This window comes from Schistocerca serialis, chromosome 4 (genome assembly GCF_023864345.2).
Source record: "Schistocerca serialis cubense isolate TAMUIC-IGC-003099 chromosome 4, iqSchSeri2.2, whole genome shotgun sequence".
Taxonomy (NCBI): Eukaryota; Metazoa; Arthropoda; class Insecta; order Orthoptera; family Acrididae; genus Schistocerca; species Schistocerca serialis.
In genome coordinates, this window is record NC_064641.1 from 471,704,285 (window position 1) to 471,912,580 (window position 208,296).

The following is a 208,296-nucleotide window of genomic DNA, read 5'->3' on the forward strand; positions in this document are numbered from 1 at the left end:
TTTTCAATTGTGCTTCACTGTTCCACATCTATTTAAGATGCTGGCAATTGATGTCAGCACTAATATATAGAATAAGTATTCATGATCTCACTGGACAAAATACTAATCAGCACCTTAAATTCTTAAAAGAACATAGTGGTCACTTTGGAACAATGTAGATGGTATGCAACTGGTACCACTTAGTAATATGACCCATTACAGCTGACACAAGTCGTGGCAGTGCTGCGCTGTGCACGTGTCAGTCAATTGTATAGAACCAGTGCAGTAAGATGGGATGATGTGGAGACATGATAGATTGGCATACCACACCTAAAATGTAGTTGCCTGATTTTGTGGTGTGTAAGTCTGGCTTGTTGTACATGTTGGTCTACGAAGAATAGTGTACCACAATCGATTTGAAACCAGACAGGGATTGTTGCTGTCAGAGAGTGGAGGTCCATCTTAAAGCATTTCCGAGCAAACATTGCAAAAAGAACTGAATGCATTGTACATTTGCAGTTGCGCACCTTTCAAAAAGTCATTGCTCACAGCAACACATAACAGTGCATGTCTTCAGTGGATCAAGCAACACAGAAACGGGACTGTGTGTAGTGTGTGTCTGCCAAGTTATGATTTTCTCTCTTTTCAAATGATGCTAGGCATTGACCACAGTGATGGTCCAATGAGGCACTTAAACCACAGTGTTAGGAGGCTGTAGCTCAGGTCAGAGGGTGTTCTGTGCAGGTGTGGAAGTGTTTCTCTTACTATTACTTGGACCAACTCATTTGGGTTACTGTGAACAAGAACCAGGATGTTTATTTCAGCATTCTCGATAAGTTTTGCCCTTTCTTATTCATCTTCATCATGATTATGCTGTGGCCACTTTCTTTTTTTCAAGATGACTACAGCTTTGTTCACAGAACTGCACATACACATTTATAGTTTGATGAACACTGAGCCACTCTATCCAGGGTGTATACAACCAGGGAGATCCGGGAAAAACCCGGAAATTTTTTCATCCGGGAGAAAACCGGGAAAAACCCGGGAATTATTTAGAATTTCGGGAATTTTTCATTGTTTCAGTTTTCAGTTAAATTTTTGTGATTTTGACTGGTAAGAACCAATACTATAACAAAGGATATTACTGTATCCCGCTATTGCAGAATAATACTGCAGCAACAAAACATGAATGAGAGGGAAAAAAAAGACGAAAATAAAAGTTCCAAAGGAAATGCGCCGTATACAACAACAAAACACAGTGCTCATACAAGCGTCTGCCAACAGCAAAGTGTGTCAAAGGCTTTAGGAAGACTGTGAAATGCTTCATAACAACAAATTGCCTCCTATGATCATGACGTGACAACTGTTTAAATTAGATTCGTTTGAGCAGTTGTGGGCGGGCTCTTGCGCATGCGCGGTTGAGTCGCGTATGAGTAGTACCTTCTTTCGCTTCTGGTTACAGAAGTATGGCTGGACGCCACTACTTAATATTGCCCCGGTTAGGAAATATAGTAAACCTGGCGCTGATGCCCAGAGCAGTCTGAGTTGTGGCGGAAAGATGGGTCGTCTCCACGTGACCTGTGTTTACTTTCAGTGATTTGGTTGTTTCCTCTTCGTTTATTGCTCTCACGTTAAATGATAAACGGATTTTTGCAGCCGGGAGTTATCAAATGAATTAAAATACGTTCACATAATTACGGAAAGCTAAAATATGGTATAAGTTTTAGATTTTATTTGCACCTTCCTCGCAGTCAAGCATTAATCACCTTGCAGAACAATGAAGTTATTTTTGTCAGTTTGCTAAAGAGATTTGGCTTTCATTAATCATTTCTGCTTTATTTGAAACAAAGTGTTAAATTTCACACTATTGGCTAGTTTCAACTTTTCGCTGCATTTCAAGTGCACGTATGGCATTATGCTATAATAAAGAGCCAAACATGAGATAATACAGTACTGGTACTCCAAGAAAATTTACTTACGAATCTGGACATATAAATGTGCATTTTAAGTCGAATTATGCATTTTAGTATGGTTCACGAAATTCCGATGATCTTGAAGTATTCTCTGATGTCTTGTTTCTTTTATGACATAATGTAAGATCTTTTAATGTTTTACACGTACGAACATATGGGCTTCCTGCGTCATCGTAGCTGCGTAAGCGCGGTGATGCCTGTTATCTGGCACTCTTTTCCAACTGCTGAAATGAACCTATTTCTAACAGAGCACAGGAAAATATTGCAGATGGTGGTATGAAAAGCGTTACATTCAAACCAAATTTCCTTTTACGCAAAATGCACTATGTGCAAGAATGTACGATGAATTTCTTAAATCACAAATCGTTTGACTCTCATTTAAATATCAACTCTTTGAGGATGACCATTTAGAAGAATTTCGAGCCCAGAAGATCAGACATTTACGCCATTATTAAAAATTTTACTAGCACGTTTGTGTGATGTATCTTGAAGTGTAACACGCACAAAAAGATCAACATTATATGTGGAAGCTTAGCTTCTCATCCAGCTTATTAATCTTTGAGGCCAATATTATATGTGAATGCTATGTATATTAATTTAAACCATTAACTTTACTTATCTGTGTGTTCGCGCTGCTTGGTCTTGCTATTGGCTGACTACATCACGTGCCCTATGCTGTCATCAGCTGGCGAGATCACGTGACATGAGCTATGAATGGCTTACAAAAGCACATCGCAATCTTGATTTCAGTGCTTCGGAACGTGACATGTGGTGTTTGGTGGAATTCAAATTTATACCTGCGTACATGTTGCTGCATATCAAAGGTCTTTCAAAACATGTTTTTTCCCCCCTGAATTTCGTTTCCTAAAGTGCCGGCAAATTCTACGTTGGTATATAGAACCATAAACATTCAAGGAATTGGTGAGTTTTACAGTGCCAAGGAAGTGTATACTGTCACTTAACATGGAAAAAATGTATTTTCACCCGGGAGAAAGTGTATTTTTAACTTGGAAATCTGTCCTTGTCCACGTATACACCCTGCTATCGTAACTCAGCTGGCCTGCTAAGTCAGCCAAACATAATCCCATAGAAATTGCGTAGGACTGTTTATGACATTGGGAGAAATGTTGCAATCAACATCCTTGCAATATAGTCACTCTACAGCATCAAATTCTCTTTGAGTGGCTTGAACTAGATATGGCATACGTGAAGAAACCTCTGTACTCTCTTCTTCACTGAATTGAGGTCATTATTGAGGTTAGAGGTGGTGTTATACGGTATTAGTGTGAAGTCTAATGAGGGTGACTAATTTTTTGTTAGCTGTGCTTATTCATGCAATACTCACCAACTTTCCCACTTTATTTGTAGCATACTCTATTATGTATATATGCACTTGTCCTGTGCTGCAAAGAATAACTTCCAGTCTTCATTATTGAACATAAAGGATTCAACAGCAGCAGTTATTATTGTTCTCATTCATATGTTTGACAGTACAGTTGCGCTGCTAAGTTGACATGTCTTTTATTTGATTTTAAGATGCTGATCACACTGTGTATGTTTCCAGGTAAATAGTGACACTGAAACATTTGTTGCGCATTATGTGCTGTTACAGTGACAAATTTCTCTTAAGGGTAGCACTTTTTTCAGCTTACGTTGGGCATCACATTTCTGGTAGTTGTGCCTGTACCCAATATGGATATGTGGAATTCTTATTAAGGATGCCATCACACATTGCTGTTATCAAACTGCTGTGTTGATTTTAATGTGCTGCAAGCATAACAGTTTTGGTTGATATGTATCTTGATAATGCTCAAGGGAGGTGAAATTAGCTAATTGCCAATAATGAAATAAAGTGTTTCCTTCCAAATAAAGAACAGCCTTTACGGGAAAATCACTCTTAAGAAATCAACAGCAGCTGTGGACCCATATTCAAAAAAAGTTTGTTAATACTTAGTCTTGATTAATGAACAATGGCCTGCAGACACACACTACCAAGCACACCAGCACTTTCTTTTGGTACTATTAGGCATAAGTTGTGCATAATATGCTGTTGTGTTGCACCTTTGAAGAGCCTGGAAATTGTAAACTATCCATTATGAACTTCTAATACTAACAAAGGGATTACAGCTGACTTTTTTTAAAAATATAGACTTGATGTCAAGGATTTGCTCACTATATATGGTGCACCTATAAGTAAGTAGATCAAGCTTTTGCCCCTCTCCTTTGTCAACATCAGCAAGTATGTTCAACTTTATAAAGATATAGCTATGTGCACAAGCAACAAGGATTGAATAAGTCAGTTGTGTATGATCTCTTGTCTGGCTGAGGATGAAAAAAATTCTTTTTACATTTTATATTGGTTACCATGAGACAGGTAATTTCATTAATCTGCTAATGTGATCAACATTTGATAAGTCTGTGTAATCAGCTTCCTCTAAATTCAGTATTTACTGAAGCCATTATATAAGGAAAATTATTGACTGTTGTAAGTTATTTTCGTAGGAACCACCTATTACTGTCTGTTATGACTTTAATCATTCCTTCAGTGTTAATAAGTGTCAAATGAACAATAAAGTACTGTATGACTCTCATAGTAACTGTCACTTAGTTCACATTCAATCAGAACTGTCAGAGCTCCAGTATTCTAACTACTGATCAACTATCTGCACCACAGCCACCTTCACAGAACTTTCTGACCATAAAGCCACTTGTCCACAGGCACTGAAAAGATGGACACACATACTTCTACCAGCTGTAGTGCCAGACAGCTTGCTTGTGGAATCACCTGACTCTGCTCACTCACTACTTTTACATGCAACTCAGGGACATAACAAGGCTGATCAAGAAGCTCCCACCATCCAAAAGAAAGAAAGGGGCAAAAATTAAAATGAAAAGGATAATTGGAAAATAGAAAACATTGCATGCATCAATGTATCTTTGTAAATGTCTATAGCGTATTGATGATCAACAGCTGTCCTTCTGAATTAGTACTTTGAGTATGATCTACACTCATCATCATAAAAAGAACTGCACCCAGAAGTACATGGCAGACTGTGGTCACTGTTAACAGGTAGGTAAATGATACCACACATAGGAAATGATTACTCTTTCAACATGGTTCAAATGGCTCTGAGCACTATGCGACTTAACTTCTGAGGTCATCAGCCACCTAGAACTTAGAACTAATTAAATCTAACTAACCTAAGGACATCACACAGACACTGTCATTGCCTGGTGTTGATGGCAAAGGATACAGGAAGGCAAGCATGGACAACATCCATGCCCAAGGCAAGATTCGAACCTGCTACCGGAGCGGTCGCTCGGCTCCAGACTGTAGAACCTAGAACCGCACGGCCACTCCGGCCGGCCTTTCAACATGGAATGATAAGTATGTATTGTGCTACATAATCAGAAAATGTTTGTGCTAGTATGGAGTCAGGCCAACACAATTCTGAATACAAGTGTCAAGACATGTGGCATGGATCTACAGGTCTCAGATGTAGTCCTGTGGTATTCTATTCCATGCCGCATGCACCTAAGCATGCAGATCCTACAAACCAGTGGGTGGAGCAGGAATTCTGATGACACACTCCATGGCATCCCACACATTTTTGATCGGGGAGAGATTGGGTGATTTGGCTGGCTGTGGCACAGTATCCACAACTGCAAGGCTGCTCAGGAGATGGCAGTGGCATGAGGAAGAGAGTTGTTCTGTTGAAAAGGGCATGGCCATGGGCTTTAACAAATAGCAGAGCTATTGCCTGGAGGAACTCATCCATGTACTGTGCGGCAGTCACAGAGCCTGTTAGGAACACCAGCAGTAAATGGCCCCCATAGGATAATGCTCCCCACACCATTACACCAGGCTAGGGGCTATGTGATGGGAGACCAATAACCACTCTTTGTGGTTCTCTCCTCTGTGCATTCAGATATGGACACCGTGGTTGTCACCTCCAAGATAGAAACATGACTCATCACTAAAGATGACATGCTACCAGTCTGCAGGGCTCGATGTCTGCCATTGCCAACACCAGGGGAGTCAGGCACGACGCTATGGGGATGTGAGTGCCAGATGTCATAATCACTGGCATGCTGTGAGCCCTACATCACACAGCCACCTGTCAATGCTCGTGTGTGACAGACGGTCCTTCAGTGCTCCCTCCATGTGACGCATGTCGGACATCCATATCCTACATGTTGTCCATGCTTGCCTTCCTGTATCCTTTGCCATCAACACCAGGCAATGACAGTGTCTGTGTGACTGGTGTAATGTGCAATACGACCGTAGGACCATCCACTCTCCTGCAACACCACAACATGACACCTTTTGAACTTGTCCAGCTGGTCAACCCACCGTCAGATGTGTTTCATGGGCGTAGTGCGTATTCAGGTGATGCTCTAGTTATGCTGCCCATTGTCATACCAGCTGGCATGGCTGTTTGGAGCCCTCTTTATATTATCACCATGATCCCACCCGTGTTCCGTGAGTGCCCAGCCGACCATGCAAAAATAATCATTGGCATAGCTTATGGTTTGCAACATACCCATCCAGTTTTCCCTGAACCAGTTGTTTCCATCTAGATACAGCTCTTTTTATAACAATGAATGTAAATGGATATCAGTCTGTGAAAATAGATCACAGACAGCTGACAGGTACACAACTTCTACCAGCACACCAACCCAGAAGAAAACAGCTCTCTACTTCATGGAGATAAGACACAGTACATGCAGAATACTAAGGCACTGGTAATATTTAATATCTTAATATTGAATTTAATAAAATCGGCAAGGATTCAGCCATATGAACATTCTCAAAACTTAGGTTATTCCAAGTATTTTGTTTTTCTTGTTCTATTACAATCTTACTGAGAATTTTTTTTAATGTGCTCTGTACTTTGACAAACATAGAATGCAAACCTTTGTTTGTTCTGCTTTATACTATTGTTAATTTGGAGTAATTCATGCTAAGTTAATGATTACACTAGTGTTTCCTGGGTAATGTCTTTTGCTAAAGTAAATTAATAAGGTTCTAGTTCTAAATATTAGCATTCTCTTTAGGCCAGAACCACTCTTTCCTCAAGGCCTGTTGGTTACTTCAAGTTTGTAACTGTTTACCTTCTCTCATTATAAATTTGACTGTGTATGCAGTCAAGGCTGCTTCCAACATTCTTGCATATTGGAAGAAAATACCCACTTGATTCTGATGCTTTGAATAAAGATGGTGGTATTTTCCATGCATTAATCGTTTTCTCTTCTTTGTTAGAAGATTTTTGATAACATTGTGGCTCAGTTCTGGAAAAAGGGAAACAAAAAAAATCACATCTGCTTGGTAAGCCATTCCACAAGTTTCCACTTACAATAACGATTGATCTGAACTATAGTAAAGTCAGCAAAAGACAATTTCCGACGGTTGCAGTGTGCTTGACTCAGTTGCTTCACATATACATCAATCAGGCACATAAAGTGATTTATACACGTCTCTATGGCAGTACCATAGTGTTCTCACAGCTCTATAGATGATTATTGTTTTCAACTGCAGCCATTTGTTCTAAATAGTTGAAAGCTGGTAGTAGTGGTGCAAGCTGCCGGGGATCTTCTTTCACCGGTAGTTGGGAAAATCTGCTATGTTGTTTCTTAGAGGAGTGGCAGCAAGATTGCTGGGGAAAGATTTTTATTTATTCTCTCAGTACATCAAAAAGTTCTAAAATAATAATATGTAAGCCATGTAATTATAGGTATGAAGAACATAAATAATGAGAATGAGCAGATTCTTTGTATACTTCTAATTTTAATCACTATCACTGGTAACTTGTCCACTTTCAGGGAAATTTATTGTACTGTTCATTTTTAATAAAAGAACAAAGCTTATGGTTATTCATTCTGTTCCCACCTGATGGAAGCATCAAATGAATGTACTGTTTTTCTCACATCCCCAGTCAGACCTTTGAGTACTAAGGCAATTTTCTAGCAAAAATATTTTTCTATGGCATTTCTGCTGTGGATCTCTTGGATCCCAGAATCACTTATATCTCTATTCTTCTATCATCATCATTAAATTATCTTCCAACTTCTCATAACTTGTACCACTCATGTTGATCACAATAGTAGATCACTCGCTGAACAGCTGACAAATACTCTCTGGGCTGCTAGCACTGAAGTGGAGAGAGCCCAAACTTTGATGGTTCACTGAAAGACCGCCAACCAACAGTGAGCGTGTGAGCACTAGCGCATCCAAAACAAACACAACTGAATATTATTTGCTCTTGCTCACCTGCTGCTTGTCCAGTTGTGCTCTCTCCATTGCCAGTCAGGCTTAATGCTTGTGCAACCCAGTTAAACAGGAAACATTTGAAAAGCAATTGTCAGTAAGAGTGCTATGGCGGGATGAAAAAACAAATGTTGGTTGGGCATGCGGCTTCAGTCTCCAATCAGAACATCTCCTTCACCTTGACTTTTGGTCACGCAAGAAGCAGCAGTCATCGATCGTTTGCTCGCTTGCTTGCTTGATGTTTGCCAATTAGGACGTAGCCGAAGCTTTCCAATGAGTTGAACAAACCAGCAAGCATCTGTGCTGCACTTCTTTGTGCACATTCAGTCTCTAGTCCTATCTGGTACAATTCTCAGACACTTGAGCTATAAACTCCTTTCTTAAGACTTTCATTGGCCTTAATAATTCTAAGGAGAAAATAATTTTTTGAGATTTTAAAGTAATGTATTCTTTCAAACCACCTTGTTGGCAATCCCTAACAGTGTCTTAAAGCATATAGATCGTATATAGCTACTAATCCAAACAGTTATTTTATTCATGTAACGGATTATTGCATTCTGACATGTTTCTTCAGAATCTAAACTCTGGGCACATTTTTTAACTACTAGAAGTTCTTTGTTGTGGTTATGTGCCTTTGAAGATACTTCTTAGTTTTGAAAATCCATGTCTGTTGCATTTTTAATTGAGGGTGAAATAATTGTTTTCCCATTTCTCATTTTCAGTATGTGACTGCAGGATCTCTTTAATTGCCTGAAACCATTTGTGCGATTCTTTACTTTGCAAAGCTTCTTCTGATGGTGATAAATCTCAATTCTGTGCATTTGTAGGGTAATAGGATGCACAGTCCTCCATCCTTGCTGATTTTGAAGTTGTTTGTGATTTAATTGTTTGAATTTACTATGAGGGTGCAGAACTTTTATTTCCCTCGGATGAATTTGTTCTTTCTGATATGATAAAATACCTCTTGAGTCATCACTTGTGTCATGACAGTTTCAGATTCAACTATTTCTGAGTTAGCTTGCTGAACTGAGCATCTTTCTCCATCTATGAAGGGGAAAAAAATATTTTTGGTTCCTGAGACTTTTCAGAAGTGCAGCTATCAGCAATTCATTACTCTTCTAAACTGCATTTTCTCTTAATATCATGTATCTTGCATTTATTAACTGTGTTAACGGATTGAAACAGCAGAGATGTCTTACTGTTTTCAAAATATTCTACCAGTATGCTTTCAGTGTGTTTCTTATCATGTTTATATATGCTTGCTTTAAGTGGATGATCAAAATCAGCTGCAAAAACTGTTTCCCCTCAATATCTTTTGCGTAATCCTCCATCAATTGATTAGCATCTTGCTTTTTGTAATAATATCCTGTAGTACCTCTATGCCATAACATTTTGTTCAGACGTGTGAGCAGGCACATACCCACGGCTTGTACTTGGGGGTGGGGGGCAGAGTTTTTCACTATCTCATCATTCACAGATCTGTGATAGTTCCAAACTGGGGCAAAAACTTGATACTACCACACCCACCCCTACCCCCACCCCCTGCCCACTAGAGCATTTGAGGTAGGACATTAGACATTTTGGGATAAAAAAGCAATTTTTCTAAAATATGTTCATTTTGTAGTGCCCATCTTTATGAAGAGTTTGTGAGGAAATGTAAGACATGTTATTTGGTCTTCAGTATGCCAAAGTACAGTGCCCCTCTTCCCACAGCATTCTTCTATTGCACGTCACTGTATTTTGCTCTGTGGAATTCAAATGTGTGTATTTTGTAATGGAAGCCATCAAACCAATATTCAGGACAGTGGAAATTTAAATGTCCTGTGGTGCCTTTGCTACACGCAGTTGGCCGATTTGATATCCTGCCCCCCTTAAGAAAGCAACTCACAATTAATACTGGGTGGGATTATTTGCGATCAGGAGAATAAGAACTCTTCAGGAAATTGTCTATTAGCTAATAACTTTCTCTTTTGTATTATATAAAATTAAATATAGGAAACATAAAACCAGTAAAGGCAAGAGACAAGCGAGACAGTGCACATTTCTTCAGTCCGTAGGTTCCAGCATTTTTTCTCTCTAATCTTGCTATAGCTTTACACAGCGTGCTTCCCTTTCTGCAAAGGAATCTATTACCTCATCCAAGTTTGTCAAACGTTTTGCTACATGAAAAATCAAAATGTCATTGTCAAATATTGAAAAAGCTGTTAATACGAATAACACTCAAGAGTGGTGTGGTGCCTCATTTTGATTACGTCTGTTTTGTTACTGTCTGCTAAATAAAATGAAATTGGTCTGTCCAATATTGCAGCAATTGTAACAGATGCCAAATAAGTGAGACTGTTTTGATACAAATGGTCATTTTTATCTACCTCATTTACATAAATAACACGACTGAATGTAATTCATAAAGTACCAGTATCAAATTTCTGTTGTACCTATTACAAGCAAAAAGTTTTATGTTAGGAAATATTTTCACCTTTCATTCATATGATACAGCTCCTCAAGCCTGAGATCGTTAAGCAGCATTAGTACGAAAATTTGGAATCATCATATTCTTCTGTATAATTTGTGTGAAGTCCCTTTTTCTTCTCCTTCCTCATTCTAACGAACAATTTTGTCATCACTAATTCTGCAGCTATTCCTATCATTGTCAAAACTTATTCTCCTGTCAATCTCACTAACCCTGCCAGAATCACCAGTTTAGTTATTATTCTCGGGTTAGGCATTATTACATGTGTGTGCAACATGTTTTCCACGCTATTCCGCTATTGATTTTCTGAAAACCCTACTCAGAAATCGACTGGAGAACTGCATATCAGCAGAAGGATATGCATCCAAAATAATTTCAACTTCAAATCATTAAATACTCTACATTTTGAAATGAAGATTGAGTCAATGGGGCATATTTTAATGGCAGCGCTACTTGATAAGAAAAATGAGTGATCATGATTTTAAAGAACTCTAATACATCAATGGATATCAGGCCCAACCCTCGAGGGGGGGGGGGGGGGGGGGAGGACATGGGACATGGTAAACCGGGGTACCTGCCCCAGGAGGCAATTTCAGGGGACATCAAATTCATACTTTTGAAGGAAAAAACCTTGTTTCATAATTCACGTAGCATCCCTATTGGTTTTTGAACACGTTCTAAGCTGATTTCTGAACGAATCGTAAGCTGATTTTTTAATGCATGCATAGCGTATGTGATGTATCTGCCAGGGGAATCCCCATCGCATCAAGAAACGAAAAACTTTCCCACAGGGCTATACGAGATGAGCCAAATAAATCCGAACGGGTGAATACCAATTTCTGTTTTTTTATGCGGTTGATTGGGTGTGCGAATGAAAAGCATTGTTATAATTATAAGCGAAATCCACAGATTCAGACTACCCGAGTGCTAGAACATCAGCAGCTGCTAATCAGGGACTGTACAACTAGCCCTTAGTGTAGCAATCTGGCAAAAATTTTCTGTCAAAATTTTATTTTCTTGAATTCACCAAGAAGGTAATACGTAATCTTTCTTACCTGCTATTCCTGTTAGTCGTTTGTTTCCACTCGGGGAGTCTGAATCTGTGGATTTTGCCAAAAATTGAAACTGAGATCCATCATCATTTCGTCCATCTTTGCAATATTTATCTGCAAAGGTGTCAGATATATGTAGCCTGCTTGCTTCATTTTAACAACTGAAAATGATTTATTTTTGCAGGACTCCTCAATGATCATAATCCAATCATCAGGAGTGTACACTGTGGGGTTTCTGCTCTTAATATGCTTGTCAATTCAACCAAACTCTTGGTTAAAGGGCAGTCATCTGTTCCCAACTTGTGGAAACCAGTTTTCAACGGCCTTAAATTTTCCTGATTGCACTAGTGATCTCTCTAGTGTCACAGATTGCCAGATTTTACAGTGGCTTCTGCAATTATCACTAATGATGTGAAGAATAGTTGCTTGAGGCTGTTCTATTTATAGGAATTTTATGAGACAGCATCCTATCTCATCAGATCTACACTTTGCATCATCTTCACTCCACACGAACATATCTCATATTTCAGGCCCAGTCATGAAAACCTAAATAATATGTCCAGAGTTTCCTCTTATAGAATGCAGGCCCAGATGTCAGTCACAGTGTTGAGAACGTTTGTTATAGATCAGACACTATTATAATGAATATAATAGAGGGAAACATTCCACATAGGAAAAATATATCTAAAAACAAAGATGATGTGACTTACCAAATGAAAGTGCTGGCAGGTCGACAGACACACAAACAAACAAACACAAACATACACACAAAATTCCAGCTTTCGCAACCGACAGTTGCTTCGTCAGGAAAGAGGGAAGGAGAAGGAAAGATGAAAGGATGTGGGTTTTTAGGGAAAGGGTAAGGAGTCATTCCAATCCCGGGAGCGGAAAGACTTACCTTGGGGGGAAAAAAGGACAGGTATACACTCACACACACACACATATCCATCCGCACATACACAGACACAAGCAGACAACACTATTGTAAGATGTTCTTCGGGATATTCTGTAGCTAATTTGGAAGGTTGTGTAATTATATTTTGTCCTGCAGATGCTTTAGCATGATGTACGATCCTCACAGTTTTTAATCTTCTAATCATGTCTTCAGAGTTGGTCAGTTGTGCATTTTCAATATGAATTTGAAATTCATCATTGCATAACATGCGTCTGAATGAGGCAGTTTAAAACCAGTATTACAATCATTGTTGAAAAATCTCGAAATTTGGAACTTTTACTTCACAATATTTCAAATAATCATCTTGACAGAATGAAGATATTGACATGACATGGTCACTTTATTGGGGTTCTGTGAGCAGCTGTAATGACTGGCATATTTAGGTTTATTATTTATGAAGTTTTGAACTGTCCGAACTGCTTCTAGTGAAATTTTTTGTGATGGGTTCCCTTTTTTCATGAAAACAAAAGTTCATTTTAAAGGTAAATTAGCAGGTCAGAGAAATATAGTGAATTTTTGACTACATACGAGACATAAAGAAAGAAAAACATAAATAAACAGAATGCAACATAATTATGAATTTTTCTGGAAGCAATATTAATTTAATCTTTAGGTACCTCTTCCGTCTTTTGGGGAAGTGCAGTGACCATCACACAAGCATATCTGTAAGTTTTTAAGACATACTTGATTGTTCTGGAGCCCATGCACACTTAAATATGCTTTTCTGCATACCAGAATATTACAGCCACTAACCTTAATCTAGTACAGAAAAGTTAACATTCGACATGAAACTGCACTTTTCCTTTTCTTTGGGTACCTGAAAAGCAAAAAAAAAAAAGAAAAAAATGTTAATCAGAATAATAATCTTATCTATAAAAATGTACTCAATATAAAAATCTAATTTCTGATTTTCATTAATCATAGTTACCTCCTTTGCACTTGTTTCATCTTAATATTGCTGAGAAGGGAATTACTTAGAAGTTGCCCATATTCCTGAAAGAATGAAATATCTGCTCTCTACATTCATGGCTTTTGCTCCAACATTTGTTTTCACATGTACATTGTGGACCAAGACTTTTAGCAGCAATAGTTTGTCCTGTATTATCAGACTTGTACACTCTACCAAATTTTCTACAATGTTTACTTTTTACCCTTTTCCAGTCGCTTGTACATCTTTTTATGTGCCTTTAGATGCTTTAGGAGATGATACCTCTGGAGACCTTTTACATTTGTCAGCATTCCAAGACAAACAAAATATTCCAAATGAGAAAGACGAAGCCACTTGAACATATATAACATACATTAATATATTATACAAATAGCCTTATAATATTAAAATTATTACGAATAAAGCAGTAATAAATAGGAGAAGTATAATTTGTTTATGGTTCACACATACAAATTTCAATTAGTGTGTAAATAATAGAATTATGCAATAACATCGTAATATAGTACAAGCCTAAGCCTCAATGTTTTTATTGTTTAAAAAATTAAGTGTTTTCAACTTACCATGTAATTTTTGGATAAATATTCATCAGACAATAACTGCTTCCAATGGGTGAATAATCTTCATCAGAATTAGCCATTTCTTTCTCAGAACTTCTTTTTCAGCTAAGCATAGAAATAACCTCTTCTTTGCAAGTGCCATTTTACTATGTGCTTGTGTTGTTTTACTCATGGCAGAGACTAGTTCCTCAGTGTATGAGAACAACTGCTATGCCATCTAGTGAGTGAAAGTTAAAATATTTTTGCAGTAGTGTCCCTATTGAATAGAAGTTGAATTAACACAAAAAAACGTGTTTTGAGAAAGGTGTGGCTTCGGGCTATATCGTTCCCACATTGATCCCAAAGGATGTAGTGATGTGTAGTTGATCCTTTCTAAGCCAGGTTGTAGCAAAAAACTTCTTTTTTCTGTAATTCAAGTAAGTAACTCCTCATTAGTTACTCATTCTACCCATCAAAGCTTCAGAATCTACTGTAGCACCATACTTCAAAAGCCTCTGTTTTCTTCTTGACTGAATTAGCAAATGTCCATGTTTCACAGCCACACATGGTTACACTCCAGATAAATATCTTTAGAAAATACTTCCCAACATTTAAATTTATATTTGATGTTAACAAACTCCTCTTCTTCAGAAATTATTTACTTGCTGGTATCATTTGACATTTTACATCCTCTCTTCTTCAGCAATCATCATTTATTTTTCTGCCCAAAAAGGCGAAAACATCTACAGCTTTTAGTGTCCTGTTTCCTGATGTAATTCCCATGTCATCACTTGATTTAATTTGACTTCTTTCCATCACCCATAATTTATTTTCGTTACTGTTCATCATATAACTTATTTTCAAGACCCCATCCATTCCATTCAACTGCTTTTCCAAAAGCTGTGCTGTCTTTTATCAACAAGGCTCAAACTTTTTATTTCTCCTTCCTGAACTTTAACTCCCTTTCCTAATTTCTCTTTGGTTTCTGTTACTGCTTGCTCGAGTGCAGATTGAATATCATCTGGGATAGGCTACAATCCCTCACTCCCTTCTCAACCACTGCATCCCTTTCAAGACCACTGACTCTTGTGATGCCATCTGGTTTCTGTTCAAGTTGTAAATAACCTGTCGTTTACTGTATTTTATCCAGGCTACCTTCAGAATATTCCGGAGGTAAAATAGTCCCCCATTCGGATCTCTGGGCGGGGACTGCTCAAGAGGATGTCGTTATCAGGAGAAAGAAAACTGGCGTTCTACGGATCGGAGCGTGGAATGTCAGATCCCTTAATCGGGCAGGTAGGTTAGAAAATTTAAAAAGGGAACTGGATAGGTTAAAGTTAGATATAGTGGGAATCAGTGAAGTTCGGTGGCAGGAGGAACAAGACTTCTGGTCAGGTGACTACAGGGTTATAAACACAAAATCAAATAGGGGTAATGCAGGAGTAGGTTTAATAATGAATAGGAAAAGAGAAATGCGGGTAAGCTACTACAAACAGCATAGTGAACGCATTATTGTGGCCAAGATAGATACAAAGCCCACACCTACTACAGTAGTACAAGTTTATATGCCAACTAGCTCTGCAGATGACGAAGAAATTGTAGAAATGTATGATGAAATAAAAGAAATTATTCAGATAGTGAAGGGAGACGAAAATTTAATAGTCATGGGTGACTGGAATTCGAGTGTAGGAAAAGGGAGAGAAGGAAACGTAGTAGGTGAATATGGATAGGGGCTAAGAAATGAAAGAGGAAGCCGCCTGGTAGAATTTTGCACAGAGCACAACATAATCGTAGCTAACACTTGGTTTAAGAACCATGAAAGAAGGTTGTATACATGGAAGAACCCTGGAGATACTAACAGGTATCAGATAGATTATATAATGGTAAGACAGAGATTTAGGAACTAGGTTTTAAATTGTAAGACATTTCCAGGGGCAGATGTGGACTCTGACCACAATCTATTGGTTATGACCTGTAGATTAGAACTGAAGAAACTGCAAAAAGGTGGGAATTTAAGGAGATGGGACCTGGATAAACTGAAAGAACCAGAGGTTGTACAGAGTTTCAGGGAGAGCCTAAGGGAACAATTGACAGGAATGGGGGAAAGAAATACAGTAGAAGAAGAATGGGTAGCTTTGAGGGATGAAGTAGTGAAGGCAGCAGAGGATCAAGTAGGTAAAAAGACGAGGACTAGTAGAAATTCTTGGGTAACAGAAGAAATCCTTGGGAAACAGAAGAAATATTGAATTTAATTGATGAAAGGAGAAAATATAAAAATGCAGTAAATGAAGCAGGCAAAAAGGAATACAAATGTCTCAAAAATGAGATCGACAGGAAGTGCAAAATGGCTAAGCAGGGATGGCTAGGGGAAATATGTAAGGATGTAGAGACTTATCTCACTAGGGGTAAGATAGATAATGCCTACAGGAAAATTAAAGAGACCTTTGGAGATAAGAGAACGACTTGTATGAATATCAAGAGCTCAGATGGAAACCCAGTTCTAAGCAAAGAAGGGAAAGCAGAAAGGTGGAAGGAGTATATAGAGGGTCTATACAAGGGCGATGTACTTGAGGACAATATTATGGAAATGGAAGAGGATGTAGATGAAGATGAAATGGGAGATACGATACTGCGTGAAGAGTTTGACAGAGCTCTGAAAGACATGAGTCGAAACAAGGCACCGGGAGTAGACAACACTCTATTGGAACTACTGACGGCCTTGGGAGAGCCACTCCTGACAAAACTCTACCATCTGGTGAGCAAGATGTATGAAACAGGCGAAATACCCTCAGACTTCAAGAAGAATATAATAATTCCAATCCCAAAGAAAGCAGGTGTTGACAGATGTGAAAATTACCGAACAATCAGTTTAATAAGCCACAGCTGCAAAATACTAACACGAATTCTTTACAGACGAATGGAAAAACAAGTAGAAGCCGACCTTGGGGAAGATCAGTTTGGATTCCGTAGAAACACTGGAACATGTGAGGCAATACTGACCTTACGACTTATCTTAGAAGAAAGATTAAGGAAAGGCAAACCTACGTTTCTAGCATTTGTAGACTTACAGAAAGCTTTTGACAATGTTGACTGGAATACTCTCTTTCAAACTCTAAAGGTGGCAGGGAGCGGCAGGCTATTTACAATTTGTACAGAAACCAGATGGCAGTTATAAGAGTCGAGGGACATGAAAGGGAAGCTGTGGTTGGGAAGGGAGTAAGACAGGGTTGTAGTCTCTCCCCGATGTTATTCAATCTGTATATTGAGCAAGCAGTAAAGGAAACAAAAGAAAAATTCGGAGTAGGTATTAAAATCCATGGAGAAGAAATAAAAACTTTGAGGTTCGTCGATGACATTGTAATTCTGTCAGAGACAGCAAAGGACTTGGAAGAGCAGTTGAATGGAATGGACAGTGTCTTGAAAGGAGGATATAAGATGAACATCAACAAAAGCAAAACGAGGATAATGGAATGTAGTCGAATTAAATCGGGTGATGCTGAGGGAATTAGATTAGGAAATGAGACACTTAAAGTAGTAAAGGAGTTTTGCTATTTGGAGAGCAAAATAACTGATGATGGTCGAAGTAGAGAGGATATAAAATGTAGACTGGCAATGGCAAGGAAAGCGTTTCTGAAGAAGAGACATTTGTTAACATCTAGTATAGATTTAAGTGTCAGGAAGTCATTTCTGAAAGTATTTGTATGGAGTGTAGCCATGTATGGAAGTGAAACATGGACGATAACCAGTTTGGACAAGAAGAGAATAGAAGCTTTCGAAATGTGGTGCTACAGAAGAATGCTGAAGATTAGATGGGTAGACCACATAACTAATGAGGAAGTATTCAATAAGATTGGGTAGAAGAGAAGTTTGTGGCACAACTTGACCAGAAGAAGGGATCGGTTGGTAGGACATGTTCTGAGGCATCAAGGGATCACCAATTTAGTATTGGAGGGCAGCGTGGAGGGTAAAAATCGTAGAGGGAGACCAAGAGATGAATACACTAAGCAGATTCAGAAGGATGTAGGTTGCAGTAGGTACTGGGAGATGAAGAGGCTTGCACAGGATAGAGTAGCATGGAGAGCTGCATCAAACCAGTCTCAGGACTGAAGACCACAACAACAACAACAACCTTCAGAATTTCAAGGAGCATATTCCAATCAACATTGTCAAACTCTCCCTGAATCTACAAATGCTATAAATGTAAGTTTGACTTTCGTCAGCCATCTTGGTATGGTATGGTTGCCTCGTGTTTCTGCGTAACCCAAATTAATCTCCCCTCCCCAGTTTTTTTCCATTCTTCTGTAAATAATTTGTGTCAGTATTTTGCAGCCATACTTAATTGAACTAATAGTTCACTATTATTCACACCTGGCAGCACCTACTTTTCTTTAATTGGAATTATTGCAGTCTTCTTGAAGACCGGGGATATTTCCCCTGTATCATATCTTGCATACCAGGTGGAATAATTTGTCATGGCTCTCTGAGGTATCTTAATAATTCTGAGGGAATGTAATCTGCTCCAGGGGTCTTATTTCCTCTTAGGTTTTTCAGTCTGTGTCGAATGCTTCTCAGAATACAGTATCATCTCATCTTCATCGATGTCCTCGTCCCTTTTTATAATATTTCCTTCAGGTTCATTTCCCTTGTATAGCACCTCTGTTACATTATCTGAGCAAACGTATATGTTGATCCCTAGAAGTCGCTAGAGGCAGATCTGCCAGTATTGAAGGAAGCAGGGAATGTTGTGGTGTTAGCAGAGAAGCAGTAACAGCAGAATGAATTCATCAGGAGAGTTTGATGACTTCAGACATTGTCTAGTCATTGTGTGTCACCTGAGTAACAAATCTATGAGGAACATTTCAATTCTTCTAAAGCTGCCCAAGTGATGATTTGATTCTGAAATGGAAGTGCAAAGGAACAATCATAACTACATCAAGACCAGCCAGACCTTATTTCCTAATGGAGAGGGAATGTCGTGTGTTGTGGAGAGTGGTTGCAAAAAATCTCATAAATCAGTGGGAGGGACCACTTGTGAGTTCCAAAGTGCTTCCAACAGTCCAGCTGCCATAATACCTGCAGGTAAGGTTTAAAAAAGAATGAGTTACAATGGTTTAATAGCTCATCATAAGCCTCCCATTTTTGTAGGCAGTGCTAAGTAACACTTGAGGTGGTGTAAAAAGGGTTGACACTGGACAGTGAATGATCGGAAATGATTGATTTGGAATGATGAATTGTGCTATACCTTGTACCAAACCGAACGAAGTGTTTGGATTCAGGCAATGCGTGGAGCAGGTTTCCTGCCATCATACACAGTGCCGGCAGTGAAGCAAGGAGGAATTAATTGTTACAGTACAGGATGTTGATAAACTCTTCTCCGGTGATCAGCCGAGTGGTGGTGTAGTCTTGTCGCAACATTTCGATGAGTTTCGTACCCATCCTCAAGCGAGGTGTTTTTTGTTGTTGGGATGTGATTCCCTTATTGCACTTACAAAAATGCTAAATTTAGAATGATGTGAACATGTTTACAGCATTGTATGCTGACTATAGTAGAGGAACAGCAGAGATAACAATTGTATCAGCATGACTATGTACCCTGTCATGGAGCAACATCTGCGAGGCATTGGCTTCTGGACAGTTCATACCTGAAATGGATTGTCTTGCTCACAGTCCAGGCCTGAACCGAATGGAACACCTTTGAGATGAGTTAGAACTTCGAATTTGTGCAGACTCCAGTGTTCAACATCATTACCTCCTTGGGTGTTGGCTGTTGAGGAAGAATGGGTTGCGATTCCTGCCCCAGCTGATTGCAAGCTGTTATAAAGGCAAAGAGTAGATGCCACAAATTTGTATCCACAAATTGGTGTCTGAATATTTTTAATCAGGTAGTGTATATTCCTTACACCATTTACTTCCCTTCTGTGCTTAGTATTAGCTTGTCATTTAAACGTCCTGAATCATCATATACCTGTTGTAATTCGTGTAAGGGCTCTGTTGTGGTTGTGATGTTCTGCAGGTACAGGTAATCAAAAGACAGTATTATTTTTACTCTAGCAGCACACACTTTTATCTCATTCATTGTTTCACCTGAGTCGTATTTCTATAAATTTTCACAGTGAAGAAAGTTTTTGATAGCAAAATGCCACATGGTGTAGTTGTCTCTTCCTTTCAATTTTTCTATAAGCAAAGAGTTCTTTACGTTGGGCAATCGTAACTTTACATGTCCATTTCCACAAAATGAAGAAAATAGCAACTGATAATATTTTATTACACACGATCAGTTTCGCAATAACATAATTCCATCTACAGCCACATGATTATGCTGCAGTTCACAGCTAACTAACTTAAACTAACTGAAACTTCCTGGCACATTAAAACTGTGTGCCAGACTGAGAATCAAACTCTGGACCCTTGCCTTTCGTGGGAAAGTGCTCTACCATCTGAGCTACCCAAGCCCGACTCATGCCCCGTCCTCACAGCTTCACTTTTGCCAGTACCTCGTCTCCTACTTTCCAAACTTTACAGAATCTCTCCTGAGGTACTGGCAGAAGTGAAGCTGTGAGGACAGGGCATGAGTCATGCTTGGGTAGCTCAGAGGGTAGAGCACTTGCCTGCGAAAGGCAAAGGTCCCGAGTTCGAGTCTCAGTCCAGCACACAGTTTTAATCTGCCAGGAAGTTTCGTATCGGCACAGACTCCGCTGCAGAGTGAAAATCTCATTCTGGAAACATCCCCCAGGCTGTGGCTAAGCCATCTCTCCTCAATATCCTTTCTTACAGGAGTGCAAGGTTCGCAGGAGAGCTTCATGTAAAGTTTGGAAAGTAGGAGACGAGGTAGTAGCAGAAGTGAAGGTGTGAGGACAGGGTGTGAGTCATGCTTGAGTAGCTCAGATAGTAGAGCACTTGCCTGCGAAAGGCAAAGTTCCCAAGTTCAAGTCTCGGTCCGGCACACAGTTTTAATCAGCCAGGGAGTTTCATATCAACGCACAATCCGCTGCAGAGTGAAAATCTAATTCTGGAATCATTTCCTTACTGTTCCACTCTCGAACAGCGCGCAGGAAAAATGAACACTTGAATCTTTCCGTGCAAGCCCTGATTTCTCTTATTTCATTATGATGATCATTTCTTCATAAGTAGGTTGACCCCCAACAAAATATACTTGCACGCTGAGGGGAAAGTTGGTGATTGGAATTTCATGAAAAGATTCTGACACAACAAAATTTGCCTTTTTTCTAACGATTGCCACCCTTATTTGCATATCATATTTTGGGGAGCAATATTCATTGATCCTCCAACACACACTTTCTGATGTGACATCACAATTGATCTTTGATTTACGTGTGCATCTGCCACATCAGCCCCCCCCCCCCCCCCCCACTTTTTCTGGGGAGAGCTGTAGTGCAGCCATATTTGGTAATTGTTCACAATGGTGGGCACAAAAAACAATATCATAATATTACAATGTTGTGGAGTAATAAGTACTACAAATGCCAAACAATGCAGAACACAGTAAAGATAAACATATTACGAGAGCAAGGTAATAACAGATAAAAGCATAATGATCAAAGGACTGTTCACACACTGAAACAAACAACATAGTAATATATATCCTGCAGCCCGCAGGAAAACACAGAAATTGTTTGTTCATAAATGGATTTGTCCATTAATTTTGGCATAAAAAACCAAGTGCACTGGGAATCTACGGAAACATACACTTCACTGGCCTGCCAGAGTGTGTCTGCACTACTTGTAGGGTAGCCTGTGAAGGGGAAGGAATGTGGAAATGCTCAGTCGAGGGATCCATATGGTTAGGGGCCGACAAAAACTCGTGCTCAAGGGCAGCTGTTCATCCTCAGTGTATGGTGGTTTCAGGTGGACAACCGATATCATATTGTGGTTTCCATTCCTATCAATACTGAAAGTTTCTTCTTTTCTATCAATTACCCAATAGGGACCCACATACTGGGGGAAAGTGGTGGCTGGACCATATCATCTTTGACCCAAACGAATTTACAACTAAAGAGGTCCTTGTGGTAGAAAATTGGCTTAGTACCGTTATGGATAGAGTGTATATGCTGAAGGCTAAGCATGCGAGTTTGGAAGTTTGCAAAAATTTGGAATATTGTCCAACTGATAAATGTGAAGTAGGGGTAGGGGAAAAAAATTAATTAGGTACCCCTCAAAGCCTCGTTGTACACCAGCTAGGCGGAGGAACATCCCGAGTCATCCTTGAAACAGTCCTTAAGCCCAGTAGCACTAATGGGAGTGCAGCAGTCCAGGACTCTGCCTGACAAGACAGAGCAGCCTTTAAAGTGTGATGCATATGCTCTACCATACTTTTACTGGCGGGGTGGTAGCTCATAGTTTTGAGATGCTTACATCTGCACAAATGCAAGAGTTCCTCAAACAGCTGAAAATCAAACTGGCTGCCTCTGTCTGATGTTATCAACTGGGGAATACCGAAACAGGAAAACTAAGAGGAAACAGCAGCACATGCGACTGAAACAGCTGAGATATTGGAAACAGGAGCCGCCTCAGGCCACCTAGAGAATAAGGCCACCATAGCAACCAGGAAACAGAAGCCCTCTCAAGGGGGTTGGGGGCCAACAAATCTACGTGGTGGTGAGCAAATCTCCTTGATGGTGTTGGAAAAGCTTTTACAGTGGAAGATATATGTCAGGAGATCTTCCACTTCTGATATTGAATGCAGCTTTGTGGCCAACAACTATCGTTCGGCATCCCTGGCCACAGAACTTTATCTGATATCAACTTTGCAGTTGCCCTGATCCCTGGAGGTAATAAATTATGGAATGCATAGAAAACAGCATGACACCAATCGGGTGGGATGAAAAGATGGGGCCGGCGCGGTTCTAGGCGCTTCAGTCTGGAACCGCGAGACGATTATGGTCACAGGTTCGAATCCTGCCTCGCGCATGGCTGTGTGTGATGCCTTTAGGTTAGTTAGGTTTAAGTAGTTCTAAGTTCTAGGGGACTGATGACCTCAGCTGTTAAGTCACATAGTACTCAAAGCCATTTGAACCATTTTTTTGAAAGGATGGGTCCTATTGCTCGACGAGTCACACCAGATGTGGAGTGCAGATCCCTGTAGTGGTACTTGCTCAAGATTCAGTCCAGTGGAAGCATTGTTTGTTCGGCAATTCAGGAGGGAAAGGTCAGCCTCTTGCTTGGCAACCACTGCTGCCCAATCAATAACAGATACGGCTGTGCAGTTACGAGATAGATAGTCTGCATCCACGTTCTGCTGTCCTAGAATGTGTTGGATATCTGTAGAGAGCTGTGTGATAAAATTAGATTGATGTACCTGGCAGAGTGAGTTGAGCTCCATAACATGCTTGAAAATAGCAACTAGGGGTTTGTAATCTGTGTAAATCTTGAACACATTGCCCTCCAACCATGGCCAAAAGTGTTTAACTGCCAAGTAAATGGCCAAGAGTTCCCTGTTGAAAGCACTCCAACACTTCTGTTTCTCTGACAGGTTCTTAGAAAAATATGCCAAAGGCTGCTATGTGGACGAAACCATTTACTGTAACACAGCACCCACAGCAATTTGACTCGCATCTACCATCAAGGCAATGGGAACCCCAGGGACAGGGTGAGCAAGCAGTGTGGAATCTGCTAAAGCTATTTTCAAAGCCTCTTAAGCTTTAGTGGTCTTTAGATTCCATGGGACTTTACTGCTACCTAATGTGTTCTCTTACCCTTAAACAATTCATTAATAGAGAAGTTGCTGTCCATGCATCAGCGCGGCTTTAGAAAGCATCGGTGTCCTCGGTGGTGAGTGTTCATCGGAGGTGAGGGTATCATCTGGAGTGCCCCAGGGAAGTGTGGTAGGTCTGCTGTTGTTTTCTATCTACATAAATGATCTTTTGGATAGGGTGGATAGCAATGTACGGCTGTTTGCTGATGATGCTGTGGTGTACGGGAAGGTGTCGTCGTTGAGTGACTGTAGGAGGATACAAGATGACTTCGACTAGATTAAATATTTGGGCGAAACATTGCAGAGCGATATGAAGTGGGACAAGCATGTAATGGCAGTTGTGGGGAAGGTGGATAGTCGTCTTCGGTTCATTGGTAGAATTTTGGGAAGATGTGGTTCATCTGTAAAGGAGACCGCTTATAAAACACTAATACGACCTATTCTTGAGTACTGCTCGAGCGTTTGAGATCCCTATCAGGTCGGATTGAGGGAGGACATAGAAGTAATTCAGAGGTGGGCTGCTAGATTTGTTACTGGTACATTTGATCATCACGCGAGTGTTACGGAAATGCTTCAGGAACTCGGGTGGGAGCCTCTAGAGGAAAGGAGGCGTTCTTTTCGTGAAGCGCTACTGAGGAAATTTAGAGAACCAGCATTTGAGGCTGACTGCAGTACAATTTTACTGCCGCCAACTTACATTTCGCGGGAAGATCACAAAGATAAGAGAGATAGGGCTCGCACAGAGGCATATAGGCAGTCATTTTTCCCTCGTTCTGTTTGGGAGTGGAACAGGGAGAGAAGATGCTAGTTGTGATACGAGGTACCCTCCGCCACGCACCGTATGGTGGATTTCGGAGTGTGTGTGTAGATGTAGTGCCTTGCGTTTCTGCTAAATGTGGTAAATGTCGGCGGAAGTAATTGAGCATTCCAAGAAATCGGCAGAGACCTTTAAAGGTTCTAGGAAGTGGCTTCCGCATGATATCTGCTACCTTAACTGGATTTGGAGAAATTCCAGACTGCGTGATAATATAACCTAGGAACTCAATCTCCTGTCTTCCAAAGACACATTTGTCTATATTTACCTTGATTCCATACTCTTGCCAATACTGCATGCAAATGTTTGATGTGCTCCTCCATTGTGTGAGAAGATACCAGTGTGTCGTCAACGTAACAGAAAATGAAAAGCAGCCCATGCAATGCTTCATCCATGAAACACTGACAAGTCTGGACTGCGTTTCAGAGGCCGAAAGACATAACATTATGTTGGAAAAGACCAAATGGCATTGTCACAGCTGTCTTATGTTTGTCCCAATCTGGCATTGGAATCTGCGAGAAAGATTTCGTGTTTCCTGTGGCAAAGCTGTGCCAAACAGGGAACACGTGGTTGACATTTATAAAAATAATATGACATGAAGCCTTGGCAGAATCAGTTACATTAAAGAAACTAGCACCACTCAAATTATTGTTAAAGTATATCAAAAAACAAAGATGATGTGACTTACCAAACGAAAGCTCCGGCAGGTCGAAAGACACACAAAATTCAAGCTTTCGCAACAAACTGTTGCCTCATCAGGAAAGAGGGAAGGAGAGGGAAAGACGAAAGGATGTGGGTTTTAAGGGAGAGGGTAAGGAGTCATTCCAATCCCGGGAGCGGAAAGAGTTACCTTAGGGGGAAAAAAGGACGGGTATACACTCGCGCGCGCGCGCACACACACACACACACACACACACACACACACACACACACACACATATCCATCCACGCATATACAGACAAAAGCAGACATATATGTCAGGGAAATATGCTATAACTTGTGTGGAAATCGGGGAATTTCACTCATGAAATCTTGTGGCAACCCTGGATCTACAGCGTCCCATCAGAAATCATTTCATCAAACGCATTTTTAGTGGCACGTAATTTTTCAGGTGGTATGCATCTAGGCCTACTAGCCACTGGTGGGCCAGGAATAGTGCTTATGAGGTGCATAGTAGAATACCTCACTTTACTCTGGGCCACAACAGGATCTGTCAGTGCCGGGAACACTCGCAGAAGCAGCTGACCGGGGTCGTTGTCTGCTGGCGGCGAGTCCAAGGAGGGGGCCGCAGTGGAAGGAGAAGTGGCTGCAACACGCGGGTGCCGTAGCTCCGCAAGCTTGTTCTCCAACTGCTGTTCACGTGTTGCCACCTTCATTTTCAAATCAATATTTTCTTCACGTAGTGCAGCAACATTCTGTACTTCCTTGGCATATAACGTTGATTTCGCGTATTTTTGCGTTAAGCGACGCATATTCCACCTGTAATGCAGCGAGCTCGGTTCCGTCACACGGCTGCGGCGTCTTCTCGAGTAGCGCACTCGCGTGTACTCCGTATGCAGGCGAAAATGGAGGAGGTAACAACTCATGCGTCGCGGTAGGCGCGGACGACCCGTAAATCTTCACGTGGCCGAAATCGACGACGACATCGCGCAGTACGTGGTCCGGCGCGGTCCCGAGCTTAGATGACACAGGTAGCGCTGTACCAAATCAGGCGCCAAAGAGAAGTGCTTCAGAATGTTTGCTCCTAATATCGGCCCTTGCATTAAACAGGATCTGAGAGTTAATTCTAACAAGACTGTTGTGGTGACATTTACGAAGAGACATATTCAGCATGCAAGTTGAAATCTAAAACTCTTCGATGAAACTATACCTGTGAAGGGGACAGTGAAATATCTAGGGGTAACCTTGGATGAGAAGCTAACTTAGACCCCTCATATTAAGAGTATCTGCTCCAAGGCAAAAAGCACTTATAGTGAGTACTAGGAGGGCTTGTGGCAAAAACTGGGGCCTAAGCCCCCAGGGGTATGCACTGGATATACACCACAGTGGTTAGACCTAGGATTTCCTATGGGGCCATAGTGTGGTGGAAGAAGGTAGAACAGCAGGTTGCTGCTAGAGCTTGCTAAGGTGCAGAGATTGGCCTGCTTAGCCATAACGGGCGTAATTAGCAGCACACCAACCGCTGGAATGGAAGCCATGCTGGACATGCCTCCACTTCACCTTTGGGTTAAGATGGAGGCAGCAGCTGAGGCATATAGACTTAAAACTGGGTCTCATTTGGATATCCAGAATCACACACTAATATAGTGAGTGAGGTAAATATAGGTATGGCTGGGGAAATGCCCGCTGACTATATAATAACTCCTAACTGCTTCGACAAGCCTTACAACATAATAATTGGAAGTAGGGAGCAGTGGGAGAAAACAGTTTGACACCGTACAGGGGACATCATTTGGTTCACTGATGGGTCAAAAACAGATCAAGGTGTTTGGGCAGGGTTGTATGGGGTTCAGCTGGGACTAGAGAGCAGCATCTCTCTAGGGAAACTGGCCTCTGTATCCCAAGCCGAAATTACTGCAATCAAGGCATGTGTGGAGGAGAATTAGTAGGTGCTACAATGATCGTAGTATCTACATCTTTTCAGACAGCCAGGCAGCCCTGAAATCATTGGCAGCTCCTGCAACAAGATCTAAGATTGCTGCAGGTTGCCACAAGGCTCTGGTGGAGCTGGGGGGAAGCAATAGGGTGTACCTAGTGTAGGTCCCTGGCCACTCAGGGATCTGTGGCAATGAACAAGCTGATAGATTGGCTAGGATGGGGGCAACAACTCCATTTATTGGACCGGAACCTGTCTTGACAATCACTAAGGCTATGATCAAATTACAATTACAGAACTGGCTTAGGAAACAGCACGTAGGATATTGGACCAAGGTCCATAAACAAAAACATGATAAGGTAATGATGCCCAAGCCATGTTTTAAAAGAAGCTCTGTAATCCTGGGATTGAACAGGAAAGAGATTAAACTCATGACTGGACTGATGACCGGCCATGGGAACTTCAAAAAACACCTACACATAATGGGTATAATGGAAGAGGACCCTAAATATAGGATCTGTGATGAGGGTGAAGAAACAGCATCACACCTAATCTTTGAATGCATGGCATTGGAGTGTAAAAGATACAGAATCTTCGGGACCATTAGACCTGAAGAAATTGTCTCTAACAAAAGACTGGCAGAGGGACTCCTTGCACTATTCAAGGGCACTGGTTGGCTTTACTAGATATACAGGGAGCGATACCGCACAATAAAACTAGTTTCGGTGCGGGCAGTGGCGGGTTAGACCTGAACTGTTTTAGCTCTACTGTTAAAATCAAATTAGTATCGGCCCTGAAACACCAGCAACCACAAACGTCCACGTTTGGGAAAACTCGTCGTCAAATGTCAACTTTAAGGTCTTATTGCCAAATGTGGGAATGTACGAATTATTTGCCGCCCTCAGAATCGGAGCTGCGAGTAGAACGGGGGACTGCTGGCAGTCATCTTCCTCTCGTGGAACAACACTAATCTCCGAGCCAGAATCCACAAGAAAATGAATCCTCGACGTTCTCTTAGTAATGAATAATTTTGAACACCTGCGTACTGCCGATACTGTAGCATTTGGTGTATGAGGTAGGCGCTGTAATCCGTATGCGCGGACGGGCCTACTGGCGCTCATCGAAAGTATTTGGGTAGTTGCAAGGACGGGCGCTTTGTCTTGCAGCTTTTCCAGTACACCTGTGGTACCAACACCAAGAATTGCGGCGTGCGGTGGAGTCACGAGCGTTGCTACTGTTGCTATCCTTCCTCACAAGCTGTGCATTTAACCTGGCCAATTCGTTGAGCAGTATGTTCATAGATGGCTTTGGGGCCGCGGCATTGGCTGTGCACTGTGAAATATAGGGATCGGGACAGATGCCGATGCTAGCAAGCGCGGTTCGGGGCCGCCTTACATAGCCTTACTAGTCACAGCACAGAAACTAATTGAACAAGCAATTTCCACAGAATCAACTTTGCACGCGAGTTCATCTAGTGACTAGTCAGAGAAAGCAGAAAGGACAGCCCGTACATTTTGAGGCACCTGTGGAGCCAGAATAGTTTTAATGATTGTTAAGACATTTGTTCCCGCCAACGCACGCAACGAACGGAGCACTTGGGAGGGGGAATCACTTCACCAACCTCACTATCTACAGTACGCTGCAACCGTGCCTCTGCCGGAATAGGAAACCCTGCAGCACAGTTTCTCTGAACAACGCATACAATTGATGGGTCAAAATATCGCCCAGTTGTTCAATAACACTCAAGTCTAGTTGAGAAATAATCAAAGTAAACCTGTCAGTATCCGACGCAATGCCATTCTGCCTGACAATGGCTTCCATCTGCGTAAGCCAAAGTTGTGCTCGTGTGGGCCAGAAGGGCGGAATTTTGTTGTTGTGGTCTTCAGTCCAGAGACTGATTTGATGCAGCTCTCCATGCTACTCTATCCTGTGTTAGGTTCTTCATCTCCCAGTACCTACTCCAACCTACACCCATCTGAATCTGTTCAGTGCATTCATCTCTTGGTCTCCCTCTACGATTTTTACCTTCCACGCTGCCCTCCAATACTAAATTGGTGATTCCTTGATGCCTCAGAATTGCCCCACCAACCGATGCCTTCTTCTAGTCAAGTTGTGCCACAAATTTCTCTTCTCTCCAGTTCTATTCAATACCTCCTCATTAGTTATGTGATCTACCCATCTAATCTTCAGCATTCTTCTGTAGCACCACATTTCGAAAGTTTCTATTCTCTTCTTGTCCAAACTATTTATCGTCCATATTTCACTTCCATAATGGCTACACTCCATTCAAATACTTTCAAAAACGACTTCCTGACACTTAAATCTATACTCGATGTTAATAAATCTCTCTTCTTCAGAAATGCTTTCCTTGCAATTGCCAGTCTACATTTTATATCCTCTCTACTTCAACCATCATCAGTTATTTTGCTCCCCAAATAGCAATACTCATTTACTACTTTAAGCATCTCATTTCCTAATCTAATTCCCGCAGCATCACCCGATTTAATTCGACTACATTCCATTATTCTCGTTTTGATTTTGTTGATGTTCATCTTTTATCGTCCTTTCAAGACACTGTCAATTCCGTTCAGCTGCTCTTCTAGGTCCTTTGCTGTCTCTGACAGAATTACAATGTCATTGGCGAACCTCAAATTTTTTATTTCTTCTCCATGGATTTTAATTCCTACTCCAAATTTTTCTTTTGTTTCCTTTACTGCTTGCTCAATATACAGATTTAATAACATCGTGGAGAGGTTACAACTCTGTCTCACTCCCTTCCCAACCACTGTTTCCCTTTCGTGTCCCTCAACTCGTATAATTGCCATCTGGTTTCTGTAAAAATTGTAAATAGCCTTTCGCTTCCTGTATTTTACCCCTGCCACCTTCAGAATTTGAAAGAGAGTATTCCAGTCAACATTGTCAAAAGCTTTCTGTAAGTCTACAAATGCTAGAAACGTAGGTTTGCCTTTCCTTAATCTATTTTCCAAGATAAGTCGTAGCGTATTGCCTCACATGTTCCATCATTTCAACAGAATCCAAACTGATCTTCCCCAAGGCCGGCTTCTACCAGTTTTTCCATTCGTCTGTAAAGAATTCGTGTTAATATTTTGCAGCAGTCGCTTATTAAACTGATAGTTCGGTAATTTTCACATCTGTCAACGCCTGCTTTCTTTGGGATTGGAATTATTATATCCTGCTTGAAGTCTGAGGATATTTCGCCTGTCTGATACATCTTGCTCACCAGATGGTAGAGTTTTGTCAGGACTGGCTCTCCCAAGGCTGTCAGTAGTTCTAATGGAATGTTGTCTACTTCCGGGGCCTTGTTTCGACTTAGGTCTTTCAGTGCTCTATCAAACGCTTCACGCAGTATGATATCTCCCATTTCATCTTCATCTACATCCTCTTCCATTTCTATAACATTGTCCTCAAGTACATCACCCTTGTATAGACCCTCTATATACTTCTCCACCTTTCTGATTTCCCTTCTTTGCTTAGAACTGGGTTTCCATCTGAGCTCTTGATATTCATACAAGTGGTTCTCTTTTCTCCAAAGGTCTCTTTAATTTTCCTGTAGGCAGTATCTATCTTACCCCTAGTGAGATAAGCCTCTACATCCTTACATTTGTCCTCTAGCCATCCCTGCTTAGCCATTTTGCACTTCCTGTCGATCTTATTTTTGAGACGTTTGTATTCCTTTTTGCCTGCTTCATTTACTGCATTTTGATATTTTCTCCTTTCATCAATTAAATTTACTATCTCTTCTGTTACCCAAGGATTTTTATCAGCCCTCGTCTTTTTACCTACTTGATCCTCTGCTACCTTCACTATTTCGTCTCTCAAAACTACCCATTCTTCTTCTACTGTATTTCTTTCCCCCATTCTTGTCAATTGTCCCCTATGTTCTCCCTGAAGCTCTCTACAATCTCTGGTTTTTTCAGTTCATCCATGTACCATCTCCTCAAATTCCCACCTTTTTGCAGTTTCTTCAATTTTAATCTACAGTTCATAACCAATAGATTCTGGTCAGAGTCCACATCTGTCCCTGGAAAAGTCTTACAGTTTAAAACCTGGTTCCTGAATCTCTGTCTTACCATTATATAATCTCTCTGAAACCTGTCAGTATCTCCAGGCTTCTTCTATGGGCGGAATTTTAATGTTTCAAAACCTGTTACTGTTGGTGCCATTGTCGATGTATGCAAGACCAGCAGACGCCTGTTCAACTCCAGAAGTGGACTGCAAAACTGGATCTTCTGTCGTCACGTTGGCAAGATTCATTTGTGAATGGAGTGTAGCACAGTGGAGAAAATGAGTAAAATCCGTTTAGTATGGGTTCACCAATTCCATCATCCTCATCAAATCGGCGGTCGAGGACCCTGTAGCTCATGCGCTGACCACTTTGGAGAGCAATATTCAATGATGATCTAACACACTTCCTGATGTGAGCAGCTTTATTATTCACAGTTTACCCACGTGTTCAGAGCACAACTTGGCAAGCTTTTTGGTGAACAAACACAAGACAAAAAACGAAAGGAGTACAATCGTCCATACTGGTGCATCCAGCATGCTACATAAGTTAACAATCGATCTTCGATTTATGTGTGCATCTGCCACATCATTACTGATCCACTCTTTCTATTTCATCTACATCTACAAGGATACTCTGCAAATCACATTTACGTGCCTAGCAGAGAGTTCATCGAATCACCTTCACAATTCTCTATTATTCCACTCTTGTATAGCACGCGGAAGAACAAACACCTATATCTTTCCGTACGAGTTATGATTTCCCATATTTTATCGTGGTGATCGTTTCTGCCTACGTAGGTCGGTGTCAACAAAATATTTTCACATTTGGAGGAGAAAGTTGGTTATTGGAATTTCGTGAGAAGATTCCGTAGCAACAAAAACCACCTTTATTTTAATGACGACCAGCTCAAACCCCGTATCATTTCTGTGACACTCTCTTCCATATTTCGCGATAATACAAAACGTGCTGCCGTTCTTTGAACTTTTTCGATGTACTCCGTCAGTCCTATCCGGTAAGGATCCCACACCACGCAGCAGTATTCTAGGAGAGGACGACAAGCGTAGTGTAGGCAGTCTCCTTAAATTTTCTAAGTGTCCTGCCAAAAAAACACAGTTTTTGGTTAGCCTTCCCCACAACATTTTCTATATGTTCCTTCCAATTTAAGTTGTTCAAAATTGTGATACCTAGGTATTTAGTTGAATTTACAGCTTTTAGATTAGACTGATTTATCGTATAACCGAAGTTTAACGAATTCCTGTTAGCACTCGTGGATTACACAGTCCAAGTGTTGCACACGAATTGGCATGAATATAGCGCATCTGTTCAAAGCTTCATCAGTTTCGTTATTTAGGGTCAACTGTCAATTTTCGCACCATTCAGATCTTTTCTAAATCGTTTCGCAATTTATTTTGATCTTCTGAGGACTTTATTAGTTGACAAAAGACAGTGTCATCTGCAAACAACCTGATATGGCTGCTCAGATTGTCTCCCAAATCGTTCATATAGATAAGGAATAGCAAAAGGCCTATAACACTACCTTGGGGAACGCCAGAAATCACTTCTGTTTTACTCGATGACTTTCCGTCAGTTACTACGAACAGTGACCTCTCTGACAGGAAATCACAAATCCAGTCACATAACTGAGACGATATTCAATAAGCACAGAATTTCACTACAAGCTGCTTGTGTGGTATAGTATCAGAAGCCTTCAGGAAATCCAAAAATGCTGTGTCCATCTGACATCCCTTGTCAATAGCACTCAACACTTCATGTGAATAAAGAGCTAGTCGTGTTTCACAGGAACGATGTTTTCTAAACCCATGTTGACTGTGTGTCAGTAGACAGTTTTCTTCGAGGTAATTCATAATGTATGAAAACATTATATATTCCAAAATCCTGCTGCATATCGATGTTAACGATATAGGCCTGTAATTTAGTGGATTACTCCTACTAACTTTCTTGAATATTGGTGTAACCTGTGCAACTTTCCAGTCTTTGGGTTCGCATCTTTCGTCAAGCGAATAATTGTATATGATTGTTAAGTATGGAGATAATGCATCAGCGTACTCCGAAAGGAACCTAATTGGTATACAGTCTGGGCCAGAAGACTTGCTTTTATTAAGTGATTGAAATTGCTTCACTACTCTGACGGTATTTACTTCTACGTTACTCATGTTGTCAATTGTTCTCGATTCGAATTCTGAAATATTTAGTTCATCATCTTTTGTGAAGGCATTTCGGAAAGCTGTGTTCAGTAACTCTGCTTTGGCGGCACTGTCTTCGATAGTATCTCCATTGCTATCGCGAGTGGAGATTGTCTCTCAGGAAGGCGTCAAGTGAATATTTTTCGCTTCTTTCTGGAGGATTTGGGGATTCAGTCTCGCTACGACAACCCTGCGTTCATTAATCCCTGTATCGGTTTTGTGCTCGTTATTAACTCAAGATTATTTGTTGCCAAGAGGTCAAGTGTGTTTTCACAACCGTTTACTATTCGCGTGGGCTCATGAAGCAGCTACTCGAAATAATTTTCGGAGAATGCGTTTAGCACAATTTCATATGGTATTTTATGCATAGCTGCGGAATTAAACATGTATTTTCGCCAACATATCGAGAGTAAATTGAAGTTACTATCAACTGTAACTGTATTTGAAATGAGACTCAAGTTACCCTTGAACTGTTCTGTTTTTATATCAGCTACTTTTGATAGCAATAAACACTCCACCACCCACTGTATTTAATCTATCCTTCCTGAACATGGTTAGGTCATTCGTAAATGTTTTTGGATGAACTTATCTTTGGCTTGAGCCAACTTTCCATCCCATAACCATTTGAGCTTAGGTGCTTTCTATTAGCGCTGGTTATTTCCCAACACAGCCTCTGACAATGTACAACTGCAGTACCGATTGTTGCTAGGTCTACCATTATACTGTGTTTGCTCTGAATCGTTTTAGACCGACGTTCTTTCTGTAGTTTTCCGAGACCCTCTAACCTACAAAAACGAGCAGTTCCCTCCACACTGCACCTGCTACATGTGCATCCCCTTCCTTTGTGTATTGGATGCATGACCTATTAAGTGGAACTCGAAAACTCACCACTCTATGGCACATCTCGAGGAATCTGCAGCCTACTCGGTTGCAGAACTGCCTGAGCCTCTGATTCAGACTCTCCACTCAGCTGTGTGCCAAAGGACCACAATTGGTTCTGTCAAAGACAAGGATAGTGAGCTCCACCTTCATCTCACATCTCATCTGGACTGGCCATCTCTACAACTTCAATCAGCTGCGTGAAATCAGAGATAATCTCTTCCAATTGAAGTGACACACATTGTTTGTACCAACATGAGCAACCAACTGCAGTTGGCTGCATCCTGTGCTCTTAGTGGTATCTGCAAGCATCTGTTCCACATCTGGAATGATTCCTTCCAGTATGTAAGCAGAGTGCACATTGGATTCCTTCCCCTCATTGGCAACCATATTCCTGAGGGTCCCCGTTATGTGCCTAATGTTGGAACTCCCAAATACCAGTAATACGACCCTCTGTGAATGCTCAGACTTGTGGACTGAGAAGTTTCTGTTAAACAGATGGAGCGACAGCATCTGTCTCAGGATTTTTATCAACTGTAAATATTGCCTGAAACCCCTTTGTCAGATGAACCACAGAGGACCTCTGATCGGCCTCTGTACAGGAACATAATGAAAGACCCGCCAGGATGCCACTAACTTAGTATTTTAAGAACAAATAAGGATAAAATACCGATTGAAGGTAAAACGTCGGCAGAGACATTAAGCACAAACCAACGAATTAATTTTTTCACATTCATCTTTTGATGTACTGTTTTTAGTAGGAGAACACAGTCGCGGTTTTTTTTCTTTTTTTCAACAGAAGGGTGTACATTTGTAGAACAAAAGTACTGCATCAAAGTGTATTTAAATGTGCGTGAATAATACAACATAGAAGACAAATATAAAGCATTTTTATTTGTGAAAGTGTGTGAATTTTTGTGTAATTACGACAAGCGCCAGTGCCCACGGAGTCCTTTCGCTGCCTGCATCTTCACCAAAATTGTAAGGAAGCCCGATGCACAAGCAGACATTTTTAAACGTATTCAATTCATATTCAATTACTAATATTCATTCAATTAATTATTAATTGATTTATTATTTTAATATATTACAATTGGCGATCTGTGTGCCGGGACTTCTGGGCACCGGTCGTTTGAATTGTGTTTGTTAACTATTGTTATAGTTAGAAATTTCTATGAGATTGTTATGAATCATAAAAATTAATTGCCTGTATTTTCTGTTTCCATAAACCATGACGGGGAGCAAGTATTAAAAAAGCAAAAACTGAGAAGAAAAATTTTGAAAGGAATAAGAATTGGACGCAAGTTACATAAAATTTTCCATAGTAAGCTGGTTTATTCGGCGCAGCAAAGGTAGGAGGGCTACGCAAGTTGCTTGCGTGGTTACACTAGGTAGCGACTCTGATGTAGATAGAAACGTTTTCTTCATTATTTCCTTCCTTGAATTTTATTGGCGAAAAATGTACAGAAATTGTACAGTGTGATTCGCATTGTCAGTAAAACAAAAAATGTGACACAATAGTTTGAGCGTCATAAATAGACGTAAAACAGACTTTGACATACTTTATATTTATCAAGTGTAATAATTAGTGTATGAAATTTTTAACGTTTTGTGAGCTTTCCATATTTTACAGAATTCATATAACATGGCCGAAAAATATATGCCAGTTGTTGATAACAATAGCGAAAATGCAATCAGCCAAGATGGCGTAGAATTGCGAGATCGAACAATTTAAGTTCAGGCGCCATAACTACTGCAGAAAGTTTAAGTAGATCAGAGATGAATGTCGCAGGAGCGACACGTGATAGCAACGCTCGACCACAGAATGACCTTGACGACACAATGTTTACGATTAACGAAACCACGTCACGCATCTCCCAGAGCGACATGACGCTCATGAATGAAACATCGGAGAGTGGTCAAAACATGAATCGTGACAACACGTTACAAACACCACTTGGTCACAGCACTAACATTAACTTGGGAAGTACAGCTGACAGCAACCACAGTAGTGCAACTGAAGCACTGCTATGGCAGCTACTATCTAACATAAATGCGAAATTACATGATATAAAACAGCAGCAAAACACTGATACAAGATATGAACTTGGTAAGACAGCAGCAAAACACCAAATTCAGTAATTTGACACAAGATATGAACATTGTCACACAAGATCTAAATGTAATGAAACAAGAACAAAAATAAGTATTCAAGGATTTGCAAGACACGGTCTCACAGAAATTCGATGACTTAGCCAAAAATATTCGCACTGAAACAGACGAAAAATTTAATAATATGAAAACACAAGTAAAGCATGAAGAACTTTCTAAAGTTAACGGTAACAGTTCGGAGTTAAAACATAAGGTAGATTCGTTTAATGACCACCGCGATCTCGTAGAACAACAGATAAAGAAAATTACAGACGCAAAAACATTGAGCCACACAATATCAGTTGGTTTCAACAGTAAAAAATGTAACCATTGTCGTTAACAAACTAAATAAGGAATATGAAAGTGTACCTCTAGCTGTAGAAGAGCTTACTTTAAGGGTATCAATCTTAGAAGTTGACTCAGCATGTGCTAATAGAGGGAGAAGGTACGTTGGATAAGGGTCACACCATTGCAGAGAAGCTAGTAAACGATGGCAAGCTTTGCACAGATGTAGATAAGTCTATTCAGAAAAAGGAAATCGTGAACCAGGTAAACATCAACCTACAAACCGCGGAAAATAGGACCCACAATCTTTTGAAGGAATATATTGCTGGCTCTCGAAATACAAATGTAAATAATACACAGGCTACAGTAAACAAACCACAACGTGTTGGCATACATTCACAAATTGTCACGAGTCTTACAGCAGGTACCAGTGACAGTTGTAGATTGCAAAATGTAAACATACAGCTCCAATACCTGCACAATAACCATGCGGAATTACAGATAACTACCATAAATTCGACCGAAAATGCCATGTGTTTATCAACTATTTTTGCAGACGAAGGTTTGCTGAGACATAGACAATTTCCTTCATTCACTGGCGAAGGTAAAAGAATGAATCCCGTAGTATTTATTAGTGCTTTTCGTCATGTATTTCAACGTAACTGGACCGAAGCACAGAAAATCAGATTGGTCATAGGCTATACGAGAGGTGATGTGCTCGTATGGCCAACTGCAGTGGCCGAACGTTGCAGCACTTATATTCAATTTGAAAGAGCTTTCCTCGACAAATACGGGTCTGAAGCAGTGCAAGAAAGACTCAGAACGCGAGGTTTTCAAACCCGCACCATTCGATGGCAAATTCGGTAGTCTACATGGTTACTTTGAAAAATGCCTGAACAAGACACGCTACTGGACGAACCCAATACCGCAGGTAGACATGTTAAAAATTTTGAAAAGTGGTTTACCATCGCACATTAGAGAAAAATTAGTCACAACGCCCTAACACGAACATTTTGTCAGTTCTCGATTCTATCGACTTAATCTATGAGGAAAGACCTGTACCCCATAAGGCAACAGAAAATCAGGCACAACAACAACAACAACAACAACAACATGATTACGTAAATCAGTCAGTAAAACGTGATTTAAACACACAGCGAGGTTGGTACACACGACAGCAAAATTTCTTACCCAGAGATAATGAGTACCGTAACGGGAATGGAAAAAACAAACGATTTAAAAGAAACTTCTAGAACAACAGGGGTAATTTCAGCACACGAGCGAGTTACAATTCACCATCACAAGGCCCTATGCCGAATATGAATAGATGCAGTCAGTCGCAGTAGTGGCCAACGCGCGACAGCAATGCCATGCCGTACGCTGTACCGCAGCCTACCGTTGGGCAACAAAATAACTGAAGAGCAGCTAACGACACAAATTTGCGAAGTACACACACAGTGCAGCTTACTGAAATTTCTCCAGGTAATGAACTAAGTCACACTATGCCGTCGGTCGTAGTAAAGCCAGAGGCTATTGACGTCTCAGGAAGTGGGGGCAAGGCCGAAATACAAGCATGTTTCATAAGTTTGACAAACAAGGTGACATCAAGGATGATTTGTGTCAACATGCATTAGATACAGTAGATAAGGTCAAGGAAGAACAAGTGCAAGCAATCATTAAGGTGAAAATATTTATCATTGACACAGTTGATTTTAGATACAGGTTCAACTACTAATTCTTTTTTTTTTTTTTAATTGAAGAAGGGAGATATGTTCCCAATATTTCCTGTACAAAATTGCAAGGTTCAAACTGGTACAGGCAGTAAGTCTAAATTGGTTAAGCATCAAGCACTTATTCCAGTACAAATTGAAGATTTCACTGTAAAGTGCAACTTTCCTATAATTGACAAACTTATTGTTAATTGTCTTGTTGGCATGGACACGTTTAGAACGTACAAAACACAGATTGACATAGGTAGTGATAAATTCCACTTTCATGTAAAAGATCAGATCTTTTCTATTGATTTTGTCAAAACACCAGATAAAAGTAAGAAAAAAAAAACAGAGTCAAATGTCGGAGTACCGTATTTCTTTCCAGCTGTGTATTTCACAAACCAATTTGATACTGAACAAGAAGCGAACACTGAGGTTAGTTGCGAAATGATAAAGCAGAAACTAAGTGAATCAGAGGTACTAAGTGAGATACAACGGCGAGAACGTTCTAACTTGTTATTTAAGTATGCCAATGTTTTCAGTACGGAGCCAGGGGTAATCAAATTCTATGAATGTAAATTTGAAGTCTATCCACATGAAACATTTTGTGTAATGTCATATTCTATTCCATGGGCAAAACGAGAAGCAGTAAAGGAAAAGATCAATCATATTATTAGATGGGGAATTATACAACCTTCATTTTCACTGGATTGTAGTCCAATATTACCAGTAAGCAAAACAGATGGTTCTGTAAAATTAGTTCTCGCTGCTAGAGGTATCAATAAGATTATATTACCAGTACACATAAGACCAGACAATTTGGACGAACACCTTCTAAAGTTGTACAATACAAAATATTTCAGTATACTCGATCTAAAATGTCCTACTGACAAATAAAACTCCATGAAGAAAGTAGAAAATATACTGCATTTGTTTGTGGGGGCAGAAGTTACGAATTCTGTGTTCTACCTGTTGGACTGAACATCTGTGCAGGCGTGTCTTAGAACCAGAATTGCTTAGCAAAGTCACTAAATATATAGACGATCAGTTGATAGCCACACCCACTTGGTTAGAACATATCAGGCTCATTGAACAGGTGCTTCAACGATTTGCAGATTATGGAGTAACAGCCAACTTAAAAAAGTCTAGTTCTGGTAGGGAGCAAGTCAAATATTTAGGACATGTTGTGTCAGAACAAGGCATATTACCTGATCCGAAAAAACCTGATGCCATACGCAAATGTCTAGCTCTAAGGAATAAAAAACAACTAAAAGACCTTTTAGAACTAGCTTCGTTTTTTCGTACATTTGTACCACAACTAATGAGCAGTGATGCATTGCTCAATCTGTTACAAAAAATAGGTTTTGGTTATGGTATGATAAGTGTCAAGAGGACTTTAATAATATTAAGCAGGCATTGGTAAATGCAAACATTCTTAGCCACCCTGACATATCCAAGGATTTTTGTCTATGCACAGATGCCTCAGCTCAAGGGCTTGAGACATGCTCATTTCAGATACGAGAGAAGACGGTAAGGAAGTACCCAGAGTCATTAATATTGCTAGTCACACACTATCAGAAGCAGAAAGGTCTTACTCTGTATCAGAACTGTTAAGTTTAGAGGTAATATGGACATTTAAAAAGTCTGAATATTTTTTGTGGGGCAAGAATACCAAAGTATACTGTGACCACCAGTCACTGTCATTTCTTTTAACATGTAAGCTATTGCACCTTAGATTAGCTAGGTGATGTGTATATTTACAAGAATTGAATTTTGAGATTATTTCTATTAAAGGAAGTCGGAACGTTATTGCAGATGCCTTGTCTAGGCTACCACTAGGTTTAGAGGAATTTGGTGAATTAACAGAGCAAGATGCAGAAATCAAAACGCTATTAATGCAAGGTAATACACAAAGTCTGATTACCATAAATTTTGTGATCAGATGAATATTATACAAAAGCAAGGTCGCAGATGGAGTACAGTCATGCAAAACCTTAAGCAAGATGAATGTGGAAAGGTACGTAAATGGTATCATGAGTACAAGGGCGTTTTGTTTCGTAGGAAACAAGACATCTGATCAGTGGTATGTATGTGTATTCCTGAAGATTATATCAACGAATTTATAAGACACACACACAAAGTATGGGGACACTATGGAGTGAGCAGATGTACTGAAAAAATTGCGACACTTTGTTATTTTACAAATTTGAGAAGGCGAGTCCTACAGGTAATAAGAAAGTATACAATATGTCAAAAATCAAAACAGTCCAATTTGTCAAAATATACTGAGCTACACCCAATACTCACAAAAAACTCTCTAGATATAGTATCTCTGGACATAGCTGGTCCGCATCCGAGAAGTAAACGAAGAATAAAATGCGTAGGAACACTATACGACATTTTCTCGAAATATGTCAAAATGTATGCCATTAAAAATGCAACAGCCTCAAATATCAGAAGACGAATTGAGATAGACTATTTGAATTTGAGAAGAGTAGGTAAGCCAAAGGTAGTACTAACTGATAATGCTTCATATTTCATTGGACAAAAATGGAATTTGTGACCTCACAGGGCATAAAGCGCATATTAGTAAGCTTTTTTCACCCAGAAGCAAGCCCAGTTGAACGAGTCTTTAAAGAATTTAACCGTTTTATTAGTACATACACACCACACAAACACACCAGTTGGGTAGAATACGTAACTCCTTTCATGCAAGTTGTCCATAACCTTTCACACCTAATGAATTGATGTTCCAGACAAAGCAAACGAATGAGTGGGAGTCGCCCTTACCCCAAAGGTACCCACTACAGAAATGACACTACAAGATAAAATCAAACAAGCCATAGGTACTCTAGAAAACAGAGCTGAGTATAGAAAGAAAATTTATAACAAGAAACTGAAATGTGTTACACAGTACTATAAAGGGCAACATGTCCTCTTACGGACGCACCCTAATTCTGGTAAACTCAATAAGAAGTGTCAATTACTCTATTCAGGACAATATGTAATTTCTAAAATACCATACCCAGGGATGTACTGATAAGCGTTTGAGAAAACAGGAAGAGACAAGGATATAAAAGCCTTTATAGTATAACGAAGCTAGGTAATATTTTTTCTATTACAACACAATTGTACATAGTTACATAATTCTAAGTATAATTTTATTGTGGAATGTACTTTAAGATAAAGTAATGTGTTTAGGCATAAGTCATTCTATTGATTTGCACACGTAGGTATAAGATTAACAGCAAATGAGGAGTAAAACACCGTTTCATGCGAAGCAAAAGTATAAACAAAATTAGCATATGGCTTAGCGACCAGCGCTCAACAATACGCGCTGACGTCAGAAGCGGGAAAGGAGACATTGACCTGTACGCATGTGTGGCAGACTGGCTCAAGGCACAAACAAAATAGGAATGCGATGTATACTTAATCTAAATACGGAGTAAACGGGAATACTACGCAAATACATATGTACACAAAGATCTAATTAAATATTAAGCTATATACAACAATATTTACAACCAAATAGAAACATGAAAAAACTATACGAACCCGTGAGAAAAGTCAAATAATTTTCTTTGCTGAGTCAATCATCACAATGGGAAAGAGAGTAAACAAGAGTCTATGAAATGAAACAAAGTATGGAAATATCTGCGGACGTATGTAATGACCAAATCAATCAGTGGCTATCGAGCTACGAAATGCAATTAGTTTTAAGTTATATTCTTTCAGCGAGCGGTGCATCGCCACGGCGCAGAAGAAGAGAATTACGTCGTGTGTAGCAGGTACCAAATGAAGAAACGGGCCGCACCTCGAGCAAACAATTTAGTTCTAAAGATACTTATAATAAAATGATCATAAGGCAAATGAAAAAAATGTAATATGCATCGTCGTAGTATATTTCCGTGACAATTGTCACTACCTATTCACTGCAAAGTACACACACACAATCACTATTGAAGCAGGAGACCTTACAGCCGGCCGTAATGGCCGACCGGTTCTAAGCGCTTCTGTCTGCGACCGCTACGGTCGCAGGTTCGAATCCTGCCTCGGGCATGGATGTGTGTGATGTCCTTAGGTTAGTTAGGTTTAAGTAGTTCTAAGTTCTAGGGGACTGATGACCTCCGATGTTAAGTCCGATAGTGCTCAGAGCCATTTGAGACCTTACAGAACCCAGTTAATTTTTAATGACATTTCCACGTCTTTAAGAAAGATAAGTCTACATTGGTGAACACATTAGATTTCACACTAAGCTATACACGAATTAGAGTATAAGTATTAAAACATGAAGAAACAACATGACACTTTGTCAATGATTAGTCGGTATACATTATTTCAATGATCCAAAGTTCATTAGCAACTAGTTCATGATTGTACAAGTAACATTTCCTCATGAATCGTTGATTCAGTAGATGGGTATTTCACTTCTTCCCTCTCAAACAAAGGGGGGCACCAAGCGTAGTTAGGCCAGCAATGCGTGATATTTTAGTCCTATTTCCAATGTTCTTTCCTGCCCCGCCTCAAACTTACGACAGAAATGACCTCCCATAAGTGATAAAAGCCTATCAATGAAATGAAGCAAAAATGCATAATACGCTTGTATTGCGCTATAAAAATGTGATATGTAACTAATTTGTATACATGATGTGATCAAAGGTGAGATGAAGCAAACAAACAAACTGTAGTTAATGAAAAATATCATGACGACGTAAAGCTTAAGAAATTTGTGTTCGTAATATAACTAATGGATGGAATGTCAGCCATGGGTATAAGCTATCATCTTATGTATATTGTAACTCAAGACTTGTATGAATTTTCATTGAAAACCAAACACTATATCACGAAATGAACTTCAAGGACGCAATGAAATGAACATCGTGGCTCACAGCGCTTGATACATGGACAAGTGAACTAAAGTTGTTCAAGCAAGTACTCACCTCATCAGCAGGTGCTGTTGGTCAGGGTTCTCTCCACTGAAAATGCGAGTACGACAGGTAGTATTGACGTCTGGACTGTGAAAATGGAGATCATTTGCCGCATTGTCGGATTCTGAACAATAAGCACACACACACACTGCACCCAGCATAAGGACAAACGCCAATGCAATCCTTCGATACGTGTCACTCATGCGAAAGTGTGACACTCAATGTGACAACATCAAGAAAACGAGTGCACGCACGTCAACGGTAGCACATAGCATGTTGACCGTTCACAACTTGGTCCAGCTGCCCAATCAACAAGTGCGCAAGCGCAAAACACGGCAGCAAGAATGACGCAAACTGGACATCATCGTTAACCCACAAAATTTAAATATGTAATTGACTCTCATGTTATATATGTATATAATATTATAATTTCTCGTACAATTTTTAGGATAAGCTGACATCCATTCCATAAAATAAGAGAAGCTGGCAATACAGATCATCGACCCCTGTTGGCAAATGTAAACAAACAACAACACTGTATATATCCATAACATGCCAACAGACAGTGTGGGGGCAATTGTACAGGAACATAATGTTAGGCCCCCCAGAATGCCACAAATTTACTATTTTAAGAACATGCAAGGATAAAATACCAATTGAAAGTAAAAAGTCGACAGAAACATTAAGCACAAACGAACGAATTAATTTTTTCATGCTCATCTTTTGATATACTGTTTTTTTATTTTATTTTTAGTAGTAGAACACAGTCGCGTTTTTCTTTTTTTCATAAGAGAAGTATGTGCATTTGCAGAGCAAAAGTAGTGCAGTCTCAGTTTATTTAAATGTGCATGAATAATACAATATAGAAGACCAATATAAAGTATTTTTATTTATGGAAATGTGTGAATTGTGTAATTACAAGAAGGACCAGTGCTCACAGAGTCCTTTAGCTGCCTGCATCTTCACAAAAATTGTAAGGAAGACCGATGCACAAGCAAACATTTTTAAACAAATTCAATTCATATTCAATTACTAATATTCAATCAGTTATTAATTCATTTATTTTTTAATATATTACACCTCCCAGAAAATCTTCTGTTGCCTGCCATACATTGGAAGTACCTCTCACTGAACCATTGATGAGAGGTGAATGTTAATCCTCAGTACAGGCAATAGACAGGGTGGCCACAGTAGTGGGCCAATTGGGAAACATCGGGACATGCTGGACATTCCTTGGAGCCCCACTGTGATGTCCATCAGCAATAGCCTCAAGTTGCAATGACCAAAGTCAGCACTACTTGGAACTGTGAGTGAAGGGTCACTATCTCAGCCTGCATCTCAACACATCAATCACGGTTCTTATCCATATTAGAGGTGGCAGAAATATACACTAGACCAGTAATAAAATGTGAGGCTATACCTAATAAATACCTAAACAAGTACAAAATATAGGAGTTTAAACTAAAGAGCACAGAGGAAATTTAAAATAAGTCACTTCATATGAGAAGCTGTGTCAACTCAGACAAATGCAGAAAACAATTCAATGTGGAATTTTGCCAGATAAATACTCAAACACACAGGAAATATAGGAGTTTAAATTAGTACATACAGGGAAACCTTAAGGTAACTTGCTTTTTATGAGTAGCAGGCAACATGGTGTAGTCTGATGGGCTGTTGCAATAAAGAAAGCTACCGCTCAACTCGTGGATCTAGTTACTGCAAGTGCCTCTTTGAATGCAAGACAAATGCCTGGTGTGATTCAAAAAGCGATACTGTGCCCTATACAATTAGTAAAATGCAGAGCTGTGCCTGATAAATACATAAAACGCACATGAAATGTGTGTGTGTGTGTGTGTGTGTGTGTGTGTGTGTGTGTCGTTCTTAGCGTAAGTTAGTTTAAGTTAGATTAAGTAGTGTGTAAGCTTAGGGACCTCAGTAGTTTGGTCCCACAAGACCTTTCCATAAATTTCAATAGGAGTTGAAACTATATGTCCATGGGACCACCAGATGAACAAGACAGTGGTTGCTGTCAGGGATCCTATTTCCCCATTTTAAAAAGTGGGAAATGGAAATTTTGTTCTGCAGTTAATATAAGTTGCAAGGCAATGTTAGTTCTTTTACACTTTGTTGTATGCTATGAGGTGTAATTATGTTATTCCAAAGCCAGCTTAAACATTAAGATAATAGTGGTTCAACAACTCATGGTTACCTTCATTTTGTTGAAATTTTCTAGAAGTTGTAATGAATTTTTGCCGAAAGAGCAATTTTCCGTCGTCATGTCTTATAATGGAAATAAAATTGTGTTCCATGCTTCAAATAAATCTCTCTTTTTCGTAATTTTCAGCAAATTGTGTTTCCAAAACCCTTTACCTATTGTCTTACTTTAATGTTTAATAAAATGACCACAATTCGAAGCAATATGATGATTCATAGGTAGATCTTAGGGCACCAATGAAAATGCAGGTAGTTTTCCTCATATACAATAGAGGAACATACCAGTAATATGCTAAACAAGGTACGCAGATATCATGCTTTCATTGGCACATGACACAATACAGTATACACACCTCGTAAGATATTCTCGAGTAAACATCTTACAGCCACAGAAATTCCACTCTTTCTTGCGACAACGTTGATCAGTGGTCATATTTTTGGTGATATCCTCTCAGAACCGCCATTCCCTTCCCTCAGCAGAGTGCAGAGCACTGGAGGACGTGTGATGAGGTTGAGTGGCAAGTGCTGCTGGTACTCATCCGTGGTGTTGCCTGAATGTGAAGTAAAAATGTTATGGCGTGAGCCATGGGAGGCAGTGATGGGACCGACCGTTGCTTGAAGTACGGGGGCTGGGGATCATACTGCACCTGCTGTCGATAGTGGTGGACCACTTGTGTGCAGTAGTGGTAGCAGGGTCATGGATGCAGATAGTAAGAGGCTCAGAGAGTCAGCTATGTGGGTGATAGGAAGCTTGCTTGCTGGAGAAAGCCAGGAGGATATAGCCACAAAATGCACAGCTGGTGGGAGGTAGAAGGTAGAGATGAGTTAGGTAGCAATAGGGATGGAGGGGTAGTTTGGAACCACATGACTAGCTTCAACCAAGAGTTCTGTGTCAGTCAGTTTGACCATGACTTCGTCCAGTCAAAAGTCACAAATCTCAACTGTAGCAGTTCATGATTCAGCTAGTTGCAAGTCTGGTGTGGAGGGCAGTCGTCACAAGGACTGTCATCCTGAAGAGCTGTTGGATCATTCAAGGTGGAAAGTATCCTGGCAGGTATGACTACCCCAGAAGGTGTGACTCCCCGTTTCAAAATCTGAAATGGACTGGTATGGGGCAGTTGTATGTTGTCTCAGTGTGTGATTTATGCACATTCTATGAGCTCCTTGTGGATGAATTGCGTTGGGGCGAGTGCACAGACTGGGGAGGCACTAGTGAATTATGGACGTGACTTTTGTTATGGTGCACTAACATGAGGAGTTCAGTCGAGTTGGCCGTAGGAGTCAAGACAACTAACTCCACTGGCAGACTAAGAGCCTCGCCATAGAGTATTCCTGCAAACAAGATGTGTAAGTCGTCTTTGAATGCCATACAGACGCATGGAAAGGCCTCAGCCCATGCACTCCATGACACGAGTGCCCTCTTCGTCATATAATAGCTTTGTTCCATGACATCATTACTATGGAGATGGTATGATGGCAAAATATGCCACAGAAATTACAGAAGGCCCTGAAGAGTGAATATTCAAACTGATGACCCTGATCAGTGTTGATGGTATCCGGGCAATCCAAATGGGATATCCAAGCCACCACAAAGTCTCTGGCCAAGTATTCTGTTGTGATGTTTTTGACTGGCACAGCTTTCACCCACCTTGAAACATAATCAGTCAGCGAGAGTAGAAATACACACCCCTTCGTCTCTGGAAGGGGTCTACGAAGTCCAAGGGTATGTGATGGAAGCATCCATGTGGTATGTCAAAACTGCAATGGGTTTATGCAAGTGGCGGCCCACCTTACTGCATTGGCACTTGAGACACGCACAAGTATACCCATGGTAGTCATGCCTGATGCCTAGCTGCACAAACCTCTTCGTAAAAAGGCAGAGTGCCAGTCAAACGAAGTTGTGAAGACTGGCTGTCACAATGATGTGGGGAGGAGCAGATGAAACCTTTGCCAGGACACTGCGCAGAGGATGCTTGCATTCAAACTGGGAATCGATCATCATTCAGTTTTGATATTGGAGGAACTGTAGCTGAGTAACGCAGAAGTTTTCAGGTCCACTTAGCTATTCTGTGTGTAGTAAAAATAAATAAATAAATAAATAAAATATACATATATGCACATGAGAAACATTTAAAAGGGATAATACAATTGTGTTACTAATAATGTTCTGTGCTTGTATGAATTTTTAGGCTATCAGACTTCCTCTCTTACATTTCAATTGTAGATGCAGGCAGCGGACTCCAAGTACACCAGTGTGTGTCATTTACGAAAATCCTCTTTACTTGGTTTCACTTCACTTGAATAAAAAATACTTAATACTGGTATCAAATTTTTCCTCATTTCGAAACATGTATATACAAAACACTCGTAGCCCGTCATCCTCCAAATGGCAATTCTTAACAGAACTTCTACATACAAGAGAGAGTGAGTAACACAATCATGTACAAAAAAAATGAATGATGGTTTTTCATTTGTCTGCACTTTACCACGCATTCATAATTAACGTCTTTGCCAATGCTTACAATCGATTGGTGTTTCTTTTTTTTTAATCAATTTTAATTTTACGATATCCCGGGGGTCTTTCAGCATGTACCTACACAGTTGTTCCCACACTGTACGTTGACATGGTGTGGAGACGTACAGTGTTTTTTGCTTGTATAACTTTACATTTGCCGATAGGGGTCGATGCCCTTGATTTGTTGTCTTCTCTATTATTTAATGGATTGGATATGTCAGCTTATCCTATGTATTTTAGAGTTCTACAAGAAATTAAAAGATTATATACCTGTCGATTAGGTAAGTACCAGCTCGAACAACTATAGTTCACTTGTTAATGTGTCAAGCGTTGTGAGCCACGATACTCATAAATTATTTCGTGGTACACCTATGTTCATGTCACCCCACTTGACCATCCACTTTTTGAAATATATATATATATATATATATATATATAGTTGTTTGCCGCCAAATCTGCCAGTGCGCAAGCGCGATACCCGGCAGCGAGAATGAAGCAAACTGAACATTATTGTTAGCACACTAAATTCAAATATGTAGTGGACTATCAATTATATATATATATATATATATATATATATATATATATATATATATATATATATATATATATCCACTGGCAGATTTGGCGGCAAAGAACTAGGCGCCAGCAGTCAACAAGTCAGCTACTACCGTCGCACGTGCGTGCACTCGTTTTCTTAGTGTTGATTTTACATTGAGTGTCACAAATTCACCTGAGTGTCATATATTGAATAATTGTCGTGGCGTTTGTCTTCATTCTGGACACAGTGGGTGTGTACTTATTGTTCAGAATCCGACGCAGTGTCAGAAGATCTCCATTTTTACGACCCAGGCGTCATTATTACCCGTCGTACTCGCATTTTGCAGGAGAGAGAACCCTGACCACCAGCATCTGTCGATGAGGTAAGTACCAGCTCGAACAACTATAGGTCACTTGTTAATGTGTCAAGCGTTGTGAGCCACGATACTCATAAATTATTTCGTTGTACACCCATGTTCATGTCACCCCACTTGACCATCCACTTTTTGAAATACACATATCGTCGTACAAAACATAGTATAAATTGTTTGTCTTTAAAGCTCATTTCTTCATATGGAGTTTGGTTTCCTATGAAAAGTCATACAAGTTTTCAGTTACAACAAGATACATAACATGAATGCTTATACCTATGGCTGACATTCCATCATCGCTTAGACTATGAACATAAATTTCTTAAGTTTCAAAACGCCAAAAAATTTTCATTAACTGGGTTCTGTTACTACAGTTTGTCAGTTTCAACTTATCTTAGTTTACATCACATATACAAATTAATTACATCGTCATTATCATGATACAATACAAGCATATGATACATTTATGCTTCATTTTATAGATAGGCTTTTATCACTTATGGGAACTCATTTCCTCATTAGGTAGGGGGGGAGAAAAACATTCGAAAGAGGACTAAAACATTACACATTATGAGAAAATGTTACTTGTACAGTCATGGACTAGTTGGCAAGGCATGTTTGTTTCATGCTAATAAACTGTACTGACTAATCACTCACTTGATATCATGTTGTTTCTTCGTCTGCTAGTGCTATTTATTCCAATTCATGTGTAGCTTAGTGCGAAATATGACATTTGAACCATCATAGACTTATCTTTCCAAATACCTGGAAATGACATTATTCAAGCTCTCGGTGACACAATAAAAATTAATTGGTTTTTGTAAAATCTCATGCTTGAATGTTTATGTGTACTCTGTGGAGATACACTGCAACAATGCATATTTCATTTTTCATTTGCCTTATGACGTTTGTATAAATATCCTTATAACTAAAATGTTCACTGGAGGTGTGGCCCATTTCTTCATTTGGTGCCTGCTACTCTTGACATAATTCTCTTCTTCTGCGCCGTGACTGTGCACTGGTAGCTGAAAGAAAAAAAACTTAAAACTAACTTAAAACTAATTGCATCATGTATCTCGGTGGCCATTGATACGTTTGGTCATTACATCCATCTGCAGATATTTCCATACTTTGTTTAAATTCATAGACATTCGTTTATTTGGTTAGCCTTTATGATCATTTACTCTGCAAAGAAAATTATTTGCATTTTGTACAGTATTTTGTTGCTTCTTTTCAGCTTACACATCTTGTATATTTTTTATAATAATGCTTCCCTTTGCTTGTAAATATGTTGTGTATAGCTTAGTATTTAATTAAATCTCTGTGTACATATATCAATAGGTTGCTTAGTTCTTAGGCAGTAGATGTATTTGCATAGTATTTCCGTTTACTTTGCATTTAGAACTTGTACATATTGCATTCCTATTTGGTTGTGCCTTCTGCCAATCTGTTGTGCACGTGCACAGGTCAGTGGCTCCTCTCCTACTACTGACATCAGCGCATATTGTTGAGTGCGGACAGCTGAGCCATAAGCAAATTTTGTTTGTACCTTCACTTCACATTAAGCAGTGTATTACTTCTCATTGCTGTTAATTTTATGCCCATGTGTACAAATCAAAAGAAATACTTTTGCCTACACATATTATCATAAAATACACTCCATAAGTAAAATTACACTTAGAGTTATGTACATTTCGTACAATTATCTTGTGAAAGGACGAAAAAATTCTACTTAGCTTCATCATTCTATAAAAGCTTTTATATCATTGTGAGTGTAGAGACCGTTCTCTCTCCCTGTTTTCTCATAGACTAATCTGTATGTCCCATACTTTAGTATTTTGGAAATTACATATGGTCCTGAATAGAGTAATGCCCACTTTTTATTCAGTTTGCCAAATTTTGTTGATTTAGGGTGCGTTTGAAAGGGACTCATTGCCCTTCAAAAAAATTGCATAACATATTTCAGTTTCTTATTATAAATTTTCTTTCCATGCTCAGTCCTATTTTCTAGTATAACCATGGCTTGTTTGATTTTGTCTTGTAGTGTCATTTCTGTAGTGGGTGCCTTTGGCATGGGTGACTCCCACTCATTAGTTTGTTATGTCTCCAACATCAATTCGTTAGGTGTGAAAAATGTTGAAGAATGTGGAAGGCTATTGACAACTTGTATGGAAGGAGTTACATATTCTAGCCATAGGGGTGTATGTCCTAATAGACCGGTTAAATTCTGTAAAGACTCGTTCTACTGAGCTTGGTTCAGGGTGAAAAAAGCTTACTATTGTGTCCTTTATGCCCTGTGATGTCATAAATCGTTTCCACTTTTGACCTGTGAAATATGAATCATTATTAGTTAGTACTACCTTTGGTTTACCTGACCTTCTCAAATAGTCTCCCACAGTTCCTTTTCTGATATTCGTGGCTGTTGCATTTTTAATGGCGTACATTTTGATATGTTTCAAGAAAATATTGTATAGTGTTACTATGTATCTTCCTCCTCCTTTATTTCTTGGATATGGACCAGCTATGTCGAGGGATACTATAGCTAGAGGGATTTTTGTGAGTGTTGGATGTGGCTCAATATATTTTGACACATTGGACTGTTTTGATTTTTGACATATTGCTCATTTTCTTAATACTTGTAGGACTCACCCTCTCAAATTTGGGAAATAACAAAGTGTTGCAATTTTTTCAGTACATTTGCCTACTCCATAATGTCCCTATGTTTCATGTGTGTGTCTTATAAATTCGACGACATAATCTTCAGGAATATACACATATCATTGATTAGATTTTTCATATTTCCTATGAAACAAAACCCCCTTGTACTCATGATACCATTTTCTTACCTTTCGACCTTTATCTTCCTTAAGGTTTTGCATGACTTTACTACATCTGCGATCTTGCTGTTGTATAGTTTTCATTTGCTTACAAAACGTATGGTACTCAGACTGTTGTGTTGTACCTTGCATTAATTACGTTCTGCGTTCTGCATCCTACTCTGCTAATTCACCAAATTCCTCTAAACCTTGTGGTAACCTGGACAAGGCGTGTGCAATAACATTCTGACTTCCTTTAATATAAATGATTTCGAAATTGCATTCTTGCAAATCTACAGTGCAATAGTTTATATGTTAAAAGAAATGACAGTGATTGATGTCATAGTAAACTTCGGTATTCTTGCCCCACAAAAATATATTCATACTTTTTAAATGCCCATATTACAGCTAAACTTTCCTATTCTGACACACAGTAAGACGTTTCTGCTACTGATAATGTGTGACTAGCAAAACTGATTACCTTAAGTGCTTCCTTACCTCCTTCTCGCATCTGGAACAAGCATGCCCCTAGCCTCTGAGATGAGGCATCTATGCATAGACAAAAATACTTGGACATGTAAGGATGACTAAGAATGTTTGCATTTACTAATACCTGCTTCATGTTATTAAAGTCCTCTTGACACTTATCATCCCATAACCAAAACCTATTTATTTCGTAACAGATTGAGCAATGCACCTCTGCTCATTAGTTGTTGTGGTACAAATTTACGAGAAAAAAATGCTAATCCTAAAAAGGCTTTTAGTTATCTGTATCTTGATGCTCTTCTCATTACACGATTCTACATTGCATGTGTTAAACTTGTATGCAACTAACTGCTCAACTGTAGAAATTCTTTAAACCATCTCTTAAAGTTCACAGCACCATTTCGTTACAAAAAATTATGTTAATACTGGCGTCGCCATCTTACCTTACCAAACGTCAGGCTTCAGTAAAAGCTACAGCTTCGCCAGTCTAGTAATGTAATTAAGTATTGAGCTCACTCTAAGCTGATGAGAAAGACAGACCGCGGTGCATATCCGCTGATCATCACATGACCAGGAAAGGTCGAGCTACAGAACTGTTCCAATCTGCCTAATCTGCAAGACCTTCGAACCTCCCACAAGGCCGACACCATTTCTGGCTGATTCAACTTTTGTAATCGTCTGTTAACAAAGGTTAACGAACTATCTATTCCACAAGACTGTATGAATCAGTACCAAGATATATTTCCAAATGAATAATATTTTAAGAGAGAGAGACTGTTAGTTTAGTTAACAGTCAAAATAAAGCGAGCTAACCAAAAGTGCAGAGACAATTTGTGTTGGGTCAACACATTGTTGCAGAAACAGACCACTGAATAATCTTAACGAGATTCTGAGCAACTGATAGAGGAGCAAACTGAGATTTGGAAGGAAGGATTCTGTAGTCAGAATTAAAGATTGAAAGGTTTGTGCTGTTAAGGCAACATTTGCTGGGACACACAGTCTCCATTTTGAAGCCAGTGAAGCATAGCATTTAAAAATTTCAACTGATTACCAGAGGTGTTTCCTATATTTTCTCTGTATGGATCGTTGAGTCTTTGGGCTTTAAATATACTTTTAATGTTAGAATTTTCCACCATTTTACAATGATTTGAAGGAAGATAGCAATCTGATTTATCCCTTCAGAAATGTCTGGAAGGTCTTTCGTTGCACGTTTCAGTGCTACTACTTACACTGTTATCATTGGAAAATCTTAGAGCTATTTTATCATTCTCCTTTTATGTAGATGAAGAATAATAAACCTTGGCTGAATGTGTGTGGCCATAGCTAACCAATGAGTGGTTTTTCTTTCTCATATGGAAGTTCCATACGCTTGAACTGCACTGACAGTATGACAGAATGGTTAATCATATCAGGAAAATATAATCTCTTGTTGACATTTGTCTTTGTTTCCCAGTTATTTCAGATGAATTTCACTATATGCATAGGGTCAAACATAAAAAAACAGCTTCCCAGAAGACTCCAGGGGATGTACAATACTAAGTTGCAAGATTTTATTTCGGCTGAAGAGCTCATATACTTTTCTGTTCACAATATTATCATCTGCTACAAGGCTGGCAACTGTGAATCGTGTACTTTATTCTATAGTCAGAACTTTTCCTGTTAAATACTTTAACTGTTCTGTGGTCATATTGGCAACTGGTATAATACCTACAACATCAACATATTTTCTACATCTACATATATACTCCGCTAGCCACCAAGCGGTGTGTGGTGGAGGGCACTATTCGCACCAAAGTCATTCCCCCCCTCTGTTGCACTTGTGGATCACGCGAGGAAAAAACGACTGTCTGAATGCCTCAGTATGAGGTCTAATTTCCCTTATCTTTGCATGGTGATCATTGGACGACATGAAAGTTGGTGGTAATAATATATGCTCTACATCCTCGGCGAAGATCGTATTTTGGAATTTAGTGAGAAACCCCTTCCGTTTAGCGCGTATTCTATCTGCAAGTGTATCCCACTTCAAACTTTCTATGACAATTGTAACGCTCTCGTGACGGCTAAATGTACCAGTCACGAATCTTGCTGCTCTTCTTGGACTTTCTCAATCTCTTGAATCAGAACCAACTAGTAAGGGTCCCATACAGACGAACAATACACTAAGACTGGACGAACTAAAGTACTGTAAGAAATTTCTTTTGTTGAAAGACTGCATTGCTTGAAGATTCTACCAATAAACTGCAATCTAGAGTTCGCCTTACCCATTACTTGTGTAATCCGATCATTCTGTTTAAGATCATTTCGAATAGTCACACCCAGTTTCTTGATGGATGTTACCACTTCCAAAGACTGGGCATTTATTTTGTACTCGTACATTAATGGGGATTTTCACTTTGTTATATGCAGTAGGTTACACTTACTAATATTGAGAGATAACTGCCAGTCATTACACCACACATTTATTTTCTGCAAATCCTCACTGATTTGTTCACAATTTTCGTGTGATACTACTTTCCTGTAGACAACAGCATCATCGGCAAACAGTCTAATGCCGCTGTCAATACCATCAACCAGATTGTTTTGACTAAAGAGAGTAGCCATAAATATTTGGGCTGTCTCAGCACATGCCCCATCATCAAAAGGGCTACTTCCATATTTTTCACCACACTTAAAATTTGTGGCTGAACATAAATCTCATCCATTAGCAGTTGATAATTGCAAATAAGTTACTGAAGGATACATGGTTGTGGAATAAAAATAATATCATATTTTCAGAGAGCATTATAAACAGAAAGTGAAAGAACATACAAACAGCAAGCATGCCTAAAGGTTTTGATACCATAATGCCTATTGTTTTTTTTTTTGGTATTTGTGACAGATTAAGTTGTTCTTTTATAACAAGTTTATTAGTGCCATTATTTATTTTTACGCTGCAACTGAAATCAGAAATTACTGTGATGTAGTAGATGACACAAGAAACTACACTGTCATGTGCCGAGAGACATGACTGACCAAATATTGCTGTTAATGTTTCTGTTTCTGACAGCGACGTTAACTCAGCCAGACTTTTCACTGAATCCTGCTGTAGATAGCACTTGTAAGCTTCGGTAATCTCCTGAATATCGTTTTCCTTATTGTCTTCTTTTGCCCACAAGACGTGTTACTTAAGACACAGATTTCGAACAGTATGATTGTGTGTTCAGAAGTATTATGGGCACAGCATCATTTGTTAGCTCAGAGATTACTCTTGGAAAGACTTTTAATTCTCCTTTGTCCATAATTCTTTCCACTCTAATTACATATGGCTCATTGAAGTGTTTTATGCAAACATCTGGTTTTTTCACTTTCGAAAAGTCAGTTGGAATATGTCTAAGCCAAACATTACAACGTTATTTATCTGAAGGCAATGAAAATATTATTGTTCTTTCAGTTTACATTTTTTGATAGGATCTGCACCCAAAGACACTACACTTTCATGGTGTTTCGAAATTTCTCGAAATCTAGAAATAAAGTGAAATGCATATTTACATATCTTGCAAGTAGCCACCACGATGTTTATTCAATGTTTATTTTACTGCTATCTCATGACTGTAAAGTCAGAATTGTAAATGCAAAGAATTTCAGCATTTACTTAACTCATATGTACAAATAGATCCCTTCTCACCCTTCAGCATGGAAATCTTCTTGGAATGCCACGCACCCTCAGAAGCATGACACCAGTGCCTTGTATTCCACATGGTAATAAGTTTAAAACTCAAACTGAAATAAAACACATGGGTATTGTTTGGCCACAATAACTTGACGATTTCGATAGCGCTGCCCAAAGCGGTGAAAATAGGCACTACTTGAAAGATACTCATTTGCCTCGGAGCGAAGCCAACATCAAGCTGCCGAAGGAGGTATATGTTGTTTATATAGGTCGTTGAAGCTGCCCCTAGAAATCGACAGAATGCTTTATAAATATTATTTCAGGATTACGAAGTTAGAGTGGTGCAAGATGGGTTAATAGACCACAGCGACTCTGTGAGGAAGGCTGAACTGTTATCTATTACACAGGAAAACGAACCAGCCGTGAAAATATACGTCGTGGATAAAATCGCTGAGAGTAGTGGCTGCAATGTGTTTACGCTCTACAAATGCGATCTAAATCCCACAGAATTGGCATAGGTCAAAATAAAACACAATTTCATGGAGAACACTGTCACTGGTGACATGTCGACGGGAAGATTACAGAATCTTGGTCATGCTGCTTTCGTTTCAGTTACTGCACAGGACTGGCAAGGTCGTGCATGAATGTACAGCAACTGGAGCAAGAGTACTTGATCCGAGATGGAATAATGGAAACGGCCATTGATGATGTTATCATTAATACCATGTCTTCAGGTGATGATCTTGAAACAAACACAAATGACAATCATCTTTAGTGAACATCATTTTGACAGTTCTTTCAGGCAGTTTCCAAAAATCAATTTTTTACTTTCGATTCACAGTGTCGTAAGTCGTACATTCATTTTTCATTGTTTTCGATACAAAAATAATAGGCTACTTATACCCCCGCCGGCGAAACATTGCACTTGAAAGTTCGCTTTTTGTCTATTTAGGTTGGCTACACTGTAATAGCGATGTTGCAACAGCAGCCTCTATACACACAGCAGACGATACAGTTTTCCGTCCCGTCTCGTAAATGCAAGCGATTGAGCAATTACAGTGTATATAAAAACTCGTTTTTAGTTGTACTACAATGACAGGAAGTAAACAACCGTATAACAATACATGTAAAAGCATAACAATGCGCACCCTTTCGATAACGGAGCAAAGAAATACAAAAAACAAGCATCTGACGACTGGTACTTTCAAATCAATAATGTACGCAGTTTACAAAATAAATAATAACCGAGAGTGCAATAAATAACCAATATTAGTAATTTTTCACTCACCAATTTACAGCGGTAATGGCGCAATTCCATCCAGCTCGCCATCGTCACTGTTGTCCGACTCATCGCCAAAACCGTCTTCATCGTCGTCATCAGCAAGACAAATCATTAATTGTTCATGGCCACTGATAATTCCTTCTATTGTCTGTGCTGCTCGTATAAGCTTCTCGACGTGCTCTACTTTTTTTCTCCATGAGGCTGCATCCACAGTCACAAGAGCTTCACGCAACAGCTTTTCCACCTCTGTTATTGTAAAGGACTTGTTGGTGTTCCTTACATACATTTTTACATCACTCCATATTAACTCAATAGGGTTGAAATGGCAGTGATATGGTGGCAGCCTTATTACAGTATGACCCTGCTCCTTGGCAATTTTGTCTACTACATATGTAGGTGTCGTAGGCTTATTTTCTTTAACAAGAGAATACAACAGAACCTTTGTCATACTCACATCCGCTGCAATATTTCGAGCCTGTAACCACTGCACCATAACTTCTTTCCGATCATTTGTGGTTGGGGCTTTGTTCTGTATCACCGAATGATATGGAGCATTGTCCATTACAATTGTTGTAGGGACAGAAAATTGTTTTAAAAGGTTTCTGAACCACTCAACAAATCGTGTGTGATCCATATCTTCATGGTAATCACCAGTCTTTTTCGATCTAAAAACTAAAAGTGCGTCAGGGACAAAACCACTGGAGGAGCCTGCATGAACCACAATTAATCTAGCTCCTCTTCCCGTCGGCTGATGGCCGCTACTGCTGCGTGTGTTATCCGTCCAACATTTACTGACAGCTTCCCCGGCATTAACCCACGTTTCGTCTAGCCAAATTATGGAATGAATGCCTCTGCCCACAAGTTTGTGCAAGAAAATACTACGAGCGGTAACAATATGTGCCCTCTCTAACAGTACTTTGCGTCCGTCTAGCGTTTTGTAACGGAAACCCATATTTTTTAGCACAATCTTTAGTGATGTTTTACCACCCCTGAAGAGTTCACTTTCTTTTAAAGAGATTAATAACTTAGCTACAGTCGGATACTCTTTTCTGCTGTAGTAAGCATAAACATGCCTACGAATTGCATCAGTCTGGAAAGAATCTGAATCTGTGATAGGACTAGGCCGCTTTTTCTTCTTTCCCGGGGTTGATAAAAATGTATTATTTGATCCAGACAGCTCGGAATCATTACGGCTCACTTCAGTATCTTCCAAGTTTTGTAGTAATACTCCCTTACTTACTACGGTTCTTGCACTAATACCAAGAGTTTTCGACGTACGTTCCACCACTTTGTCGGCAGGAACTGATGGCTGTCCATGAATGTGTACGTAGTTTTTCTCCTGCTCGTAAAACTCACGATTTCTGCGTAATAACTCCAGTGCCTGGCTGTTTAGCGGCACCCGTCGACGCAAAGGATTGTCACTAAGTGAACGAAGTCTTTTCGGTGGCATTTTCCAAGTATGTACACTCACAACGTAACAAAAGTCACAACGATATAGCACACAGTACAACGAAAACACGCGGTAAACAACATACAATTCACGTTGTATACACATTCACTAAACAAAGCCGGCAACGCGGGAACTTTGACGTCACAGCACGTGAGTAACAGCTGTGCTCACTGCGCTGTGATTGGCTGGCGCCCCACGCTGAACGCCTAGCACCTATCGTTCTTCACTTGTTACTCTGTTACGCTGCCAACTTCATGCGCAAACGTCAAGTGCAATGTTTCAGCGGCCCGGGTATAAGTTATGTGGATGTGTGAGAAAGTAAGGTGATTTCCGATCCGACGGAAATGCCACTTACACGTGCGGTGCCGACTGCGATTTCGTGTTAAGTGCAAAACACAGGCAGTGGTACCCGCACTGCTGCTAGCAGCTGACGCTGCCTTCCTCTTATAATACCGCTCTTCTCTCCTCGCCAGCTGTTAAGGGGCGGAGGGGGAGGGGGGGGGGGGGGGCACGGCTGTTCGCGCCAATCGTCAAGTTATCCTGGACAAACAGTGTGTGAAACCTGTGAGGTTAATATGCGTGCTTCAAATATTATATTAGCACGTATTTTGAAATAAAACGTCGTGTAAGCATTGAATGTCTTCGCTATGTAAACAATAAGAAATTTGGTAAAAGTAACACACACAATAAAGTGCAATTCATGAAAACTTGTACAGGAAAGCAGTTAACAGCCACCATGAATCACAGCTTCAATAACACATCTCGACGCAACAGATCTCATGAGCCACAAAGCCCACCCAAGCTGCTGTCGTCACGAAAATGGGCAACGGCCTGTCTTTCTCTTGTGCCTCGGAGGTTACTGGACAGCATACGGCCTCATCCAAACCGCTCAAATTGGCTCTCACAATGCTAAAATACAATTGGTCATTCACACTTTGGATCGAGCTGTGGTAAGTGAAACAAAACCAAGGAGGTTAGAAAATAACCTCCTTGAACGAAACAGTGTTCCTCACTTGGTGTCACTAAATGCCGCTATGCAGCGTTGGCGCTTGTGTTTTTGTTTTTTCCATGGATGTATCATATTATACCTCCATGTTTTTTGCACTACCCGTAGTATTGCATGCTGTCTTTGCAGCTGTTACTTCACAAAATATTCTATGAAGCAAAGAAGTGTATTTAAAGTGTTTGAAGTCATAGTTATAAAAATATTAAACAGAAGAATGACTCCCAACAAAGAATTGCTGTGTTTTTTGGCACCAGCAGCAGTCACACATAAAACAAATTAAGCCTCTCATTTCTCAATACTGCAGCAATAACAACAATGGCAACAAGATTCATTATTTGACTTTGAGCTGGTGCACTCTGAAAGGGCGGCGTAAAAAAATTACGGCACATTGTATGAGGCAGAAATGAAAGTACGTGTAGGAAGCTGCAACTAGTAGTAAACATGGATGTGGCAGGGGGATTATCAACTCAAGTCCCAAGTCACATTCATTGGAAGTGTGAGTGACAGTGAGGCTGAAGTTTCTCTGTTGAAAAATGATAACTTGAAATATTTTACATATGAAAATAAAATAAATATAGTATCAGTTAATATATATGTTTCAGTGGTATTAACGAGTGGTAACTAGATTATGTATACATAATCCATCAACCAGTGTTCCAGAAACTGAAGGATTTGACTGTCTTCGAAATGCGGAATATATATGCAAGGCTTTGACAGTAATCTCCTGTTTCCAAAAAACGACGAATAACAGCAAGTTTATGCTTCAAAGGAACCGCTTTTCTGAAATTTGTGTTCTGCTTTAAAACAACTGACCCTGTCATATTCTTTGAAATTTAAAAATCGGACGGCGACTTCCTATTTAAGTTATGAAAACTGATTCCAATGTCAGCTCTCACGGGAAGTCACACCTGCCTGTGGTTCGTTTTTGTCCACCAACGACGTTTTCTTCGTCTGCTTATTTTGTTAAGTATTTTTAAAGCAGCACCACACATTATTACTTTTTCCTCTTCACTTGTCATAGCGAGCTCTTGGCGCTAATACATAATGTGAGATGTTGCTGCCAGTTCAATGTAGCAGGTTATGTGAATATGTAGAAATGTTCGTCGCTGCTACAAAAGGGGACGCGAACAGTGTTGCCAAAATGTTGCGTAATTTGTTTCAAACAATGTTGCGAACAAAAACATGATTTTAAGTTCAGTGTAAATGCGGGTTCAAAGAAACGTGTTTTTAATCTTAAGTGTAAAAGAGGCTTAAATTTGTACCCAGATGTGATACGGAGGAAAGTCGCAACTTGTGTTGCAAAAAGCAGCAAACAAAATGCCAGAAACAGAAAGATTGGTCAAATGGTCTACATAGTGGCTGCTTAAACAAAGGCAGTTTTCGCACTTAAATTTATTTCTCGATTTGCAGAGAGAACTGAGCAAGTGGCATAATTATCCGAGGATAGATTAGAAAACTGTAAATGTCTTTTGACACTCACAACGCGCAGCACAAAAAAAACTTGTATAAGGAAAGAAATTTTTCCACATAGGTGGCTGAGGTGACGTTAAGATTCCTGGCAATGGGAGCTACAAATGTCTAGATATTTCCTCTGTAATTTCGGAACGAGCATTGATTGAAATTATACCCAGCACACCCCATTAGCTGTTTATGCTGTCCTGCCGGATGTTTTTATGAAGGCAAGTAAAGTACTGTACCTCAATTCTGAGAAGTTACATATCACATTTTTACAGTTTTGGACATACTCAAGACACTCTATATTTTTAAAACTTACATACATGGGCAGTGAGCTACATATCAGTTTGTTTCTAAGTTGAGATCAATTTCCTGGCTGAAGTCTATCAGCAACTTTTGCACCAGAATACAAAATTCCATTCTAAACTCTAAATAGGGATTCAAAGTATTGCTGTATCCTGAGAGGGAGCAAAGGACAAATAGCTACAGTAACAGTGGTCTTACCTCCAGCAAATAGTTGATGAGAGGAAGATGGTGTGGGATGCTTGTAGAACTGCGACAGCTGCTAGACACAAGCCAAAAATGGTGCAGATTATGGAACTTGGTGAAGAAAAATTAAAGAAGCAGGGTAGAAATTCTAAGTGCCCTACTTTCTAGATAAATTTTGAAGGCTCTTCTGACACCATCTCACAAAGTCTCATCGGTAGCCCATCTGGTGCTCTGAATACGTGTCTCTGTGGCAATGGCTGGTGCCGAGGCTAGGCAAATAATCTGTCAGATGTCAGGTGACATTTGACACAGAGACGGTGTTGACTGGAGATTATGGTGTCCTTCTCTTGCTTCTATGTCGATGTGCTCCAATTTACATGGCAACTAAGCCTGGTCCCAGGACACTCTGAGCCACTGCTCACGTACATATTGTCCTTCCGTTATCATATTTAGTCATATCTGAAGACTCGTTGCTGTTGCTGGTTGTGTCTTGGCACCCAGGCGGTCTTGTAGTGTTGTGTATAACTCTGTCACAAGGCACCTCAGGGTTGACGTGTGCGTTTCATATTTCAAACACTGAGGCAATGCTTCCTGGCTTTCCTGTAGCATATTTCTGGGCTTTCTCAGTGGATAATCTTCAAATTTTCCCATTTGTGTATGTCTGATAGGGCTGAGACGTGCAACAGCATATCTGGAAAGTTTTACTTGTAGCATTGTGGCAGGATATTCTACAGTTCACCTCTAAATAACTCTTGTTAGGAACCACATAATTATTATGTTAGGAAGTAAAAGATGTTTAATAATAACTATGTCCATGAAAGCACAGTTCCAAAATCGTCCATTATCAGCTTAACGCAATTATCTGACTGTACTCTTCAATAGAACAAATAAGGCCTACTTTTTTTTCCTACCCTGTCACAATACACATTAGATTATGGTGTAGGACAGTACTGAGTGAAAGTATGGCAGCAATAGTGGAGCACTAGATCGAATAGATTTCGTTACTTTGCTTGGCCTTACGCAATAAACAGTCCAGTGTTATGTAGCGTTTCCCAGTTTGCCATAGAGTCAACCACTTCTAACTTCTCTGTAGATGCCTTCTGGATGCCTGCGCACGCACAACGATCTGTCTGCACAGTTATCTGTGGAAATGTCTGTGCATACAATAGATTGCTGCAAATGTGGCATGTTCACCTTTCTGTGTAGAAAAGAAATTTCAATGGCAATCGAATACACTCTCGTTCAGTGACCTCAAAGCTTTTTTCATGTATTCGGGAATGGAGTAAATTCTATTACAGTTTGTGTTCGCAACTTTTGTTGCAAAAAACAAAAAGGAAACAAAATCTCAGAAACAGGAGGACATATCAAAATAGTTACCTAGAGGCTGCTTAAGCAAAGGCAGATTTTTTACACAAATTTACAGGTTCTGTGGCGAACTCGACAACTGGCTTAATTGTTTGAGGATGGATTTAGAAAAGTGTAAATATCCTTTGACGTTCATATAGCCCAGTATAATTGGGGAAGAAACTTGTATGAGGAGAGAAATTTCTCCACATGAACAGCTGACAGTAATATTAAAATTCCTGGCAATATGAGCTACAAGGATCTAGAATTTGCGACTGCAGTTTCGAAACAACCTCTGAGCGAAATCATACGCAGCACAAGTGATCTACTTACACTGTCCTGAAGGATAGTTTCATTCAGGCAAGTAAAGTACTGGTTCTCAATTATGCCAAGATACAGACCAGACCATATTTTTACAATTTTGGACGTGTTTGAGACCAATGTATTCTTAGATGTTATACAGGTAGCCAGTGAGTTATGTTTCAATTTCCCTGTCAGAGGTTCGAGTCCTCCCTCAGGGATGGGTTTGTGTGTGTGTGTGTGTGTGTTTTGTCCTTAGTGTAAGTTAGTTTAAGTTAGATTAAGCAGTGCGTAAGCTTAGGGACCGATGACCTCAGCAGTTTGGTCCCACAAGACCTTACCACAAAAAAAAAGTTTGTTTATAGGTCCAGATTTTCAATTTGTTGCCTTCAGTCTATCAGAAACTTTTGCTCCAGAATATAACATTCCATTCTCAATTGTAGACAGTGATCTGAAGTATCTCTGGAGAGTTTCACTTGTAATATTTTGGCAGTGAATTTTACAGCGCACCTCTTAATCATGCATCTTATGAAGTACAAATTATATTAGGAAGCGAAAGAAGTGCAATAATAACCATGTCTCTTAAGGCACTGTTCAAAGATCTTCCATTACCAGCTGAACACCATATTCTAACCACAACCTTCTTTAGAACAAATAGGGCTTACTTTTCTTGCTACCCTGTCACATCTTACAATAGATTATGGCAAAACACAGTATTGAGTGAAAGTATGCTAGCGATCCACTAGCGCCAGATCGAACAGCTTTCTTTACTTAGCTTAGCTCTGTGCCGTAAATAGTCCACAACGATTATTTTTTCTATGTACTGCTTCCCAGTTTGTTGCAGGGCGAACCGCTCGTAATTCTCTGTTACAGAATTATAATCAGATGCCATCTTATCTTTAGCGCTGTATTCCTCCATTTAATTTTCCACAAACATGTATGAGTCCTATAGATTTCAACAAGTTCGGTAATGATCTATCTAAAACACTGCCGCGTGTCTGTCATTTTAAAAATTCACTCTTCATACACAGACGAGAAGCACTATAATGAAGAAACAGGTGAGTCAAACATGTTTTAGCCCCAGATTTGCTCTGATCTTCTGTCCGTTTGCACCACCTTGTCTGCGTAAATGTGGTTTGAACTAACAGTTTTGAGCAATTTTGTTCAAACCTCCAACTTCCAGGTTTGCGTACATCTCATATCTGCCCAAAACTACTGTTCACACGCAACCATCTGTTTGCGCAGATGTGATGTGCGCAGGCAGATCGTTGCGTATGGATCCGCCTGGTCGCCGTGTGGACGATGTAGCCTAGAGCCAATAAATATTAGTTAACAAAAAATATACATGTCAGTAGAAAAAAGTAATTTTCCAGCCATCATGTTACTGGTGTCAGTTTTAGGCGCACGTTGATGTTTCCATATTTGTTGTGGCTGCTGGAAATGGGTAAAGTAGCGAGATTGAATATTTCTGCCCATACAGCAGCCTCTACTGTATCGACATACTAGAATCTTCATGAATCAGGCAATACGTATTTTATTGTACAACTGAAGGTATCACCAAAAACACACAAGAAAATCTTTGGTTTGTACTTGCGTCATTCCTTCTGCTTTGGTTTATGGCACCATCACTATCAGTTCAGTAGACAGGCGTCTAAAAAACGAAGTGTCAAAACGCGGATGAAAATGTTTTTCGTTCTGCGCCCTCATAAGTATTTTATATTGGATGTTCTAGATATCTACACATCAACATAATGAAGTGTTTCTAATCTAGCGAGAAAAAACAGTGACAGTTCTGCTATGAAATTCCTAAATTCGAGTGTGTTTTGAAAGTTTGACAAGCTGACCTATAAATTGTTCACTATTTTATGAGTGCTTTACTTATTTGCCCGTTTTAAAACACTATTTAGGATTCAATGGAGGTCAACAAATTACCTTACTTCCCGAGGCTTTTAACTACTGGTATAATTCGGAAAATCAAGTGTGGGCAACAGTGAAGACGTCTCTTGAAAAAAAAGTTGACATCGTTTGCTTAGGGGTATCTTTACTGACAACAGAAATTACAACTGAACTATTAAAGTATTACTTACGTATAAACGGAAAAAATCGTTATTTTTTCTTTATCTGAAGTGATGCATTACCGATCTGCATATATGCTGACACTGTAATTGCAACATGCACTTACGAATTTGGCTCTCTCTTTGATCAGTAATTTAAATGCCATGATTTTATTAACGCCTGGACATGTCACGGTGTATTTAAACTGAGTGATATGGTAGAAGCACTAGTTTTCAACAGTGCTTCAGTCTTTGATACGAGACAAGAAATACATTTAAATGAGACAAACACAAAGCCCAACGTTAAGGCGCCTCTTAAATGCATGAATTGTATCATTTGGAAGTTAAGTCTAGTAATAATACTATATTGGACTGATCCATGATGATGTAGTAAGTGAAGGAACTTGTTGAAAATAACCTCGATCACAGCTGTTAATTTTAAGGTTGGGGTGTCTTAAAACTGTAATTTTCTAGTCTGACACCCAAACCATTTTAGAATTGAATTCAAAACATGTCAGTGAGCAAAATTAATTACACTTTGAATTACAACCATAGAATTATATTTCTGTGAATCTTGGTTCCAGTCTTTGACATGGTGTCAATCACTGGAATGACTGGTTGTCAGTATACGGCCCAAGCAAAAAACAAACCTGAAAGTGAAAGCTGGCCAGACAGGCACCCAAATGAGATTTTCACTCTGCAGCGGAGTGTGCGCTGATATGAAACTTCCTGGCAGATTAAAACTGTGTGCCCGACCGAGACTCGAACTCGGGACCTTTGCCTTTCGCGGGCAAGTGCTCTACCAACTGAGCTACCGAAGCACGACTCACGCCCGGTACTCACAGCTTTACTTCTGCCAGTACCTCGTCTCCTACCCTCCAAACTTTACAGAAGCTCTCCTGCGAACCTTGCAGAACTAGCACTCCTGAAAGAAAGGATATTGCGGAGACATGGCTTAGCCACAGCCTGGGGGATGTTTCCAGAATGAGATTTTCACTCTGCAGCGGAGTGTGCGCTGATATGAAACTTCCTGGCAGATTAAAACTGTGTGCCCGACCGAGACTCGAACTCGGGACCTTTGCCTTTCGCGGGCAAGTGCTCTACCAACTGAGCTACCGAAGCACGACTCACGCCCGGTACTCACAGCTTTACTTCTGCCAGTACCTCGTCTCCTACCCTCCAAACTTTACAGAAGCTCTCCTGCGAACCTTGCAGAACTAGCACTCCTGAAAGAAAGGATATGGGGAGACATGGCTTAGCCACAGCCTGGGGGATGTTTCCAGAATGAGATTTTCACTCTGCAGCGGAGTGTGCGCTGATATGAAACTTCCTGGCAGATTAAAACTGTGTGCCCGACCGAGACTCGAACTCGGGACCTTTGCCTTTCGCGGGCAAGTGCTCTACCAACTGAGCTACCGAAGCACGATTCACGCCCGGTACTCACAGCTTTACTTCTGCCAGTACCTCGTCTCCTACCCTCCAAACTTTACAGAAGCTCTCCTGCGAACCTTGCAGAACTAGCACTCCTGAAAGAAAGGAGAGCTTCTGTAAAGTTTGGAGGGTAGGAGACGAGGTACTGGCAGAAGTAAAGCTGTGAGTACCGGGCGTGAGTCGTGCTTCGGTAGCTCAGTTGGTAGAGCACTTGCCCGCGAAAGGCAAAGGTCCCGAGTTCGAGTCTCGGTCGGGCACACAGTTTTAATCTGCCAGGAAGTTTCATATCAGCGCACACTCCGCTGCAGAGTGAAAATCTCATTCTGGAAACATCCCCCAGGCTGTGGCTAAGCCATGTCTCCGCAATATCCTTTCTTTCAGGAGTGCTAGTTCTGCAAGGTTCGCAGGAGAGCTTCTGTAAAGTTTGGAGGGTAGGAGACGAGGTACTGGCAGAAGTAAAGCTGTGAGTACCGGGCGTGAGTCGTGCTTCGGTAGCTCAGTTGGTAGAGCACTTGCCCGCGAAAGGCAAAGGTCCCGAGTTCGAGTCTCGGTCGGGCACACAGTTTTAATCTGCCAGGAAGTTTCAGGCACCCAAATGGCTGCTACAATCTGTGTGAGACAAGGGTGACATTATATTGCAAATTTAGTGTAAAAAGTTCCATATTGTCTGAATTGGTCCTATACTGTCCATTCTAGTCCAGTCGATTTTCTTATCTGCAAAAGTACACTAGCCAATACCAGTGGCACAAAGGTAGTGCCACATTACAAACTATCTGGTAACAACAGAAGTATTGGTGGACAATGTACAGTAAATAATATGTAATAACCTGAGAAATTCAAAATTGGTTTGAAGAAATAGAACAGTATTTGGAAAGGGAGTAACATTTTGAAAATAACAAATGACACAAGTAGAGTTTTCAGTTTTTATGAAAGCTCGCTTAAATTTTTTTTTCCCCTCTCTCTTTTTGATTATCAAGGGAAAAATGTGATAACATAAATGCGCAAGAAAGTTGTGTACAATGTTGGAAATGATGAAAAAGAAAATCTCACTATGCTTCCTCCTCCATGTGAAGAGTATTCCTGTAATAATAGCTAATAGCATACCAAGAACATGAGGGTGTCACAGTGGAGATTTGTTTTCTGGTACAGACATCTGATACAACTATTCCACAGCAAAACATACTTTCAATAGGTGTGGTACCAGTGCACTCCCATAGGATAACAGCATATTATGTCCTCCAGGAATCACATTGAGTACACCACATACAGCATAATCTGTATAGCAACTACAATACTTTGTGAGCAAGTAATAACAGTCACTATCTTTAATTTTAACATAACTCTTGACTCCCATAATTATCTGCTTGTACGTGTGCTTGTACTACAGGTTATTGGTAAAGCAAATACTAATTGAATAGGTCTCCACACTTTTAATACTTCTGAAAAAAGTAAATTGTTTTATTACTGTATCACCTCTATGGTGAATTAAGAGGTACTGATTGGTTTCTGTGAACATTTAATAGAAGCCTTCTTTTTTACCTGCTATTGATAAAGAGCCATTCCAAGTTCTGTACAGAACAATCTCTCTCATTTTTCATGAGGTTTGTTATTCTGTACACTAATATTTCTTCTTCTAAATGGTAAATAATGCATTCAGACAGTGCTGGTATTAAAGGTAATTCATGAAATAAATTATATTTAAACCAGAAAATTAAAGGTTCCACATGGCACATGAAAAGTATCTTGCTACACACATGTATGTGCAGATTCCAAAATGTCTGTGAATTTGAGTTACAAACATTTTTAAATAGAAATATGAAGATCACAATACTTTGGGTCTGCAATAACTCAAACATAAAATACTTTAGTTCCCTATGGGAAACTTTGTTCTTTACGTGACTCGTGCAACTGCTTTCACTTTTAATGGAAAACTAAATGGTTTATGTTAAAGTTAACTAGGAAAAAGTGTAACCATTGTTACATAATTTCTGTGAAGTAAGATTCCTTAATGTTATTTCCTTCCTTTGTCATCATAACTTGATAATTTCAGTTCCGTATGGGACATACGAACTAACAAAATGAAATGCTTTTATTACTATGACCAAACAAAATCTTTTTAACATGTAGTACACAGTTCAAATCAGCAAAAAGTGTAACCGTATAATTAAGGTAAATGTTGATGAAAATTAGGCATGTAACATGAATACTGATATTTCCTAGATTTCCACGTGTACCTGTAATCACTGTATTCTGTACTTTGTAGTGCTAGAAAGATAATTCTATATGATTATTTGCATTCTCTTCCCCCTCCCCCCCCCCCCCCCCCCCCTCACACAGGAAAATATAATAGAAAGACATCCTAGCAAAATAAAGACAAAATTCAGAAAATTAGGTTTTGCCTGACTCAGGCCCCCTTATTCTAGAATGGTTATAAAGTAATAAGAATGCTTATGATCAACTGGAACATTGTGTTCATTATAGGAAGTATTAAAACAACTGTTTTCTTAAAGTGAAAAATTCAAGTTAACATAGTGATTGAGGGAAATATTTTCTCACACTGAAAGCCATCTGTCAAATAAGTCTCAGAACATTTTTTTTTCATTAATTTCACACAAATCACCCATTTTCAATGCAAGTGCATATTTTGTAACGCCAAACATCTTAAAATAAGCTTATATAATAAACAATTATAATTTTGTTACAATATCTACACAGGATGTAAAGACTTAATTTTACTTCAATGTGATTCATCTTTTGAAGTTCATCATTACACAACAACAAATCTATGGACAAAATAGTTTTAAAAAATCTGTCAAAATGTCACACCCATCTGCATGGAATGTCCCATTACATAATTTTTCCAATTTGAGCACTATACATGATTAAACAATATGAGTTTATTTAACTTCTGCCTTATACTTGATTTGTTGTTTAAAATTTTCTCAGCAGGCTTTTTTTTTCCACATGTTTTTAAGGGTATGCAGGAGTATAGGGATGCAATCTTACAAACAAGTTGAGTCTGATGTAAGTCCTCAATCCCAATTTCACAATGGTAATCATGACCAAGAGCAGGAGCAGGAGATGGGCAATCTACAAATTTAATTTTAACACAATGCAAAATCTTGGCCTGTATATATTTCTGTCGCATATCCCCAGCAATCGCAAACATCTGAAACAGTTTCTGAGTATTCTACAACAGAGTACACGCAGTCACTTGTTTTAACCAGTTTTCCCCAGTTAACAAAATTTACAAATGCAGTTTTATTGGCCATATTGGGAAAAGCATAGAGAGAATCACATTCTAATGCAGATTTAACTACTGGTGGCTTCAGTATGTGAAGACAGTCTTTGCATGTGATCTGCCTTGAAAGGCGCAATGACACATACCCTGCAATATAATAGAGTATGTTTTACTTGTGAAATGAGAACTTAATCTTATCATCAAGAAGTGCACACCACTCCTCTACTTAATTTTCTGCAGCACTTTCATCACTTTCTACTACATGCTTTCTTGCATGAAAATCATAAACAGGTGGCAAACAACACACATTAAAATTTGAGAAATTCCCGTTCATTGCAGTGACACTGTTACCCAAGAGCAACTTTCTCATGGCACATTTGAACTGGTATGCATTTGGATTGTTGTTCCAACCACATCTGGACCGAATGCAGGGGGAAAAAAGGTCTATGTGGTCTTGTGACAGTTTATATGTTAGCAAATACTTCAGAGGAGATTCAACGCGAAGCATACTTGTCAGAGCTATGTGCCTTACTGATTGCACATTGAAAATTATTCCAAAAGCAAAAGTATTTCTTGCATGGAGCAGCAATGGAACACCAATGATTTTTAAGCTTTTGATATAATTTTCAGTGTGTCTGAAAATACCAACGTGTTGACTGGGTGTTGTGTGATGTCCTTAGGTTAGTTAGGTTTAAGTAGTTCTAAGTTCTAGGGGACTGATGACCATAGATGTTAAGTCCCATAGTGCTCAGAGCCATTTTTTTAGAATTTTATTTATTTTTTAATTTTTTTTTTAAATACCTAGCCAATAAGATTTGTTGTCAAGTCTCAGGGGGCTCTTATACCCTTTACCTAATGGATTTCTGGAGTTCAGAATATCAAAAATCCTATCCATATTATACAAAAATTCTACTGTTGCTTCACTTCCTTTAATATTTGGATCACCAACCCTCCTCAAAAACTCTATACTATCTGCCACACTAGAACTCAAAGTCTGTGGAGCTAATGAAACATTCATTTTTCTATTTACATAACTTATATGTTGTCCTGATAGTTTGTTGGCAAATGTCATACCTTCTTCTTGTTGTACCTTGTTCAATTGCTCAACGAAATGCCATCTAATAATGCCAGTTGGAGACTCAATAGCAGATACTTCTGCTAGAGCATTTCTGGCAAACTTAATCGTATGACATGTCCAAGATACAATAAACATTGTAGCTTTTAAAATCACCCTTGGAAAAATTTGAAGTACAGCCAAGTGTACGTAAAGTGCTTATATTTACCTTGCAGCCATCACATGTAACACACCAAGCCCTAATGCCAGAACTATGCAGCCTCTCTAATGCAGATTTTATCTGTGTGGCCGATTATTTGCCTGTACACCTTTGATAAAGAAATATGCAATCGGGCATATAAATTTGCCTTTAATAGGGACAAGCATGAAAACCAGATCCTCAGATGCCTCTATTACTTCTTTTGACTGATTCACTTCCCCACCAAACTCTAAAAAACCTGTGTATTGCTTAGTTCCTTGGTCCCAAACTACTTGCTTCCTAATTGCCACACTATCTCCAATTAGACAAGAATCGCTGAACTGGTCCCTTACAATTGGGTTCGAATCAATGTACTTAAAAACATCTTTTAAGAAGCCAGTTTCACAGTCGACACTTGCAACCCATTAGGAAATCAATGATTTATGAGGCATTAATTTTTGCAGGTATTCATATGCTGCTGGTGAATAAAAGTACACAGTCATCGCAAACATTTTCACATTTGTTGTGTAACTATTACCCTTTGACAAGAGAGAGTTGTCCACTAAATTGCACACTAATTCCACTTGTGTTCCTTTCTGATGATTGAGGAAGTTAAGTAACTTCTCAGGAAGATGCCCCTTCTCCTTCGATGAACTTATGATGTCATCCATGGAAAACACTTTCTTCTCTCTTCTTCGAAGTTTTTCACAGACACACTTCAGTTTACCTTTTAATTCGTGCACAATGTCTGAGAAAAATTGCAAGTTTCGGACACCTTGTCTTCCATTTCTACTTTCGACTGTATACCACAATCAATTACTTGAGAACCAACTGCACTCTGCAATAAAGAAATAATTTCGTTATATATGATTGAAATAACTCAAGGCTTGATGAAAAATATTATAAGAAAACTTTGGGGGTGTGAAAACATCCTTATACTAACGTTTTCGACACAATTCGCAGCTTCTGCATTGGATAAATGGGACCTGCTTTCCACGGAAGAATTCTCATTGACAACATTCTCCACGCAATCAGTAGCTTCTGTAGAGGGCAAATGAAGCACGGATTCCAGGACAGAACGCTAAAAACAAAAATATGGAACTGTATTACAACATTGCTTAGACCTATGTAGCCCATTTGTGTCCGTACGAAATAAATTCACAAAAGTCAAAACCACACACATAGCAAGGAAATCAATTAGCTACCTCAAATGGAGAAGCATCGTTGTCACTCAAAATCCTAACATGTCGTCGTGGCTGTTTATTTGGTGGCATCAAATGTGTCGGAAAGTCAAAAACTGATGGCACTGTTTCGGGTCTGAGACGTTTCTTCCACGTTCCAGGGCTCACTACGTAATCATCTTGTCGGAAAAGGTTTCCGCAAAGAAAACTGCAAGACGTAGGTTTAAAATCTTTCCGCTTCACGAAAGTAATCCATTTCTTTAGCAGCTCTGGGTGCTTCAGAGGAAACCTGTTCAAAAACATCGAATTAGCAAACGCACTAAGTCTGTATTGTTGTATTGTATCGGTAGTCCTGTTACCTGTGAAATGGTAAGTCACTTTCCTTACTCCATCGCTTCGTACAATTGAAAGCGGAACAAGAAATCACCATTTCGATAATCCTTAATTCCTTATACACCGTACAGACCGAGAAAAAAACTTCGTGGCAAATTCAAATATGGCGGGCAATACAGACGACAGTAATCAGCTGGTACTGCCATCTATCGGTAGGTCCGGTAGTTGAGCATCCCTCATTTCGCTAGCTTTAGACGCCTGTGTTCAGTAGGGAAAATGTGGCGATGGCAGCAGGGAGGAGTTTATGTTTTGGTCGTCAGCTGATACGCTGTAGTTGTCAAGTGAGATGCTCAGTCGCATGTGGGTAAATATGAAGACTGTGTTTAAGATGGTGAGCTGTAAGTTAGAAATTATTCAGACTTCATGTGATTTTATTGCGTATTTCGCAGAAACGTCTTCGTAAGACACAAGTCATGTATCAACCAAGGAAAGATTATTACCTTTTTCCCGGATGACATAAGCAACCAAGACTACCGACCGTTCTTCAGTTTTACTGGGCTCAGCGACAAAAAGAAGGAATATTCTGGGAGAAAGCTAGTTGGGTATGTAGAATTACAGAAAAGTTATATATGGACATTGCCCTTGGGATGTTTTACATGCACTTTTGTCATACGAAAATCACGAAGATGTGAAACGGACTGTCCATCACAACTTCAGATTTCTCCAGTGTGTGTCGTATTCAATAAATTAACTTCTTCCGAAAAGCGATTATTGTTTTGTTGGATAATTTTGTGTTTTTCGTAAATAAATTCCAGCCATTTCGTAAAAAGAAACCTTGCTTTTACATTACAGGTATTCCATGGAACAAATGTTTGATGTGGTTTCTGACGTTGAGAACTATAAGAAATTTGTTCCATTTTGTAAAAAATCTATAGTTTTTTCAAAACGACCAGGTCATTTGAAAGCTGATCTTGTTATTGGCTTCCCTCCAATAAATGAAAGTTACACATCAAGTGTAACTCTTGTGAAACCACATCTAGTGAAAGCAGAGTGCACAGAAGGAAAATTATTTAACCATTTGCTAACAATATGGAAATTTAGTCCTGGTTTGAAAAATAATCCGAAATCCTGCATTATTGATTTTTCTGTATCTTTTGAATTTCGATCAACTTTGCATTCACAGCTTGCCCATATGTTCTTCAATGAGGTAGTTAGACAAATGGAAGGTGCCTTCCTGACAGAAGCAACAAGGCGCTATGGGAAGGCATCAGTTCAGACAAAAAGAATTGGCATAGTTTATGCTAATTCGTAACACAGTTGTTAGTTTTGAATAGTCTCTTAACTGTTTTTATATCTGGCAAAGACATATTTTATCTGCAGATTTTTCAGTGCTCAATGAATTTGTGAACTGCTGCCATTTCCCATGCTTGTATTTGAATAATTCATGTACATAAAATTGTATATATATGTAAAAAATCAAAATGTTTTAGTTCCAAACTGTTATGCCGCTCCTTGACACCTAGTATAATACTGTAACTCATTTTAACTGAGAGGAAACTGTTACTGTAAGATTGTACCTAATGTTATATACTTGATAAATAAATTTATTTTCAAAATATGTTGTTTTAGGTTGTACACTTATTTTGCCGAAATGTGTTTATTTATGACAACTTATTTTGGATGTATTGTATCTCTCTCTCTCTCTCTCTCTCTCTCTCTCTCTATATATATATATATATATATATATATATATATATATAAAAATCTCTGGCACAAATCCAGATGTTTCTCCAAATGCTGTTTCTGCTGCAGAATTCACTTGTGAACTAAAATGATTATTAGTATGAATCACTGGGATAGGGTGTATGCTATGGTACTGACTTACTAGTCTTGTTTTTGTGTGACTGTTTTGCATACTGTAGGTGTTGAATGTTGGGCAATTTTTGTATGAATTTGATAATTTATCAAGTACTTCGTGTTGAAGGTATTTGTCTCAAGTGAGCATATTTTAGTAAAATAGTATTCCAATACTCATTGTCATTGACAATAAAATGCCTTTCTTTCCTTGAAATTATGAGATGTAATTATTGGCTTTGAGAAACTGGAATTCTTAGTGCTGTTGATAGACTTGAGAACAAGAAACTTTTGAAATTGCCAGTTCCTTTCTCGTAGAGGACAGAGGGTTGGGTTAGGGGAGGTTAAAAAGGAAGTGTAGGTCACTCACTTCAGGATAAGAGGAACCAATCATTCATTTATACTATAGAAATGCAATTTCCTTTGGAAGATATTGTTCATGTATGTGGACTGGAATGTGTTACAAATGAGTACAAGATAAACTGAATCTTTTAAAATAAACCCTTCATTCATACAAACAGTTTTTAACTATTGTTTTAGGTATTGTCTCGGAAAACAGAAATTTGTAACTTTGGGCTGGATTATTAAAGGATTAAATAAAGTTAATTTGTCTGCTTACACAAACTAGGTCTAAAGGAAATGATGTAGTGTGCCTATCTGCCCACCACTTGTAGGCTTCACACACTGGAATTCACTCACTGAGCACATCCAACATGAAAATTCGCTTACTTATGTAGGCGTCAAAAGGGAGAATGTAGAGAGGTGCAATGAAAGGGTCGTACATTAATATTTGGTGGAGAGTTGCTGTAGATGCTGGCAAGTATAGACACATGTAACACACAGGAAGAAGATAGAATGAAGTTATTACAAAAAACTGCAGTGGTGTGTATTTGGCATTTGAGGAAGGATCCTAGGATAAAATGTGTGTGTATCCATGACTGTCAGTTGCATTAAAATGGGTGGAACGGCAGAGAGAAATGGAGCTCGGGAGAAGGAAGCCGTTGAAGCAGGAATGAAGAAAGGATAGAGAATAGAAATGGACACAGGTTGGTGTACAGTAACAAATTGATGAGGGTTGAGGGACTGAAGGTTGTGTTTGAGGGAAAGTTGCATTTGGACTGTTGTTGAGTGGAAGGAAGAAGTGTGTTCAAGAATACGCTTAATCACAGAAGGTGCTGAGCAGGATTTCTTATAGCTTGAGTACGTCATCCTCAGTCATTTCCATTAGGCTTCATCAGGTCAGTGGGAGTCAGACCAGTTGAGTCCATATATCAACAAACTCACAGGATTAAGTAATGTTGAGTGAATACCGTGACAAAAATAATCCCTTGGGTGAATTTTTGTATTTAGGAAAGCTGAAAACCCATGTCTGGAAAAAGTTGTGCCAAAGTTATAGGCACCTCTAAATGTATGTATATGCAGGGTGCTTAGATGATGATGATGATGATGATGATATAAATTTTCTAGGATGATAAAGACGGATAAATGTCTCAATTTGAGGTAAGGGTCCCTGTACTGGAAAGGCATGAATTGACAATTACAAGTGAAAACTGTTCTATTACCTCTGACAGTGGATTACATGTGCTGGCAGCGTTGTTGCTAAGATTGTAGGGTAGACAACTTTCAGAGGTAGTTGTATCTAACAAATCAAGCAAAAAAATGTCCAGTGCACATGGGCTCTGGAATGCATACCTGATGAACTATGAGCAGCTGTTGATCTTCACTACTGTGAACGTATCGCCTCCATTGAACAACGGCTTGTAGCTCTTAAGGTACGTGTATTGGAGCCAGTGTTTACCAGACTTTTTTTTTTTCTTATTTTGGTCCATACTATCACCACTGATAGTTGCCTATCCTACAGGCGTAGCAACACCAGTATCAGTACATGTAATCCACTGTCAGAAGTATCAGAAGAGGTTTCGCTTATAACTTTAGATTTGCTCATTTCCGGTACAGTGACCCTTACCTCAAATTGATACATTTATCCTTCGTGATCGTCCTAGAAAGCTTGTATCATCATCAAGGAATATATACCTACGTTTACAGGTACCAGTGCCTATAACTTTGACACTCTGTAATGTCGTTAGATGACATTTCCAGTTATGGGTTCTTATGTAATACGTCGTGCACTACGACCCCTCTACAATCTATAGAAGTATGTAACATGAATTGTGAAACGCCTTGTATGTAGTGGTACAATTACCAGGTCTTATGTGCATACATGTCATGTATGAATTACTTCTTAGAAAAAAAAGGTTATTGAATATTATTATATATAGACACTATCAAACTTTCTGTTATTTAGCTGTAATTGTATATTGTTCACTTTAACTTGTATGGTTTACTGCTTTCATAGCAAAAAATTCTTATATTGAAACTTTAATGGCAGACAAACTCTGTGTTCCAGTTCAGGACACTGGACATCGCCTGTGATCTATGAAACCAGTGGTGCCACAAGAGATTCATATCAGTGCACACATTATAAATGAGTGAAAGCTTGTTTAGTCATGATATGGACTGTGGGAGAATAAATCTCAAACATACCCCTTTTCCTAAGGCTCTTTTGCTTCGCAAGGTGACCCCTGTGAGAGGGAGGGCAGTGGAATCAACATGCTGGCATCTGAGCATGAGAATCTTAAATGCATGGCTACCACATTGATAGATTGTCAACAGTAAAAAGCCACACATCCCTTTACAATGAGTTGAATGGACCTGCAATTAATAATATAGTTCATGGTAAAACATTTTCTACTCTTAATGTAAAGACATTACCACTTCAGATTTTATTCAGTATTGTCACTGATGCATTTCTGTATTGTCACTGATGCATTTCTGTATTGTCTTTTTCAACCTTATTTTGTTATAGATTCTATTCTGTGTGGAAGCCTAATCTTTAATGCATTCTTGTTCTGTTTTTATGAATGTGTAGCACAATTGATATTTCCAGCCAAAAATGTATGGTAGTTTGTATTAGGCAACTGTAAAATATGTTGTTTCATGAAATTTCTTATTTTAAGCCTTGAAGTATTTGAGAAAAGCAAGCCATCCATTCAGTAAATAATGAAGTTTGTATATTGCAATAAAGGCAGTGCAAACATGTCAAGTATGAAAAGTAATTGCTTTAAAGTCAACTATTTTATCCTTGATAATCGAGCAAGGAAGTAAGCTACCCTGGAAGCTGTAGTTCATAGTGTATTGGGGAAGGTGATACAAAAATATCAGTTAAAGATTTCACACAGTGATGCAATGTGGGGAAATTACAAATCTGTCATGTTTATGGGAGAGTCAAAGGACAAACTTACTAAAGAAAGTGAAAAGCAGAGCCAGTAGTTTGTCAGGAGTTCCTTACAGAGTTGCCCCCTTCCCACCAGTTTAATAAATTGATTAAGTATCTGCAAATTTCAGTATCCCCCATTTTCAGACACAGCCTACTGAATTGTACACTCGTAGTTGCTTTCGTTAAAACATCCCCCACTTGTTCTTCAGAGCTAATGTACTTAACACTCAGGTGTCCTCCATTATACAGCTGAGGTACAAAACTGTAATTAATATCCACATGCTTCAATTGACTACATTTGCACTTATATAATTGACATATACATGACTGATCATCGTCATCAACTAGTGGGGTTTTCACAAATATTTAAATAGGTGATATATTCTGCTTCTGTTGAAGATAGTGAGAAACATTCTGTCTCCTTGTTTCGTTAATTGTATGTATCCTGCTGTAGATCTTGTGTCTTCACTGCCCCAGTCAGTATCAACATAACAGAAAATAGCACTTGTATTTCCCTTTTTATAGGGCAGCTTAACATCTAGTGTTTCTTTCATGTACCAAAGAAATTGTTTCAAATCTTTACAGTGGAAATCTGTTGCTTTATTGTGTTACCTACTAAAATAGTTAACTGATGCACTTATTTCTGGTCTTGTAGCTGTCATTGCATGCATCAAATAATGTATTAATTCTCTTTATGGTTTATTTTTAACCATGTCACCACAAGCATATATACTGAGTTTGACTTCCATTGGTGTTTTACAGGGAAATCTACATCTACACCCATAGTCCATGAACCTCCATACGGTGAATGGCTGAGGGTACTTTGTACCACTGCAAGTCATTTTGTTGCCTGTTCCACTTGAAAATAGAGCGATAGAAAAAGGACTGTCTAGAAGTCCCTCACAAGCCCTAATTTCTCGCATCTTATCTTCCTTACACGAAATCCAGTTCTCTAAATTTGAGCAATAATGCCTTGCAGGAAGAGCATTTTCTTTCCCCCAGGGAATCCCATTTCATTTCACAAAGCATCTCCATAATGCATGCACTCTGATCGAACCTAACGGTGACAGTTCCAGCAGCATCCCTCTGAATTGTTTCGATGTCTGCCTACAACCTGACCTTATGGGGATCCCAAGCATTAGGACAGTACTCAAGAATTGGTCGCACTAGTGTTCTACAGGCCATCTTCTCTGTGGATGAGATACTTTCCCAAACTTCTCCCAATAAATTGAAGTCGAGCATTTGCCTTCCATCTCACCAACCTGATGTGGCCATTCCATTTCTATCACTTTGAAATGTTGCACATAGATATTTAGTAAGTGACTGTCTCAAGCTGCACCCTACTAATGCTGTACTCAAAAGGACTGGTTTGCAGTCATCCAGATTGAATCTTTCCCAGATAAGTACGTTGACTAGCAAACATTTTGCCATCGGACCACCTCATATTTATTTCAGGGAATAATTTTGGGTCTCCAAGTTCTCGCATTTGAAATTTTAACTTGTTCTTAATATTGAAGATTTAGCTTTTATGATTCACAGCAATTATCATCTGCATAAAGTAGCAAATTATTATTATAATCAGTGCTTTCAACATATATTCCTGTCAACTTGTTAAAACCAAATTTCCTTAATAAAATTGTCAAATATAGAATTCCAAGTCCATATAAAGCTTTATTGAGTTTACATACAAGTCCTTCCTTAAGCTTTACATCTTGAGGAACTTTAACTTCATGATGCAAGAATGCTTTTTTGTACTTCCATTTGTCCCATAAACAAATCATGTTCCCGATACGAGCTGAGAAACTGGAGCATACGTATCAACATAGTCATATCCTTTTACCTCAGCACAACCTTTAATAACTAAAAGTGCCTTATATGCTTCAGTATTTCCAGGTGCATCTCCTTTTACTTTGAACACTTACTGTCACTGGCTCTCTTATTTGCTGGAATTGGTGCACAAGCCCAAGTTCCATTAGGTGACACTAAGTCCAGTTCTTCCTTTTTTGCTTTTGTCCACTCTTCAAAATTATGGGGTAAGTTTTCAACAAATGCTTCTGCATTCAAGGCTAATACTGCATAATACACCAAGGATCTAGGTTTCTTTGCTATTCTATTGCTTTTCTTCAGAGGTTTTGCTTCCTCACTTCTTTTGAAGTCATGGGCTCTTGAATTAGCTTCAACTGTTTTCCGGTTTTCTTTCAGTTTCATTCTGGTGTCGTAGATTTTCTGCTTTGTTTTGTATTATGTTGTCCATTTGAACAGTCTCCTTTAAGATCCAATCATCATTACTTTCACCTTCAAATAGAAATGTATCTTCTTCAAAAATTGTATCTATTCTAAATACAATCTTGTGTTTTTTGGGACACCATAATCTGTAACCATTGGGACAATGTGCAGTAATGAAACATATTAATGACCTGGTATCAAACTTATTTGTCAATAGTTCATTTGGGATGTGGAAGTATGCAACATCCAGACATACACAGTTTCTCCAAATTTGGCTTCCTTCTATATCATAGCATTGCTCAACTATCTCCATCTAAAGTTGAAGCAGGACTATGATTAATGATAAAAACAGTTGCCAATACAGCTTTTGAGCAAAAGTGCTAGTCAAGTTTGCATCCGAGAAGTATACAACAAGCCTTTTCATTTATGTATTCACAACCATTGTCAAATCTAAATCTGCTGATTTTAAGATTAAATTTTACTTATGGCAGCAGTGGCATAGTGTGCTAACGTTGGAAGTGATCATTGAATTCTTGGAATTACATGACATTCATATTAATGCAAGTGTTTTGTTATGACATGTTCATTTTATATAATTAATTTACTGAGTGGACAAGGGTACATACAAGAATCTGTCAACCATAGAGCATGGACAGGATTAATTATTTACTTCGTGGCCAGTTGTTACCAACATCAGCAAACTATGCTGCTGCTGCTGCTGCTGCTGCTGCTGCTGCTGCTGCCACCGCCGCCGTAAGTAAAATTTTACCAGATTTTGATTGAACAGTATAAGCTGTATAAGAAGTATAACCATCAGTGACAGTTACTATATTTTTCATTCCATCAAAAGAAACAGGGTACAGTATCCCTGAATGTTTTCTGTGAGCTACAGCTATAACTCTATCACCCTTTCGAATGGGACCCATGAATTTGTAATGAAAAACAATGCAGTTTCCACCCATTTCTAGTTTACTCACTAACAAATTATTTAGTCAACCTGACACTACGAGGTAGTTTTTAATTTTTGTGTGAAATTTCTTTCCACAAACAATGCTTTCAACATCAACTTTTCCAACCTTATTGACCTAGAAAAAATGTATCAGTTGTTGCAGCCTTTATGCCTATTAGATTTTCCAGTTCCTTGACATTCACCAAAGGAACAGATTCATTAACTAAATGTTAAGATGTTAGACTGCCCTCTAGTCTAGAAATTGCTCTGCTTTGCCACTTGGAAAACTTATAGTAACATATGAGGAAGAAAAATTATTTTCCTTTCCATCTATTTCTTGCTCATTATTTGCTACTTTTGCAGAATTGTTATGTTTACGACAAATTAGGTTTGCATTGTGTCTCAATATGATCTGGTTTCCCACATCCATAACAAATATATTTAAACTGAGCTTTGGTTTCGTTTCCAGAGCTGTAATAACAACTTCATATTCTGGAGCAATTGTTATTAACAAACTGCACACTACATCAGTTTCTTCAATATTAAAAACCAATTCTTTCAAATCATGTATTAACGTACCAGACTTCTAAAAATGATTTTCGAGAGTATAGTCATTTGAATTAAACTTCGTAGTCAACAGAATATTTTGTAATAAAAGCTAATTGGCTGTTGCTGGATCTGTATGGTGTTTGTTCTTTTGAAGGAACAGACACTGCACATTCAAATAATTGATAAGCTTGACTGAGCAATGGATCCACTTTCTTCATTGTGAATGCACAAATACGTCTGACTTCCAGTGGGAATCTCTATGTAGCGATCTCGAGTATAACTGACAGGGATTGCGGATAGGTGGCTCTCGGTGGGAGTGTGGATCAGCCGTGAGGAGTACTGAGATAGTCCGTTCAGTTGCGATAACACTGTGTCCTGGATGGCGCAGTGGTTACCGCACGTGCCTAGTAAGCAGGAGATCCTGGGTTTGAATCCTGGACCAGTACACATTTTCACTCATTGCCGCTTTTTCTGCTTAATGTCCCGCTGCAGCTGATAGCAGCGTTCTGCCTACAATATACATATAGTGTGTCACAGCTGCTGGATCTGCTTGGTGTCTGTTCTTTTGAAGGTACAGACACTGTGCATTCAAATAACTATAGTTGTCTTGACACTTAAGGTCTTTACTTTCTTCCATCAATAATCATATCGCACTTTTCATAACATCTCTATCACTTAATAGCTCTTTTATAATTTCATTTTTTGACTTCACTGGTGAAGCTAAATGTCAGTTTTCATGCTCTAAACAGCCAGAACATGACAACTGTAAATTGTCACTAACAAATTTCAGACATAGTGTGGTGCACTTTCCATTTAACCAGAAATGACATTCAATGCACACAATTCCTTTAACTACATGTTTTTGGCACTTCTTACACAATGCACTGTTAATTTTATTCATTTTTGCGAGCGATGTGACTCTACAGTCCGCGCCTGGTGCCATCTTACATGTGAACAATGTTTTCTGTTACTTGTGTCCACGCACCTCACGTTGGTCTGCTACATGAGAGTGGTTGCCTTTCCCTTACTTTATATATTGTTCTATCCGGGAATTTGCAATTGCTAAATATTAGAGTTTGCCATTTACGAGTACTACTGTGTTCTGCAAATGCTAGCTGACAAGTTGGCGTTGATCATGAAGCCTCACCTTGTAGGTTGCATGTCTGATGTTTATATGGGTCTTCCGAAGCTGGTGTTAAACCACATGCACTACCCAAGAAACACAATAATATTCTTTAACTGGAAAGGATTTTGCTGCGTTTATAGGAAATGTGGTACCAGCAGGAGTGCATAGGTAATAAACAGTACACAGAGTGTGGCAGACAAATCCTTACTTTATTTGCTGGACAGGATTACATCATGGTCTACACCAGTCAGAGGTTTATCACATACTGTCACATATTTCTATTCACTGTACTGCACAGGGCAGCAATGTTTATTGTGTCAGTCAGTGGCAATGTATAGTTGCCACAGAGCTCCCGCCACCTCCATAATGCAGGGCACAGGTGAAGGGAAGAGTTGCAAGGACGTTGATCTGTGGTGGGTCAATGTCTACCATGATGGCTGAGATCTCGTAGTCTCTAGAGCTGCAGGAGGCCGGAGGGCACATCCATAGGCGGAAGTAACTGGTACTGGTGTGCTATCATCGCTAGCAGCCTTGGCAGTGGGTGTAGAGGGTGGAGTGGCAGACAGTGTAACTCTAGTCTCAGCTGTAGGTGGGACAGCCATGCCATAAACTGGGACGGTTATGATGAGGGAGCTGTTGGTAGTGAGTCGGAATGTCAGTTTCATCGAGTTCATGTTGGCCAGTAAAGGCAAGGTGCAGTGGTACCGGAGCAAAATTGTGCTGGCCCCAGATCTTGTCTTTGTACTGTGTGAAGATGACCAGGTATTCATTGATCAGCGTCACAGATACATCTTAAGGGAGAAAGTCAGAGAGATTGAGCTGCATTGTGAAAGGGGTAGAGGATGGTTGGTCAGGTGCAGGGCTAGACGGCAGCTATGTAGACTGTTCAGCAATGGGCCAAGGTGGCTTCAGTCTATTAACAGACACTCTATTGTTTGCTCCCAATCATAATGTCGAATGTGTTTGTGCCATGAGTAATTACTTTAGGAGGGCCTACGAATGGTGGGTGCAGGACCAGTCTCACATCAACACACAGCATCACATGTGAGCAGATGGACAGTTCCCTATGGAAGAAGACCTGTGGTGTGGTTGGGAGGGACAGGATGTATGCAGGTTCTGTATGTGGCAACTGACATGGGCGACAAGATCTGGCAGATTATGATTGGTGGGGGATTCAGCATGTATGATGAAATAATGTCTTGCTTTACAGGATCTCGGCTAAAGATGTATTAAGGTCTTCCTTATGGGTGGTGCAGACATCAAGCAACACCCAAGGAAAGGCTTCTGTCCATGTTTCAGGATAGCACATTATTGCTGCTTTTTATGTGCGGTGCCATCTTTCAACGAGACTGTTCGACTGCGGGTGATACATGATTGTATGGAAATGGTGGCAGCTGCAAAGATGACACAGCTCTTTGAATAGAGAGGACTCAAATTGACAGCATGGTCAGTAGTGAGCGACACAGAGCTGCCGAAACGTGCAATCCATGTGTTCATGAAAATTTTGGCAACAGTCTTGGTGGGTGTATCAGCAGTAGATGTGGACTCCACCCACCACATAATTCTATCAATCAGTGATATAATATATCACTGTTCATCTGAGATTCGAAGTGGTCCTGTTTTGTTGATGTGCACATGTTGAAACCTCCCCTTGGGAATTGGGGATTTTCGAAGGGGGCTGAGTGTGATGGCTTGCTTTGCTCGGTTGGCATGGGATGTACTCTCTGGCCCATGTGGCGCAGTCTTGCTGCACACGGGGCCACATGAAACGTTGTCACTAAACATACAGAGGGCCGTACCCATGGTGTGCGAGATTGTGGATGAGATCAAAGATTCACTTGTGAAAAGGTTTCAGGTTAATTAGTCAGAGCCAGTCACAAGACACATCAGACCAAACTGGTTTGGTGAAACCAGGGAAGGTATGTTGCTCAAGTTTGAAACCTGTGTCTGGGTCACAAAGGAGGTTCTGTAGGTCTTGATCTGAGTCTTGCACCTTGACAATCTGGTTGTAATCAAGCCTGGTGGACGACGACATAACGCACACCGGTTTTGAACTGTGATATGAAATCGAGGTATTGAAAACATCTGGGGAAGGTGTCCACACACAAGTTGCATAATGCATCAGCCAGGGGACAGTGATCCGTCTAAACAGTAAGAAGTCTGCCCTCTATCTCTTCTCTAGAGTAGTGGACGGCCTCATATATGGCGAGTAGCTCATAGTCAAAGGTTGACCACTTCTGGTGCATGTCTGAAAGTTTATGAGAGAAAAACTGCAGAGGCTGGGGAATGCTGGGTATCCCCTATTGTAACATGGCACTAACAGAGAGGTCACCTGTGTTCCCTATTGTTGTAAGGTGGGCTTCAGAAGAGGATGAGCCAATGTAGTCAAATGCAATAAGTCATTGTTGATTTTTACCAAAGACGGGTTGCATAGGATGTGCCCACTCAAGGAAGCATTTTCCCCCCGGTATTCTTCCCGCACAGGACTTCAGTCAAAGGAAGGAGAGGCTCAGGTGCATGTGGGCTGTCTCCTCCAGAGATTTATGACGCCTAAAAATCTGCACAACTTTTGGTAGGTGGCTGGTTGTAGCAAGTGTCGTATCTAGATGGTCTTCTCTGGTGTCAGGTGACACCTGAGGTGTTTATGTGGTGGCTAATGAATGTCATGCGGGCTTACCTTAACTGACATTTGTCTTCATTAATGATGACCCCACAGGCAGTTAGTATCTTGAGGACTTGTTGTAAGTGAGCCTCATGCTCTTCCACTGACGGTGAGAATATAAAGATGACGACGTCTATGTAGGCATAAAAAATGGTGGACTGGACAAAACAGTGTTTTTTAATCCGTAATGCATTTACAAAAACTCAGAGTCTGTCTTCGGTATGTCCTCTTCTGGCCTAGAAATCTGGAAGTACGCTATTGTACTGTCAACAATGCTGAATATTTTAGGTCAGCCAACATTTGAGTGAAGTCCTGTAGTTAAAGACTGGGCAACTGTCTAAAATAGTTCGGTGGTTGAGCCACACAGGTTCCACAGTTTGTCTTTCTTTAAAATGAGCTTTATAGCGATACCCAGGGACTAACTGATGGGTGGAGAATGCCTGCCCCCATTAGTTTGTCCATGGCGGCCTTCACTGTTCTAAATTTATGGGGAGGGAGGTGTCGAGGTCTACATCAGGTAGGCAGGCTGGGTGTAGTGTTTATGCAAGGTACAGTACCAGCACAAACTGAATTTGGCCTGATAGTAGGGCGCACATCTGTGGCCGAGAACACACCGTGTTGTAGAGCAGGGTCACTGTCAGAATCGTGCACTGAAGTTTGATACAGCCCTTAACTAACCTGTTCAGATTCCTTGCAGATAGGTGCTGCAAGCATGATGGCATCCTCTGAAGAGGCAGACATTTGGTGTGGCTGTTGTGAACATTGTAGGACAGCAAGGTTGTGCTTTGCAGTGTGGCGATGCTGCAGTGTGCTGCCTACCGAAGATCCATGTTATTAAATCTCATGATGTAATCTGCGGTGCGTAACGAAGAATAGTTGGACATCAGAGAGCAAAGTTCACTGAGCACATTACGAAGAAGTGCAGTGGTGTATCTCCCTGTGATGAAGAGATGGAAGGTGGACAGGAATACCCAGGAGAAGTTCACTGATAACTCCAATGGTTGTCTGCTGACTATCATGGCTTAATAACAAGCCATGGACGAGGTCAGGAGGCATGTGGTAGTGATGCAGAAAGTTTGCTCCCAGGGCTGGCTCATACATCTTGGCATGTTACCCTCCACCCCCAAGTTCAAACTGATTCAGGTCATATCATTTGCGGCACGTAATTGGAGCAATGATGGCGAGAGAGTAGTTGGCGCTCGAGTTGGTAGGAGGGTGCTGACATCAGGGCCCGTGTCGATGAGGAAGTAGGTTTGCATCAAATGGGTGTAAAGGAATTAGCATGAGCTGCCAGAAGGGTCACGTGAGGTAACAGAGCTGTACGGGTATGGTTGATTAAGGCATCTTGTGGTTGTAGAGTGGTCTGGTGTGCCTATTGTAGGCCGCTGTGCTCGTTAGGGTAAGCACAAGACCCTCTGCAGTTGCTGGACTCTTGTCAAAATCTGCTATGGAACCAACAGTATCACTCAGCTGGAGTTGTTCTCTGATTGATGTCCGTAAATAGTGTTATGGGGGCAGCAGGCCGGGCAGATGAGCGTGTTCTCTGTACCATTCAGCAATTGTTGTTGATCAGCACTGTTAAGGTCGCGCAGTGTGCCAGTTAGCCAGAGTTGGCTGACCTTGAATGTGTTGCAGCTGCGCAGAGCAGAGGCAGTGATGGTGGATCTCGGGCCAGCTCAGTAGTAGTCAATAAGCCTCGGTTGCCTTGTAGTCGAGCAGAGGAATGGTCTTGCCAACATCAGAGTAACTGTTGATGAGAGTACAATGCTGCGCCAGGGCATGAATTCAGTCCATGAGGTGAAATCTGTCATCAAGGGGGTCATCTGCATGTGACAGCATTGTGATATGGATCTGTGTGGGAAGTTTCAAAATCCACAGTGTCCAAAGTGTCCGGTCAGGCACCAACGTAAGATCAATCTGCTAACTACGTGTAGTTGCTGTTCCAGGAAGTGTGAGAAGCTCTGGAGCAGCAAAACCTCAGTCACCTCGTACTTGTGAGTGGGTGGTGCCAGGAATGTCTGCATCATTGCCGTGGTGGTCGAGTAAGCTCATAAATCATGTGCCATCATCGACGATCCCATGGGCAGACATCAAGCACTTGCATAGAGCAAACCATACTGCTGGAAGGTTGGTACAGAATTGGGGCAGTTTAAAATGATGCTGGATGGTGTGGAGACTGCCCATGGGCTGTACACATGGGACCAACCAGAGGATGGCGTTAACCAACGTGGCCAGCACGGCGTGTTGGAGCATGTAGTATGTGGTTGCTGCATCTCTTGGAAGTGCTTGTCTGGCAGTAACGCAGAAGCTCGTGACACGATGGTGTGGACATCACAGTGTATGGAGCATAGGGTTTGGGTGAAGTACCATACTCATGAGGGTGTCGTGGAAGCGCGGTGCTGTGTGTCTCAAAATCCGATGTGGCAGGCACGGAATATATAATGCTCAGTCAATCAATGGATGCATCCTGCCTCAGTGGGTGGTGTACGAGTGGTCAAAAGCATGCAGCACGGCTGGTGTGGATGTGGTGTCAGACGTGGGTTGCCACAACGTAGATGGAACATGAAGTGGTGAATACTACAAAAGCTCAGGCCTGCTGAGCACTGTATGCAGAATGCACCTGAGAGGCTTGAGATGCAATGTGTGTGGCAGGAGTTAGGCTAAACACAGTATTTTGCATCAGAGGTGAATCTGGAACAAGTGTGGTATCACTGTTCATTGCACTGGGATCACTCCTGAGTGGAACAAATAGTGTGGAAATATTTGTGACATGAGACTCCGACACTGTTGAGGGATTGGTCATCATATTTTGCAGTCCGTATGTCAAAGCAGTAGACAACTGCAGGAGCAGTTGACAGATACCATTGTTGATGCGTGGGAAAGTCGCTGTTAGGAGCATTGGTAAAGCATTGCGGCTGGAAAATATCACTCAAAAAGTCAGTGAAAGGTTTGGAAGTCCATTGGTAGGTACAGTAGCTCAAACAGAAGATTTACAGGATAAACAGGGTGCCATTGTTCGTTACTCCACTTGGCACTGTTTCTGTCTAAATCACTACACTGAAGTTCCTTTAGTCTAGGTCGAACATTACTTTGTAAATTGTCACATGGAATGTTTGCATCACATCATGGCACTGTTTGCGAAATATACTCAGTACCTTCATTGACGCATTGAGGCAATGCGGTGAACAATGGCAGCTTTGTTGAATACCCGACTGGCGCAGCGGATTTGCACAAAATCTTGACACGACGTGGTAGAGGAGTTACCAATGTAAGAAGTGGGTACTAGTGGGAGTGCATACATAATAAATGGTACATGGAGTGTGGCAGACAAATCCTTACTTTATTAGCTGGACAGAATTACATCATGGTCTACACGAGTCAGAGGTCTGTCACATACTCACTGTCACAGATATGTTCATTCTACTGCACAGGGCAGAGACGTTTGTCCGTCAGAGTTATAATCACTATATTGCCACAAGTTAATTATTCGATGCCAGTAAAGTAATACCCGGAAGTTAATTTGCTGTATTTCTTCTGGATTCTCCAGTTTCTCAGTAACATTCTGTCTACTGTTGCCTAGTGCAAAATAGCCCTCTGTGGGTCAATACACTTTGTTCAACATTTATTCAGTGAATATGTTCAATCCATGAAGTGAAATTCTGGAAGATCTGCAAAACATCCATTTACAGTTGTCATTACTTATTCATTGGATTCTGAAAATTCCTCAGCCACAAATTTATTTATATGTGGAAATAAGTGGCCAACAGAGGCTTTCTAATTTGGCAAACAGTTGGAGTATCCCAGTTATTTCCCCAGTTTTCCAATTGCTAAAGACTCTTTGTGTCTTGAGGAAAGATGACTTTCTTTTTGTGCAATGCAGATCTCTTCACAGGATTTTTTTCATCCTGCTGGTCTAAAAGCCAACTATAATAATCACCAATTGTTTTACTTTCCTAAGACACTTTTTATGCAGAGCTACCAATTTTCATTTACTGCTTCAACTGCTATTTTGTTTTAGCATCAAGTGGTAGACGCATACATCACTCACAAAATATTTTATGATAATAACCAAGTGTGTCTGTTTGGACAAAACACACAAGACTAAAAAGCTGCATTAAAAAATACAACTCAGCAGATGACAATGGGCATATCATTACACATCATGTACCAGTATATTTAATAGATGTGAACGCTAACTGCATAGTATGCCATGAGCTTTTCACCCTGCCTTTATATATACTTGTATCAGTGACCTGCCCCTGCTCCGCATGGTAGCACTAGGTATCTATGACTGAACAAACTGTCTGGCGTAGCGGTGATTTTGTTGATGGGGCAGTGCATAGAGTTATGATTAAAGTTCAGAAAACAATGTTCGGCAACTGAAGCAGTTCACATTAGGAAAATTCTCAGGAGGCACAAATGTGTGTTCCATATACACTCCTGGAAATGGAAAAAAGAACACATTGACACCGGTGTGTCAGACCCACCATACTTGCTCCGGACACTGCGAGAGGGCTGTACAAGCAATGATCACACGCACGGCACAGCGGACACACCAGGAACCGCGGAGTTGGCCGTCGAATGGCGCTAGCTGCGCAGCATTTGTGCACCACCGCCGTCAGTGTCAGCCAGTTTGCCGTGGCATACGGAGCTCCATCGCAGTCTTTAACACTGGTAGCATGCCGCGACAGCGTGGACGTGAACCGTATGTGCAGTTGACGGACTTTGAGCGAGGGCGTATAGTGGGCATGCGGGAGGCCGGGTGGACGTACCGCCGAATTGCTCAACACGTGGGGCGTGAGGTCTCCACAGTACATCGATGTTGTCGCCAGTGGTCGGCGGAAGGTGCACGTGCCCGTCGACCTGGGACTGGACCACAGCGACGCACGGATGCACGCCAAGACCGTAGGATCTTACGCAGTGCCATAGGGGACCGCACCACCACTTCCCAGCAAATTAGGGACACTGTTGCTCCTGGGGTATCGGCGAGGACCATTCGCAACTGTCTCCATGAAGCTGGGCTACGGTCCCGCACACCGTTAGGCCGTCTTCCGCTCACGCCCCAACATCGTGCAGCACGCCTCCAGTGGTGTCGCGTCAGGCGTGAATGGAGGGACGAATGGAGACGTGTCGTCTTCAGCGATGAGAGTCGCTTCTGCCTTGGTGCCAATGATGGTCGTATGCGTGATTGGCGCCGTGCAGGTGAGCGCCACAATCAGGACTGCATACGACCGAGGCACACAGGGCCAACACCCGGCATCATGGTGTGGGGAGCGATCTCCTACACTGGCCGTACACCACTGGTGATCGCCGAGGGGACACTGAATAGTGCACGGTACATCCAAACCGTCATCGAACCCATCGTTCTACCATTCCTAGACCGGCAAGGGAACTTGCTGTTCCAACAGGACAATGCACGTCCGCATGTATCCTGTGCCACCCAACGTGCTCTAGAAGGTGTAAGTCAACTACCCTGGCCAGCAAGATCTCCGGATCTGTCCCCCATTGAGCATGTTTGGGACTGGATGAAGCGTCGTCTCACGCGGTCTGCACGTCCAGCACGAACGCTGGTCCAACTGAGGCGCCAGGTGGAAATGGCATGGCAAGCCGTTCCACAGGACTACATCCAGCATCTCTACGATCGTCTCCATGGGAGAATAGCAGCCTGCATTGCTGCGAAAGGTGGATATACACTGTACTAGTGCCGACATTGTGCATGCTCTGTTGCCTGTGTCTATGTGCCTGTGGTTCTGTCAGTGTGATCATGTGATGTATCTGACCCCAGAAATGTGTCAATAAAGTTTCCCCTTCCTGGGACAATGAATTCACGGTGTTCTTATTTCAATTTCCAGGAGTGTATAATCAGCAATTGGACTGATATGTTGTCGCAATGATGAAAGTTGTGATATACAGTGCTGCCCAGTATGTCATGAATCAGTGTGTGTATCTCTGAAAACCTATTAATATCCCTGCAGTGGCTCATGTGTAGGTTTTGGTGATCACAGTTCTGTATGACTCAAAGGCCTGATGCGTGCTGTGACTTAGATGGCATTTCATGTCTGCACTGAACATCATCAACTTGATCCATGAACATATATGGACAGATTCACACAACTGTGACAATGGCATCTCAGAGCGAGCAGAGAACTGTTGCCAGTGATGAAGGTGAAATGGTCACACTCGATCAGGCAGCAGAAGCCAATGCTGAGCGTTCTGGCATTCCCCACTAGCTGGCAATAGCATAGTTTTCACAGTGACAGCTGACTTAAGTTCTTCATAGTTTAGCCAATTCACATGGAATGTTTTTTAAATGAGATACACAAACCTTCCTCATAAATCAGAATCCCTACAGTAGTTCCTGACATTAACCTGAGCGTACCGACTAAAGAGAGCAGGGGACTTCAATTTTTTTATATGTAAAGAAGAGATGCATTCATGATATAAGCAGCAGCAACAGTAGCAGTTGGGAAAGAGGTCCTCCATGTCTAAGTAGTAAGTAGTTCACATTATACATAATTCACTGAATTGGAAAGCCTTTATATCATGGCAAATAGGTAATTAGCTGGAAAGAACTGCAGAGATTTCACTTAAAATGGTTTATACCTGCAGCCTTAAATGGTGTCTCCTGGGTGCTACAGCTCGACTGCATCTGAGGTAAGCACCAATCTCGGCTGGTGTTAAGTAGTGCTGGCTCAGAAGAGGCATGGGGTAGGGAGGGGGAGGATTACCAGGGTAAAGGTAGGGGAAGATGCTAGTGTTTCCTGATGAAGTGTTCAGGAATATGGTGGGGACAGGATAGAGAGCAACATCAGGAGGCTGTGCAAAGGTTGGTCGAGAGACGGCAGGCATGCTGGTGGGATAGAAGTCATATGTAAGGTTGGAGAGAGAGCATGGAAAGTGACAGGAGTGGATGGGAAAAGGGATAAGTGTAGGTTGAAGTGGGGTGTGGGTTAGGGGAATGAAGGATATATTACAGGAAGAGTTTCCACCTGTAGAATTAAGAAATTCTGGTATTTGTGTGAAGCAGTTGTTGAAGTTATGTTTCATCCAGTGATTGGCCTAGACACTCAATGACAAACGAGACTGGAGAAGGTCCATCCAGTCAGCTAATGTGGAGATCACTAACTGATTGTTTAAAAGAGTTATGGAACTTCGTTGGGAAATAATTGAACAAAGACAAGACTTGATTAACTACAATCTATAATTGCTTGTCTGAGCAAGAATTGGATAATGATTTGAATTAAAGTACACTACTCCTGATTGCAGAATCTGACGGAAGGATGTAGGCAGCTAAGTATGAGCACGGGCAGAAGCTGGAGCGAATATTACAAGTCCAGGTGCCAGGCCTGACCAACACAGAAGTCCCTCCTGGACTGCTGCCTGTATTGAACTCCCTCACGGACCATGCCACTCTCACCTTTTATCTGTGCAGCAGAATGCATCGCCCCTTCCACATTGACGTCTCTGGTCACCACCCTGGAGGGTCCTACGTAACCACATATGGTCACTGCCAATGCACTGCAGCTCTCCATGCGAGCTCATATGATACCTTGTGAGTCTACGTAACATTTCTGGCCAACACCCAAACCAGTGCCCTTCCTGTGGCATCTCCTTTGCACTCTGAATACTTTCTAGAAAACTTAATTGCTTTCACTGCTGTTCTGTTGCCCCCGTTGCTTTTTTAAATATGCCTACAAATTTAAGAGTCCTTGTTTCTTTATATGGGATTCATGCCATGCCAACTGCCCAATAAGACTTTGTGCCTTCTAAATTTTTCCTATGTTAAGATGGCACATGTGTTCTGCATTCATGCAACATGACATCAACTAGAAAAACTCTTTCAGTCTGTTAGCATGAACCACAATATTTTTATTTAATTTCAGATAGATTACAACATTAGGCCCCTTTGTTCATACCACAGTGTATGGACCTCGTCATTGTATGTGTAACTTATGTGATCTGCCTTGTCGCACACTCTCATCAAACAACAGAACCTTACCTCTACAATGAAATTTCTTTGGATGCTGGGTCCTATCATAAGAGTCCTCATTTTTTATCTTATGCCTGTGTTCTTGTAAATCGATGAATTTCTTGCTTCACATATGACCAGAATCTCTTTGGATTTTCTGCCAGGTTTCGAGACAAAGTTTCATTGTGGAAACTGTTATAAGCATCTCGCATTGAAGTCCGCATTAAATATGGAGCTTCTGTAAAAGATCGCCAGTCTTGGGGATTTTACATCTGTTTAAATTTGGCATGTTTGCTTCGTTGTTTTTGCAACAGTGTTCTAACCCATTTTGTGTACCAAGGAGGATCAGCTCTGTCATTTGTAAATGTATTTGGTATAAATCTCTCAATTGCTTCCGATACTATCTCTTTGAATTCAAGTCACATCTGGTCTACACTTATATTATTAATTTGGAATGAGTGGAGATTGTCTCTCAGGAAGGAGCTAAGAGAATAGTTTTCGCTTATTTTTGGAGGATTTGGGAATTACAATATTCAATCTCGCTACGACAACCCTGTGTTCACTAAACCCTGTATCGGTTTTGATGCTCGTTATTAACTCAAGATTATTTGTTGCTATGAGGTCAAGTGTGTTTTCACAACCATTTACTATTCGCATGCTCAAAATAATTTTCAGACAATGCGATTTCAGATGATATTTTATGCGTACCTCCAGAATTAAACATGTATTTTTGCTAACAGATCGAGGGTAAATTAAAGTCACCATCAACTATTACCGTATGAGTCGGGTATGTGTTTGAAATCAAGCTCAAGTCTTTTTTCAACCTTTCAGCAACTGTATCATCTGAATTGGGAGGTCGGTAAAAGGATCCTATTATTATTTTATTCCAGTTGCCAACAATGACCTCTGCCCATACTAAACGACAGGAAGTATACTTCAATTTCATGACTAGTTAAACTACTTCTAACAGCAACAAACACGCCACTGCTAACTGTGTTTAGCCTATCGTTTCTGAACACCATTACATTCTTCACAAAAATTTCGGCCGAGCTTACATCCGGCTTTAGCCAGCTTTCAGTGCCTATAACTATTTGAGCATCAGTGCTTTCTGTTAGTGCTTGGAGCTCTGGTATTTTCCCAACACAGCTACAACAATTTACAACTGTTATACCTATGGTTCCTGTAGCTACATTCTTCCTGTGTTCAGCCTGCATCCTTTGTGACTGAAGCCTTTCTTGAGTTTTCCAGAGACCCTCTAACCTAAAAAACCGCCCAGTCCATGCCACATAGCCCCTGTTACCCATGTAGCCGCCTTTTGCATATAGTGGACACCTGACCTATTCAGCGGAACCCGAAACCCAACCACCCTTTGGTGCAAGTCGAGGAATCTGCAGCCTACATGGTTGCAGAACCATCTGAGCCTCTGATTCAGACCTTCCACTCGGCTCATAGTCAGCTCTGCTTTCATCTTGCAAGCAAGACTGACAGCCTTTACTATTTCTGTTAGCTGCTTGAAACCAGAGATAATCTCTTCTGATCGAAAGTGACACACATCATTTGTACCAACGAGAGCAACCACCTGCAGTTGGCTGCACCCTGTGCTATTCATGGCATCCGGGAGGACCCTTTCCACATCTGGAGTGACTCCACCCAGTATGCACACGGAGTGCACATTGGTTTTCTTTCCCTTTTTGTCAGCCAAGTCCCTAAGGGGTCCCATAATGTGCCTAACATTGGAGCTTCCAACTACCAATAACCCCACCCTCTGTGATTGCCCGGATCTTGCAGGCTGAGTGGTTTCCTCTGAAACAGGACAGGCCACAGCATCTGGCTCATCGACAGTGTCAGCCACAGGCAGCACCTGGAACCTGTTTGTCAGACAAACCGGGGAGGCCTTAGGTGCAGCCGCCTGGGAAGTCTTTTGCCACCTGCTTCGCCCTGGGGCGACCTCCCACTCTACCACAGGTGAGGGGTCAAACTCAGTAAGAGCAGTAACTGGGTTGACCACCGGTGAGGACTGATCGGATGACTCGTACATGCTGGACATCCATTGGATCCCCATGGCTGCCCCACAACAGTGGTGCCCATCCACTGCAGCCTCAAGCTGTGTAACCCAAGCCATCACAGACTGAAGCTGAGAGCGAAGTGTCACCCCCTCCTTGCGGGGCCGTCCACATTGCCACCCACCGTCCCTGCCAGTCATTCTGCACGCTATTCGTTCGTTTTTTTCGCCAGTCGACTCGACTGAATCGAGTTGTCAAGTAGTTGTACTTTCCTGTGTAGCATGTGCATCCATGTCATTGTATTTTATGTGCTTCTGTCTGGGACATAGATAGCTAACACATACCTACGAGAAAAGTCACCGCCATTCTAGTGATTGTGATGCGGTATTCTGTCAGGCATTTGTTGGAGAAAAATGGCGAATATTCTACTGTTCTCTTGTACAGAGAACCTTCGATACGTATTGTTATAAATACGGACTATTCGTGGAATAGGTAGCTAGTTTACATTCAGAAGCAGGAATATTAAGACTGAAGAATGAATAAGTAAAAAGTCCTAGTTGCAGCAAGTGCAAGTGTGAAGATTAGTCAAGAGTGAGATTGATCAGTTGACTGAAGTATTAATAATAGTGATTCATAGTAATTTCTCAGTAAAAATATTTTCTGTATCCGCCACTAAAAAGAGGTGGCTGCAAGTCTCTCATAATACGAGTTAGGTATGGGAAACTATTAATGCAGATATCTCCAGTAATAGTGACTTCCAAGAAGATTCCTAAAAATGCATTGTTACTATATAGGCCCTGTATCAGATGCACTAGAAAGGAACGGAATCAACACTAAAAGTTCCACACACATAAACTGCTGGATGACTTCATTGGAAACTTGCCCTTATATTATGTCGTAAGGTATATTGGCTTGTCACTTTCACACATGTATTTGTTCACATTCCATAAAAGCGTGGAAGCAAACATTTTGGCAGCAAATGTTCTCATAACAACCGAGCCACATATATAAGGGAAGCAGAGTCGCTGCTTCCCTTAAATACGTGTATAATCAGTTTAAATAAAACTTTCTCAAACTTGATTATTTTTTATTACAGTAAAAGTAAAGGTAGCTCAAGATATCTTTAGGGTCCCCTGCTTATGGTTTTTCTGTATCTGCATGTTTTTGGAATTTGTTGTAAGGTCTTATGGGACCAAATTTCTGTGGTCATCAGTCCCTAAGCGTACACACTACTTAATTTAACTTAAACTAACTTACGCTATGGGCAACATGCACACCCATGCCCGAGGGAGGACTCGAACCTCTGATGGGGGGAGATGCACGGACCGTGACAAGGCGCCTCAGACCACACGTCTGTATCCACCACTGCTAGTGACACCATAAGAACCAATGCAAAAGAGGTGGCTGCACGTCTTAATATACTGAGGCAAGAGTTTAATGCTAGCCACAAATGAGTAGATCACTTTATGAAAAGGGCAGGCTTATCTCTGTGACACCTTACGACAGTATGACGATAGCTTACACAAGATTTTGAGTAAAAACTTCACCATTTTCAGCAGTGTCATTACACTTCAAAAGAAGAATAATTTTTCGATGGGCCAAATAGGCAATGATGGTGAGATTTGCTGTGCCCCATAATTGCACGACTGATGAGAAGGGGACAAAAGAAGTTACCACCAAAACATCAGGGTGTGAGAAACAACACACAACTGTGATTCTTGCAATCACAGCAGATGGGCACAAACTTCCCCTTTCTCAATATTCAAGCGAAAAACAAGCCCAAGATTCTTTAAAATGAAAAGTTGCTTCCTGTCGACATTGTTCAAAGTCGATAGAAGGAATGGATAACAGACTTTTGTGCTTGATCAGCACCAAAACATATGGGAACTCTCACCTGGTGAGCTTTCCAAACTGCCATCAATGTTTTGTCTTAATGCATTTCATGGTCAGCTCACTGATGACAAAAAAGATCCACAACCTAGCCGGTAACCTAACTATTCCTGGAGGAATGACTTCTGTGTTTCAACCTCTGACATTAGTACAAATAAACATTTCTAAGGTTACATTCAGTAAAAAAAAATGGTTTTGCAAATCAAACTATGAAATGGCACACTGGGTTTCTGCTGCCTGGAAAAGCATCAATGATCATAAAATCATTCAAAAAATCTGTATTTTAAATACTGTAGATGGCAGTGATGATGATGAGTTGGATTGAGGGGGTGCTCGACATCTCAGTCATCAGTGCCCTGACGAAAAGTCAACATGAAATCTCATGCAGAGCAGTTTATAACGTACTAAAGTCTGCCACCCTTCCCCACCAGTTTAGGGATGAGGCCTGATAGTTCACAAAATTTCACCACTCTGTTAACACTGGTATCTGTTTCTGCAAGGACGGTGGGCAGATCTCCAGCGAGACCAAGGGCTGCCCTAATATCAGTATACAGGACACACGTAGCCACAATAAGCTGAACTGAAAGCAGTGCACCACAAACTTCACAGAAAGGTGGATCCTCCCCCTGGAGGAGGAAGCCATGTGTGATAGGGCTATGCCCGATGTGCTGTATGGTAAGCAAAACCTCCTTCCAGCGGCGAGGCTGACACGTAGACCACCAAGCTTTTGTGGTCGGTTTGAGCGACCACAGTTTGTTGTCCGACACCTGCAACCATTCAGTCTCCCACTGAAGCATGATGCATCTGTCAGAAAATGAGATAATAGCTTGCAACGGGATGAGATATTGATGGACAGCACCATCCCATCATGCTTCCTTGGCAGCTTTATCAGCCATGTCGTTACCCTGTATCCCAACGTGGCCAGGTACCCAGCAAAAGACCACCACCCTGACACGGCGTTGGGGCCACTGTAAGCAATCATGGATGAGCTGAATCAGTGGGTCTACCGGATACGTCTGGTGAAGCACTTGCAGTGCACTACGAGTCGGAACAGACAAGAAAACTCATACGGTGATGTCTGTGAACTCTCTTCAGTGCCAGTAGAATGCCGTATAACTCTGATTCATAATTTGTAAATTGTTCTGGAAGACGTACTTTAAAACCCCGATGAGGGAAAACCACAGAACAACCGAGAGCATTCCCCTGCTGGGATCCATCTGTATAAATAACGATACTTAAAATAGGCGAAAACAAAAACCATATCTGGAGTACAATTTTTCGGGTACTGCGTCAAGCTTAAAATCACTTTGGGCCTCCGAAGACACCAAGGCAGCAGTGCGTTCCGTCCCTGTGTGTGTATTTTCATGCCAGAGATATCCAGATCCTTGAGGCAGTCCGTAGCACATATACCAAATGGCTGGGTCGCTTAGGGCCGATTCCTGAACAGTCATTCGAAGGGGGGTTGAATCACTGAACTAAAAGCCAATGACTGGGGTGATGCTGAGATTTTCATCGCCTGTCGAGCCAAAAGGATAAGTCACAGAATCCAGAGTGGTGGTTCCCCAGCCAATAAACTGGGCTGGTCCAAAAGGCTCCAGTCAATATCCGAATGCCCACATAGTGGACAGCATCTAACATCCAGAGGTAGGAAGGACGGGCCAATCCATAGACCATGCTGCCATAGTCTTAAGTGTGATCGAACCAATTCCCTATAAAACTGTACGGGGTGGGACCTGTCAGCTCCCCATGTTTTTCCGCCAAGGCATTTCAAAATGTTCAACAACCGGAAGCCCTTTGTTCTTAGGTCTTTCAGGTGTGGGAGCCATGTTAATAACGAGTGAAATAATAATCCCAAAAAAGTGTACTTTGTCTTGAAAAAGTAAAATATGGTCCCCCATTGTAAGCTCTGGTTGGTTAAATCTCCGACAAGCACGATTAAAAAGTGACACACACAGTCTTCTCACGGGAGAACAAACAAGCAGTTGTCTGGGCCCAGGTTTGCAGTCTCCTAATGGTCAGTTATAGCTGCCTCATCATCGTCGTAAGATCAGAGGAAGAGAAAGATTGCAAAGTGATGCACAAACAAGAAGCATTTGACAGAGCTCCTGGCTGCAGAGGAAATGCCATTGATAGCGATGGCCAACAATGTGACATTGAGGACATTGCCCTGGGGCACACCATTCTCCTGAACATAGCAATCAGACATGGCAACACCAATGCGATAATGAAAACGCTTGTCCTCGAGAAATGATTGGATCACAAGCGGCAGGAGTCCACTTAGTTCCCATTCATGAAGTTGGCGAAGGATGTTGTACATCAAAGTAGTGTCATATGCTTTTTCAAGGTCAAAAAACACACAAACTAAATGGTTTCGACATAAGGAGGACTCCTGTATTGCCGTCTCCAGTACAATTAAGTTGTCAAGAGGGGAACAGTAGTGCCTGAAACCACACTGGGAGCAGCTCAGGTAATCTCAGGACTAGAGCAGCCAGACGAGGCAGCAGTTGACATGCGTTCAAGAGTCTTACCCAAACAACTAGTAAGGGCAACACTTCGATAACTGTTAGGGGTGCTACGGTCCTTACCTGGTTTCCAGAATGGAATTAAGATTGCCTCCTTCCAAGTTATGGGGTACTGTCCATCAAACCAAATCTGATTGAAACAAGAGAGGAGCTGACCTTTCGCTTCAGGGCACAGATGACGAAGCATGGTAAATGAATGTCATCAGGTCCTGGAGCAGTGTCTCTGGCTGCAGATAAAGCTGATTCCAGTTTCCACACGGAGAATGGAAGGTTGTAGACTCCCTCATTATGCGAGGAGAAATAGAGCTTCCACTTATCTGCAGTCATAAGGAATACCTGAACGTGGGAGCTTGTCTGGATGATGTAGTAACAATAAAGAAGTGTTCAGCTAAAACGTGAGCCATCTCTTCTGGCGTGTCCACCAAGACCCCATTATTTGACAAGGCTGTAAGGAGATGTGGACTACCCTTGCCTGAAATCAGTCTTATTGATTCCCAAACGTGCGCAGCTTAAGTGAACTAATTAATGGTAGTCGTGAATTCCCTCTAGGAAGCCCTCTTCCATTCTTTGATCACTCACCTTGCACATGCTCTCGCAGACCTGAAGATTGTCTGTAGTTCGACAACGTTTGAAATTCCGAAGAGCTGTCCATTTGGCCCTGATTGCTAATCGACAGTCATCATTCCACCAAGGTACAGGCTGTTGTTCGAGGTGGTTACTAGACCTGGGGATGGACTCTGTGGCAGCCCTTTGGATCTTATGAGTGACATGGGCCACTGCCTCTTGTGCATAATCTTTTTATTCAAAAATAGCCTATCGACTGTACTGTAATCAATTTGCCTTTTGTATCATCCACCTGCGTGGTCTCCTGCTGGCCACTGTCCTAGGCGGCAGACGCCACTAGAATGTAAATCTGGAGCCACTTCCCTCTGAACTGAATCTGCAATAGCTGAGGAACAAAAGTAAAGATCAATAGCTGAAAAAGACCCTGTAGCTGTGGAAAAGTGAGTCATCTGACCCGTGTTTAGACGGCATATATCCTCAGAATGGCTGAGTCGCTCAATTGGCCGACCCCTGGTGCAAGTAGTAGCCGAGCCCCACAGCACATTGTGGGCACTGAAGTCCCCCCACAAGAAGGAATGTGCACGTGAGTGCCTGGAAGAGGTCTGCCAGTGCGTCTGCATCCAAAGCGTCATGGTGGGCAGGGGGGGGGGGGGGGGGGGGCAGGTACAAAGAACACACTGCGATAGTAACTGGTGAAAGAACTTTCACAGCAATTGCTTGGATGGTCATGGTAAGAGGGACAGGAGAGGAGTAGTATCTGTCATCAAGAAAACTAGCTACTCCACCTTTAGCCCTGCCTACAGGAGTATCATCTTTCCTGTATATGTGGTAGCCCCATAATGTAGGTGTGTCTGTGATTTTAAGATGCGTTTCTTGTAAGCAGATGCAGAAGGGGTTTATCCTGGACCAGCAGCTGCAATTCTTCCAAATGTGAGCGATATCCATTCAAAGTCCACTGCAACACAGAAGTCCCTATGGAAGCCATTGGTTAGCGATGATGGTTCTTTCCTTTCAGAGGCAGTAATTTACCGGGGAGGTCAGGGGGAACGTTGGCCGGTTCCGCATTCTCTAGTTCCTCCGATTGGAAGTCCATATCTTCAAGAGCATAGTCGCCATAAGAAAAGGAGAGCACTCGTCGATCCGAAGGCTTACCTACTGCTTTCTTGGACTTAGAACTACTTTTAGAAGGATGTTTTTCTTTACTGACAGGAGGAGGAGGCTGCCTGGGTTGCTGGGATGGCTTAGATGGCTTCTGAAGTTGGGGAATGGTATGTGGCGTGACTTAGGTGGCAAGTCTACTGTTGACGGCTTCCGAGCGACATCAGTTGCAAGTGGAGTGCTTCCCCCACAGGTACAGTGACAAGTGCATGTGCTCATACTTGAATCTGTGGTCCGACTTTATGCGAAGGCATCACACTTAGCTATCGGTGTTTTAAGGGCTGATGCAAAAACCAGTGGTTGCATGGCTTTGTAAGCCTTTTTAGCTTCACCATAGGGTATGTGTCTCTGTACTTTCAACTCTTGAATTTTCTTTTCTTCGTTGTAAACCCCACACTTTCTGCTCCACACTGGGTGATCCCCAGAGCAGTTAACATATTTCAGAGGAAGTGTACAAGAAGTCCCTGGCTCGTGAGCGGAGCCTCCACAATTGCCACACGTAGCCTTCCCGTTACATCCCGTAGTGGTATGGCCAAATCTTTGACATTTATAGCATTGCATGGGGTTAGGAACAAATGGGCGGACCTTAAGGCGGATATAGCAGGCAAGGATATGTTCCAGTTATTCGGGAGTACTAAACGTTAGAATAAACATTGCCGATTTTTCCAATTTGCCATTGACTCTCCTCATATAATTCTGCACCTCCGTGACACCCACATTCTTCCACTCTTCACGCAACTCCACGGGATCCATCCCATTATATCAGAGCAGGTAACCCCACCCTTACTATAGTTCAGGGTGTTGTGCAATTCAGCCTCGATTGGATAGTCACCTACGGCCTTACATCCCAGAAGCTTAGATATTTGGGTGGAATTAGCAGTTTCAACCAAAAGTGTTCCATCACGTAGTCGTTTGACTTTTCAGAGACCCAGCAATACCTTCCAATGCCTTGTTAATATAGAAAGGGGATATCTTCTCAAAGCTTCCCCCATTTCGCTTGATTACAATGAAAGTGTTATGGCACACTAATGACCTATTACTCTGAGACTTCTTTTTGGGAGGACTGACCAACCGAGCTCTCTTTGAGGAGTGGGTGTAGATGTTGCCTGACAGTACACCCATTGTCAGGAGTAGTAGTTCCATGAGACAGCTCCATAAGGATCCCACAAGACTCTAGGGAAACAACCATTGACCCAAGCAGAGCCCTGCATGCCTGAGCAAGCCTGATTAGACTGGGGTGCGGCAGGTGCCCCAGAGATTGCTCGCTAAAGACTGTTTCCCCTCAACAGCCACTCACCACCTAGCACACCTTGAGGTTGAGGGTGAGAGAGAGAGAGAGAGAGAGAGAGAGAGAGAGAGAGAGAGGTGGGTACCTTCCTCGCAGTCCGGGCGGTGGAGCCAAGATCCCCATTCTCCAAAACACACAACATTCCACTGCTGCGCCACATGGTGGTCATTGAAGTATGACCAAGCTTACGGTGACAGAGGACTGGTGGTGCTTAACAGTACCCACCTCAGGAACCCCAGGTAGCCAAGCCCATACTCAGCAAACAAATGCTGAGCCCCTGAGAGGTAGATGGCAGTGAAGATTATGTGCTCTGGAATGACAGTGAGGCTGATGGGAGACAAGGAAATGAATATATTTCTGCTGTACACTCAGCCAATGATGCCATCAATTATGAATGAATAACCATGAGTAACATCTGTAATTTATGGTACATTTACATGTCAAATAGGCAGTCAAATCAGACATTCTTCTTAACAAAAACTGTCACCTAACAATGAGTAACTTAAAAATTGTTGTACTGATAGCCAGCGTGTACATACATTGCGTAAAATAGCCTACCATTGATGCGCCAACAAACTCTTTCTTTTATGATTATACTTTTTAAAATTAGGGTTTGCATTACATTTTATGGTACATTAGATTCACTTAAATACAGTATATAACAGATAGTTGAGGAAGACTGCCTGTTGGGTTCCAAGGACACTAGCTAGATCACAACAGAGAGATTCTCTTGTGGGTTGCAAATTTGACTCTCCATCACAAACTGAGACACACACACACACAATAGTCAAAAAAGGAAATATCAGACAGAAGGAAGAAGTAGCTTTGGCAGGTGGGGAAGCAGCAGCAAGTAAACACCACCAAACCACAACAGCAACAAAGAGACTCCCAGGGGTTTCGCAAGTAACCACTTCAGAGAGACAATGCTGAGCAGTAAGGGGTGAATTGATGAGAAATTGTAAGGTCTGTGGTATACAACATTAGATTGCAAATCGCAAAGGTGCTTACCATAACCAGTATGAAAGCACTTCTAGTAAACCATCCATTTCTGACGTCTCTCAAGAGTCACAGATACAGTATTCTAGCTCTCCCACTCACGAATGGAAACTATCCAGAAACCTGAATCCAGTTCTTGTCAACAAAAGCTTATCGTACACATCTTGTATGGCCTCTGCCATACGCATCTATGTCGTTGCGATGTTACAAACCAGTAGTTACAACGTGAACCTGCCATTTCAATGTGTCCACTCTGGCTGCCAAACTCTCACCGTATGGGACAGTGGAGACGGCTAACGTCTCCACTGTCCCATACGGTGAGAGTTTGGCAGCCATTATCCCTGCACGTGAGTAAACTACAACCTTGACCTTGTGGGCAGCAGTCAGTCTGCAGTAGTTGTGAAGTTTCCGGGGAAGATTGAACTATTACACAAGTTTTCGTAAGGACCTGTTTCTTTGGTTGTGGGCAGCAATCAATAAATACCCCTATTTCAAACCATCCACTACTACCAACCTGAACTCTCCAAAAACCAATCTAGATTTACTGGAGTATAAAAGAAAGAGTAATCCAAATTTTTAAATTAAATTTTATGCCAGCACCATATGCCATCTTACACTGATAGACCTAAATACTGTAGTTTTTCCTCAATCAAATCCCTACAGAGTGCTTGTCAAAGATGTCCACAATCTACAATGCAGAGGTAAATGCAATCTCATGGACGCTGGAGTGGATTTAAATTTAGCAAATACCGATGTGTTCAAGTTTCCTATGGGCACTTCAAGCAATTTGGGTGCAGTATCCTTAAGAGAAACCAGGCCATCCATAAGATCTTCCATCACTTACAACAAGGAAGGAGGTGATGTTCTGCAGGACTTGTGGAATCCGAGGCAACAGAATAATACTAGTAACCTAGAAAGCCTGCTACAGTGAAAACACTGCAGCCATCTGGAAAGGACTGCTGTTCAATATGTCCTCCATGAACATACGCAAAGCCTACATAACCATCATCCATCAAGCCATCGGTGTAAACCACTTCATGGCCCCGGAACATGTCGAGAATCAAGAGGAAGTGATAGCGGAGGGTCGCAGAGTTAACGGAGTCCTTAGGGCCATGCGAATGGTCCAGAAGAATATTCGGCCTAGGTGTACACCAATGAGGTTTATGTGACCTTGACCTCGAGGAGAGGTGGTACCGGGAAGGACTCCAGTTCAGACAGAAGGGACTGAACGTGAACTGCAATCTTAAGCACTTATCTGGGCTTTCGATGAGGGAGATCAACCACCATGCTTGAGAAAAGGAGACTGTAATTTGGATGTGCAGGAGAACTACAAACATGTGCAACGTAACTGGCAAACAGTTGTGCATGCCTAACCTTCAATGGAGGGACTCGACTCATTCTAAAAGCTCCTGTTGCTAGGCGAATGCCCCAGTGGTGCACTGCGTCGAGTAAACGCAATGCTGAGGGTGCTACCAGACCGTAAACCAGACTCCCATAGTCAAGGCAGGATTGAGCAAAGGCTCTGTAGAGCTACAGCAGCATAGAGCGATCTGCACCCCAGTTGGTGTTGCTCAGGCAGTGGAGCACATTGAGATGCTGCCAGCCATTCTGCTTAGGCTGACAAAGGTGAGGTAGCCAAGACAATCAGGTGTCGAAAACCAGCACTAGAGGAGCGGTACGAAATGCAGAAGTCATCCACATACAAAGAAGGTGAGACCGATGGCCCTGCAGCTGCTGCTAGACTGCTAATAGCCACTAAAAATAGAGAGAGACTCAATACGGAGCCCTGAGGAATGCCATTCTCCTGAATATGGGGGAAACTATCGGAGGCACCAACTTGGACACTGAAAGTATGGAGCCACAGGGAGTTTTGGATAAAAATCGTGAGCGGGCCCTGGAGACGCCACTCATACAATGTGGCAAGGATGTGATGTTGCCAGGACATGTCGTATGCTTTACGCAAGTCAAAAAAGACGGCAACTAGATGTTGGCATCTGGAAAAGGCTGATCCGAACGCAGACTCGAGGGACACAAGATTATCAGTGGTACAGCGACCCTGGTGGAAGCCGCCCTGACACGGAGCCAGTAGGCCGCGTGACTCCAGGACCCAACCCAACCCAACCATTGACACACCGTACATTTCAGCAGCTTACAAAGAATGTTGGTGAGGCTGATGGGCCGGTAGCTATCCACATCAAGCGAGTTTTGACCGGGTTTGAGCACCGGAATGATGGTGCTTTTCCACCATTGTGATAGATAGATGCCATTGCAGTAGATCGATTTGAAGATGACGAGGAGATGTCGCTTGTAGTCAGATGAGAGATGGTTAATCATCTGACTGTGGATCTGAAGGAACTGTGTCGGGGCAATGTGCAAGGGTGCTGAGGAGCTCCCACTCAATGGGGCGTTATATAGTTGACTGTGGTGTGCAGTGATGATCCACGATGTGGAAAATATACAATAAGATATGTACATGAACTAGCAGAACTGTATTTATATAAAATAATTACACTTTCTATTCATTACAATACACATATTTTGAGAAAGTAACACAAATTCTGTTTTCATTTTTCTCTATTCATTATGAAACTTGATGAAGCAATTTCTCTCCTTATTCAGGCACAATGTCGCACTGCACTTCATACACGCTATATAGGATTTTCCCTTGTATTCTGGATACTTGCAACGACCACGGTTTTCCAGCCAGATAGGCATGTGATCTATCCCATCCAGTCGCACCTGACGCTGTGGAAGATCTGCTGTAGGGCCTCTCTTCTTCTTGCAGTCAAGCTGTTTTTGTATTTCATTGCTTGGCCTACCACGTTTCTTGGATAAGGATTTCCCAGTTTTACAGAGGGCCTTTGCAACTGCAACCTTGAAATCAACAAGGGGCATGTAGTCCGTAATTCTCCTTCTCCATAACAGCCAGCTTTTCACACAAGTCAAGTCAACTAGATGAAAGAATATCTTCAAGTACCATTTCTTTGATCCGATTTGAATTCTGTAATATCCTAGCATATAACCTAATAGATTGAGACCCCCCATATAGTCATTGTAGATCATCACAGAGCATGGAGAAGGTACCATTTTGTTTCTTTTTCCTTCCTGAAAAGCCTCTTGATCTCGCCTTCTGGTTTGCATCCAACATAAGTTGACAAAGTGTTGACTACTTTACTATCAAACCAGGAGACTACTGACAGTTGCACACTGTCTACTGTTGCTATCTTTTCCTCCATGCTGCCTCGACTATTCTTCTTCATTGCTGCCTCCTTAGGTAAAATGCAAGCACGTACTTGATTGGACCGGACTGTCCCTAGTGATTGTATACCTTCCTTGTGCAAATACATTTCCAAGGGTACACCAGTGAACCAGTTATCAAAAATTAACTTGGGATTCGTATGTCGTGAGACTGTTTGTGTAAGACGCACAACAACATTGCTGCTAGCTCCTAGATCCATAGCACCAGGTATTATGATATTACTCTGAGCTCCAGCAAAAATTTCATAATCATAGCTTAAGCCTGACACTCCAATGAGGACAAAAGCTTTGAAGCCCCATTTATGTGGTTTACTGGGGTTGTATTGCTTTAGTGAAGATCTGCATTTTGTTGGAATAATCTGTTCATCCACAGCTAAGAATTTCTCTTTTGGTACTCGCAACAGTCTTTCACGCAGTTGGTCTAGCAGTGGGTAAATTTTGAAAAGTTTGTCACGGTTGGGTTCACCAGCGGGAACTAGATTACTGTTATCACAGAAGTGTATGAAACACTATTTCTTCCCATCGATTACAACTAATTATGTCACCCACAGCAGGGTGGCCAAGGTATTTGCACCAATGTCTTGTTGCTGGGAGTTGAATGACTGACATAAACAAGGCAGTACCAATAAATTGTTCAATTTCTCCAGCACTAACATTTACACATTTATTGGGTCGGTACTGTATCGAATACAGATTGGATTGTTCGACTATGTACTGCACTATGTCTTTAGTGAAGAAATACTGGAAATATTCCACTGGAGTATCAAGTTCCAATACTTCCTGAGGAAGAGCAGTATTTCCGGCGAATTTCGTCTCATCATACCCTCTAATGTCCTGGTTTCCAATGTATGGTAGGTTTCCCCACCTTAGTTGAAGGTTTTGAATCTCGTTGCATTGCTGTCATCCTGTCTGCAAGAGGAATGCTTTCAAGGTCACAATCATCAGTAGGCCAAATCTCACTGTTGTCTTCTGTTTCTGACTCCGTTTCTGATATCACAGTACTTTTTTTTTGTATTATAACTCTTAGGCCTAATATCATCATCACTGTCTGATTCCCAACAGAAAACAAGATGTCCATTTTGCAAGTTTTTTTTTCCATGCACAATGTTTCGTCATCTGACATATCAAGATCCTCACTAGCATTTCCGTCCTCTATAACACTTATTGGGGCCGAAGAGCCATAAAATTTTCTTATGTTCACTGCAGTAACAGAGCTGAAAAGAAAGAAAACGAACTGTTATATGTTAGTAGGAAAGGTTAGGTTATGTTCAATTTTTACTCTACACTTTCAAGGCTGCATGTTGTGCCATATCCGCCACAGACCTATTTTTCGGTATTATATGTATTCTAATGAACAAATATATAAACTTACCTCTTTATAACTGTCCACAGATGTCCTTTTCCCTCTGCAAATAATATAAACACTGAAATCAATCATTTACTGTACCTGATACAACTGTTTGTGTGACCAAACTTGGATGTAAACAGCTAGCAACACAAAGCAAGGATTCGTAACATGTAATTCCTTACTCTCGCAACAGATGGCATACACTACTTGCACAGTTGCTCTTGACTGTGTGTCATATCTGTCCCAACATGCAGTTGGAAATATACTCTCAGATGCGAGATTGACAAAGAGAAAGGGCGGTACGTGCCATATCTGGCACAGTATGCGGTAAGAGGTTAAGTGGCAGCATACTCTTCCTCGGCACTGTAAAAGTCATCAATCCTTTGAATGTTTATGGTTTTATATACTGACATAGAATTTCCCAGCACTTTAGAAAATGAAACTCAGGGGGAAAACACGTTTTGAAAGACCTTTGATCTGCAGCAACATGTATCTGCATATTTTCGTATTACGAAGGTATAAATTTAAATTCCACCAAACAATGCATGTCACTTTCTGAAGCATTGAAATTGAGTCTGCGATGCGCTTTTGTAAGCGTCGTAGCTCATTCGTGTGATCTCGTCAGCTGATGACAGCAATAGGACACGTGATGTAGTCAGCCAAGAGCAAGATCACTCTTAAGTAGTGCGAATACACAAATAAGTTAATGGCTTAAATTAATATACATAGCATTCACATATAATATTGGTCTCGGAGATTAATAAGTTGGAAGAGAAGCTAAGCTAAGCTTCCACATATAATGTTGATCTTTCTTGCGCATGTTACACTTCAAGTTACATCACACAAATGTGCCAGTAAAATTTTTAATAACGAAGCAAATGTCTCATCATCTGGGCTCGAAATACTTCTAAATGGTCGTCCTCAATGAGTTGATTTTTAAATGAGAGTCAAACGCTTTGTGATTTAAGAAATTCATCGTACATTCTCGCACATAATTCGTCTTGCGTACAAGGAAATCTGCTTTGAATGTAACGCTTTTCAAACCACCATTCGCAATATTTTCCCGCGGCCTGTTAGAAATATGTTCGTTTCAGCAGTTGCAAGAAAGTGCCAGATAACTGGCGTCACCGAGCTTGCGCGGCTACGATGACGCAGGAAGCCCATATGTTCGTAAGTGTAAAACATTAAAAGATCCTACATTATGTCATAAATGAAACACGACATCAAAGGATACTTCAAGAGCGTCGGGATTTCGCGACCCATACTAAAGTGCATAATTTGGTTTAAAATGCATATCGGTATGTAAAATTTCTTGGAGTACCAATACTCATGTTTGGTTCTTTATTATAGCATAATGCCATATGTGCACTTGAAATGCAGCGAACAGTTGAAACTAGCCAATAGTGTGAAATTAAACACTTTGTTTCAAATAAATTGACTGCCTCAGTAGAAAGGATTAATAAAAGCCAAATCTCTTTAGCAAACCAGCAAAAATAACTTCATTGTTCTGTAAGGCGATTAATGCTTGACTGTCAAAGGTGGAAATAAAATCTGAAACTATTAACATATTTGAGCCTGCCGTAATTATGCGAACGTATTTTAATTCATTTGATAGCTTCCGGCCACAAAAATCCGTTTTGTTATCATTTAACGTGAAAGCAATAAACGAAGAGGAAACAACAAAATCACTGAACGTAAGCACAGGTCACATGGAGACCACCCACCTCCCCACCACAACTGACTGCTCTGTGCATCAGCCCCGTAGCTACGATACTTCTGAACCGGGGCAATATAAAGTAGTGGCACCCAGCCACACTTCCGTAACCAGAAGCGGGAGAAGGTAATACTCATACACGACTCAACTGCGCATGCGCAAGAGCCCACCCGCAACTGCTCAAACGAATCTAATTTAAACAGTTGTCACGTCACGCTCATCGGAGGCAATTTGTTGTTATAAAGCATAGTGTTCCTAAAGCCTTTGGCACACTTTACTGTTGGGATACGCTTGCATCAGCACTGTTTTGTTGTTGTATACGGCGCATTTCCTTTGCAACTTAAGTTTTATTTTCGTTTTTTTTTTCTCCCGTTCATGTTTTGTTGCTGCAGTATCATTCCGCAGTAGCGGGATACAATAATATCCTTTGTTAGAATATTGGTTCTTACCAGTCAAAATTCACAAAAAAATTAACTGAAAACTAAATGAAAAATTCCTGGAATTCTAAACAATTCCCGGGTTTTTCCTGGTTTTCTCCCGGATGGAAAAATTCCCGGGTTTTTCCTGGATCGTAACACCCTGTATCTGTGTGTTAAACACACTGGACCTACACCTGGAGTTACAGCCTGGGGTGCAATTTCGTATGACTGCAAGAGCACTCTTGTATTTGCCTCACACAACCTGAAACTGTTGTGGCAATTCATAAGCTGCTGTAACCCAACATACATTATGTTGCCTAGGCCTGCTCGACCATCAGATCTGCCTCCATATGGGACATCATTGGATGACAATTCCAGCATCACCTACAAACAGCATTAACTGTTCCTGTACTGACTGACCAAGTGCAACAGGCGTGGAACCCCATCCCACAAACTGATATCTGGCATCTGTACAATGCAATGCCTGCTTATCTGCATGCTTGCATTGAACATTATGGCAGTTACATTAATAACCATTGTAACAGCTTATCTCGCACTGACAATCTGTTATCTTGCAAGTGCAATATTAGTTTTATCAGTACGTGTTAACAGGAACAACAACAATAACCAGTATGCCAGCTCATACAGTGCTGCCCTGGCCCAAGCTCACTGCTACTGCCATGGTTGGTTGGTTTAAAGATTAAAGGAACCAAACTGCGAAGGTCATCGGTCCCTTGTTTCATAAAAACACAGAGCATATTGAAACTATCCACTAGTCAGGCGAAGCACCAAAATAAAAATTCCGGGGGAAGAAAAGCCCCAAGGTCAAAAGTAAGACAACATGGAAAACGGAGCACAGCAACAAAAGCAACATATAGAAGAAAGGCAGAAGGAATTAAAACTGTACAGCAGAGGACTGTGTCCAGCCTAAAAGATTAGGGTGGAGTCGAATTACAACACAAAACTAAGTGAAATACACAGCACAAAAGAGGGTGAGGAACCCCGCACAGTCATGGTCTCCTTTATTCGCCACAGCTTGTTGGGTGCAGACAGAGTGCTCCATTCATCTCCCCACATCCCAAAGACCCGACGGTGCAACACCGATCAGAGATCAGTTGCCGGGAGGCCGATCTCCAACATCTGTTTGCGGGTAGCCTCTTTGGCTAACTTGTCGGCGAGTTCGTTTCCCGCTATCCCAATGTGTCCTGGGGTCCATATGAACATCACCGAACAACCACGCTGTTCAAGAGTGTGAATGGACCCCTGGATAGCACCAACAATGGGATGGCATGGGTAGCACTGGTCAAGAGCCTGCAGACTACTGAGCGAGTCACTGCAAATGACGAAGGACTCTCCAGTGCTGGTACGAATACGCTCAAGGGCAAGAAAAATGGCTGTCAGTTCTGCGGTGTAAACACCGCAGCCTTCTGGCAAGGAGCGCTGGTCGACATAGTCCGCATGAGCATAAGTGTACCCCACACAGCCATCAACCATCGAGCCATCTGTATAGATAACCTCCGAGTCATGGTATGCGCCGAGGAGAGCAAGGAATTGGCGGCGCAAGACTGCAGGAGGAACTGAATCTTTGGGCCATTGGGCACTGTTGCCAAGTCACTGAGTATTGGTTATTCTTTGCATTGTGGCCCCTGTTAATACATATCGATGAAATGAATATTGCACTACACTAATTTGGGACCACTATTAAATGATTATACAAAAATTGGCTTTAAAAATAATTTTGTTTGCAAGAGAAAACAAACTGACACTTTCTGGTAACACTGGGGCATTGCACTAAAGACGTAATGAGTGGTACATTTAGCGTTACTCCAGCTACGTACTGCAATAACGAAATTGCAAATATCTGCTGAAACACTAGAGAAAATGCACCTGGCAACTCTTAGGGGACACCGTGTGTGTGTACACACACGAATAATTTTAAAAACTGTATATATGAATAATTTTAAAAAGAGCCTGTCATTCCCTTTTGGTTTTCAGTCTAGTGCAATTTTTTCCTTCTTAATGTTCCCCACTACTTCTTACAATTGGTTACAGAATAAATTGATTCAGTTTCTTATGATCAGATAGACAACAGGTGTTACTGTCTTCCTCAATTTGCAGCTTGCATCAGTTTTTCATCAATTGGAACGGTACTTACCGTTTGAAAATTATCACTTTTTTATTAAAAATAAATGCATATATCTGGCTAGCCCAGAGCACAGCGTACTTTATTTGTTGGCATCAAATTTAAGTTACAAGACCTCTCATATAATCATACAGTCAGCATATCCTCTACTATGTAAAGATAATCTGATTGTGGATATATTAACTCCATTCTGTAGACTGAATTTGCCATTTATAACTGGACACCAATTGCTACACTTGATAACTTTCCTGGTAACACAACCACCACTCTTTCATGGAAAGCTGCAGTAGATGTTTACATTTACTTTGTTCCACTCCTCATTTTGGGGCAAAGGACTTTAGCTGTCAGCTGAGGCATTTTCTTTTCTTTTTTTTTTCTTTTTTAAATGTGCTACTCATGAAATGAAAATGCAAACTACTCTCTATGAATTTTACAAATACTGGTGTTGTCACCCATAGTCTCAGAGAAAGTTTACCAGTTTTTCACAATGGGTCAATGGTTCCTTATCTTCAGCACATGTAGCTTCTATGGCAGAGGAGTGATTATTAACACTCACTGGTGTTACTACAAGGGCTGCCTAAAAAGTATCTGACCCTTGGCCAGAAAAAATATTTCGAATACCTGACTGGGTTTGGGACCCTAATCGCCTTCAAAGTAGGTGCCTTGTGCTTGCACACACTTAGCCCAATGATCCTTCCACTGCCGGAAACCCCTCTGGAAGTCTTCTTTTGGAACGGTATTCAGCTCCATCGCCATCTTCCGCATTATCTCTTTTCTCTCAAAACAGGATCCTTTCAGTGGCGTCTTCAATTTTGGAAACAAACAGAAGTTGCAAGGAGCCATGTCTAGGGCGGTTAGCTGTAATTCCACGTTTGGCCATGAAATTTTGGATCAAGTGAGATGAATGTGCAGGGCATTGTCATGATGTAGTTGCCAGTTTTTCCATCGTCCACATGTCTGGTCTTTTGCCGGATAACATCTTGATAGTACACCTTTGTCACTGTTTGTCCTTTCGGTGTGTATTCATGATGCACAATTCCACAGACATTAAAGAAGGCAGTCGGCATCGCCTTTATTTTGCTTCACACCTGCTGCACTTTCTTCGGCCTTCGAGACTCAGGATGCTTCCATTGCGATGACTGTCTTTTTGTTTCTGGGTCAGTCTTACACCCGTGACTCATCTCCAGTTATCACGGTGTTCAGAAACCCAGGATCAGTGTTGGTGGTGTCCGAAGGCCATGTGCAATGTGAAAACGAAGGTCTTTTTGCTCCAGTGGCAACAAATTGGGCACAAATTTCGCAGCCAGCCACTCAGTGCATGTTCAAATCATCACGCAAAATTGAATGTGCAGAATGTTTACTCATTCCAAACTCTTGGGCAATCTCCCGCACGGTCAAACGACGATCTGCCATCACCAAATTTTGCACCCTCTCAACAACAGTTGCACTCTGAGCAGTTTGGGGCCTGCCAGAACACTGGTCACTCTCCGCTGATGTGCGGCCATTTGTGAATCGGTTGAACCACTCCTTAATTTGTGTTACACCCATCGCATCTTCTCCAAACACCGCCTGAATCTTAAGAATTCTTTCACTTTGAGAATCACCAAGCTTTTGACAAAATTTGATCCAGTTATCTTTACTCAATACATTCAGTCATCTTGAGAGAATCGGTAATCCAATGAACGTGTTGTGTAGCACCTCACTCAGAGACAGCCATGCAGCGACTGACGCACTGGAAGGAGGGGGCAAAATTCATGCATATGCATAAAGGTATGTTCGTTTACTGCGTACAGTGGTGCCGTAACAATATCACTGACACACAAATCTGGTAAGCCTACTTCCCATTGAGAACATTCTCTTATTAACCGTTTCCACTCCAGCAATGAGTGGTGCTCGACATTGTGAATTTTGTTTTCTATTCTGATGTCGAGCCTCATTCAACACGATTTTTCATAGCTCTCATATGTGCCTGTCTCTAATCTGGCTGTACTAGTTGGCATCAATGCTACTTAGTGTGCATCTAGAGAAGTCTATGTTAACTCTGTATCTAACTGCAGCTCTTGTGTTAAGAAAAATGTTGTAATTATTATGTTCAAGTTTGTAGGCACAACACGGGTAATTCTTCATGTAAAGTCATTTTTGAGGAAGAGAGAGTAGAGCTTTTAGAAGAATGTGTAAGTCAAAATGAGAGTGACAATGATTTTCATGATGACAGTGATTCATTTCTAAACAAATCAAGTGAAATGACCATGGAAACAGTCCACCACGAAGAGTTTCAAAACATACCACACAATGAAATGTTTCGTATTGTAACCCTTTAGTAAATATATTTGAATGAAAATGTACTTTTTGTTTTAATGTATATCCTAATTGTTGGTCAGTAACCTCATTGTTCCCACAGACAGACTCGTGCAATTCTGCGCTCTCTGAGCATAACCAGTTGTGGGAGATAGAATTGTCAACAGTACTATGAACTAACCAGTAGATTGATAAATTTTGCTATCTCTAATTCCAATGTAAGTTCAGTCTTTAGTAGATAATTAGGAAAATACCTGAAACAAATCCTAAAGTTACAGCCCAGACAATGTTTAATACTTCTGCACTGAATCTTATTACTGAAGAAAGAATAGCATAGGTTCTTACAACATAGAGGGTACAGTCTTTGGACACTACACAAAGTATACATCGAATCTTAAGAGCCACATTTTAATAATATGACCCCCAAGAGTTATCTGACAGTTTAGTTATCTCTAAACTGATCTGATTAATTCCAGTAGGCACTCCATCATTAAATATTTGTTTCATATCTTTTAAGTAAGGTTTTTCAATTATAAAAACTTATTACTTCACTGTAGGTAAGTGTCACCTTTATGTAATTAAGGTGCTGTAATTCACATTTGTACAAAACAGGACTATTCTTAAGCAATTAAAAACTGTATTTTCCAAAGACTCAAACAAGAAAAACAATTGATGATGATTTATGGAATCTTTACATTTGTGACATCTGACATTATGGAACAATACGTAAAACATATTTACAAAAGTCAAATTTCAAAAGGTACAACTACACAGTAAAAATACAACAAAATATGGTCACCAATGATATAATTCAACAAGAATTAAGTATAAATTTGTATCATTTCTTTCTTACAGACATAAGCATTTGTAATATGCTTGATAGCAAGAAAATGAAATACAACTCTGTAAAATTATCCTGTGGGATTAGAGGTCTGATGACTTGCAATTGAAACAAAATAATACTTATGTCTTCACTTACAAACAATAAAACATGGGGCAACTAGGAAAATGACAATGGTGACTAGTAACGACTTCTCTGATCCCATTTAAAAACTGTAGCAGCACCTCGAAGTTCTCAGCCAACAGCAGTACTTGCACTTCACAAAGTCATAATAAATACAATTTCGGGCTTGCCAGTGACAGTTTCTGATTTGTCACTTAGAGCTAACTATCTTTCCACCGTCTTCATGGCCTTGATACTTGGGTTTACCATGAGTAAATGGGATGTAGCGGTACTTTATCATGTGCTGAAACAAAAATTTGGTTGTTTAAAAAATGCATATCAAAGTGATTAATATGCACAACAATCGTATAGCAATTAAAAGCATTCATTTGGGCAGAGCCCAATATTAGTGTTGCAAATACACGTGCATGACATGTCACTGCTGCTAGGTAAGTGCTATTCACTCTCAGTGATGATGGCAGTAGTGTAGGATAGGTAGAAAACTGTGAGATTTTAGAATCTATGCCTCCCTGGTGTGCGAATCTCTTGTGTTGCTATGGGCAACTATGGACACTGATTTTTTAAATTCTGTGTATTGAGCTTTGTGTGTGTAATTCATGTACTTTGCTTAATGTATTAATAAACTGTCCCAATCAGAAACCGCCCATAAATTACTCTGCTAACAGTTTATGGACCCAGAATTATAAATCGGGTATAATATTCTAAAAATAATTACGAGGTCACCGGCTCAGGGAACTTGGCAGCAGCGCGCGGTAATTTGGAACGACATAATCGCTAAAATCATGATGCCAGTAAATACCAATCACTGCCTACAACTGAAAAACTGATGGGAAGAGAAAACTACAGTACCTGGCAGTTTGCTATGCGAACATATTTAGGACACTAACAATTGTGGGGATGCGTCAGTGGCGACGTACAGGACACAACTTAAGTTTGTACAGCAAGAGCCAAAATTATACTCTCCGCCCATCCGTTGATATATGTTCACCAGAAAGATACATCTACAGCAAAAGAAGCATGGGACAAGCTAAAGCAAGTCTACGAAGATTCTAATCTCTTCAGAAGGATAGTCATTAAAATCTTTACTGTCAACCAGACTGGAGAATTGTTCGTCAGTAGAAGAATGTGTGTCAAAGATAATTTCCATGCCACAAAAATTAAATGGCTTGAATTTTGAAGTTAAAGAAGAATGGATTGGGTGTATTCTGCTTGCAGGATTACCAGACGAATGTAAGCCTATGGTTATGGGCTTAGAAAATTCAAACGTGCCGATCACAGGGGACTCCATAAAAGGTAAATTGCTGCAAGAAATAAACGATGAAGCTTGTAATAAACAATCTATTAGCGATGCTGCTCTATGGCACCTGGGACCCTTTTTGAATATTACAATTGTACAATAGTAGAAAAAGCAAGATGCCATCTCTTTGAAACAAATTTGCCAAATAAATTTGCCAAATAAATTCTGGGCAGAGGCAGTCTCCACTGCTGTTTATTTGATTAACAGGTCTCTGACTAATGCACTAAAGAACAAGACCCAAGAAGAAGCTAGGAAAAACAAGAACCCGAATCTTAAGCATCTTAGAATATTTGGAAGTAAGGCATATACTCAAATTCCAAGAGCCAACAGACGAAAATGGGACAAAAAAGTGTTGAGTGTATTTTGGTAGGAACAAGCATACAAGACTTTTTGAACCTAACTGTCAGAGAATCAAAAAATGAGAGATGTGATTTCTTATGATACTTTGAAACAGTGTAAAGAGAGAACTGAGTAAAAGGCACCAAGTCTACTGTTTCTCCCAATGACAGAAGAAGCAAGATGAAGTAACTACGACTGAATTAGAAGAAATTGAACCTGAGAGTGTAACATCAAGTAGCAGTTCAATGAATACTAGCAGCAATGACTAAACAAGTCCAGACAATCCAATTAATGATAATGAGCAAGTGCAGCAAATACAAAGGTCATCGAGAATTCCAAAGCCAAAGAAACTGTATGACTCAGTCTAAACAGTCAACTGACTCCAATCCTTCGACATTAGAGGAAACTATGATGTCAGACAACACTGAAAACTGGTTGAAGGCAATGCAAGACGAGTTACAATCTCACAAAAAGAACCACACGTGGGAGTCTGCTGATTTACCTTCAAATAAAAAGCCATTAAAGGCAAAATGGGTATTTAAAAGAAAGAGATGAAAGGTCTCATTGTACGCTATAAAGCATGGCTAGTCATAAAAGGTTGTGCCAGTCATAAGACATAACTCATTAAGGTATTTATTTGCTATGGCTGCTAAATGTGATCTTGACATTGACCACTTACATGTTGTCACAGCTTTCTTACAAGGTGACTTACATGAAGAGATTTATGTGAAAGTTCCAGAAGTAGATCCAGTTACAAAGACAGTGAAAGATAATGGTGTAAAAAGACTGAAAAAGGCAGTATATGGATTGAAGCAAGGTGGTTGCTGCTGGAACTTGAAATTAGATGGTACACTATTGAATCTACACTTCAAAAGGTCAACAGCTGATCCTTGTGTCTTTTATAAAAATCAAGGTTCAGACATTTTAATAGTTTATGTTTATGTGGACGATATGCTCATTTTTAGTAACAATTCACAAGACAGAGATGCTTTTAAAAACAAACCCAGAGAAAAATTTAAGCTGAAAGATCTTGGTGAAGTTACCAACTGTTTAGGTATCAGAATTACTAGGAACCACAAAGGTTATTTGTGGATGGATCAGACACACAATGTGGAACAAATTCTCGACAGATTTAATATGAAAGTGTAATCCAATATGTACACCACTGGACAGTAATCAGATGCTCACTCATGACGTGGCTCCAAAAACAGAACAAGAGCAAGAAGCTATGAAGAACATACCCTATTGTGAAGCAATAAGTAGTTTAATGTATGTTCAATTAGGAACAAGGCTGGACCTAGCCTTTCCGATAGGAACTGTTAGCCGTTTTTGTAATAATCCAGGCATGTCGCACTGGCAAACAGTCAAAAGAATCTTCAGATATCTAAAAGGCACTACGGATATGAAACTTTAGTTTTCTAAATCAGAGGACTGCCACACAGTAGGTTATTGTGATGCAGATTGGGCTGGAGATTCTGAAGACAGAAAGTCAACAACTGGATCTCTCCTTAAATTTCAAGGAGCAGTGATATCTTGGCAGTGTAAAACAGCCAACAGTGGCCTTATCTACAACTGACGCAGAATATATGGCTCTGACCTCATCATGTTATGAGGCTCTATGGCTTCAAAGGCTATGCAATGAAATATCACCAAACCCCAAAAAAGACCCTGTTAAACTATTATGTGACAACAAGGCAGCAATTTACCTGTCTAAGAAAAGCGGCTATAAGACTCAAACCAAACATTTAGATACAAGACACCACTTCATAAGGGAAAAAATAGAGACAGTACAAATTACTGTGGAGCATGTACCTTCAGACCAAATGCTGGCAGATATGACGACAAAATCTCTGACGAAGGCACGCCATCATCTGCTACTGCAAGATTTTGGACTGAGAAAGTAGTTTTTTTGTTTTTGCGTTTGTGCATCTTTTTTGCAGGCATAATTCTAGTGGGGGTGTGGGATTTTAGAATCTATGCCCTCCTGGTATGTGAATATCTTTTGTGTTGCTATGGGCAACTATAGACACTGTGATTTTTTTTATTCCGTGTATTGAGCTTTGTGTGTGTAATTCATATTAATATATTAATAAATTGTTCGAATCAGAAACTGCCCGTAAATTACTCTGCTAACAAATACTTTACATTTACTCCAAGTACCCCTCTCACAAATTGGCATGTTACAGGGTGTCACAACACATCAGTGGGTACCTTCCATAACATACTAGACACACACTGTTTTTACAACATTCTTTGCTCTTCATACAACATTCAGTCTGTTTCAATTTAATTCTGTCGAAACGTGGATTTTAACTGTTGATTATACACTGATAGCATATGGAAGTGGGAATACGAATTGTGGTACATAGGTTTGATTAATGGGTTCTTTTAAGGGCAACTACAACTGTTACTAGTTTGCTCTTTTCTAGTTCTCATCAAAATACGGTGGCTTGCTTAGTATCTATACAGATTAAAATACAGAGGCTCTTATCTTTCTAAAATAAATGTTCACAATTTTAGTACTTTCATTGTGTGAGATGCTAAAAAGGTATGGTTTAACATTCCAATGACAATGAGGTTCTCAGAGACAGATTACAGCATGAGACTTGATTTGAGGAAGATGGGAAAAACTAGGGGAAGATGGAGATGGGAATATATTCAGGGCCAGTATGGTGCCAGTACACCATACTGGTACCTCTGACAAAAAGTAAAGTATTAAAAGAACATTATAAGGCGAGCTTTGAAGACATGAGGTACGAGTGCTGCAAACGAAGAGGTTGACAGAGAAAAGGAAGTGGGCTAGAAGAAACCAATGTAAGACAAATTACAGTTCCCAGGACGGCGGTGGTACAGGTTACTATTTTCCCCATGCACCACCAGCTACAATTTGCAACTTACTGATGCCTTCAAATTATGAGTAGATGGAAGCCGTTTGCAGGCAGTTTGAAGAGAACTGTTGAAGATAGGCTGGTAACAGTAAATGTTAAAATAAACCCAGCCTAACAATTACTCATTCGGGGCTCGTTATATTATGTCCAATGAAATGGCGATTGCGGATGAGGCACTTTTGTCTTGATTAAATATTGTTCACACTACTTGCCATATTGAGCATTGTTTATCTGTGAAGGAGGAGATTGACACTTCGTCGTCCCCATGTAGGGGAGATATTGTCCGATGAGGCGTCGTGTGATTCACAGGAAGAGACTATGGAGTCATAGGCGTCCGCGTATGACATCATATATTACTTTGGGGAAGATGTGCCATTGGCGAATGCAATTTTTGGAAACTATTAATGCTGAATTTAATTATGGTGGTAAAACAGATCATGTTGATGGAAAATTTGATACATATGCTGTTCAATTTCCTTCTTTTAGACGTTATAATATTAAGGATGAAATCCATTTTTTGCTAATAAATATCAGAATGTAATTACTAACAATGTGAAGACATATTTATCGTATTAATGTTAGGGTTGAGAGACTAACTTTGGATAGTAGCGCTAATAAGAAATTTTTTGAAGAACGAGGTAAAATGGGAAAAGTTAAAGCTTTGTATTAGTAATAAGCTTGGTAAATTTAGTATTAAAGGATTTGAATCTACTGGTGTTCCTTGGAGGAGGTATACTGGTAAAAATTTATATCGTTTTGTCATGTATAGTCATCCAGAGAAATCTGTACCTGTGAGTAAAGTTAGTGATTGGACAAGTATTGAAAAAAAGAGTGCGGTGCTAGAAATACTCTTTTCCAGACTAATCCTTTTTATGTAGGTGTTCTTGTAAGTGGTAGTGAGCTTAAAGCTGATGATGATGATCAATCTGAAGTGAAATACGTACCCATAATGGTTAAAAATATTGTAACACTAACATTTTGTAAGAGGAAAGGCAATATAACATCTTAAATAAAAGCATATTGTTCCAGCTCATGCCGGCATTATTTAAAAAAAAAAAGCTGGGAACACATCAGACATTATCCTGATAGTCTCCGGCTTGCTTTCCTGGTTCCTGATACTGAATGCTCGAATCGACAAACTTGCAAGGACATTTTATGGAAACAAAATAAATGTATCAGCAGCTGTTATTGTACTAGAGGACTTGTGGTATTATAAACCTAATATGAAGCAGCTTTTAACAATTTATAGAAGCGTATAGAGAATGTGTGTTTATGCCTAATGGTATAGGATGTGCTAATATTTACTACAATTTTAGACAAGGTCGTTACAGACCTTTGTGATATACTTATTACAACCTCAATAAAACTGAACCTCAAAAGTCGTGCCTCAGGTGCACAGCTGCAGGCCATCCTAGAAAATTGCCTCGTGGTCAAGGAGGCATCCTATTTTATAGGGTAAAATGGGTAGGCTTACACTTATTTCTAAAAAGAAAAAAGAACTTTGTGTAAGTGTGGTAATGAAAACTGCATTCACTGGAAGTTTGAAAATATTCATAGGTTGTATGAAGTACTGTATTTCACAAGATGGCGTCATTCTACGTATCCAGAGAGAAGAAACAAGAGAAACGTAATTCCGAAGATGATGTGACGAGAACGAGAACAAGCAAATAACTTTCACCATCCTCAAATGCAAGCCGGGACATGTGCCTGCATGAATTGCCAGGGCGTGTTTTAACAGTTCATGATTCATCCGCTGTCGCCCAAGATGAACCGGTGGCCTTTGTAGGTCCCCACCGCTGCTCCTCTTCGCTGGGCTCTAGGATTACAACTCCAGCGATTCCGGGATACCCATTAAGTGACATCACGCAATTCCTGAAGGTATCTACTGTTCATAATTGATCACATAGCCAGCTGCATCTCACAAGCTTCTTTTGTGGCATATGTTGTGAAGCTGGATGTCTCTGAAGATCAACAGGTTTCACTTCCACCACTCACCCTGTTGATTTTTTTTCACTCCAAGTGGATGTTAATATGTGTAGTGGTGGCACAATATTTGTCACAATGATACTGATTACCATCTAAGACATGTCATACACAATTACTCATGCCAACTTCCCCACGTCACTGCCCCAAGACAGAAATATGATTGGGAGTGGAAGCATAATATGTAATATGTTTACACAATGCAGCAGTCTGGCTTTTGCCACATAACATGTTGGCTCATCAGTAAAGATTGCTTCTGGTCCTTGGCTTCATTAAATATGGAAAGTGAGTGTGTGTGTGTGTGTGTGTGTGTGTGTGTGTGTGTGTGTGTGTGTGTGTGTGTGTGCGCGCGCGCGCAGGGGGGTGGGGGGGGGGGGGGGGGCGACATGCACACGCGTGTTTCAGAAGAAGAGTGAGCGTTACAGATTCTCAGAACCACTAAACCACTACGGGTTGGAGTAAGGTTGAGATGTAAAAACCATCACAATCAATTAATATTAGTGTAAAAATCCACAGTTTTTGTAGTGTCTAAAATGATCAGCAACTTTTAGTGTCTAAAATGATCAGCAACTTTTAGTGTCTAAAATGATCAGCAACTTTTAGTGTCTAAAATGATCAGCAACTTTTAGTGTCTAAAATGATCAGCAACTTTTAGTGTCTAAAATGATCAGCAACTTTTAGTGTCTAAAATGATCAGCAACTTTTAGTGTCTAAAATGATCAGCAACTTTTAGTGTCTAAAATGATCAGCAACTTTTAGTGTCTAAAATGATCAGCAACTTTTAGTGTCTAAAATGATCAGCAACTTTTAGTGTCTAAAATGATCAGCAACTTTTAGTGTCTAAAATGATCAGCAACTTTTAGTGTCTAAAATGATCAGCAACTTTTAGTGTCTAAAATGATCAGCAACTTTTAGTGTCTAAAATGATCAGCAACTTTTAGTGTCTAAAATGATCAGCAACTTTTAGTGTCTAAAATGATCAGTTAACGTAAGTAACAATATTTATATCAAAGTTTAGTCCAATAGAACCATGTAAGAAATCAGCTTTACATTTCTGGAGGTTCTGAGAAACAGAGATGAAAATAAATAAAATTTGTCTTTACGACAACCCTACTCCGTAATAAACTGTCAGCACACATTATCATGTTTACTACTCAGTTCATACTGACATGGGGGGGGGGGGGGGGGGGGGGGGTAGTTTCATTTTACCTAATACACTACATACTCTTAGGATTTACTAGTTTGTCATAAGTGCACCATGGCAAGGCAAAAGAATTTCATTCACCTACAAAATTCCAAAAATGCAACAGTTTTGGTGCAATTAGTTGTACATAGTTATTGTACCAGAATTCTAGCCGAGATGGTTTTGTCAGTTTTCCTTCTCTCAACTTCCCACAAAGGTAGGTGATATACAAATTTATCAGTGTAGAAACTTACCTTTATCTGCCTCTTCATTGTAATACAAAACAGAGTTATGAAATACATAACAAGAATTGGCCAGAAGACAGGAATGTTGAAGCAGTCAAAAAATGTACAGATGACTGACAATATTGTGGACTTTACCACCGAATACCAGAATTTGAACTCTGGAAGGCGACGGATAAATGGCCTGAATTCTTCATTTGCCTTTGTTGGAAGTTCAGGACCATCATCTGAAAGAAAAAAATAAAAAGTGACAACTGTTCAGAGTTAGGACAACAGGGACAAAAGGGACAAAAGGGAGAAGTAGAGTCTCAAACTACTAATTTTAAAACAACAAACAGATTACAATAAACAGTATCATGCTAAATGAAATCAATTTATTGTCTTAATACACAAATTTTGGTTTCTTTGGGTTCATGAAATTAATGGAGGACACCCATAGGACATATTCTTATGGTATGTACAAAGGGTACTAGTAAAGTTTTGCAATACGACACAACAATAAGCTGCAGGAGGCTGATTGCTGTTGTGTTCTGAGAATACTCCATACCTGCATTTTAATAATTGTACCAAGTAGTTGGGCACAGTCATTCACTAGCAGAGTTAGTTTGAAGTGCTTGCTATGGTATCGTGATCATGAAGAGAGATTCAGGCAGTTTTGCAGTACAACTTCACCTGTGGTTTAAACATAGACAACTGCTTTGAAGAAATGACTCTTGCATGGTGATGTGTGTCCACACCGCACAACTATATTCAGGTGGTACAGAAAATTCCAACAGAGGACAGGAAGGACACGCCCATCAGTTACAGAGGAAAACACTGATGCTGTGAGGAAAATGCTAGACGATGACATGTGAATGACCTATAAGCAGATAGAGGATACTTTAGGGATAACTGCACCCACAATTCATTCGATTCCGCATGATCATTTGCAAGTAAAGAAACTTTGTTGTCTCTGGATGCCTCGTAGACTGACAGAAGAGCAAATCACTCAGACTGACAGAAGAGCAGATCACATGACGTGTGACTTGGTGCTGGGACATGTTAAAAAAGTTTTATAAGGGACAATCTCAATATGTGAATAACATCGTGACAGGGGACAAGACTTTGCTGTATTATTACGACATGCCACCTAAGACTCAAAACGAAGTTTGCGTCTTTGAAGATGGCACACCTGTAGCTGTCAGAAAATCCTGATCACTAAAGGAGAAAGTGATTTGAAAAGTCCATGCAAAAAAATAAAAAAAAAAAAAATAAAAAATAAATTGTGTGTTTGGGGTAAATCTTTTTTATTTTTCTACAGTCTCCTTTTAGGCTTATACACTTCGTCCAATGCTGTTCTAATTTGTTGATACCTTCCCAATAATAGGAATTGGACAAGTCTGCAAAATAGCTATTAGTTGCTGCAATCGCCTCCTCGTTTGAATAAAATCTTTGTCCCACCAGCCATTTCTTCAAATAGGGGTAACAAATAGTAGTCTGAGGGAGCCAAATCTGGAGAAAATGGGTGGGGGGGGGGATGTGAAACAAGTTGGAATCCTATTCCCATTAATTTTGCAACCACAACTGCTGAGGGGTGTGCTGGTGCATTGTCGTGATGGGAAAGGACTTTTTTGCGGTCTAATAACAATGAATAATGTGCACCTGTGATAGTTTTACCCTTTTCCAGATAGTTGATGAGGATTATCCCTTGGATTATCCCAAAAGACAGTCGCCATAACCTTTCAGGCCAAAGGACTGGTCTTCGTGTTTTTTGGTGCAGATTCTCCCTTGGTAACGAATTGTTTAGATTGTTGTTTAGTATCAAGAGTATAGTAATGTATCTATGTTTCATCCACAGTGACGAAACAATGTTTAAAGTCCTGCAGATTCTTCCTGAACAGCTGCACACCATCCTTGCAACACTTCACACAATTTTGCATTTGGTCAAGCGTGAGCAATCGCGGAACCCATCTTGCAGATAGCTTTCTCATGTCCAAATATTTATGCAAAATATTATGTACCCGCTCATTTGAGATGCCCACAGCACTAGCAATCTCACGCACCTTAACTCTTCTGTCATCCATAACCATATCATGGATTTTATCAATGATTTCTGGAGTCTTAACCTCCACAGGGCATCCAGAATGTTAAGCATCGCTTGTGCCCATATGGTCACTCCAAAAATTTTGAAACCACTTGCAAACTTCTGTAATCGAAGGTGCTGAGTCACCATAACGTTTATCAAGCTTCTCTTTAGTCTCCTGAGGCATTTTGCCTTTCATAAAGTAATGTTTAATCACCACACGAAATTCTTCTTCGGCCATTTTTTGACAATCACTCGACTTCCTTGATTTACACGAATGCCGAACACAAAGAAATAGACCAATATGCCTGAAACTTAGTGTGTGTTCTTTCCAAAGATACTACTGACTAAACAAGATGTCAATACACATCGGTGGTGCCATCTCTCTGACTTTGCATGGCCTTTTCAAACGCCCCTCGTACATATAAAAGGTAAGAGTGTGTGTGTGTGTGTGTGTGTGTGTGTGTGTGTGTGTGTGTGTGTGTGTGTGTGTGTGTAAAGACACCGTTTTATCCGTGAACACTCACTGCCACCCACTTACAATTGTGGTGATAGATAGCCCTTGGCCCTTGATCTCCTGCTATTGGTAATGGAGTTGGGTCGCACTGGGTGGAAAAAAATTGTTTTCTCACATACTGTGTTTTCGAATAGTGTCTAAAATGCTTTGAGTGGTATTTCATGTGTCAATGAGGGACAATTGCATACATTAACCAAGAACATCAGAATTTGCTGAAAACCTTTTACAAATAGGAGAAGGCACCTATCCAACAGCCAAAAATTCTGGCTAACTCATTCTGACAAATTAATTGTGTAATATCAATGACACATAAGCGAAATATACCCAGGTATCACTGAAAGTTATACTAGTTCAGAATGGTTATGTGAGTGAGTTATTCTACGACTGATACAAATGAAACTAAATCACCCTACTAGAGTTTTGAATTTGTTGAATGTTATAGGAATTCCAATATACTGCTTCACATAGAAGGTTGGTTTGCCACTCATTTCACTGCAAAATCTAAATTCACTAAAACTGTGTAATTGTACAAGACCCTACATCAAACATTTGCAGAATAATGTCTCTGAAACCAGTATAATGACTGGCAAAGAAAAAAGGCAGATGTACTTATACTGTGAAAACTTTTAATATCATCTGGATTGCCTTGCAGTTTAAGGAGATTGTTATTTCCAGTATGGCTTACAGCATGAACAACAACAAAGCACAGAGCCAAATATTCCAACACAATGGTATTAACTGAAAGGGATTATGCTTTTCACACAGCCAGTTCAGTGGAAGAGTGGTCAAAATAAGAGAACACGCATCAGTTTATCCATAGTTACGTTATCATTTTTGAGAAAATGACGGTATAAGTTTTCGATGTACTTCAGGTGTTTTTTAGCAGTGACAAGTTCAATCGAAGTGGCAGCACAGTGGCTGGTGTTGCAGCTTCACACATTTGCATCCAGTGTGCAATACCCAACAACTGCTTATTTATTTTCATTTATCTACCCTCGTTTGTAGAAGATTTCTACTCTAATGTTTCTTACCAAATCAGGGGATGCAAGGGTTTTATACCGATTGTAAAATTACAAATCATATTTGTAATGTAATGTGCATATGATACTTTCAGAGATATATTTTAAAATTCCCATATTCTTGTACTTCATTCTTAAATTACTTTGTTAAGTCCCATAGTGCTCAGAGCCATTTGAACCATTAAATTACTTCTTACATTCATCCTTATATGTTATTCCTATGTTTATTCATCACAAAGATTTGGTGCATTCACTTGTATTGTACTGATCGTAGAAACATTTGGGCCATATAAATTCCAAATACCATGCCATCATCATGCAAAGGCAGGTTTGCCAGACATTTCCTGCTATGAATCTCACTTGAGAAAGGAACTTCATTAACACTGCTGAATATTGCAGACACTGGCAATAATTTCATGGCAAACTATGTATAACAGATTATTTTTCTGAGAACAGGCCCATGCAGTTGATTATGAATGAATACATGTATTTTTATTGCATTGTGTCTAGTTGTGATATCCCTTTGCTGTGCAATGAACTCAGAGCTATTCCACAGTTTTCAGATGAAATATTTTACTTGCCAGTAAAACCATATGTCACAGGGTTGACAGTGTGGCATACGCCTCAGAGGAATTACTTTTCATAAACAGGCTGGTATTCCATCTACACCCAGGAATTTTTCAACATATGAGATCTGTTCTAAAAATTTCAGAACTCTGTCTACAGAATTTTTCTGCACTTACCTTTTACTTATTGTGCATGATCTCCTTTGAAATAATCTCCTCTACAATTTATTCGTAGCTCCTATCATCATTTCCATTTCCGGAAGTAGTCTTGGTGTGCCTCTTGCTGGATTGCATGACCACTGTTTGTGAGTTTTCTTTTATCTCATCTATGGTTCCGAATCTTCTCCTTTTCAATGAGGTTTTTAACTTTGGAAATTAAAAAAAGTCCACAGCAGACAGGTCTGGAGAGTACAGAGGATGAGGCACTTTTTGTGCAATAGTCAGGCACTAACAGGGATGAATGTGTGAGCACATTATCGTGATGCAAGAGCCATGAATTGTCTTGCCACATTTCAGGCCATTTCCTTCTCAGATTTTTTTGCAAACATCACAACATGTCCCAGTAGTAGCATTGATTAACAGTTTGTCCCTGTGGCACAAATTCATGATGAACTAACCCTTCAAAGTCAAAGAAAACTATTAGCATGGCTATGACATTTGACCTGACCAGATTTTTTTTTTGCCTTGGGAACTTTTCCCGAAACATTGTGAAGATCGAACCTTGGTCTTCACATCATAACCATAGACCCACATCTCTTCACCAGTTATGATTCTCACACAGAACATCCTCTTTCTCATTTGTGTGATCCAAAAAACTCTTTACAGATTGTGAGAAAGATCTTCCTGGTCCTGACTCATGAGCCATAGGATAAACTTGGCAGCAACAGGATGCATTCCCAGATGCTGTGTCAGGATTTCATGACATGATCCAACTGAAATGTTACACTCTTCTGCAATCTCTCAGACAGAGAGTCTTCGACTGGCGCACACAATTTTGTTGACGTTTCGGACATGAGCGTTGTTGGTAGACATCAAAGGGTGTCCTGAACAAGGGTCATCTTTAACTTCTGTTTGACCATTTTTAAACTGTGCAAACAATTCATAACACCGAGTAAGGCTTAAGCACTCATCACCATAGGCTTCCTGCATTATTTGGTATGTCTCTATAAAGGTATTAAGTTTCACACAAAACTTAATGCAGACATGTTGCTCCTCTAACTCTGCAGCCTTGAAATTCGCAAACTATGTGACAACGTTCTACTAAATACAGCACTGCACAATAAATGACATACAACAATGGAACTTACGGCAGTTCATATTAAACATAAATGTGTGCAGAGATGCCAACCAAATTTCACTCCAACACATCATTAGCATGAAATTACGAATGTTCTGGAATTTTTTGAACAGACTTCATACAATGCAGGATTGTTCTGCCCATCCCACGAATCACTTATGAACAAGAATGGCTCCATTTCAACATATAGTTGCTTAACTTTACCATGAACTGATTGAATGTTTCTTTTGCTAATGTCTCAGACTTTCTCGCATTTGCATACACATTCAGATTTATTGTGATTAGTCGGTTCATCTCTTGTACCACTTCAGGACTGAATTTTCCACTAATTTGTTGAAGCCAGCTGAAGGCTGATGGCAGGAGTTTCCCGGAAAGTATTTCCCTGTACTGGGTGGTACACAAATGTGTCAAGTGAGTTAATAGGTTGATAGCAAGTTCCACGAATTCTTCACCTTGACTTGACAATATTAATTTACTGCCAATGTGATAGTCACATCCAGTTTGATCTTTCTGATCACAAAATGAGTGTTGAATTGCAGAAATATATCAAGCATCTGATTTTTAAAGATATCTGCTGTTTACAATAATTCTTTTAACATGCAGGGTTTTCCCCTTCTGCTAACATATTTGGTAACATGTTGCAGCTGAATCCTATACTTTACATTGAATGACTCACACAATGTTTGTGAAGTCTTTAGTTTAAAATCTTCAGACTGCAATGAAGCTGCTGTCAACATTGCTTACTGCTGTAACATTTGGGTTTCAGCCAGATGGCTCTTCTTTCTGGCTTCTTCAAAATGACTGTAAACCCACGAATTGATCTTTTAATACTTTTTGTGGTTTGTCCCACCTTTCTCTACATGGTTCTTTCATTGGCAAGAGTCGCGCCATGGCCACAGGTGTGTGCATGTGGGTGTCCGTGTGGCTGTGTATATGTGAAAGAGTGTACTATTCCTGGAAAAAGAGCTAGAGCTCAGAAGTTACTCTGAATGCTGTTTTCTGTTGTGTTGTGCTACAACCATCAATCCATTGTAGGTGAGTGGTTGTCTTTCCCTTATGTTACATAAAATGAGTGAATATGATATCAATATTTTGATGCAGTTTCTTTTGCAGTGAACATTCAGCTGAAGCTTACTGACTTCCCATGCAATCTTAAGGTAAGAGAGAAGTTTCATTCTGAAGAAAATTTGGAAACCTACAAGAATTTTCCTCGTGAGCAGGTCCCACAGATCGGACTTTGTCATCACCTCAACCCACAGGAAAAATAATTATCAAAATCTGAACAGTGAAGTCATCCAAAATTCTAGTTGGAAAACCACACTCTTTGTTATACTTCTCAATTGGTCACGATCCCACTTTGTTTATGAACTGAAAACTCTTCATATTCACGAGAAACTGCTCTGAAATTAACCTGAACCAACAAAATTGTGTATATATTCCCTGAAACTTCAAAGACATCGAAGACAATATCTGAAAGGAATTAGAAAAAGTGACAAAATTTTGTGAATCACACACAATACTGTTAATAATTGCATGAACACTGGGGTGGGGGGGGGGGGGGGGGGTTTCACCATACATCTACCCACTTTTGAGTATAACATAACCAGTGTCTCTTAATATTACTACTCGTAGCAATACAATATAAAAAACTTTTATTACTGGGTAAACAGTCCGTACGTGATTTGTGAGCATGAATTATAAATGTCAGCTGTCGTCAGGAAATGCACCAATATGGGAATAGCAGCTTTTACGTTATTGGTCAGAACGTAAGCAATTATGGCGGTCGCCGTAATTCACGCGACGCCATATTTTGCGACAAAATACTCTTATTAGTCACTGTCATATCTAGTTTCATAACAATACATAAAACTACATAAAATAACTACAATGATTTTGACATGCAAGAAGAATTAGTTCTAGTGAGAGAAAGAAGTTTATATTTACTGGTGTTTCAACAATGACTACCAGGCAACTTTTAATTCACCGATTGTAATTTTATTTTCGTTAGCAGAAAGCAAACAAACTAAACAAAGAATTTATTTGAATAGAGTCTGTAATTCTTATAATTTTAATAGAGAAAGAAAGCTTCTAGGTCAGGGGATAGCGTTCGGCAAAATCTCTTAACTTTTTGTTGCATACGAAGCTTTGCATTGGGCAGCACGACGTCGGCGGGTTACGATGATGAGAGCAGGATATAGGCAATTCTGCTGGTTAATCTTCTCCAGCGAAACGCATTCCGGCACAATTGTATCATTAACCCCGTGGTTATTAACAAACCGCAAGACGCCAGTATACGACCGTTGTTGACATGTCCTCTCTTTCAAAGTACATTACGTAGACATCGCTCGTTTTTACACTTTATGCACTGTCCATGACGCTATCGTCCATAATTACACATTTCAAACTTCGACAACGTCACTGAAAGTCACTTATATTGCACAGTTAATTAAAGTCACTTTCACAGCTTGATAGAATGTGCTAACAGTTCCAACACCCAAAACCAATACCAGCAAAGTTCATTCGCATGAAAGCACAGTTCGTGTCGGCCACAACAAAGTATTGTTAGCGGCACTCACAGTCCGGTTTATCTGCTCGCTGGCGATGGAATTACATACCGCAGTGGTAAAGAGAATTAACAATCTGATAGTTCAGTATCACTGTCCATACAATTACGTATGCTTTTCATAAAACACAGTACTATTTTTTCACGCACTCTTCACAGTCACACCATCCACCATCCCCTCTACTACACAACAACCTTTCGACTATCAATATCACTGTCGCTGTCCCCTGTCTATAGATGTTATATCGTTATCGTAAGTTACATAAATCTTTATATGTGTTATTGACTGCATTTTTCACAATAATATTCCACAAGAATATTACAAACTTTACCACAGGTTCAAAGCAAGAAACATATTTATCCATTGGCACACAAAATAATCACAATTACATCTTTACATTTAAAAATCACAGTAGAATGTTATATAATCACAATTAGAAATGCCCATATGAACAAAAGAAAAAGAATAGAAATCTAAAGAACATCATGAAAAAAAAAAAAATTATATGAGTAATTAGCAATGCCTTCATAACTTCCAGGGGCACATTTCCTTGCTTAGTAATTTTTGTTTCATGGACATTAGGTCGTGGTCTACAGCATATTTCTGTGCCTAATGTTTGTCTCATAACGCTGAAGATGCCTTCAGAGGGCAAGGATTTGCAAAGAAGTTTCAGACTTAAACAAGTTTAGCTTGCTGAGCTTTAATATGTTTGGAAATGATATCCAAGTTTTTACCGTCTATGATGATGTCTCCAGCATTATGAGAAAAAACATTAGGCAAAGAAATACAGGGTGCACATAAAGTCCAGAAACACTTTCAACTATTTATTGTCAAGAACCAAACATTGTACAGATATCATACATGTCATTTTGAAAAGAAACCCTGAAAGTTTCTCTCTCTCTCTCTCTCTCTCTCTCTCTCTCTCTCTCTCTCTCTCTCTCTCTTTCCCCATGTATACTACCACAGCGTAGTTTGGTAATTTGCTGATAGTCAGTGCTAGTTGCAAATATAGTGAGTTCAGGTGCTCAGTGAGCTTCCTGTGTGTGTGTTGGAGTTTGACAAAATGAAGTTTGCTACAGCAGCTCAATGGATGTTTAGAACCAAGTATGGTAACAAGCACCAACAAGGAAACCCATTTACCACTGGCACAACAAATTCATTATGACGGGTTGCTTCTGCCCGGCAAAGAGAAGCGGACGTCCCAGTGTGACTGAAGTGAATGTGGAGCACGTACAAGAGACATTCATAAGGAGTCCAAAGAAATTGGTGCATCGTGCATCTCGTGAACTCTAAATGCAATCGGTCTCTCCTTTCATCTTTCATCTTCCACCCCATTTTCAACGTGAGGTTCGTGGGTACCTGAACACGGTGCTGTCGGATCAACTGTGCTACAGAAGAGGACAGCTGATTCATGAAATGGCATCCCTGATCACCAGATCTCACTCTGTGTGACTTTTTTCTGTGAGGAAACATTGAAGATCTGGTGTATGTGCTGCCTCTACCACGTGATGTGGCAGAGCTCCGAGAGAGAATACAGGAAGCGACTGCCCAGTCGATGATGCCATTCTGAGGCGGATAAGACAAGAATTCGATTACCGTATGAACATCTGATGGGTCAGTCATGGTTAGCACATCTAATGTTTGTAAAAAGTACTTTCAGAGTTTCTCTTCAAAATGTAATATGTATGACGTCTGTACACTGTTTAGTTCTTGTGCAATAAATAATTGCAAGTGTTCCCAGACTATGTACATCCTGTATGCTGTGGACCATAACCTAATGCCCATGGTAGTTTAAAGTAACTGTCCAAGTCTACACTATGTTCAGAATTACATACTAAAGTGGAAGTGGAAGTATATGCAGTTAATGAAATCAGAGCTTAGAAACAATCTTAATAGTGTTCATCTGACTGATACAATCCATTTGATGACCTGTGGCTTCACTCCAAATACTGAGATGTTAACTAAATTGCATTTAAAAAATCTTGATTGATGTAAAAAACTTTCTTTTTCACAATAGTAGGCTTGTTCCTAACTTGACACTTCTGTGCAAGATTAAATAAATGAAACAAGTTAATAGATGTATAATAAATAGCATGTGTTCTTGCTAATAACCTTCTACTAAATTAAAAATGTGTGTAACATTTCAAAATGAGTGGACTAAAACTAAGAGGCAAAATAGTTACTTTTTTTAGCTCCAATGAACAAAACCACAGCAGTCACTGCAGAACCTTTTCCAATAAAGGAACTACATGCATATCACATTCTTACAGTGACTCACCTGCCTGTGACCTGCCAACTGGGCAGTTCTTTTGCTCAACCCTGGCCTAGAACTAACACAAGCAACATGCTTCTGTACACAATAAGTGTTTTACTTGTAAGTTTGGTCTCTCTCCTCCCCGCCCCTAATCAAATGAGGAATGGAAGTATGCAAAAATAACTCATTTCCTCATTTTTACATGGTCTATAACTGTCTGGAGGGCAGTGCTGTAGCTGAACTATGGCGCTTCATTAATTCTAGGATGTGGGCTTTACAATTATGGTTGTGATTCACTCCGTATTGCCAACTGTTCATGTCCTTTTTGTGGCATGTTTTCATAACGGAATCTTTCAGTCTGTCTGGGAAAATACCACTACGAAATGATCCAGTACACAGGTAATTCAATATATTGCAAAGCTCAGCTGAGAACATTTACTTTAAGAGAATTAATAACAAGCAACAGTATTTAGGTCATGTAGGATGTATTGAATATTACCAACCTTCTTTTAACACTGTTCTCAGAGGGAGAGAGGGAGAGCGCGGGAGAGACCCAGGATTATTTTTCAATGTGTTCCAAATAGGTCTTATCTTGTAGCTGGAGAAGCTGAGTTTATCTTCCAAATAACATACATTTTGACATTAATGACATTAGAATCTTGCAACATAATTTGAAACCTAGCTTAGTCCTGTTACCAGTGCCTCTAGATGCTAAACTATACATTCTATTAGTTTTCCACAATATTCTGATTTCATTTGTCACCTAGGACTTTACATATAATTGCTCATTAAGCCAAAATTTCTCAAAGCATATATTTTTTTGCCACTAGTCTTCTAAATAGTTTGATGGACACTGCCTCAATTTCCAATACTGTACCTATCTCTTGTTTCCCAATGGCTGTTGCACCCAAAGTCCTTAATCAGTTGTTCTATACAGTAACAAAATTCTCAAATTGTACGAGACGAGTTAGATTATGTGAAATCACATCAGACAAAATAAGCTCTAAAACAGATGTACTCCAGAATTTTTGAAATTTACATCTTCCCTTAGGATTACCTCATATCGTTTAGAAGTTAGAAAGGTTAACAATTCATAATGTTACCTCACGAATAACTCCAAATCACTGGCTCAAGCCACGTATATAGTGACTATTACTATCACCTTTCCAAAATGTTCTATTCACACAGAGGATTTAACATGCTAAACACTGCAAAAACTAAGAACAAGAATGGTTTTGTATTTTTATCATTTCCTAAATTTCATTTCCTCAATTAAGTGGTAACTACTCATTTCACAATAACTGGATGTTAAGCTACGTCCATTCATATTCAACATTCCCATTTCATTGGTAAAACAATTTCAAAAATACAAGTTATAGTAACCTACATAGTTTGTAGCCTGACTTCATTTTTCTCTAATAAAAAGATGAAGTAAATTTACTGTTTATCTTCATGCTTTTAAGGCCCAAAATTTCTATGACACTTCCATTGATACCAGTTTTATGAATGTTGAGTTCAGCACACCAACAGCATCAATCAGAACCAAACCCATATTCAATCCTATAACTGACACAGTCTCTCACGTTGACATGACACACACCTCTTCAGTTGGAATCAATCATTTCTACAGTTTGTTATCCAATTTATCTTTAGTAGGCCGCTCTCTACATTATTGTTCTGATCCATGCCAACACACTTTCTTGCTCCACACATCATAACATGATCCTATTCTACAAAAAAATACAGAGAACTGTCACTTGCCCGAAGCATGTATTTTGCTCTAGTAAGTTAGTGGCCCGGTATTTGTTAACCTAGTTCTTCCTGCAACAACTGGTTCACACCTTCTTTCGTAACTATGAATTTATAGCAAACCTTCCCTTTTAGTCTGTTTTCCTATGAAATGGTTCTCTATTGAAAGCAAGATGAGCATTGGCAACATCTATGTAACATCCTGAAATGTCATTTAAACTAAATACAATTGTTGTACATATGGCAAGATCTACTGGTGTTGGAGGCCACTCATGACAGTCTGAATATAAAAAGTGACTGTTCTCTCATCCTGCTTCATACCAAGCATCAAAACCTTGCAAGAATCCAGCTGTACAAACAGATTATACTTAAAATTATCAGTACAGTTAATGAAGCTATTAACATTTTAGCTGTGTGAAAAGGAAGGAGGAGGATTGGAGATGAGAGAGCAAGACAGCATATGGCATGTATGAGAAAAAGGGAAGGGAGGAAGTTAAGCAAAACTGAAGTCTCAGCAGACATTCTCACTCACTGTGTTTTGGAACTGAAATGGTGTCACTAATTCATTTTCCTCTTTAATACACCCCCCCCCCCCTTAAGTGCCATTTTCCATGTTGTTCTTTGAGGAAGGCACTGGGAAGCAAAAATTCAATTCAATAATGGTGGAGCAGTTGAGGAGTTAATGTTCAATCAGTTGTTGGGAGCAACAATATGTTTTTGAGGAAGTTGTCAATATATTGTCTCATTTACAAAGGAATCATCAGTCTAAAAGTATCTCCAGATTTCTGTAATTTTATCTGTGACAAATTAATAAAAGAAAGAAGTTCAGTTTGTACCAGAATGGCTCTTGTTTGAACATGAATGAGGTGAAAGTCAGCACATTACATACAGTGAATGATGACCATGTTTCTGAAAACTACAAAATGTTACTCAACAGACAGTATACATGAATACAAATGCCAGTAGAATATATACAACATAGGACAATCTCACCACATTTTCACAATGAATCAGCTATCTCATCTGACACAAAAGGAGAAATGCACTGCATAATGTGGGTAGCTGAACTTAAAAAGTTACTTACCCTCAAAGTCTAAAGCAGGATCTATTTTAGGTGAAAGGAATGCTATAAAAAGATTTAAGTGGTAGATTCCCAGTGCATATGTAATTATGTACCAACCCTGAAAAATAAGAATAATTAATATTAATAGTGTTCTGAAGTAAAAATTGTGGACTTTGAAACAAAGGAAAATGGTTTCCTCAACAGGAGTGCCAGTAAATGCAACATTTATGAACTTCTCAAAGCAGTAAACACACATTCTTAAACTGCAAAGAAAACAAAAGTACTGTGCAAATTATAAGAAATCACTGAATGGTACCTGTTAAACAAGATAAGTCAATGTACCCGATGAGCACATCGTGACAGACTACTCTATATTTTTTCTATAAATAAATAAGTCTATATGTTTCAGCCACTCCAAACATGAGGTTTTATAATAGTACTTCTCAATACATTGCTGTGGGTAACACAGATAGGCTCAAAAATTAAAAAGTCTGAGTAACAAAAAAGTGCAGTTTCATAAGTGGTATCTGTCATATTCTCAACTACTGTAAATAAGGATTGTATAAAATAGCAAGGAAACTTAATATGACTAATGACAACTGCTAAAAGAACATGTTATGTAGTTAACACTGAGGTGGCAATAAAATTATTTTCATTTTCAAATGAAAAAGTAAAGTAGCTCACAGTGCTGCAGCTGTGAGTGTAACAATAATAATAATAATAATAATAATAATAATAATAATAGTTCAATGTGGTGAAAGACGATACTCTCTCATCATGCCTCCAGGATAGAAGACACAACAAAACTAACAGTATGGCCTAGATTCCCACACAAATGATTTAACTCAGAGGTAACAGTTTTTCTGTACACAGAACCTTAAAAATCTGTGTTAAGATAATGTCTGCTACACATAAGTTCACAGTATTTTCAATAGCGACAGGATGTGAAACCACAGTAGCCTTTCAATAGTTTGGTAATACGTACATTTAACTCAAACTACATAACTACTCTTGAAGTAGTCTACATCAAATTAGCCGTAATTTCAATGTGAGATGGACACCAACTTTTTAGACATTGAATCACTGTAAGAAGCAGTGACATATCAATGGCCTCCTCATTTACCAGATTGGGACAATTTGCAATTGCTTGATATTGGTGTATCTTAACCCTGTGGCACATAGCAACCACTATAGTGAACAGCTGTTAATGATAGATTCTTTGGTGTTTTCCATCAGTCCTGAGGCTGCAAATGCACGAAGTCCACTACAATGGGCGGTCCCTTCAGGGGTTGTGCCCTACCTGCATTTGCAACCTCATGACCGATTGAAAATTCCAGAGAAGTGACCATTGAAAGCTATCCACTGCAGTGGCATTTGCGCACCACATGGTTGAACAAAATCTAACTGCTAATCTGCAAAACAAATATGGAAGTCAAAACCTCTGTAATGGAATCAGAAACACTGCCTTGTAATTGTTGAAATGTACTATGAACTACTCCACCCAAAGACTGACCTAATGTCAACATCAGTGGTATCGATAGCTACGATGCCACGGCATTGATGCAACTTCTTAGGTTGGCACTACGACACTGACGACAGTGCCCTCTAGCCGGTGCTGTGCAGCTCTACAAGCGCCGCTTCACATTCAGCCCATTTGATTCCGAGCTGACGAACAAGCAACTTGGCTTCTACTTTATAGGGGGCTAGCCATTACACACTTTGTTACTTCCATTACTTCAATAATAGTTTGTCCTACTACTAGTAGCTATTAGTGTAGATGCCTATCCAGCTTCGCAACCTACGTGCTCTTCAATGCAAAGTTACATATGTCATTGACTACTATTCTCTATTAAATGTTCCGTAAAGTTAAACGCAGTACTGAAACATTTCACCTCTTCCTGCTCCTACTCACTTCCTACATTACGCCTACCCTTCAGTTAACAGGAGCAGACAGACCCACGTGCCGCATTCCAGGTGGGATACAAAAGAAACACAACAGCACAACAGACCACACAAAATACAAAGAAAAGGCAGGATGGTGTGGAGGCAATGTCAATGCCTCGATAACCAATGCTCACGCTAACTGAGGAACTTAGATTTCAGATAAAAATTCAAGGACCAATACCTGAAAGGAGAAATACTTTCATTAAGAAAACTGGACAGAAGCAACCACGTGAGGGTCGTCTGCCAACATCCTGAGACAAGGAAGAAACTATTTAGTGCGAAGATCCAAAAGACGGGACGGTCCAAAAAATTTGGATCACAGTGAGGGGGGCCCAAAACTTTCAAAAGAAAAGGGAAAGGGGGAGGCGGCAGCTCTTACCAGAGTATGGGTCAACCTAGTATTGGCAATACAAATATGGTAGAGGCTGGACGATTCCCTGGGAGAGGCAGACGGAATAACGCCATGTGGTGGAAGTCTCCTTGATTACACGGAGTTTATTAGACAGGAAGGTAGCCTCCCAAGAATCAGGCCACGATTGAGCAAAAAGGGATTTGATGTGAAGCCACAAATCCTCCTCTGGTGGGAAAATAAGGAATGGGGGCGGGGTGGGGGGCAGCCAGACAATCAACAGGTTCATTACCCAAGATATCTACATGGCCAAAAACCCAAAGGATATCAATCGAACAAGCAGCAACACCACCACCAAGATCAGCAAGAAGGTCATGGGTTGCAGAGACCAAGGGGTGGTGGGAAAATACACTGAGCAATACCTTGAAGGCAGCTCATTGAATCTGTACATAACAAAACTCGGGTGAGTGAGGACTCTACTGATACATGGCCATCGATTGCACAGTAAACACCCCCACATACGGCAAGCAAGAGATGGTGTTCCATGCCAACAGAAGACTTGAAGGCATATTCCCCATGTTTGGTGGATTTAGAGCCATTGATGTAAGAAACAATGGCATCCTAAAACTCCCCTAAGAGTGTTCGGAACAAACAATGGAACACCACTGGAGCGATGGGAGCTTTGGGCCATGGAAGAGATCCATCCAAATCCATGGCCAAGAAACTAACCAAGGGGGTGTTGTCAGGAGACAACACGTGAAAGAGGACGAGGAGAGGAGATGGAAGTCACAGCAGAGAGAAGCAAGGCAGAGTCCAACCAGTACAACCATCCGAGGGTGAGCGGCGTGCGGGTGACAGACCGAAGATGCAAAAAGGATAGAATAAGGAGGGGTGAGCAGGAGGGAAGAGAGATAGTAACAGCATAAGAAACCAGGGGCTGCGACCACTGAATTGAAACAGAAGGGATCCCAGCATCCAGCAAAAGACTATCGACAAAGCTAGTGCAAAAGGCACCAGTTGCTAAACGTATACTACAATGGTGAACTGGGACCAAGAGAAGCATTGTGGAAGAGGCAGCTGATCCACAAAATTTGTCAACCATAGTCCAGGCGAGACAGAACTAATGCATGGCAAAGATGGAGAAGGGTTGAATGATCTCCACGTCCCAAGAGGTATGGGCAAGGAAGCAAAGAACACTGAATTTACGAAAACAGCGAACCTTCAGATGACATACATAGGGCAGCCAAGTAAGGTATTGTCAAAAAGAAGACCCAAGACATAGAATTTGGGAGACCACAGTCAAGCGTTGGGGTGGAGCTCCGTATCGGGATGGACCACAATACGGTGGCAGAAATGCACCACCCTCGACATAAGGGGAGAGAATTGAAAACAGTGAGAGATTGTCCACTTGGACACATACCGGATGGCACCCTGGAGATATCATTCCACAGAGGCCACCAAGTGGGAGCTAGCACAAATGCAGGAATTGTCCACATATGGAGCAAGGGTGATCAATGATCTGGCAGATGCCATAAGTCCATTAATAGCTACGAGCAAAGGGAACGCCATTCTCCGGGGTCCGTGAAGAGCTGCGAACAGTGCCAACCCAAAATCTGAACGACCAATGGGACAGCGACTGGAGAGTAAAAATCGGTAGGGGGCCCAAAGGCCCCACTCCTGAAGCTTAATGAAGAGGCTTGCCAAACTGAGGCTTCCAACTGAAGCAGATGACTGACTGGAGAGATAGAAGGTCCCGAGATTCAAGGATCCAACTGAGCCGACAAGCCACCATCCATTCTAGTAACTTGCAGGAGACATTGGGTAGGCTGAATGGTTGGTAACTATCAAGGGATGACAGATACTTGCAGGCTTAAGGACGGGAACTACTATACTGTGTCTCCATTGAGGGGGGAAAATGTCTTGGAGCCAAATATAGTTAAACACCTGGAGGAGATATTGTCATTGTGGAGGATTGAGGTGTTGAAGCAATTGGTTATGGATGGAATCAGGCAAAAGAGCTGAATTGTGGAGAAGAAAGGGCCAGAAGAAGCTTCCTTCAGTATAAGGTTCATCATAGGATTCCACCTGACAAGGGGTAAAATATAAGCAGGAAGCTTCAGCCTGCTGTTTCCTTCAGCCTGCTGTTTCCAGACGAGGAAGGCAGCTGGATAGGAGGCTAATGCCAATACCATCACAAAATGGGTTGTGAGGTGTTGCACAAGAACTGATGGACTGGTACAAAAGCCTCCTGGAAGAGCAAGGAACAGAATGGGGAGGGAACCCCATCACTGTTGGAAAAAAAGGGAGGTGGGGGAGGGGGGGCTGTTCTTTAGCTGGAGAGGAGGGCATGGGAACAACAGGGAGGGAGGGGGGGCGAGAGGAGAGGAGAGGAGAGGAGAATGGGACTGGGGTAAGGAAGAGGAAGTAGCCGAAAGGACCTAACAGAGCCAACAGTAGAAGTCATTGACATATGATTAAGTTTCTGACGAGATAAATGATACAGGGATTTACACTCTTGTATCTTCTTTTCTTTCTTACAAGCCGTGCAATCTGGTAAACATGGAGAATTGACGGCTGTGGCAATTAAGGCACACAGGTGGTGGGAAATAGGGGTTCCCTCGTGCAGCACTCAGAGTGCCCACTGAACATTTGGGAGACGTGCCAGAAATAGAAGCACCAAGAGCACACCACAGGTGGTGGAAGATACAACTTCCCATCATGCCGTTCTCGGGGAAGGGTATCTCCCTCAAATGCCAAAAGGTGCTAGTATCTGTGCGGTTGTCCTTCCGACCTTCCTGCACATGCTAAACAAGATGAACATCCCTTCATTCCAGATTGGCCAGGAGTTCCTCATAAGTTTCAAGGATGAGATCCCTCTGGAAAATTACTCCCTTGACTTTACTAGGAGACAGGTGAGGTGTAATGGACACCAGTATGTCGCCAAGATGAACATAAGCATGAAGAGCTACAGATTGGGTAGCAGTAGTAGTTTTGATCAACAGGGAACCCAACTGCTTGCCAAACTTGTTTTCCATATTTTCCACCTAAATTAACTGCTTTGTGGCAGTTAATGTACTTCGTGCTTCCTAGTACAGACCAGGTAGTGGGGAAAGTGTTTCCTCCTCCCAGGATGTAGCAGGGAAGGGAAGCTACAGGGTCATAAGCAGTGGCATTCAATGATCCATTGCCAATTGAGATGACTATAAAAGAACAGCCAGATTACTGGATCTTGATACATTTCACATACAAAGCATTCGCCCATACACCACCCACTGCGACCAGCAGCTCTCCCCATGTGCGCCAACTAGTCACAGCAAGGACAACCTGGCACAGTGGCCATTACTGGGCTCTACATGCTCCAAAATGATAAGCAATCACTCCTAGGCAAACATGGGGATGCAACAGTTCGGGTGTCAGAAGTGTGATCCCAGTGTTGTCAGGGGGCTCAGCCAGATGGGTAAATAACAGCCTCACCATGCGTACTGGCTACAAGCCCTGCTGACATAGTGGGGCGGACGGGGGGCTATGGTGGGGAAGGAAAAAGGGAGAGGAATTCACGCCGTGGAAGCTGGGGAGAGAGTTCTTCCCAAAATGGCTCATACTACAGGCAAAAAATATGGAAGTGGAGGTCAAACCCCATACAGGAACCAAAAATGTTAAAAAGGGAAAGAGAAAAGGAAAGGAGAACAAAACCACACGGATGGCCAGGTCGAAGGAAGTAAACACACCGAGGGAGGGGAAGGATGGGGTAGTGAGGATGGGGGGAGGGGGGGGGAGGGGCATGGAGAAGGAAATGCAGGTTGGGAAGCAAGAATTGGCTGCAATAGCTCATGGTCCTGTGGTTGCCACACACAAACTCACAAAAGAACCACGAGTCCTACACAGTGGTTCACTTGCATTGGTTCAGAAATTACCTAATTTGTTGACATTCATGTGAGAGTTTTTCCTACAACTTATATATAATTTATTTATAAAAAATAATGAAAGTAAATGAAAGTGAAACTTACAATACTATGAATCAAAAGTCAAAAATTGAATTTTTTGAATGTTTGCACATTGCATTTATTCAGCTATATGCAATAGTAATGTTTACAAAATATAATTAGTTATATGTGAAACTTATCAAAATGATATCCACGAAAGATGACTGTCATCTGTGTTTGGTTTAAGATGATGATGATGATTATGATTACCACCACCACCACCACCACCACCACCGTGTGGTATTTATCACAACTTCATCATGGCCATTTCCGTTATTCCATCTTGTGTCCAATACTCTTGCTCCAGCTGCTTCGTTTTCCTGCAGTTGTCTTGGCAGTCCTTTGCAGTGACAGAGAGGAAAGCAGAATTTACAAGATTCTACAATCTTTCCGTCAACATGTAGCAGTGACATTGTTCTCCCTGTAATTGTGTTTTATTTTGGCCCATACCGGTTCTATCTTACAGAATGCAGTTGTAAGGTGGCAAACAGACTACTCTGTGGCCTCCGCTCGAAATGATTTTAACAAAGATGGACACGTTTTTGTATGGTTTGTTTTTCTTTATTGTTGATAGCAGGCCAGCCTTCATCATTGTGTCGGTGCAGTCTATTTTCCTGTCTTGCAGCCACTCTACATAATTCTGCAATCATTAATTAATATTTATTAAACATTCTGTCAAACTGCCTGTTGTGGTACGGCAGCATTATCCATCACACTCACAGAACTGGGTGCAATATTAGGAACCAGCGTATTTGCAGACTATTTTTCAAAATTAGCGGACTTCATTTGTCCGTGATAATCACCCATAATCAACTTTGCCCAGAACTGGAGATGTGCTTTCTTGACGAATTTGTTCTTGGATACGATGCTAGCAACAGTCAGTCTGAAGTGCTATCCCATACAGTAACACCTGTAACATTCTGCTTGCCAGCATTTGCCAAATGCCACATTATCTATCCACAACTTGTACAAGTACAACACCTCACCTCACTGGTGCCTTGCCTGATGTTTTCAATCTGTGCCAAGAAACTGGAATGCAAAAACACAATGTCCGCCCACCACAGCAACACAATTCAATTATTATGCACTCAACACCAAACAAGATTAATTAATTTCAATATTTTTGTGAGATGAGTGCATCCTCATCTCCATCCAATCTTCTCTTGCAAAACTGGTAAAAGCTACTGCAAGCTTGGTGCAATCTGTTTGACATTCTAGAATACCTCCAGTGCACTTTGAATAACCTGCGTATTGAGACTGTTTTGTGCATGACCTGCCACATTTCATCCTAAGTGAAAGAAATTATATTTGTCAGGCAGTTGGGCCGCACTGAAGGTATGGAAAAAATATAGAAACTAAGCCAGAGCCAAAGAAACTAAGCCAGAGCCAAAGAAACTAAGCCAGAGCCAAAGAAACTAAGCCAGAGCCAAAGAAACTAAGCCAGAGCCAAAGAAACTAAGCCAGAGCCAAAGAATCTAAAAAGTCTAAAGTATCCTCTACATAAGCAATTTAGCTATGTTTAGGATTAATGTAGTACATATTATTGAAAAATGGAATACATGTTTCTAAGTAACTGCAAGGAACAGCATCCTAATGACCATTCATTATGAATCAGTGATGAATAAAGGAAAATATTAGATTTGAAATTTTAACAACATAACGAGACATTACTTTTCCTTTTCAGGGATATTAAATATTTGCCTGCATGAGATTTGGAAAATATCATAAGCAGTGTAAAACTAAGACACTCGTTCCTGTGTGGGTAGCAACCCTTAATTGAGACCATAAGTAAACTGGGCAAGGCCTTTCCCCTCTTGTTCTGCCTCTCAGTTCTGTAATATAGTCTCCATCTTTTTCGTTCACTGCTGCAAATTACTGGTTTCCTTTTTCTCTTAAGAGTCAATGGCGAACCAGAAGAAGAAACCTGTGATGGTCTAGGGACAGTCTCTTGACTCATTTTATAATGTAAAGATGCATGAACACAACAGCAACACACCACACAGCAGTAAGCAAACAGCCCTCCCACCTCCAAGTCGACGTCCGTTAGTTTCATCAACTTCAAAAGGTGGTCTTCACAAGTTAGTGGTAACAGTTTCTTGCATGAAATTTCCTGCTATATTAAAACTGTGTGCCAGACCAGTTTCTTAGGTTCAAATCCCAGTCCGACAAACAGATCTAATCTGCGTACAAAGTGAATTTGCAGACAAGAAAAAATTCCCAGATTTTTCTTGGTTAAAAATACACTTCTTCCTGGATGAAAATACACTTCTTCCATGTTAAATGACGTATATTTTCACCTGAAGGTGTAAAACTTAATTCTTTGAATGGTAAAGGTTTTAAACACCGACACAGAATGTCCATGCACTTTAGGAAGTGAAACATAGGGAAAAAAGTTTTGGAAAAATCTATGATGCACTGCAACTTGTACAAACTGTATTTTCTTATTACGAAAGTATAAATACGAATTCCACCAAATGCAGTACATTACTTTCTGAAGTACTCAAATCGTGATTGTGATGCACTTTTGTCAGCCAATCATAGTTCATGTCACGTGATCTCACCAGCCAATGACACCAGTTATTTAGAACATAGGACACATGATGTAGTCAGCCAATAACAATATCATGTAATTGGCACAAACACATAAAAAGAGAAAGTTACCGGTTTAAATTAATATACATATAACACAGCTACAAGCTAAGCTAAGCTTTCACTAAAATTTTACCTAATGACAAAAATGGCTTGTCTTCTGAGCCTGAAATTTTTCTAAGTGGCTAGTCTTCAAAGTGTTAAGTTTTGAATGAGAGTCAAAAGCTCTGCGATTTAAGAAATTAATTGCAAATCCTCACACATATAACAATTCATCTTGCGTAAAAGGTAATTTACTTCCATAGTAACACTTTTCAAATCACAATTAGCAATATTTTCGCGCAACCTGTTAGAAATAGGTTCATTTGAACAGTTGCCAGAAAGTGGTGCCAGGAAACATGCATTACTGTGAATGGACAGCTGTTGTTGCTGTCTTCAGTCCTGAGGCTGGTTTGATGCAGCTCTCCACACTACTCTGTCTTGTGCAAGCTTCTTCATCTCCCAGTACTTACTGCAACCTACATCCTTCTGAATCTGCTTAGTGTATTCATCTCTTTGTCTCCCTCTACGATTTTTACCCTCCACACTGCCCTCCAATGCTAAATTTGTGATCCCTTGATGCCCAACCGGTCCCTTCTCTAGTCAAGTTGTGCCACAAATTCCTCTTCTCCCCAACTCTATTCAATACTCCTCATTAGTTATATGATCTACCCATCTAATCTTCAGCATTCTTCTGTAGCACCACATTTCGAAAGCTTCTATTCTCTTCCTGTACGAACTAGTTATCGTCCATGTTTCACTTCCATACATGGCTACACTCCATACGTATACTTTCATAAACGGCTTCCTGACACTTAAATCCATACTCGATGTTAACAAATTTCTCTTCTTCAGAAACACTTTCCTTGTCATAGCCAGTCGATATTTTATATCCTCTCTACTTCAACCATCATCAGTTATTTTGCGCCTGATTTAATTTGACTACATTCCATTATCCTCGTTTTGCTTTTGTTGATGTTCACCTTATATCCTTCTTTCAAGACACCGTACATTCCGTTCAACTGCTCTTTCAAGTCCTTTGCTGTCTCTGACAGAATTACAATGGCATTGGTAAATCTCAGAGTTTTTATTTCTTCTCCCTCGACTAATTCCTACTCCAAATTTTTCTTTTGTTTCCTTTACTGCTTGCTCAATATAAAGATTGAATAACATCGGGGAGATGCTATAACCCTGTCTCACTCCCTTCCCAACGACTGCTTCCCTTTCATGCCCCTCAACTCCTAACTGCCATCTGATTTCTGTACAAATTGTAAATAGCCTTTTGCTCCCTGTATTTTATCCATGCCAACTTTAGAATTTGAATAAGAGTATTCCAGTCAACATTGCCAAAAGCTTTCTCTAAGTCTTCAAATGCTAGAAACGATGTAGGTTTGCCTTTCCTTAATCTTTCATCTAAGATAAGTCTTAAGGTCAGTATTGCCTCACGTGTTCCAACATTTCTCTGGAATCCTTCTACCAGTTTTTCCATTTGTCTGTAAAGAATTTGTGTTAGTATTTTGCAGCTGTGACTTATTAAACTGATAGTTCGGTAATTTTCACATCTGCTCTCTTTGGGATTGGAATTATTATATTCTTCTTGAAGTCTGAGGGTATTTCACCTGTGTCACACATCTTGCTCACCAGATGGTAGAGCTTTGTCAAGACTGGCTTTCCCAAGGCTGTCAGTAGTTCTAATGGAATGTTGTCTACTCCCGGGGCATTGTTACGACTTAGGTCTTTCAGTGCTCTGTCAAACTCTTCATGCAGTATTGTATCTCCCATTTGATCTTCATCTACATCCTCATGTTTTCTCCTTTCATCAATTAAATTCAATATTTCTTCTGTTACCCAAGGGTTTCTACTAGCCTTTGTCTTTTTACCTATTTGATCCTCTGCTGCCTTCACTATTTCATCTCTCAAAGCTACCCATTCTTCTTCTTCTGTATTTCTTTCCCCCATTCTTGTCAATCGTTCCCTAATGTTCTCCCTGAAACTCTCTACAACCTCTGGTTCTTTCAGTTTATCCAGGTCCCATCTCCTTAAATTCCCACCTTTTTGCAGTTTCTTCAGTTTTAATCTACAGTTCATAACCAATAGATTTTGGTCAGAGTCCACATCTGCCCCTCGAAATGTCTTACAATTTAAAACCTGGTTCCTAAATCTCCATCTTACCATTATATAATCTATCTGATACCTTCTAGTGTCTCCAGGATTCCCCCATGTATACAACCTTCTTTTATGATTCTTGAACCAAGTGTTAGCTATGATTAAGTTATGCTCTGCACAAAATTCTACCACGCGGTTTCCTCTTTCATTTCTTACCCCCAATCCATATTCACCTACTATTCCTTCTCTCCCTTTTCCTACTCTCAAATTCCAGTCACCCATGACTTACATTTTCGTCTCCCTTCACTACCTGAATAATTTCTTTTATCTCATCATACATTTCATCAATTTCTTCATCATCTGCAGAGCTAGTTGGCATATAAACTTGTACTACTGTAGTAGGTGTGGGCTTCGCGTCTATCTTGGCCACAATAATGCATTCACTATGCTGTTTGTAGTAGCTTACCTGCACTCCTACTTTTTTTTATTCATTATTAAACCTACTCCTGCATTACCCCTATTTGATTTTGTATTTATAACCCTGTAATCACCTGACCAAAAGTCTTGTTCCTCCTGCCACAGAACTTCACTAATTCCCACTATATCTAACTTTAACCTATCCATTTCCCTTTTTAAATTTTCTAACCTGCCTGCCCAATTAAGGGATTTGACATTCCACACTCCGATCCATAGAATGCCAGTTTTCTTTCTCATGGTAACATTGTCCTCCTGAGTAGTCCCCGCCCGGAGATCTGAATGGCGACTATTTTACCTCTGAAATATTTTACCCAAGAGGACGCCATCATCATTTAACCATACAGTAAAGCTGCATGCCCTTGGGAAAAATTACTGCTGTAGTTTCCCCTTGCTTTCAGCCGTTCGCAGTACCAGCACAGCAAGGCAGTTTTGGTTAGCGTTACAAGGCCAGATCAGTCTATGATCCAGACTGTTGCCCCTGCAACTACTGAAAAGGCTGCTGCCCCTCTTCAGGAACCACACGTTTGTCTGGCCTCTCAACAGATACCCCTCCGTTGTGGTTGCACCTACGGTACAGCCATCTGTATCACTGAGGCACAAGCCTCCCCACCAACGGCAAGGTCCATGGTTCATGGGGGGACGGACAGCTACTATGACAAAATATACTCATGCTTGTGTTTGCTCTGATCCTACATATTTCACCCCCATTTCTGTTATGAATTTCATGCACAGTGGGTTTCACGTGACCATGTGCTGCACTGCAGTATGTTTTTCAGAGAGGACATATAATGTTATCATATTTAGGGCAATTCTTTTATCATATAATAACATAAGAAATGCAAAATAAGAAAGCAGTCCTTGACATAATAACTGGACTCTACAACTCAAAGTACCCTAATATTTTGCTATGTGGTGACTAACAAATTTTTCTATTCATACTCTGCAATAATTATCTACCATTTCCAATAAGATTTACATCCACAGAGCACTGCAGAAACCTAGTAAGAAGAAATACAAATTTCTTGGAAAAAAAAGAAAGAAAGAAAACCAGTTGTTCATATAAGCCAGAACTAAGAACAATAATTTTTTATACCTTTGAAAGTCATGAAAAAGTTAATGTTTTCTGTGAAGCCAAGAAACTGTACAACTGGCAGTTTATATTCTACTCCAGCAGCAAACCTAAAGCTTTGTGGGGAGTTACAACGATAAAACATGGTGTGTTGCCCAGCCTATAATTTACCAAAGATTGGCATTCTGTAAATTTGAGACTCAAACAACACAAATTAAGGAATAACATCAAGTCTAGTGGCGGCACCTTACGAGTGTCTAAACATTTCTGTAATAAAAAAACATTGTGTTTCATGGAAGGCAGATTTGTAAAATTACACTAAAGCTGTCAATATATTTGAAACAAAACATTTTAGTCAATATTGGCCAAATTTGCCTGCTTAGTCATCTTCAAGTGAACTTTTATATATGTTCGTATGTATATAGCACTAACAGATCTTACATCATGTACAAACAGGATATCAGAATACTCTAAGAGCTTCGGAATTTTGTAAACCGTACTGAAATGCATAATTCAGCTAAGAGTGCACATTCGTATGTCCAGATTCACACTGAAGTAGTCCCATACCTGATATTAAGTTTTATTAATGTGGTTTTCGGGATGCCAATTTTCTTGGAGTACCAGCATTGTATTATCTCATGTTTGGCTCTTTATTATGACCTGGTGCCAAAATATGAAATTATGCACTTTAAATTCAGTGAACAGTTGAAACCAGCCATAGTGCAGAATGAAACACTTTGTTTCAAATAAATTGGCTGCCTCTGCGGAAAAGATTAATAAAATGCAATTTTCTTTAGCAATTTAACAAAACTAACTTCATACTTCTGCAAGATGATTAATGCTCGACTGCCAATAATGTGGAAATAAAATAATATCAGAAAACAACATATTTTACTCTCCCGTAATTATGTGAATGTATTTTAATTTACTTGGTAGCTCCCAGCTGCAAGAATCTGTTTTGTTTTCATTTGACGTGAGAGCTGTAAACAAAGAGGAAACAGCAAACTCGTGAAACAAATATTGATCACATGGAGACTACTCCCTCCATGACAACTCTCACTGCTTTGCATATGAGCAAATCTGGTAGTTTGGGCACACTAGAAAAATTTTTCTGGTTAGCATCTGGTTGCTTGCTGCTACTGCTTACACAGCTAACAGCCACACTTCAGGCAGCCAGAAGCGAGAGTAGACACTGCTGTTATGTGACTTTAGCTCTGCATATGCTCTTGAGCCCACTGGCAATTGATCAAAAGAAACTAATGCAAACCACTGCAACATCATGCTCATCGAAAGCAGTTTGTTCTTATGAAGTATTTTATAATTTTCATTCATTTTGCTGTCAGCAGATACTTGTATGTGCACTGTGTTTTGTTGTAAATGATACAGTTTCTTTGCAGTTTCAGTTCCATTTTGATGTTCTCTTGTCTATTCCTGGAATTCTAAAAAATTGCCGTTTTTTCAAGTCTACTCCCTGATGAAATAATTTCTGGGTTTTCGCCAAATTTCCCAGGCCATACACACACTGTGCTAGGATGTTTGAAATGAGTGCACTTACCACTGAAGAGTGAAAATTCGTTCTAGTTTCTCGGGTTTTGCTTCAAGTACTTGCTGAAAATGTCAGTTCCTGAAAGTTTTTATCAAACTTTCAGAAGCTGTGTGTGTTCAGCAGCTGTGTGAAAATATCAATGTCAAAAAGAAGAATGGCACAAAAACGTATATACCAAACATATATACCAAAAACAAATATACCATTGGACACTCTAAATACGTAACTGGCACCAACAGCCAAGGAAGTGCGAAATGAATTTACCAATAAATCTGTTTCACCAGAAGGGAAAGAAGAGTGGCAGTACAGGTGTCTAAATTTTAGCAGATTTTTTGATGTTACCATAAATTCAAATGCATTAAATTTGTAATAAAAGTAATAAATACTGAATATTAGCTTGTACAGTTAACAATGTTGAGGGACATGAAAGTGAAGCAGTGGTTGGGAAGGGAGTAAGACAGGGTTGTAGCCTCTCCCCGATGTTATTCAATCTGTATATTGAGCAAGCAGTAAAGGAAACAAAAGAAAAGTTCGGAGTAGGTATTAAAATCCATGGAGAAGAAATAAAAACTTTGAGGTTCGCCGATGACATTGTAATTCTGTCAGAGACAGCAAAGGACTTGGAAGAGCAGTTGAACGGAATGGATGGTGTCTTGAAGGGAGGATATAAGATGAACATCAACAAAAGCAAAATGAGGGTAATGGAATGTAGTCGAGTTAAGTCGGGTGATGTTGAGGGTATTAGATTAGGAAATGAGACACTTAAAGTAGTAAAGGAGTTTTGCTATTTGGGGAGCAAAATAACTGATGATGGTCGAAGTAGAGAGGATATAAAATGTAGACTGGCAATGGCAAGGAAAGCGTTCCTGAAGAAGAGACATTTGTTAACATCGAGTATAGATTTCAGTGTCAGGAAGTCATTTCTGAAAGTATTTGTATGGAGTGTAGGCATGTATGGAAGTGAAACATGGACGGTAAATAGTTTGGACAAGAAGAGAATATAAGCTTTCGAAATGTGGTGCTACAGAAGAATGCTGAAGATTAGATGGGTAGATCACATAACTAATGAGGAGGTACTGAATAGGATTGGGGAGAAGAAGAGTTTGTGACAACTTGACCAGAAGAAGGGATCGGTTGGTAGGACATGTTCTGAGGCATCAAGGGATCACCAATTTAGTATTGGAGGGCAGCGTGGAGGGTAAAAATCGTAGGGGGAGACCAAGAGATGAATACACTATGCAGATTCAGAAGGATGTAGGTTGCAGTAGGTACTGGGAGATGAAGAAGCTTGCACAGGATAGAGTAGCATGGAGAGCTGCATCAATCCAGTCTCAGGACTGAAGACCACAACAACAACAACAACAACAACAACAGTTGACAATAGATGTTTGCAATTAGCATATGACATCCTCAGAAAGTTTATAATGTAAATGAAGTTCCCTCATTTTAGTTCATTCAGAAGTGTTTCTTGATAACATCAATACGTCCTACCTGTATCCATTTTTTCAACCCGACATTTCTTTTTTCCCTGTTCCTTTAATTTTGTGTTTCATCACTATTTTTATTTACTAATAATAATGATGCAACAATAGTGGCAAAAGCTCTCGTTTTTAAGCACGGCTGCATTTTTGCAACAAGTAGGTGCAGAAAATTCCTGAAATTAACTTGCCCCGCAATTTGAAGTAAACCTGAGGAAGTTTTGTGCTACTGTAAACTCCTCGACAAGTGCTTGCAGAAGTTACTTGATATTGGACAAGCCTTTGAATGCATACAGTAGTACTTTGTGTGCCGTCATAGCTCAGCATAAGCAGCACTCTGGGATAGATTAATATCTTTCAAATAGTGCCAATTTTCTCTGCTTCTGGCAGCACCAGGAAAACTGTCAAGTTATCATGACGAAACAGCAGATCATTATTGCATACAGAACTGTCAGTGCATTCAAATTCATGGTGAGTAGCAGTTGATGGTATGAAACAGGAAAAAGAGGTACAGGTTAATGCACATGTAGACTGGTCATTAAAGAGCAATCCTGCATTCTACAGATGGTACTGAGGCAAGATGTTTAGTGCTCATCGTTTATAGGATGAACTCCACTGTGCTCCTGATTTGGCAAATTTATTTTGTTTGAGTTTGTGGCTGGCTGCACTTCCTGTCGCCACAGTGGTCAGTTACTTCAGGGAGATAAGTGCTTCATCTGCCTGTGAACTGTGTAAACTTTGTTGTGTGTGTATTCTAATTGTTTGTGATTTGTATTTTCTGAGGTGGCCAGTACTTCAGCTATTGTCATTAATCTGCCGCACAGATTCAATCCGAGTCTGTACGCATCTTCCTGTTTCAAACGCTAGTGCACTGCATTTTATACTATATGAGCCAGTAAATCTGTTTTATTTCTAAAGATTGTAAAAAGAAGATTAACATTACCACAGGTCATCTTCTGTTTGGCTTAATGTTGCCTACCACAACACTCCCTCTGTGCCTATGTATTCTTCTTCGGCTAGCACTTATTCATCAACTACTTGTTGGATATATTCCAGTGACTTTCTTTCCTTACAGTAGCTTCTCTCAGTAACATTTAAGTTGCTATCTGATATCTCGACATTTCCTAACATCCCATCATTTTCTAGTCAGTTTTCTATCAAGTATCCCTTGCCTTGCTCATTCCGCAAAGAGCCACCCAATTTCTTATTGTTCCACAAAACTTCATGCATCCTTTGCCAATATTCTGCATTTATTACATTGTTTATTCTATTTTACATTTTGTGTAATTCTTTACTTTTGCTGAGATAATGTCATTAGCGAATCTTCTCATTAACAGTCTTTTACCCTTATTTTAATTGCACTCCTGAATCTTTCTTTTATTTCCATTTGTGTGTGTGTGTGTGTGTGTGTGTCAGCTGTCATAAGGAACTTCATCTGACAGTTTTATATAATCTGATGACACCTAACCCTGGTTTAAATAAAAATAACTTTGCAACTGTGACTGTTTTATTTACAATATTTAAGCCTTTGGGCAGAAAAGTCTTAAAATAGAAAAAACACACACACACACACACACACACACACACACACACACACACACAGCTATTGTATTTAATCACTGAGCCGAACCGCAGACAGCAACTCTTTCTGAATTTTCTTTTCCTATCTTCTAAATACTCCATTTGACAGAAAATTTCCAGGACAAGTTTTCTAAACAAACAGAAACTCACACTAACCAAGTAATGATCCTAGCCACTATCAAAGTAGTCCCCTTGGCTATCTATACACAGTTGCCAACATTTGTGCAGAGCTTAGATACAAGCAGGGAAATCTTCAAAAGCAATGCTTGTAAGCTCATTTGTCATAGTTCATTGGATGTCTGCGATATCTTACACTCATGGAAAGAAGAGAAGATAAGGCGAGAGGTCAGGCATTAAGTTTGCGTTTCCATAAATCTTTGAGTAAAATCTTATGACAAACATCACGATTCAAATTAAGTTCTTCTGGTTCCGCATGTACAGTTACATGGCTGTCTTCCTGCAGCAACGACCTTTCACACTTCACATTTGCATTAGTATGTGCTGTAGATGGGCGACCAACTCTGGGATCACCTTGTACTGAATCTCTGCCTTTACGAAGCCTTTTATGCCACTCGAAAACACGACTTAACGTGATGTCCATTCTTTGATAACAATCGGCCAAACAGCATGTTGCTAAACACAGCCCTGCCAACTAGTGATTTTATGTGGAAAAATGGCCAAGGTCACTTCAGGGATGCACCCATGTCACATAACAAAAAAACATTTGTTCCTTTATGGTAATGCAAACTCAGAAATACAAGCCTGTCCTGGAACTTTTCTGAGAAATGGAGTTTTATTCTTGCCAGAAACTTGAATACATGAGCTATTAATATGGTCATTCAACTGATCTTACTTTTACTTGCTTTTAATGTCTTCAGGACAGTGCAGATGATATTCTTCCAAAGGTCCAATAGAATGTCTCCAATCTCAAATTATACACACTAACTTGGATGACTGTTTGGTCATCACTTCTCACAATAATTTTAACAATTAACAAAGGAAAGGAATGTTATCTATGCCTTCTGCCTTATTTGCCTGTCTTCTAAGTCTCTTTCAGAGCGAGTCTAACACTGGATCCCCACGTCTTCCAATCAACACACAATTTTTCCTCTATCACATGAGCACATATGTTCCACCTACTCACATAGGCCCTCAATGTACTCTTTCCAACTATCCACTCTTTCCTCTGTGTTGACCACTGAGATTTCTCCTACCACTCTTAATCTTTATGTCCTTGCTTTTAATATCAACAAAAGTTATTTTGACTTGTTCTGAATCTGACATGATGGTCTTTTTCGATGTCTTCACATTTTTCCTGTGGCCATTTCCCTTTAGTTTCCCTGAATTTCCTTTTCATTTTATTAATAAGTATCTTGTATTGGAGTACCAATTTCCTCAGCATTATTATATTTAGAGCGAAATTCTCTCTTTGCAGTGGAGTGTACACTGGTATGAAACTTCCTGACAGATTAAACCATGTGCCAGACCAAGACTCGCACTCGGGACCTTTAACTTTTGCAGGCAAGTGCTCTAACAACTGGGCTACCTAAACACGGCTCACGACACATCCTCACAGCTTTACTTCCACCAGTACCTCATCTCCTACCAAATTTCACAGGACGGGTCATGAGTTATGCTCGGGTAGCTCAGTTGGTAGAGCGCTTGCCCATGGAAGGCAAAGGTCCCAAGTTCAAGTCTCGATCTGGCACACAGTTTTAATCTGCCAGGAGTTTCAATATTATATTTACTTTTTTTTAGTTATCAACTGAAATATCTTGCATCGTCCAAGATTTCCTCATAATTATCTTACTTGTATCTTCATTTGTCTCTACATTTATCTAACTTCTGTGCTTGCTATTTAACTGATGTGCTTACAGTGATATTCATTATAGCAATATCTACAGTCTCCAGCCACAAATGCTCACAACAGCTGGGAGAGAGGTATGCTGACTACCTGCCCCTCCATGTCCACAGCGAGTGATGCTATTGGCTGAGGATTTAGTATCTACGGTCACAAAGAACTTCAAACTCATATCATCATTCTTCAACAATCTGTTTCCTTACATGCAACTCTTCCTGACTATTCCCTTTAACACCGACCTATTCTTCACAATCACTGACTCACAATTCAGGACTATATCTTCTACTACTGTGACCTTTTTACAGTCCCGAATCCAATTTTGGAGTCTTTACCTCACTGATGTAAAGCTAATGGTGTCTTCTGGTGTTCCCAGCCCTTTTCCAAATACATCATCTTTTGTGATTTTTGAACAGTGTATATGCTCTTACTTGCTGAAAGTAATTGCAGAATTCCAAGAGTCTTTTTCCTTTCTCATTTCTATCAACTAGCTCATATTCTTATCTCTCTGTCCTCCATTCTTTTCCCTACTCTAGTGTTCCAATCCCTTATAATTATTAGAATTGTTTCCCTTTATATACCCAGTTACCCGTTCAATGTTCCCTCAGCAATCCATTTCCAGAGATCCAAATGAGGGACTAATCCAGAATTCTTTGCCGATTTCATGATCAACAAGCCACTTTCAATTGTACACATTTCCCATGGTACAAATTATGGTCTTTAATATAGTTGTTTCCAGTGGACACTGCATCCTTATGGCATTAATCATTGCCGATTCTTTCACCTTTAGTGGCCATTTCCCACCCCAAAAGCAAGTGCATGCTCAGAATCACTAGCTGCTTCCATGCTTCCTTGATGAGACCATTGGCAGAACAAGAGTAAATCACTGTATCTGAAGTCTTCAGCCACATTTGCTGCTTTTCTTACTGAAAATCTTGGCAGTGGATCTGATTGAACATGGGGCACAAGACGTTTTGATTAGTAGAAAGATATTACCCGTTGACTTAATTTTATTCCCACTTTGTATTCAACTAAATCGGGGGTTAAAATTTCCTTCAGCATCTGGAAGTACACACACACACACACAATTTAATAACGGTGAGTGTTCTGACAGGCACATCGTAAATTTCAACAAATCTGGAAGTTTCTATTAGATTCTGCTAGTTGCTCTAATTCAATACACAGACACGGAGTTCAACTGCCATTAATATGGTGGAAGTACGTTGTTATTTAATAACAACTTCTCAAGCCTGCCTGAAGCTTTCAGAAGTACACAAATCCCATTTAAGTTAATCTATTGTTTCAACTGTACGACACAAATCAGAAACTGATGAAATGTATACCCACACAATTCTGTGTGTCATTGCTGTAAACAGTTATCCAAATGTGCATTCTCATCATCATGAAATGACAATGCTACCTGCCACAATTATCACTGAAAGATTTGTAACAATTTTGAACTTATGTTCCTTCTGTTGATACTGTGAAAATAAGGTTGGTCACATATCTTTGAAATTCCTCCAATGAAACATTTTACAGAGATTACTAACACCCAAATATAGCATTGACTTATACACCAGCATTTTAACGGCTTAAAAAATTAACTATCAGATCCAAAAATTAAAGAAATTGTTACAGGTCAGTGAATACGTTTACCCCCAGTACAATAAAATACACAGCAACTAAGAGACACTTTTTGTAGATTTGCTGACAGATACCTACTGAAGGAATTATGATCAGTGGGAACTGGTACAGCTCAGTACATTACTGAGACTTTTAAATGGGCAGTTTTTGTAAAATTACTTGAATGACAAGTACAAACTGTTAAGGAGAAGCATAATCTAATTCTATTTAATGAACTGCCACACACTGGAAATTGTACGTGCAGCCATCATAACAGGTCATTTTAAAATCTGCTGAGACCACAAGAGGTATTTCAAAATCACTCACCATCTATACAAAACTTTGAGGAATGTTCTAATGAAACATACCTGTAATACAAATATTCGAGTTAAAAAACCCAGTATGAGAAGAACTGCAAATATCCACCTCGCTGTTGTGTAAGGTGTAACATCATCTAAAAATTTTTGGTACCTCTGAAAAATAGAAAAATGAGCACTTAGAACAAATACATAGAAGAATAGTTTAAAAAGACATTAGTATAAAAATGAACTTATTTTATGTACCATAATTTATTTAATTTTAGTAACCTAGCCCTTTATTATGAAGATGCGTGCTAAATCAAAGATAATTCTATCACTATCTGTGACTCAAATTCACACTAAATGAATAAGATCTTTTGGCCCAATTCTATAAATAAAAGCACAGTGAGAAGCCAAAAAAATCTAACCTATGTAATCATTTATTTTCTTTAATAGACATTCCACTTATAGGAATCAATGATAAACTCTTTACTCTACAAAAGAAACTCCAATGCAAAACAATACTAAAACAAGTTGGAAAGACTACCCCCCCCCCTCCCCCCCCCCCCCCCCCCCCACACACACACACACACGTGTGCATGCCAGAAAAACAAGCAAAAGTTGACAAAGAATTACAACATATTTCTGATTTTCCTTATTACACCACTCCTGCTACCCTTTGTCAAAACATTTTGTGACTGGCAAACTTAACTGCTGAGTAACACCATTTTCTCTCTCATGCCCTGGTTCCAGAAGTTCTGTTCATGTCACCAATTGCCATTAAGAGATAGTAGTTTTTCTACCTTTATTGGCTAGACATTTTTCAAATTTAGTCTCACACACAGTTGAACACAATGAACCAAAGTCAATACATTTTATTAGTTTATGAAAGTCTTGTTAGTTTATCAATCAAAAAATTTTATTTTCATTTTACTACTTATTAACAGTAGAAAAAAAAAGACAGTAACATATCACAGATCTTCGTATCATTTTACACACAGGATGAGCATAAAAGAATTTTACACTTTCAAAAATTCGTACAAACAAAAGAGTACAACTACTTGGTTGCTTTTAACCTTATCATGTTAATAGGGTCTTCAGATGTTTTTTCCTATGTATGGCTTCAACTGTTTGGTTGCAGGTTGCTGCCACCAGAGAGCACTAATATAGAAAATGTCATTTGCACCCGAATGAAAGAGTTGGTGTCCCCTTCAGTTAGCAAAAGGATGGCCAGTAAACACAAGCATTTCACACACACACACTTTCACCAGGAGTTACCCAGCAGAATCTCCATTTACACCTGGTACGAACAGTTCACAGAGAAGGTCTGCATCTGCAATGGCAAAAATCCCGATACGCGACCAGTGTTTGAGCAAAATGTTAGTCACCTCTGAGCAGCAGTCCATCAAAGCCTGCGAAAATCTACATACGGAGCAAGTAGTGAGCTTCAGAGACTACAAACAAAATCCAAAATACTGCATAAACTGCTGCACATACAGATTTCAAATGGCCCACACTTCCTCCATCCAGGAGATTATGCTGAACAATGTGATGTCTGTATGAAGATGCTGGCAAGCACGGATAATGAAGATGTATCAAAGAAGTTAATTTTTAATGACAATGTTTCACACTAATGATAAAGCTAATTAATAAAAATCTTCATTTCTGGGGTACTGGAAACCCCCATTTCTCCATCAAAAATGAAACTCATTGATGTTCAATGTGTGAAGTGCAGCGTTGAAAGAGGTTTATAGCTCCTTTTTCATGGAGTAAACTGTCAGTTGTATTTCCTTCCTCGACATGCTATCTTTGTGGCTTCTGCCTCAACTGCAATTAGACATCATCATCATCATCATCATCATCATCATCATCATCATCATCCAACAATATGGTGCACCTCCTCACTTCCACTTCACAGTATGGGAACATCTAAGTGCACCTCTGCCTTTATGATGGTTTGGCTGTGCTGGTGCTGTTGATGTGTGGTGCAGGTCACCAGACTAAAGCTCTTGTGATTTTTTTTATGGGGTTCTCCCACTGCTGCCATAATCCTAGCCAAAGCTACAGCAATGAATCTCAGCTGCACCAGAGCCCATCACCACCAATGTCCTGTGTGACGTCTCTAACAAGTGTGATCATCATATCGGCATTTGCCATGCGATTCACAGAGAAAAATATTATGTTCCTGCCATATGTAAAACCTTCCAGAGATATTCTTTGAAGAGGATATGGTTTGAAGCAAATTCCTGTACAGTTTTGTTTGCATGAATTTTTGAAAATTTCATGTTCCTCTGTGTTCACCCTGTACAGAAATTCCTGGTAAAAAAGATTCTAGTTTGAAGTTTCAAGTTGTTCTATCCATTTGTCATCAGTCTTAGCCAATATTTCTTCAAAATTCAAAATCCATAAACAATTTTAGGATAAATCCTAATGTCACACATGGCTGTTATTCTCCCCATGACTTCTGTACGAAAGCCACTAGTGTGAAGGTTCTCAATGGATTAAGCAGTCTTAACTATAGGGGACCTTTTCTTCACTTTGAACAAATATAACAGCTGCTTTAGCCATCATTTTTCACATTCAGCAGGCTAACTGTGAAAATTATGAATAATTTAAAATTAACTGAAGTATTATGAATTGTGGCCTTCAAAGAAGCTCAACAAATGTTTAGGAGAAAAGGTTTCAGACCTATTTAGAGCATCTTGTTTGTAGACTACAGCAAGAGAACAAACTGCATGACACTACAAGTACCTGCCTCACAACAAATGATCGGGCATTTTGTTTCAGTTTTTTGTACCAAGGTCTTACTGAGTCATAAGCAACCCATTCTACACATGCATCTACACGACAAATCTGCAATTCACACTAAAGTGCTTGGCAGAAGGTTCATCAAACCACTGTCAGACTATCTCTACAGTTCCACTCTCAAATAGCTGGTTGGAAAAAAAAAATTTTAATCTTTTAAGTACGAGCTCTGAATTCTCATTTTACTAAAATGGTAATTTCTCCATATTTATGCGGGAGTCAACATTTTCCCATTTGGAGGAGAATATTTATCAAGTTTTATGTCTCAGACAAACCATGTACACAGTCAGTCTATGAACTTTCCTACTACTTATATAATTTTTCCACCACTCCTATGTTGGTAAAATTCCTTGCAATAAAGCTGCTTTGGTCTCCCAAAGACAGAGACAATGCTTTCTAGGTCCTTCAGAATCTCTTAGTATGGGTATTGCAGCCGTTCTTTCACAGAGCCTAAAATATGGTAATTAAAGGGTGGAGAGAATATCCCACCCAAATGTCCTGATTTCCTCCACAGTGACATATGCAGTGTAAGCCTGCATGTTATCACACCATTATTGACATTCCATTAAGACTGAAGAAAATAAACCAGACAAAGCCCCTGGGGACCCAAAGATTCTGCCTATAACTTTCCCAAATGACACCAACTTTGCTTCCTTTCTTGATAGCAAATCCAAATGGAGTTTTTACTTACTCTGGCATTTTATTTCAGGTGCATAACAATACGACCGACAATCATAGTCGGTCACAATTATCAAAAAACCTCCATCATTTTGAAATCACTCAAGAAGGCTTTGGGTGATAGTTCTTCTCTAAACTTTGTGGTCTTCAGTCAATAAATTTAAAATAAAAAATAAAAATTTGACTGCACACATCAAATCTTTCCTTGTGCAAAATGTGGAGATGGAAGGCAACTGCTGTTAGGCTCATGTTGGTTGCTTGTGTTCCCTTGTTTGAAATGTACCACATTTCAACACTGTTAGCACCCATGTAGGTATCTCCACATGCATGCTGAAGTCATATGAACTTCAGCAGCAAATTGTTTCCTCTTAAATGAGGAATCAAAGATAGCATGTTGCCAAAACAAAAGGTCATGTCTGACACTACGCAAATATAAACTGTGCTCAAGTAAAAGAAATCCACAATATGTCAGCCATAGTGTAGAGAGTGAATATATGATACTATACTCAGTTTTATAACATTTTTTGGAATTGCTGTTCTAAGAAAGCCTCACTCCAAACTTTCCATGTGACAAGCTGTAAGTAATGTGAGTTCTGTACAACAGTTGTCACAATATTCAGTATGATGTTTTGCTTTTGCCCTCCTTAATTTCAAGGGCATTAAATCTTAAGACTAATTAAAGTAACAATAAACTTGCAGTTTTAATGTATTGGTTTTCAGTTTGCAGTGGCACAGGATGACCAACAGAGAAATTATAGACACCATGTGCTTCTTGAATGCCCAAAGACACCTTTAAGAGACAAATGAAGTGAGAAGCACAACATACATAATATGGGAATATTTTAACAAAAAAAATGGTTCAAATGGCTCTGAGCACTATGGGACTCAACTGCTGAGGTTATTAGTCCCCTAGAACTTAGAACTAGTTAAACCTAACTACCCTAAGGACATCACAAACATCCATGCCCGAGGCAGGATTCGAACCTGCGACCGTAGCGGTCTTGCGGTTCCAGACTGCAGCGCCTTTAACCGCACGGCCACTTCGGCCGGCCAATATTTTAACAGAATACTAAAAGTGCAATGCTACAAAAATTGAGAGATATTCTGCCTCGGTGCCCAGGCAACCAATAAATAAGTAGAAATACAACATTAATTTAGTCAGAACTGTTTTTGCTTCAGCACTGTGGTCACACATGAGTGGAGCTAGTTATGAGACATCAACTAACTTGTCAGAAGCACTGTAGCATTCACCTGAAACAACTCCGAGAAAACATCAAAATGTAAACTAATGTGCCCCAACTGAGATTTTAATCTCAATCTTGTTACAGACAATACCATTGCCTAAGCTACTATCGCACTTCATCTGAAAGGCAGTATCAAGTAGAATGATGATGCCCAGCTGTAGGGGAAGATAAGGCATCAGACCTAAAGAATGGTTATTGATAAAGGGATGTGAAACAAAGTGAAGAACCAACAAAAATGTGGAAAGTTATTGTTAGGCAGCACTAACAAACGCAAATACCAGTAAAGTAGCTACCAAAATTTTGAAAGAAGGAATGGGAATCAAGATCGAATCTATTTTTGGCAATACATAATTTGCTTAATACGATGATGTGACAATAACTTCCACATTTTTCCAGGTCTTCTTGAAAAAGATGAAATGTTTAGGACATCAAATAAAACATCTGGCACAAGATCTGAACACACTGCAGCACTGCTTACCAGACTGTCTAGTGCATTACATGATTGATGATTGCTGTCAGAGTCAACCAAAGTTCACTTTTAAGGTGCATACATAACAAAAGCAAAGAATGTGAGCCAATTAACAAGATCAAAGCATGTAATGCCAATTTTCTAAGAATACAGAGAAATTACCATAATGCACTTCTCATCAGGTTAAAAAAAATTAGTAGTGTGCTTTTGCGTATTCAGCAGAGGTGTTGATTCCATAACACCCATCAATAAATCATATCAAGTAAATCTGAGACATTATAGGATAAATAAACATTATCCACAATAATTTTGATCTCTGGCATTTTTACACAAAGGACTGAAGATGAAAAATTTTGAAATGCTATTAGAAAACAAATGTATGAAACACTCGCGCACCTTTCAAAGTCAGTGAACTTAGGACTCAGTGTATCACTCTCTTACATTGCGAGACACTTACATACTGCTATTCACTCCCAGCTGCATCAGCATGTATGCTACCATTTATAAAGCAGGGCAGTAGATCCAAGCCTAGTTTTAAATTCATGTAAATGAGAAGAATGTATTAACTTATTACATGTCTATTGAAGAAAAAGATACTTCAAAGTGTTATCTTTGTTGAAATGTGCCTCAGTATGCAAGAAAACCTGGATACTTCCTCTTCCTTGTGATGGGCAGGATTGGCAATTAAACTAACTGTACAAAAAATTAAATCATACAATGGAAAATCCAGCTTGGAATGTAACAATATTGTGAAAAGGAAAATTGCTACTCACCATACAGCACAGATGCTGAGCCACAGATAGGTACAACAAAAAGACTGTCACAAATACAGCTTTCAGCCAGTAAGGCCTTCGTCAAAATTGCACCAGTGTGTACGTGCGTGTTTGTCGTCTAATTTTGACGAAGGCCTTACTGGCTGAAAGCTACATTTGTGACAGTCCTTTTGTTGTGCCTATCTGCGACTCAGCATCTCCTTTTCACAAAAAGTTATTAATATTAACCATTTTAATGGTGTGAGGTAGAGGGTGTTATATTTTAACAGTAACCCTAGCAGCAGTCAACTTTTCTTTTGTTCAACACACAACTCAATGTGTTTCTAGAGATTACGTTCTCTTCACTAAGAAATATACTGACATATTTGCAGTTTCATAAAATAAAATAAATAAAAACACAGTTGACTGTAGTACTCAAACTGTCAACTTCAGTCAGTAGTTGTCACATTTCACACATCATTTCATACCAGGCTGCATCCTTCTGATCTGCTGTGGGCTCCAAAAGTGTAAAGTCCACACTTCTCCAGGTGTGTGCAAGTTGTGGACTGACAAATCCACATAATTACAGAGTAAATGCAGCCATGTGGTCAACCATAATGCTATTATTTTGTTCAACAACTTTTTTTTCAATTAAAGATGCTGTCATCTATGATCATTTGCCTGTAGCGATTTTATCATAGAAGTATTGCAAATTCATGCATCTGCTTTAAAAAATTCTAAATTCATGCATCTGCTTTAAAAAATTCTAAAGTGCCATTAAGAAATATGGTTCCTTGTTTTCACTTGTGCCTCAAGAATATTGTCATTTTCTTTCCTTGAACGATCATATCTAATTCTTACAACAAGTCGAGTTTTCTTCGTCCTTCCTTTGTATGTGCAGGATTTTTACGTCATTTTCTGTTTCCTTAAGGGAATGGTCCATTTCATGCACATGATTTGCAACAACTAATCTGTCATGGTTACTTAGTTCTGAATGCACCTTAACATTTCTTGTATATGTTCGAAAACGTTCCTCCTGTCTGTCCACCATATTTTGTTTCACAGAAAACACAGCATATTTCATAAACTCTCATATTTCAAACTATTTTATCTTTTTACCAATATCAGGCTTCACATTATACCTACCTTGATTATTAGTCTGAAATACTATTTTGACATTAAGGCTTCAGAATGTTCATGATCTTTTCATGATTAAAACTGAAACAGTTAAAACTTGTAATCAGCCGTGAAATTTCTATTAATTCCAATGGTCTCCTGCCTTGAAATTTTATTGTATTTATGGAAATTCCCTTCCAATTAACTTAATTATTTCTTTAAGTGGAACATCAGAGTATGAAATCTTGACAGCCAGTGAAACCAAAGGGAAAGAGTCAGTGACTGGTGTCTCACTAATTTCATTAATCACAGCAATACTAATACACACTAAATAGTTGTCCTCAATGATATAAGTTTTGTTAAAAACCTGGCTAAGTAATTAGTTACCTTACAGGATGGGCTATTTCTACAGTTGGGTGGTTAGCTTTATGCATTTTCTTCAGAGACCTTACTTAAGGTGGTGTTGCATTCATAATTAACCATCTTTTTGGCATTTGTTCGTGGGTAATATGCTGAAAAAAGCCTTGGGATTCCAGTGTTTTAGGAACAATGGTTGACATTTCTATAAATGACCCAGAAGTAGTTGTGGTTGGTTTGATGCAGCTCTCCACGCTACTCTGTCCTGTGCAAGCTTCTTCATCTCCAAGTAACTAATGCAACCTACATCCTTCTGAATCTGCTTAGTGTATTTATCTCTTGGTCTCCCTCTACAATTTTCACTCTCCACGCATCCCTTCAGTACTAAATTGGTGATCCCTTGATGCCTCAGAACGTGTCCTACCAATCAACCCCTTCTTTTAGTCAGGTTGTGCCACAAATTCCTCTTCTCCCCAATTCTATTCAGTACCTACTCAGTTATGTGATCCACCCATCTAATCTTCAGCATTCTTCTATAGCACCACATTTCAAAAGCTTCTATTCTCTTCCTGTCTAAACTATTTATCATCCATGTTTCACTTCCATACATGGCTACACTCCATACAAATACTTTCAGAAACGACTTCCTGACATTTAAATCTATACTCAATGTCAACAAATTTCTCTTCTTCAGAAACGCTTTCCTTGCCATTGCCAGTCTACATTTTATATCCTCTCTACTTCGACCATCATCAGTTATTTTGCTCCCCAAATAGCAAAACTCCTTTACTACTTTAAGTGTCTCATTTCCTAATCTAATTCCCTCAGCATCACCCGATTTAATTTGACTACATTCCATTATCTTCTTTTTGCTTTTGTTGATGTTCATCTTATACCCTCCTTTCAAAACACTGTCCATTCCATTCAACTGCTCTTCCAAGTCCTTTGCTGTCTCTGACAGAATTACAATGTCATCGGCGAACCTCAAAGTTTTTATTTCTTCTCCATGGATTTTAATACCTACTCCGAACTTTTCTTTTGTTTCCTTTACTGCTTGCTCAATATACAGATTGAATAACATCGGGGAGAGGCTACAACCCTGTCTCATTCCCTTCCCAACCACTGCTTCCCTTTCATACCCCTCGACTCTAATAACTGCCATCTGCTTTCTGTACAAATGGTAAATAGCCTTTCGCTCCCTGTATTTTACCCCTGCCACCTTCAGAATTTGAAAGAGTATTCCAATCAACATTGACAAAAGCTTTCTCTAAGTCTAAAAATGCTAGAAACGTAGGTTTGGCTTTCCTTAATCTTTCTTCTAAGATAAGTCGTAGGGTCAGTATTGCCTCACGTGTTCCAACATTTCTACAGAATCCAAACTGATCTTCCTGAGGTTGGCTTCTATCAGTCTTTCCATTCGTCTGTAAAGAATTCGCATTAGTATTTTGCAGCTGTGACTTATTAAACTGATAGTTCGGTTATTTTCACATCTGTCAACACCTGCTTTCTTTGGGATTGGAATTATTATATTCTTCTTGAAGTCTGAGGATTTTTGCCTGTCTCATAAATCTTGCTCACCAGATGGTAGAGTTTTGTCAGGACTGGCTCTCCCAGAGCAGAAGGAAAGCTTAAAAAACAACTATAGAAGGGGGGTTGTTTGTCCTCAAAAAGAGCTTCAAATTACTGATGTCATCTCACTGGCACTAATGAACTCATCTGCTAAAACGGAAGATGTATCAGGTGACAGCTGTAGACAGGCGCATAATGGAGTAAAATAGGGGCACTCAAGTAAAAGGTGTCTCACCATCCACGGTTGAGAGCAGTGGGGACAGAGTGGTGGAGGATAGCCGCTTAAAATATGTCTATGGCTAAAAAGACAGTGCCCTATCCGGAGTCTAGTTAAAATTACCTCCTCCCAATGATGAGTTCAGGAGGAAGAGGTCCAAGCACAGGGAAGAGCTTCCACGTCCTGCAATTTATTATTGGGAAGTGTCGATCAATGTGCGTGCCATAAAAGAGCAACACCACGACATAAAACATTTCGTGGATCGGCGAAGCGAATCATGCGAATAGCTGGCCAAAGAAGAGGGACTGCAGCCTTGGCCGCTATATCGGCCGCCTCATTTCCACAGATACCAACATGTCCTGGGATCCAGAGGAACGCCACAGAGACGCCCCTCAAGTGGAGCAAGTGGAGGCAGTCCTGAATCCGGTGGACCACAGGGTGGACAGGGTAGAGGGCTTGGAGACTGAGGAGAGAGCTGAGAGAGTCTGAGCATATAACATACTGTTTTTTTTTTTTTTTTTGTTTGTGGTTTTAGGGCGCAAAACTTCTATGGTCATTAGCGCCCAGCCCGTGACGTAGAAAACAGGAAAAAAACGAAATTTAAAATCAGCAGCAATGGAAACAAAGTCAGAAAATTTGAGAAACTAAAGGCAGAAGGAATGCTTAAAAGTCCACTATAGAAAGGGGTTGGTTGTCCCCCAAAAAAAAGCTTCAAATGACTGACGTCATTTCACTGTCTCTAATAAACTGTAGAACGCGGTCAGCTGAGCGCGTGTCATCTGCTAAAATCGACGATAGATCAGGCGATAGCTGTAGACGGGAGCGTAACGGATTAAAATAGGGGCATTCAATTAAAAGGTGTCTGACCGTCCACAGCTGAGAGCAGTGGGGACAGAGTGGGGGAGGATCACCGCTTAAAAGATGTCGATGACTAAAAAGACAGTGCCCTATCCGGAGTCGGGCTAAAATTACCTCCTCCCGACGACGCGTTCGGGAGGAAGAGGTCCAAGCGCAAGGAACGGCTTTCACTTCCCGCAATTTATTGTGGGGAAGTGTTGACCAATGCGCATGCCATAAATGAGTGACTTGGCGACATAAACCGCTCCGTAGATCGGTAAACGGAAGAGACTGAAGAGCTGGCCGAGGAAGAGAGACTGCAGCCTTGGCTGCTATATCGGCCGCCTCATTTCCACAGATACCAGCGTGTCCCGGGAGCCAGAGGAACGCCACTGAGACGCCCCCCAGGTGGAGCAAGCGCAGACAGTCCTGAATCCGGTGGACCAGAGGGTGCACAGGGTAAAGAGCTTGGAGACTGAGGAGAGAGCTGAGAGAATCTGAGCAGATTACGTACTGTATCCGCTGATGGCGGCGGATGTAGTGGACAGCCTGGAGAACAGCGTAAAGCTCCGCAGTATAAACCGAACACTGGTCGGGAAGCCGAAAGTGATTTGGGGTGTCGCCAACAATATAGGCACTCCCTACACCTAACGATGTTTTCGAGCCATCGGTGTAAATAAATGTGGCTTCCGTCATTTGTGCACATAGAGCAGCAAATGCCCGACGGTAAACAAGTGTAGGGGTACCATCCTTGGGAAATTGACATAGGTCTCTGAGCAAGTCGATCCGGGGACGGAGCCAAGGCGGTGCTGTACCCCAAGTTGTCAAGAAGGTTTTAGAAAAGCGGAAGGAAAGAGAATGGAGCAGTTGACGGAAGCGGACTCCCGGGGGTAGGAGGGAGGAGGAGCGGCCTGCATACTCGACATCAAAGGAGGCGTCGAAAAAAAGGTTATAGGCTGGATTAGCAGGCATGGAAGACAGATGGCTAGCATAACGACTCAGAAGGACTGCCCGCCGATTGGACAGTGGAGGTTCAGCAGTCTCAGCATAAAGGCTTTCCACAGGGCTGGTGTAAAAAGCTCCAGACACTAAACGTAATCCACGGTGGTGGATAGAGTCGAGACGCCGAAGAATAGACGGCCGAGCAGAGGAGTAGACTATGCTTCCATAATCCAATTTCGAGCGCACTAAGGCGCGATAGAGGCGGAGAAGGACCACCCGGTCCGCTCCCCAAGAGGTACCATTCAGGACACGGAGGGTGTTAAGGGAACGCAGACAGCGAGCCGAAAGATAGGAAACGTGGGAGGACCAGCACAGTTTTCTGTCAAACATAAGACCCAAGAATTTTGCGACGTCGGAAAACGGAAGGTTGACAGGACCTAGATGTAAGGAGGGCGGAAGAAACTCCTTACGTCGCCAAAAATTTACACAAACGGTCTTACTGGGTGAGAAACGGAAGCCGGTTTCGATGCTCCACGAGTGGAGGCGATCGAGACATCCTTGAAGACGTCTTTCAAGAAGGCTGGTCCGTTGAGAGCTGTAGTAGATCGCAAAATCGTCCACAAAGAGGGAGCCCGAGACATCAGGAAGGAGACAATCCATAATTGGATTAATGGCGATGGCAAACAGTACAACACTCAGCACGGAGCCCTGGGGTACCCCGTTTTCTTGGGAGAAAGTACGGGAGAGAGTAGTGTTCACCCGCACCCTAAATGTGCGCTCTGCCATAAATTCGCGAAGAAAAAGGGGCAGCCGGCCTCTAAAGCCCCAAGAGAACAGTGTGCGGAGGATGCCTGTCCTCCAACAGGTATCGTACGCTCTCTCCAGATCAAAAAATATTGCTACCGTTTGGCGTTTCCGGAGAAAATTGTTCATGATATAAGTGGAGAGAGCAACAAGATGGTCAACAGCAGAACGATGCTTTCGGAATCCGCATTGGGCTGGTGTTAAAAGACTGCGGGACTCCAGCCACCAAGCTAAACGGTAATTCACCATACGCTCCAAAACCTTACAGACACTACTCGTGAGAGAAATGGGGCGATAGCTAGAGGGGAGATGTTTGTCCTTTCCAGGTTTCGGAACGGGAACGACGATAGCTTCCCGCCATCGCCTGGGAAAGGTACTGTCGGTCCAAATTCGATTATAAAGGCGAAGGAGGTAACGCAGGCTATGGGTTGATAAATGCAGCAACATTTGGACATGGATACCATCCGGTCCTGGGGCGCAGGAGCGAGAAGAAGAGAGTGCATGTTGGAGTTCGCGCATGGAGAAAACAGTATTGTAGCTTTCGCGATTTTGAGAGGAGAAAGCAAGATGTCGCACTTCCGCTGCACGTTTCTTCGGGAGAAACGCTGGCGGGTAATTTGAAGAGCTCGAAATCTCAGCAAAGTGCTGACCCAATGAGTTAGAAATTGCGACGGGGTCCACTAAGGTATCATGCGCGACAGTGAGCCCAGAGACCGGGGAGAAACTAGGCGCGCCTGAGAACCGTCGAAGCCGACTCCAAACTTCCGAGGAGGGAGTGAAGTTGTTAAATGAGATAGTAAAGAATTTCCAGCTTGCCTTCTTGCTATCGCGGATGACGCGACGGCATCGCGCACGGAGCTGCTTATATCGGATACAGTTGGACAAAGTTGGATGGTGACGGAAAATGCGAAGAGCACGTCGCCGCTCACGTATTGCGTCACGGCATGCCTCGTTCCACCAAGGAACTGGAGGGCGCCGGGGCAATTCGGAGGTGCGTGGTATTGAACGTTCCGCAGCTGTGAGAATAACGTCGGTAAAATGTGTGACCTCATCGTCGACGCTGGGAAAGCGACGGTCATCGAATGTCGCTAGAGACGAAAAAAGTGTCCAATCGGCTTGGGCAAACTTCCAGCGTCGCGAGCGCATATATGGCAGTTGAGGCTGCAGTCGAAGAACACATGGAAAGTGGTCACTCGAGTGTGTATCATCAAGGGCGAACCATTCGAAGCGCCGAGCTAGCGGAACAGTACCGACCGCAAGGTCCAAATGGGATAAATTTGCCGTGGAGGCAGACAAAAATGTGGGGACCCCAGTGTTGAGGCAGACTAGATCCGCTTGGTGGAAGACGTCTAGCAATAGTGAGCCACGTGGACAAGGATGTGGAGATCCCCAAAGCGGGTGGTGGGCATTGAAGTCCCCAACCAGCAAGTAGGGGGGTGGAAGCTGATCAAGAAGATGAAGGAGATCAGCTCGTTCCATTGGTGTAGACGATGGAATGTATACCGTACAAAGAGAGAACGTGTATCCAGAAAGGGAAAGACGGACGGCGACAGCTTGGAAGGAAGTGTTTAAGGGGATTGGGCGGTAATGGAGAGTATCATGGAGCAGAATCATGAGTCCTCCATGGGCTGGAGTGCCTTCAACAGAGGGGAGGTCATATCGGACGGACTGAAAATGAGGGAGAACAAAGCGGTCATGGGGACGCAGCTTTGTTTCCTGAAGACAGAAGATGACCGGCGAGTAGGATCGTAAGAGGATCGACAATTCCTCCCGATTGGCGCGAATGCCGCGGATATTCCAGTGGATAATGGACATAGGGTGAACAGAAAATGGAGGAACGTCACCAAGGGTGCTGTCAACTCAACGACTGCTCAGAGCTTGCGACCGACAGGATGGAATGGCATTCAGTCGAAGGCAGAAGATCCTGATCCATAGGTTGGTCAGGAGCAGCTCCTGCCACCAACGATCGGCCAGTTGACCGGCCACCAACAGTGCGCCTCGGCGACACAGAAGATGGCCGAGGGCGATTTCCGCCAGGTGGTGCTGTAGATGGGACACGCCGTGGCGGAGAAGGAGAGGAACTGTGTTTCTTCGTAGCCTTCTTGGAGGTATGTTTAGATGAAGGAGGAACCGATGGTTGTGAAGTTGCAGTACGTAAAAACTCTTCACGAGAATGCTCTTTTTTTGAAGACTTGGCGTCTGACTTTTGGGCTCGAGATTTAGCAGAACTCGACGAAGGGTGAGCCATAGAGTGGGCAGGCGAAAGAGGTGAGGTTGAACGGGCGATCTTTGCGCTGGCCGATCTGACGACCGTGGTACTAAATGTGAGGTCGCAAGTCTGCGTGGCCGCCTCCTTTGTTGGCCGAGGAGAAGCAAGGACAGCGCTGTATTTTCCTTTCTGAGGCACGGTGGGCTGTCGACTGGCGAGTAACTTTCGAGCAGCAAAGGTCGACACCTTTTCCTTCACTCTTATTTCCTGGATCAGCTTTTCGTCCTTAAAAACAGGGCAATCTCGAGAGGAAGCAGCGTGGTCACCCATACAGTTTATGCAGCGAGGGGATGGAGGTGGACAAGCACCCTCATGGGCATCCCTGCCACACGTAACACATTTGGCCGGATTGGAACAGGACTGGCTGGTGTGATTGAACCGCTGACATCGATAGCAACGCGTAGGGTTCGGGACATAAGGGCGAACGGAAATTATCTCATAGCCTGCTTTGATTTTTGATGGGAGTTGAACTTTGTCAAATGTCAAGAAGACAGTGCGGGTTGGAATGATGTTCGAGTCAACCCTTTTCGTAACCCGATGAACAGCGGTGACGCCCTGGTCAGACAGGTAGTGCTGAATTTCTTCGTCAGACAATCCATCGAGGGAGCGTGTATAAACGACTCCACGCGAGGAATTTAAGGTACGGTGCGGTTCCACCCGGACAGGGAAGGTGTGGAGCAGAGAAGTACGCAGCAATTTTTGAGCCTGGAGGGCACTGTGTGTTTCCAACAACAGGGTGCCATTCCGTAGTCTGGAAACAAGACTTTACAGGACCCGCAATTGCGTCGACACCTTTCTGAATAATGAAAGGGTTGACCGTGGAAAAGTCGTGACCTTCGTCAGACCGAGAAACAACAAGGAACTGTGGCAACGATGGAAGAACCGTCTGTGGCTGAGACTCAGTGAACTTACGTTTGTGAGCAGACATAGTGGAAGGGGAGGAAACCATTGCGGAAGAATCCCCCATGATTACCGGCGTCTCCGATGGCGCGCTCCTCCCTTGTGGGGGCCCTCACCGAGGGCACACCCGCCTTAGGTGATTGTTCACACCTCAGGTCACACCTCCCGACAAACGGACGGAGGGACCAATCGGCACTTTCGGAAGGTATCAGCTCGGGTAATCACCCCTCCCTGGGCCTGGCCTTTACCAGGGGGTACGTACGTGTCCTACCTGTCTACCCGGGGCGGGGAATTACGCGTTACCCCGTCACCGGCTACGCATGGAAGTGCGTGGGTCGGCCTTCAGACACGCACAGGGAGGAAGAAAGAGAAAGAGAAAGGAAAGAAGAGGGGGTCTCAAACGCCGCAGCGGAGAAAAGGGTAAAGAGAAGAGGTAGGGAATGGAGAAGGACAAAGGAAGGAAGAAGACATACAAGCAAGGAAGAAGAAGAATGCGGTACATTGACAAGCGTCCGTCTCCGGACGTAGGCGCAAACCATACTCCCAGAGGGGGAGAAAGTGAAGGAAAGAGCCAGAGGTGAGGGGGGGGGGGGTGAAGACAGGGGATGGGGAAGGATGCGGAAAGGGAAGGTATGCAGCCCGGAAAGGAAGGAAGGCCACATTAGCTCGGAGCCCCGTGCTCGCTACGCACGTATCCACAAAAGAGTTGTGGATCCCCTGGGGGGGGGGGGGGGGGGGGGGGGGGGTATATATATAACATACTGTATCCGCTGATGGCGATGGATGTATTGGACAGCCTGGAGAACAGCGTAAAGTTCCGCAGTATAAACTGAACACTGGTCGGGAAGCCGAAATCGATTTGGGGTGTCGCCAACAATATAGGCACTCGCAACACCAAACGATGTTTTTGAGCCATCAGTGTAAATAAATGTGGCATCCTTCATTTGTGGCCAAAGAAGGGGTACCATCCTTGGGAAACTGACAAAGGTCACAGAGCAGGCAGGTCCGGGGCCGGAGCCAAGTTGTCAAGAAAGTTTTAGCAAAGTGGAAGGAAAGGATGGAGCAGTTGATGGAAGCGGACTCCCGGTAGTAGTAGCGAAGAAGGGCGGCCAGCATACCCTAAATCCAAGGAGGAATCGAAAAAAATGTCATGGGCCGGATTTGCAGGCATGGAAGACAGATGGCTAGCATAACGACTCAGGACAGCTCGCTGATTGGACAGCAGAGGTTCAGCAGTCTCAGCATAAAGGCTTTCCACGGGAGTGGTGTAAAAAGCTCCAGACACTAAACGTAATCCACGTTGGTGGATAGAGTCAATACGCCGAAGAATAGACGGCGAGCAGAGGAGTAAACTATGCTTCCATAGTCCAATTTCGGGCGCACTAAGGTGCGATAGAGGCGGAGAAGGACCACTCAGTCCGCTCCCCAGGAGCTGCCATTCAGGACACTGAGTGTGTTGAGGGATCGCAGACAGCGAGCCGAAAGATAAGAAACGTGGGAGGACCAGCACAGTTTTCTGTCAAACATAAGACATCCGTGAAAGGAAGGTTGACAGGGCCTAGATGTAAGGAAGGCGGAAGAAACTCCGTACGACGCCAAAAATTGACACAAACGGTCTTACTGGTAGAAAAGCGAAAACCGGTTTCAATGCTCCGAGAGTGGAGGCGATCGAGACATCCTTGAAGACGTCATTCAAGAAGGCTGGTCCATTGAGAGCTGTAGTAGATCGCTGTAGTTTCGGAACAGGAACGACGATAGCTTCCCGCCATCATCTGGGGAAAGTACTGTCGGTCCACATTCGATTATAAAGGCGAAGGAGGTAACGCAGACTATGGTATGATAAATGCAGTTACATGTATATGTGGATACCATCTGGTCCTGGGGCGGAAGAGCGAGAAGAAGAGAGTGCATGTTGGAATTCCCGCATGGAGAAAACTGTATTGTAGCTTTCACGATTTTGAGAGGAGAAGGCAAGAGGTTGCACTTCCGCTGCACGTTTCTTCGGGAGAAATGCTGGCAGGTAATTTGAAGGGCTCGAAATCTCAGCGAAGTGTTGACCCAATGAGTTAGAAATGGCGACGGGGGTCCACTAATTTATCATGCGCGACAGTGAGCCCAGAGACCGGGGAGAAACTAGGCGCTCCAGATAACTGCCAAATCAGACTCCAAACTTCCGAGGAGGGAGTGAAGGTGTTAAATGAGCTAGTAAAGAAGTCCCAGCTTGCTTTCTTGCTATCGCGGATAACGCGACGGCATCGCGCATGGAACTGCTTATAGCGCATACAGTTGGCCAAAGTAGGATGGTGTCTGAAAGTGCGAAGAGCACGTCGCTGCTCACGTATTGCGTCTCGGCACGCCTCATTCCACCAAGGAACTGGGGGGGGCCGGGACAATTCGGAGGTGCGAGGTATTGAATGTTCCGCGGCTGTAAGAATAACTCCTGTAATATGAGTGACCTCATCGTCGACGTAGGAAAGTGACTGTCATTGAATGTTCCTAGAGACGAAAAAAGTGTCCAATCGGCTTGGGCAAACTTCCAGCGTCTTGGGCGCATATATGGCAGTTGTGGCTGCAATCGAAGGACACATGGAACGTGGTCACTCGAGTGTGTATCAGCAAGAGCAAACCATTAGAAGTGCCGAGCTAGCGGAACAGTACCGACCGAAAGGTCCAAATGAGAGGAATTTGTCGTGGAGGCAGACAAAAACGTAGGGTCCCCAGTGTTAAGGCAAACAAGATCCGCTTGGTGGAAGACGTCTAGCAATAGTGAGCCGCGCGGACAAGGATGCAGAGATCCCCAAAGCGGGTGGTGGGCATTGAAGCCCCCAACCAGCAAATAGGGGGGCGGAAGCTGACCAAGAAGATGAAGGAGATCAGCTCGTGCCATTGGTGTGAACGATGGAATGTAGACAGTACAAAGAGAGAAGGTGTATCCAGAAAGGGAAAGACGGACAGCGACAGCTTGGAAGGAAGTGTTTAAGGGGATTGGGTGATAATGGAGAGTATCATGGAGAAGAATCATGAGTCCTCCATGTGCTGGAGTGCCTTCAACAGAGGGGAGATCAAATCGGACAGACTGAAAATGGGAGAAAACAAAGCTGTCATGGGGACACAGCTTTGTTTTCTGAAGACAGAAGATGACCGTCGAGTAGGATCGTAAGAGGATTGACAATTCATCCCGACTGGCTCGAATGCCGCGGATATTACAATGGATAATGGAAATAGGGTGGACAGAAAATGGAAGAATTGGACCAAGGTTGCCCTCAACTCAACGACTGCTCAGAGCTTGCGACCAACAGCGTGGAACAGCATTCAGCCGAAGGCAGAAGATCCTGATCCATAGGGTGGTCGGGAGCAGCTCCTGCCACCAGCGATCGGCTGGTTGATCGGCCACCAGCAGTGCGCCTCAGCGACACAGAAGTCGGCCGAGGACAGTTACCGCCAGGCAGAGCTGTAGACGAGACATGCCGTGGCGGAGAAGGAGAGGAACTGGGTTTCTTATTAGCCTTTTTGGAGCCAGAACGTTGGGATGGAGGAACCGATGGTTGTGAAACTGGGGTACATAAAAAATTTCACGAGTAGGCTCTCTTTTGGAAGCCCGGGAGTCTGATTTTGGGGCTCGAGATTTAGCAGAACCGGATGAAGGGTGAGCCATAGAGTGAGCAGGTGAAAGTGGGGAGGTGGAACAGGCGATCTTCGCGCTGGCCGATCTGACGACCGTGGCACTGAAGGTGAGATCACAAGTCTGAGTGGCCGCCTCCTTTGTTAGCCGAGGAGAGGCAAGGACAGTGCTGTATTTACCTGTGTGAGGCACAATGGGCTTTCAACTGGTGAATAACTTTCAAGCAGCAAAGGTCGACACCTTTTCCTTCACTCTGATTTCCTGAATGAGCCATTCATCTTTAAAAATGGGGCAATCTCTAGAGTAAGCAGCGTGGTCACCCATACAGTTGATGCAATGAGGGGATGGAGGTGGACAAGCACCCTCATGGGCATCCTTGCCACATGTAACACATTTGGCCAGATTGGAACAGGACTGTCTGGTATGACTGAACCGCTGACACCGATAGCAACGCGTACGGTTTGGGATATTATCTCATAGCCCGCTTTTATGTTCGATGGGAGTTGAACTCTGTCATATGTCAAGAAGACAGTACAGGTTGGAACGATGTTCTTGTCAACCCTTTCACAACTCTATGAACAGCCGCAACGCCCTGGTCAGACAAGTAGTTTTGAATTTCCTCATCGGACAATCCGTCGAGGGAGCGTGTATAAACGACCCCATGTGATGAATTTAAAGTGCAGTGCGCATCCACCCAGACAGGGAAGGTGTGTAGCAGTGAAGTACGCAGCAATTTTTGTGCCTGGAGGGCACTGACTGTTTCTAACAACAAGGTGCCATTTTGTAATCGGGAACAAGACTTTACAGGACCTGCAATTGCGTCGACACCTTTCTGAATAATGAAAGGGTTGACCGTGGAGAAGTCTTGACCTTCGTCAGACCGAGAAACTACAAGGAACTGTGGCAACGATGGAAGAACTGTCTGTGGCTGAGACTCATTGAACTTACGCTTATGAGCAGACATAGTAAATTATGAGAAAACCATTGCGGAAGCATCCCCCATGATTACGAGTGTGTCCCATGGCGTGCTCCTTCCTTGTGGGGGGCCCTCTCTGAGGGCACTCCCGCCTTAGGTGATTGTTCACACCTCAGGTCACACCTCCAAGAAACGGATGGAGGGACCAATCGGCACTTTCAGAAGGTATCAGCTCGGGTAATCACCCCCTCCCTGGGCCTGGCCGTTACCAGGGGGTACTTATGTGTCCTACCTGTCTAGCCGGGGCGGGGAATTACGCGTTACCCCGTCACCGGCTGCACAAGAGAAAGCGTGGGTCGGCCTTCAGACATGCACAGGGTGGAAAAAAGAGAAAGGGGAAAAGAAAAGAAAGGGAAAGGAAAGAAGAGAGGTCTCAAACGCCGCAGCGGAGAAGAGGGTAAAGAAAAGAGGTAATGAAAAGAGAAGGACAAAGGAAGGACAAGACTTGCCAGCAGAGAAAGCAAAGAAGAGAGACTGTTTTACATTTTCGAGTGTCCGTCTGCGGAAGTAGGCACAAAACATACTCCCAGAGGGGGAGAAATGGAAGGAAAGAGGCAGATTTTTTTTTTGGTAGGGTTTAAGGGCGCTCAACTGCTGAGGTCATTAGCGCCCAGTCACTGGTGTTAGAGCACATGGAATCTGCTAAAACTCAAGGGGATGGGGGGACATCAGAAGGACCTGACAAAGATGCGGATAAAATAAGTAAAAAGGTTAAATGTCTTTGGACAAGCCAGTTAAAGTTATAAAACGCAGAATACGAGCAGCTGCTCGAGCGTCATCAGCTAAAACATCCGGTAAAGTAGATGGCAGGGACGGGATAACACGAAATTGACTAAAACGGGGACACGACAATAAAACATGGTGCACTGTTAATTCCTGACCACAAGGGCACTGCGGGGCTGGGTCACCGGAGAGCAGGTAGCGGTGGCTAAACCGGCAATGCCCAATCCGCAACCTGGTCAGAAGGACCTCCTCGAGCCGAGATGATCGGGAGGATGTTGTCCAAGCAGTTGGGAGCGGTTTAACTGCCCGGAGCTTGTTTCCTTGGAGGGATGACCAAGCATCCCACCACAACGACACAAGCCTCTTACATACATCCCCACGAACGTCAGATGACGGGACACAATGGGAGGCTGGCCGAGGCAGGAGGACTGCAGCCTTGGCTGCAGCATCCGCAGCCTCATTCCCAGGCACTCCTACATGTCCGGGAACCCACAGAAAGCTGACAGAACCACCATTATCAGCGAAAGAATGGAGGGACTGCTGGATCCGTTGAATCAAGGGATGGACCGGATAGGGAGCTACAAGGCTCTGAAGAGCACTGAGTGAGTCAGAGCAGAGTACATACGATGAATGGTGGTGGCGGCGGGCATAATGAACGGCCTGATGTTGAGCAAAAAGCTCGGCCGTAAAGCTGGAACATTGGTCGAGGAGCCGGTATTTAAAGGTGGCGGCCCCGACGACAAAGGCACAGCCGACACCGTCGTCAGTTTTGGAGCCATTGGTGTAAATAAAGGTGTGACCGGCAAGTCGAACACGAAGTTCGAGACACTGTGAGCAATACACTGCAGCCGGAGTACCCTCCTTTGCGAGTGAGCTGAGGTCGAGATAAATATGAACCGGAGCCTGGAGCCAAGGTGGTGTCGGGCTCTCACCCTCTCTGAAGGTGGTAGGGAGGGCAAAATCCAATTGTCGAAGCAGGCGACGGAAGCGGACTCCGGGGGGCAGCAGGGCAGACACATACAACCCGTACTGACGATCGAGAGAATCGGCGAACAAGGACTCATAAGAGGGGTGGTCGGGCATAGACAACAGCCGGCAGGCATACCGACACAGCAGTACGTCACGCCGGTAGGTCAATGGTAACTCAGCAGCTTCAGCATAAAGACTCTCGACAGGACTAGTGTAGAAGGCTCCGGTCGCAAGACGTATCCCCCGATGGTGGATGGAGTTGAGCCGGCGTAAGAGGGATGGCCGAGCAGACGAGTAGACGAAGCTCCCATAATCCAGCTTCGATCGGACTATGGACCGATACAAGCGAAGCAGGACAGTGCGATCCGCTCCCCAAGATGAACCGCTAAGAACTCTGAGGACATTAAGGGAACGTGTACAACGGGCCGCCAAATAAGAGACATGTGGAGACCAACACAGTTTCCTGTCCAACGTGAGCCCTAGAAACTTAGTTGTGTCCACAAATGGGAGAACAACGGGACCGAGATGTAAGGATGGCGGAAGGAACGCTTTATATCGCCAAAAGTTGATACAAACCGTCTTCTCTTCAGAGAACCGGAAGCCATTTGCCACGCTCCATGAGTAGAGGCTGTCTAGACAACGCTGAAGGCAGCACTCCAGGAGGCATGTTCTCTGGGCACTGCAGTAGATCGCGAAGTCATCGACGAAGAGAGAGCCCGAGACATTAGGTGGAATGCAATCCATAATTGGATTGATCGCGATGGCGATGGCAAAAAGGGCTACACTCAAGACGGAGCCCTGAGGCACTCCGTTCTCCTGGAGGAAGACGTCGGACAATACGGAACCCACACGTACCCTAAACTTTCGATCCATTAAAAAGGAATCAATAAAAAGGGGCAGGCAACCGCGTAGGCCCCACCTGTGCATAGTGCGGAGGATACCTCCTCTCCAACAGGTATCATAAGCCTTCTCCAAGTCGAAGAACACGGCTACCGTTTGGCGCCTTCGCAAAAAGTTGTTCATGATGAATGTCGACAAGGTCACAAGGTGGTCAACAGCGGAGCGGCGGCGACAAAAGCCGCATTGGACATTAGTAAGTAGTCGTCGAGATTCAAGAATCCAGACTAACCGAGCATTAACCATGCGCTCCATCACCTTACAGACACAGCTTGTAAGAGAAATGGGGCGGTAACTAGAAGGAAGGTTTCTATCCTTCCCGGGTTTGGGTATAGGAACAACAACGGCATCACGCCAACGCATGGGGACGTGACCTTCGGTCCAGACGCGGTTGTAGGTACGAAGAAGGAAGCTTTTGCCCGCCGGAGAAAGCTGTGCCAGCATCTGAACGTGAATGGCATCTGGCCCCGGAGCAGAGGACTGGGACAGTGCAAGAGCACGTTCGAGTTCCCGCATAGTAAAGGGGGCATTATAAGTTTCCAGATTCAGCGAGTGGAAGGAAGGTCGCCGAGCCTCTTCTGCCTCTTTCCTGGGAAGGAAGGCAGGATGGTAATGGGCGGAGCTTGAAACCTCCGCGAAAAAGCGGCCAAGGGCGTTGGAGACAGCCACAGGATCAACAAGGACCTCATTACCTGAGGTCAGGCCAGGTACCAAGGAGTGGGCCTTAATGCCCGACAGCCGGCGCAGGCCACCCCAAACGATGGAAGAGGGAGTAAAACTGTTAAAGGAGCTGGTGAAAGAGGCCCAACAAGCTTTTTTGCTGTCTTTGATGACTCTACGGCATTGCGCTCGGAGTCGTTTGTATTCAATACAATTCGCCAACGTAGGATGGCGGCGAAAGGTGCGTAAAGCACGTCGTCGAGCACGGATAGCGTCCCTACAAGCCTCGTTCCACCAGGGGACGGAAACGCGACGTGAAGAAGAAGTAGTACGAGGAATGGAACGTTCGGCAGCATTGATTATAACAGCCGTGAGGTATTCGACCTGACTGCCACAACTGGAAAAATCGTGGTCCGGAAAGGTCGCCAGGGAGGAGTAAAGTCCCCAGTCAGCTTTCAGTATGTTCCAGCTCGAAGGACGTGGGGATGGGGTGTGGTGCAGGAGACTAACAACACAGGGGAAGTGGTCGCTCGAATAGGTGTCCGAAAGGACATACCACTCGAACCGACGGGCAAGAGTGGTAGAACAGATCGAGAGGTCCAAGTGGGAGTAGGTATGAGTAGAGTCCGAGAGGAAAGTCGGGGCGCCGGTATTGAGGCAGACAAGATTGAGATGGTTGAAGACATCCGCCAAGAGTGAGCCTCTTGGACAGGATGCAGGAGAGCCCCAAAGGGGATGATGGGCATTGAAGTCGCCAAACAATAAGAACGGCGGGGGAAGCTGAACGATCAGGTGCATCATGTCAGCCCGACTAACAGCAGATGACAGTGGAGTGTAGATGGTACAAACTGAAAAAGTAAAAGCAGAAAGAGTAATGCGGACAGCTATTACTTGGAGTGGGGTGGTCAATGGGATGGGATGGTAATAAACATCGTCCCGAACGAGCAACATGACCCCACCATGAGCTGGGATACCGTCCATAGGGGTGAGGTCATACCGCTCCGAGGTATAGTGGGTAAAGGCAATACGGTCCGTCGGGCGCAACTTGGTTTCCTGGAGACCAAGGACGAGCGGACAGTGCAGGCGGAGGAGCAGTTGTAATTCCTCCCGATTAGATCGAATACCTCTTATGTTCCAATGAAACAACGCCATCGCTAGTCAAAAGGTTGGGGGAACGAGACGATTGAAGAGCCGGTCACCTAGACGGCCGCGGAGGGCCAGGTTGCGAGGGAACAACGCTACAAGCGACGGGAGGCGGATCCGGTTCCATCGACTCGTCGCCAGCCGCGGCCGCTGTCCCTGGTTGTGTAGGAGGGGCCGCATCATTTGCCGACGAAAGGCCGGTGGAGCGCCTGGCAGCAGAGCGTCCCGGCGAAACTGAGGACGGCCGGGAGCAGCGACTCACGGATGGAGCGTCAGACGAAACGCGCCGGGGTGGAGAGGGGGATAGAGACTTCTGGTGTGCTGGACCCGAAGAAGGTCCTCACGCGCGGGGTCCGTTTTGGAACGCCGGACCTCGGAAGCTGGGGTCCGGAACGTTGCCCCGATGGACGCCTGCGAAGAGGATCGCTTCTCAGGTGGCATGGGGGGAGGAGGAGGAGGAGGAAGGGTGGCTCCTGGGGCAGAGGGGATGGGGGCCACGGGGGAGGAGGTTTTGGAAGGGAGGGATTTGGGAGGCGGAGGCAGAGCCCCCTGATGGGCGGAGGAGGCGGAGGGGGGACAGGAGAGGGGTGAGAATACCGCGGAAGGAGTGGACACAACTGAGGCGAACGAAGTGGTCAATGACACGGGATGGAGGCGGTCGTACTTCTTCCGGGCCTCAGAATAAGAGAGCCGATCCAAAGTTTTGATTTCTTGTATCTTCTTCTCCTTCTGATAGGCGGGGCAGTCTGAGGATATAGGCGAGTGGACGCCAGGACAATTAACGCACCGAGGTGGTGGGGTGCATGTATGTTCCTCACGAAGAGGACGTCCACAATCGCCACAAAGGGGCTCAGCCTCACACCGTGATGACATGTGCCCAAAGTGCAAACACCTAAAACAGCGCATAGGAGGCGGGACGTAAGGTCGCACGTCACACCGGTAGCACATCACCTTTACCTTCTCCGGGAGAACGTCCCCCTCGAAGGCAAGGATAAAGGCCCCGGTGTCGATGCGACGGTCTTTGGGGCCGCGCTGGACTCGCCGGACGAAATGCACGCCTGGGCGCTCCAGGTTGGCCCTGAGCTCCTCATCAGATTGTAGCAGGAGGTCACGATGAAATATAACCCCCTGCGTCCTATTTAGTGCCAGATGTGGGACAATGGATACTGGGATGTCCCCTAGGTGGTCGCACGCCTGGAGTGCCGCCAACTGTGTGGCAGATGTGGTCTTGATAAGAACGGACCCTGATCGCATCTTGCTGAGAGCCTCGATTTCCCCGAAGACGTCCTCAATGTGCTGAACAAAGAACATGGGCTTGGAGGTGGCGAACGTCCCCCCATCGGTTCGAGAACAGACCAAATAGCGGGGGAAGTACTTCGCCCCAAGCCCGCGGGCCTGTCCCTCCTCCCATGGAGTGGCCAAGGGGGAAAGGGCAGGAGAACCAGAACTAGAAATGGTACCTTTTCTTTTGAAAGACTCGGCCGCAGAGCGACCTGATACATGTTGACGTTTCATCTGCGAAACGTCCGCCCCGATACCACCCACTCCGACCAGGGACTCTCCCCACGGGCGCCACCCAGCCGCAGCAAGGGCCACCTGGCAGGATGACCATTGCCGGGAGTCCTGATGCCCCAAGGAGACGGGCATCTAATCCTTGGCCGATGTGGGGAGGGTGCAGCTCAGGTATCGGCAGTACGATCCCTGTGTTGTCAGGGGGCTACAACCTAGAGGGTACATGATGACCCCACCACAACGGGCTGGCTACCGTGCTGGATTTCTGGTGCCATGGAAAGTCCATCATGATCGCTGGTGCAGATGGAGACGCACTATGGGCGTAACTTGGACAACCCATCACGCGTTGAGGCCCAATTTGAGGAATAGTGGGTATGGTTACAACGCCAGTGCAATGCTGAGTGCCAAGGTCTTAGTGCACTTAGGACCAGTGGTACACCATGTAAGGTGTCCTTCCCCAAAAGGCTCGTACTTCTGTGGAATTTGGAAAAATGGAGGTCAAACCCTAATGGGGACCATCTCATGAAGGCCAAAACGTTTGAGACTCCTTTTAGTTGCCTCTTACGACAGGCAGGAATACCGCGGGCCTATTCTAACCCCCGAACCCGCAGGGGGAGGAAAGAGGCAGAGGAAAAGGGGGGGGGGGGGCGAAGATGGGGGATGGATGCAGAAAAGGAAGGAGGGCCACATTAGCACGGGGTCTCGTGCTCGCTACGCACGTATCCACAAAAGAGTTGTGGTCCCCCTGGGGTCTCCCAAGGCCGTCAGTAGTTCTAATGGAATGTTGTCTACTCCCAGGGCCTTGTTTCGACTCAGGTCCTTCAGTGCTCTGTCAAACTCTTCACGCAGTATCATATCTACCATTTCATCTTCATCTTCATCCTCCTCCATTTCCATAATATTGTCCTTGAGTACATCGCCCTTGTGTAGACCCTCTATATACTCCTTCCACCTTTCTGCTTTCCCTTCTTTGCTTAGAACTGGATTTCCATCAAAGCTCTTGATATTCATGCAAGTGGTTCTCCTTTCTCCAAAGGTCTCTAATTTTCCTGTAGGCAGTATCTATCTTACCCCTAGTGAGATAAGCCTCTACATCCTTACATTTGTCCTCTAACCAACCTGCTTAGCCATTTTGCATTTCCTGTCGGAATCATTTTTGAGACGTTTGTATTCCTTTTTGCCTGCTTCATTTACTGCATTTTCATATTTTCTCCTTTCATCAATTAAATTCAATATTTCTTCTGTTACCCAAGGGTTTCTACTAGCCTTTGTCTTTTTACCTATTTGATCCTCTGCTGCCTTCACTATTTCATCCCTCAAAGCTACCCATTTTTCTTCTACTGTAATTCTTTCCCCCATTCCTGTCAATTGTTCCCTTATGCTCTCCCTGAAACTCTGTACAACCTCTGGTTCTTTCAGTTTATCCAGGTCCCATCTCCTTAAATTCCCACCTTTTTGCAGTTTCTTCAGTTTTAATCTACAGTTCATAACCAATAGATTGTGGTCAGAGGCCACATCTGCTCCTGGAAATGTCTTACAATTTAAAACCTGGTTCCTAAATCTCTGTCTTACCATTGTATAATCTATCTGATACCTTTTAGTATCTCCAGGGTTCTTCCATGTATACAACCTTCTTTCATGATTCTTGAACGAAGTGTCAGCTATGATTAAGTTATGCTCTGTGCAAAATTCTACCAGGCGGCTTCCTCTTTCATTTCTTACCCCCAATCCATATTCACCTACTATGTTTCCTTCTCTTCCTTTTCCTATTCTCCAATTCCAGTCACCCATGACTATTAAATTTTCATCTCCCTTCACTACCTGAATAATTTCTTTTATCTCATCATACATTTCATCAATTTCTTCGTCATCTGAAGAGCTAGTTTGCATATAAACTTGTACTACTGTAGTAGGCGTGGGCTTCGTGTCTATCTTGGCCACAGTAATGCATTCACTATGCTGTTTGTAGTAGCTTACCCGTATTCCTATTTTTTTATTCATTATTAAACCTACTCCTGCATTACCCCTATTTGATTTTGTATTTATAACCCTGTATTCACCTGACCAAAAGTCTTGTTCCTCCTGCCACAGAACTTCACTAATTCCCACTATATCTAACTTTAACCTATCCATTTCCCTTTCTAAATTTTCTAAGCTACCTGCCCAATTAAGGGATCTGACATTCCACGCTTCGATCAGTAGAACGCCAGTTTTCTTTCTCCTGATAATGACGTCCTCTTGAGTAGTCCCTGTCCGGAGATACGAATGGCGACTATTTTACCTCTGGAATATTTTACCCAAGAGGACGCCATCATCATTTAATTATACAGTAAAGCTGCATGACCTCGGGAAAAATTATGGCTGTAGTTTCCCCTTGCTTTCAGCAGTTCGCAGTACCAGAACAGCAAGGCCATTTTGGTTAGTGTTACAAGGCCAGATCAGTCAATCATCCAGACTGTTGCCCTTGCAACTACTGGAAAGGCTGCTGCCCCTCTTCAGGAACCACACGTTTGTCTGGCCTCTCAACAAATACCCCTCCATTTTGGTTGCACCTACGGTACAGCTATCTGTATTGTTGAGGCACGCAAGCCTCCCCACCAACGGCAAGGTCCATGGTTCATGGGGGGAAGCACACATTCATCGTCTCCTTAATGACACACAGTTTGTTGTGCGTGCTGTTATCCCATTCCATTTCCCAAAGCCGAAGAACCCTGCAGCGTAAAACAGAATGCAGGTCAGTTTCAGAGATGCCCATCTCCAGAAGCTATTTGGCCAGCCTGTCGGCATGTTCGTTGCCTGGGATTTCGAAGAGTCCTGTAGTCCACACAAACACCACTGAACGATGGGACCGTTCCAGGGCATTGATGGACTCCTGAATGGATGCTACCATAGGATAGCTAGGCGGACAACACAGTGGTGCACTGGGTCAAGTACACGCAATGCTAAGGGTGCTGCCGAACTGTAAACCAGACTCCCATATTCAAGGCAGGATTGAACAAGGGCTCTGTAGAGCTGCAGCAGTGTAGAGCTATCTGCACTCCAGTTGGTGTTGCTCAGGCAGCGGAGGGCATTGAGGTGCTGCCAGCACATCTGCTTAAGCCGGCAAAGGTGAGGTAGCCAAGTCAATTGGGCATCAAAAATGAGTCCTAAGAATCGATACGTCTCCACTACAGTGAATCGATCATCATTAAGGTAAAGTTCTGGTTCTGGATGAACGGTGCTATGCCAACAGAAATGAATGACACACGACTTTGCAGCTGAAAACTGGAAGCCATAGGCTAGAGCCCACAATTGCAACTTGTGAATAGCTCCCTGTAGGCTCCGCTCAGGAACACCAGTACTGGACGAGCAGTACGAAATGCAGAGGTTCCACATACACAGAAGGTAAGACTGATGGCCCTAAAGCTGCTGCTGAACTTAACAGCCACTAAAATTAGAAAGACAATACAGAGCCCTGTGGAATGCCATTCTCCAGAATACAGCAGGGGGGGGGGGGGGGGGGGAGGGGGGGGGGGAGACACTATGGCAGGCACCAACTGGGAAACGGAAAGTACGGAGCCACAGGGAGTTTTGGATAAAAACCGTGAGCCGGCCCCAGATACCCCACTCATACAATGTGGCAAGGATGTGATGTTGCCAGGTCATGTCGTAAGCTTTAATTAAGTCAAAAAAGATGGCAACCAGATACTGGCGTCTGGAAAAGGCTCATCCGATTGCAGACTCGAGGGACACAAGATTATCAGTGCTACAGCGACCCTGGCGGAAGCCACCCTGACATGGAGCCAGTGGGCCACATGACTCCAGGACCCAACCCAACCGTTGACACACCATACATTCCAGCAGCTTACCAAGAAAATTGGTGAGGCTGACGGGCTGGTAGCTATCCACATCAAGTGGGTTTGTTTGAGCATTGCAATGATGGTACTTTCCCGCCATTGCACCAGATCTGGTTGAAGATGACAAGCAGATGTCGCTTATAGACAGATGAGAGATATTTAATCATCTGACTGTGGATCTGATACGGCTCAGGAGCTGTTTCGGGGCAATGTGCAAGGGCACTGAGCAGCTCCCACTCTGTAAATGGGGTGTTATAGGGTTCACTGTTGCGACTTTCCTTTCCATCCGCTGTTTGTGGGTGCGAAAGGCTGGGGGAAGTTCTCCGATGCAGAGGCTCGAGCAAAGTGCTCAGCAAAGTGCTCGGCAATCATATTTGAGTCTGAAGATAACATGCCATTAATGTCAATGCCAGGGACACCTGTTAGGGTCTGGTACCCAAAAAGACATCTGATCTTCGTCCGGACTTGGGAAGGTAACATATGGCACCCAACTGTTAACACATACCTCTCTCAACACTCCTGTTTCTGTCGTTTTATAAGCTGGTGAACGTGGGCATGGAGCCACTTAAAGGCTAATAGGAGCTCTATGGAAGGGTACCACTTACGTCACTGTAGAGCTCGCCGACACTCTTTAATAGTCTCGGTGAATTCTGGCGACCACAAAGGAACTGTCTTTCGCTGGGGGCACCCTAAAGAATGAGGGATTGCGTTTTCTACCGCAGAAACAGATGTTGGAAAGGAAAGAAAAGTTGCCACAGTGAACACTATAATGCCCCATTTACAGAGTGGGAGCTGCTCAGCGCCCTTGCACATCGTACCGCAGGAACATATTAGATATCTTGGCGACAAACAGACCTGATCTTTTTAAGGAAGTTAATCTATAAGAAGGTATTAGCAACCATAATGTCGCTGTGGCTTCTACGTCAGTGGAAGTTGCAAAAAACCAAAGAAACAGCATAGAGTTTTCTTGTTTGGAAAAGCAAATAAAAGTGTATTTAATGAATATCTTTATAGTCAGTGCCAAGCATTTGCCATGGGACACAAAGATATTGAGGATCTACAGTTGGAATTTAAAGTTATTGCTCACCATGCGCTAAAGTATAGGGGAGAGAAAGGATCCAACTTGGTACAACAAACATATTAGGAAGTTGCTGAGAAAGCAGAGAATTTTGCACAGTCGTTTTAAACGTAGTCACTGCCCCGCTGACAAACAGAAATTATGCGAAATGAAAGCAGCTGTCATAAGGACAAAGAGATTCTTTTACGAATTTGAAAGCAATAGTTTATCTGCAGATTCTAAAAATAACCTCAAAAAATTTTGGTCGTACGTAAAATCTACGAATGCTACAAATGTTTCAACACCTTTTCTTGCTGACAGTTGGGTAATGTAACTGATGGTGATAAACGGAAGGCCGAAATTCTAAACCTAGCTTTCAAAAACTCCTATGGTAGAGGACTGCAGCACCATTCCCCCTTTCAGTTATCGAACAAATGAAAGGATTGCTGACAGTGTTTATAGTTCAATTCTTTTATCTTGGCGGCTCGCGCATGCCCGCCCAGACGCTGGAGATTGCTGCGTTGCCAGTTGCACACGACGCACGCACCAATAGAAGCAGCGCCATAGTATAGCATAGTTCGCAAGCTTACGTGTAGGGGGGAGCGCGCAGTTCATGAAATAAAGCCACCACGGCCGCATTAACCCTTTCGCTGCTACAGAGACGTGCTCCCTGCATTCCGCGCTGTGGGCGATTTTGTCACTGCACTGCTCGCCTGTGCAGACACATTGTGTTCCGACTGCTTTGACACTCTTTATCATTCGAGTCCACAAAAACTATTTGGCTCAAAAATTAGATTTTTACCTATCTTCTTGACTGATACCTTCCCCCCATAAATGACTTAATTTTGTTTCGATGTTCAACACAGTTATTATGCAGCATTAAATATAGTAAACCTTTGCAAGAAATTTTGAAGAGTTTGGAGAGGTAAAAGTCCATAGAGTATACTTTCTGTATGGTCGATTTTAGTTGCCACAATGTTGAGAATGAAATGTGGACAAGATACCTACATATTTCATTTAATTTAAGTACCACATAAGTGTCGTATGTAATATTGAGAAATATTCCACCTTTCGCGACTGTAACAAAAGTTTTACTTACACTGGGCACATTTCGCTTTATTTTAAAGCACTTCAATCAATCAAAAGGAAGTAGACAAAATACATTAAACAAAACTGTGGACTTACAAAAACATTAGGACTTGAATATACCGTCTGTCAGTGAAGTGCTCAGAGCTATGTCAAATATAATTTTGTGTGTGGCACACAAACAGCATTTATTTGCTAAAACACTGATGAGCCAACACAAACGTTGAATATTGTGCTACCGCAGCACAAAACTACGAAAGGTGACTTGGCAATGGAGGACACAAAATACAGTCCTCTTATGATGCTTCAAAAGAGAGAAACGCGTCTGGTCTAAATAAGTCGCTTATTACTGTTGCAGAAGAGGGATATATTTCAATACCATTGGTAAAACTGCGACTGTGGAACAAAAACAAGAAATAGAACATGAATACCATTATGTATGTGCCATACCTTTCACCGATGGAAGTGCTTTAAAATAAAGCCAAACGCGCCGTGTATATATAAAACTTTTATTACAGTCGCGAAAGACTGAACATTTCTCAATATTACATACGACACCTATGTGGTACTTAAATTAAATGAGATATTGTTATACAGTAAATATTATATGAAATTTAGGTATCTTGTCCACATTTCATTCTCAACATTGTGGCAACTAAAATCGACCATACGGAAAGTATACGCTATGGACTTTTACCTCTGCAAACTCTTCAAAATTTAGTGCAATGGTTTACTACATTTAATGCTGCACATCCAAACAAAATGAAGTCATTTATGGGGGGGGGGGGAGAAGATATCAGGCAAGAAGACGTGTAAAAATCAAATTTTTTGGCCAAATAGTTTTTGTGAAATCGAATGATAAGTGTGTCAAAGAAGTGGGAACACCATGTGTCTGCACAGGCGAGAAGTGCAGTGATGACAAAATCGCGCACAGCGCGGAATGCGGGGAGCACGTGTCTGCAGCAGCGAAAAAGTTAATGAAGAGGCAAAGCACTAGAAATTTCATTCAAACGAATAAAATTCGTGAAGTAAGGCACTCCAATATTGTTTTTAAATAAAGAAAATATTGAGCACCGCACAAGGTTTGAACTCTTAACCTTTCATTTGGCAGCCCAACACCTTAACCGTTCCGCTACCTCAGCTCATCTAACAGTGTAACTCCATAAGGCTTATAACACCTCACGCAACTACTTATAAACACTGTTGGTATGACTATGAATTACTCACGCTTCGTCGAAGTACAATAGGAAATAAACAATTACCGCTGTTCTTTATTGCGAAAAAGCAGTTCGTGAGATTGAAACAAACACCTTTCCTTGCTATCGCCTGAATTAGGAATCTTATTGCTTGTTTGGTTTAATCAATTAATAGAATATGAAGCAATTGGTATAAAGAATTCTTTTTCCAAACTTTCTGTAAAAGAAAGTCTGCTATCAAGACATTGCTTTTGTTCTATTACTTTATTTATGACTGAACGTTTCTAAAACTGAAGACACTCGTCCGTGCTCTGCACTGCTGTCGAGATCTGGCAATGTCGTTCTCTGTTCATTGGCTGACTGTTTTGTGACGTCAGATGCGCAGAACGAACCTAAACTCGGCCGCCAAGATATATGACGCACACTTTAGTGTATCTGGGATTGTAAAACAGTTAAGATCCTTAGATGCCAGGAAGGCATCTGGCCCAGATGGTATCCCCGTAAGATTTTATGTTGACTATGCTACAAATATAGCGCCATTCTTATCCATCATCCATGAGATGTAATCTAATGTAATGTATTGCGAATACATAGAAAGAAGGATCCTTTATTGTATGATTATATGATAGCGGAACAAGCACTGGTAGCAGTTACTTCTGTAAAATATCTGGGAGTATGTGTGCGGAACGATTTGAAGTGGAATGATCACATACAATTAATTGTTGGTAAGGCGAGTACCAGGTTGAGACTCATTGGGAGAGTCCTTAGAAAATGTAGTCCATCGACAAAGGAGATGGCTTACAAGACACTCGTTCGACCCATACTTGAGTATTGCTCATCAGTGTGGGATCTGTACCAGATCGGGTTGACGGAGGAGATAGAGAAGATCCAAAGAAGAGCGGCGCGTTTCGTCACAGTGTTATTTGGTAACCGTGATAGCGTTACGGAGATGTTTAGCAAACTCAAGTGCAGACTCTGCAAGAGGCACTCTGCATCGCGGTGTTGCTTACTCGCCAGGTTTCGAGAGGGTGCGTTTCTGGATGAGGTATCGAATATATTGCTTCCCCCTACTTATACCTCCTGAGGAGATCACGAATGTAAAATTAGAGAGATTCGAGTGCGCACGGAGGCTTTCAGACAGTCGTTCTTCACGCGAACCATACGCGACTGGAACAGAAAAGGGAGGTAATGACAGTGGCATGTAAAGTGGGTGGCTTGCGGAGTATAAATGTAGATGTAGAGATCATTGGAACAGCGGAAAGTTCCACGGGACTGGAAGAAGGCCCAGGTCATAGCAATCTATAAAAAGGGTAGAAAATAGGATCCACACAATTACAAGCCAATTTCACTGACATCAATTTGTTGTAGAATCATGGAACATATTTCGCGTTCAGACATAATGACCCCTTTCTAGACTGAGAAGCTCATTTGCAGGAACCAGCATGGTTTTAGGAAACAGCGGCCATGCGAGACACAGCTAGCCCTCTTTGTGCATGATATACAACATGCTCTAGATACCGGCTCCCAGGTTGATGCCATATTTCTCGACTTTCGACTCAGTTCCACACAGCCGTTTGCTACAAAAAGTGCGTTCTTACGGTCTATCCGATGACATATGAGGTTGGGTAGGAAGTTTTCTAACAGACAGGCAGCAGTATGCTGTCCTGAACGGTTGACTTTAACAGAAACAATCGTAACTTCAGGTGTGCCCCAGGGTAACAGCTCTGCTTTTTACGATTTACATAAATGATCTGGTTGATGGTATTGACAGAGGCATTAGACTGTTTGCCGATGATGCTGTAGTCTACAGGAAAGTAGTACCACACAAAAGTTGTGAACAAATCAATGAGGATTTGCAGTAAATAAATGTGTGGGGTTGACTGGCAGTTATCTCTCTCAATATTAGAAAGCGTAACCTACTGTGTGTAACAAGGCAAAAATCCCCATTAATGTACGATTACAAAATAAATGCCCCGTCTTTGGGAGTGGTAATGTCCATCAAGTATCTGGGTGTGACAGTTCGAAATGATCTCAAATGGAATGATCAGATTACACAGGTAACAGGTAAGGCAAATTCTAGATTGCGGTTTATTGGTAGAATCCTGAAGCGATGCAGTCCTTCAACAAAGGAAATAGCTTACAATATGCTAATTCGTCCAGTCTTTGAGTATTGTTCATCTGTATGGGACCCTAACCAGTTGGGTCTGATTCAAGAGATTGAGAAGGTCCAAAGAAGAGCGGCACTATTCGTGACTGGTACATTTAGCCATTGCGAGAGCATTACAAATCTCAAAGAAAGTTTGAAATGGGACACACTTGCAAACAGACGGCGTGCTAAAGAGAAGGGGCTGCTCATTAAATTCCGAAATCCGATCTTCACCAAGGATGTAGAGCATATATTATTACCACCAACTTCCAAACTGCACAATGATAACCACTGAAAGATAAGGGAAATAAGAGCTCGTACTGAGGCATTCAGACAGTCTTTTTTTCCCTCGCACGATCCGCAAGTGGAACAGAGGGGCGGAAATATGACTTTGGCGCGAATTGTGCCCTCCGCCACACCACTTGGTGGCTAGTGGAGTACATATGTAGATGTAGAAACGATCATTGTAGTGACCTGCTCAATGGCACCATGTGGGGGAGATTCAGCAGCGACAGCAGAGGTAAAGGCTCCCAGTCTGCCTTGTTTAAAGCACATCTGGGTAGTCATAGGCATGACGCCAGAGGAGTGACAGGAAAATGGGGACGTGGTCGCTACCATACAGGTCATCATGTGCTTTCCAGTGGATAGATGGCACAAGGCCAGACTGCTAACCGGGAGATCAATGGCCGAACATGTGCCATAGTGAGATGTATGGAGCACCTGTATTTAAGAAGCAGAGGTCAAGTTGTGACAGTAAATTTTCGACCTCCCTACCTTGGCCAGTAAACATAGCGCCACCCCACAAGGGGTTATGCACATTAGAATATCCCAAAAGTAGTAAAGGTTTATGGAGTTGATCAATCAGTGCAACCAATACGTTCAGGGGTACTGCACCATCTGGAGGAAGATATACATTGCAGACAGCCATTCCCTGCACCATCCTTATCCTGACAGCCACAGCTTCAAGTGGGGTTTGAAGGGGCAGAGGTCCACTACATACTGAGAACAGGACATAGATGCAAACTCCACTTGACACACTATTATAGTCGCTATGGTCTCTGTAATATCCCTTATAGCCACAGAGGGCAGGGGTCCACATTGCGGGAACCAGGTTTCCTGGAGTGTAATGCAAAAAGCAAGTGTAAAGCTTATCAGTTGCTGTAGCTCAGCCACGTGGTGGAAAAAAACACCACTTCCACTGGAGGATTACATGATCGTGAGATTGGGAAGGCATGAAACACTCAATGAGGCAGTCGACACCACAGAGTCATCTGCTACCACCAGATGAGTACCTGTGTGATTGACATCCATTGTGTCCGAGGACCCAGCAAGCTCTAGGTCCTCAGCAGATGCCAGAATCTCCACCTCATCCTCAGACACAGAGCTTGTAGGTAGTGGTGGTGGTGGTGTGCCACCGTAGTGCCTTGGTTCTTGGAGGTCTTTTTCTTTTTAGGTTTCTCTTGCTATTCGTTAGGTTTGTCCAGCTGGGAGTGCTTCACTGATTCAGTCTCGGGGACTGAAGAGGACTGTGAAACCCTAGGACCAGCTACCTGCAGTTGATTCCGCCACTGGCGGACGTCAGCTTTGCCACTGGTAGGAAACTGGGAAGGGAGTGACCCAAGTGATACTTTCCTGGCAAGAGGAGCCGCAGAAGACTTACGCTTCTCTGGCTGAGAAGTAGGGACTGATGTACGTCCCTAATGGCTGGTGTGTCAGGCAGGGGTTTCTATGAAGTAGGTTGTGCAAGAGCAACAGGGAGCAAGGTGCCCCCAACCATCAAGGGGGCAGCTGGAGTCTTACAGCTCTGAGAGCCAACTGTACGAGGCAGAACGGAAGATGATAGAACTGTTGTCATAGCGGCAGCATAGGTTGACGTTATATGCACAGGATGTAGCCTCTCATATTTTCTCTTAGCTTCAGTGTAGGTCAGTTGGTCCAGGGTCTTGTATTCCATTATTTTTCTTTCTTTCTGAAGAATCTTGCAGTCTCGCAAGAAAGGCAAATGGTGCTCTCCGTAGCTGACACAGATGGGAGGTGGGGCACAGGGAGTATAGAGAAGTGAAGCATATCCACAATCCTGACAGGAGACACTGGAAGTACAGCGGGTAGACATATGGTCGAACTTCCAGCACTTAAAGCACCGCATTAGGGTAGGGATATATGGCTCTACATCACATTGGTAGACCATCACCCTGACCTTCATGGGTAATGTGTCACCCTCGAAGGCCAAGATGAAGGCACTGGTGGTAACCCAGTTATCCCTCTGACCCCAGTGGACGCGCCGGACGAAATGACATGACACCTGGCCGCTCTAAATTGGTGTGCACCTCATCGTCAGACTGCAAAAGAAGATCCCTGTGAAATATGATACCCTAGACCATACTTAAGCTCTTATGGGGCATGATGGAAACGAAAACATTCCCAGCTTGTCACAGGCGAGTAGTGCCCATGACTGGGCAGAGGATGGTGTTTTGATACAGACCAACCTGGACCGCATTTTGGACAAGCCCTCCACCTCCCCAAACTTGTCCTCTAAATGTTCCACAAAACTGAGGTTTCATTGGCAAGAAAGATTCCCCATCAACTCTCGTACATACAAGGTACCGGGCTGAATAAGCTTCGCTGCCATCCTTAGCCTGGAACGATTTAAGGTCGTATTTCTTAGCACTGAAGTTAGATCTTTATCGTTTAGAGACTTCTGGTGTTTGATCACCAGCAAGAGATGATATACACTTTGTGGTGTATTATCTGCCCTGAAGGCACCCACTCCAAGACTGTCACCAAATGGTAGTTTTGTCAGGACTGGCTCTCCCAAGACTATCAGTAGTTCTAATGGATGTTGTCTGCTCCCAGTGCCTTTTTTGTCTTTCAGTGCTCTGTCAAATTCTTCATGTAGTATCGTATCTCCCATTTCATCTACATACTCTTCCATTTCCATGATATTGCCCTCACATACATCGCCCTTGTATAGCCCCTCTATATACTCCTTCCATCTTCCTGCTTTCCTTCTTTCTTAGGACTTGTTTTCCATCTGAGCTCGATATTCATGCAAGTGGTTGTATTTTCTCCAAAGGTCTCTTTGATTTTCCTGTAGGCAGTATCTATCTTACACCTAGTGATGTATGCCTCTAAATCCCTACATTTGTCCTCCAGCCATCCTTGCTTAACCATTTTGCACTTCCTGTGAATCTCATTTTTGAGATGTTTGTATTCCTTTTTGCCTGCATCATTTACTGCATTTTTATATTTTCTCTTTTCATCAATTAAATTCAATATCTCTTCTCTTACCCATGGATTTCTACTAGCTCTTGCCTTTCTACCTACTTGACCCCTTTCTGCCTTCACTATTCCGTCTCTCAAAGTTACCCATTCTTTTTCTATTGTATTTCTTTCCCGTCAGTCGTTCCCTAATGCTCTTTCTGAAACACTCTAAAACCTCTAGTTCTTAGAGTTTGTCCAGGCCCCATGTCCTTAATTTCCCATGTTTTTGCAGCTTCTTCAGTTTTAATCTACAGTTCATAACCAATAGATTGTGGTCAGAGTCCACATCTGCCCCTAGAAATTACAATTTACAACCCGGTTCCTAAATCTCTGTCTTACCATGATATAATCTATCTGAAATTTTCCAGTGTCTCCAGGCTTCTTCCACATATACAGTGTCCTTTCATGATTTTTAAACCAAGTGTTAGCTATGATTAAGTTATGCTCTGCACAGAATTCTACCAGGTGGCTTCCTCTTTCATTTCTTACCCCCAATCCATATTCACCTACTACTTTTCCTTCTCTTCCTTTTCCTACTATCGAATTCCAGTCCCCATGACTATTAAATTTTCGTCTCCCTTAACTATCTAAATAATTTCTTTTATCACATCACAGATTTCTTCAATCTCTTCATCATCTGCAGAGCTAGTTGGCACATAAACTTCTACTACTGTGGTAGGCGTGGGCTTTGTGTCTGTCTTGGCTTCAATAATGCGTTCACTATGCTGTTGATAGTTGCTTACCCATGCTCCTATTTTTTCTTATTCACTATTAAACCTACTTCCGCATTACCCCTACTTGAGTTTGTGTTTATAACCCTGTTTTCACCTGACCAGAAATCAGGTTTCTTTTGCCGCCAAACTTTAAAAATTCCCACCATATTTAACTTTAACCTATCCATTTCCCTTTTTAAATTTTCTAACCTACCTGCCCGATTAAGGGCTCCGACATTCCATACTCCGATCCGTAGAATGCCAGTTTTCTTTCTCCTGATAACGATGTCCTCCTGCGTAGTCCCCATTTTAACCATACGGTAAAGCTGCATGCCCTCGGGGAAAATTATGGCTGTAGTTTCGCCTTGCTTTCTGCCATTCAGAGTGTCAGCACAGCAAGGCTGTTTTGGTTATTGTTACAAGGCCAGATCAGTCTATGATCCAGACTGTTGCCCCTGCAACTACTGAAAAGGCTGCGGCCCCTCTTCGGGAACCACACGTTTGTCTGGCCTCTCAACAGACACCCCACCATTGTGGTTGCACCTACGGTACTGCTATCTGTATCGCTGAGGCACGCAAGCCTCCCCACCAACGGCAAGGTCCATGATTCAGGTGGGCGGGAGGGGGCGGTCGACCTAGAAGATAAAACTGAGTTCTAGTACAGCCTAGATGATAAAGTTTTTAATTCTAGTAAAGCCATTGTGCATAAAGTTGTAGGCAACACTTTTTTGCTTGTTGATAGTTCCGAGGAAGATTCAGAAGAAATAGCGAAAAGCTTAATGATGCCCGCACAAAAATTGAATTCACTGTGCAGCATGAAACTGACGACAGTTTACAGTTCCTCTCTCAATTTGAACATTTACAGGCAGGACAATAAGCATGCTTGTACAACTTACAGGAGACCGACAACAACTGATGCTGTAGTTCCCAATGATTCATGTCTTCCACAGGCTTGTAAAGAGGCTGATTTTGATAGCTTAGTACATAGGGCAGTCCATGTGTCAATGAGCAGAAAGGGTCAAGGACTGAACTAAACATCCAGAAAAGATAGCGGTCAACATTTACACAGCAGTTAATGTCAATAAATTGCTGTGTAAAAGTAATAAGAATAGAAGGACTAAACAAACAAAGAAAATATGAAAGTAGTCACTAAGCTGTACAATCGAACAGTCTTCCAAAACTTGAATTTTTTTAAAGTTCGTTGGTTGATTTGGGGAAAGGGACCAAGCAGTGAGCTCAGTGGTCCTATCAGATTAGGGAAGGATGGTTAAGAAAGTCAGTTGTGCCCTTTCAAAGGAACCATCCCTGCATTTGCCTGAAGTGATTTAGGGAAATCACAGGAAACCTAATTCAGGATGGCTGGAAGCGAGTTTGAAGCGTCACCCTCCCGAATGCGAGTCCATTGTGCTAACCACTGCGCTACCTCAGCTGGCGAATTTTTTGAACTTCATGGTACTGAAACTGCATTTCAGACAAATAATTTAGTGAGGTATGACTTTAAGCACGATGCCGGCAAAAAGATAAGTTTGAAAGATCAGGAGTTTATAAAATACACTGCACTCCTGTGATTCAAAGTATATTGGAGAGATAGGAAGAACATTCTCTATCAGTTAGAAGGAAAATGAAGACGTATTCACTCTAGTACCTACACCCAATCACCCACTGCAAGCCATGTGTATGAAATGGGTCATCCTCCCACGTAAATTTAAGACAACTTAGAAAGCCTGCACAGAAAAGGAAAGACAAAAATTTGACTTACTGGAAGAATTAGAGCTTGCCATTCATGGAAAATAAGATGATATTCTTAAGGCACAAGTGAAATACATTGGAATGAGATTTCTTAAAGGCTTTTTAGAATTATTTTAAAGCAGACATAATTAACAAATCTGTAATATTTCTGCGACTAAATAGCTAGAGATGGAAAATTGTACACAACAACAATCAAGCAGCACCCTCAGGAACTAGGAAAGGCAGACAATCAAAAGAACAGCATTATGGTTGAATCATTCATTCACTGTACTTACACAATAACCCTGCAGAAGTGTCAGCCCACAACAACTCCCAGACACCTGCAGAAGCATTAACTTTACACTCGTCGGGCCCACAACAGATCAGGACAACACAACCTGGTATGTGGTACAGTGAGAGACAGGACAATTATCAACTGAAGTTAACCGTTTTAATTTAAGACATGGACTCACAGTCCAATGTGTTTTTATTTTATGAAAGTGACAAACATGCTGGTATACTTTATAGTATTTTGACCTCAAGAGCCAGGTTCGACAACCTGATCATGAGATCATTGTCTCTCAAAATGCAGTGTTGTGTGTAGGGCACAAAACAGATGAAGGAAGGAATGATGACTAGAGTTTAATGTTCTGTTGACAGCATGGGTTCTAGAGACATAGGACACACTTAGATTACGAAAGAATGGGAAGCAAACAGGCCATGCCCTTTTCAAAGGAACCACACTAGTATTTGTCTGGAGTGATTAACATAAGTTGCACAAATCCTAAATTTGGACAGCTTGGTGGGCATTTGAACCATCGTCATCCTGAATGCGAGCCCAGTGTGCTTATCACTGTGCCACCTTGCGCAGTACAATGGCTGAATGCTACCAGTTATTGCTGCACAAAATTTCTGCCGTAATTATTAGCTTGGGTCTATATCAAAGGAAAATCACACACAGCAACTGCATAACAAAATTTCATTTCAGTCACTATGTGCATACATGTATATATTCTGGCCAGTCATCAATTACAAAATGTAACAGCTTTCAGTTATAACAAAAATTAACACAATTCATACTATTAGCAAAATTTACTTACATCCAAAAACAAAAGCAACCATATTTCCCAGTAGTAGTTATGTAGTGGACACTTAGCATTTTTCATAGTAGATGCACGATGTAGGTACATAAGAATCAAAATGCTCCTCAGAGATCAGCTTATTATAATACAGGCTTTTTTTAAATTTACCTTTACCATAATGAGAAGCGAGATAAATATGGAGAAAGGTAGACATTGTGCTGCACTTCAGATCAATAAGTTATTGCAAAGTTTATTTCATGTTCACCTTTGTTGTTTTCACAACCTAACAGACCATAGACTACACTACAGATCAGAGTCAATGAACCAAGATTTCAGGTTTTGCAAGGGCACTGTCACACACTAGCCCGTTTCCACTCTGCACAACTGCTACAAGTTCAGAAGCCTACAGAGCCGGAAAAGATGACCACATAAACCATTAAAAATAAGATATTAATCAAGTGGTCCAAAACTTATCTGAATAACTCGTACCCTTCATAGCGTCTAATTTTTAGTTACAAGTAAGGTGGGTCTTTTCTCCTACTTCAAGTTTGCAGCTACAAAAACAACTAGTCTTTTCAAATTTTGGTGGGTTACTAAGCACCAATTTGTGACTGAATATATATATATTGTGCAGTTACAGTTACCATTCCCTGCTCTTAAGAGGCATCTACAGGTTGGGAGTAGAGAAAGGGTGGATGCTCAGCCTTGTTTTATAGCTGCAATTTTGAGAAGGTATAGCTCAACTATAGTGGAGACAGCATATACATTGTTAGTACAATCCATTATTGAGTACTGCTGAAGTATTTAGGATCACCACCAGGTTGAATTGGAGAAAGACATTCAAGCAATTCAATGGCATGTCACCAATAAGCTCAATCGGCATGCAAGTATTATGGAGATGCTTCGTGAACTCAAATAGGAATCCCTGGAGAGAAGATGACACTTTTTGTGAGGCACTATCACAGAAATTTAGAGAACTGGCAATTGAGGTCAACTACAGAAAGACTACTGCCCCCAACATACATTTCGCGTAAAGCCCACAAAGACAAGATGCAAGAGATTAGGGCTCACACATATGCTTTTAGACAGTTTCTCCCTGCGTATTTGTGAGTGGAACCAGAAAGGAAAAAATAAGTAGTGGTATGTGGTATCCTCCACAACGCACCTGTGGAGTGTGTGTGTAGCTGTAGATGATTTGCTGAACATAACCATAACCTCTTGCCCTTTGACAATAAACACTTAGCAAGTGATAAGATACCTCAGAATTTTATCTCTGATGGCATTAGTGAGTGGAAATACATTAATGTTGCTTTGGTGGTAGTCCTCAGTCAAAGACAATGACATATCAAATATTCCTCTTAAATAATGGACCTGAAAGCACATTCGAAAGATCAAGGTGTCAGAATGGCACTACTGGCTGCTGTGTCATGTGATAGACCACTTTACATACACAGTACAATAAATTTATCTCTGCAGTAGGATACAACATACAGGTAAAATCAGAGGTGTCTTGACTAGATTGTCTAATAAGAGGAGACATTTGACAAGTAATAACTTTACCTTACGATATTGACATATCAGTTGTAAATTAGCCCATATTCAAATGCATGCATTTGCATTTTCACACCATATTCTTAGTAAGTCCCACTTTAAAGTAGACTAAAGTGAAAGCCCTACCCACTACACAACACTACAGCCGAATATCATATTTCACAATGAATTTTGAGCATCATACTATACAAACAATATGAATTTGGCTGTAACACACCCACAATAATCCGTACAGCATTTACACCCGACATGTAGTGAAGACAAACACAATCACTATATCAGTGTAGGTCTGTCCTATTCTTGCTAAAGTCAGCATAGTATCATCATCTAAAATTAAGCCATAAGTAGCAACACACACACACACACACACACACACACACACACACACACACACACACACACACAAACAATATGTCCAAAATTTATTTGGAATGTTACAGCGAACTCCACCAAACCTCTGACTGAAAACTCAGTTTTGGAAACAATTATGTTAAGGTTAAGGCAAAGTCTTATCGAATGTTGGTAGGTGAAATTTTCATCACGAGTTGGCAGACCTTTCCACATACAATTTCAGTGGCAACTTGTTACCAACATTTTCACGATATATTACTATGCTAAGCACTGGATCATTTACTTAATATTTTATTAAATTTCGTTGTTACAAAATGCACATATCTCTGAGAAACAATTGTATCAGTTAATTCAAGCGTTCGTATTTAGAGAATTGAGAAGTATAAATAAAAACTGTATTTCTGGTTTGAGATACAAACCTGACTATAAGTCCCGCTCATAACTACAGGCGAAAAGTTAGTCAAACGTGCCAACAGTTACAGCAAAAACCATGTATATGCCTTTACTTGAGCTCAGATAAGTACTTCATTTAAAAATGAAACGTACTGACAGTAAACGTCAAAACATCAATAACAACGTTATGAAAACATACCTGTTGCAGTCTTTTCCAAAACAAAACGACAACGTTGCCTTTGGAATTTGATACGGTGTCATCGCCCTGCATCGTGCTCAGATTTACCCCTCATCTACCTCCTCAGAACACAAAGTACAGCCTAATACCTGGAAACATCAGTAAAATAAGACACCTGTCACCACGCAAGTTACTGTCTACAAATGATTCGAGTAAATCTCCATGAAATTAATCGAGCATCATACATAAACAGGATCTTATAATATCTTCCTTTCTACAATTAATGTCATTGGGAACAAATTTCCCATGACACACATGTTAAATATCACAAAGGACTTACTAAATTATACTCACTCTCAATCTCAGAGGACCGCTTCGCTGCGTATTTCATACGGTCGAGTATATTGCATGGATAACACGTAAACCACGTAAAAACTATTATCATTAACACATGTATATATCCTACATGTCACCGTATCCACACACTCCACGTCGATCAAAGATCACATACATTCAATGAACACAATCTGAGATAGGAACAAGGAGGTTAGAATGCTCGCTTTTGATAGGAACAAGACCATTCATGTCTGTAGTATAATTATCTCTGACTACGAAAGTTCTTTCACCAATGCCAGAGGCAATTAAACCAAATACTAACAAGTACTGTATATTGTAATATTTTGTTCGTATGTGTTTCTGATATCGTTTAGATATGGTATATTGCTTGCATACTCGATGAAAAACCCGTTTAAAAACATTTCTATGAATTTGTTGTTAAAGTAGCCATGTGTAAATGAACTGTATATTTATTGATCCATTTAATCATTTCTTGTATATAATAAACAATATTGTGCTGGACAAGGAACTCTGCATTGAGCTGGGACCACACACGCAACAAAAGTGTCGCCACAGCTGGTGGCATATTGCAGTTGCATTTCCGTTACATGTATGCAATTTCAGTTTTCACTGGCGGAACTTCAGTACGTAACTTTTGCCACGCAAAATAACGTTCATCTTGGCAGTAGTTTGTTGCCCACTTTCCTACCACCACTGCTCCCTGGCGGCAATACAGTATTGTGAAACAGAAGCATTCTGTCGCAGTTATCGTGCAGTAATTGCTGCTACACTTCATTCGATTCCAGTGTGTTTTTACTTTATTTCTGAAAAATGTGCAAACAATGGTCTGCAGTATTGGAATTATTTGAACAATATATTTCGTGTGAGAAGGAGGAAAAGTGCGCTATGTGAAATATAATAGATCTTTCTTGTGCTATTGCACGCTCTGACTTTTATGTGTGTAATATAATGTTCCTTGGTTGTTATGTACCATGTATTTGACCTAGAAGCGCAAATGTTACTTGTAGTAAATGTCTTTTACTGATTATTACTTATTCAACTGTCTCGACTCTAATAGGTTATGGGCCCAGCGATGCATTAGGAATAAGTATATCCATAATATAGTAATGAGAAAGCATTGGAAAAGTTCCAAGAAGTGCACTTGCGAGAAGTACAAGTTATCCTTACAAGACGAACGCAACTCTTTTCTATTAGACTTTGGTATTATTCTTTACGTTAAGAGAGATTAAACTTGCCGTTAAAAGGAGTGCTGCACAAATTCCACAGATTGAAAGACTTATGAGTCACGAAAACTATGCAACATGGAAATTTGCAGTAGAAGCGTATTTAAGTTTGGGCGACCTTTGGTATGTGGTGGATGGGACGATGAAATCCACAGACCAGAATTCTTCAAGTAAGGATAGGAAAGGAAAATCAAAGTTCATATTACTGGTTGATTCTGTGAATTATGTTCATGTTGAAAAAACTGCGACCCTTCAGACTTCTCAGTCTGGTGAAATTATGAAGTGCATTTGAAGATGGAGGCCATACAAGGAAAGTAGGATTACTACATGAATTAATTACCACTCATCTGGACAAATGCAAGAATGTAAACGAATATATCAGCAAAATAATACCCACACCGAACCGATTGAGAAACATTGAGTTTCAGATCAGTGGCGAATGGATAGGGACACTACTGTTGGCGGGACTGCCCAAAGGGTATGCGCCTATGATTATCGAGCTGGAAAGCTCAGGTACACCGATCGCAGGCGACAGAGTTAAAGTGAAAATGCTACAGGATGTAAAGAGTACTTCAAGCAGTCGTGTATTGGAGAATGAAACTGCATCTGCTCTTTATTCGAAAAACCAAAGGAAGAAATCAGTGCGGTGCTATAGATGTCACAAGAAGGGGAATATTGCATCTCAGTGCAGAGAAAAAGTAAACCCAAGGTCAGACAGGCAGCAAAAGAGGTAAGTTGATGATAGCCCAGAGAGAGGGACAAATACAAAAGGTAAGGCACTCTCATGTTTTTATTGTTTTGGATATGTGGATAATTGTCAAACGGAATGGATTTTAAACTCAGGTGCATGTGAGCATATTATTAAAGACAAATCTCTTCTTTATGTCGTTAAAGATAAGCCTCATATGGGAATATCTAATGTTGATGACAGCAAGCTCCAATGTCATTTCACTGGAAAACTAGACCTTCATGTAAGTGTAAATGGTTGCAGCACTTGATGTTCATTATGTAAAAAAATGTTGTGCCTAACCTACTGTCTGTAGGGGAAATTGTCAAGAAGGGAAATACAGTCACTTTTAAGATGCACAGAGTAAGAGGAATCAACGAAAATGGTGAAGTTATAAGTACAGCAGGTAACGAAAGGGGTATTTTTAAGTTGAATACCATTGAAAGTAAACATAGAAATGTTAGTCATTCAGTATATTCAGTGGAAGGTTTTTTATGGCACCACAGACTTGGACACCTAAATAGAAAGACCATGTATTTAATAAGGGATATGGTGAAGGGAATACATAATTATAGTGTAAAAGTAAATCTACAGATGTGTTCCAGTTAATCCATACAGATGTATGTGGCCTGATGGATTACAAATACATAGGTGGGAGTTAATATTTTCTTACATTTGTTGATGATTATTCACGATACACTCATGTTTATTTTCTTAGTTCCAAAGACCAAGCGAGTGACATTTTTGAGGAATATCGTAATATGTTCGAAAGGTGGACGGGAAAGAAGATTAAGATCATCAGGTCCGGTAATGAGAGAGAATATATTAAATAGAAATTGAAGACACTTTCGGAAAAAATGGGACTCTAGCATCAAACTACTATAAGGTACGGACCATCTCAAAATGGGGTTGCTGAGAGGGCTAATAGGACCATTGTAGAAAACGGAAGGAGCATGACAACTGATGCTGGATTATCAAAAGATTTTTGGGCAGAGGCGATAACAGCCATATATTTAAACAATAGATCACCTACAGAAGCATTAAGGAATAGAACCCCCTATGAGATATGGGTGGGAAGGAAATCTCACCTAAGCAATAAAAGGGTTTTTGGGTGTGATGCAGTGGCACACATTCCAAAACAGCTGAGAGGAAAATGGGACCCAAAAGCAAAAAAGTAAATTTTTGCAGGCTGTTGTGAGAATTCAAATGGCTAGTGATTAATGGATCCATTGAATAAAAAGATAGTTACAAGCAGAGATGTAGTATTCTTTGAAAATAGAAAGGACTCTGAAGATGGAAAGACTACTAAGTTAACTGCACCTAGTTCCAAGAGTGAAACCTTATGTGAAGAAAGAGAAAGTGAAAAACAGGAAGAGGGCACTCAAAGGCAGATGGAGACTATTTATGATGACAATGAGTTTGAGGACGAACAAAATGAATAGAACAATGTATGGCGTTCATCTCACATACTGAAACCTAAAGAATAGCCAGATTTTGATACGTATGCAGCCCAGTCTTTTAATGATGAGCCAGCAACAGCAGAAGAAGCAAAGAGCGGCCTGAACTCAAAGAATGGAAAGAAGCGATAGAGAGGGAATTGGAATCTTTATCTCAGAACGAAACCTTTGAACAGGTAAATACGCCAGCAGATAAGAATGCATTACAGGCAAGATGGGTATTCACTTTGAAGGGCCCTGAAAATTCATCACCAAGATATAAAGCATGACTTGTAACAAAAGGATAGTCATAGAAACAAGGTGTAGATTACAAAGAAACTTTTTCTCCTATAGTCAAGTACATCTCATTGAGATATCTTTCAGCTTTGGCAGCAAAACGAAATTTAACAATTCATCATATTGATGTGAAAACAGCATATTTAAATGGGAAATTGGAGAAGAAGATACATGTCATTCCACCAAAATAAGTCATAAAAAAGCACATTTGAATGGGAAAAGATATGGCGTTTGCAAAAAAAGTGTTTACAGACTTAAACCGAGTGGACATTGCTGGAATCGATGTCTACATAAAACTCTAATAAATATGAATATGAAGCAATTTAATGCAGATCCAGGTATATACTATAAAGGGGGAAGAGAAGGGATAATAATAATGGCAATATGGCTTGACGACTTCTTTATCCTGACTAAAAATGAAAGGCAAATCAGAATTTTTAAGAAACAGCTGAAAATCAAGTTTAAGTTTCATGATTTGGGATACGTTAAACGTTATTTAGATGTGCAGACTCCTAAGGATGAAAAGAGACAAAGAGACAAGAATTGAGCATAAATCAATCATCATGTACAGAAAAAATCGTAAAGAAATTTGTCTTGAATTATTGTAAACCCACAACTACTCCAAGGGAAGTAGGGGTGAAGTTAAATATAAATGGAGCAGATGTGGAATGTGAAAAGAACGTTCCATATTTAGAAGCAGTTGGGAGTCTGTTATGTTTGTCTCAAATCCAACAACCTGACATTGCTTTTGCCACCAACGCAATGAGGAAATATTGCAGAGGCCCAAAGGAAAAGCACTGGAAAGGTGTGAAAAGGATATTCCGATATCTAAGAGGAACTTCAAACGATGAATTAAGAAACCATAGAGAAGGTAATGCAAAATGTGAAGGCTACAGCGATGCAGACTGGGGGAGTGAATTGGGAGATAGGCACTCCACTGCTGGCTGCTGCTTTAAATTAATGGGGGGCCTCATTTCATGGTCCTGTCAAAAGCAAAAACCTTTTGCATTGAGTACCATAGAGGCCGAGTATATAGCGCTATATTACGCCACACAGGAATCATTGTCAGTAAGAACATTAATATGTGAAATAGAACCTAATATAATCGTGGAACCTATAACGATCTACTGTGACAATAAAGGAGCCAATAATCTAGCTAAAAATAATGTCACTAGTGCTAGGACAAAACATATTGATATAAGGCATCATTTTATTCGGGACCACATAGAGCGACAGAACATCGCCGTGAACTACCCTGCACACAGAAGACATGTTGGCTGACCTTCTGACGCAACCCTTGGACAAAGAGAAGAGTGATAAGACCGTAGGGCTATTTGGTTTATCTTGTGAAGGCAGACCACAAAATATATGGCCAAAGGGGGTGTTGGAATTGTGTGAACAATACATTTCGTTTGAGATGGCAGCAAAGTGTATCACGTGAAATATAATAGACCTCTCTTGTGCTATTGAACGCTCTGAGTTTTATGTATGTAATGTAATGTTCCTTGGTTGTTGTGTTCGATGAATTTTATCTGGAAGTGCAAATATAGTTACTGGCGGTAAATGTGTTTTACTGACTTACTACTTATTCGACTGTGTCAACTCTAATAGGCAGGTACATTTTTGCAGCTTCTAGAGCTACAAGAACAGCTACCTATGTTTTTTCTGCAGCAGTGTGTGTGTATGTGTGTGTGTGTGTGTGTGTGTGTGTGTGTGTGTGCGTGTGTGTGTGTGTGTGTGTTTTAACCAATGACATATCCCACAAAGGAATAAATAAATAGACTTCATATATGTAACCGTAAAAGCGAAACGTATAAACTAAGTAATTTCTGAGACTAAGCATTACATAACTTGTGGATTATGTGCAGGAAATAGCTCCAGAGTGTGATATGGCAGCTGTTAAACTAAAAATTATTTATTCAAAATGCCTATATCAAAGAATACAATAAAATTCTAATGTCTTGGAGGAGGGACTTGCCTGCAGGTGATATTTGCATGCCAGATGTTGGTTAGTTTGCCATTGCAGACAGCATTTTCGTCTTTGAATGTTATTTCTTTTATAAATGTGTTTATTTCTCTTAATTAATCCCTGTGCTAAATTTAGTTTCGAATTCACCAATTAGGTTTCGTCTTCCTTGTATTTAACTCTTGTCACAGTTCTAAGCCAATAACCTG

The 208,296-nt window shown here is 41.2% G+C and overlaps 3 protein-coding genes across 8 annotated transcripts; 1 reads left to right on the top strand and 2 right to left on the bottom strand.

Moving 5' to 3' along the window:
* The first annotated feature begins 65,030 nt into the window (after positions 1–65,030).
* On the top strand, positions 65,031–162,342 carry LOC126475138 (coenzyme Q-binding protein COQ10 homolog A, mitochondrial). Of its 6 annotated transcripts, none has more exons than XM_050102741.1 (4): positions 65,031–65,042; positions 73,164–73,261; positions 73,351–73,503; positions 73,754–74,519. In XM_050102741.1, exons 2-4 carry the CDS (start codon positions 73,248–73,250, stop codon positions 74,211–74,213), a joined length of 627 nt encoding a protein of 208 aa, XP_049958698.1. In that variant the 5' UTR covers positions 65,031–65,042; positions 73,164–73,247; the 3' UTR covers positions 74,214–74,519. The 6 variants fall into 6 exon arrangements, with proteins under 6 accessions (XP_049958698.1, XP_049958697.1, XP_049958699.1 ...); XM_050102740.1 differs by having other exon boundaries at positions 65,037–65,042; positions 73,164–73,265; XM_050102742.1 differs by lacking the exons at positions 65,031–65,042; positions 73,754–74,519 and adding exons at positions 101,702–101,843; positions 162,246–162,342 and having other exon boundaries at positions 73,111–73,265.
* Positions 71,853–72,915, bottom strand: LOC126475140 (THAP domain-containing protein 2-like). The gene is made up of 3 exons (XM_050102747.1): positions 72,593–72,915; positions 72,331–72,468; positions 71,853–72,225 (listed from the first exon to the last, which is right to left on the bottom strand). The coding sequence occupies exons 1-3, from the start codon at positions 72,869–72,871 to the stop codon at positions 72,118–72,120; spliced, it is 525 nt and encodes a 174-aa protein (XP_049958704.1). The 5' UTR covers positions 72,872–72,915; the 3' UTR covers positions 71,853–72,117.
* Positions 115,905–202,597, bottom strand: LOC126475139 (protein RER1). The gene is made up of 6 exons (XM_050102746.1): positions 202,436–202,597; positions 202,103–202,230; positions 158,112–158,216; positions 137,123–137,219; positions 124,023–124,237; positions 115,905–116,361 (listed from the first exon to the last, which is right to left on the bottom strand). The coding sequence occupies exons 2-6, from the start codon at positions 202,172–202,174 to the stop codon at positions 116,269–116,271; spliced, it is 582 nt and encodes a 193-aa protein (XP_049958703.1). The 5' UTR covers positions 202,175–202,230; positions 202,436–202,597; the 3' UTR covers positions 115,905–116,268.
* Positions 202,598–208,296: the final 5,699 nt, after the last annotated feature.

What these genes read in the sequence shown, in the direction of transcription:
- LOC126475140 (XM_050102747.1), bottom strand. Translation starts at nt 72,871, where the DNA reads ATGTTTTTGAACAGGTTTCCTCTGAAGCACCCAGAGCTGCTAAAGAAA. An exon ending in ACGATGCTTCTCCATTTGAG is followed by an intron (nt 72,469 to 72,592) that starts GTAGCTAATTGA and finishes TTTTGTTTTTAG; the next exon opens with CGTTCTGTCCTGGAATCCGT. An exon ending in CTGCGAATTGTGTCGAAAAC is followed by an intron (nt 72,226 to 72,330) that starts GTTAGTATAAGG and finishes TCTTTATTGCAG; the next exon opens with AGTGCAGTTGGTTCTCAAGT.
- LOC126475138 (XM_050102740.1), top strand. Translation starts at nt 73,186, where the DNA reads ATGGCAGCAGGGAGGAGTTTATGTTTTGGTCGTCAGCTGATACGCTGT. An exon ending in AGATGCTCAGTCGCATGTGG is followed by an intron (nt 73,266 to 73,350) that starts GTAAATATGAAG and finishes CGTATTTCGCAG; the next exon opens with AAACGTCTTCGTAAGACACA. An exon ending in TCTGGGAGAAAGCTAGTTGG is followed by an intron (nt 73,504 to 73,753) that starts GTATGTAGAATT and finishes TTTACATTACAG; the next exon opens with GTATTCCATGGAACAAATGT.
- LOC126475139 (XM_050102746.1), bottom strand. Translation starts at nt 202,174, where the DNA reads ATGCAGGGCGATGACACCGTATCAAATTCCAAAGGCAACGTTGTCGTT. An exon ending in TTTGGAAAAGACTGCAACAG is followed by an intron (nt 158,217 to 202,102) that starts GTATGTTTTCAT and finishes TCTATTTTTCAG; the next exon opens with AGGTACCAAAAATTTTTAGA. An exon ending in CAATGAAGAGGCAGATAAAG is followed by an intron (nt 116,362 to 124,022) that starts GTAAGTTTCTAC and finishes TTTTTGTTTCAG; the next exon opens with CACATGATAAAGTACCGCTA.